The 288,358-nt window shown below is 37.8% G+C and overlaps 15 protein-coding genes, 1 long non-coding RNA gene, 1 other non-coding gene and 2 pseudogenes across 57 annotated transcripts; 9 read left to right on the top strand and 10 right to left on the bottom strand.

Annotated features, from left to right (window-relative positions):
- Nucleotides 1-11,834: 11,834 nt before the first annotated feature.
- TRNAD-GUC (transfer RNA aspartic acid (anticodon GUC)) lies at nucleotides 11,835-11,906 on the top strand. The gene has a single exon. It is a non-coding gene; the product is annotated as a tRNA-Asp (tRNA).
- A 1,838-nt stretch (nucleotides 11,907-13,744) lies between these two features.
- Nucleotides 13,745-20,352, bottom strand: ECT8 (evolutionarily conserved C-terminal region 8). 6 transcript variants are annotated; one of them, XM_010262518.3, is made up of 10 exons: nucleotides 20,131-20,348; nucleotides 19,779-20,050; nucleotides 19,032-19,093; nucleotides 18,753-18,912; nucleotides 18,600-18,676; nucleotides 15,973-16,428; nucleotides 15,348-15,857; nucleotides 15,034-15,246; nucleotides 14,789-14,944; nucleotides 13,745-14,525 (listed from the first exon to the last, which is right to left on the bottom strand). In XM_010262518.3, the coding sequence occupies exons 2-10, from the start codon at nucleotides 19,804-19,806 to the stop codon at nucleotides 14,418-14,420; spliced, it is 1,770 nt and encodes a 589-aa protein (XP_010260820.1). In that variant the 5' UTR covers nucleotides 19,807-20,050; nucleotides 20,131-20,348; the 3' UTR covers nucleotides 13,745-14,417. The 6 variants fall into 6 exon arrangements, with proteins under 6 accessions (XP_010260820.1, XP_088747033.1, XP_010260821.1 ...); XM_088890907.1 differs by having other exon boundaries at nucleotides 13,745-14,672; XM_010262519.3 differs by having other exon boundaries at nucleotides 20,171-20,346.
- A 7,524-nt stretch (nucleotides 20,353-27,876) lies between these two features.
- LOC104599802 (myosin-17-like) lies at nucleotides 27,877-35,291 on the top strand. Of its 27 annotated transcripts, none has more exons than XM_088891045.1 (8): nucleotides 27,877-29,254; nucleotides 29,513-29,591; nucleotides 31,258-33,128; nucleotides 33,224-33,360; nucleotides 33,616-33,762; nucleotides 33,887-33,988; nucleotides 34,160-34,261; nucleotides 34,521-35,291. In XM_088891045.1, the coding sequence occupies exons 3-7, from the start codon at nucleotides 33,096-33,098 to the stop codon at nucleotides 34,218-34,220; spliced, it is 480 nt and encodes a 159-aa protein (XP_088747171.1). In that variant the 5' UTR covers nucleotides 27,877-29,254; nucleotides 29,513-29,591; nucleotides 31,258-33,095; the 3' UTR covers nucleotides 34,221-34,261; nucleotides 34,521-35,291. The 27 variants fall into 27 exon arrangements, 24 of the variants coding, with proteins under 24 accessions (XP_088747171.1, XP_088747163.1, XP_088747167.1 ...); XM_088891047.1 differs by having other exon boundaries at nucleotides 27,909-28,843; XR_016078312.1 differs by having other exon boundaries at nucleotides 27,877-33,128; nucleotides 34,917-34,965; nucleotides 35,000-35,291.
- Nucleotides 35,292-43,763: 8,472 nt separating this feature from the next.
- MCM6 (minichromosome maintenance (MCM2/3/5) family protein) lies at nucleotides 43,764-49,631 on the top strand. Its single transcript, XM_010262534.3, has 18 exons — nucleotides 43,764-43,931; nucleotides 44,084-44,236; nucleotides 44,353-44,478; nucleotides 44,603-44,765; nucleotides 44,871-45,064; nucleotides 45,173-45,368; nucleotides 45,466-45,543; nucleotides 46,338-46,567; nucleotides 46,662-46,776; nucleotides 47,003-47,077; nucleotides 47,165-47,305; nucleotides 47,535-47,738; nucleotides 47,840-48,001; nucleotides 48,115-48,170; nucleotides 48,255-48,388; nucleotides 48,506-48,631; nucleotides 48,832-48,962; nucleotides 49,115-49,631. The coding sequence occupies exons 1-18, from the start codon at nucleotides 43,855-43,857 to the stop codon at nucleotides 49,244-49,246; spliced, it is 2,493 nt and encodes an 830-aa protein (XP_010260836.1). The 5' UTR covers nucleotides 43,764-43,854; the 3' UTR covers nucleotides 49,247-49,631.
- Nucleotides 49,632-68,432: 18,801 nt separating this feature from the next.
- MAP18 (microtubule-associated protein 18) lies at nucleotides 68,433-70,190 on the top strand. Of its 2 annotated transcripts, none has more exons than XM_010262535.3 (5): nucleotides 68,433-68,609; nucleotides 68,805-68,946; nucleotides 69,081-69,170; nucleotides 69,269-69,353; nucleotides 69,487-70,190. In XM_010262535.3, the coding sequence occupies exons 2-5, from the start codon at nucleotides 68,836-68,838 to the stop codon at nucleotides 69,783-69,785; spliced, it is 585 nt and encodes a 194-aa protein (XP_010260837.1). In that variant the 5' UTR covers nucleotides 68,433-68,609; nucleotides 68,805-68,835; the 3' UTR covers nucleotides 69,786-70,190. The 2 variants fall into 2 exon arrangements, with proteins under 2 accessions (XP_010260837.1, XP_010260838.1); XM_010262536.3 differs by having other exon boundaries at nucleotides 68,435-68,683.
- A 10,994-nt stretch (nucleotides 70,191-81,184) lies between these two features.
- On the top strand, nucleotides 81,185-86,292 carry LOC148790529 (uncharacterized). Its single transcript, XR_016078466.1, has 3 exons — nucleotides 81,185-82,786; nucleotides 82,872-83,012; nucleotides 85,232-86,292. It is a non-coding gene; the product is annotated as an uncharacterized LOC148790529 (long non-coding RNA).
- Nucleotides 86,293-93,886: 7,594 nt separating this feature from the next.
- Nucleotides 93,887-96,198, bottom strand: LOC104599806 (aspartic proteinase NANA, chloroplast-like). Its single transcript, XM_010262537.3, has 2 exons — nucleotides 95,443-96,198; nucleotides 93,887-94,890 (listed from the first exon to the last, which is right to left on the bottom strand). The coding sequence occupies exons 1-2, from the start codon at nucleotides 96,066-96,068 to the stop codon at nucleotides 94,071-94,073; spliced, it is 1,446 nt and encodes a 481-aa protein (XP_010260839.1). The 5' UTR covers nucleotides 96,069-96,198; the 3' UTR covers nucleotides 93,887-94,070.
- A 26,710-nt stretch (nucleotides 96,199-122,908) lies between these two features.
- On the bottom strand, nucleotides 122,909-125,075 carry LOC104599859 (aspartic proteinase NANA, chloroplast-like). Its single transcript, XM_019198151.2, has 2 exons — nucleotides 124,204-125,075; nucleotides 122,909-123,941 (listed from the first exon to the last, which is right to left on the bottom strand). Exons 1-2 carry the CDS (start codon nucleotides 124,884-124,886, stop codon nucleotides 123,113-123,115), a joined length of 1,512 nt encoding a protein of 503 aa, XP_019053696.2. The 5' UTR covers nucleotides 124,887-125,075; the 3' UTR covers nucleotides 122,909-123,112.
- A 7,240-nt stretch (nucleotides 125,076-132,315) lies between these two features.
- On the bottom strand, nucleotides 132,316-140,475 carry LOC104599860 (aspartic proteinase NANA, chloroplast-like). The gene is made up of 2 exons (XM_010262600.2): nucleotides 139,722-140,475; nucleotides 132,316-133,338 (listed from the first exon to the last, which is right to left on the bottom strand). The coding sequence occupies exons 1-2, from the start codon at nucleotides 140,351-140,353 to the stop codon at nucleotides 132,528-132,530; spliced, it is 1,443 nt and encodes a 480-aa protein (XP_010260902.2). The 5' UTR covers nucleotides 140,354-140,475; the 3' UTR covers nucleotides 132,316-132,527.
- Nucleotides 140,476-143,483: 3,008 nt separating this feature from the next.
- On the top strand, nucleotides 143,484-144,492 carry LOC148790530 (D-glycerate 3-kinase, chloroplastic-like; annotated as a pseudogene).
- A 7,436-nt stretch (nucleotides 144,493-151,928) lies between these two features.
- LOC104599862 (uncharacterized) lies at nucleotides 151,929-153,623 on the bottom strand. Its single transcript, XM_010262603.1, has 4 exons — nucleotides 153,320-153,623; nucleotides 152,683-153,143; nucleotides 152,243-152,589; nucleotides 151,929-152,142 (listed from the first exon to the last, which is right to left on the bottom strand). The coding sequence occupies exons 1-4, from the start codon at nucleotides 153,621-153,623 to the stop codon at nucleotides 151,929-151,931; spliced, it is 1,326 nt and encodes a 441-aa protein (XP_010260905.1).
- Nucleotides 153,624-155,325: 1,702 nt separating this feature from the next.
- Nucleotides 155,326-158,242, top strand: LOC104599807 (large ribosomal subunit protein eL43z). The gene is made up of 5 exons (XM_010262538.2): nucleotides 155,326-155,444; nucleotides 157,095-157,134; nucleotides 157,237-157,325; nucleotides 157,833-157,915; nucleotides 158,019-158,242. The coding sequence occupies exons 1-5, from the start codon at nucleotides 155,442-155,444 to the stop codon at nucleotides 158,080-158,082; spliced, it is 279 nt and encodes a 92-aa protein (XP_010260840.1). The 5' UTR covers nucleotides 155,326-155,441; the 3' UTR covers nucleotides 158,083-158,242.
- A 2,652-nt stretch (nucleotides 158,243-160,894) lies between these two features.
- LOC104599809 (nitrobindin heme-binding domain protein) lies at nucleotides 160,895-178,300 on the bottom strand. 2 transcript variants are annotated; one of them, XM_010262540.2, is made up of 5 exons: nucleotides 177,877-178,300; nucleotides 177,509-177,649; nucleotides 164,890-164,958; nucleotides 164,505-164,578; nucleotides 160,895-161,265 (listed from the first exon to the last, which is right to left on the bottom strand). In XM_010262540.2, the coding sequence occupies exons 1-4, from the start codon at nucleotides 178,057-178,059 to the stop codon at nucleotides 164,546-164,548; spliced, it is 426 nt and encodes a 141-aa protein (XP_010260842.1). In that variant the 5' UTR covers nucleotides 178,060-178,300; the 3' UTR covers nucleotides 160,895-161,265; nucleotides 164,505-164,545. The 2 variants fall into 2 exon arrangements, with proteins under 2 accessions (XP_010260842.1, XP_010260841.1); XM_010262539.3 differs by lacking the exon at nucleotides 164,505-164,578.
- A 3,335-nt stretch (nucleotides 178,301-181,635) lies between these two features.
- Nucleotides 181,636-186,276, bottom strand: BAM3 (Leucine-rich receptor-like protein kinase family protein). The gene is made up of 2 exons (XM_010262545.3): nucleotides 183,367-186,276; nucleotides 181,636-182,131 (listed from the first exon to the last, which is right to left on the bottom strand). Exons 1-2 carry the CDS (start codon nucleotides 186,047-186,049, stop codon nucleotides 181,794-181,796), a joined length of 3,021 nt encoding a protein of 1,006 aa, XP_010260847.1. The 5' UTR covers nucleotides 186,050-186,276; the 3' UTR covers nucleotides 181,636-181,793.
- Nucleotides 186,277-195,001: 8,725 nt separating this feature from the next.
- Nucleotides 195,002-238,447, bottom strand: TAF11 (TBP-associated factor 11). Of its 6 annotated transcripts, XM_010262546.2 has the most exons (7): nucleotides 238,312-238,447; nucleotides 237,862-237,940; nucleotides 236,174-236,521; nucleotides 220,121-220,208; nucleotides 200,073-200,172; nucleotides 195,276-195,442; nucleotides 195,002-195,175 (listed from the first exon to the last, which is right to left on the bottom strand). In XM_010262546.2, the coding sequence occupies exons 3-6, from the start codon at nucleotides 236,485-236,487 to the stop codon at nucleotides 195,315-195,317; spliced, it is 630 nt and encodes a 209-aa protein (XP_010260848.1). In that variant the 5' UTR covers nucleotides 236,488-236,521; nucleotides 237,862-237,940; nucleotides 238,312-238,447; the 3' UTR covers nucleotides 195,002-195,175; nucleotides 195,276-195,314. The 6 variants fall into 6 exon arrangements, with proteins under 6 accessions (XP_010260848.1, XP_019053731.1, XP_088747878.1 ...); XM_019198186.2 differs by having other exon boundaries at nucleotides 195,002-195,442; nucleotides 236,174-236,516; XM_088891752.1 differs by having other exon boundaries at nucleotides 195,002-195,442.
- A 7,533-nt stretch (nucleotides 238,448-245,980) lies between these two features.
- LOC104599816 (2-oxoglutarate (2OG) and Fe(II)-dependent oxygenase superfamily protein) lies at nucleotides 245,981-258,391 on the bottom strand. Its single transcript, XM_010262548.3, has 3 exons — nucleotides 257,247-258,391; nucleotides 256,710-257,031; nucleotides 245,981-246,397 (listed from the first exon to the last, which is right to left on the bottom strand). Exons 1-3 carry the CDS (start codon nucleotides 257,729-257,731, stop codon nucleotides 246,146-246,148), a joined length of 1,059 nt encoding a protein of 352 aa, XP_010260850.1. The 5' UTR covers nucleotides 257,732-258,391; the 3' UTR covers nucleotides 245,981-246,145.
- An 8,703-nt stretch (nucleotides 258,392-267,094) lies between these two features.
- LOC104599817 (F-box protein At4g19940-like) lies at nucleotides 267,095-271,708 on the top strand. Of its 3 annotated transcripts, XM_010262551.3 has the most exons (4): nucleotides 267,095-268,048; nucleotides 268,139-268,688; nucleotides 270,982-271,093; nucleotides 271,192-271,707. In XM_010262551.3, the coding sequence occupies exons 1-2, from the start codon at nucleotides 267,524-267,526 to the stop codon at nucleotides 268,598-268,600; spliced, it is 987 nt and encodes a 328-aa protein (XP_010260853.1). In that variant the 5' UTR covers nucleotides 267,095-267,523; the 3' UTR covers nucleotides 268,601-268,688; nucleotides 270,982-271,093; nucleotides 271,192-271,707. The 3 variants fall into 3 exon arrangements, with proteins under 3 accessions (XP_010260853.1, XP_010260852.1, XP_010260851.1); XM_010262550.2 differs by having other exon boundaries at nucleotides 267,095-268,613; nucleotides 271,192-271,708; XM_010262549.3 differs by having other exon boundaries at nucleotides 267,095-268,688.
- A 4,014-nt stretch (nucleotides 271,709-275,722) lies between these two features.
- On the top strand, nucleotides 275,723-279,778 carry LOC109114858 (granule-bound starch synthase 2, chloroplastic/amyloplastic pseudogene; annotated as a pseudogene).
- Nucleotides 279,664-284,481, bottom strand: CYCA1;1 (Cyclin A1;1). Its single transcript, XM_010262553.3, has 11 exons — nucleotides 283,917-284,481; nucleotides 282,270-282,648; nucleotides 281,979-282,115; nucleotides 281,521-281,613; nucleotides 281,266-281,399; nucleotides 281,062-281,137; nucleotides 280,883-280,959; nucleotides 280,757-280,790; nucleotides 280,518-280,667; nucleotides 280,248-280,382; nucleotides 279,664-280,136 (listed from the first exon to the last, which is right to left on the bottom strand). The coding sequence occupies exons 1-11, from the start codon at nucleotides 284,118-284,120 to the stop codon at nucleotides 280,062-280,064; spliced, it is 1,494 nt and encodes a 497-aa protein (XP_010260855.1). The 5' UTR covers nucleotides 284,121-284,481; the 3' UTR covers nucleotides 279,664-280,061.
- Nucleotides 284,482-288,358: the final 3,877 nt, after the last annotated feature.

Consider the following 288,358-nt stretch of genomic DNA (forward strand, 5'->3'; position numbering starts at 1 on the left):
TAAGGTAGATCGGACGCCTATAGGTGAGTAGGTCGCTCGAACTACAAGGAGAATGAGGTACCAAAGAACCCAGGTGGCTAACCCGGCGAGGTTGCTTCAATGCTTAAGTCAGTAATAGTATATGCAAGCTAAGAGTTTAAGTATAAGGAGAGCTAAACTGCACTAAATTGCGCATCCTTAGGCCCTAGAGTGGTTGATGCCCTTATATAGTTGAGCTATCGTGGGTCTCACGAAACGACTCCGAGATCCTCAGCCTGAGTAGATGAGAATTGTTTCCGCTTTAGACAGGGAGTAATGTACCAATCAATGAAGTCTATCGTTACCGTCCGATCTGGGCGGGGAGAGGATAAGTCCTGTCGTTATGTGGCATGATTCCGGGAGGTTTGGAGTCCGCTGAGAAGCTTTTGGAGTCGATTACGTGTCACTTCGGTTCCTAGGCATCGAACTGGCTTAGGTGTCGAAGTGGCTTTGTACCAAGGTGCCCAAACACCCGGGCTTCCAAACTGCTGACTAGGATCCCCTTGCTGAGTTGTCATCCTGCTGGCAGATCGTGTCCACGTGACCTTTACTTACTAGGTCGTGCCAAATTACCCCTTATCAAATAGGATTCGAATTCAAATCGAGTCCCATCTAATCTAATCGAATCTTTGAATCTGACCAAATCCGACATGAACAATGTCGAATCAGATTCGAATATACCATGATTCAAATTCAATCTAATCCATTTGCATCCCTAAACCAAATGACCTTACTGGTTGAACCACTAGCCTAGTTAACCAAGAAAATGGGCTATTGTTAAGACATTAATTCGTTTTTTTCTTGTATTTTTATCTATTTCTATCTTTACTACCAATAATTCTCATTTTTCAAACATATTTTTGTTTAATATGAAGAATATATAATATTAATGCATGTTCAAATTGTTCTATAAAATTTATAGAAAGTCTATTTTTTATTTTTTTATTTAATTTATGACATAATAAAAATTGCTTATTTACCAAGAGGGAATGCAATTCCAATATATTGTTTGAATATTGGTTTTTAATATTGTGTTCAAATCAATTGATTAGATTGATCAATCCACCACCCAATTCTAGACTGTAGGTTCATTTACCACCAAACCACTTGCCTACGATGACCTAGCTAATTAAATCATTGAACCATTTGACATGGTTAGTGTGGTTGTAGGGGGGTAAGGCTTGGGTGTAGGTGGTTTCTTTGAAAGACAGAGAGGGGCATGTGAGTAGGGGGGATGAGATCTCCGGATTAAGGATGTAAAAATGAGGGAATTGGAGAGAGAGAGAGAGAGAGAGAGAAAACTCGGGGGTGCTGGGTGACAAAATGCTAAGGATTGGCTACCTTTCAATACGAGGAGGACCTCTATTTATAGGGGGATCCCAAAAACCTAAAAGGTAGGAGATAAGAGCATTTGACGACATATCAAGAAAGGGAATATTTGATTCATTGTCAATTATTGGGTGCACTACTGGCGTTTCGCCATGTGTCTCATGAGGATCCTCTCAAGGATTGGCTTTCCTTATCCTTAAGATCCCTCATTACTTACGTGTGTTTCTCCTTTTTTGCACATGGTAACTAATCTCACGTGGCATCGTCGTTTGATGGGCAGCGCCTAGTTGGCTCCCCGTGGCGGCTCGCTGCGTCTTTAGCTATCGTGGTTTCTACGTGTCTCCGGACATACACAGGCCTCGCCATAGGCTCAGCCTGGATTCGTCTTGACCTGGGTCATAGGCAAGTTCGCGGGCTGTAAGTTCATCACACGCCTTAGCGGGCATAGCTTCATTGCATGTTCATCAGGTATGCTTGGGGCTCTCAAAAAGGTTCGGCTATGGTTACTTTGGGTTCTAACGCTGACTTGGCTTGGGGAACTGTGGGTTTATCGCGGTTATTGCGATACGTATTGCGAATTCATCGCAAGGACGCTAGCATGCTGCAGATTCATCACAGCGTGGGGGTTGGTTGTAAGTTGCACATGTGCACTTTTGTAGTGTTAATCTTGATGCTTGGTGTTTTCTGAGGGTCTGAGTGAGCGCTACATACCTACATGGGTCATGTGTTAGACATTAATGTTCTTTATTTTTTTCTCTTAATTTTTATCCAATTTCCATCATTAATGAAAATAATCATCATTTATTACACTTTTTTATAAGAGGAATATATAATATTATAGTATGCACCCAAATTATCTATAAATTTTTACATTTTCTAGAATTTTATGTATTTTATTATTTAATTATAACATCATGTGTTGATCCATTTGACATGGACAGTTGAACCTAACCTACCACTTGGATGGAAAAATCACTTTGCCTTTTTGGTTTATTTTATATCTTGTATTCCATTTTCATCATTAATAAAAGTAATTCTTAATTTTTTCACATGTATTTTTGTTTAATATGATGAATATATAACATTAAAACTGCTTTTGTACAAAGCTTATATTTTTCTTTGAGTTTTTATATATATTTTTAATATTTATTACTTGGTTGTGACATCATAGGTTGACCCATTTGACCTAAAACGTTAGGTAATTGACCTACCATCTAGATATGCAAATCATTTTATTTTCAGGCCAGTTTTAAACATTGCATTTCATTTATATCATTGATAAAATAACTATTGTTTATCATACTAATTTTTGTTTATATGATTAATATATAATATTATAAATGTGTTGAAAATTGTTTCATATATTTTTTGTATTATTCTATTTTAAAATTATATTTTTAATGGTACACCACGAGTTAACCCATTCAACCTGAAAGGTTGAACAACTAGCCCACCCTCTACAAAGGAAAATGGTTTTATTTTCGATTGGTTTTAAGTTGTATATTTCATGTCCATCATTAATAAAATTATGTCTATTTATCATACTTTTTTTAATATGACAAATGGTTTAACTATTTACAAAATCATTGAATTATCCATTTGACCCAAATGGTTTAACTGTTTGCCCACCACCTAGATGAAAAATATGATTTCATTTCTAGATTTATTTTGAAAATAAAAAATTCCATTCTATTAGTAATTCTTGTGTATGGATGTATTAGTGGAATTTAATGATGATAAACAAAAGCATAAATGTAGGATCAATGAGAAAAAGAATGTGATTTATTTTAGGGCAAAAGACTTAAACCTCCCCTGAGGTTTGTGAAAAATACTTATACCTTCCCTCTAATATTTTATAGCCTCCCCTATTAGAAGAATATGCCATTATATTTGACAAAATCATTAAAAGACATTTTTATCCTCCATTGCTCTCTAAAATTTCAAATAAAACCACATAAATTGTAAACTCAAGGACATGATGTCTTACAAAATTCTCCCTTCATTGAAGCAAGCTATCTACCGTTCTCTGCAAGTCCTACTTAATTTTCAAAAGACAGCTATTTTAAAGTCACCTCTCTGCAAGAGTAGTCTTGATTTTCAACTTCTAAGTTTGAACACCTACTCATTGGTTTAATGGAGGAAGCTCTCAAATCATCCATTGACAACTCAACAGATTTTTAAAATTGAGAGAAAGTAAATCAGCTATTCTTGATAACTCATCGGTTAGGAAGTGGATTGGCAACGTTTGTGGTTGTTGTAATCTGTTTCGCAGAGGCATCATGACAAATCTTTCTTCCAAAACCTTATCACTCATAATCTAATTTAAAGCATAAAGACGACACAAATACCTAATAAGGAGTAACGGAAAGGATTTTTTCTGGTCATCAGAGACAGTCAGATTACATTGGGGTTTCAGCTTTGGATAAGGGCAAAACCGGTTGTTTATAAAAAATTACTTGCACATGATATCACGTGCAAATGGATCAACACAGATTATTGGAGGAGGGGAGGTTTATGGTTTTTGTCCAATGATCTCACCCAGTATAGGGGTCTTAGTCCAATTTCAAAAGAGAGGGGAGGTTTCAGTGTTTATTAGAAATGTTGAATGTTGAGTGAGTTTTAAGCCTTAAACCCTTTATTTATTGATTTAAATGTGAGACAGACCGCGTTTGATAACTCTTTTCATACGTCTGAAGTCTAAAATACCTGTTTTTCAAACATTTGGTATTGCATCTAAAAGGGCAATTTGAAATGCTTTTTTAGATCTGAAATGGTAAGACGCAGGCCTGGCCCTTGACGTGTTCAAACGCATTTCGAATGTGGTCTAAAATCAAAAATATCTCAGACATTATTTGGAAAAAACATGTCATGCTCCTGTTTTAAACCCAACTCTAAAACGTTCAGGTTCCTCTCCCGCAAGATAGACGAACAGCACACCTTCAAAGCTCTGCTTCGGGTATGTCTCAATTTTTTTTTTTTTCTATTTCGTAGTTGCAAATGCAAGCTCTCACCTTGTTTTACCGTTTTCTCGATTTTTAGGGCTTCAAATCAGACGCCTATCCAGTCGTGAAGCAGTGGCAAAGGTGAGTTTCTTCTTCTCCAAATCAAACCAAACCTCTGTTTTCGATTTGGTTTTATTCTTCGTCCCATTGGCTAATACGTCTTGGGTTGCTAAAAGAAAACAACTTTGAATCATAGTTATAAGGGCATTGTATTGCAAGATTTTTGAACTTATCGTTTTCTACATTTTTTCTCCATTATTGTGATGCCACTGATTTGCATTTGGGTTCCTTATCTCATTTGACCGAGGGATTGTATTAGGATCCTAATGGGTTCCTAATCCCAATTCAAAAATAACCACATGATCTTGGGAAGCTCATCCCATGGGCATGGCTGACCCTTCAGCTCTTAATCCCATTTCAGAAATAACCACATGATTAGCGGTGGCAATTGAGCGGGTTGGGTTTGGTTTGAGTTGAGCTTCAACCTAATTCATCTAACCCACCAGTCTATTAATGACTCAGTTATATAAAATTAAATGGGTTGGGTTCAACTCAAACCCACTTTAACCCAATCCAACCCGCCTAAACCCATTAATCTTATATTTATGGACTTAAAAAACAAACTAACTCTCTCTTAACAAATAAGTTGGTCATAGCTTGGTGGTAATTGTAGTTATTATTTATACAAGTGGTGAAGGTTCAAATCATAGTTTTTAAAACCGACCTAGAGATTGAACCGGTTAGGGGTCCGGTTACCGGGTCAAACGGTCTGACCGTTCAAACTGAACACTCGGCCCATTCTGACAAAAAAATATAAAAAAAAATTAAAAAAAAAATAAAAAAACAATCAAAACCGTTCAAATGGTTAACTGCCCGGTTCAGCAGTTCGTTGACCAAGATCAACGGTTTTGGGGGAAAATCCAATTTTTTGGGAAAACGGAACCGGTTCCCGATCTTTCCGGTCCAGTTTTGAAAACTCTGATTCAAATTACATTACATGCATGTTATTTTTACACAAGTGGCGAAGCCATTTGACTATGTTCGGATTTCGGGTTTGACCAAACCACTTAGGTTCAAACCGGTTAGACCAACTTGAACTATCTAATTGGATTATCTTCAAGCTAATCACATCAAAGGTGGTTGAATCGTTTAGATCTAGATCAGTCCGGTAAAAACAAACTGGTTTAGTCAATGGTGGATTGACTTGGACCGAACCATATCATGTTTATGCTCGGGTTTGGAACCAAACTGACTGGCCCAAAGCGGGTCAACGTAAGTAAATCGGCTCGGTTGTGTGGATATTGGTCAGTCGAACGGTGCAAACTGGGCAAAGCATGCGGACACCGAACCATCCCGTCCAAAACCGTTTCGGATTCAGGTCGACCCGGATTGGTTTGTGTCGGATTGGGTCAGTTATGTGAATACTTGTTGGACCGAACGACCCAAACTGGGCAAAGCAAGTGGTACCAAACCATCCCGCCCGAGGTCTATTTCGGATTTGGGTCAACCCAAAATGGCTTGAATCGGACCAGGTCGAGCTGTGTGAATATTGGTTGGATTGGACGACTCAAACTAGGCAAAGCAAGTGGTACCGAACCATCCCGCCCGGGGTTTATTTCGGATTCGGGTCAACCCAGATCAGTATATGTTAGATTAGGTCAGACCACGTTGAACTGGTCCGAACTCGGGTCAAATTGATTTGAATTTATGTTTGGTGAAGTGTGTTGATTCAAGACAAAACTAAATTTAGTCAATAATTAATAGAAAATTAATGCATTAATTATAAATCATTTAATTCAAATTAAGAAAATTAAAAAAAGCTAAGGAATTAATAGTTATGTTTGTACTCTATAATGGTTAACCCAATGGTTATCCATAACCCAACCCATTTAAATGGACGGGTTGGGTGATGGGTTAGTCACACAACTCGCCAAGTAAATGGGCAGGTTAGGTGGGTTAAATACTGGGTGGGTTGGGTGGGTTCAGCAGGTTGGGTGAAAAATTGCCACCCCTACACATGATCTTGGGAAGCTCATCCCATGGACATGGCTGACACTTAAATTTTTTATCATTTTATTTGTATTAGTTATTAAATATTTTATTTTTATTAATCATTAAATATTTTACTACTTTTTAATAAATTATTTTGTTGATAATTAGTAATTATTAATTTTTTATTAATTATTAATTATTAGTTATTTATTTTAATACTTCTATTAGTTATTAAGTATGCTTTTTAATTTTTATTTGTTTTACATATTAATTTCATTATTTTTTTATTAATTGTTGTAATCCTTATTAGTGTTAATTATTTCAATATTTTTATTAGTTATTAATTATTTTTATTAATTTTTATTTGTGTTATTTATTAACTATTAATTATTTTTATTTATTATTAATTATTAATTATTAAGTTTTATTAATGATTAATTACTATATTAATTTTTATTCGTATTATTTCAATATTATTTTGAATTTGATAAATTATTTTTTATGGAATAGTGTAAATTGAGCTCAAATTTACCAAATAATCTATTCTATGGGTAAAATAGTAAAATTATGGAATTTCAGATGCTGGAGGTTTGATCCAACACAAACAACCTTATCTATTAAGAGCCTCTAAAAAGTAGAAAAGCATCTATGCTCTTTTTAGATTTCAGACACTTTTAATATTTTTTTAACTTTTCAGATTTCATATTTCATATTTATCAAATGCCAGCTTAATAAGGGCAAGTTAATGTACTTAATGGTATTATTTTAATTACATGTTCTTCCCTCTCAATGGAAATAAACCAAATTCAAGATGAAGGGTATTTTAGTAAAGAAAAATTCCAGAAACCAATAGTTCATTCACACTTTTATAAGTAGTATAGATATAGATTTATGCATTCGAATATGAGTTAGACATGTCATGCATCAGAATAACATGACCAAGTTGCAACCTTATAAAAACTGTTTTTAGGGGGAAATTGATGAGACACGGGTCCCTTGTATCAACATTGAAATTCATTACATAATAGTAAGCAATTGTTTGGTCTTGGATTCTGATGGATTAATTTGCTAAACTAAAGTAAAAAAAAAAAGAGAGAGAAAAGAGAAATGCAAACAAGAGAATTAGAGAGTAAAGTGGAAACTAGGGTGGCATGAATCGAATTTTTATAAGTTATTCGAACTCCATTCATGAAAATCTTGATTCAGTTTGGTCTATATAAGTTTTTACGAAGTCTGGCTCATAGTTGAGCTCAAATATATGAGATTTTGAGTCAAACCAAATTCGAGCTTAAATTTCTAGTTCGAATCAAGCTCAAGCCTCGTATATTTTTGGCAACCTAAGCCCGAATAATCAGGTTGACTCCAAAAACCTGAATTAACAACCAATCTTTAAAAGCTCAATAAACCGAAGCACTTACCAACCAATCTTTGTCTTTTAAGCACAAGACTCCAAAAACTCAATAAATCTGCTGGAAAATCTTTCTAAAAAGAATTACCAAACAAACAGCACCTTAATCCAAATGGTTAGGTGTTGATGGGGACAAAGATGGGCCAGAGTTTAATAACCCAAACAACCGCCAAGATTAACTAGTCAGCCTGCTCCGATTCGAATTCGCAGTACTGTATTGTAAAATAGAAATTCAAAACTAATTCAGCCCCACTCTGATCGGATCAATTAATAATTAAGATCCACGAAGTTCATGCAGTTCAATTCCAAAGTAGTTAACTTATTACCAAAATAACAACTCTGTATTCCTCCTAATTTCTCTCGTTAATTTGACGTTACTAAACACTTGGGCCGTGCCGTTCGATAACGGCTGAAATCTATAATGCGGGAAAGATATGGGTAAAGGAGGTTGTTGTTGTCTTTTAATTAATAAAAGATATGGGTAAAGGAGGTGGTTGTGTCCTTCAATTAATAAAATATTAAAATTTCAGTAGTATACAGGCCAATAAAAAAGGTTGTTAAAAAAATAAGGATAAATTACATATAGGCACCCTGTATTATATATGAACTTTCAATTGCAATAATTGAGTATCCTGAATTTTTAAAATTAGACACTTGGATTGATCTGTTAGTATTTTGTCAAATAAATATTACAAAATTTCAAAAATACTTTTTTTTGTATATTTTTTAGATCATTCTCAGGTATTTGAATGTCTCCCTACAATGCCGTTCTATATGAACAGAAAATAATATATTCAAATTTTTTGATGAAGGCATTCTTTAGTGATTATTTTACTCCCTAAAATACACGAGAATGGTACTTTTGACATTGTGTAATATTTAATTGACGGAATACTAGGGGATGGGCTCAAGTGTATATTTTTGAGAATTTAGGGTATTCAAGTATTGCAGTTGAGAGTACCAGTCTGTCACTACCCCCTAAGTATAGGGTACCTATCTGTTATTCACCCTATTTTAAACTTTTTACTAAAACGCAATTGAACTTATACCCTTCAACAAAGGGATTTAAGTTGTCCTTTGTTCACCGTAGAGTGCCTGTTTGGGAGGACTTTCATACAACGGCTTATAAAAATCTATTTGGTAAAAATCTGGAAAGTCAAAAATAAATTTACATAAACCCTAAAATCGACTTTTGAATAAAGCCATCTCAAAAAGGACTAAAACCCATTAAATGAAGAGGTTGGTTAGCCTACAAGGAAAGCAATGATTTAAAATTTCAATATGCAGAATTGAACATTTTACACTGAATAACCTTAGCCTAAAGGTGGATTCGAGCAAAGCCAAGCCGAATACTTGGCTATTCAAGCTCCTCTCGTTGAAATAGTCTTAGGCTCAAGCTTGAGCTCAATTCGAGTTAGAGATTTGAGTTCGACTTGAGCTCGAGCTCGACTCGGTTCAAAACTCGCAAGTTTGAGCTTGTATGTATGTATGTATGTATGTATGTATGTATGTATGTATGTATGTATGTATGTATGTATGTATGTATGTATGTATGTATGTATGTATGTATGTATGTGTGTATGTGTGTATGTGTGTGTATGTGTGTATGTGTGTATATGTATGTATGTATGTATGTATGTATGTATGTATGTATGTATGTATGTATGTATGTATGTATGTATGTATGTATGTATGTATGTATGTATGTATGTATGTATGTATGTATGTATGTATGTATGTATGTGTATGTGTATGTGTATGTGTGTATATGTATGTATGTATGTAATAAAAAATTATTTATTTATTATACTAGGCTCATGAATCTTACGAACCGAGTTTCACTAGGCTCAAACTTAACTCGATTAGCAAACAAACCAATGTATCATGCTCGAACTAAATTAATCTCAATTTAAACCGAACCAAACCAAACTCGAATAACTCGTAAAAAACTCGACTCTTGACCACCCTACCCGAGCCCATCCAACCCAAATTAGTGCCTATTAGTGCCTCTGCCTCAATTATGCTGCCACTTTCGATTTGATACTCCCAAAGCCCAATAATTCCTTTTTCCTATAAAGTAAAGCCTCCTACCCCATGTATGGGACTTCTTAAAACGTGCAGTGCATGCACCCAAATCAGTCTTCCTAATTTTGGATTGTCTTGCAAAGTTGTAACTCACACTCAGACATTTGTGTTATTCATATTAAAATTTCAAAACGTTTACCCTATACCTTAACTCCAATGTAATATCAAATGAATAAGGAAGGGTATATAGATTCAAAATTCCAGACATGGAGGATGGTGATGATGATGACAACGAACGATAATAGTAGAAACCTAATTTATACAATTTGAATGCAACAATCAACCAAAATGTGAAAAATGTCAAGATAAATGAAATAGGATCCATGGACCATGGTGTTGAATTCCATTTTCGACTAAAAGGTGGTGACAGAACATTTGGTGTGGTCTTCTTTATATAGTTTTAGGAACATGTAAAGCCTTAACAGTAGTAATAGTAGTAGTAGCAGTAGCAGTAGAACCTCGTCCAAATCTTTGTCAGAAGACCCTATATACCTCCACCACCATCAAAATGAGCATTTCAGCTCTGAAAATATCTTGGGATTTATCAATTTGGTTGGACAATTGGAGCTCAATTTGATAATGCATATATTGTGATACGTGGACACGATACCCCCCAGAGAATCAAGTTGTCTGTTTTCTAAAGGATGGATTCCAATTGGGTGGACAACCACACTCCATTTGCAGGAATTCAATTATATTCCCACCCACTTTCCAAATCATCTTATCCCTTGCGTCTTGCCACCTTCACAAAAATTGCAGCATCCCCACATTCTTTTGTGGCTAAATCAAATTCTCTCTCTATTTATCGTTCGGGTTTAGATTTGTCATTTGACCTGACCCGATGAAATTATATAAAGATGCATCATTTAAAAGTTATTTAGTATCTATTGACTAAAGTTTTATTATAAATGAACCTAAATCCTTTAAGCTGTATTTGATTTGAAGGGCGGATGTTTGCCATTTGCTAATGTATAAGATAGAAAAAATCCCCTTTTATCTTGAAAGAAAGCCGAATCAGTCTTATACTTTACAAGAAAATAACGGGAAAAAGGTGGTATTTCTAATATTGTGCTTAGACAGATTAAATTTTGTCTACAAAGATGTTATGTTCATTCAAGACTTATGTGGCTTTCTCAACCATATTCTCTCTCATGTCTTAATTATTCCTAATATCTTCTAAAATTGCCTTTCAAAAGTCGTTATTAGCTTCCGAAATTCCTCATTTCTGCCCTGTTATTTATGTATGGACTGCCCATCTCATGTCTGGAATTAGAAATATTGGGTGGTCCAAATTTTGAACAAAACTAATTTCTTAAAATTAAATATTCAATTTATAAAAAGTTATATAACAAATTTAAAATGGAGCAACCAAGGTGCAGGGGCATCATGTGGATACTCCTCAGTCCTCACATATAAATATGATTGCAGGTTTAGAGAAATTTGGGCAAAATAGAGGGGAGTATGGCTGTAAATGGATTGGATTTGAATCGGATCGAATCTCTAAATCTACATCTGCCATGTTGGATTTCGGATTGAATTCATATTTAATCAACAACCATCCTTTGTATTTTAAATGACCAAAAAAATTTAAAAAACCTAATTATATTTAATTTATGCATATATAATAAATACATGTAAATATTAAATATTGAATTTATTAATTATGAATTTTATATATTTACAAATATATATATATATTATAATAATTTTTTATCAGATTTGGATTTTGAATGATCGGATGAGATTAAATCCACACCCATCAATCTGATAATTAATTGGATACAAATTTTAACATTCAAATCCGTAATAATCAGATTCGGAGTCAAGTCAAATATAGGACTTTCAAAACACATTGACAGACGTGTGAGAGAAGAGGAAGTGGAAGTGAAAACTGAGAAGGGAGGGTCGGAAATATTATCTTTGGGAATAAACTGACAAGGGCTTGAAGTGAGGATCTGGTATTATTGGCATCGATTCGTTATTGACCATTACTCATGAGGGTCGTTGTAGTATAGTGGTGAGTATTCCCGCCTGTCACGCGGGCGACCCGGGTTCGATCCCCGGCAACGGCGTGAGTTTTTTCATTTTTTTTTTATAATAATAACAAAAAATAAAATAAAACTGACGACTTTTTTTCGGGCAATAAAGTAAAAACAACGGCTGACGATTACAGCATTAAATTTAGAGTCTTTCACCGGAGCATGAGACCCAAGGCCCCAAGCTTGAGCTTATCAGAGGTGTATTTCACAAGCACTCGGCTTTGGCAAATAACATAGCAGTCCATTTTTATATTCATTTTTTCTCAGCCAAGCATCGCAGCAGGCCACAAGTCAAATTAGTCTTAAGCCAAAGTCATTATTTGTAAAATAAGTATTTATTCTAATAAGCATTTATGTGTGTTTAATGAAAAATATTTATTTAAAATAAGATTAGTATACGTGTTTTCAAAATAATATGACAGGCAAAAACAGAATAATCACTTAAAATAAGTTTAAAATTTCATCAAGCTTATTTTTCAAACATAAATAAATGCTTATTGGTAAATAAATAATTATTTTTAAACACTCACAATTTTAGTTTTAATGTGCTTATTTTAAAGAGTAAATTTCTTAAACTATCCTTATGGTTTAGTTAATTGACTAAGTATATCTTTACTGCTGAAAATTGATTAATGCTACTCCTACTATTTTTGACATTATTTATAATTTAAGTTTTTTATTTATTTTAAGTAAATTTATTTTTAAAAAACTTTTATTATCAAAAAATATTTCAAGGACTTGAGACACCACGGGTGGGGACCATCCCCGTTGGGGGTCGCAGATGGAGGACACATTTTAGCCCCAACAGGAATCAAGGACAGGGATGGGATTAATTTCAGAAGCAGGGTCAAAAACGGATAATATGGTCCTTGCCCTGAACCCACCCCCTTTGCCAAACAGGTTCATGAGCTTCACTTCAAGGAGATGAAGCATGGAGCTCAAGCTGAACTCTGAAGTCTGAAGAGCACCCCCGGAGCAGAAGGTGCCATTGAGAAGTCATAATGGGTACCCACTAGATAACATAAAGAACCAGTCAGACCCCTAATATACCAACTATAGGGGCGTGAATAATACATATCAACTAATATGGGCTAATACATATTGATACTTTGAACCTTAGGCAAGATTAATGTCTAAAGATGACTTTTAAGAAATTTGAATCCGTGTTTTAGTAATATCAGATGGTTTAAACTTTAAAGTATGTCTTTGCTCATTTTCAGCACAGCTGAAACCGTGTTTATAGACTGTCCCCTAATTAATCTCCCATCACTTCACAGTCACGAGACACCAGAAACTTGGATGCATCGAGTCGTTAAACCATAAAAAGAGTAGCTGGTTCGAAATAAGAACCGGAATCAGAATCAAAATCTTTCATAATCAAAATGGGAGTGATCTATTCCCATAATTTGTTTAATTCAGACAGGAATGAAAATGAACATTAAGATCAACGCCTAAGAGAAAGGCAGGAAATGGCCATTTCTTTGAATTAAGGAATGCTTTTCAAACAGAAATCGGAATAACCCATTCCAGTTCCACTCAACCAAACAGTTGGAACATTCAAATTCGAGGCTCTTATAATCCTGCAAACCAAACGGAGACTAAATGGAATGGGATAGGATGTATGGAACCTGACTCATGACTTATAATATCTGTGCTGTGACATGTCAACAACCACATTTAGATTTAATGCCCACCAGAAATAAAAGTTATTTCAATTTTCAACCCTACCAAACATATCTCAGCTCGGCCACTCCAAACAACCAACAAATTGCCCCAACACCCATTCGGCACAAGTATTGAGGAATTTTTTTCTAGGTTTCGTGTAACAGCCAAGTTAATGGCAAGGAATAATAACAAGAGAGAGAGAGAGAGAGCAGGAAACCATATCCATTCATCATTTTTTTTTTTTACTTTTTCTTTAAATCTGTGTTGTATAATTTCCTCCTCTTCACACTTTCTTTCTTCCACCATCATTTTCCCCTACAAAAAAGAAATTGAAAAGAAAAAACATTACCACTAAAATGCTGAAGCTCGGGGCCACACATCCGTCCACCTAAAAGTCAATAATCCCACAACTGTGCCCCGGCTACATTCACATCCTCACCCACCGACGCACACAACACGACACACACCCCCACTACGCCAACAAACTACACAGTACGCTACACGCACATTCTGTGGATCAAACAGATCCTACAGCCAAAAGAAATATTAGAAAACAAAAACTACAGAGAAACCCGATATTAAAGGATTGCCAATCGCCGATGCATCCAAGCATACTGCAGCTTTCTTCTTTTTTTTTCCCTTCATTTACCCAAAAAAGCACCTTGGAGCCAGGCCACTATCTCGCTTCCCTCAACAAAAGATCAATTCATTGCAACATTCCACAACCCAAAAAGTATCTCGACTTTTTTTTCTTTTTTGGTTTTTCCCTTTCCTCCCTTGACGATAGAATTGGCACCTTCAATCCATCAGCCTGTTATTAGGTCCTTCAGGTGATGCTCGCTTGAAATATATGCTCTGTACGTTCAGGCCTTCTTCCCTTTAATCCTTTGCTTTATCTCGCACCGCCACTTCTTCATTGCTCTTCTTGGCAGCATTAAGGTCAATCGACTGAAGACCAGTGATTACTTGTGTGATATCACCCGCTTTCTGCCAGAAGACATATCGTATACAATCAGTACTACAAATCCAAAGGTACATACTACCAAAGACATGCAACAAGAAATATTGTTAGCATTCTTCTGAGTCCGGTCGACTGTTCAGCTAAAACTAGAACGGCTCCGGTTTCACCAAGTTCTGAATGCAGTTGATAAACAGCTGTATTAGTATCCATACATCGTTGGAAAACAAGTTTTTGACATGATCCAAACGTGGTGTAGATGAGAAAAACAATTTAGAAGGATGAGAAAAACCTGCACATGATCCAAACGGGGTGTAGATGGCCTTATCCTCTTGTCTTGCATTGCCTTCTGGCGGCTTTCATAAAAAGCAAAGTCATCTAATATCGATGTCTTCGATGAATAGTTCTTAAATATATTCAACATCTCAATGCCTTGGGCAAATTTAACCTGAGACAACATGACACCCAAAAATGGTTAGAAGCAACTAATTCGTAACCTAACGCATCTCATTGCAGCATCAACAGGTTAGTGCACACCTCCTGTGTATCCCTGCTGTTTGTTACAGGTTTGTTATCATTGTTCTCCAGTATTATATGCCGAAACTGTGGATTTGGAACATCTTTTATGATGTGCCACTTCACTGGGAAATAACCATTCCACTTGTCTTGTTGCCAAAAATCCATATTCTTGTTAAAATCTACTCGGCCAATCATCTCTGCTACCCCACAGAACTGACCACTTGCATTTACCTGAACCACAAACAAGTAGCAGGTTAATGAACATACCACCCAGAATAAAATAAACTTCATACAACTAGAAACCGTTTCCACATCCAAATGTGTAAGCATACCGAGAAGAAAAGGAAGACTGGACATTTGTTGCCTTTCTCCCCCATTCTCTCCTGTGCATCAAGATAGGCGCCATCTAGTCTCTTATTCCCATTGGGAGTACTTGCCCACACATTATACTTAATACTCTTATGAATATCATCCTCACTATAAGATTTAATGACAAAAAACAAAGCATGATCATATTTAGTAGGAAAATCAGGAAGGTTGTACTGTTCCCTCCTGACAACAGGGGCTGTGATGTCAAGGTGGTTGTTGCCATCAGGAGTCAAAGTTCCAGCTATATCAACTTCCAAAACAGGGACCTTGGTGCTATTTGTTCTAGGACCACGGTTCTGTTCATTTAGCCAGTCAAAATCACTAATGCCACTAGTTTTTGATTTAAGCTTTTCAGTGCCGCTCCAACCTCGTCCATTTGCTTTGAAATTAATAGGAGTGTTAGGATAGAGCAGACCACTCTTTCCTTGTAACTTCGCTAAAGGAAAGTATCCCTTTGGCAAAGCAGTTGCTACCTGGAAAATGGAACCAAGTTATGAGGCCCAGAAAATACTACACAAATTAAAATTAATTCAACAAGAAAAGTAAAATAGAAATCACAAGATCATGAAGCTAAAGGCATTAAACAACCTTATTTGTTGGCTTTAATTGGTTGAGCACGCCAGCACCTGATGTAACATCTAATGGTGGGGTTGAAGCTTTAATTTCTGCCTGATTATTGGTCTTTGTTGACAAAGTTTTTGGAGAAACAGAAGCTAGGTTATGAGCTGGAGAAGAGAGATTAGGTTTAGAACCCGTGATTGTCGGAACTCCATAGCCATTTCCATTGCCCGCATCTCCAACTAGAAGAGATGGATCCCAGAAGTATGATGATACTACCTCCGAACCAAAAGGGACAGGATTTGGAAAATATCCAGGGGAAGGAATGGATTGTGGAAACACAGGACTTGGAAAGTATGGCTGTTGACCCAAATACTGACCATCAATTCCAACTGTGGCTCCAGGCAAGTATGAACCATAAGGAACGAAACCAGGTTGAAGCACTGGTGTATAGTAGATAAGAGATCCATTATCAGCTTGTATTGCCTGGAAGGAAAATAAAGAGAATGTTAACACAAGTTCCCATTTTCATTGAACTCAATCACAACGTCAGTGCATTGCAACACCACTTCAACCAGAAACACCAAACCTGTTATTATGACCGCAAACCTAGCTCAACAAGACAAACTCCCCTAACCAATCTAACCATCACCAACTAAAGACATGAATCAAAGCATCCTAAAATATGCCAACATATAGAGAACCCTGACATCCATATCAAGAATACAGGAACCAATATTAATAAAGTGTTATGTAGTATGCACATTTACCACCATGACTCTGTTTGTGTCCATGAAGCCATCTCTAGAAACCCTTTACAAATATCCAATTAACCAAATGTTTTTTATGGTAAATTAAAACTCTCCACAATTTTACAAGATGGTCAATATGCTTATCCATATTCACTTTTTGCTTCCTACAATAATAACAATAACTATAATCTACACTGAGGGAAGAGCCTATTTACTAAAATCTAGACATTATTTATGAAACCACAAACTGAACTTGAAAATTAATAGGCAATGCCTATTACAATAGATAAAGGAGGAAAAAATACTAAGTATGTGTTTGCACCGTTTATGTTTATTGAATAAATGTTTGTACTTTATTTGCTGGTAAAACCGAGAAATGCAATAATTGCAACCGTTTATGACAACTGGGCACCACTAGGCACCATTAGGCACCACTTCAGCGTATCAGGGAATAAACGCCTGGCCATTTGTGGAAGCTTCAAAAAATAACTTCTACAAACGGCTGGCATGCACATAAACCAAACTTCACCTTTTACATTTTCGATGTATGCAGAAGAGCAAGAGAGAGAAAATGCTGAGATGGCGCCTAAGTGGCATCATCAATAAACGTTTACTGAATAAACATAAACAGTACCAAACATCACCTAAGCCTTCACTTGAATTCAGGTGGAATCCCATGTTAGAGGCGTGCCTTTTAAATCACTGGATTGGAGACGTTTTGTCAGTGAAGGAACTTCAAAGTAGTAACCAGGTTCAGACCAGAATCTGATGGTCCATGGCCCCTAAGGTTCAGGATAAAGGAGGTAAAAAATACTAAGCCTTCACTTGAACCGCTCATTCAGGTGGAATCCCAAGTCTTCTAATAGTGTGGTTGAAGCATTGGCAAAAGCAAGGTTCTACCGGAAACCAGGCAGACTAAGGGGAACCAGGCCGAGAATAACTTTGTAACAGCTGTATAATTTTTTCCTTTTTATCACCATTCGGTGTCAGTTTCAACTCTTCTTGTGGATATATCCTACATTCTTAAGAAATTGAGAATATAGGTACTTATGTAAGGCTTTCTGTCATCTAGCAAAATCTCTGTTTATGTTACTGGTAAAAAATATCACCCTTGCAATCATGGAATGACACTCCCATACCCGAAGCACTAAGGCTTCCATTTCTTTCATAATGAAATGCCCACCTTAGTAGTTCTCACTCCTCATGTTATAGTATCCTGGTTACCTCATGAAATAACCAAGCTACCTAACTCAAAGTACATACGCGTAAAACTTCCTCTTATCACATGCAACATGGTAATTAAAAGGGTCACAATACAATAAGATAAGGAGAATAAATAGTAACACTTGATTCAACTATGTTTTTAAATTTTTATAAGCAAAGTTTACCTCAACCATATTCCCATCATTAAGTACAAATATTAAATATCAGAACCATGTAAGGGAGCAAAAAGATTCAAAGACGCAGGATGCACAACTGCAATAAAGATACGTGAAAATATATGAATCCCTTTTGTAAGATGCATGGCTAGTAGCTAAACCAAATTTGAACAAGGCAAGCCCAAAGAAAGATAGCTTGGCCCAATTACAAAAGCTGCAAAACAAAATATCAATTCATTCATGTTAAATGTAAAGAATTGAAAGCATCAATTTCACTCTAATGTGAGGCAATTCCATACATAACCTTACTTCTTGAATTTTGATCAATGTTTGATAGACGTTAGAACTTGCAATACATATAAAAACACACACAGACATATAATAAAACTAAACCAAGTAATCCTTAGAAGACAAACAAGAAACAACGAATAAGCAAAGCAACACTTGAATGCAAAAGACCACTTAATGCATCAACCACTTCCCCCACACGGATCATCAAAAAGTGCAGGCTGCTTAATTAACTTACAGGATACTGAACCTCTAGACCGTCACTTCCTATGAAGTATCCTTGATCATCCCATTCTCCAAGAGAACCATCGTAACCTGTTTACATAGTACTGTCAGATCACATAAATAAACGCAAATAAAACCAGATTTTTTATTCTTAATTTTGACGAACCTGGATAGTAGTATCCATAATAGCTGCCAGCCGGATAGTACATGCCATGCTCAGCCACCAGAGACTCACGATCCAAGTCACCTTCCTTGATACTCCCTGCTACATCCCCAGAGGATATACACGATGTTGCATCAGATGGGCTTCCATCTTTTGAAGAAGCCTGATATAAACCAGAAACGATTCCAAAACGAGCAGCCAGAAGAAGCAATTGGTCAATAACTTACAAAATAAAAAACATATATATCATACGCAAAAAGAGACTCACAATTGAACTCATACCAGATTGGCATCACTGGGTTTAGAACGATCGACTTTACGATTCTTGGTGGTTTCATCTAGAGCTGATAACAAACAAGTCAAGGCTCAAACATGAAAAACAACAAAATAACCCATCTGGGCTGATTTCTTTTAGTACGCACAAGAGAAACATTTCCAACAAAAAAAAAAAAACAGACACCACATATTATTGTAAAAGACCAGGTAAGTAACTCAGCCATCAATAAAACGCACATAAAATGATCTTTCATCAACGTATAAAGCAACAGACGTTACGCAATCAAGGGCTCTGACGCAGTGGGATCTCTGAAATTTTACGACCCCTGAAAGATTGTTGTATAAGAAAAACCCATCCGAAAGCCATGGGCGGGTGAGCAAAAACCGTAAATCAAGGGGTCTTTTATTTTGTAAGAAACTGTAAATAAACTTGAACCCTCCAAAACCAATAAAAAACTGAAGAACAAAAGAAAGAGAAAGGTAAAAATACGAAAAAATAATACACGAGAAATTCGATACGGAAAAATAACAAAGAACATATCGGGAAAAAATAGAGGATTAGATCCAGAAAGTAAAACAGAGTGGCAAATCCAAGCAAAAGAAAGCATAAGGAACCATAGGTGGAATGCAAAAGATCAAAATTTTAGAACTCCAAAGACAAATCCACACAAAACTGTGAAGAAGAAGACCCTTAAACAAAACAATAAACTCAGATTACAAAAGGAAATACGCATAGACAGAGAACAAGGATACGCTTCTCGGGCTGTGTTTTTGCAGCCATAGGATCACACCAGAAATCCCCAATGAAGAATCCTTGATTTCTTCCCTCCAGTTCGAAAGACGGCTGAGACAGATCTACGAGACCTCACCCGAAATCCGCTCTTAGAGGTCAAACACCGCCTCCAAAACAACCTAATCCGGAACGGAACCAAGATCCTCCTACGCGAATAGATCGGCCGAGAACCCGCTTCAAATCCGGAACCAAAACCGGCCTCTAAGAAAAGGAAGTCCACCGGCAAAAAGCTCTGAAAGACCGGGGAAAAAAAACCCTTTTAGATTACGAAAAGCAATAGCTACGGTTAGACTAACAGATCAGCCTAGATACCGCTCGATCCAAACAAGGAGTCGGACCACCGGGAAACCACCTCTGAGAAAAACGGAAAACCAGTATAGATATAGGCCTACTGGCATAGAAGCCGCTTTAAGCCTGGACGGGAACCGGGAGAACCCTGGAGCTGAAGGATCAGAAGAAGAAAGGCCGCGAAAAGAGGAGGAGCGGAGGGAAATACAAGAAAGAGAAAAAAGCAAAAAAAAAAACGTTGCTCTTGCAAGAAAGCCAAAAGGTCAAGAGAAAAAGGAACGGCGCTGTGGCCTCCACGTCATTTAATAGTCATACATTGGACGGTTTCTGTGGATTCACGAATCACTAGATAGCTGGCTGGGTGCCGTCCGATCAACCCGAGAACAGCCACAGCGTCATAAAGTAGATGCGATTTAAATTTTAAATTAAGGAAAAAAATTAAAAAACAGAGATTCCAAATAAATCACAACGAAGGAAGGAGCCGTCAACATCACACAACATGCATGCATGAGACATGGAAAAAGCATCAATCCAGAAGCATCTACCATGCATGACACCCATTCGGGCGGTAAAATACGTAATTTAAAGAGTATTACAATTTTCTACTCCCACGCGCGTTAAAAAACACGTTCCGGAGACTCTCTAATGACGACAAGTCGACAAGTAAGTAGGCTGAAGGCCTACTGCCTACTGGGCCAATGGGCTAATAGACTATCGGGCCTCCCTGCCATGTCGCACAATTAATAAGTATGTAAGGTTTTAAGGTACTTGTAGAGGTCTATCAGTATCAATACATGCACTGTACGTCATGTTGTCACATCGTTCCAGTGAGACAAGTTTTGCCTTCTCGCCAATCGATTGGAATCTTTTTAGCTTGAAATGAAGAGTTGAAAATTTTTGTGGCAGCATGTGGCCCACCCTAAAGATCATTCATCAATGGCCTTGAAGCCCGTAAGTTGTAATTTGATTTGGTTGATGGAGTACTGAGTAGTATAGTGATTGTACGTCAACAATACAGCTCCGGACCCTCGGGTCCGTGGGCACGTGACTGCTAGTTCCACCCTGACTCCCTGACTATGCATATTGTATGGTCAAAATGACAAAATTTGGATACACCCGATTTCCCCGTGTGGGTCAATATGGGCGATACTCTTGGTGCACCTATAATCCATGTCCAATGAAGAACCGACACGTGTACAAGTTGAATATCTGTGATGTGTCGGCCCTAACTCCATGACTCGCAATTTGGTGGGAGGAAACACCACGTGTCATTTCCGTAGTGGGACACGTTGTAGACATTGGCAAGTTGTAGGCAAACTATTCGAGTATATATCTGCTCTCAGAAAGTGCTCCTCACACCAGCCTTACAACGAGTCTCCGCGCCACACATCAGTATAGAGGGTGGTAGGGTGTAAAGGGATTGAATTCAAATCGAATAGGCAATATTTGAATTCGATTAGAAAATCTGATATCTGAATTCGATTTGATATCGGATGGATATTGAAAATTAATATCCGAATTTGAATCCCATTAAATATTCGAATATCCGATTCGATTCAAATTCAATTAATTAATTACTTTAGAACATTAATAAATAAAAATATTTTATTGATATAAAATATATAAATATATAAATTATTTATATAACTTAATTATTATATATATATATATATATTATATAAAATAATTTATATATTATATATAAGAATTAAATAGTTTGTCGATTTCGGATATTTATCTAATCGAATCAGGTCATATCCGAATTCGAATCTGATTAACTATTCAGTATGAATAGAATATCCGAATTTGATCGACTAGATATTCAAATTATCCAAGTTCAATTTGATTATATCAAATATCGAATTTTCGAATATCGTTTGCACCCCTACAAGGTGGGATGGGGCTATGAGGTGCATTGTCTAAGGAGCAAATCTCGATTCCAACCATTCAAGTATTGCAATGGCTTGAACTCTCCTCATCTTGTTTATGGCGAAATGTGAAGGCCACATCAAGGAACGACTTAACCAAACACCCTTTGAAAGGATGACACATGTCTCATAGATAGGAGGTGCAATGGCTCCTTAGACATCTATTTAAGAGAATACCAACCAAGGTAAGACTCTTTGCACACTTGCCATCTAATTAACCTTCCTAGCATTCTTCAATTCATCTTTCATTCACAAGCACAACTCATACAACTAACTCGGTTTCACTAGTTTAACTCAACCTACTCGACCATCCTCATTAACTTTACTAACTTGAGCATCGGAGTCTCTCCCTAGGGATCCACCTCGAGGCATTTGGCCTTTCATACTTGCAAGTCACTGAATCACATCCCTTCATCTAGCTCGCCAATTTGGGTTGTATAACTTCTTTTTTGTTTTTATAGGCATCAAATGGATGTTGTTAACCCCCCTCCCCCCAAAAAAATATCTCTATGACTATATCCATGTATTTCAAGGTCCATTGATATGGTGCATTCTTTAAAGCAACATTAAGAGCATTGAGCAATATGAGAGCCACCTTTGAAGAAAACATCATTCTCATGTTTCTTACAATAGAAACATTTTTTCTCTTTATTGCCTATGTACACCTAATGGTTCCTCATTAACACTAAATATCAATTTGAAATTTGCAAATGAGTAACTATATTGAATTTCAAGGTGTGGCTATTGTGTGAGAAAATGGCATTGATACCAAAAATAGCCTTAGTTATATCATGTTCATATCTTATGTTTGGTTTTGGAAAGGTTTAGCTTTAACCATCTTCTAATTTGTTAGTAGGTCTGTAAGCGCTATTCGAATATCTAAATTTGAATCCAAGATTCGGCATATAATCGAATTCGGATAATTCAAATCGAATATTCGATCAAATTCAAATATGCATTGATATGATCTGATAAATATCCGAACCAATTATGTAAAGAAGGTTAAAAAAGTAAATAAAAAATTGAGATTATTGAATCTCCTTTCTCAATTCTCATTGAATCAAATGAACATGAACATTTGAACCTCTCCGGTCTCCATCTCCTTTCAAACCCTCCCTTCGTCATCATCACCTGAGCAACCACCATCACAACCATATCAACAACTCGGCAGTCGGCAATCGAGTACCGGTCACCTGCCACCACCCCTAATCCTCTGCCTCTCCTCATTCCTCTCCTGACTCTCATTTTCTCCTTTTACCTCTCCTCTTTTGAGTCTCGACTCAGCATCACCGTTGCCCGAGTAACCACCATCATCAATGGCAATGTCAATGGCGATGGTTAAACATCGGTCACTGGCCACTACCGCATATCATCTCTTCCTCTCTCTCTCTCTCTCTCTCTAAGACTCTAACTCATATCCTTTTATACTACTCAGCGCCTCAAGGCCCTCAACCCAAGCAAATACTGCGAGAGTGTTGTTCTACCAAAAGTTCAGCATCACCAACCACAACTACCATCGCATTCGCACTAGTTGAACGCATGACTGCCGCCATCACACTTGGCCCACTGCCTACAATGTCTATGATCTCCATCTCAATCCCCTACCTCTTTTCTCAAGGTAAATTGATTTTTGAATGCCGATGAAGAATGTTCATTTTCCTATAGAATAGATTATAGATTGACATTGATTTAGATAATGATTTTATGGTTTACGGTTATGCTAGTATGCTATAGATTTTTTTTGTGCCAATCCTAACATCGTTTGATTTAGATAATGGTTTATTGGTTTATGGTTATGCTATAGGTTTTTTATCCTAATCCTAATATCATTTGATCTAGATAATGGTTTATTGCTTTCTAGTTATAAGCTAGATAATATCATTCCTAAATGGTTTATTGGTTTATTGATTCTTAGTCACAAATGAGAAGCACTTCATTATATTTTTTTAGTTCTAGAGATGCTTGGATTATAGATTTTTTTCTTAAACCTAATTCCTAAATGATATTGTAGTTAGATTTTCTATCTTTAAAGATGCTAGATTACAGATTTACAATCATGTAGACAGCAGTTATGTTGCAATTTTTTTGTCCTAATTCATAAATGATATTGTGAATATTTATTGTTTCCTCATTTCTCAATATTTTTATTTTATGATTATTCATTTACATTGCTAGTTTTAAACTTCTAATATTTTTTAACTTTATTTTGGACAATCTTTATTTAGGTTCCATTTTTACTTTTGAAAAAAAAATATTAAATATGTCATTCTCAATCTAGCATTAAACCTAATGCCAATAGGAAAATGGTGAAAATGTGAATAGTCCTAGTGCTGCATTTCCCCCATTGGTCCTAAAAAAAATAAAAAGAACATCTTAAGTGTGGAACAATTTTGACATAGTCCTTAATGTAAAAAAATGAAAAAGAGGTGTTTGTAATTATTGTAAACAAGATTATTTTAATGCATTAAGCACTAGTGGGACCACACATCTAGTTAATCATGTTTCAGAATGCTTACGAAGATTACCAAAAGGACAAAGAGAAATTGAACAACAAATGCTGGCAATTTCTACAAATGTAAGTGAGTCAACCCACAAACTTGAGGGATGGAGATATGGTCCTTATAAAGAATATATATGACTTTGCAAAATACCTATCAAACATAACCAACCATTTAGAATGGCAGAGTATGAGTTTATTGAGATTTGGGCTACTGGTTTTAATTCTATGTTTAAAATGGTTTCATGCAACACAATTATGAATTATTGCATGAAAATCTATAAGGACGAGAAAGAGAAGTTTTATGGCAATTTTGATATGCTTCATTCCTGGGTTAGTATCACTACTGATATGTGAACATTAGGGCAAAATATTGGCATTGTTGTTTAATTGCACATTACATCGATGATAAGTGGCAATTGAAAGAAGATTATAGGTTCTCGAGCTGTTAGAGATAAGCATGATATGCTTTAGACCGTACTAAAATCATCAAGTATCTTATTTTGCATTAGAACCTTGATAGTAAAGCGATGGCTTTCACTGTTGATAATGCTTATAAGAATGATGTTATAATTAGAAACATAAAGGAGTGGCTTTTTGGGCAGGGTAAACTTCAATTGTCAAGAGAATTGTTTAATGTGCATTGTACAACACATGTTTTGAACCTCATTGTGCAAAATGGGTTGGATGTTGTTAGGCACTTGATGGGAAAAATCAGAGAATCAGTCAAATATCTACAAGTTCAAGCCAAAGAAACTTGAAATGACAAAAAATAAATTAAATATCATAGTAAAAAGGAGTTGGTTCTAGATTGCCCTATAAGATGGAATACATCCTATGATATGCTCAAAACTGCACTTGAGTATAAGGATGCATTTACTCAATTGTAACAAATTGATAAAGAATATAATCTTAATCCATCTTCTGGGGAGTGGGATATTAATCAAGATGTTTGTGAATGTTTGTAATATTTTTATAAGGCAACTAATGCATTTTCAAGGACTACATATCCAACATCCACCTTTTTTTCTCCTGATATTTATGAGATTCGCGTGTAGATTGACGAGTGACTATTGAGCAAGTATGATTATATTTAAGTAATGGCTGGAAAAATGTTGGGAAAGTTCAAGAAATATTAGGATGGGGTTAATTTACCTTTGGTAGTAGTAGTGGTTCTTGATTCAATATACAAGTTGGCATTTGTGAGGTATAATTTATATAGGGTTTATGATTATGCGGGAGAAGATGAAGTTGCAAAAGTGCGTGAATGCCTTTATAACATTTACTCTCACTATGCAAATTATGATACTTCATCAACTCCTAATGAAGAGAGTAGTCCCCTTAAATCATCCACAACAAGTTCAATTTTGGGTGTGATGCAAGAGAGCAAGAATAAGTATATCAAAGGCTTTCAAAAATGGTGCAAAATGCTGGACTTTAATGTGCTAAATTGGTGGTCAATTAATTCTTCTAAGTTCAAAATTCTTTCAAAAATGACTTGTGATGTCCTAGTAATTCAAGTAATCACTGTAGTACTAAAGTTAGCATTCAGTATAGGTGGTAGAGTGTTGGATCCTTATTGGTGTTCATTGCTTCCAGAAATGGTGGAGACTTTCATTTGTGCACAATATTGGATTGAAGCACATCCTAAACCAAAAACTCCATGTAAGTAACTACATTCACACACACACTCTCTCTCTCTCTCTCTCTCTCTCTCTATATATATATATATATATATATTGATACTAAGTTTATTATATTTTAAAAATGAGTGTATTAATCATATTCTTTGTTTCTCTTTTGCATGTTTGAGTTTATTTTGATGAAGTACCTGATTCTTCTATATCTCCTGTTCATAAATCTATTGAAAGTCTGGTGACTCCATCATCAAATCCAAGTGCAAGTGCAAATTTTGATGGAAATGGTGCTCATGCAGGTGGTGCATCCAATTAGCATATGTAAGATTGAAAATAAATTTCATTCATTTAAATATTTATGAATTATGATTGATGTTTTATAAGATTTGGACTAACATGTGGTTTATACTTTTCTTGTTCTTTTTTGTAGGCTTTAACTTTGGTCATTTGCATAAAGGATAGTTTAGAGGATTGAACAAGTTAATTGGTTATTTGCCTTGGTGGTTGTGTGGCTAAATTAGTTATTTTAAACTATTTGGGACTGATTTTCATATATGCTAGTTTTTTTTTTTTTTTTTTTTTTGGTTTTGTTGGGTTGACACTTAGTGTGGCTATGTGAGTCTCTAGTTTTGCTACTTTGATGAATATGGTTTGAAGTATAATCTAAAGTAATAAAGTAACTTATGTTTCTCATTCTCTTTAATTGATTATGCTTATTGTAAGTATTGAATATTTCATGTTTTGATTAATAAGGGAAGCAATGAACAGGTAATACTTTTGAGTTTTAACATCATTATGTTTATTTTTATTTTTTGAGTATAGTTTCAAAGGAGTTTTATTATTTGGGTTTTAATTTTTGCAAGCATTTGGTTTGAACTTGAGGGAAAAGCTTTTACAACAAGGACAATCCAAATTTGCTTTTTAGCATGTAAGTAATATGAATGTACAATGAAACAACTTCCCTCTTAAATTAATATTATTCTTGTCTTGATCAAAACTGTTGAATCCTTCCATGAATGAAGGCTTTAAGGATTTAAAGCTTGGATGGGCCCATCCCTATTTCAAGCAGGCAATAATTTACACTATTTTATATTTTCTTCTATCTTTGTCATACTAAAACTTGTAGAGATCTATAGGACAGACCCCAATCTTAAGAATACTTGATAATGGAGATTATACAGGGGCGGAACTAGGATTTTTTTATTGAGGGGGCCAAAGTGTAATAAACATGGATGGGGGGCCAAGAGATAAGAAACATGGGTAAGAGGAGCAAAATATATGTGGGATTTAAATAGTTACTATAAGAATGTTCAAGGCATACTCCCCTGGCTCCGCCCCTAAGATTATATTGTTTTTGATATCTATGTTTCAATTGACACTTCCACATTTGTCGTGGAAAAAGCATGCACTATATTGCATTACAAGGACTTTTGATAAAGATGTCCAAAGTGGGAACTGTGGTCCTAGATATGTATGCAAAATGTGAGCAACTAGATTTTCATGTGGTTGTATGGGAAAGGCATTGAAGATGTTGGATCAGGATGAAATGGATCCAACACTAGCTACACTATGGATTGTTGTTAGAGCTTGTGCAAAGCTGTCAGATATCAGTAGAGGTTATACAATTAAGTTAGGCTTTCTTTAGGTAGAGAATTCACTTCTTTCTTTCTATGTAGATGTTCAATGAAATGGAGACAAAAGATATTGTTTCTTATGGTGCAATCATCCTAAATTCAAGTATGCTCAGGCCATGCTTGGAGTGCTTCCCGCATGTGCGCATTTGGCTGCTTTGCAACAAGGATGCTCAGGCCATGGGTACTTGATTGTTCATGCATATATATACCATACCTTATTTGGAAATGCATTGATTGACATGTATTCAAAATGTGGCGGAATAGATGTTGCTAGGGAAGTTTTTGATAGGATTCCAAAGCAGGATATTGCATCATGGAATTTGAAATCTTCCATTGTCCCTTCTACTTAGATGTCCAATCAATAACATTTCTAGGATATGCTTTCATTCAAATTCCCTACAAGTTGTAAGATGGTAATAGGCTAGAGAAGACAAACTAGAACCTTGTATTAGAAATACTGATACTACTGGAATTTATATTTAGCGGTAGTCCATTAAAACTGTTGCTAGAGACCCAACGAATGCCACTACATATATTATCTTCACTTTTCCTCCCTCATGCCTCTTCTCGCCCTCCCTATCATAGTCGTCCTTCCTTCTCTCTCAATCGTCCCTCTCTCCCTCTCTCTGTAAAACCTAGAAATAGAATCGACACCTTCACCCTTCCTCTGGCACAGATTCATTCAATCGTCCAGGCGCAGATTTCAGGTCATGATTTTCATAATCCATTTTTTTTCTTGGTGGGAGAGGATTGGAGAATTGGAAGAAGTCTCACAATTCCCACATACACACTCTCTCTTCGGCCTCCAATTTCTCTGCCAACTTAGGGGATAAAAACTCGAGGTTCTCTGGTTTGCTCTTCGGTCGCCATAGGTTTTGATATAACGTTTCATTTGGTTCCATTTGTTGAGTACTTGGTGCTGAAAGGGAGGAAGAGTCTCATAAAGCTCTCTCATTGCCGGTGTTATATTATTATTGCATATCGTGGGCTTCTTTGGCTCGTTAGCATTTTCAATCTAGCTTGGTGCTAACTTCAGGCCAGGTGCATGGTTATGTACTACTTATGTGTGATTTTATAAGATTGGGTTTAGTCGTGTTGGATTTGGTATGAATTTGATGGTTTCTTATATTATTTTGTTTTCCAAGTCTGTTTTGTTAAAATTTATTAGGCATGAGTTTCAGAAGGCTGGCCTGGGTATGTGGAGAGAGGATCATACTACTCCCACTACAAGGAAAAGCTTGGATGATAATAGTTCTGGATTTATGGCAGCTCATCCGGGACTTTTCCCTCGTCCATGGTCTCTTTCATTGAGTGCATTGGACAAGACACTGGTTTCGAAAGTGATCAAAAAGTTTGTCCTTCTTGGGAAGATTGTAGCAAAGGCTCTACAAGATGGAAGAGTTCTGGACTTGCCCTTCTCCAAAGCCTTTTTATAAATTTATTCTTGAAAAGGTTATCTTTCTGTCTAATTACTCAGGGCATTTGATTTGCATCTTCCCACCAAAATAATGTTAAATTTGAATGATTTTGATTATTTTCTTCATCTTTTTTAGGAACTCTATATATATGATATTCAATCATGAATCATTTGATCCAGTGTTTGGAAGAACGTTGCTAGAGTTTCAGGCCCTTGTGGACAGAAAAAAAAATGGACTCTATTTTTGAGAAAGGCACAAATTTTATATCTGACTCATGTTTCCGTGATACCAGAATTGAAGATCTTTGCCTTGAGTTTACTCTTCCTGGATATCCAAATCATATTCTTGGTTCTGAACCTGACAATAAAATTGTATGTCATGCTTTATCATTTGGTTCTTGTTCTTTATAGAGACTATGCTATTCCAAAGTGTGGAATTATTCCTTCAAATAAATCTTTCCTAGGTAAATATGGATAATTTGGAAGAATATGTTTCTCTCACTGTGGATGCAACTGTGAATAGTGGAATCATCAAACAAGTAGAAGCTTTTAAATCAGGATTCAACCAAGTCAGTTCCATTATGTACTGTCTTCTTGATGGTTATGTCGGTTTTAGTAATTCTATTTTTATCATTTTTTCATTTCTTTGGGTTATGGAGAAAGCTAACATAAATATAAAGTAAGTAATGTTGTCTTGTTCACAAATTCTCTATGCTACACTAGAAAATGCTCTTATAGGCTCCAGGACAACTTACGCCCTTATGTTTTAATTTGTTAATTGATTGTTGTTGGTAGGGGTGTCAACGGTATTCGAAAATCCGATTTCAAATTCAATATTCGACATAATCGAATCGAATTCGGATATGACCTGATTTGATTCGATAAATATCTGAATTCGATCAATTATTTAATTCTTATATACAATATATAAAATATTTTATATAATTTATATATTATATACTTTATATCAATAAAATATTTATTTTTATATTTATTAATTATCTAAAATAATTAATTAATCAAATTCGAATTGAATCGAATATTCAAATATTTAATCGGATTCGAGTTCGGATATTAATTTTCAATATCCGTTGGATATCGAATCGACTTCAGATATCAGATTTTCTAACCGGATTTGAATTTGGATACTGCCTTATCCGATCCGAATTCGATCCGTTTACACCCCTAGTTGTTGGTTTATGATTGGAGGACATACAAAAATACCATCTAGTGCAGTAACATAATTGTGGTGTCCTCAGGACACGGGTGGCTGGGGATTCATCTGAACCAGCTCTTGCTAAATGACCCGACTAGCTCTAGTGGGTTTCCTAATCTGGTTGTTTAGTGAAACAAGTTAAAATTTTAACCATCTTAGTTAAACATACTTTATATATTAGTTTACTATGTGAATGTGTTCAGCCAATGGCTACTTTGCTCCATCCAGCTCTCCCATGGTCATTGGAGAGTAGTGGTACACTTTTCATATCTAATTCAATGAATTCTCTCACTGATAAAAAACTTAAATTTGTTTTCTATAGCAAAAATAATTTGAAGACAATAGTAATGATTTGTACCAAATCTCAAAAAAGATATCTCTAATGTGTATTTGTTTAAAATATCTATAAGATAAAAGAGAAGCTCACTTTCCTTGTTAAAATTTCCAAAATTATATGCCAAAATTTTGAAACTTTGCCCAAAATTATATGCCAAAATAATTTTGCTTGCGAAGCATTTAGGAGGATAGAACCTTGGAGTTTGGAACCAGACATTTGGAGAAGCAGGAAGAATAGGAGGGGTTCTAATCAAGTAGTGCCATGGTGTGGGGAATGGAAAAATTGTTTTGATGAATTCCTGTGCGTTGAAGGAGCCTAAAGTTAAGAGAGGTGTAGTAGGAAGCTTGGGAGAGGGGTGGTGATAAATATGAGAGGAAGAGGTTATAGGGGGAAGATCTCCCTCTGTAGGTATTGGATGGTGGAATTGTGGGTAATAAGAAGGGCATTCAGATTTTACTGTTGATTTCTATTTTTAACAAATGCAGGATGCTCTTGTTCCACCATGGATATCACAATTAGAAGGTGGCCTTGTTCAAGTGGCAATAGAAGTGGAGGACTGTGCACAACGTTTTACTGTTACAAGTAATTATACTTTTTACGTAATCATTTTCTCTATATTCTATTTATAAGCAATCTAACATCCTTTAGATTTTATAGCATTTATTTAAATGGATTTTACATTTTTTGCTGAAACACCAATTATTGATATCAGAAAGACCATTGATGATTCTCCTAACGAGATATTCTTTTGTCCTTTCATGCTACTTCCAAATAAACATTTTCATGTTATATGAATTGTTACCATGCTCTAGTTCTTATGAGTAGAGATGAATTTAGGTTGTAATCATACTAATAAAAATGACTTAGATTTTAATCATATTTTGGGGCAGCCCTTTCTGATAAAGGCAACACGATGATGTATATTTTGGGATGGACACCTTTCCCAAGAACTCATTTGATGCCAATTGAGCTTTGAGATGAATGGATTGGTTTTCTTTAAGAACACTCAGACCGGCTTAGAAATTCAACATTCATAAAATGAATTAACCAATTTCTCTGCTAGACTCAGTTTTAATATGTTAATAGGTTCTTAATCCTGGATCCATGGAACTATTTCTCTGTTTTTTTTTCAAGCAAACAAGATTTGTTGAAACAGGGAGCTACTGTATGCTGCTATTTATAACAATTTTAACATGGATGTTATTTGAAAGTCTTAAGGTTGGAGTTTTCCTTGTTTTTGACAAGTAACTAAGCGGTACTGCAAAATGTCACTTTTATAAAATGCCCTGAAAGTATCTTGAAAGAAGTAATTAGGAGCATTAATTGAATTGGCAAATGTGTTATGGTGGGCATAGGCACCACCCTGACATGTGATGCTTTTCTTCTTTTTCCAAGCTTGGCACTGGGTATATAAAGCTAAACTTATTGCAATTAGTGTTGTCTACTGCTTCCAACATGATTACAGGAGCTGTAGAAGCACAAGTACAAGTACATTATGGGGACTGGGAGAAACATGTAGGAAATCTGATTCAAGAAGCCATGCCTTCTCTAATGTCAAATCATAAACCAATCTTGTTAAGACAGTTTGTCAGTCAATTAAAAAAGGAGGATTTTGGAGTGGGTTAGGAGAGGTTCTAGGATATCAAATATGTAATGTAGAGCATGTTATCTAGTTTGCTAGATGACTCTTTTGTTTTGTTTGGTATTTTTTGTTCTCGGGTGTTGTCTTATCACCCTTTTATAACTTCTTTTCTTTTAAAAAAAATTCTTGTCGTTTACTTTTCAAAAAAAAAAAAAAATCAGGCTGTGTAAGTCCTAGAAATAGCCTATAAATAGGAAGGGATCTCTCTAAGGGAAGAATGATTGGCTATGATTCAAGGAGTACAAAAGGCAAGAAATATGAAGATTGAAAAGGTGGTGGTAGAAGGGGACTCTAAGGTGGTGGTGGGTTGGTTGAGGAACAAGGAAGAAGTTCTGTGGAGGTTTAGGAATGACATCAAGAAGTTTAAATAGTTAACTAGAGGAGTGTTGGTGCAAGTGTAAGTGCAATGGGTTCAAAGAACGGGCACCACCCAAGGTATATACATTTTAGCTTTTTTTTTTGAATTCATACTATTGTCCATTTTGCTTTAATATATTCCAATACAATTTTTATAGTTGGAAAGGTTATTTGTCAACATGCCAAGGATGCAATTTAAGTTTGCAGGATATAGAGAAATATAAGTTGGAAAGCCCTAAGTCGTTCCATTACTTGAATCAATCCAATTGCTATGTGTTGGATGGAGTAAATGATGCCCATGAATATCTAGCAACTAGAAGGGCTATGGACATTGTTGGAATCAACAAGCAAGAGCAGGTGAACCTTTCCAGTGATTCTAAATTCCAAGAGAAAATTGTTTGGACCTCTTTTGATGGTTTGATTAGATTCCTGATCTTAAATATTTCCTACAGGAGGTGATTTTTAGGGTTGTGGCAGCAATTCTTCACCTTGGTAATATTGATTTTGCTAAAGGAAAGGAGATTGATTCCTCTATTGTAAAGGATGAAAAGTCTAGATTCCATCTTAAAATGACAGCTAAACTTCTAAAGTACATCCAATCCATTCCATATCTGTATTTGAAATATTTGCCTGTTTTGTTTTCTTGGTTGTTTGATTATGTTACTCTGGGGTTCTACCCTTCCTGTGAGGAACCAAGGGTGGCTAGACCAGATGGCTCAGTTTCTTACTCCTAAAGAGGAGTATATTTTAGCTATTTTTACCTATACTTAGTATTCTAATAAAGCTTCTTGATTTGTTAATGATAAAGAAAATAATGTTTCTACTAATCTATGTTGCCTAGCAGGTGCAATGCCCAGAACTTGGAGGATGCACTTATAAAGCGTGTCTTGGTGATACCTAAAGAAGTTATTACAATAACTCTCGATCTTGTGGCTGCAGTGGGTAGTAGAGATGCTTTAGCTAAAATAATATATTCACGTCTATTTGATTGGTAAGAGCTTAAATAATACTCCCTCCTTTTCTCTCATCTTGGACACAAGCTTGTGGATTTAGTTCTGCAAAGTGGTTTCTTAGATTGTTTTTAGGGTATATGACAAGTTTATATATTTTTACAGGATTGTGGAGAAAATCAACATTTCGATTGGGCAGGATCCCAACTCAAAGTCATTAATTGGAGTTCTTGATATTTATGGTTTTGAAAGGTTTAAGTGCAATAGGTAAGTATGGAAATTCATTTTGAAAAAAAAAAATCTTTGTTGCTAAACAACTATCAAAATAAGAAAACTTGGTTGGAGATTGCTTGTTAGCTTGCTTAGTCAGTTCACTTATTTGGAGATTGCTTGTTGTTTGCTTTATTAAATTTATTGATTGTGGTTTTCTGTTTGTAGCATGTCTTTAAAATGGAACAAGAAGAATACACCAAGGAGGAAATCAATTGGAGCTACATAGAATTTGTTGATAACCAAGATGTTTTGGATCTGATTGAGAAGGTATTAACTTTGTGATATATAATACACAAGAACATATTGTGAGATATGCAATTATATTCTCCATATATGAAAATATAAAAGTTCGTCACATTTTGAGATTTATACTATTGCATTCTAACCATGAAAACTGACAAGATATTAGTATTGAGAAATGGAAAAAGATGCCTATAACCAATGTTAAAAAAGCAACACCTGATATGTATGAATTTGTGTATCATGTGTTTCAGATGACTAACACACTACTTTTTGATAATTATAGCATTCCCGGGTAAGGACTTGCTTCTCAGAAGAAGCAGCCTCATCAAGCCACTGAAAAATTCAATGTGCACTCCTATATGAGAGCACCAAAAAATACAAACTCGGGGCAGAAGACTTGAGGGCAATTCTAAAGATCGACCCAAGTAACAAGATTGCAAGAAGTACCGTACCATTCACCGTTTAACCAAACTAGCTGACTAGAGAATATCTCCCCCCTTGAACTTTGGATTGAACAATTCTTATTCTGTCTTTTTGCCATTTAGGTATAAGATGCACTAGCTTTGTTTTCTTTACATAGAATTCATCTCAAGCGTAAAAACAAAATACCTTTTTCACTTGGAAGCATGGGTTATCTGCTGATGATTTGATATGTAATGAATCAACTGAACATCCATAGGATTTGGTACCATCAATTGATGAAGTTACACCTGAATTGACTCTTTACATCCATTGGACAAGGAAAAGTCGGAGGTGATAAAGATGAAGCATCCACATCAAACCAAGCCAAGGGTTTTGGGAATCATGAAGCTATCTTCTCCATACAAAATGGTGGTATTTGGATGACAAGGGTTTTGGGAATCATCCACATCTAGAGGATGAAACTGTAGACTTTACTGAGCCACAATTTGAATCATTTTGCATGGCAAATGTTCAACCAACCGCAAGTGTTTTGAGAATGGATGATGAAAATTGTAGTAGAGAATGAATCAATTTGAAACTTAACATGTATTAATGTGATTCGAATGTATTAATTTTGTTTGGTAGAAAAATATTTTGAATGGAAATAGATCTTTTAAATTGCATTTGTATTGATTTTTGTATGTCATTCTAATTTAGATGAATGTAGATAAAACAGGTTATTTGAAGCAAAGCAGGAAAAATTTAAAAAGAAATTACGGATTGTATGAAAAAAAAAGAAAAAAGATTTAGCAGCAGTCGCAACTGCCAATAAAGAAGTCCACGGCTACCGCTAAAACAAAGCGCGCTAGTCGATTCAGTATTAGCAGACTGCCGCTAAAAGTATATTTAGCTGCAGTTTTATATTTGTACCACTAGCCAAGGAAACTGCCGCTGGAACATCTAGCGACAGTTCTTTTAATAGTAGTTCGCCGGCTGCCGGTAAAGTCTTTAGCGGCAGTTTTAGGGACCTTAAGTCATTTTTCTTGTAGTGAGGAATAGATCATTATGATTCTAACTATGAACCAAATGAACACTAAGACATTACTTCACTTTTTATTTTTAGTTAAAACATAACAAAGCTTTTTTAGGAAAAGGGGGATAACTATGCATCCACACATTTTGACTCTTATATTTTCTTCTTGTTCTTTTCTCATCTTCTCTCCTTTAGCTCTTCATGCATAATAGGAGCTAGTATAAAGTTTGGAAATCACTTTTGAAACCTTATTTCATGCTATGATGATGATATACCACCATACATGTTTGTCACAAATATACCACCTCTTGTGGATAACCGAAGTACCAAGAACATGATATACCACCTCTCCTGGCACATACAATGTCTCTCGTGGTGATTGAACTATTCTTTTTTGCAAGCTCAATCATTAGCAAGTGCATGAACATTCATATTTTGTAGGAGATTCTAGCATGACCTTCATTGCTGCTTAATTTGGACATGCTGAGAAATATGTCTGTTAATCTGAACAATTGCCCCGATGCTTTGACCACCTGAGGCAATTTTGTAGCAACTTGACATTCCAACATTCGAGCCCTACCCAAAATCCTTGTAGATGAACAACCCTCTAGGTCTATGGAGACTAGGAATTCAAAGGCATGGTCAAGCTTAGTTAATAATAGACATAGACAAACACCAAGCCAACACGGGCAAGTAGAACAAGGATATTAGGGGTGTTCAAATTCGACTATCAAATCGAAAATTGAACCAACCAACCAACCCGAATAAGCTAATTCAGGTTGGTTTGTTCTGATTTTATTATTTTAGAAATATTGGTTTTCAATTTGAGAAAAAAATCCATAAATAAATGCATATATTTATATTTTAATTAAAAAAAATTAATATTGACATAAATATTTATAAACTAGATTCAAATTCGAAACCAACTATGGTTCATGATATTGAAATTTTATTTGACATCCAATGGATATCTAAAACTCATGTTCGAATTCGATTTCAATTATTAAGTCAAATATTCTATCCAATTTGACTTTTCAAATATGAATATAATTCGACTATCTGTTTTTTACTATTATTCCTACCCTATCTTATAGCAAAAACAACAAGCAAACTCTATTGATTGTTGAATATGGAAGCATTATATCTATATGTCAAGTTAAGGGTTTTGTTATATGGCATTTAATTTAATTTTGTTTCTTCCCCTTGGTCGCACAAGAACATTTCATAGCTTGTGTGTTTGCATTTGCACTTGGAGTATTATATAACAGTTTGTGGTGATTTAAACGATAAGTTTCATCTCTCCAATTAGGCCCATTGAATTACATAAATCTTTTATAAGCATCCTTAAATTATTCTACCAACCTAATAAATGCAAGATAATTTATTGTTGTACTTATAACACATAAGACCTCCAGTGGAGGTCATAGAAGGTCTGCACCCCAATGCATGTGTGCCTTTTATATTAGCAGAAAGTTGAAGTTTTCTAATGAAATGGGACTGTGTGATAAATGAAGATTCCATGAACCTTTCTCTTAGTGGACAGGTGAAATTCTCAAACAAAACTCCTGAATCCCTCCCATCCCCTCTAGAAAAAAAATACAAAGGTGTGTAGTTTGCTGACATCTTCAAAGCCAAAAGAGCCTGTATAAATACAAGCAGTTGAAGTTGGATCTGATAACTACCAACAGATTGAACCAAGAAGGCTGCTGCAAGGGGTAATTGGGCATATTGGAGTCTTGCATGTCTACAGACTACAACTAAATGAGAAGGGTGAATTGTCATTGTATATCAACATGAGTTATCAAATTGGGGAAAAGATTGCCTTGATGTTTAACAAACAATATACTAATAGAAAATACTCTTGTCAAGGGCGTGACCTACTTACTATGTATCATTCATTTAGGGTTTTTCAAAGCAAAAAATTAAATAATGATAAAATCTTAACTACACCACACACTGTTTCTTTTATTTCTAACCCCTAACCCAGCCCATCTCATGTAACTTTTTGATAAATGCCCATATCATGTAATTGGAATTGGGTTGTGCTATTGTGTTTCTCTCTACAAGATAAAAGTTGTTTTTCTCAATGGAGAAACCTATATTTTTGGTCATTCAACATGTGCATCAAGTGTACTAGCCAAAGGAAGGATGTCTCCTCTAGTCATTGGGTGATCGATCCTCTTAACTTAATTGTAGGGTTACCCTGTGCAAGTCCCACCCCACTAGGTCACCTCTTAATTATCGCAATATACACACTAAATTAATCTTGACTAATCATTCAAGGAAAAATAACAGGAATAAACCCATAAATTGCTTATAACTCACTGCATAATTATGCCTTAAAAATAGTCTTTTTCTTGATAATTAAATTATAACTTTGATTAAAAAAAAGGGGGGAAGGATGACCTATAGTAAACGTGTAAGGTAGTTGGCGTTGAGATGCACACAGATACACTTGAGAAATGCATGTTCTGCGTTCAATGCTTTAAACCTAGTCCACACATTATGAGAGAATGGATAAGGGCGACAACAGAAAGCCCTTGTAGCTTTAGACTTTTAATAAGAGAGGCTAAATTTCTTTTTAGATGAGCATCTTGTTCAAATTGACTCCTACACAAGCGAATTATATTTCCCAAGGTTTAACTTAAAGCAAGTAAGCTTCTAACTAATTTAAAACAACAACCTAGGTTTATGGCGACACATATTTGAAATGAGGGAGATAACAATTGATGGAAGAGTTGGATGCTACTACAGATTGGGTGCATAGATTAGCAAAGTGTTTTGCTAATACATTCATAAAGCAAATGGTTCATAGGTAACATCTATTTTGACGTCAACTACAATGCGTATATGAGAAACAAATAGAAGCCTTTGGCTTGACCATGACTGGGGATGATGTGACATTGTAAATAACCAAATACATTCCTTTAGATATCTAAAAAAGCTTTCAATTACCAAACGAAATTTGTTTCATTGCATGTTTTATCTATTCTTTTTTTTTTTTTTTTATGGAAGAAAATTTTAATTTCAATAACTCACTTTTTATTTTCTCAACCAATTTCCTTACAAAACAAAATGACACTACAGACTTATAACTTCTGAGAAAAACGGTTGTAACTAACAAAAAATAGCAACATACCAGTACCATTCCATTGATGAAACATAAGCCACCTAGTCCAAAATCAACATAATTGGATGAAACGAATACTATTTGCAGATATTTGGGCCCATGAATAAAATAATCAACTTTGAAGTTTCAGTGAATAATGAATGATCATAAGAGTCTTGGATAATCAAATCAAGCACAACATGTTAATGTTTCCACCATGGTGTGCTTAATTTGCTGGTCATTTAATCTTCATGGCAACAAGTAAAAACTTTTCCCCCAAGACCAAACCAACAACCTGAAAAATTAAAACATAATTAATAAAACTCCTTTGCAACTGTACTCTGAAAAAACAAACATAAAGATGTTGAAGTTATTACCTATTCATTGTTTCTCTTATTAATCAAAACATGAACTATCTAATAATTCCCCAAGCACAATTAATGAAGGATAAAAAAACACATAATCACATTAAACTATCAACCCAACAAAACCAAAAAGGAAAAAAAAAAAAAACATGCTAGCATATATCAAATTCAATCTTAGTTTAAATAACCAAGTTAGCTATACAATCGCCATAAAAAAGTTTAAAAGATATAGTTCAAGGCTTCAAGCCTCCAAGGCAAGCTTGGCAGCCTACAACTCATTAACTTTTTCAAGGCACCAAGGTTTAAGCCTATGAAAAGAAAGTACAAGAAAACAATATATTAGTACAATTGATGGAAAAAATCAATTGTAATTAATAAATGTTTAAAAGAAAGAAAGTTATTTTCAATCTTACATAATCTAATTAGTTGCAATACTTGCATCATTTCCATCAAATTTTGTACTTGCACTTGCATTGCACTTTTATTTGCACTTGGGTTTGAGAATGTAGTCAATGAACTTTCAATAGATTACCAATAGAAAACATAAAAGAAGCATGTCCTTCAACAAAATAAATTAAAACATGCAATGAAAGATAAAGAATAAAATTAATACACTCATTTTAAAAAGATGATAAACTTAATTCAAATAACCAATTTATGATTTTTTGTAATAGAACACTGACGTTGTTGTTTCATCACTTGTGCATCATTTTTTAAAACTTTTGAGATACTTCCTCTTACTTTCTTGTGCCACTTAAAGTTGAACTTATTGATTCAAGGGTATTACTATCTTCATTAAGATTAGATGGGGTATCATAATTTGCATAATGAGAGTAAAGGTGACAAAGACATTGACACACTTTTGCGACTTCATATTCTCCCACATAACCATAAACCCTATGCACATTATACCTCATAAATGCCAATTTGTATCTTGGATTTGGAACATACCAATGGTAAATTAACCTCATCTCAATATTTCTTGAACTTTTTCAACATTTTCATAGGCATTGGTTGAATTATAATTGATGGTGCGCGATCTGGTCACTCCTAGCTGGCAGTGGCTGAACTCGTAGCTGGCGACGGACGCGACACCTGCGAGGAAGAAGAAGGATCCCGGGGGATTCACTTGGCGGGAACACTCCGACGATCAACTTAGTAACTCAGACTGGGAGCTGTGAGAGAGAGAGAGAGAGAGAGAGAGAGAGAGAGATGCAGAGAAATCAAGGAGCTAAGAGTGATGATCATGCGATCCCCTTGCCCCTGGGGGTCGGGATCTTTATATAGTGGTCTTCTGACATATCAGGTGTAATTGCCTCCAAATCTTTGCTACGGCGATCTTCTGTCAAATAACGGCTTGACGTGACTAGCCGTTATCTGTTAGAGCTGTGCTGGCGGGCAAAGGTAATTGTTGCAAAGTACAGTCCTGCTAGACGCCGCCAGGCGAGAGACGTGGGTGCAGTCTGGCAGGTACGGTTGTCAGGCAGTGAATCTCGCATGATACGCCGAGCTGCTCTGCCGTGAGCTACTTTACACAGAGCTACTGGTGATACACCGAGGTGCTTCTCCGAAGTGGGTCTCAGAGAGCCTAAGTTTAGGTGGGAGCGAACTAATCCTAGTTAAGGGGTTGATGAGTCTCATCCGAGGTGTCTTCAGCTCAAGGTGCTCCCTACTTGGGAGTGTTAGCTCGGGGTGCTCTCTACTTGGGAGTCTTAGCTCGGGGTGTCAGAGTATCATCTTGCAGCGAGCTGCCACTTCGGGCGAGCTGTCAGGCTGAGTTGTACCGAGCTCGTTATGCTGAGTTGTCACTTATGTCGGGTCATGTTCACGTGTCCCCTTATTATGAGGTCGGTCCAAATCACCCTCCACCAATAATCATTCCTACTCCATAGTCACCCGTCAATTTGCATACGAATCTCACAAATATCCTGAAAAAATGAGTTGGATGTTGGATATGTAGTCCCTAAAAATGCATTAGCCGCTTAATATGAATATTCCAAACATTCATAAACAACATAACTGATATCCCACTCATCAGAAGATGGATTAAGTATATATTCTTTATCAATGTTTTAATCGAGCAATTACAACCTATACTTAAATGTAGTTTTGAGCATATCATAGGATGTATTCTATCTTGTAGGGCAATCGAAAACCAACTCCTTTTTACTATGAATCTATAATTGGTTTTTTGTCATTTCAAATTTTAGATTTCTCTTTTTTGAAGCTTGTTAATATTTGACTGATTCTCTTATTTTGCCTATCAAGTGCCTAACAACTTTTAACCCATATTGTACAATGAGTTTCGAAACACATATTATGCAAAACACATGTAATAACTCGCCTAACAAAAGAAGTTTACCCTGTCTAAAAAGCCATTCCTTCATGTTTATAATTGCAATATCATTCAAATAAACATTATCAACAATGGAATCTATAACTTATGCAAAATAAGATATTTGATGACTCTAGTAAGTGTTATAGCTTCATACTTCTCTTTAACAACTCATAAACCTATTTCTTTTTCAGTTGCCATTCATCATCAATTTAATGTGTAATTAAAACAACAATATCCAATATTTTGCCCTTATATCCACATATCAGTAGTGGGACTAATCCTATAACTAAACTTATGAAGAATGTCATAATGTTTATATTTTTCATTCTTATAGATTTCCATGCAATCCTTCCTAAATGTGTTGAGTGAATCATTTTAAACATGAAATTAAGACCAATAACCTAAATATCAAGAAACTCATGTTCTACCATGCTAAATGGTTGGTTATATTTGATTATGTATCTTGCCATTACAAGAAAAATGACATTTGGTAACAATCCAAACTTTGTTTTCAATATAGGAAAAATTGTTATCAAATGTTTTACTTACAACTGAATGAGATGTTGCTAGTGAAGCCATTGTTAAACGTGTTTTGCAACAATCAAGTGTTGCGAAATATGTTTTTTACAACAGTTGGTTCAATTGTTGGTAAGAATAGTGTTTTGGAACAACCATATTCAATCATTAGCAAACAAGTTGTTTTAGCAACAATGCATAAAAACCGTTATCATATAATTTTTTAGCAACAATCAAACAATCGTTGCTCCAAAGTTTTTTAAACAATGATCCAATTAATTGTTGTCAATTGTAAATTAGCAACAACTGAACAATTGTTTGTTACAAATATTTATGACAACAATTTGTATGAATTATTATTGAATTAACAACAATCAAGCACTTGTTACTTTAAGGTTCCATACACAACAATCAAGTCAATAGTTGTTAATTGTAAAGTAGCCACAATTGAATAAATGTTTCTCATAAATATTTTAAGCAACAAACCTTGTAAGTTGTTGTTGAATTACGGTCCAATTGTATTTATACACAAATGTGTTAAAAATATATTACATTTTTCAAATTGCTATCATAAATAATACAATTAATACATAAAAAAATTTGGTCTAATGTATTCACCCACATATCTAAAGTTGTGTTTCGGGCTAAGTAACCATGGTAACTAATTGGTTGAAAATGATGAATAGCTCATGAGAGATTGATTCCACATCTCGAAGAGCTCCAACTTTACATGTAGTTGTCTTGTAATGGAATAATTATATCATCTCTCATTCGTTCAGAAAATAAAATATAATAAATCAAAAAACAAAACAAAATGAATCAAGCATCAATTGGCCCTTCTTCTTGCAACTTCTATACAAATTGAAGTTACATGTATACAAAAATTAAATAAAAGGTCATCCACATGGATACAAATTAAAGTAATATTACTCAACTGACTACAAGAAAGGCACCCCCAACAATTATTGCTTAACATGTGAAAACTAGGCTTGAATTGTCTAAGGTCTATCTGAAATGCAAAAAGCAAAGAAAATTAAATAAAATGAAAAGGGCATCCATATTAATATCATTGCTATGGAATTAGTTATTAATTATGACAGTTAATTATAATTTGTAAGGACTACAAGATAGTTCAAATTAATTATAACTCCTCCATCTTGTATAAACTATCAAGACTCTTTCATTTTCTTCTTTTTTCTTTTCATCTTTGCAAATTTGTAAATTGCATTTTATTCTTCTTTTGCAAGGAGAAGGAGTTTGGATATATTCCTCGCAAAGTGCACCTCACACAGATCTCACAATCCCATCTCATTGTGTATTGGAAACATCTCCCGTCCTTCGTGTTATTATTCATGGGGAGATGTTCCCAAATCCCAATACACGATGGAATGAGGCTGTGAGGTATATTTTTTGAGGAGCAGATCCCGATTCATGAAAGTAGGGTCTAGGTTTGGGGTAGGGATCTACTCCTAACAATATCCCAACAAGTTATTGCAGCCACACATTAGGATTTGGGAGCATCTCCCTTTCCATTGATGGGAAGATGTTCCCAATGTACGGCTGCAGTGAGTTAGTTGGAACAGGAGCGGTTGTTGGTAGCAGGTCTGAACTTCTAGCCCAAGGTTTGGGCCACGTCTACCCTGAACCAGACCGGATCCGACCCGTTGCTAGACCGACCCGGTCGCAGTCCCACACCACGCTACACCTACTTCTCTTGGCGGGAAACAGTTGGTTCCCGCGCTTTTATTCCCGCCAAAAAGAAGTCGACGGTGTCCACTGTCTACAGGCGTTGAGTTTAGACGGAGAAGGAGCACTCCAGAGGAGGACATTCCGTCGGGGACAACCAGGGGAGAAATGGATGCCTTCGGTGGTTTTTTCGTTGACGAGAAAGCAGTTCGTGTAGAGAACATATTCTTAGAGTTCCTCAAGAGGTGATCTTTAGATCTTACACACACAGACTCTCTGTTTCTTTCTGGTGTATTATTTGCATATTTTCCTCTGTTTTCTTTCTTTCTATTTTTCTCGCGTATTTGGGCAATTTTTTTTTTTTTTTGTTAATTGATCGACTCCTTTTCTTATTCAGCTTCAAGGTAGACCCCAACTCGGGGGAGCCGTTCTATGAATCAGAGATCGAAGTCATGAAAGCCAAGGAATCGACTACGATGTTCGTGGATTTCTCTCATGTAATGCGCTTTAACGATGTTCTTCAAAAGGCCATTTCTGAGGAGTATCTGAGGTGAGATCATAATTGCTCCATTTTACTGTATTCATTGGCCTCGGCTTTGTTTCTACAAGGAATGAAATGCAGAGAAAAATGAGTTTCTTTCTCCTTTTAATGCCTCTACTCTACAGATTTGAGCCCTATATGAAGAATGCTTGCAAGAGGTTTGTGATGGAGCAGAAGCCGACTTTCATTGCTGATGATAACCCTAATAAAGACATTAATGTTGCCTTCTACAACATTCCTATTCTAAAGAGGTAGGAAAAACCCTAACGTTGGGAAATTTTAGGGATTCCCGTCAAACTAACTAAAGGAACAGTTGTTTGTTCATTCAGAGTTTTCTGTAACATTTTCTGTATCGCCCTTCGTCTTCCACTGCAGATTGAGGGATTTGTCAACTGCCGATATTGGAAAGTTAGTCTCAGTGACAGGGGTAGTAACTCGTACGAGCGAGGTTCGGCCCGAGCTTCTGCAAGGGACATTCAAATGCCTGGACTGTGGACACGTTATTAAGAATGTCGAACAGCAATTTAAATACACCGAGGTGGGCGTTTCTTTCTTTCTTCGGGTTATGCCCTTTCCCTTTGCATTTCTGCTTTTACAATTTTCGAATGTTGAGATGCATTTCCTTTTGGATGATTGGTTGCAGCCAATAATCTGCGCGAATGCGCTCTGTGCAAAAAGGACAAAGTGGGCATTGCTTCGCCAAGAGAGCAAATTTGCAGATTGGCAGAGGGTTCGGATGCAAGAGACCTCGAAAGAGATACCAGCAGGCTCTCTTCCACGATCACTGGATGTTATCCTGCGTCATGAGATTGTCGAGCAGGCCAGGGCTGGTGACACGTAAGAGCTTGTTTATCAAGCTTTCCAATTTGCTTCAATGTTACTGTCATTTGTCTTTCTTTCAAGGATTTAAGGATTATAATTGCATCTCATTTTCTGCTTCTACAGGGTCATTTTCACGGGTACTGTTGTCGTAATACCTGACATAATGGCATTAGCGTCACCGGGTGAGAGAGCTGAGTGCCGCCGAGAAGCTTCCCAGCGTCAGAATTCTTCTGCTGGAAATGAAGGTGTTAAGGGTTTACGGGCATTGGGAGTGAGAGACCTTAACTATCGCCTTGCCTTCATTGCCAACTCAGTGCAGGTTGAACAGTTGATGTTCAAGTAGTTCTTTCGATGTCAGTCTGGCAAAATTTGTAAATTGCATTTCAATGATCTCATTCTTATTGGTTTTGCTACAGGTGGCTGATGGCAGAAGGGATAGTGACATTAGGAATAGAAAGAAAGATGCGGATGAAGATGATGATCCGCAATTCACAGTAAGTTTTTGGACCACTACCCGCTTCTTTTGCATGACCTTCGATTGTTAGTGTCCATGTCCATAAACTGTTTGTTGCCCCCTCTGACCAACTCATTGTAACTAGTTGGACAATTTAACCAGCACTTGTATGGAAGCAACCCAATATTTGATACTGAGTAGTCTGTCTAATCTATTGATGCATCAAATTTCTTCCATTCAATCAGCTCACTCTGCCCTCCTTACTTCGGCTGTACCTGGATGGGTGTTTCATATTGGAGTTCTAGATAGAGTTCATTAGTTCTTCACTTCTTGCATATGTGATGCAGACTAAATATAGAACTCCATAACCACCAATCCTTCTGCTTCAGCATGAATGCTTATGTGTGTAGGCCTTGACCCATTTATCTCATTGTTTGCATCATATATACGGCCATCTGATTTTTAACTGTCATTAGCAGATTGTTTTGGATCTTTAATTTGATAACTTTTTGCCGCATGTCATGCTTGTTTTTGGTAATCTATATCCATGTGGGACTCATTGAATGTTCTGTAGACCATTTTCCTACATGCCTGATGTTGTACCTGAGGACTACTGTCTGTCCAAAAAAATGGTTGACCCCAGATCCTCAATGATGCCACTGTGCCTCAGGCTCTAGATTCCCTATTAAGGGGTTTCGATGTATACATGCCATGAAAGCATCCAACAATGTTCAGCGTTCAACGAAACATGTTGCCAAATGAACATTTTTTCCTAGTGGATCTTATCATTTGCATTCTACAATCATGTTTGTCTTTCTTTTGATCCTCTTACAGGCAGAAGAACTAGATGAAATCCAGAGGATGAGGAATACTCCTGATTTCTTTAATAAGCTTGTTGATAGCATTGCTCCAACTGTTTTTGGTCACCAAGAAATCAAGCGAGCTATCCTGCTTATGCTCTTGGGTGGTGTCCACAAGTTCACTCATGAAGGCATCAACCTGAGAGGTGACATCAATGTTTGTATTGTTGGAGATCCTAGCTGTGCAAAATCTCAGTTCCTCAAGTATGCAAACTTGGTCTATTATCATTCTTTATTCTTTTTATAAGTTTTTAAAGCAATACACCTGCAATTGTACTGATGGTTATGTATTGTGCAGGTACACCTCGAGTCTAGTTCCAAGATCTGTCTATACATCTGGAAAATCCTCTTCTGCTGCAGGGTTGACAGCAACTGTGGCCAAAGAACCTGAAACTGGAGAATTTTGCATTGAGGTTGTGCATCCCTTGTATGGCATTTTTTTTCTCTTTTAGTGCATTTTGGGATCTATTTTGCCCTAATTGTCAGTATGGAGTGCATGTGTGTTGCTAATTCAAATCACAGTGCTTTGCCCTATATAAGAATAACTCTTCTTTCCATTTGTCATACCTTCATTTGCTCCCTAATTTTTTGGATCCCAGTCCTTTTTTGTCATAGTGATCTCTATTTGTATGACTGCAGGCTGGTGCACTGATGCTTGCTGATAATGGCATATGTTGCATCGATGAATTTGACAAGATGGACATCAGAGACCAGGTATTTTTTAATAGAAAGTCTTTTCACAGCTTTTACATTTATGCAAATTTCCACCTTGGAGTCTAATATTCTATGTTCTACTTGAAGGTTGCCATTCATGAAGCAATGGAACAGCAGACCATAAGCATCACAAAAGCAGGAATTCAAGCAACACTGAATGCTCGAACTTCAATTTTAGCTGCTGCCAATCCCACTGGTGGGCGCTATGATAAATCGAAACCACTCAAGGTAGGATGGTTCTTGTTCTAAATGTTTGCTCTTTTACTTTATCAGGTCCTGATTAATGTTTGCGGTGTATGGTATTGTGTTGAATCTGGAAGGTTTGTTGTGTAAATGTGTTGAATCTAGTTTTATGATGTTGGTTCATGTTTTCAATTTTAAAACATGAAAAGATGTATGCCATGCACTGTGGTTTAAAAACATGGAAAAATAATTTTAGTTTTCTTTCCCCTTTCAGTACAATGTAGCTCTCCCTCCTGCCATACTTTCAAGGTTTGATTTGGTATATGTCATGATAGACGAGCCAGATGATCAAACAGATTACCATATTGCCCACCATATTGTGAGAGTACATCAGAAGCATGAAGATGCACTTGCTCCAGCGTTCTCGACTGCACTATTGAAGCGTTATATTGCTTATGCAAAGACTTTGAAGCCGAAGGTTTATTGTTTCCTCTTCATTTTAAAACAAGCTTTTCTGTAGCTAGAAGCTCTGTTTCTTTGTATATGTGAGCCTTAACAAAAGTTGATTTTTTTTTACAGTTAAGCTTAGAAGCCAGGAGACTGCTGGTGGATTCTTATGTTGCTCTTCGTAGGGGTGATACAGCTCCTGGGAGTAGGGTTGCTTATCGAATGACAGTTAGGCAACTTGAGGCATTAATAAGGCTGTCAGAAGCAATTGCTCGAAGTCATCTTGAACTTCAGGTGTGTTAGTTTAATTCCAATAGCTTTATTCATATCTAGGCTTGCATTGTCTATCCCTAAACTTGAGTCTTATATAATTGATCAAAACACAACTTGTATGGCTTTATTTGTAGGTTGAACCACGCCATGTCCGTATAGCAGTGAGGCTTCTAAAGACATCTGTAATCAGGCAAGATCTTCAACACCTGTCTCACGCTCTTTCTCTCTCTCTGTCCCCTCTCAGAGTTGTAATGGAGATTTTTTCCCTCTATAGTGTTGAATCCAGCGAGATTGATCTGTCTGACTTTCAAGAAAATGGTGATGGTGGTGATGATGGGAATAGAGGTCCTGAACAGGGTGATGCTCAGCCAAGTACTAATGCAGCGGATCCAGCTTCTGGAAATGCAGGTAGAAGTTTAGAATTCTGCTGATAAGCCATATATAGGCATTATAATTTGTTTGTCTATTCTCAATGGACGATACATGCAATTATGCACTTAATTTAACCTAATAATGATGATACAGAAAATGAGGTAGGATCTGGAAGCCAACAAAGGAAGAAACTAGTGATAAGTGACGAATATTTTCAGCGAGTTACTCAGGCTCTTGTGATGCGACTTAGACAGCATGAAGAAACTGTGATGCAAGATGGTATAGCATATAACCCTATGCTGTCATTGTTATCTTTTTCAATGCAATAGACAAAACTACTGATAAATGTAGAACCCGGAATATTGTGTCAACCTTGCAAAAATCATACTATTAAAACCTAGGTAGGATATACTTTGTCACTTGCCTGTTTGCATTGAAGCATTATGAATTCCTTCTGATGGGTTTCTTGAAATTTGCAGGGACTGGTTTGGTTGGTATGAGGCAGAGGGATTTAATTCAGTGGTATGTTGCTCAGCAGAATGAGAAAAACAACTATAGTTCCATGGAGGAGGTGACAAGTGAGGTCACAAAAATTAAAGCTATAATAGAGGTAAGTCCAGCTATAATTTGCAGGGAAGCCAGTAAATCTGTAATAGTTGGATGGCGTCTCTCCTTTTTTGCCTCAATTTCTGCATTTGTACATGCCACAAAAAAAAATCAGTTGCTTCAATTATCCATCTAACTAATTGTGTGTAATGCCAGAGTCTGATACGAAGGGAGGGTCATCTGATAGTTGTAGATGATGGTAGGCAAGCAGCAGCAGAGGGTGAAGAAACAAGGCAATCTAGAAATGACAGAATTTTAGCTGTGGCTCCAAATTATGTGATTGATTGATTGGATGACATTTGGCAAAACAATTCATCCATGGCTAATTTCAGCTGTGCAGAGCTGCATGAAAGTAACATATGCCCATCTCTGGTCGGTTGCTTGAGACTAATGATCATGTCTTGGAAAACCGAAGAGTGCAACTACTCCAGTGGTTTAGTCAACCTCAGTCCCAAGACCGCCCAAGCAAACAAGTTTCACATGCTAATGTACACTTTGTTACTAGACCTCAGAATGCTTTGTTATTTCTTCATTGCTATTATTATTGAATTTGTTGTTAATTTTGGTTTCTGATGGTCAGTGAAAGTGAAGAAGAGGTCAATCTCTTTGGTTGTATTCTGCTAAAAGCATCTTCTAGTATAATTAAAGAGGATATTTACTTGCTTTGGTCTCACGTCAATGCAACCACCATCCACCATCCATTTTAGCAAGGGGGCGAGTAAAAACGACCTTCTCAAACTTAAGGGCATGTTTTCAAAGCACCAAAACAACCACTGAAAAAACGTTGCTTTTTCAGTGTTCGGGGGTTGCTCGGTTGCACCTTTGAGCTTGTTTCATTTTGTGGATCCACTGCCTCCAAACGTGGTTGTAGCCTGTAGGTAGGGGTGAGCATAATTTAGTTCCGTTTGGTTTTGGTTAATTTGGTTTGATTAACTTGATTTTGGTTTCTAGAATTAGAAATTTGGTTAACTGTCGAATTAATCAAACTTTGTTATATAATATGTAACATATAATGTATAATAATATAATATGGTATATACATTATTAAAATTCTACTTTAACTGAAATAACTGAAAACCAAATAAAAAATTCCGGTTTTATTTATTTTGATTTTGGTTTTGGTTTTTATTTTTTAATTTGATTTTGAAAATTTTAATTTATTCTGTTTGATTTTTAATTGAATAAACCAAATGCTCACCCCACCTAGTTGCAGGTAGCGGATGAAATATTTGGGACAACCATATCATATCCCTCCTAAAATCTTGATTTTGACTTTTGACTGAATGTCGACCGGTTTAAACCAAAAAGTCCTTTTTTCTTTCTTTGGAATGGAGTGAGTTAATTCTTGAACAACGTAAAGAGGGTTGAAGAAAATTGAGGCCATTGATTATTCATTTACCAAATTTATCACCACTGTAGTGCCTGTGTCACGCTAGCATTTCTCTAACTTAGGATACAATTAATATAATCATATAATAATTTCATTAGGGGGATAAAGCTTAGCGTGTTAACAAAATTAATGACAACTTGGAACGGGTCGATCTTTGGGCATTAATGGGCTGCCTGATCAATTCTCAATCTGGAATTCTCATATAGTCATATTATATTAGTGTCATTATCAAATAACGAGTTAGGTGGCCAAACAAGTCTTTCTCTTTTTTATTATTTTTTGGGTCTATCGTAGATATGGTTGAGTGTACAAAAAGAACAGCTATGATCCTTTGCTTGTGCAACATGATATATCTTAAATAGGCTTAGAAGAGAGAGATGGCTGGCTATGTATTGATGAGTAAATTCTAACCATGGCCTTTGATATAATGGAAGGGCCAAAACAGATTAAATTGTGAGGACTGAGGAAGCCCATAAGGCTATATGGGTAATGATTTTGAAACCATTTGCATTTCTGTTTACAGGGTAGTTTGATGCTATATGGGATGGGCCCATCTTCATAGCCACCTTTGGCTTTATTACCCAACCCAATCCACTAACCACTAACGTTAACCACCACACCACCTATTTTTTGGTTGGTTTAAGCCCGTAACATTTGATCGAATCAAGGTCGTTTTCATAAAAGCGTTTACGTCTTTGTCCATATCATATCAAGATCAAGGAATCTTTTATATTCTATTAATATATACACCAAGAATCTACCACCGGAAAGCTGAAACTAAAGCATGGTTGATTCCTGGGCAAGCTTTTTAAAACAAAAACAGCTTCTAAATGGTCTAAATTCCCCATTTTGGACATTAGTTAGTTTCCATAGTCATAACGAAAGAAAATCTTAATCTGTCAATAGCAAATATCAAATGTGAAGACCTCTAGTGTAGTAACTTAAGAATGGAGCTGGCCCATATCAGCTTCTATTTCTTGATCTTCTCCTTGATAAGTTTATTCTGACAAAGATGAAACTAATTTGTTGAATGGAATCAGAGAGAGAGAGAGAGAGGTTGATAAGTGAACACGTCTGTCCATACCATACGTATTGTAGCACATACAATAACAGATGGATACAGGACAGAAAGTCTAAAACAGCAAGTAATGCAAAACAATCAGTTTTCCAACCTTATTTGGTTTCATCCTATTAATTAATACATGTCTTGTTTGAAATTTCAAAGTTTTTTTTTTTTTTTTTAATTTTAATTTTTAATTTAATTGCTTTGTTGGTGGTTCCGTATCCAAATTTTAATAAGACTTGTTCCTACTCGTTGAGTTGGAACTTGGAAATATAATAATTAAGCTCATATGGGATAAGATAAAGAGGCTTAATCATCAGCTTGATATAAATACATTTATTGATTGATCAGATGACATTGACCCATCACTAGGAGTAGGAGAGTTTTCTTCTTCCAAGCTACACCACAAGTCACATCCTCAATTAATGGTGATCAACACTGAAAGATGACCTTCTTCATTTGTAAATTCAGAATATCCCTTTGGATGACCACATTTACATTATCCTCTTCTTAATTACTTTTTCCTCTTAATTAATTCAGATGATGTATGATTATTTTCCAAATCTATTTATTTATCTATAAAGTTGTTGTTCCAAAACTGTTGCTTCAAAAAAAGCTGTAGTTTCTTATACAAGGCCATTGATCATGTTTGAGATGTAATTTCTTTTGGTATTTTTCCATTTGGTATTGTGTAGATCGAAAGACTCAAACATGAGTGCATGGAAAGACCGGAAAAACCAAAAGTTGGGAAGCTTCCAATGAATTAAGTTTTTGGTATTTTGGCGCTGTAAATAGTTTTTATAGTTGTTTTTAACAGTTTGGTAGACTATGACGTGAACCAAACAGTCTTGATCTTTAAAGACAAAACCCCAAGAGTTCAGTGTATTTTCTCATCTACTGGGCTGTTAAAAAATTTACTTAGAAAGACTTACCAAATAGCCCCTAAGTTTCTTGTTTGCGTTCTTGTTCTTATTCTTCTTCTTTAATTATATATTTTGTTTAAAAATATCCTAATTAGTAAAGGAGTCATTGCAAAAAGTAGGCAATGATCGAATAGCTAAGAATTATGACTGGGACTAGGGATGCAAACGGATTGGATTGGATTCAAATCATGGTATATCCAAATCCGATCTGATACTATAGAGGGTAGATCTGATCCGATCGGATCTCACATACATGGATTTGAATTTGAATCTGATGAAGAAGTAGGATATTCAGATCTGATCCGATTAGATTTAATTTTTTTAAAAAATAATAAATTATTAAAAGAAAAATAAAATATAAGAATTTAAATAAAGAAAAACAAATATCTTTTCAACTATTTTCTTCATATATATACATGCTTTTTATAAAAATAATAATATAACAAATTTACAATATATATATATATATATATAGGATATTCTCGAGTAAAGGTGATCCGAATTAATGGTATCATGATCCAATCCATTTGCACCCCTAACTAAAACTCTTGGAAGTATTTTTTCTTGATTATTGGAATATAATCCCATCATCACACCCTTAACAGCAAGAGTGGCAAAGAAGAAGAGAACTCGTTCAAATAAAAAAGAACAAAGAGTGGCAGAGAAGTTATGTTATACCCAAATCATTAAGAGTTCCTTGAATCTAGAATCTAGAGAAGATGGTGCAAGTAAACAGCTAGTTAAGTAGTTGCCATAAACATTGATGAGGTTATGTTTGGTATAATATCTATTTTTACCTAAAACATTTTGGGTTGATCAATAGAGATTGACATTCAACTGTATGTCGGGCTGTTTATAGATAAAACATGAATACCGAAGCGATGCATGAGTAAGAGACTGTTTGTAGAAACGTCAAATTAACATTTCTTGCTGGCTGGGAGGTGACTCTCATATATGATGCATCATACATATTTTTCATCAATTTATATCAATTTAACCCAAGTGTTACAATTAGAAGCAACAACAGCACCCAACACAACCCAAGTATTCCTAGAAATTTTCGTTTAGACATATATCAAGAAAGGGTTCAACTATGATATAAAAAAGATATGATATCCGAAAAATAATAAACCAATAAATTGGAATCATAAACATAATAACGAATAAAGTGTTATTTTTCAAAATTCATGGGTGGGTTTTGATTGATTAAAAGTCCTTCCATATCATATCTTTTCCGCATAATAAATTTTCCCATCAAGAAAATAAGAAAACGGCTAAAAGTACGGGTACAATTCGGATACAAATTTGTATCCATCTACACTGTCTCATTCCAATTTGACAAATTCTCAACCCAAACTCGCCAAGTTGCATCTTATTAAAATTAAAAGGCTACACCATGTCAACCAAAGGCATGAAAAAGATTTAAAACTAACAAAATCTAGATTAATTTTCTTATTAGAAGAGGATCTCATCAATAGAAAAAAGTAAAAGCTATATTCCGTTTTAGCTTTATTGTTCAAAAGATGTTAGATTACATGTCATTAGATATACAATGGGCTAAACCGAGTGCAATTTCAAAACAACTGTCATAAGGGTGACAGGTGGGGAAGAGTGGAAGGATGGGATAGTGGTGGGTGTACATTGTGTGTAAAGAAAGACTTTTCTTCATTCTTTTATTTTATTTTATTTTATTTTTTTTGTTTTCATCTTCTAAATGGAGAAAGAGGAAAATAGGAACAATTGGCAAGCATATCCAAATTCTAGATTATCTCCTGCCCACAAGAATACTACCCACACTACCCACAGGTCATCACAATTGTACATCGGGAGGATCTTATGTTATCATTTATGGGGAGAAGCTCCTGATGTGCCGTTGTAGTGTCCTGTTAGTAGGGATGGGTAGGAGATTATTACCCAAATTTTATCTAATGGTACACAAAAATAAAACACCAAGGGGACTACGTAGCAGAAGATTATAAAATGTGGAATTAACTCGTTTCTTAAAACTTTGTAAGATTCTGGTAAGGTTTATTTGTGTATAATAATATTATGGTGGGCCTAATTTGCGTGTATCACAAATCACTGTTTTTTAAATCTGATTTGAATCCATTATTTATGCTTAAGCTTCAAGAACCAAGGAATTTTGTGACTTGGTCTGGATTGGACCAAATTTGGTTGATTTTAGATCCCGCCTCTTGGTTAATAATGGCTCTTGATCATGCTGGCAATTTTTTTTTTTGACTTGACCCGGAGAGTCATCTGAGTCAAGACCGGGCTTCCCAGCAATAACTATTTAATATTGATATTAACATAGCACAGGCAGTTACAGTGTTGTTGTTCAGATTAAAGAAAACCCCAACCAAATATAGAAAATATGGTTGCTTCTAATATTCTTTTCAAACATTCATTGGGTGCCAAGTTGCTGATGAAACTTAGAGACAAGTGGATTGAGTCACTGTTATCATTTTTAGGCAAATCTTATTTTTATTAACCCATTAGCCCATATATACATCACCACCACTACCACTACCACCATCATCATCATAAGCATAATAGGGTTAGGAAAAAATTCCTGGGTTACAAACAAAGAAGTGGCTTCAGAAACCCTCTAGCACTATCTTGTTCAAGTTGTAGCTGTCCTTAGTTATTGTTTAATGGCTCCTATACAAGAAATCCCTGGCTTTGCTTAATACATGTCCTCTCTCTCTCTCTAATGCTGTGTTTGGAAACGATGCAAATAAGTGTGAATGCAAATATGTAGAGTGTAAAACGGTTCATATAAATTGTAAAATTGGGTTAGTTTTGCATTGACAAATTTACCTTCTTACCAAACCGACTTTTAGGTGTAATAGATGCAAACATGAATTCCAATAACACATGTGCTTTTTTTTTTTTTTTATCAAAAGCCCACTTAAATGCAAAATTACTTCTTTTTCATTGATGTACTTTTACATCTTATTATCAATGTATATATGCATTGGTTTGTCATTTATCAATGCATAAATGTAATGTTGCCAAACACAGGCAGAAGTGAACCAGAGTGCAAATTTACCCTGAATTGGGATTTACACTCCATTTGCATTATTCCCAAACACAGCCTAAAGGAATTTGTATTTCTTTCTAGCTTTTATTGTTTTATTTAGAGAGGAAATTTCTCTTATGTAAGAGGTCTTTAGTAGCTTTCCATGAGCAAATTGCTTTCTTTAGCTTCAAGAAAAGACAAATAGCAAACATGCCATACTGTTAATCTTTGTACATGGTGCAAAAATGCCTCATATGAGTAGACTTTTCTCTCGATGTTTAACACTATTTGTTATGCAGTTGGAAATATTTTTGCAAAAATTGTTCAGTTTTGTACATTACATTTTTTTGGTCCATTAATCCTTGATGTATTAACAACTCCAATTATGGACTTCGGAACCACTTAATTTGGATCTGCTACTCACAAAATGTTCCCACTTTTCTACCCACGAAACACTATGCCATGTATTGTGAACATCTCCCTATGAATGAAAGGGGAGATATTCTCAGTGCGCAGTTGTAATGTCTCATGGATGAGGATGTGAGAACAGCTTGTGGATAGTAGATCCAAATAAGGTTCAAAATTTTAATACGATATGCCTCGTATTAGGCATATCGTATCATACCAGGGGCTTCACAATACACTTATTTACAGGTGTTTCGGGAACCAAACTCTATTTAATAAAAAATATAATTAAAAATAAGCCCAAAAACCAAATTAAAAAAACTAAAAAAATATATCAGGTTAAGTACTAATACACCCCTGTCGATACACCTAATTTTGAACCTTGGATCCAAGCCTATTCGGATCATTAACATCATGAGTCATTAATCTAATCAAGACTTTATCACAAGAGATAAAGACATATGGGAAAAGAGGCTCCCCATGACCAAGGGCTAGTGTATATGACTTGCTTTGGCTTCCATTAATTAGAATTGGAATAAGGTGGTAATGTTGTAATCCATGGTTGATGATTAGGTTTGTCCATGGCTTACAGAATACAAATGTGCACATGGTTCTTATGATGAATATATCCATTTTAGCTTATGTTAGGTTTTGTTCATGTCTAATAAAATCAAAATAGGCTTGATTGATAATTTTTCTTTTAAAAGTTGTTTAAAATTACATGGTTTAGAATGATGCAAACTTTTGCAAATCTAGCATTCTAGGAATGGAGTTTGGAGTTTTAGAATCATTTGGGGGTGAACGAAAACTTATTTTGGAGAAAAGAAGCTTGCTTTCCCCCTTAATTTTTTTTTTTTTTTTAGTTTTTGGCTGTATCTTTTTCGTCGATACGCCCCAATACGCCCATGATACAGGTCTGACATGCATAAAAAAAGATAAAACATCTGATTTACATGCGTATCCCATATCTATTTTTTAAAGATACGTCAAAATTTTAAACCTTGGTAGTAATATATTCTATATTAATTTCCATTTCTTAAAATCTCTTTAGAAAAGTTTTGATTTTTTTTTCAGTTGTTGTTCTATTTGTCTTTTTTGTTGTTTTTAGGTTTTTCCCTGTTCCCCCATTCTTGTTTGGCTCCATGAACATTCTTATACCAATTGGCACGCCTATCCCCCATTTCGTCTCTAGAGGTAATGACTTTAACAAATCAATAAATCAAAAATTCTTTTCCCTAATTCATCTTATTGTTAATAAATATAGTATATTTTTGTAACATGGTGCTCCAGAATTTTTCAGTTTCCTATAAATTTATAGAATCTAGCATTGAAAGTTCTGCAAGATTTTGGGAATAATAGAGTGAACACCCTGTGTTCTTCTCTTATCATTTCCGATTTCAGGCTAACCCAAACTTACATCTCTGCCCAAAAAAGTACCTTTGCAGAGTTTTCTAGTTGGTCCATCTCGGACAAATAAGGTAAACTTGAACTTTTTCTAAAAAAATAAAAAAATAATTTTTTTTTTTTAATTTCGATCCGATCTTCTTACCTTAATACACCCATGAGAAATATTGTCTAAGAAGACATGCATACATATATGTATTAGTGATGGTCAAGGTTCAAAATATCGATATGCCTGATACGTTGGTAGGGACATATCAGGCAAATTGATACTGCATCTTGTGTCTTTTTATTTATTTATTTATTTATTTTTTGCAACCAGTTCAGGGGGACCAGTTTAGAGCTCCTCCACCTCCTGAACCGGTCAGACCCCCGATACACCCACTGTAGAGACATATTGGAGGGGTCCCGGAATGATACGTATCGACCAATACGAATTGATACTTTGAACCTTGGTGATGGCATAAAGAATCTATGATGTCCTAATCCATTGTTTAAGTGCATGGGGGTGGATGTAGTGGTTCAAGAGCAAAAGAGTTTAATTAGTTTGTTTCTTCTAATTATAGAGAAAAGGGGTGCCAGGCCGTTGGACTGGTCTTATGGGATGAAGCTTTCTTACACTGTTTCTGATATAGGATGTTAACTCTGTCAACGATCAGGCGGCACTTGTGGGAAAAGAAGAAAATTTATATGTTCTTTCTCTCTCTCTTAATCAGGGTCTGATTTAAAAGGGTTGTAGCACTAAACTAAGTAATCAAGCCAAATGTTCCCCTTTGCCCTTTGTAATTGGCATAGTATTTTGGTGTGGATATGGGGAGATCTTGTACTTGATTTATTGATGGTGTATTGAACTACTAATTTAGATTCTAGACCAACCGTGAGAGTGGACCCATTGGATTGGGATACATGTGTAATCTCACATTTCATATCAGCGGTACCTCCACTTTCTATTTTTCACAATTAAGATTGGTTAGTTGTTGTAACTCTTAGTTTTTTTATTGTTATCCGTAGAAAATGAGCTTAGTTTGTACACGTGGCAAGTATTAGTTCGTTTGATCCTCCTGTCACACTCTTTCTTTTTGTTCAATGGATATGACACTTTCTGTACTTCGATTTTGAAGAAAAAATGGTTTATATACAGTGAAGCCATGCATCTCATTTTTAGGCCGTCATGTGCCATCTAATATACTTTTTCTTGTTAGATTTCATTTTTTGTATTTTTCACCTTGCAGTCAACCGGATAACAATCACTTTGATGGGTCTGAGATTCCAACTTCTTATGTCAACATGTCAAAGTTGGTAAAATTGTAAGTGCAATTTCTCAAAATCTTGGGTGAAGTCTAGCAACTAGCAACTCTTGGGTGTTTTACTTAGATATTTTATATATGGTGAACATGTAGAGTTATTAATCAGTTTTTTTTATTAATCGACAACAAAAAAAAAGCATTAGTTTTATTAATATAAACAGAGCATGGTTTTCAAAACCGGATATTTGAAAAAAACGTTGATTTAGTCAGTAAATCGCTGACATAGGTGGTTGAATCATTCGAACTGTTTCAATGCTTAGTTGCAACTTTACGGTATGGTTTTAAAAAAAGACCCAAAAACGGAATCATTCTGGCCACCAATTTTTGGGTTAATGATTCGACCGTTCGATTCAAACAAAATCCCGTTCTAATAAAAAACTAGTTAAAAATAAAAAACGGCAAAAAACCATTGAACAGTTTGACGGTTTTTGGACAGAGACCGGATTTGATATAAAACAGAACCGGTTACTTAAACAGTTTCCAGGTTGAACGGTTCGACCGTCCAAATCAACGACGATTCAAAAACCATGCTTTACGGTATTCCGATTGATCCTCCTATTCTTACATTCATCAATAAAGCCTCCTACTTCACCAATTATTATCACTAATTTTCTAGCAAGGTAATCTCATCACCCTTGGATGTTTAGACTTATATTGAGGGAAATTAGATTCTGAGTTGAGGATGTAAATATGAGCTTAAGATATTTAGCATTGTACATACTATCCTTTTATCTTAATGTTATTGACCTCAAAATGAATACCTGAAAATGACAATATCTTTTACTCACAATGTCATTAAGGTCCTTTAGTGTATTGTCTCTATGAAGCTTTGAATTATGTTTACATGGTCCATGTTTCTTCAAGGTATTTGTTGAAGATGATATAGATGCAGTCATAGAGGCCCTTAATATCGTAAGTCCATTGGTTGTAGAGTGGTACGGGCTTCAAGATAAGAAAGGGGAGAAGACAAGAGGCAAGTTGATGCAGTGATCCCTGTTGATAGCACTGCAGCTTCTTCCACATACATCTGCTCAAAGGTCTACCATGCACCAAGGTTATAATATTGTAGGTGTTAATGTCATTGAGGCACAAGATGAGAAGATGAGAAAAGGAAGAGAGTTCCAAAGACTGTAATGTACTATGCATATGGACTCATTCGAATAGATTTTCTTTATTTTTTGTAAGACTAAAGTTCCAATGGCTGTAAAGAAAAGAAAACAAGTTATTTTGTATTTAATTTTAATTTGAAGGAATGGATGAATAAAATTACTAATTTATTTAATAATTGAGATTTGTAATTAACCAATTACAAATAAATTGCAGGTTATCTATAAAAAATTCCAAACTATTTTGTTTGGTGTGAACTACCGCTAGAAAATATTCATGACTACTGTTATAAACTTATAGCGCTAGTCGTGATTGCCGCTAATTCGACCTCTAGCGGTAGTTTTCTGCATTTTACCAGCAATCACTAGAACTTTAAGTGGCAATTTGCCGATTGTCGATAAAAGCTTTAGCGGCAGTTTTCAGGGCTTTTAGTGGTAGTCAAAACTGCCGCTAAAAGTCATTTTTCTTATAGTGTGTTATCACTTCTTTTCTTGTTATGGACAAAGGCACTTTAGTAAGACCATTAATTTTTCCTAGCATCAGTCTATCCTATTTACCATTGCCTTTTGTGATAATTTTCTATATTAAATCACAAAAACTGTTTGGTTTGAATTGATTTATTCTATCCTATTTATCATTATTTTTTTCTGATTTTTACCTCAAACTTTACTCCAGGTGGAGGGTCAGCCTGCCCTAAATTTTTATTAAGAAAACCACTGAATTATGAAGAAATAAACAGGGGAATACATAGCCTGGCTTGCCCCAAACCTGAGAAAGAAAGAAAAAAAAAGGAAAATACACTTATACATACCTTAGAATAGGAAGACCATTAAAATTGTCATAGTTGACTCTAAGTTAGTCTGTATCAATCCCCAAATTAGCAAGGAAAGGGAATCAGCTAGTCTATTTGCTACGTCACTCTAAGTTGCATAATTAGTTGCCCAATTTTCATGAATCGGATAGAAGTTATTCCATTGAGGAGAGTGGAGACTTATTCAAATTGAGAATATTGACCAATGAGAGATTCGCATTACCATTATATAAGGCCAATTATGATTTAAGCAAATCGAAGTCTGTCACGAAGAGCATAAACCTTGGTTTGCATTCAAGTGCAATGTTTGTACTTTGTAGAACAGACACAACTTGCAATGAAGTTGTGCCTTTGCTATTCCTTGAATGAAATAAGTGTTGGTAAAGGATATTCTTTTATAGCTTTTCTAAAGGAGTAAGTGAAGGAATGAGAGATCCATCATATGGATGGCTGAACCCTGCAGGAAGGTTGGGTGAAATTTCAAAAATTTCCTCTCCACTCATCTGGGAATCACATTCCCTGTTTTAGAAAATCTGCATTTTCAAGGATCAATCTTGAACCCTAAATCGAACCAGATTTGAAACCAGAAGCAAGAGAGGGATATACATGATACGGAGAAACAGTATCTCCCAACGAAGGTGTTTACGCCCAAAGAAAGACTCCAAAGACTGCTCCCACTAAAGATGACACAGTGAATGTTGGAGCAGAATCAGCAGTGTTTGTCCAACGAACCAAACCCTTCGCAAGAATTCGCTGGAGGCTGTGAGCACAACTTCAAATCAGCCTTTCACCAAAGGCTGATATCAAGATCTGATCTTGACCACTCCTGCTTGAAGAGGAGATCGAACTAGCAGTTATGGCGGCGCCAGGAAGGAGGCGACAAGGAGAAAATAGCGCAATTTCACTGGATGCTATGTTCTCTTTTCTGTAACTCTGGTTCTGAAATTGAGGATGTGATCTTCTAAGATGCTGCCGCCCCCTCCTCCTTTTATAACCTTAAAGGAATCAGCTCCTAATCCCATTAGGAGTTGCTGATCCAAATCATATTTGGATCTGAATTCTCCTTAAGTGATAAGGATAGACCCTTATCTTATCTGCAGATTAGATCAGCCCTCTCCTAATCTTATTAGGAGGTTTCAGGATCTGAATCTGTATTCAGATCTGGACTCTCTGAGTGGATAGGGGAAAGACCCTATCCTATCTGCTAATCTAATCTCAGATCCGCCCCTTTATTTAACTGATCAAATCAGCCCAGTTCGAAATGGGCTTTAGGCCCATGAAGTCTTAGTGCTCAGTATACTTCCAAACTGCTGCCCAGTTGGGATTCTTTGTATGGCGTGGGACCCAAACATTGATCTACACATCACCCACATGGGTTCAGCCCAGCCTCTGTTACAAGGCCTGGCCGAGTACACTATTATGGATAGTGCACCCCCTGAGCCCATCACATGGGCTCCTAATGAGCCCAACACTTACACTAAGTGTTCCCTGGGCCAAGCCACCTTATAAAAACCCAGGGACTGTGGGCAGATGCAAGATTAGCCCATCAGGTATTACCCTCAATGGTCTTACACTTAACCTCTCAGCTCATAATGATCATACACTGCCCGACAAGAAAGGACATCTCCCTTGGCTGTAAGGAACAATGCTGCACTATCTACTCACATGGATCCTGGGAATTAAAACATTTTGCAAACATTTTGAAACCATAATATATATATATTTATATCCGTATATAAAATATATTTTGCAAAACAAATTTCAACGATTGAAATCGACTGCCGGCAGTCTTGGTTTCCATCAGAGAGAGTGCATCCCAAATCATTACCTTTGTCCGACAAAGGGGCTGATCCTGTTACTATGATCACCCACTCAGATGAATTCTCGGACTGTCCCAACATACCCAGGTTTTGACCCCTGCTAAGGATCTCACTGATTGGTACATCAAAGACAGCCCAATCCAACACCTAGTGCAGTATCATAATCGAGTCCTGGGGTCAGGTGTAACTTTCCAGTTTTGCCCATCTATCTCCAAGGTCCAGGGCAATACTGGAAATCTGGTCCGGTTCAGAGGTTCTATTAATCCTACACTGCATGGGCTTCGGGTTTCACCCTGGTAGCTGAGACAAGCCACCCCAACACTTGGCGGCACACCAATGTCAGCCTTAGCAGGATAAATCTCCTCAGACTTATCCAACGGCTGTGAACATTCTAAACTAACACGAGCCTCATTAAGTGTCCAGTTTAAGGGTATTACATAGAAATACACCACAATAACATGAATCAAATATGTACTTTTATTCATTTACAATAAATGCCATAATGTACATCAATTTGATTGGAGCTATTCCTTGAATGAAATAAGTGTTGGTAAAGGATCTTCTTTTATAGTTTTTCTAGAGGAGTAAGTATTTTAAGCCCCACTCTCCTAGGCTTTTAATTTGGATTCTATTAAAAATTTATAGTGGCAGTCTGAGGAGTAACGTTTGAGGTTAGAAAAAAAACAAAAGAGGGGCTGCGTCGTTTTTACAATACAATATTTTGGACCATTCTAGATTGGTTCAATATAATATTTGGACCGTCCAATGTGTTGAATCCAAACTTGGTCCATTGACACCTGTACTTTAATCATCAATGGACCAGATATTGGTTCAATCCGATCCAATCCAATATAAATCCATTACAAATGGACCAAGCCCAATCTAATCCAATAAATACTTTGGACAATTAAGTTTGAACTAGTCATTCAATGTCTTATTGCAAATTTCTTTTAATTTGGATAGGGTCCTAACCCAAACCCGGTCCATTGACACCCCTACTTATGCCTAAGCTCTTATTGTTCAAAAACATTTAAAATTTCCTTTATTTGATTGATTGGTTCTTTTTTGAGTAGGAATTTTCTTTAAAGCTATCAACTATAGATAGCTTTACATTTAAGTTTATTCATGGTCTTCTTGTCAAAGACCATCTTAATTTGTAAAGGATTCTAAAAAATAAAAATTTCTTTGTCATGTTATCATGGTCAAAGTGTGAAAGAATTTGATATTAAGGTTCCAATCCCTTAATCAAGTGATTCTTGCCTTTTGGGATTACATTGTCCTTGGTTCTTTTTCGCTTGAGATATTAAGGTCCCTACATCTTAATCAATTGATCCTTGCCTTTCAAGTGTAATGCATTGTTCTTCTTCTTTTTAGCATGAAACTGAGTTGCTTGTTAAAGGCTGTCTTTTTGTTTATGATGGTCTTATCTCTTGGGTTGTTGCACTTCGAACTAGTTGAGGTGTTCTTTAGTACTGGTGGATGCCTCAAATGTATTTTCTAATGAAATTGATGAGGGTGGATTTGGCCCTTCAGTAAAATTGTGACACCTGTCATCTCATGCCAAATAAGTACAGCCTCTTGACAACTAGACAGTTTGAGCTAGGTACAGGCAGTTCGGTATTGTTCACCACTTACAAGCAGCTCGGCATAGCTCGCCATAGGTAGTTGGCCACTTATAGGCAGCTCGGCATAGCTCGCCACAGGCTGCTCGCCACTTACAAGCAGCTCGACATAGCTCGCCACAGGCAGCTGGCCACAGGCAGCCCGACATCTTACGAAGAGCTTGCCTCCTAGTAGGCCACGAAGACCTGCCTTGGGTAGAAGCACCTTGGCACATTACCGGTAACTCGGTGAAAAGTAGCTCGGTAAAAAGTAGCTCGGTGTAAGGTAGCTCATTGCAGAGCAGCTCGGCGTATCGCAAGAAGATTTCCTATTTGACAATTGTACCTGCCAGATCTGGAGATTGCACCCACGTCCTGGCCAGGCGGCGTCGTGCCTGCCAACTCTGACAACGCCTCATGTCTGACAGGGCTGTACCCTGCAACGGTTACCTGCGCCCACCAGCTCAGCCCTGGCAAGTAACGGCTGCGACAAAGAGTCAGAGGCGGTTACGCCAGATCTGTCAGGACACCGCTATATAAGAGCTCCGATCCCCTAGAGGGGAAGAAGGAGGGAAAAATTGAGGTAACCCCTGGTTTCTAGCTCTCTCATTTCTCTAATATCATCTTCAAGCTCTCTACTATCAGAGTGTTAACTTATCCATCGGAGTGGCCCTGCCGGGTAAACACCCCTGGGTCATCTGATTCAGTTCTCGCAGGTTCCTCGGCTCCCGCCGTCTACAAAGAGGAGTAGATCATCTCATGTAGAGGGCAGTCGAGTTGCACTACACCAGGGAGCTCGCCACCAAGGCAGCGCACCTAGTAGCTCATCAAGGTGGCTCACTACTAGGGAGCTCGTCACTAGGTAGCTCACCACCAGAGAGATCGTCACCAAGTAGCTCACCACTAGGGAATTCGCCATTAAGTAGCTCACCACCAGGCAGTTCGCCACCAGGAGCTCCGTCATCCTCTGAGTCACAGGCCACTTGGGAGCAGGTCAAATGACGAAGTACTTAGCCAAAAGATTGGTACATCACAAAAAAATTGGTACGTGACTAGAAACAGTTACATCAGAAATAATAGGTGAGGACAGATGAGTTTTAGTTACAAGTATCTACTTTTAAGTAGAGGTGTAAATCGGGTCGTGTTGTTTGTGGTTCAGCACAAATTTGGACCAGCCCAATACGACAATTCGTGGGCCATGTCAGGCCCGACATGATCATGCAGGCCATGTTGGCCCTGGGGTTTTAAGTCCATGGGCCGGCACGACACGACCCAACCTGCAGCTCAGCCCATGGCACGGCCTGACATGGCCCATATATATATTATATATATTTATATAATAGTATATAAATTATAATTATATAATAATATATAGAATATGATATATAATATATTAATAAAATAAATAAATTTTTAATTTTATTATACTAATATATTTAATTATTGTATATATAAGCAATTGTATACACAAAATTCATATAAAATTAAAATTTTAAGTTTTTTGTCATTTTTTTAAATAAATAGCTTTGGCCCGATGCACGGCCCGACCAGGCCCAAGGCTCGGCCCATGGGCTTGCACGGGCCTAGGTTGTGGGCCGTGCTGGGCCGACCCCCAAAATTTTCACCAGGGAGGGTGACATAGCCCTTAACGGCCCACACTTTGCACGCCCACGGGCCGTGCCGTGCCGTGCTGCCCTGACACAACCCACTTTACACCTCTACGTTTAAGGGGTAAAAGTTTCTAAATATTTGCGTATTAAAGGAAAACATATATGTATGATAATCATAGAGCCATTCCACCATTCCCTTTAAAAGTGTCGGAGAATAAAATCCTCTTTAGGGACCTCACCTAATAGTTTAAGTTCTTACTGATGGTTCCTTGAGATGGTACTAATAGAATTCCATTCTCGCCACCCTTTTATAATTAATCAAAATTCTGCACATGGTAGGAGTGAGGCTATACTTGTTGACGTTCATGAGGGGGTGTATTAGGTAGGCAGTAGGGGGTGCTCTTCGAAACTGCCAAACTAGTCAGTTCGATTTTGGTTGGTATTTTTGAAAAATCAAATGTACCTGTTCAGTTTTGATTAATCAAAAAGTCAAAAAAAAAAAAATCAACCTATTAACCCACTGATTTTGAAAACCAAAAGGAGCAGTTCGGTAAAAAAAACCACGAACCGTGATCAATAGGTTGAACGGTTAGTTTAGGAAAAAGTATACTGACAAGTAAGGTCCATTGAGTTGATTGAATGTAATCTGATGCACCCGATTTGATTTCATTCGAGTCCGGATCTCCTGCCAATGAGAACCCTGCTCATTATCCCGGTCACTCATGAAGAACATCTCATCCTCTGCATAATATTATGCAAAGGGAGATGTTCTCAATTCACAGGGGGTGGTGTGTTGTGTGTAGACGTGGACAGGAGATCCGAATTCATTTCATGGCTCTGGATCTTCTATAATAGAGCTCTTAATTAATGATAGAACTATATAAATGTAAAATATTAAATCCCACTTTCAGGTGCGCTCTCAATCCAATTCGAGGCCTAGAAGCAGCAAAAAAGCAAGAAGTACAAGCAGCAAGCAGTTGCTATTAAGTAGGTTTTTTGAATCTTTTTGTCCATATCATGTACATAGAGACCATAGTTCTTTAGCTTATAATATTTAGCAGAAGAAAAGGCCATTATTCAATGTTGGTCCCAACAATCTGGGGCCTTGGGAGGGAGTTGAAGACCCATATCTTCTCATGAATGGCAGCTTTACATCCAGAACATCCGCATTAATAATACTTACAAGTACGAGAAATGTTCTCAATGTGCCACTGCAATGTCATGTGGGTTGTATATCATGTGGGTAGCATACCCACAACATCCCACAACACAATTCTGCCGTATATTAAAAATATCTCCCAATGATAATATCAGAAATGATAAAGCATTTTTGGGAGATGTTCCCAATACACCACGGGGATGTGCTGTGAGACGTTGTGGAAAACTATTTTGTGGGGGGCTGATTTTAACTCAATAATTGAACTGCAGGATTAATTATTTCCGTTCCATCTCCCCTCTTCCCTCTGAGTTCAAATCAGTCCCCCACAAAACTGCCCCCCACAATGTCCTACATCACATCCCCGCCCTGTATTGAGAACATCTCACGATGATGATAATAGAATTGATAATGTTCCCAATACACAGAGGGGATGTTCTGTGGAACGTTGTGGGGGGCAAATTCGATCTCCTTTCCAGCTTTCTAGCATTTGATTTCGGGTTTCCTTTATTATTTTTTTATTTCCTTATTTTGAGAGAAGAAGACAAAGTGGACCTCTAATGTTCTGACACTGCATATACAATCACCAAACAATGGATCAATAAATCTTTTTGCAAAGCCAGCTCTCTAGCCTACTGTCTACAGTAGAAAATCAATATCAATGGAAGCTCCCATACCTTATGTTCAGGGTGTCAATGGGTACCAGACAGAGCCAGCCCAGATTAATTGGACCGGGTCCACAACCATTGGACATAATTATATAATTAGTTTCAAAATTGGGCCCATGAGGGTTAGAGTCCAACTCCACACCCGGTTGGTGGCTACTGGCCAGCAATACATAGCGGGAAGAGAAGCAAAGAAATCTCAAATCAACATTGTTTTATGCAAATTTCAGTGTTTTCACTTCACGCAAGCAATAGACCAATGGTCAATTTCCAGCTTCCCAATTAGTATATCTGTCGGGTCTGGATATGGGTTTGTTTAAACAAGCATGATCCACCCGACCCAACATGGCTGGAATATGTGAAGCCCGGAGACATAAGCATGTGCGCTGTATGATTGATTGATTGCCCTCTTTTACTTTAAATCGAATCTGTAGTCTATACACAATCAGAGCAAAGTAGCAACTAACAACTAGGGGTGTCAATGGACGGGACTGATCCCGTCTAGTATGAATTCATTACAGATGGAGCAGGACCGATCCAAATGAATAATTTAAACCATTTTGAACCGTTCTAATTCAATATTTGAGTTGTCCAAACTGTTCAAATTGGTTTTAATTTTGATTGGGCCCAATTCATCTTTGGTCCATTGACACCCATACTCTTATCTTAAGTTAATTGATATATATTCATTACAAATGTACCAAGTCCAATCCAATTCAATAAATAGTTTGGACCATTAAAATTGATCCAATTTAATGCCTTATTATTATTATTATTAATCCGTTCAATCCGTTTATGTAACCAACCCAAGCCCGGTCCATTGACACCTGAGTAAAGAGGTAAGGGAGGGTAGATTCTGATCGCATCAGGGGACATTTTAATAGTGTAGCCCTTGACGGCGTGATTCCAATCACCAGCGAAGCCACGTGAGAAGTTGTACCCACCAGATACTGGAGCAGTCAAGGGACCCACATATGATATTGCCACCTCCGATTAGGCTATTGCCAGCTGTCACTTCCGCTCCCAAATATTCCCCGCCGGATTCAACCTTCCTCAATTTACGGAACTACCCTTCCTTGGATCAAAACGGTGGTCTTGGTGGAATGAATGTGGGGTTATTTTGTAATTTCGGAGCATCGGGACGGGTGATTTCGTAAGATGGGAGGTCTATATGTTGCTGCCACGCTCTGGGGTTGTAAACCTTGTTTGCCCTTTGGTGGAGAGACAGTTGGCAGGAACAGTTTGATCGAGCTGGGCTCTGTAGGCTGCTTCTGGTAAATAGTTGGGGAGACGACGACAGATCAGATTGCAGAAAACAGCGAGGACTGATTGAGATTTGAGAGATTTGTCTTTCTGCTCTTTAGTTTCTCGTATGGAATTTCTCTGAGATTTTGTTCTTTCACTTCATTCTCATTTCTCAGTGGTTGTATATTTTTGTTTCTTGGTAGCTACTCTAGACACCCATCTATTGGATTTAAATTCTATGTTCTTTTTGCAGTCTGAAGAGTTAGATCTTTTTTTTTGCTTGGATATAAACCCTTTTCAATCTTCCTCTTCTTGTTTAGATTTGTTCGTGGTTTTGAGTTGAGAATCGATATGGGTTACTGGAAATCCAAGGTTCTTCCCAAGCTCAAGAAGGTTTTTGAGAAGAACGGCACTAAGAAGGCTGCTGCTGCTGAAGCATGCAAGTCCTTTGATGAATCCAAGGTGGGCGTTTGTTTCATTTCTTACTTTATCTGGATGATTTGAATCCATTTTTTAGTTGTTGAAGTTGAAGATGTGTGTGGTGAACGATCTTTGATATGGTTGCTCATCATCATGTGTTCTGAACTGATGATCAGGAAACGATCGACAAGGAGTTCGAAGAGAAGAAGACTGAACTCCAGCCCAAGGTCATCGAAATCTATGAAGCTTCTTCCACTGAAATCAAGGTATAAGCTTCGTTTTTGATTTAAAGGAACCGAAAAAGATATCTGTTTATCGATACATGAAACTAGGAAGAGTAAGATTTATTTTCATTTTACTGCAGACTTTGGTGAAGGAACGTAAAGATGGAGGAATCAAAAAGCACTCAGCAGCAGTTAACAAGTTCCTGGAAGAACTAGTTAAAATTGGTATAAATTAAATCAATTAAATCAAACGGTGTTTGGCTTCTGAATTTGTTTTTTTATATATATATATCCTTGAGTGAGATTATATATATTGATGACCTAATTTTCCTTGTCGATTTCTTCTTCCGGCCGGCAGAGTTCCCGGGATCGAAACAGGTGAGTGAAGCATCTTCAAAGTTCGGGCCACCACTAGTTTCGGGGCCAGTATTTTTTGTGTTCGAGAAGGTGTCGACCTTTATCGTGATAGAAGAGAAAGCAGCGGAGACAACAACGACAGAAGCAGGCACGACAACCGAAAGCAAAGAGAAGGAAATAGTCATAGAAGCAGAAGAGAAGGAGGAAGAGGAGGTGAAAGCCCCCGTTGAGGAGGCTCCTGCTCTGGCCAAGGTGGAAGAAGCAGAGCCAAAGCCAGAGCCAGAGCCAGCAAAGGCATGAAAGAAGATGAAGATTTTTATTGTCGATCCATCAAGGTTAAGTCGTTTCACGTTTGGTATAAGTATATATATATATATATATATATAGATAGATTTGTTAAGAGTTAAAACCAGAAGACATGATTTGTTATTCTTTCTTCTCTTCTTTCCTTGTAAGTTGTTCTCTGTCTTATCTCCGTCTCTCTCTCTCTGATTGATATTTAAGCTTCCATGAAGATGTTTATGGGTTTTTGTGAATGTAGTAGTTCTATTTTTTTGGGGAAGGTTGGGGGTGGTAGGGCCTCCTCCTCCTCCTCCTCCCCTCTCTCTCTCTATCTCCTTCCCTGCTGCTGTCTGTGTTATCTTTTGTTCATATAAAAAAAAGGAGAAAACAGCTCTGATGAAGAGTTGTATTTGTTTGGATTTACAGTGGTTTTTATCTGCTTCTCACTCAGTCTCTCTCTCTCTCTCTCTCCATCCATCTCTATCTGTGTGCCATTTTAATCATAAATGTTGGGTAGAGATGTGAAAATGCTACAATACAATACACCATATTCAAAAAGGAGAGTGGTGTGAGGTGGCAACGGTCAGCTGGGGTCCAATCCAAATTTGGATTGAAACCCTATTTTCCTTGTCCTGTCTATCACTAGATTTGAATCTCCTTCCTTGGATCCAGCCCACTGCCAACCTCATAGTCATACACAGAATATAAGACCAACCTGAACGGATTAGCCAACCCTAACCCTAACCCTAACCCATCTCAGTTGTGATTGAAATTTTAATTGGAGGGAATATGCATAGCCGCTAGTGCTAGAAATAATTAAAAACAAATTTGGAATATTGATGTAAGAATGAATGACTGAATGAGTAATTAATTCATACCATAATTTACCTGTCGATCATATGTATAGGGACGGAATGCCTTGAAATAGCCCAGCCCAGAGTAGGTCCAGGTCACTATAAATTGCCACGTGTTATATATCTAGTGGATTGGGCCTACTACTTAATCGCTCAATTGTCTACCCTCTTGATGACGGTGTTAACCCTTCTGCAGTATGTAGTCTGTGCTTTGTGAGGTGGGCCTCAATACGATCGAACAGCCTAGAAAGCTGTTTGGTGAAAAAGTCGTGAAATTCAGCCTAAAAGATTGGTTTTCTAGTGAGTAGTGAGACTTCAAATTTTAATCAAAGCGCTCTATTGAAAACAGTTCAATCAAAGCTTCAGCCCTCCCGAAGGGGCCCTAATTCTTTGTTTGAGATGTTTCTTTGGGAAGGTTGGTGGGACTGGCTCTCGATAGTAGATTCTCCCTTTTCATCCTTATAGCATGCAAAACGTAGTGAGTAAATAAGGCCCAGATCATGCTCATTGAACTGAGGCCCATATCATTGTAGCTGTCCGGCTCACCGAAAACAATGCCTCTGTCATCTATATTCATATATTTGAAGAGGGCCCTAGTTTGTTTGGAGTCCTAGAATCAATTCATTGAACTTTAGACTTAGATTATTAAATTGGACCCATTGTGTTTCTTCCAGAGTAAACCTTGGACCCCACACTCAATCGACCGGGGGGTATCCGAGGAATAGCACCGGAAGTGGCTGCTGAACTGAATGACTTGTTACTTTGGCTTCTTTTATTGGATAAAAAGAAAGCTAATTCAGTAGTTCAGTCACTTCAGCAGTCGTCAAAGGCGAAAGGCCCCTTGGATGGATAAGCCAAGCGCAGTAATCACAATCCATTGATGAAAAGGAGCGGAGTGTGACGTGCATGTTAATATGTATTTATTTATTATATTCAATTATGTCAAGTCATTAACCAAACGTGTCGTGCCTGCAAAGATATTTTTATACCTTCCTAAGATCAAAATGTTAGTGTCATTATTTGCGTAAATTTTATATATCTATCACCCTCTTAATTTGAATTTAGCTAATCCCTTAACTTTTATTTGTGACAAAGACCTCATAAACTTTCACATTCTAACACTTTACCCCCTCTATTATTAATTGGATTGACAGAAAAAAAATTTAATTTACTCAAATGACCTTTTGAGATTCATATGGGTCAAGGAACGTCATTTCAAAATAATAAAATTGGTTTGGGCAAAACCTGTTGTCTCTTTCGTCCATTTCTCAAATATGCAAGAAAAAAAAAGACAAAATAGTCTCATAAATTATAGAAAAAGGTAGTTTGAGGATTTAAAAATGTTTAACAATCACATGAAATTTATTTTTGAAGCTAATATCAACAGAATACTAATGAAGGAGGCAAAATGCTGGAATGAGGGGTTTTATTGCAAATGAAAGTTGAAGGGGGCTATTTTGCTCTTAACTTCAAAGACACTCCTATCATCATCGAAGGCCACTTGAAGCTGGTCATTTCTTGTCTTCACTGGTCTACTTCCCCCGGTGGCATTTAAGGAACATAATTTCTAGCCGTAAGGAGCTTGTGGATGCTTTCAACCTGTGGATTTCGCCACAGATCTTTTAATTCACTTAGTGCTAGAAAACTTCGGGGGGACTCCCTCTCTCTTAACCCCTCTAATTTATCTCTCATTTGTTTTGTAGACTGTGGGGATGTGCTATCCCAAAGGGCTAAGTGTCACTGCCCTAAAATATGGGTGGTAATTTGTAATTTACCCCTCTTTTTTTTTTATATCAAATTCCTCTCTCAGAGAGAGAGAGATTAAAATCAGAAAGCTACATGGGGTTTCCCACACGTAACATGTTTATTGCTTAATTATTAATGGATGATGAGGGGAGCCAAGTATGGAATATTGAGAGGAGGGCCTTTCCCTGCTCAGTGCTGAATTCATCCTCTACTTATTTTGGTCATCAGGTAGACGGGTTCTACATATGACCAATTGATTCCTTAGAGAACTTATCCACAAAAAAAAAAAAAAATTGATTCCTTAGAGATTAAGCATATGTGGCCATTAGATTGCCCTTTGCTCCCATGTTTAATATAATCCCAAAGCCCATATTCAGTCTTAATATCGAAAAATGTTCAAAACAAGGCAAACATTATTATTATTTTTTCATTAAGATGGAAATATTATGTTTTAAGCACTACTACTACTACCTCCCACTGTCAATAATGGAAGAAGAAAACAGGCCCCAGGAAAAGTACATTTATATTTATGTAAATATAAATTTACATAAATACTGTTTCACCATTCCCTTCTGTTTAGTGCAATTTTCCTTTGTAAATTTTTGTTTTATTAAGGTAAATGGGTCACACAACGGTATAACCTTCCTTTGAAACCTAATCCGCTGCCCTCCCACAGGACCCTAATGATAAAGTTGAGATTCAATCTTAGGCAATCTGCTATACAGATATAATATGTATCCTAATCCCTGTGTATATGTATCCTCAACCTTGTATACAGATATAATATGATGTATCATATTGATATGTTTTGATCCTTGATCACAAGCCTGCACTACAATCTGCTAAAAGTTTTATTTAGCTGACACCTTTAGATCCATTGTTCAGTTATGGACCCTCAGATCATTTCTTACTGCCTCAAAGCGAAAAAAAAAAAAAACATTTCTTACCATCTTAACTTATATCTTTTTTTCTGGGTCTGCCCTTTTCTATTATTCTAGTCAGCCCCCCTTACCATTTATTATTTGTGCCAGACTTGGGCCATGTTTGAGAGTGTTTATGTTAAAAATAAGTGCTTAAAAACAAGTATTTATTCGAATAAGCATTTATTTGTATTTGACACTTAACTTTATTGGGCATTTGGCACCTAACTTATTTTATAAAATAAGCACTTATTTTATATTGGGCATTTGATAGTTTTTTCTCTAATTATCACTTAAATAAGCGTTTGTGACTATTTTGTCCTTCATTTTCTTTCAAAATTCTGAAATATACCCTTTGAAAGTACTTTTATAAAAACACTTTTATGAAAGCACTTTTACAAAAGTACTTTTATGAAAGTACTTTCATAAAAATGCTTTTGTAAAAGTAAAGTGTCTTCATAAAAGTACTTTTATAAAAGTGCTTTCATAAAAGTACTTCTATAAAATTCAACTAGGGATGATTTTATAAGTGGTATTTTAAAAATCAACTAGGGATAATTTTGGAAGAAATAAATTGAATAAGTGCTTATCATATATGCACTTAAAAAAAGTTGGAAATTTGCGCTTAAAAAATAAGTCCTTATTTTTAAAATAACCACTTATTTTGGACTTATTTCCCAAATACAAATAAGTGCTTAATGACCCAAATAAGCACTCCCAAACATGGCCTTAGCCATATTATGATAGATTTTTAATTCTTTATATGCCTAACTTACCTTACTTGTCCTATATGTATTATTTAATTCTGTTTTCTTACCTTCTGAAGTTCTTATTGGTCTTTAATTAGTAAGCTAGGTGTTGTATTTGTTGTTTACTTTTTTTTTTATTACAAATAATTAATACTTTCACATAAAATAGAGGTCTATGATGCGGGAAAGACATGGTATCGGAAGAGTTCTGATCCATCAAAACCCACCTGTGAATTTTGATAAGTTAACACTAGGGGTGGAATCAAGCCGAATACTTGGCTATTTGAGCCCAGCTCGTCAAAACAATGTCAAGCTTGAGCTCAAATTATGCTCGACTCAAAAGCTTGTAAGTTTGAGCTCGGCTCGACTTGAGCTTAACTTTGAGCCAAGCTTCCTATAAAAAATAAAAATTAAATATATAAAAATATCTTTTAATTTTGCATTCAAAAATTAAGAATTATAAAAATTATTTATTATCATACATATAAAAAATAAAAATATTATATATAATATTTATTATTGTACATATAAAAAATAAAAAAAATATACGTACAAAAATTGTTTTTATTTTATATACAAAAAATAAGAATTATAAAAATTATTTATTATTTTACATAAAAATAAAAATATTATATATATTATACATATAATAAAAATTATATATATAATCAATTAGGTTCGTGAGCCTCACGATCCGAGCTTCATTGAGCTCAAGCTCGAGCTCAGTTTAAATTGAGCTGAATCGAGCTTTTCACGAGCTAAGCTCGAATAGCTCATGAAAAGCTCGGTTCGTTTCCACCCCTAGTTAACACGTTTATGATACTGGTTGATTGGTCATAATTTTTTTGGATATCTTTTCATTCTGCTATCATAGTTGGTGATGGGCGTTTTGGCAGCTTCCGGCTGGTAGGTGACTCGGATGCCTACCTGAAAAATCCCTACCTGGAATGTGGCTCGGATGCCTAGTTGAATTGTCCCTACCTAGAATGTGGCTCGAATGCCTAGCTGAACTGTCCCTACCTAGAGTGTGGCTTGGACGCCTAGTTGAATGGTTCCAACTGGAGGTGAGGCCTTTTGAGTTTGGAGGTGAGGTCTTTATATATGCATTGTTTGGTGTGGGCTTCACGCATTGCGTCCGAGATCTCTGGGAGGTCGTGCCTAACTGGCCCAAAGTCCTCAGAGGTAGCCGTGTACGTAGACCAGTCTTCGCACCTTGCTCGGTCTCCTCCGAAACATTCGGTATGGGGGCCAACTTCTGAGAGACCCGGGAGTGACACGTCTTGCAGGTCATCACTTGGACCTCAATAAGGTCGGAAAGCCCTTGAGGGAGATCGCTCCTCACGTCGAGGTCATTTTGGCTGGTGACGAAGTGCTACAGGTCTGTCTTGGGCGAGGTGCTGCTAGCCACCCTAAGTTGTGGTTGAGGTTGCTAGGTCGGCGGAGGAGACAGGTCGCCAAGTCGGCGGTAGGAGCAGATCGCCAGGTTGGTGGCGAAGATGAATCGCGATCTGGAATTCCATCACTTTGGCTAGGGAAATTCATCGCCTATGTGGTGCCTAGGTGTCATCTAGGTGTTCTGAGATGCCACCTGTCATGATGTCATTGGAGGGATAAATCCGCCCTCATCAATTGCCCCCACTGCCGAGCTGAGGGTAGCACGGTGAAGGGAATAACTTGTTTCTCTAGCTCAGAATGACTGATTTGATTAGCTCGAAACCATAGACATTGATCCAATTTTGCTCCCTAGGTAGGAAGAGTCTAAGTGTTGAATGCAACCTTACGCAGGACCTCACCATCTTGATTATCGGGGCACGAGAGCGAATTCATCCGCTCGAGGAGATATGAAGCAGGTACCCCGAGGACATCTACCTTATTAAGGATGAAATCGTCAAGGAGTTCTGCAATCTAGCTAAGTACCTCAAGAGCGAATCTCATCATGCTGTCCTCAAGAGGGGTTCTAACTGCGTGACTACCTCGTTAGGTCACTCCACTCAGGTAGGCTACAACATAATGTCTCTCAGGCCAGTTCTTGAAAGAGTATCCGGCGTGGTCGATGTGGAGCCTAAAATCGAGGTAGAGGTTATGAAGACATCGGCAATTTTGTGTATTTGCAATGGTGCTGAAAGCGAACTAGTTTTCCCTTCCTTCGTTTCTTTTTCTCTCTCCTTTTTTTTGTCGGTGGTGCGATGCTGGCGTCCTTTGAGATTGATTTAAGCATGCTTCCGAGCTTGATAAATGGGGGGAGGCTGACCTTGTGAGGCCAGTCTTCTTGTTGTTGATGTGCTTCAAGGTTAGTTTGAGGGTGCCTTAGCTAAAAAGCGGCATAGCTTTCCCTTAGAACTCAATTTGACTAGATCACTAAAGCAGATGGTCGTTTTGTAGTACCCTTAAGGCTGTTTTTGGTTTGAAGAAAAAAGTAAGGAAAGGAAGGGAAAAGTAAGAAAACCTATATTCTTACCTTTCCCTTCCTTTCCCTACCTTATCCTTCAAACTAGATATAGCCTAAATGTGGCTGCTTCTATGTCGTCACTTGGGATTGGCTTCCCCAGGTAGGTGCTTGCGAGATCATGGCGTACATGTACCACCTACTCCTGAAACTACTGCCTGCCCACTTCTACTGGAGTCATGGGAGGCTCACCTTGAGGAGGTGGCTCTACTGTTCGCGGGTCACCTACTCTCACGGGAACCACGAAGGGTTCGACCTGTGAGGCCGGTTCCACATCCAGTTCGCTTCGTACTCTCACAGGAACCATGCAGAGCTCGATCAATAGTGAGACTTCGCAGTTCGGGCTGGGAGACGATCTAGGCCAAATCGCTAAAGTTCACCCAGGCTAGACGTTCATGTTCTAACCCCTTGTGATGGCTACTGATACATATGTTGTTGTCAGCATTGGCCGGTAGTTCGGTGCCATGACTACACTACATCAGTCCGCTGGTTGTCTACTCCTACGAGGAGCCATAGGGAGCTCGACCTGCGGGGGCAGCTCTACTAACTATAGGTTGCCAGCTCACACGGAAGCCTTGGAAGGCTCGACCTGCAATGGCATCCGTGCAGTCCGTTGGCCGCCAACTCCCGCGGGAGCCACAAAGGGCTCAACCTGTAGAGGCAACTTCGTGAAACAGAGCTAATGAGTTTTCGTCCGGGCTGACTGTTGTTGAGTATAAACATAGAATGAGTTGAGGTTGGCGAGGCTTCTTTACAATTTGTTGGCCATCAAACCCCACGGGAACCACGAAGGGCTCAACCTACAGGGGTGGCCTCACTCCGAGGTGCCTGTTGCCGAACTATTGGTTGTCGAGGTCGTTGTGTTGCTGTTTATTTTGTGGCGGTATGAATGTGCGGAACTTCTCCTCCCATGCCCACATTTGGAGATTTGTGCTTCAGTTCATAAAACTGTCGCGCTCCAATCTCAGTAGGAACCGCTGATGGCTCTACCGCGAGGAGAGGGGTGTTCACATGAGGTAGCAGTATGCTTATTTGGGGTATTGGGAGTGCTGAGTTCGGCACAGTTGTTACTCTAGGAAGTGCTATGGGCACTGAACTTGCCTGATTGTCATAGGGGGGTTCTCAAGGTTCATTACGAATGTTCTTGCCCCCTACTAATTGATACTTCGTTCTTGATGTTGGTGCTACTAAAAAATGTCATTGATTTAACAAAAATGGAAATTCAGGAGGTGAGAACTTAGCAATCTAGAAGGTGAAAACTTAGCTTTTTGTTGCATTTCCCGTAAACAACGTCAATTGGTGATGCACGTTTTGGCAGCTCCTATGCTAGATAGTGAGTTAGAAGCCGAACTGGAAGTTCCCTTGCTAGGAGGTGATTTTATTCTTGAGCTGATTAGGCGAAGCTAAGAGATCGTTTGGGTGTTGAGCTGAATAATTCAGCGAGTTGTATATTCTTCTAGAGAGACCTACAAGGGAGCAATGTCAGAGTGCCTGGGTTGCTTTACCCGTGGTGGGCACTCCGATGCTTAAGTCAGCAAGCGAGAGATTTTTTGAGAGAGCTAAAAGTGAGATAGAGAGCTGCGGGAGCTAAATTGTGCATCTACCTTGTGAGGTTGGAGGTGAGGCCTTATATAGGCACTGTTTGGCATGGGATTCACACATCGCGTCCGAGATCTCTGGGATGTCGTGCCTAATTGGCTCGAAGTCCTCGAAGGTAGCCATGCACGTAGACTAGTCTTCGTGCCTTGCTCGGTCTCCTCCAGAACATTCTATATGGGGGCCAACTTCCGAGAGACCCGGGAGCAACGTGTCATGCATGCAGAATTGGTCGGCAAACATGTCTTGCAGGTTGCCACCTGGACCGTCAATCAGGTCGGCAAGCCCTCGAGGGAGGTTGCTCTTCATGTCGAGGTTATTTCAGCTAGTGACGAGGTGCTACAGGTCGGCCCTGAGTGAGGTGCTGCTAGCCACCCTAAGTTGTGGTCGAGGTTGCCAGGTGGATGGTAGGAGTAGGTTGCCAGGTCAATGGCGAAGACGAATCGCGATCTGGAATTCCATCACTTCGGCTAGGGTAAGTCATCGCCTAGATGGTGCCTGGGTGACATCCAGCTGTTCCGAAATACCATGTGTCATAATGTCACTGGAGGTCCAAATCCGCGCTCATCAATAGTCGAATCCTAAAAATAAACATGATTATCTACTTGTTACTGGGTTAATTTTGATTGGCATTATATAAATATTCAATCATTTTTCTCATGGACTTGGGAACCTGTGTACAAAATGATTTCTGTAGCATGCAAAAGTAGATATTAGAGTATGAAAACTTACTTCACATTAAACATTTCACTTAATAGAATAAGCTTAGTGTTTCACACCAAGGCAAGTATAGGAGTCATCCTTGTTAATATTCCACCGGAAATTCAGCAGAAATAAGAAGAATAAAAGCGAAGGACAATTAAGGGGGTATTCGACAACGTGGTTGGTTTTGTTTTTGAAAACTAAAATAACTGCCATATCAGCAAAAACAATACAATTTTTTTCAAAAACAAAATCAACTATGTTGTCAAACACCCTCCGGTAGAAAAGAATTGTTAGGTTGGAATTTACCACACACAATCAAAATTGGCTTAAGAATGACCTTTTAGAATTCCTCCCTTAAGCTCCACTACTCCCTACCATCTACCATCTACCATGTGCCATGAAGATGAAGGTGTACAAAGTTTTTTTCAAGAAAATAATAGAAGTATTGGATTAGGTTTCTTAATTGACCTATCCATGGAGAAACAGGCTTAAAAGCTATTCTGTCTTTTCTAACAAATCATCAATCATTACATTTTCACTTTAACCACAAATGACCCAATTTCCAATTATTTAAAATTTGTTTTACAATAAATTACCCTTTTTTTATAGGTCTCTCAAATTTCTGTTTACAGTGATTTAAATGGGATTAGGTAAGGACAGTGCTTTTAGCTCCACCAACCAACCGGCATGGGAATGGTTAGATGCCATATATTTAAACCTGGTTGCTTTTAAAAAGTGCTGTTGTAAATACACATGGATTGAATTTTTTTTGATTTGTTGATAGGCTGATATAAAAGAAGGGTATTTCTACTAAAATGTAAGGCATACAAAGACCAAAGTTGGTTAAATGTGTCAAATATGTGTTTTTAGATTGACTGATCATTAAGTTTCTTCATATAAGAACCTTATTTGTTATGTTGAGAATTAATCTAAAATAATCATGGCAATACCTTTTTGTTAGGGCAATTTGAATCTTTTAATTGGTTAAGTTCTGTACATAAAATAATTACCAGTTGAAGAGAATGTAAACATAGGAAAAAGAAATTAGCTATGGTGGCTTTGAAAAGGGCCACACCACTGAGTCATATCAGAGTCTGTTTGACTAAGTAGTCTAGTCCTCATTCCTCCATTATAATTAATTAATTTTTTGCATAAGGCATGGGTCGGTCTGTGTTTATTTAAGGCACCACGCTTCACGCTTCAGGGTGTGTTATAGAATAAAATCCTAATCAAAGACCTAACGGTTTTTAGTTGAGGTCTTTGCATAGGTTTTTATTTTTTAAGAAATCATGATAGCCTCCTCGTAAGGGTGCAAGTTGGGCAGGTTGGGTTGGGTTTGTGGTGATTTCAGGCCCAATCATAAGATTTAGGGCTAAGGCTAGGGCCCAAATTGAGCCCGATGTCAAGTAAGATATTCTCAATCCAAGCCTATCCAGCACTGTAATGCAATACTATAATTTCATTAACTTAGGTTGGGCTTGGGCGCTGGTTGGGTTTGTGTTGGTCAATGAACCTACCCTAAAATTACAAAGTGAAAGCTTTTTTGGATTAAAATTATCTTCTATTTTTTTTTTATGCCAGAAAGGGTATAAAAGTTATTTTATTACACCTTTAATGGCTACTAAAATACCCATATTTGTGTATTTAGTCCATTTCTAAGTGTAATTGTTGAAAATGTAGCTTCAATTATTACTTTCCGGCTCATCTAATCCCCTCTTATTAAGTATTATACTTAAGGTATTAACTTCCATTTTCTCTTGTTAAAATCTTTATTTAAGTTATTTTTCAATAATAAATGCTAATAATTAGATTTATGTTAATATTTTTAACAATATAAACCCATTATATTAAAACTGACTCAAAAATATAATCATTCTTTATCCAAGTGGTGGCTAAGAAATTCAACCATCTGAATCAAATTGATCAACCTATGAAGTCATAGTTATGTAATAAATTTTTAAAATAGAAATAAATATAAAAAATTACAAAAAATGTAGAAAACATTAGACACATTTATGATATTTTTTTAATTAAATTAAAAAATAAGTGTAATAAACAAGAACTATTTTTTATTGATAATGAAAATGATATATGTATATATATATATTTAATATGTATAATAAAATTATAAAAAATAATATATATACTAAAAATATTATTTTTTAAATATCAAATAAAAAGTATTTTTATATATAATTTTTTATTTTTATAAAATATTTTTTCTCAAAAATCAAGCTCGAGCTTATGAAATTTTCGACTCGAATCGAGCTCGAAACTGGTACTATTCGGCTCGGCTTGGATCGAACCCACCCCTACTTGCAACAAACCCCCCTTCAGGGAAAGGATGTGAAACGAGATCCCTCTCCTCTCTCTCTCTCCTCCTCCATGCGTCTCTCTTTGTTCCATCTCCCTATCCTCTTCTCTCTCTCTCTCTTTCGTTGATATTGATTTCTTCTTTTCAAGGTTCTCTTAGGGTTTGAGTACTTATTTGGGTTGTGCTTCAGGGATTGTCTAAATTGGCAAAACGACACTCCGAGCTATTGGTTTTTTGAAAAGTATCTTTGGCCATCTGGTGGGTACATGAATGTTGTTGTTTTCTTATTTGCCTTTATTTTGTTTAATTTCGTTCTGCTTTCTCTTACAAGGAAAAGAGGGTTTAATGATGACAGAGATGCTAAGGGTTGCACGAAAATGGAGGATTATTCTGTTTTGGATGGTTTTGCATCTTTTTTTCTCTAATGAGGTTGTCTCTATTGTCATGGTTGTGGTTTTTCTTGGATTTGATGGGATTGGCTTGCATGTATATTATTTGGCTTATGCCTGTTAGGGTTAGTCATATTAATTACCTTTTTTGTTTTCCTCAAGGGTTTAATTAGCAGGTTTTCAATGACGAGGTTATTGTTCATGGTTCAGCTATTGATCAAGCAAACATGGGTGTTTTTTGATGATATCAATTTGATGTTTGTGTTGGGGTTTAGCAGTGGCTTTGTTGGTTTCAGTGGTGCTCTTTATTGCACGGTGACAATTATGTTTTATGGGTGGTGGTTATGTAGGTTATTCAAATGTTGATTGGATTAGCTATTTTGTGGTGTGAGAGTGGAGATTTTATGGTGGATTATGTGATTTGTTGTTGTTGTTTGGGAGTGGTTTGGTGGATTATTGACCAAAATGACTATTTTTTGTGTGGGAGTGAAAGTTCTTTCGTTGATTTGATGATTTTCTACAACTATTTCGGAGTGGAAGGCGATTACCAGAGTTTGGTCTGTTCACAGCTTGGTGTTTGGTTTGAATCCTGTGGTGGTTGTGGGGGCTACCGATGTTTGGTTTGGTTAGATTTTAAAACCCATGTTTGTTTCGTTGTGCTTATTAGATTTATGAATTTTTATTTTCTTTTTTATTGCCATTCTAATGCTTTATGGTTTGTATGTATTGCAATTAGCTTTCAGTAGAAAATAATCATAGACCTATCAGAGCTATGACGAGAAGATAATTAAAGGTGCAACCGTGGGTTAAGTTGTAGGCAAGGTTCAAAACATTGATACGCCTGATACGTCGGTATAGGCATATCGGACGAATTGATACTCCATTTGGTGGTTTTTTTTTCTGCCAATTGGTTCAGGGGAACCAGTTTAGGTCTTCGTCACACCCTGAACCGGTCAGACCACTGATACACCCACTGTAGGGGCATATCGGTGAGGTGCCGGAATGATATATATCGGCCGATACGTGTCGATATTTTGAACTTTGGTTGTAGGTACCATTTGGTAAACCATGCACTTGGTATTATTTTCCAGGTGTTGAGAGAACCATTGCACTTCCTACATTGAAGACCATGAAGATGACGGATAGCTATGGGTTGACCTTTGCTTCAATGGAGGAGTTTATATAGATTTGGAGCAATTGATACAGAATTACAGGATGAAGATAAGGAGGAGAGATGGTGGTTTTGATGTTGGAGTTTCTACTTTGGGTCAAATATAATCATTTATTCCCTCCACAATTGGTGTGTAGTCTCCAATGTGTAATGTACAATAAAATAGTATAATCCAAATTAAGTTGCCCTAATACTAACTTTGTCAATTTTATAGGAAATTGCACATCATCAAGGAAATTGGCCTCTCACCAGGAGCTTGGATTTCTTGAAAGCAAAAAAACGTAATAGCACTTTAAGAGCATGAACATTCAACCACATATTGGGAATATTTCCAGTATATGCAGGAGTTCCTGTTGTATGGTTTGATGCCCACACTCTCAGTTTAATGCTTGGATTATATTCAAATTGATTTGGTTCAATTGAAATATAATATTGTTGACTTAAATGGATTAATGGTTTTTTCATTATATTGGATATTGGGCTTAATCCCTTACGACATGATATTGGATATTGGGCTTTCTTGTGCATCGCACGGGCTCTACTAGTACATAATTTAGAATTGACCAAAAATAAAATTATTTTATTGTTTGGCAAAGATCAATTGTTCAACTTTTGGGTCAGATGTATTAACTTTTAATGTCATAAATAAATAATAAAAATTAATAAAATATAAAAATACAAAAATAAAAATACATAAATTTTGCAAAAAGAAGTTCAAGCACATGTATAATATTATATGTTTATCATATTAAACAAAAGCAAGTGTGTTATATCAAAATTATTTTTATACATAAAAATACAAAAATTATAAAAAAATTGAACACATCTATAATTCTATATTTATACTACTATTAAAAATATGAATAAGATTGTGGAACTTTTTTCACTAAAATACTCTTTTGAATTTAGTACCTATTTAATTGTGAGGTTTAAATTGTAAATTGAACTACTATTTTTTACCCCATTCAATTCTCTCTATTTAAATCTTATATTTTTTTTGATAAATGAACAAAAAAGATACACAAAAATGATAAAACATTACAAAAAGAAGAGTCTAGCCAAGCAAGTCAGACTGTCAATGATACTCAAAACTTCACAACTCGATTTGATTATCACATATTTGGATGAGGTGTTTATGCAATTAGATTTGGATTTTGCAGCATGCATTTGATTAATATTAAAAAAATAAAAAAGATATAAAAACAAAAAATAAAAATACATAGGTTTATAGAAAATTTTGGATATATAATTACTATCATTATCATCACTTAGAATTGCCACATGCAAAGCACATGAACACTTACTAGTATTTATATATGTATGTATAAATGTGTATAATCGGGATTAATATGGAGTTGCATAGCAGGGGTTAATATGGAGGGGATGGTCCTACATAGGATAGCAAATTACTTAAAATGTCATATCACCCTATGGCCTTTAACCTACCTAGGGCTTCCCCTAGGTGCAAACCTGAAGGAAAGTAGATTTTGGAACCCAATTATAGAAAGATGTAAAAAGAGACTAGCTGCTTGGAAAAGAAGTTATATCTCTTTGGGAGGTAGGATCACGTTGATAAAATCTACTACGACTAACTTACCCATCTACTTTCTCTCTATCTTTAGGATTCACCAAGAGGAGAAAAGAAATTAGAAAAAATTATGAGGGATTTCCTTTGGGAGTCGGGAGAGACTAGAAATGACCATTTAATAAAATGGGAGGTTGTGTGTAAAAGAAAGAAAGAAGGTGGTTTAAGTCCAGGGAATGTAAGGAAGAAGAATACAGCTCTATTAGGGAAATGGTTATAGAGATGGCCTCTTGAGAGAGAAAATTTGTGGGTTGAAATAATGGCAAGTATACATGGTAGATTGGAGAATGACTGGGACTCTGGTGTATCGCCCGTGTAGGGCTACCTTGGAAGCACCTTGGAAAGCAATTCATAGCCTCCTCCCTCAGTTTCTCAAGTACATCAGGTATGATGTTGGATCAGGGAATTTAATTCGTTTTTGGGAAGACACTTGGTTTGGTGACCGGCCTTTAAAGGAGGTTTTTCCTTCTTTTTATTATGTTTCGTTGTATCAAAATAAGGTCATTTCAATTTTTTTTGTTCTTCCTTCTTTGCCTTTGAGTCTTAATTGGGATCTCGGATTTTGTAGGGGTTTGAGGGATGAGGAAGTTACTTGTATGTTAGAACTTCTCCTTTTCCTTGATAGTGTTTGCTTAGAGCTTAATTGTCCAGATAGAAGAATTTGGTTTCAAATTTCTAAAGGTTCTTTTTCTTGTGCCTCCTTTTTTAAAGCTCTTTGTCAGTCATCTTCCTCTTTGTCCTTTCCTTGGAAAGAAGTGTGGTTTCCGTTGATTCCCCCTAAAATTTAGGCCTTCTGTTGGGAAGTGGCTCTTGGGAAAATTAACACTTTGGATTATTTGCAAAAAAGAAGAGGCCTTTTTTGTGTATTTCCCCGAATTGGTGCACTCTATGCAAATCTGATGGTGAATCTTGTTACCATTTACTAATTTCTTGTTCATTTACTACAGATATATGAAATGAGATTGGTTTTTCTCTTTGTTTGGGTGCAGGTGGAATATGTCAATGGAGATAAAACTGTTGTCTGACCCATCTACCATTGTGTTACTGAAGAAGAGGGGAAGAGTAATGTGGAGGCACACTAGAGCAGCAATTGTGTAGACCTTGTGGGAATAAAGAAATGATAGAATTTTCCAAGAGAAAGAAAGGAGCAAACGACAAATTGTGGAGTGTGTAATGATTAGGTTATACACTGGTTACAAATGGTGGAAATATTAAAAAATTTCACATTTGATGATATTTGGAGGAATTGGCCATTAGTGGCTTTTATCTCAATGCAGAAGGTTAAGGCAAGGTTGGTTTGGGCTCTTCCCATTTTAGGATTTCTAAAATTAAACTTCGATGGGAGTAGTCAAGGCAACACCGGCCCAACTGGAATAGGAGGGGTCATCAGAGACAAGGAAGGAAACTTAAGAGCACTCTTCTCAGGACTAGTGGGGAATGGGGACTCCTTAAAGGCAGAATTATACGCTGCCATACAAGGTGTATAGATTGCAAGAGAGCTAGGATTGGTAAATTTGGTGATAGAAGGGGACTCTAAGGTGGTGGTGGGTTGGCTAAAAAACCCAGAGATCTAGGCTTATAGAAATGAATTTAAGAAATTCAAATGGTTAACTCAGTAGATGGATGTAACTATACAGTGGGTGATGAGGGAGGCAAATGCTTTTGCTGATTCTCTAGCTAAACAAGGGGTAACTAGGGAACAATTGTACTGGGCCTAATTGTAAATTTATGATGTTTATGTATCAATGAGTGAGGCTGCACCTCACGCCTGATTTTGGGATGCTTGTAATGATCATTTTATCATTTGCTTCTAATGTAATCAATTGAATTTTATCTATAAAAAAATGTGTATAATCGGGTTGAGATCAAGTTAAGATCATGGTTTTTAAAAACAAATCGGAAACAGAACTGGTCAGGGGACCGGTTTTTGGTTAAGTGGTTCAATCGTTCGGGTCAAATGATTCGACCCGTGACATCATAAATAAATTAAAAATAAAAAAATATATTTATAAATAATAAAAATAACATAAAATTAAATAAAAAACAGAAAAAATACAAAAGATAAAACTATATAAATAAAAAATAATACAGTACAAAACACATAGAAAATATAAAAATAAAATATAGAAAAATTCTAAAAAATACAAAAAAAATTCAAAAAAGATAGAAAAAATAGCTTGAAATAAACCCTTAAATCACTATATAAAAATCAGTGCTCACTAACCAAGGGAATGTAAAAACCATGATTTTGGGTTATGAGAGATGTTTGGTTGAAGATTCTTCATTCATGAAATGAAAGACCCCTTTAAGGATGAGGAAATTGATTTATTGAGAACAAAGATTGTGCAGCAAGACAAATATCCTCAAGAGACAAACCAGAGCAAGCTAAAGAAGACAAACTCACTAACCAATTCTTCATCGTCTTTTTTCTTAGCAAGGCACTTAAACCGGAACTCACCCAGCTTGGTCTGGTGTTTTTCCAAAAGAAAAAAAAAGAGACAAACTCGCGAGTTTGGGCTGTGAGAGATGTTTGTTGGCTGCAAATTCGTCGGACAACCGCTGCAAACTCGCTTGGCATAACTCTTAGTATTGGAGCCTGGAACTCTAGAAGTGCTACAAAATACGCTGGTTGCCGTTGCAAACTCGCCGTTGCCGGTAGTCGTTAATCATCGTTGGTCGGTGTTTGTTGCCATCGGATGCCGGAGGTGCTGGCCGCCGCAGGTGGTCAGTTGGGTGTGAGGGTTGAGAGGAGGGAAGGGTTACCCTAAAGGGCCTTAAACATTTGATTTTGATTTGGGGATATTCAAGTAATTTTATTTTTTGTTTTTTTTTTTTTATTTAAAACAGTGAAAATAAAAAAGGAAAACCTGTGAACCACTGCCCGAGTTGAACGGTTTTGTGGTCCGACCGCCCGGGTCAACCGTTTTTCTGACTTTTTCAACGTTTTTTTAGAAATTTTCAGTTTCTAGTATAATCGGACCTGGGGCTGACCGGTTACCAGTTTTTCCAGTCTGACCGTCCGACCATGGTTAAGATAAGGTTGGGCTGGACTAAAACCGAGTTCTGATTACCTAAGGGCTAAGCCTAAGCCCAACCCAAAAAATAAAAAAAGCCTGAAGTCTTGGCCTTGAGCCCAGCCTACTGAGAACCGAAAATCCAAGCGCACCCATCTAAAATTTAGGGCTGGGTTGGACCCACCCAAGCCCCTATAATCTCCACTATTAGTATCAACAGAACAAGACAAAGACAGACTATCTTCATTAGGCTAAAATTAATTGTTACATCAAGACAACCACATATCATAGCTGGGATTAGAAAATATCACACTAATGCATATCATAGCTGGCTTGTTGTCTCATTGAAGCTGCGTTCTGGCCTTCTTTTTTTTTTTTTTTTTTCTGGTACTGGTAGAGTGGTAGGCAATCTTAACATTTCCTTTTAACTACACTGTCATATATACAAAAACTTCATCACCATTGATCAGTGAAGATGCACCACATAATAGGAGTAGAAACACTGATACAAAATGGGTCAACTACAGAGCTTCCCTACCTCACCTGCCATTTTGCCTTGTGGAGGAGGATGTGGCCAATCTGAGCCATCCACCCAAAATAGCCTTTCGATTGGACACATGTTGAACTCTCCCTTCTTCATCAGGAATTCAGATTTGATCCTCTCACCGTCTTTGTAATATTTTGCAGCCATGTATTGAGAATATTTCCATAATTGTATGCTTTTATTCATGAGGAAATATTCCTAATACACAGCTGCAAGGGGCTGTGAAACCAAATTCAATTTCCCACAGCTGCAGGGAGATATTCCTTCAATTAATAATGGTCATTGAAAGTTTCAATATATTTTAGTATGAATGTTAGTGAAGAAGTGAATTTGGTAGAGGTAATCATGGGCCGGGCTTACCACCTGTAATAAGGGTGATAGCCCGGGCCTGGGCCTCGTTCCAGGCCTATGACTTTTATGCATAAAAGATTAAATATGTAATATTTTATATAGTATGCATATAAAATTTATTTTACACAAAAAATATTATATATAATATGTATTATAAATGTCATATTATAATATTTACATATAAAAATATAACATAAAATAACATATACAAATGTATATATGTATGTATGAGCCAAAACTTAGACCGAAATTTAGAATTTTCGGGCCGAACTGAAAACGATCATCTCTAGATATATGGCTCAAAAATGAAAAAAAATCCCACTTTTGTAGGTAAGTTCTTGAATTGTGGAAACCCGTGATTTAAGTTGGGGTGTATAGCTGATATGGACGGTTTGGATTAAACAGCTAGCCAGTGCAGTGGGCCATTTATCTGATGGACGGTTTGGATTGGTCACAAGATTGATACGCTTGGCAGACATATGCAGATTTGTGTAGGGAATTTCTCAACTTGACCCCACTAGTGCATCACAAAGTTGAGTTCTTGTTGCAATTTTATTTATACCTTTTTATATGGAAAATAAGATGGTGATCTCCAACGAGTCTTTATTGACATTTTATTTATTTAGAGTGCATTCAAGCATAGTTTTAGCATTTTTAAACAACAATTATTTTGTGCATGATGCATGGAATACAATGGTCTGGCATCAGTGGCTCAGCCCAGTCCTAATTAGACCTGTTCATGGGCCGGGTTGGGCCAAGTTTGGGCCAGGCTTTGCCACTTTATCAATAAAAAATGTACAGATTCGAGTCCGAGCCTAGCTTGAACATTGGGCTTAGATTTTGGGCCCGAGTCTGGATCTTATATAAAGTTTGAAGCCCGATCTGCACATAAGTAGTAAATTAATAAATTAATAAACTAGTTTGTCATTCCTAATTTGACAATAATTTAATAAACAAATATATATATATATATATATATATATATATATATATATTACATATAGCATAAGTATTTTATTATTATATGTAATAGTGTCGGACTGAGCTTATTTGAGAAAGCTTAATAACGGACTGGGCTGGGCCAGCCCATCGGGCTACCTGGTCCATAAACAGATCTAATCCTCATATGACCGACTGGACTCTAATGGGCCGGGTGGCATCACTGCTTTTGCCTCTGCTGTTACTGTTCAGTATTGTTTTCCCTGAATTACACTAACCCAACTTAAAACTGAATAAATGGGAGAATTCTGTACTTGAAAAGAAAAGAATACCCAAGAAAATTGTGACCAATTAACTAATATCATAAATGGTATTTATCAAAATTTATGAATAGATTTTATTTGGTAAAGCTCTTGTCTTTCTGGCATCCTAGATTTCCCTTTAAACATAATTGTCCGGAAAATAAATTCGTATCATGAGAGAGCAAAGAAGTGATACACAAAGATAGCCTCTCCCCATCCTATCCCGTTGGGTTTCCATTTCTTCGATTCCCTTCCAAGCTCTTGCATTGAGCTGATAGTCGTTGTGTTCATTCAAACATCTTGTCGCCATTCAATAATTATTGATACAAAGCTTTTTTGTGTAAGCAAGTACATACCTTCTGTTAATTCTGGGGCCTATAACCCATCCCATTCAACATATGATGATAATTAAAGAAGAAGATATGGCATTAGTCCATGAAAAAAAAAGGAAAAGATATGAAAGCAAGTGAACAAGAAGAATATATACTTTTATTTAGAAATTTATCAATTATGATGTGTACAACTTGAATTTTGTTTTGTGCAATATTAAGAAATAATTTAACTATGAATAATTGATTGAATATGACACTGAATAGAATGGAATGAGGAAGCAATATTACAAAAGGGTTAGACGACGATAATGATGTTGTGCACGACCCGATCACATATATCTCACACCTGCTCTTCGATTATTGTATGATTGGTAGATGTTGCTTCTGCTTGCAATATAAAGCAATGAGCAATCAACATATATGGCACATTATTTTATGGAGACAATTTTGCTGATGTAGCATCTAGCTGTTTTTTTTTTTGATGGAAACCCCCTTAATTAAATTAATTTATTTATTGATCAATAGCTTCAATTTTCCCCTCTACAATTATTTGGGTTGTCTAAAAGTTATCTGATTCATCTTTTTTTTTTTTTTGGTATTCTAAATAGGGCCCTCTAACTAAATATTTTATGGGAGATATTCCTGATGTGTGGCTACAAGCGCTGTGAGGTGCATTTTATGTGGCTACAAGTGTTGTGAGGTTGATGTGTGGCTACAAGTACTATGAGGTTGGTTCGAACTAGACCTGTTCATAGGTCGAGTAGCCTGACGGTCCAGGCCGGTTCGACCCGATCTAAGTCGGGTTTGGACAAGATTTCAGGCCTGCGGGCCCGAGCCCAACTTGATAATGTATTATATTAATAAGAATATATTTTATATAATAAAAAGCATATATATAATATATATTTTTTTCTCTTTTTTCAAGTAATAATGAGACTTCATTATTTTTTTAGGTTTTGAGGTCTCTTAGTATAAATAAAACAGCTTTTAATTGAATTAAAAAGAAAAAAAATTCTTATTTTCCAAATTTCTAATCTGGCTCAGGTTCGGGCCCAAGCTTTGGGCTTTATATGAGGGCCAGGGTAGGACTCAAGACCTAGGCCCGAACATATTCTATTAATGTAGAGGTAAAGCCCGGCCTGTGAACAGGTCTAATTCGAACCACATAAAAGTTATTTTTAAGCCACTCTATTTATGTTATACAATATCGATCAAAGTAATTTCCAATTAATGGTATGTAATATTTTGATGATTTCTAAACCAATGGATAAGATTCACTTTGGTATCATAATACCTTATGCTTAATGGTATGAGCTATTTGTTTTGCGCCGCCCAACTAATTTGTGATGGGAATAAAACTTCATATTTGTAAAGGGGATGAAAATGTAGCTCAATTATTTCTACCTGAAATACATTTCACACTCATCATATACAAAAACAAGTGCAATTTTAGCATAAATAATTGGGTCAGGCATGGAACCCACCATGTCACAGAGAGTACATGCCCATCTTGATTGATGTACTACCTCAATTATACAGTGCACATAGGACTTACATATTCATGCATAATACACGTCAATTAAAAGAAGTAGTCCATCTGGTTATAATTCTTTATTTCAATGAATGGATTGGGTGCGGATTGAGTACCAATTAAGCCATCCTCATTGAATCACTAATCCATTTACCACCCATATTAATTGGGTGTTAGTGAATCACAACCCATCCTGACCCACTTTAATCCAACCCTTTTCCATGACTCTAATGGGCTACTTGACCCACATTGGCCCCCGAATCAAATGGCTGATGGGTCAAATGGATAATGGATTTGGGTGAAAATGCCAACCCTACAGTGCCATGTGGCTATAGTTGCAGGCTAGAAACTTGGGTCGTTCAGACATTTGTCTTTCTCCCTCAATACCATGTGAAACATGATCAGGTGGTGAGGCATATCAAAGGTGTCGGTGATATCTCCCACCTTTAATTAGCTCCATTTTCATAGGAAGAAAAAGAAAAGCTAACGCTAGCTGATGGGTTGAAAATGGAAGCAGCTGAGTTGGATGATACAACAATTGATCATGTGGCAAATCCGAAGAAACCCCATTCATGAAGAGTTCAAATGGTGATAGGGCCTTCCCGCGGCTTCCACGAGGCAGAAGCCAACCCATATAAAGGATGTTGTTTATTAATTTACATTTATATAATATATTGCTCACGAGAAGTTGCCAAGTCTACTCTCTCTCTCTCTCTCTCAGGTCAGGTCACACAAGCAAGAAGCAGGAACATTGATCTACTTCCAACCTGTCTCCATGACTTGTCTATTTGGTTGAGCTAGGATGGCAGTATTATTACCAAAACGCCCTATATTAATCTTATGTGAAAAACACAAAAAATATATACCTAGGCCTATCAATGATATCCTAAAAGCCGAGACTCGATCCGATTATCTCAGATTTAGATGTATAGATTTTACAATCTACATATGATTAATAATAGGATCTGATTCGAATTTGACTCTACCTGAATGAATTAAAATTCGAATCCAATTATATTATAATATTTATTGATTTTAATATATAAATTTTATATAATTATATTTAAAATTATAAAAATACATTATATATAAAGTATTTAATTTTTATTTTTTTCTATTTTAAAATTAAAGAAAAATTAGATAAAAACCAAAACTGTTAGGATTTGAATTAAAATCCAATATGTTCAAATGGGATCAGATTTAAATGCAAGTTTTAAAAAATCTGACCCAGTAGAGGGTAGTATTGTCACTTCACGTCAGCATTATTATGCGATGATATGTGTACAATGTTGAAGAAGAGTGTAGGTAGGCTTTTGTGTTGCAAAAGTCATACAAAAGGAAAAATGACCCACATGGGTTCTATGACTTTTCATTGGCTTTCTCTCTATCTTATTTGGTCGTCCCAAGTCCCAACCCACACCAACATACGTAGTGAGTAGTTACCGGGAAAGACGCCTTGATTTATGAAAACCACATGATCCCCCTTCTTCCCCCGCTCCCTCAAAAATGTCTTCAACGTTTACAATTTTTTTTTGCACTAAAACGAATAAATGAGTGTAAATGAAATCGAAAAGAAATGCAAATTATTGTTTACTCAAAAATGAAAGCAATACAAGCAAATAAATTAAGTCAAAACTCATGAAGATATGCACTCAAAGCATTTCCACTCCCATACTTTTGCAGCAAGGAAATGAAATTGCACTTTTAGGCTGAGTTTGAAAAGAGAACAAATGCAAATATGTAAAGTGCAAAACCTTATATTTTGTATGTATTTACGCCATGCATATTTGCATTTGTATTGTTTCCAAATGCAAATTTATAGAATACAAAACATTATATTTTGTATTATTTTATATATATTTATATTGTACATATTTGTATTTATACTCTTTCCAAACTGAACCTTAATACTATATATTACGAGCAGTACAGTATTCAGTCTCCGGTCTCATCAGAGGAAATTCGTTGACCCCACACCCATCAAATTAAAACCTGATCAAATGACTCTAAGCTTGTTGTTCTGAAGCCATCTTTCCCTTGCACCAATTGGGTTTTGATCCATTCAGACATGACAAATGAGAATAAGGTCTGTTGTGCTGCTCCTTCATATAATCATATTATCATGTCCAAATGTATCAGCTTAACAAACGAGTAGAGGTCTCAATTATAATTGGGTCAAGTCTGAGGACCGGGTCTACCATTACCCGGACCCCAACCCGACCCATTGACAGCACTATTTAGGACAAGCCTGAATTATTGGTTATAATTAATGTTATGCAATCAATTGGTGTTGGTACTTGGTATGTCCCAGTAAACTTCTAATTAATGGGTCCTTGTCTTTATCTCTCTCTAGTTTTTTTTCTTTGAAGTAAAGAAGAAAAAAAAAATAAAAAAAAACCACGATCTCCATCATTTTCAAATCACGGGAGGACCGTCTCAATCCATAGTTATCATTTGAGCGAGGAATGAGTTGTTTTCGTTACTTTATTTATTTCAGAAGAAATAGCAAAACACAAAAGTCTAAACACAACTGCAATCCAACAACAGCACACAGCATACTATATAGCTAGGGTCCAGGAGAAACATAAATTGAAGGGGGACCCAAATAATAATCATATTTAGAAAATATTAGATTGATCAAATCATAAATTGAAGATGATCAATAGATGATGATATTGTGTATAGTATCAGACATTAAATTACAGAATTAATGAAGAAGAAGTAGAGAAAGAGCTCAAGAATATTACAATTAAATGATGATGAAAAGCTCAGAATTAATCAATGGAGAAGGTAATTAAGCTTGATTAATTGAATATTAAGCGCAGCTGGAGGGTGCAAAACCCACCCTCTCTCTCCTGAGATCCAGCTCCCAGAAGAAATTCTGTTGCATTATGTTGCCAATTACAGAGATACCCGGCCAAAAAACAGACCTGAAGCCAAGACACTTGATCCCGTCGGCCACATCGATCAGGTAGCTCTTCACCGGCGGCAGCAGTCGAGCTCCACCAGCAAAATGGATTCCCAGTCTAGGCACTAGACCCTCATCAAATGCTTTGTCCACCTTGATACAAACCTCAAATTCAGGCACCTCCGCCTTCTTGTACATAATCAGTGCCACCTTCAGAGCATCGATCACAAGCCGATAAGCCGGTTCAACTAGTAACGTTAAGCTGGTACCTGAGTCCAGAATCGTTCCTCCGTTCTTATCCAAATTCCATACGCTCAATGGAATTCTTAACAGCACACCACCTATGGAGATGCCGATCACATTGACCGCGTAATATGGGAGGACCTTGCCCACCATCAGCTCTGTGTATTGCATCTCCGGCGGGTTCACATTCACAATATGGTTGCGGCCGAAGACGAGATAATTCGACACATTCCTGGGGCTCAGGTGATCGACCAGGCAGTAGGAGAACTTGCTGCCGAACACTTGTAAGACTTTAGTGGCGAAGGAGTTAGGACTGTATCCCAACCCAAGTATGCCATCAACAACATTACTGAACTTCTGGCCTTGTGTTGTCTGGGTGCATCCCACCAGGACATGGTGGATTTTCATCTTCCTACCATTCGTGAGTCTCACAGTCACAGATTCATTGGCGAAGAAGCCTTGTGCCGATTGCCCACTTGAGTAACTATTCAGATGACGATGAGAAAATTAATTAAACCAGATTAACAGTATTACTATATCACAGTACTTATTAACATCGACATCTATCAAGTTATATTCAGTAAAATTCGATCGACCGAGATCGATCAACCCAGTTGACCGGTAGTTGTATATATGTATTAACAGTGAGTACTACCGTCGCTGCTTAATGAATTGATGAAGATATATATACATATGGGAATTACTTGGTCGAGACGAGCGAGAGACATGTCAGCCTGCTCGCTTTTACTTGTCGGGCATTGGTTGGTTTTGTTTTCTAGCTATTTTCTACCCTCCCTTTAATTTTCAGGTGGCCAAACTCGATCAGCACAAGCAGCTGGCGGAATGATCCAATCTCCGATTTATTTTTCTTAGTTCCCAAAACGGGAAAATTTTTCGATCGAGCATATATATATATATTAATATACGCTAGCTACATCGTCATCTATAGTTCCAATTAATGATCAAGTTTGTTAAAACTTTGAAATAAGTTGATAACTGATCGAGATCCCAAGGGAAGAAGAAGAAGAAGTCATACCTGTAGTCATACTTACAGGGGTTCAATGGCTTGGGACAATCAGTCAAGGAAAACATAACAGCGAGATCATTCTTGCACATCCGAGACAAGCATGGTATGGTTGTGAAGGAAGATGACAAATCGGCGTTAAAGAACCTACGGCGATCAACTTTCCTCCCACAATTGCGACAACCATGAATGCAATTCATCCAAGTGAGGTCACTCCCAGTGTCAGCGACGAGCAGCACATTTTGCGCTGGTGTCCCCACTCTAAATGGAACAAAGTACAGACCCTCCCCGGCAAACGAGCCGGAGAACATCGGAACCGAAGCCCCACTTGAACCAATAACCTTACCAGTCCAAGCTGCCGCCCCAATCTGTCCATCAGCTCCACCCTCTGCATCCTTCCTCCGTTCAGTCCGTTGGCCTATCCTATGGTAGATCATCTGGGTACGTTGTTCATCCAATCGAACCAGTTCCCTCACTTGTTCAAGACGGGTTTTTTGCAACCCCGCACCCAACCTCCCCGAAAGCTCCGGCGAATGCCTGTGAATCATTTCAAACCGCATTGTGTCGCAAAATGCCGGAGTAATCGACATGAACCCATTAACGGAAACTAACAAGGCTAAAAGCAGGAGAGACGACATTAGTTTCAGTTTTAGCTCTCGTGAAAAAGAAGAATAAGAGAGGCAATAAAATCGATTTGTTAAGCTTAGAAGGGTATATTAATATATGAAGAATATGGCGACCGAGCTGAGAGATTATTACTCTGGATCTATAAATATAGGACGCGGCTTTGGTTATTAATAAACATTTGTATAGATTTGGATTTAGGATTAAACATCGTCGCTCTGTTTTATCTTAATCATTGTTGGTATTTTAGGGGCTGTTTGGTTTTATTGCCGTTTATTTAATAAACATTTTATATATTTTTTTTTGTCTTGAAAAAATGAGAAAAAACTGTTTATTGATGTTTTTTTGACAGCTAGCGGCCGTTATACCATTAGGAATCACATAATCTGAACGAAAAAACGTCCCCGCTGTCGGGGGAACATTAAAATGAAACTTTCTCAACAGATGGATTTCATACAAACTAAATGATTTAACCAAATAGTATTTTAAGAAAAATGCCTGTGTGGCACTCAATTGGGAGTGTCAATAAATTGGTTTTGGGTTAATCCTCGTCCAAATTAAAATCTATTTGGTTGGATTAACAAGACATATTGAATTAGATCAGTCTAAACTTAATGATCCAAAGTATTTATTGAATTAGATTAGACACATTGTTCATCCGAAATGAATTTATATTGGATTGAACCAATATCTGATTAATTAATAGAAGATAAGAATTTAAGTGTGAATGGATGAAGTTTGGGTTGGAATCAATCTAAACTAAAATGTTGAATGGGTCAGACTTTAAATTGGACCGATCTAAAATATTCTTTGAATGAATTGGACCAAATCCAGTCCATATATATATATATACACCCCTACACTCAACTGGTGTCATTTTTCAGATAAAACCACAATGGAAGTTGGAACCAAACTCCATCTTAGAGTTATCATTCCATTTTTCATTTAAATATACTTCAGATTTCAGAAGAATTGTAGAAATTAAAAAATAAAAATAAGAATAATGGTGGAGATCGACAGGAGAATCTCAAGTTCACAGAAAACTACAATCCATAAAAACAACATCAAATTTGAGAAAAAAAAAAAAAAAAAAATTAAGGTGGGGCCAAAGCTCAAAGATGGACCCACAGGAGATATCTCATATGATCTCCACCTGAGTAGAAGATTTCAATAGGTCCCATAGTAATAGTAAGGGGCTAAGGGCACTCAATTGGCTGTCGACGGGTGACGGGAATTCCTGTCACTTGCCAAATTCCTTGTGACACTTGTCCTCTCTCGTAGGTATTGTTTGGCATCGTGGTGTTGTGCATCCGTTTCCAGTCCACGTATGCACCACATAGGCGTTTAGGCTCCAACGGTCAAAAATCATATTTGGTTAGGCCGTTTTCAGTTAAAAATGAGAGGAAACAAAAACGCATAGGAATCCGCAAAACTCACAATTGCTTGAAACACCAAAATGTTTCGAGCAAGAGATCAACGTTTCTCGTGGAACCGAGCAAACAATGAGCCCTAACAAGAGAAGAAATAGAGTGCTGCCGCTCGTTGATTCAGGTTTGGAGCTCTCCCTTGTTCCATTCTAATTCTTGATTTTTTTTTTTTTTTGTTTGCATTAATCTTAAGATTATTATTTGTAGCAGTGACATTGGGGAAAGGGGGAGTATAGAAGAGAATAACTTCTGTAGAATATAAGAAACTCCAACGCAGCCACAGGTAGAGTTCATTCTCGTCCAGCTGATGAGCGTGTTTTTTTCTTAGGCTCAGTTTGAAAGGAGTATAAATACAAATTTGTAGAGTGCAAAACCTTATATTTTGTATGTATTTGCACAATACATATTTGTATTTGTATTCTTACCAAACTGTGCCTTAATTTCAAGTATTGTTTGCTGCCATGTGAATGGTTCTCTCATTTGCTTTGTGAAATTTTTTGTCTATTTTGGTTTAGATATATAAAACATAGCTTCGGTGCTTTGTATCTCTTTATCTTCTGTGATTATTTTCCATACTCAGTTTTTGTATTTTCGTTGAACATATCTTTGAGTTGTTTGCACTGAATGGTTGTTGTGTTTGATAGGCTCTTTACATTTATATTATGTACCGGTTATTGGGATATTATGTTTAGTTGTTTATTATGCTAAATTGCTTTGCAAAAAACACATGACTAAAGGGATATTTCTATCACTTAAAGGGAGAGATGACACTACACATGGCAAAAACTGAAGAAAACTATCACTTAAAGGGAATCATGGGGCTTCCTTCATATGGGCAGACCAATACCTTGATACACACCAAATAGGGGTGGATTCGAGCCGAGCCGAGCCGAGCTGAATGGTATTAGGCTCGAGCTAGGCTCAAGCTCGAGCTCAGTTCGAGCCAAAACCTTGAGCTTGAGCTTGGCTCGAGTAAAAAATTCATAAGCTCAGCTCGGCTTGAGCTCAATTTTGAGAAAAAATATTTTATAAAAACAAAAAAGTATATATAGAAATATTTTTTATTTGCTATTTAAAAAATTAAGAATTATAATATTTTTATGTATGTGTTAGACTAATCATATACTTATTAAACTAGCAAATGTTAGACTAATCAGGTTCTTTCCAAGGCTACAAATACTGAGTTGCATTCTCTAAAATTTATGTATCACTTTTGCTAAGTGGTATTAACACATATGGATGTATTTCTCTGTCCATTTTGCTAAGTGATTTATTTATTTTCATCTAGGTTAAAATTTACTTATCACATATGCTAAGTGATATTAGTATGTGGGATTTAGGTTAAAATTTATTTATGATTTTTTTTTTTAAATTTTTTAAGGTTAGATTTTGTTTAAATATTATCATCATAATTTCTATGATTTTTTGTAGGTGTTTTATAGGAATTTATTTTCATAATGTGTGTTAACGATTAATTTATATGGAATAAAATAGTCTAGGCAAGTGTTGGATATATGTCTTGTTCATAGATTGATCATCAACCTATACTGGTACATTATACATGGGATACATTGTATTAAAGAAACAACTTCAAGAAAACGGTTTCAACCAAACAGAATATAGGTGAAAGTGTTGCATGCTATCCTATGTGGCAGCAATAATGCCAAACAAACAAAAAACTATTTTGTGGCCGTTTCTAGTGAGGTGTTGCACTGTCGTTTCCTCCAGGAAACATCTCGCTAGAAACATCCACGATGCCAAACACCTACTTAAAAAGTCTAATAGTAAAAGTCTCTCGGTTATATTTAAGGGATTATAGTTGATAAGGACAATTTTTGAGTCTTATTATCAATAAAAATAATCTTTTTAACATAATTTCTAGAATATGATATCTTTTTTTAAAAAAAAACTATCAAAAAAGGGTAGAAACATTGTTCATCTCCTTCCTCCTTCAGACCACCAAACAAATCTCCCCACCTCCAGTGTCTATCTTTCTCTCTCCTCCTCCTCCTTCTTTCTCTTCTTTCTATTTCTTCTTCTTCTTCTTCTTCTTCTTCTCTACATCTGAGTTTGGAGAAGAGCTGCTATGGGTTCTTCTTCTAAAACAATTAGAAGAACACATTTGTCTGACTTTCAGAGCTCAACAAACTCTGGACGTCTAATGAGTTCCCTAGCTAGAAGAACGAGTCCATTCTCAAACCAGCGTTGCAAACTCTGGAAATCACATTCCATTTTATCTCAGTTGTAAAGTTAGCATCCCACTCCGACGGTCCCACTCCACCACACAAACTAATCCGCTCAATTTCAGTTCTATCATCTCTCTGACAAATCTAGAAGAAAAGAGATGCATCTTCTAACTATAGAAATTGGTGTCTTTGATCGCATCCCCAACCCCATCGTTCTTCTCATCTTCAACCACTTATCCGACATCAAATCCTTAATCCATTGTTGAGCTGTGTCGAAGCGCTTCAACTCCCTCATCCCATAGACCGACAACCTAGTGGTGAAGGTTGATTGCGTCATCTCCAACGAAGCTGATGAGTGGAGCTTCCTACTACACCTCCTCAGGTCTATACTCCAGTCCTTGCAAGATTGATATCCCTGAGACGACTTCGAATCTATTGAGGAGTCGACCAGCCTTAGGCTTCTTCCTCCTACCAAAGAGGGATCTAGATCTCTTACCAAAGAGAGCTCTAGATCCCCTACCAAAGAGAGCTCTAGTCTCCCTGCTAAAGATGGATCAACTACTATTCAAAGAATTCCTACCATAGAGAGACCAATCAAAGAAAAAAGGAAACTCTCCTCTTTGGAAGTTTCCTAATGAAGCTCTTGCCTTAATTTATTATTTCTATTCTTGTAATTGTTTCTAATTCTTTCATTATTCTTTTTGTATATATACAGCCTTATACAAGCTCCTAATGGTTCAATGAAATTTGACCCATTCTTTTAGACCACCTTCTTCATATTGTTTCTTTAACTTTGTATCAAAGCCATGGCTTACAACACCTCCATTGCATCTGAAGCAATGAGACCAAGCTCATCCCTTTCCCAAACCTCTTCTCTACCTATGAGCATCAACTCAATTCCCAACATCATTCATTACCTGACAATCAAGATTAATGGCGACAACTTTCTCCTTTAGAAGGCCCAATTGCTTCCTATGCTTCGAGCTCACAAGCTGATGGGGCTAATTGATGGATTGGCCAAGCCTCCTTCAGAAGAGATACCCGATCCTAATGACAAAAGTAAGAAAATTCTGAACCCTGAATTCTTTACCTGGGTACAATTAGATCAGCTGGTTCTAAGCTGGCTTGTTGCTTCTCTAACTAAGGGAATCCTAGCATAAGTTGTTGGACTTTCCACAGCTACCGAAGTCTGGAGTGCTCTTGAAAGGTCATTCTCTTCTCATTCTCGATCCAGGGTACTACAACTTAGGCGCCAACTTCAGAATCTCAAGAAGGGAAATCTCTCCATCGGTGATTTTGTTCAGAAAGCCAAGACCATTGCAGATAATCTTTCTGCAGTTTCATAACCAGTAGCAAAAGAAGATCTGGTTCTATATATTTTATCCGGTTTGGGAAGTGAGTATGAATCCCTCATTACAGCCATCACCTATCGAACTAATGCAGATCAACTCAACATTAGTGATGTTCTTGGGTTACTTTTGAGTCATGAAGCCTGACTTTTACAACATAATTTTTCTAGTGAGAATCCTAATGCGAATGTTGCTATGAATAATAAAAATGTGACTAACAGTTTTTCAGTCCTCTCAGAACTCCTATAATCAAAATAGGGGTGGCAACAACCGTGGTAGAGGCAAGGGGCATGGTGGTCAGCCCTCAGGCCGCGGACAAGTCATGGAAAAGGAAATAACATTGTCTGTCAACTTTGTAATAAACTAGGCCATGGAGCACTGAACTGTTACAAAAGGATTGATCTCTCATATCAAGGAGAGAGTAGCTCGCATCCAGCAGATCCTACAGCTTTTCACGGGAGTGTCTCTCATAACGGTTCTACGTCTAGATCAAGGTTTGATCCAATTTGGTATCCAAACAGTGGCGCCACTCATCATATGACACCGGATGCTGATAATTTACAAGTTTGGACTGAATACCAAGGTTCTAATCAAGTCCAGATTGGTAATGGAACATGTTTGACTATTAATAGTACAGGGTCAGCTTCTCTAGTTAGCAATCATAATTAGTTTGCTTTGAAGAATATTTTTCATGTTCCTTCTCTTACTAAGAATTTTCTCTCTGTAAGTAAATTTACCAAGGTTAATGATTTGATCTTTGAATTTCATCTAGATTTCTTTGTGTTGAAGGATCATACAAGGAGAGTTTTATTCCAAGGACCTAGTAGAAACGGACTCAATCAGTTTCCTGGCGTAGTTCAGCACAAGACAGAGAACTTGACAGCTTTTGTAGGCGAGAAAACCTCCTTGGCAGAATGGCATCAATGACTTGGTCATGCTTCTCTAAGAGTTGTGAAAGATATTATTTTTGAGTTTGGTCTACCTTATTCTGGATCTCTTAATTGTTCTTTTGTGTGTGAAGTTTGTTAGTTGGGCAAAGCCTATCGTTTCAATTTACCATCTTCAAATACGACTTTTTCTTCTCCTCTTGAGTTAGACTTTTCTAATGTGTGGGGACCTGCACTTATTTTGTCCAATAAAGGTTTTTGTTATTATGTTTTATTTATGGATGCATATTCAAAACTATCTTGGATTTTTCCACTTGAGATGAAGTCGGGTGTGTTTAACACCTTTCTTAAATTTAAGAATCTTGTTGAGACGGTATCTCGATGATGCTGGAGTGATTGGGGTGGTGTATTTCGCTCTCTTTCTCGCTATCTTGATGATGCTAGTATCACTCACTGTCTCAACTGCCCACATATGCATGAGCAGAATGGTAGTGCTGAACGCAAACATCGGCACATTATTGAGTCCACATCGTTCTACTGGAGTCCTCCTCTCTCCCCAGTCCGTCTGGGTCGATGCTGCTGAAATTGCAGTCTTCCTTATCAACCGACTGCCGACTCTGGGTCTTGGTAATCTCTCTCCTTATGAGAAGTTGTTTGGCAAACCTCCTAATTACTCTATGTTAAAGGTGTTTGGTTGTAAGTGTTATCCTTTGCTTCGTCCTTATAATTCTCATAAGATGGATTTTCAGTCTTCTCCTTGTATATTTATTGGTTACAACAACAGTCCCAAAGGGTGCCGTTGTTGCAACCCCGCTACTAGCAAAGAAATCATTGCTTGCCTTGTTGTGTTTGATGAACATTCCTTTCCTGGAATGGCACCTTCGTCGCCACCCTCCAGATCTGCTGCTCCTACTAGCGTTACTCTCTCTTCCCTAGGTCTCATTAATGCTGACATGTGTCCGGCTCGCCATGTAGTTTCTGCTGCTCCTCTTGATCCAGCTCACCATGTTGATCCTGCTCCTCCTGATCCAGCTCACCATGCTGACAAATATGTTACTTCTTCCTCTACACCAGAACAAATAGTTTCCACCAGTACTGATGTATTACCAGCTTGGTGCACCAGACCTATTCAAGAATTGCTCGACACCACTCCTGTCATAGGACCTCCTGTGCGCACCCATTCCATGGCAACAAGGTCTATGACCTCCACATCACTTAGGAGCTGCTTCCCTATGATACTTCTATGAATGTAGTTGGATCTAAGTGGGTGTTTAAAATCAAACGGCACCTTGATAGTTCAATTGACCACTACAAGGCTCGCCTTGTTGCATAAGGCTTTACTCAGGTTCCAGGGGTTGACTTCACTGAGACCTTCAGTCTTGTGGTTAAACCTACGACTGTGCATACTGTTATCTCACTTGTAGTTTCCCGTGGATGGGACATTCGCCAGTTAGATGTCCATAATGCCTTAATGGTTTTATCACTGAAACAATTTATATGCATCAACCGAAGGGTTTTGAGGATAGCAATTATCCTCATCATGTTTGCAAGCTTCACAAGGCCCTCTATGGACTCAAACAAGCTCCTCGGGCTTGGTTCTCTTGTCTAAGCAGTCGCTTATATGACCTTGGTTTTTGTGGTTCACAGTGTGACCCCTCTCTATTCGTCTATAGTCAAGAGTAGATTATCATTTACATTCTTATTTACGTTAATGATATTATTATTATTGGCTCTTCTTCTGCTCATGTTTCTCAACTTATTAGCAGTTTATCTCAAACGTTTGCACTAAAGGATTTGGGGTCGTTGCATTATTTTCTTGGTGTTGAATCTCACCGTGATGCCACAAGGTTATTTCTCTCTCAGCGTAAGTACATCTTGGATCTCTTGCTGAAGACTAACCTTACTGTGACCAAACCAGTGTTAGACAGTTTTGTATGCCCTTAGCTTCAATTAGAATGATGTACTTTATGAGTTTATTGTAAATGAATAAAAGTGCATATTTGCATATTTGATTCATGTTCCCTTGGTATGTTTCTGTGTAATACCCTTAAACTGGACACTTAATGAGACTCGTGTTAGTTTAGAATGTTCACAGCTAGTGGGTCGGTCTGGGGAGACCTATCCTGACAAGGCTGACACTGTGGTGCCACCAAGTTGGTTGGGGTGGCTTGTCTCAGCTGCCAGGGTGAGACCCTAGGCACATACAGTGTAGGATTAATTGAATCTATGAACTGGACCAGATTTCCAGTATTGCCCTGGACCTTGGAGATTGATGGGCAAAACTGGAAAGTTACACCCGACCCCTAGACTCGATTATGATACTGCACTAGGTGTTGGATTGGGCTGTCTTTGATGTACCAATCAGCGAGATCCTTAGCGGGGGTCAAAACCTGGGTATGTTGGGACAGTCTGAGAATTCATCTGAGTGGGTGATCATAGTGACATGATCAGCCCCTTTGTCGGACAAAGCTAATGATCGGGGATACACTCTCACTGATGGAAACCAAGACTGTCGGCAGCCGATTTCAACCGTTGAGATTTGTTTTGCAAAGCATATTTTATATGAGATATAAAAGTATATATATTATGGTTTCTAAAATGTTTGCAAGAAGGTTTTAATTCCCGGGATCCATATAAGTGGAGAATGCAACACTGTTCCTTGTAGCCGAGGGAGAGGTCCTCTCTTGTCGGGCAGTGTATGATCATTATGGGCTGAGAGGTTAAGTGTAAGACCATTGAGGATAATACCTGATGGGCTAATCTGGGTGTTACAAGGTGGCTTGGCCCAGGGACCACTTAGGGTAAGTGTTGGGCCCATAGAGCCCATTCGATGGGTTTCAGGGGGTGCACTGTCTTTAACAGTGTATTCAGCCATGCCTTGTAACAAAGGCTAGGCTGAACCCATGTGGCTGATGTGTAGATCAATGCTTGGGTCTCATGCCATACAAGGAAGCCCAACTGGGCAGCAGTTAGGACGGTTAAGTGAGCACATAAGCTTAATGGGCCTAAAGCCCATTTCGAACTAGGCTATTTATTTAGCTAATAATGGGGCGAATTTTGAGATGAATTAGCAGATAGGATAGGGTAGACCCTATCCACTCAGAGAGTCCAGATCTGAATGTGATTCAGATTTGGAAACCTCCTAATGAGATTAGGAGAAAGCTAATCTAATCTGCAGATAAGATAAGGGTTTATCCTTATCACCTGAAGAGAAGGTTGATCCAAATATGATTTGGATAAGCAGCTCCTAATGAGATTAGGAGCTGATCTTTCTAGGTTAACAAACAAGAAGAACGGGGCGGCAGCCTTTAGAAAAATCATCAGATTTTCTTTAGTGCTGAAATCAAGAAAAGAGAATTCTGCACCCTGCAAATACTCTCTTGCCGCCTCCCTGTTCTTGCCGTCCTGTTTGCCAGTTCGATCTCCAGTTGTGGGAGAAGTCAAGATTGGATCTTGACATCAGTTCTTTGAGAAAGGATTGAAAGGAAGTTGTGCTCACGTACCATTCTACTGATTCTTGCGAAGGATAGAGTTCTTGGAGAAGAACACTGCTGATTCTGCTCCATCCTGCACTGCGCCATATTCAGTGGGAGCAGTCTTTGGATCCTTCCTTGGGCGTGAACACCTTCGTTGGGAGATATTACTTCTTCGTATTAGGTATAATTCTCTCATACTCCTTTTGGTTCAGATCTGGTTCAGTTTAAGGTTCAAGAATGATCATTGAAAATATGATTTTCTAAATAGGGAATGTGATTCCCAGTTGAAGGGAGAGAATTTTTTTTTTGAAATTCGCCCCTTATTCCGCAATCTTTGGGCGTTCATGGGATGGATCTCTCATTCCTTCAACCAGTCTCCAGCCCAATGGCTACATCTTCGCGCCTCTCACGGTTTGATGGCAAACCCTTGATCCCACTCAGTCCAGAGCATTGTAGGTGCTCCTCAATACGTTACTCTCACCAGGTCGGATGTTGCTTTTGTAGTAAATAAAGTTTGCCAATTCTTACGTGCTCCTATTGAAGAGCATTGGGGCGCAATTAAGCATATTTTCTGGTACCTCAAAGGTACCATTGACACTGGATTATTTTTCTCAGTGCACACGTCCAACAATTTGATTGCGTATTCCAATGTTGATTGGGCCGGATGCCCAGATGACAGACAATCTACTGGCGGATATGGCATTTTTCTTGGCTCTTACTTGATCTCGTGGAGTGATAAGAAACAACCTACTATTGCTCACTCAAGCACAGAGGCTGAATTTCGAGCCCTAGCTAATGCCACCACGAAACTCTTGTGGCTGAACTCTCTACTTTCTGATTTGGGGGTCAAGCTTTGGTCTCCATCGGTGTTATACTATGATAATATGGGAGCCGCATACCTTGCAGCTCATCCCATTTTTCGTGCTCGCACTAAACACATTGAGGTCGATTTTCATTTTCTTCGGGATCTTATTGTTAAGAAGTCTCTAGTGGTGCAGTTTCTTCCCACTTAGGACCAGGTTGCTGACATTTTCACTAAGCCACTCTCCTCTCACCGGTTCGAGTGGCTTTGGTCCAAGCTTCCTGTGCTTCCAGTTCACTTTCGCTTGAGGGGGCGTATTAAGGAGTTGACCAGCCCTAGGCTTCCTCCTCCTACCAAAGAGTGATCTAGATCTCTTACCAAAGAAAGCTCTAGATCCCCTACCAAAGAGAGCTCTAGTTTCCCTGCTAAAGATGGATCAACTACTATTCAGAGAATTCCTACCATAGAGAGACCAATCAAAGCAAAAAGGAAACTCTCGTCTTTGGAAGTTTCCTAATGAAGCTCTTGCCTTAATTTATTATTTCTATTCTTGTAATATTTCTATTCATGTAATTGTTTCTAATTCTTTCATTATTCTTCTTGTATATATACAGCCGTGTACAAGCTCTTAATGGTTCAATTAAATTTGACCCATTCTTTTATACCACCTTCTTCATATTGTTTCTTTAACTCAATCCAGACCCAAAACAAAAACTCTCACACTGAAATCCTTCACATATTCGAGAATATCAGACGACTTGAGGTCAAACTTCCGACTGGAGATCTTCATTTAGAGAAGGATGTGGTTGTGAGATGGAGGTCGGAGTTCGGGAAAATATTGAAGAGCTGCATAATTTTTGCGGTTTGGACCATCAGAGAAGCAACTGGCGATGGGGGAGGCAACGGAGGAGACGGGGATGACATGGACTTCAACAATGAAGACAAAGGGGAGGACTGAAGTTGAGAGTGGGTGGACTATTAGCGCTTTGATTGCGGCTTTGGCAAGGCATTATTTGTTAAGAGATGTGATTAGAGAGCACAAAGAGATGAAAAGCTTGGTATTGAAGGATAGAGAAGAGGAGGGGACGATGGTGATGGATAAGGAGGGGTTGAGGGAGTTCAGGGAAATTACAGTGGAGGAGGAAAGAGAAAGATAGAGACTGGAGGTGGGGAGATTTGTTCAAAGGTCTGTAGGAGGAAGGAGATGAACAATGTTTCTACCATTTTTCTATATATTTTTTTAAAAAAAGTTACCCTATTCTAGAAATTATTTTAAAAAGGTTATTTTTATTGATAATAAGACCTAAAAGTTGCCCTTATCAACTATAATCCCTATATTTAACTTTAAACATGGTCTTTAGCAACGTCAAGGAACGTGAACTTTATGAAGGGATGAGAGATCCATCGTATAGACGCCCAAATCTTGCGGAATAAAGTGGGCAAATTTCAAAAAAAAATTCTCTCCTTTTCAATTGGGAATCGCATTCCTTATTTAGAAATCATATTTTCAAGGATCAATCTTGAACCATAAACTGAACCAGATCTGAACAAAAGCAGTAGGAGAGGATTATACCTGATACGAAGAAGTAATATCTCCCAATGGAGGTGTTCACGCCCAAGGAAGGATCCAAAGACTGCTCCCACTGAAGATGGCGCAGTGCAGGATGGAGCAGAATCAGTAGTGTTCTTCTCCAAGAACTTAGTCTTTCGCAAGAAATAGCAGGATGGCACGTGAGCACAGCTTCCTATCAGTCCCTTTACAAGGAACTGATATCAAGATCAAATCTTGATTTCTCCCACTGATCTAGAGATCGAACTGGCAAGGTAGGCGGTAAGAAGAAGGAGGCAGCAAGAAAGAATTTCGCAGGGTTGCTTAATTCTTCCTTTTGTGATTTCAGCTCTAAAGAGGATGTGAACTAGTGTCTTCTAAAGGCTGCCGCCCCTTCCTTCTTTTGTAACCCTAAAGGATCAGCTCCTAATCTCATTAGGAGTTGCTGATCCAAATCATAATTGGATCAGACATCCCTTTAGGTGATAAGGATAAACCCTTATCTTATCTGCAGATTGGATCAGCATTCTCCTAATCACATTAGGAGGTTTCCACATTCAGATATGGACTCTCTGAGTGGAAATGGGCTTTAGGCCCAATAAAGTTATGTGCTCACTTAACCTTTCTAACTGCTGCCCAGTTGGGCTTCCTTGTATGGCATGGGACCCAAGCATTGATCTACACATCAGCCACATGGGTTCAGCCCAGCCTCTGTTACAAGGCCTGGCCAAATACACTGCTATGAACAGTGCACCCCCTAAAACCTATCAAATGGGCTCTATGGGCCCAACACTTACCCTAAGTGGTCCCTGGGCCAAGCTACCTTGTAACACTCAGGGACTGTGGGCAGATGCAAGATTAGCCCATCATGTATTATCCTTAATGGTCTTACACTTAACCTCTCAGCCCATAATGATCAATCACTGCCCGACAAGAGAGGACCTCTCCCTCGGCTGCAAGAAACAGTGCTGCACCCTCTGCTTATATGGATCCCGGGAATTAAAACATTTTGCAAACATTTTAGAAACCATAATATATATATATATATATATATATATATATATATATATATATATTTATATCTCATATAAAATATATTTTGCAAGACAAATCTCAACGATTGAAATCAGCTGCCGGCAATCTTGGTTTCCACCAGAGAGAGTGCATCCTTGATCATTACCTTTGTCCGACAAAGGGGCTGATCCTGTCACTATGATCACCCACTCAGATGAATTCTTAAACTGTCCTAACATACCCAGGTTTTGACCCCCGCTAAGGATCTCACTGATTGGTATATCAAAGACAGTCCAATCTGACAGTATCATAATCGAGTCTAGGGGTCGGGTGTAACTTTCCAGTTTTGCTCATTAATCTCAAGGTCTAGGGCAATATTGTAAATCTGGTCCAGTTCAATGATTCAATTAATCCTATACTGTATGTACCTAGGGTCTCACCCTGGCGGCTGAGACAGGCCACCCCAACCGACTTGGTGGCACATCAGTGTCAGCCTTATCAGGATAGGTCTCTCCAGACCGACCCACTGGCTGTGAACATTCTAAACTAACACGAGTCTCATTAAGTGTCCAGTTTAAGGGCATTATACAGAAACATACCAAGGGAACATGAATCAAATATGCACTTTTATTCATTTACAATAAACTCATAATGTACATCATTTTGATTGAAGCTAAGGGCATACAAAACTGTCCAACACTTTAACGTTAGACCTGTTCATGGGCCGGGTAGCCCGACGGCCCAGCCCGGCCCGACCCGCACCCCGGCCAGGCTTGGTCATATAATTGGGCCCTCGGGCCTGACCTTGGGCTTAACACAGTAAGCCCGACTGTGTTTCGGGTCGGGCTCGGGATTTGTCAAAAAAGCCCGGCCCGACTCAGTATTATATATTTTATAAAATATATAATATGTATTTTATATATTATATAAAATATATAAATAATATAATATTTATTAAAATATATATTTATAATTTAATATATATATTTTATTCTTTTCTTTATAATTTCAATCTATCTCTCTCTTTATTCAGCTGCTTCAACATTAATAATAATAATAATATAGGCTAAATTTCGGGCCCGGGCCCAGGCTCGGGCTTCGGGCTTTTTATGAGGGCCGGGCTCGGGCCCAAATTGTAGGCCCGATGGTCGGGCCAGGCTCGGGCCCAAATTGTAGGCCCGATGGTCGGGCCAGGCTCGGGCTCGGGCCTTAAAAAAATTTGTTAATACACAGTAAAAGCCCGGCCCGAACCCGGCCCGGCCCAGCCCATGAGCAGGTCTATTTAACGTGTAGTATGTTAACCTTTAACGTCCAAATCTAAAATAGTTGTTTTTTTATTCCACTCCTTTTTTTTTTCAAAAGGAAAAAACCTTCAAAAGTTGAATCTTAAAAAATCTCTTTAAAAAAAATCCTAAAAAAATAAAAAAACCTAATATTTGTTTATATTTATTCCTAATATTAAAAAGAAAAAGGAAAAATCTTGAAAGTTATATCCTAAAGAAATCAGAAAACCTATCATCGTCCTTCCCCTGGTCTTCTTGTGCTCTAACTTTTTTTTCTTTATGTTCTTTCTCTCCTAACTCACATCATTGTTCTGGCCCAGACGAGAAAATACAAAAATAAATATTTGAAGAGATTTCATGTGTGATTGGTGATTTCTTTCTTATTCTTTCTTCGTTCATATTAAAGCTTTTTTGTTTTGTATTTGCATACTAGAGTTCATGTACTCAAAATATTAAAATATGATAAAAGATTCTGTTTATGACTTTCCGTACTCTCCCTCTTGATTTTCTCTACCATGGATTATCATCAGATAGCAGAACTGTTTTATCTGTCATGATTCTCACCACTCTGTCATGAACGTAACTTTATTTATTAGTTAATTAATTAATTATAAACAAGTGGTAATTTAGGATTAGCATATGACGTATGAAAAAATTGATTAATTAATTCTGTTGATTGGATTTAGTATTTTGATCATAATTTCATTGTGAAAATTTTCTTCTATCATTTTAACTTTTCAATAAATTCTTATTTTTAATCATGTTTTTGTTTAACTTTTTTGGTAAAATCAAAGGGAGTCAAACTCTAGGACTGAAATTGAATATCATCACAATTATTCCTAATTACTAACGAATAAATCACTCAACTGAAATCGAATATCATCACAATTGTAGATACCCCATTTTTTGCACCCTTAGTCTTTTTATAACATTTTGAGCTTTAAGCATTCTTCTGTTAATCTTTTAGTTGATTTGGGGGTATTTTTAGAATTTTATAAAAATTGAGGCTTCAAGGATCCTAAGACCATTGATACGTAGAGTCCAAAAATTTAAATTTGATGACATCAAAATCACTCAAATCTGACACCGTTTACCCCTTCATCATAAGACCCGAAGTCAGAATCGATTTTGATTGTCCGATTAGAGTCATTTTAACCATGAACATCATTTTACATCAAACCAGAAATTCAAAAATCATAAGTATATAGATCCCAAAAATCTAAATCCAACAACACCAAGATCACTCAAATCCGACACCGCTTACCCCTTCATCCTAAGACTTGAAGTCAGAATCGATTTTGATTGTCCGGTCGAAGTCATTTTGATCATGAACCTCATTTCACATCAAATAAAAAATATGAGACCATAGATACGTAGATCCAAAAAATCCAAGTCTAATAACACTAAGATGACTTGTATCAAACACTGTTTACTCCTTCATCTTAAGACCCAAAGCCAAAACCAACTCCAATCATCCAATCAGAATAATTTTGCCCATGAATTTCATTTTACATCAAATAAAAAATCCAAGATGTGAACAATCAGTGTCAATTAATTGGTTTTGGATAGAACCTGTCTAATCCAATATCAATTTGGACAAATATAAAGACATTGGATTTGACTAGTCCAAAATATTTTTTAGATTGGATTGGACCTAGTCCGTCTGTAATAAATTTATATTGAATTAGGTTGAATTAAGCTGATATCTGAATCGTTATATAAGATAAGAATATAAATATCAATAGGCCGAGTTTGGGTTAAAATCAATTTAAATTAAAATAAATTTGAATAGATTTGACGGTTCAAACATTAAATTGGACCGATCCATTTTGGATATTTTGAATAGATTGGACTGATTCAAACATTAAATTGGACTGGTTCAAACATTAAATTTGAATAGATTGGATTGAACGACCTTGAAGGTTTGGGCGCAAAGAAAAACCAGAGGGGAAAGGACAACGATAGGTTTTCTGATTTGGTTAAGTTTCGAGTTTGAAGGTTTTTCCTTTTTTCTTTTAATATTAGGTATAGAATAAAAAACAAATATTTTTAGATTTGGACGTTAAAGGTTAACTAACATACTACACGTTAACGTTAACGTTCGTTAACGTTACTAAAGACCACGTTTAAAGTTTTCCCCTCAATTCTGGTTTAAAAAACCTCACCATGATTCGTGCGCGGCGGAGTTAAGATGTGGGACCAGCATCATCGTGTCGTTAGGAACTTAGGATTAATGTCGTACCATAAATTTTCCTTTTATTTTTTCTTCTGCAAAAAAAAAAAGAGCTTTTTTATTAATTTCCATCACTCCGGAGTCTGGAGTTCACTACTCGCTTCCGACCAGGTGAGTCGACCAGGTGGGTCAAAAACATAAATATATACAATCTAAGGAATGTTGAGAAGCAATTTTATTGCCACGGTGCAGTGTGCCGGTTTAACAGGTTTTAGCATTTATTTCCATGGGCCCCACTTATATTTAGAAAATTTGGTTTCTGTAATATATTCATGTATTCCTTTTAGAAAATCTTTGGAATTGGGTTTTTTATTCAGTAAAAAAGATGAAAATTCAAAAATAATTAAGATTTTTAAAAATGTATTTACATTTTCACACATACACATACATATATATAACGAGAGAGGGAATTATCTACATTTTCACTCTAGCCTATACCAATTATATATATATATATATATATATATATTGTTTTAAGTTCGATTATATATCTTACTATTTCTGAATTATTTAAATGAAAGCTTGTTAAATATAAATATACATATTTACTATATTTATATACATATAAATATACCATCTCATCATCATCCAAGCAGCCTTATCTCAACCATATGGGATGGGTTACATGAATCCTATTTCGCTATTTGGTTCAACGTAACTCTCGTTTTTGTTTTTTCTTTCCTTTTATAAAATTTTAGAATGGGATATAAACCGGCGAAATGATAAAATGCCGCTATAAATAAAACACTTTTTTTTTTCAAAATAAGTAATTCTTTTTATGATGAGAATAAGAATAAATTTTGAACGTGTCTAGCTATAAAATTAAATTTTATTCTTTTTTTCATCAATTAAAATAATAATATATATAGGTATATATACAATACTCATCAGCAAATATACATAGCAGAGACATGAGAGACCTATACCAATGAAACACAAATCATCTATGTGGGCCCCACATCAATAACACAAAGTATAAAAAGAGAAAAAAGGGAAGAAGCTTTTCGCATTTGGTTGCACAGAGAAAATATAAAATAAAATTTAAAGGAAGAAATTAGCACATATTTAAAAGCAATTGCTTAATTGATTAGGCTGTTGTGCGAATGAAGAAAAGAACTTGGAACTTGTAAATACAAATAGAATTTATAAATTGTAATAGTATCATGAATAAGTACAAAATGTCTAACTATTTTATTGTACCCCATGTTGTTCATCTTCATTCTTCAAGGAAGCTCTATGCTAGTGGTCATAATCCTTCGTCGGCCTAGGTCTCCAAATTACCATTGGCAAAGATTTTTAGTGGAGGATGGCCAACGGTTAAAACAAAACATGGCCTTAGCCTCTCAAGTTTGAAATAGATCATTTCTTCTTAGGGGGCATTTTTTTTTTGGATTTTGAGAGGGGAGAAAGTTGCTCAATGGAATTTTGGTTTCCATTGACCAAGAATACCATATTCATTTTTCAGATTAATGTGGGGATCAGGGAAAGTTTATTTTCCTGGGTATCACTTACTTGGTACCCAAGGACCAAGTCTCCAAATTACCACCATCAAAGATTTTTAGTGGAGGATGGCCAATGGTTAAAACAAAACATGGCCTTAGCCTCTCAAGTTTGAATTAAATAGATCAGTTCTTCTTAGTGGGCTTTCTTTTTTTGGATTTTGAGAGGGGGAAAGTTGGTCAATGGGATTTTGGTCCACATTGACCAAGAATACCATATTCATTTTTCAGATTAATGTAGGGACAAGGAAAAGTTTATTTTTCTAGGTATCACTTACCTGGTACCCATCTCTTAGGTGGATAAATAACTTTCCCACCTAGGAGGAAAGTTGCTAACACTTGAATGGGACAAAAAATGCCCATTTTAATAATGGATTTTTATGACTAAAATGGTCATTACCTTATTTACCTGAGAAATAAAAGAACATGAGTAAATGCACTAAATTGGATAAGTGTTTCCCAAGAAAAACTTAACTAGGTAATTGCATTTACCTAGGCAAGTAACTTACCGAAAAATGAACGGGGCCTTAGGGGTATTGTCCATGGTCTTTTAAGTATGCATGTGCTGAGCTTGCTTTTGTTGGACCCTTTGGTCCACCACCCACACAATCTAAAAAATGGAACAACACTTAACAACAATTAAGTGCCACCAAGCATTGTCTTCTTCCCGTCCTCTTTCTTCCCTCCTTTCTCCTCTCTTCTTTCCTTCTTCTATTTATCTACCTCTCCTCTTTTGTTTCTTCATCACAGTCACTACAACCAACTCAAAAACAAAGTCATTATATTGCTTCCCATCCTTCCTCACTCCTCTCTCTCTCTCTCTCTCTCTCTCTCTCCATTTTCTTGAACAATGAATAGAGACCGTTGAACAAAGAAATAGTGGTAGTCAAGAAGAGATTTCATTGTTCTCTAAATGCCATTGTTCTCCCAAGATTAGGACCAAGCAAATGAATTAAAATCCAATTAAATTAGGGCTTGAGGACAAAAAAAATCTAGATTTAGGTTTTGTTCTATTGGTCTAAAGTTTGATGTTTGAAAAGAAAAGAAACTCTAACAAAAGAACTTTGAAAATTGGTGCTTTTTTTACTTTATGTAATATCTTCTAAGTGTAGAGAGAAATGTTAAGCTGAAACTTGAATGCTAAATGTTCAATATAGTTACCTTACAGTTTTTGCCCCCATAGTTGATTATGAGAATGGATATTTACGTCAATTATAAATAACTTTAATAATTAATTTATATTAATCATATTGCTAGAACAAATTAATATTAAAAATAAATTAATAAAAGTAATAAATAATAAAATATTGTTATTATTATTATAATATATTATTACTATTATTTATAAAGTTTTATGAAAGTATGTTATTGATAATAAATATAAATAATGAATGAAATGTACAAATGGTATTTTGGGGACAAATAATAAGAACGTTGTCAGGTTTGATGTTTGAAGTTTGATATATAAGAGGTATTAAAAGAATGGCCTATTGTCTAAAAAGTTTTGCTAGACATCAAAGGTTGAAAACATACCAATAGAACAAGGCTTTAATCCCCAAAACAAAAGCTGGCATTCGCCATGTAATGATCATAAAATTAAAAACCTTTTAAAATCAATTGAAATCACTGGGGAAAAATGGCGAATAGTGTGGGAATGCTCTGCTTTAGTGGCAATAAGAGACTCAACACTCAATGAAACGATGAAGCTAGGCGTGTTGGTTACCCTTAATGGTAGCTAAAAGACAATGCAAGAAAAGATATAATGGACGAGTTTATTGAATTGTTTAAGTTACATATATAGATACAAGTAGTTAAATCCTAACAAAACACTTTAGTATTGAATGGATGAGGATAAGCATGAGTCAGGTTATCATGAGCTGGATGGATGCTTTAACTGGGTGTTACTTGTCTCATATCCCCCCTTAAGTAATACGGGGATTGACCACGTTTAACTTGAAACAGAGTAAAACAAAACGAGGATGGCTCAATGCCTTGGTAAGTCCATCTGCTAGTTGATCAGTAGAGGCAACAAACTGAACTCCAAGATGTCGTTTGTTGATTGACGTAATCTCTCACAAAATGAATGTTGACTTCCATGTGCTTCGTTCGAGAATGGAGCACTGGATTAGTCGCAAGAAAGGTGGCACTGAGGTTGTCACAAAATAGGGTAGGAGGAGAATGCAATGGAAAGCCTAGTTCGAGCATGAGAGAGCAAATCCATAAGGTTTCAGAGGCAACAACTACAAGGGACCTGTATTTAGATTTTGTGCTTGAACGGGCAATTGTTTGTTGTTTCTTCGAGCACCAAGACACCAGATTGTTCCCAAGAAGAACATAGAAGTTGCTTTGGGATTTTCGATCATAGGGGTTCCCTACCCAATCGGCATTAGAGAAGGTGGAAAGTAGATCAGTAGAAGATGGAGTGATGCATAGGCCATAGTGCATAGTACCCTTAAGATAGTGCAATATGCGTTTGACAACAGTCCAATGGAGAGTGGTAGGAGCATGCATATATTGGCAAACCTTGCTGATTGTGAATGTCACATCAGGACGAGTGAAAGACAAATACTGAAGAACCCTAACTGTTTGTCTATATAAATGGGCATCGGCAAAGGGATCACCAATAGCGCAACGAGTAGAACCAGAAGAGAGAGGTATCTTAGCAGGTTTAGCATCGAGTATACCCACTTTACTAAGCAACTAATGAGCATATTTATGTTGTGATAGAAACATGCCGCTGTTTAAGCAAGTGACCTCAATTTCCAAAATATAATGGAGTGGATTGAGGTCTTTTAAAGCAAACTTGGAGCTCAAGAGAGCTATGGTGGAAGAAATCAACTGAGAGCACAATCCAGTGATGATGATGTTGTTAACATACACCAAGATAAATAAAGAGTCAGCAATATAATGCTTATAAAAGAGTGAGTGGTAAGCTTGTGAAAGTTTGAAGTCAAGACCAATTAAGAAATGAGCAAGCTTGTTGTACCATGCACGAGGCGCTTGGTGTAGGCTGTATAAGGAGTGTTTCAAGTAGCATACATGGTTTGGAAGTTGAGGATCCTTGAAGCCCAGTGGTTGATGCATGTATGTAGTTTCTGTGAGATCTCCATGCAGAAATGCATTTTGCACATCAACTTAATGAACATGCCAACCCTTAGAAACAACAAGAGAGAGTAGAAGTCAAACAATTGTTGGCTTAATCACTAGATTGAATGTATCATGAAAGTCCACCCCTGATTGTTGAGAGAAGCCATGGGCTATGAGGCGAGCCTTATAATGAGACACATGTCCATCAAGACCTCGTTTAATATGAAACACCCACTTGCAAGTGATAATGTTTTGGCCCTTGGGTTTGGGTACAAGATCCCAGGTTTGATTGCGTTGAAGGGCATCGAATTCCTCTTGCATGGTGGAGCGCCAATGAGGGGTAGCTAGGGCCTGGGTTATAGATGAAGGTTCAGATTCAGGTGAGAGAGGAGGATACTTTGTTGCAAGAAAGGTCTTTGGTTTGAAAACTCCACTCTTAGCTCTAGCGGTCATGGGGTGTGTGTTGGTGGGTGGTGGAGGTTGATGAATAATAGAAGTGTTGGGTAGTGCTGATATAGGTAACAAAGGTATGTTATTATGTGACATGGTCATTGTTATGAGATGGTAGAGGTGAAGAGGGAGGGGAAGGTTCAGTATTGGATGGAAGAGGAGAGCTATTGGAGATAGTTGATTGTGTATTTATGGTGGGATATGGTTTGGGTAAAATAATGGAGGTGATGGGTAGTGGGGCAGGTTGATATGGTTTCTGTATTGATGCAAGGGAAGAGGGCACCTCCTTGAAAGGGAAATGTGTCTCATTAAATAATACATGGAGAGATATGTACCAGCATCCAGTTGCAAGTTGAAGACACCTATAAGCATGATATTCTGGTTATAACCCATGAAAATGCAGGGGTGGATCTGAAGTCCATCTTATGCTGATTGTAGGGTCTCAAGTAGGGAAAACATTCATAGCCAAATACCTTGTGGAAGGAATAGTTTGGTTTGGTGTGAAAGGGTTTTTCCCATGGTGAGACATGTCCAATGACTTTGTTGGGCATTCTATTATATAAATAAGTAGCAGTATAAAAGGATTCCCACCAAAAACACATGGGTACAGATGCTTATGCTAGCAAAGTTAAACCAGAGGTGTGAAGGCAGCTTAGCCGATGTGAGATACCACACTGCTCAAGAATGGGATGACAAGAAGAGAATTCCTTCCCACCATCATTTTGTAATGCCTTATAGAACATCCAAATATATTTTCAACATTAGCCTTGAACTTGATGAAAGCATTTAAGGCTTCGGACTTTAGTTTAAGAGGAAAAATCCACAAGTACTTACTAAAAGCATCAACAAAGCTTATATAGTAATTAAAACCATCATGAGAGGTAACTGGGGAAGGTCCCCAAATGTTTGCAAATATCAATTGTAATGGTGCAGTGATAGTAGATGAACTAGCTGAAAAGGGTAACTTGTGACTCTTACCCATGGGACAAGAGGAACAAAAACTTAATGATTTATTGGAGCTAACTGCCAATTTATTCTTGAGTACTACTTGTCTAACGATGTTGGGTGTTGGATGTCCAAAACATTGATGCCAAAGATCTATTAAGGTTATTTCTCCTACGAGAGCAAGATTTTCTACACTTGTAACTGGATCATTCCACTGTTTATAGAGTCCATTGCTAATCGACCCTTCCAGTAGGATCTTTTTCATTTATCGATCCTTCACAACAAAGAAACGAGGATGAAATTTAGAAAGCACATCATTTTCTGTAGAAAATTGAGCATTGATAATAGATTTTTGGTAATTTCTACAACATGCAACACGTTTATAAGAATGAGAGGTCATGAAAAAGACTGTACACAAGAAGAATCGATATTCTTAATTTTCAAACCCACTCCAATTGTCATTCGAATCTGATCTGTCCCACTATAGGATGAGTGAAGTTTCAAGTTACCAAGATCTGCAGTTAGGTGGTTTGTGGCTCCAGAGTCTGGATACCAACTCCCATCATTATCTGTGGAGGCAAAATTGATTGAGTTTGTTGTTTGATCTAAAATAACAATTCTTCGTAGTGTGGTTTTTCTTTTTACATATTTGACATGGTCCAGGATTAGTATTCATCCTTTTATTTTCATTAGTGGTCTGTTGATTTTGTCTAGGTCAATTATCTTGACCTTTGTTTTTGTTGTTATTGAATCTAGACTCTCCTTGTTGATGTTCACGTTGAATAACATGGATACTTGATACAATATGATCTATGCTATCCCTCAAGGCTTCCATTCTGAGTGCATGATTATAAAGCATCCTTTGAATGACATCAAAAGTAAGTGAATCAGTTAGAGTACTTACAGATGTGACGAATGCTTCATAATCTGATCCAAGACCAATTAAGCTTTTAATCACCAAGTCTTGATTAGTGATGGGTTGTCCAACCATGGAGAGACTATCCGAAATATTTTTGACCTTTTGTAAATATTCATTCATTGGCATGGTGCCTTTCCTCAGGTTCATCAACTCTACAAGAAGTTGTATAACTCTGGCCCTGGACTGGGAGGCAAACTATCTTTTCTAGAGTGCTCTGAATGGCTCTGGTTGTGGTGCAGCCAATGACTTGGCCGAGAAAACTCTCAGTGAGTGTGGATAGCATCCAATTGAGTAACAGTTGGTCTTGTTTCTGCCACTAGGTGTACTCTGGGTTGGGAATCTTTTGACCATCCACTTTAATATTTTGAGGTTGACACGATAGTGATCCATTTGCATATCCGATAAAATCTAAACCATCTAATGCTGGCAAAACTTGTGATCTCCAAAGCATATAGTTATATCGATCTAGCTTCACAGTGACAAGCTGACCAAGATTTGTAGTGAACATGCTTCCAATTTGGAGCTGCCCGGCTTGGGTTTGAAGGATTGAAATAGGGGAGGCCGAAGTAGAGCAGGTGTTACTAGCCATGGTGACCTATAGTTCTGATACCATAAAAGACAACGCAAGAAAAGAAATAATGGACAGGTTTATTGAATTGTTTGAGTTACATATATAGATACAAGTAGTTGAGTCCTAACAAAACACTTCAGTATTGAATGGATAAGGATAGGCATGATCCGGGTTATCATGAACTGGATGGATACGTTAGCTAGATGTTACGTGTCTAATAGTAGCGATAAAGTTTGATTACCGATGAAATAATGCTTACTGACTAAGGGTGAGCATGGGTCAGTTCAGTTTGGTCCTATGGCAGAACCTAGAATAACCTACCCTATAGGAGTTGGTTATAGGTTTCTAGAATCAAAACCTATCTTGTGAAGGTCAGTTCTAGGGCCTACCTATGGAACTTGTTCTTTCTTTACTCTCCACATTCAGAAAAAAAATGAAACGTGTCCTTTAAAAACTTATTTTTCAATTATGATAATATATAATTTAAAACTTTTATTATTTTTATTGATTAAGTTGAGTAATTTAATGTGTAGGTCATCATAATTTATTAATATATGGTTAAAAAATTATCACTATAATTGAAATTTTGTAAATATTACCTTTTAAATTATTTATTATACATATTACACATTAAAATGAAAAAAAAATGATCAAATCACTTAAGAAACTCAATGGTGAAGTGAAACAATGGCTTTTGTAGCCACAAGTGCTTGGGTTCAAATAATCACATCCTTAAAAATATTTTGGGGTTTATTTCAAGGCAAGTTTGGTTTCTAGGTTTGTTCTATCAAGGTCAACCAAGGCCGGTTCAGGTAAGGTAAACCCGTAGACCCTGGAATCGACATGGGTGGGGGTCAGTTCCAAGAATTTGGAACAAGACCCTACTGTGTAACAGATTGGGTAGGGTTGGTTCCAGACCAATTCGAGGTCGGTTCTAGTTAGGACCTACCCATTTGCTCACCCTTATTAGTGACTAGCACTCAAACAACTTTAAGCCGTCTACCATTGGTTGTCATTATTTTTTTCTCACTTGAGAACATAAAGAAAAGAATGACAAGGGAAAGGAATGAAAGAAGAAGAAGAAAACGATGATGGTGATAGGAGGAGAGTTGTAAGCAAATGCCATTAAGCCTCATTGATGGCATTGCACTCTCTGATTGGAGGGTCCATGATGTGGTGGAACGAAGGGTCCAACAAGTGCAAGTTCGTACATGACTAAATTAACTATTTCAGTTTACTTTCTCTCATTTTATCACCTATTGAAGTTGTATCATAGTTTTCTTTGAAAGACTGATTCATTTATTTAATCAATGTTTAAGTATTTTTAATAAATTATTTTAATTAGTTCTAAATCTATACTACTTTAAAAAGTACGAATAGCCTCAATAATATTTCTAAAATTTTTTGAGAACAAAATTTACCCCTCCATATTTAAATTTATTTATAAAAAAAGAGGGAAAATAGGGTATTGGGTTATTGATATTAAATGACTTGAAAAGAGATAATTTTAAGATATTCAATGCATTCAATTTTCTCTCATTAAATCCAACATTTAAGGTATTAACTTGCATTTACGTTCGTTGAATCATATATTCAGGGCATTTTTGTTTCTTCTCATCATGAAATTCTATTAATTAAATCCATATATAATAAATTAATAACTTCAATAACACAAAAACTTTTACTTTTAAAATATACCTTAAAAAGTGTTTTCATCTAGGTGGTGATAATAAATTAAACCATTTTGGGTCAAATGGGACAATCCATGTTGTCACAATTAAATAATAAAATTCAAAAAAATATAGAAAGAAAAAAATGGGAACATTTTTAACATCATTTATTTGATATATTAAACAAGAATAAGTATGATAAATAAGAAATGATTTTATTAATGATGGAAATGGAATGTAAAATTAAAACCATTTTCCTATTTTCACTCATTAAATCTCATATCTAAGGTATATTCTCTCATTAAATTCTATATTTAAGATATATTTTCTCATCATTAAATTCTACTAGTTAAATCCATAACATTAATCTTAATAGCATAAAAATAAATATTTCAAAAAAAAGGAATTTAAAAATAAAACCATTTTGTTTCCTCTCGGTGGTGGGTAAGCAATTCTATTATATGCGGTCAAATAGGTTAATAAATAATATCATAATTAAAAAATAAAATAAATTAAATATATAATAAAAATAAAAATAAAAATAAAAATAAAAATAATTGGGCATATCTCTAATATTGTATATTCATTATACTAAACCAAAATAAGTATGAAATATGTTGAAAATGGAATTCTAAATTTAAAATCAACCTAGAAATGAAATGATGCCATAATCAAATAATAAAAATTTAAAAAATAAAAAATACAAAGAATCACAAAAAAAAAGAGAAACATTTGGGCACATATCTAATGTTATATATTTATAAAAAATAAAATATTGCATACATATCTAATATTATACATTCACTATATTGAACAAAAATAAGTATTATACATAAGAAATAATTTTATCAACAATGGAAATGTAATACAAAATCTAATGTCAACATAGAAATCAAACTATTTTTCTTTTTGGGTGGTGGGTTAGTGATTTGGGTCAAATGGATTAATCGATGATATGATATCTAAATAGTAAATCTTTAAAAAATAAAAAGTACAAGTAATCAAAAGAATATATAAAAAATATATATTATTTATGTCAAATAAAAATAGGTATGATAAGTAGAAATTATTTATATAATGTAGATGATATATATATATATATAATAATAAAACTCATGATGTCATAATTGAATAATAAATATTCAAAAAGATAGAATACAAAAAATGAAAAAGTGCAGAATTTTGTCAAAAACATTTGAGAACATTTCTAATGTGTTATATTCATCATATTAAATAAACATAATTGTTAAAATAAAAATTATTTTTATTTATGATAAAAATGGAATGCAAAAAGTTAATAATAATAATAATAATAACAATATGTTATTATAATTTAAAATTTCTATGTGCAATGCACGAGCACATTTACAACAAGCATTTAAGTCTAATTTTAATCATATTGTTAGTTTTATTAACTTTCAATTTCTATCTTAACTATGATATATCTAAAATTCAAGTAATTAATTAATAAACATTAATTATCACTAGTTTTTACAATAAATATTAATTATTAAGAAGAAAGAAGGGAGGATGCTAATTAATGATATAGAGATGATGACAATGCATTTACATGGAAACCGTAGAAATGAAAAATTAATGAAAGAAAAAGAAATTAAGAAAAAAAGAAAAATTAAAAACAAAAATTATAATCTTAAAAGAGCTCACCACCACCACCATCATCACCACCACTATCACAATTTTAATTTATTCATCAATGGCCATGTTGAGTGCAGGAGGAGGGTGCAAAACCCAATCTCCGCTTCATGAAATCAAACTCCCAAAAATAATGTTGTTGTATCAAATTCCCAATTACGGAGACACCCGGAAAAGGAACAGGCTGAAAGGCTAAACACATCAATTCGGGAGCCGCTTCGTGGAGATAATTCCTCACCGGCGGCACAAGACGAGCCCCATCGGCGAAATAGATAACTAATTTAGGCACTCGTTCCTCGTCCAACTCTCCCGGTTTAACACTGATGCAGAACTCAAAATCCTCGTCGTCCACCCTGGTGTAATCCTTCAATCCCGGCGACGAAATGAAAGCGTCCATGATAGGTCTGTAAGCGGGTTCTGCCAGTTGCATCAAGCTGGTACCGGAGTCAATAATGGTTCCTCCTTCCCTGTCTTCATTCCAAACACTCAACGGAATTCCTAATAGCTCACCACCAACCGAGATTCCGATCACTCTGACTGCATAAAACGGGGCTATCTTGTTGACGATGAGGGATGTGAACTGCATGTTTGGTGGATGTACATTGTGGCCGAACACTATGTAATTTGATACGTTCTTTGGGCTCAGAATATCAACCAGGCAATATGAGAACTTGCCTCCGAAGATTTCTACGGCTTGACCAGCGAAGGAGTAGGGACTGGCTCCCAACGCCAGCATTCCATGAATGCCGTCGGTGAAATTTCTACCTGGGGTTGCCAGTGTGCATCCCACCAGGAATTCACTCAGCCTTATCTTCTTACCAGTCGATAGGTACACCGTTACTGTTTCGTTAGCAAAGAAACCCTCTGCCATTTTCCCGTCGTAATAACTGCTCACAGTCAGTCATGATCAATCACATTCATCCATCCATCCATATCAAACAAATTAACCAATAACAAGTAGTGATATATATATATATATGTATCACTGATTAGTATATTATTCATACAATTAAAACAATAATCAAATGATGATTATGATACTCATGAAGATAAGATAGATAAAAGAGTTGGATGGATTTTCAATGCAAATTGATCTGACCCTGAAATAGGCCAATTGAAAGAGAGAGAGAGAGAGAAAAGGGTACGTACCTGTAATTATACTGGCATGGGGCTTCTGGAATGGGACAGATATCTAAAGAATAGAAGGGTGAGAGATCAGTAGAGCATAGAGAGGAGGAGCAGGGAATTGGAGAAAATGTAGACGACTCGTTGGGCCTGAAAACTTTATTATTGTGATCATCATCGTAACCCTCACAGTCGGGACAAGGCCGAAGGCACTTAACCCAAGTCAGGTCGTTGGCGGTGTTTGCAACAAGCAGCAGCCTCTGCGATGGAGTCCCCATCTTCAGTGGAATAAAATATGATCCCACCTTGATATACGACCCAGAGAATATCTCAGTTTCTATTGAACTGCTGTTGAAGTCGATTTCTTCGTCATTCTCATTTTCTTCGAGGTCGTGCACCTTCGAATAATGATGATGATGATGATGATGATGACGATGACGATGACGATGATGATGTATAGAAACCTCTCTAGCCATCCTCCGTTGGCTTAGTACTCTGGAGATTACTTTGTTATGTTCTCTATCCACGTTAACCAGTTCCCTAGTTTGTTCCATCCGGGTTTTCGGCTGTTTATGGCCTAATCTGTCAGCTATCTCTGGTGAATGCCTGTGAATCATTCTCATCTGCATTGAGTCTGCTCCGGAGGCCGCTACCTGTTGCAAGCCGCCATTGATGGAAATCAGCAAGAATACATGCAGGAGGGACATTTTTTGGTCTACTCCGGCCACCCTCCTTCCACTGCGCGATGGCTTGTTATGTGAAGAAAAGAAGAAGAAAACCAATTAGGTTTTGCTTTCTTATGGTGTAAACTGATTAAGACAATGCCTACGAATAAGGCGTTTGATGAGTTCCACAGATTGTGGACCTTCTTACAGTTGAGAAGATGGGGTTTGCTCGACAACCAACAGAAATACGCGCCTTAATATTAATATCATCACCGTCACCACAAAAACACGGGAGCCATTCATTATTCTCATTTTTACCTAATTACAGCCATCTTTTGGGGAAAAAAAAATGGCTCCTTCAATCAACTATAACAATACAAAAAATTGCTGATTTGGTCAACAATGATCCATACAATTGTTGAACTGTTGATATGTCTATATATATTCTTTTTTTTTTTAAATTATTGCTTTGGAATTAAGAATGGTAATATTTGGCCTGACACATAGTATCAAGTCAGCAGGTTTTCCTTTTCATTAATGGTGTCAACTTGTTTAACACGATTAATAAAATGTGTCAATTTTGAAATTGAATGCTTATTATATCATTGAAATCTATTTATGATTTAATTTAAGGGTTGAATTACATATGATACTGGAAAATTTTAGAGTTAGTCAATTGGTATCATAAAATAGATGACCAATCAGATGGTGTTCATCAAAATTTAGAGGGGTTGCTTTGATTGGTCAAAGCTCATTTGGTACCTTGTTGCCTTTCTAGTATCATAGTTTTTTCATTTATATTAAATATAGAAAAATAAAGAAGACTTGTATAGTTATAATTTTAGCAAAAAAAATTAGAAAAGTAAGCAAAAATGTCATTTCTTTTTATTTTTTTCAGGCTACTTTGATATATTTTTCTAGGCCGATTCTGTTAAAGAATATCGACCTATTCAAGGACCTCACTTTAAGTTTTTAGGTTGAATAATGACAATTAATGTTCTCTTGTTGTGTTCATGTCGAATTGAGGTAAGGGTAATTGGACACATTTGTTATACTGATAATATGATTCTGACCTGATTAGACCTGCATAATCTGTTTAGTTAAATAGATAACTTTGGGTTGATACGACACAACATGACAACATGTGCTTAATAACCCATCTAATTTTATACTAAATAACATTTATAACCTGAATTCACAAAAAACCAACACGATTAATGTGTTTAAATTAAAAAATCTTGATATAGGAAATGGATACCACCTTATTGGTAGGGGTGTCAATTGGACTGGATTTGGTCCAATTTGGTCCAGTCCAATGTGAGTTCATTACAAATGAATCAGGTCCAATTCAATCCAATAAATATTTTGGACCGATCAAGTTTAATGTTTGGACCGTCCAATCTATTTAAATTTGTTTTAATTTAGATCGGTTTCAACTCAAACCTGGTCCATTGATACTTATATTCTTATCTTATATCAATGGACCGGATATTGGCTTAATCCAACTGAATCCAATATAAATTTATTATGGACGGACCAGGTCCAGTTCAATCTAATAAATATTTCACACTGGATTGGTCCAATCCAATATATCTTGTTGGTTTGTCCAATCTGTCCAAATCGATTTTGGACTGGATGTCCAATCCAAAACCGGTCCATTGACACCCTTACTTATTGGTCATCCATTTTATGATACTGGTTCATTGATTCTTAGTTTCTACATATCATAGTCGAACACATAAATATGTTCAGTATTATTGATGTCTTTATAAATATGGTCTTTCATATCAGTTGAACACTTAGGCTGCATTTGGCACGTCTTTCTGCATGGTCTTTCGGTTGTTTACAAGTTGAGAAAACCGATTTTTGGTCTATTTCCGTTTGGTGCATAGAAGATCTAGCTGCCAAAAGACGGAACAATGAAAAGACACGAAAAACCTATTTTGGGGTGATTTCAGGAAGCTCCAAATGAAGCTTTCCGCGTCTTTTGTATTTTATTCTTGCATGGAAAGACGTAAAAAGACACACGGAAAGATGCACATTTGCCAAGCATGCTTCGGGCTGTTCAGATCTTCATGCAAAAGCTCAATGCGTCTTTTAACTATCATAGCTACAAAAAGATCTTCCAAAAAAGACACACCAAACGGGCCCTTAGTAAATACATCCAATATAATTGACTGTCTTTATGAATATGGTGGATATATGATCTATTACCTGGTGAATCACTCGCGAGTAAACTTGACTCGATAGTCTTCCGAGTCGAGTCTAGAAAAGCTCTCTCCTTACCCACTTCCGAGTTCCGAGTCGAGCCTAAATACGTGATACTGGGGGCATAGGGTTAAATTCAATTTAAATCCTCTTAATAATTTATCAGTTAATTAATTAACATAGAAAATTTTATCATTTTATGTAATTTATAAATCATGGGTTCCTTCACTAACATGCGCATGAGGAGCATTCTCATCTACAAGGTGCTAGATGTTTGACTTAGCTCTATCAGGCCAGCTAGTGGGAATTGGTTGCATAGTCTATATATATTTGTATATTTAAGGGGCAATGACCTTTGTGTCTCTTCCCATCTCTCTCTCTCTCTGTATATATATATGCTCAGCTTTTTCAAATTTTTACATATTTAAGGCCCCGTTTGGTTTACAGGAATAAGGGTCTGGAAACAGAATCGGAGTGGATTATTCCGATTCTAACTGTTTGGTTAAATAAAATTAGAATCTCATTTACATTCGTATTAGAATGGCATTCCCCCATTTGAGGGAATAGTCATTCCCTACCCCTCCCTTGAAAATTGAAATTTCCTTCCTGCTGATTCCAATTTCCATTTTCATTCTTATCTGAACCAAACAGACTATGAGATTTCGATTTCCGAAAGTTTTCAATTTTGATTCCGATTCCAATCTGGATGCAAACCAAGCAGACCCTAAGATTGTTTATTTAACAGATAATCTTTATTCCCTGCTACATTGCATTTTTTTTTTCTGTTCACCTCTTGTGGCTGTGGATGGTCAGATATTGGAAATCTAATTAATTGGTTAAAAGGGCTTTAGGGTAATCTGCCAAACTCTCTTAATTATGGTTTTTGGGGTTAATTAGACTACTGAGAATGACAAAGATGGAAGGTCCAGTATGTCACAAGTCAAAGCAATTAATCTCATCCGGTAATGGGACTGGAATCAGGATACATAGAGGATATTTGTACATGACTTAATATAAAAAGGGCTTATCCCCACTAGCTACTTATTATTTAATTAAAAGAAAGATCAAAACGCCTTATAAATCTTGCTGAAACCACATTATTCTTTCATTCTTTCATGTTAATTTATTTAAAAGAAAAAAAAAAGAACAAACTGCAGATAGTGCGTTTGGATTAATCAACAACCCAAAAAAAATATTATTTTCTAATCTTCAATGGGCTTATTTTACTCTAGGTTTATTTAATTTAACAAGTCAGCATGTTTAAAATATTGGGTTTTTAATAGAACATGCACAGGCTCTTTTTTTTTATATATTCCTAGGACCCAATCTAGAAGGAAATCGAGACCCCTTTATTTTGATTAATGTGACCAAGGGAAGATGGGCAAATATGTACACAAAATTTATTTAACTTTTGCTTTAATTATTGATTTGGTGAATATTGAATAATGTAGGTGAGTCATGTATAGTCTGTAGGGCCAATGGATGAACGCATTCTATGATTTTCGGGAAAGAGATGGGAACATAGTGGGCACAAAATCCAATCCAACGATGGATTTACTAGCATCATCTTGGGGATACGATCTTTATTAATTTTGCTAATGTTTCTTGATATAAACTAATTATGTTATGTTTGGTTTTATTAGCTAGAGAGAGAGCAAAGACTCAAAAAGTGTAACAAAACAAACCTGCAGCTGGTGCAGGCAGGAGAAATGGGAATATGATCTGTCTTATATTTCTTTTATTAACTTTAGAGAATAGTTGAGTTGAATTGTAGAGGTTTGAAGCTGTGATGAAGCAGCTGTCAAGAAACAATTGTTTTCAATGCAGGAAATGGAGTGATGGGCAAGATTTAATATAACTAATATTTGAATAATCACCGTTTCGGTCATGATTTTGAGATATTCTTCCCTACTTTGATTTTTGAGAACAGCTAGCCATTGTTTGAAGTTTGAACAAATGGGGTTAATTGATTTGTTGAAAACCTCACTACAACAAAAATAGGGAGATTGACCAGTTCTTTTCTGATGAAGGAGAATGGATTAATTAATTATTGAAGCTTCAGCTAATAAACAAAAATGTTCTCAAACGTCATGTTTGGTTTGTGCTAAGGCAGTAGCATCGATCTTTGAAAAATTATGGTGGTTAAGGGTCCATTTGGAAGGGCTGAGATGAAGATTTAAGTAAGCTGATTCAGTTGTTTTAAAGCACTCACAATAAATTGTTCAAAGAGGATGAAGAGGACAGCCCTTTTGCTGGTAAGCCGTAATAAGATAGTTTTGTTTTATCAGTGTTTTCAATTCATAGTTGAATTGGGTAAAAAAGAACAAAATTCACAGTTGAATTAGGCTAATCCAATTACCCAGTTATATTTTCAGGTCTATTAACTGTTCACCTATATAAAAAAACTATTGGTTTGGTCAACATCTTCTTGAACCAATTGATCCAGTCAATGGATCATGGCTAGGTTACTCATTTATTCTTTTTTTTTTTTGGGGGGGGGGTGTTTAGCCATTACAAACATTAATAAAAATAATTTTTAACTGTTGTAATTATTTTCATTTAATATGATGAATATAATGCTTATTTGTTTTATATTTTTTATTATTCAATTTATAATATCATATATATTCATCTATTTGATTCATATGGTTGAACCGCTAACGTACCACCAAGACCGAAAAGCTGTTTCATTTCTAAGCCAGTTTGCATTTTATTGAGAGACTAGAAATGACCCATATGATATTGGCTGCTATTAGGAGATGCTAGTGTGTTATATAAGGGAGTATTTATTTACATATTTAGAGAGAGGTAAGGAGAGAAAGCAATTCCTCCTAAGGATGTGTTTTTTCACAAAAAACAAGAGAAAAAGAGAGCCAAGGAAAAGGAAGCCTCATCAATTTAGGTTTCATTTGGGTGAGCTTTTTGGAAGTACTTTTGTGTTTCAACAGGGGGAGAGAGAGGGGGTGGAGCCAGGGGGACCCAGGAGAGCCATATGTCCCCCCTATGGTTCAGAAATATCCACTTTTAATAGTCTTTCATGTAATTTTTTCCCTTCCCCCATTCATCACCTCAATAGTTATGGCCAAGGTTCAAAGTATCGAGGGCATATCGGCCTGTATTGGTATTTTTTTAAGTTTTATTTATTTTCTTTCAAAACTAATTCAGAGGGGTCACTTTAAGACCCGGCTACCCTCTAAATTATAGTCTAATCCGATACAATCCCTGAAGGGGTGTATCGAGAAGCCATTGGCACGATACATATCAGCCAATACAGGCCAAATGTGTCGATACTTTAAACCTTGACTAGGGCCCATCCATATTTATTCCCCACTCCCACTCCCCCCACCCCCCTATCCATTTTAGTTTTTGGCCCCCTTAACTCCACCCCTGGAGAGAGAATAAATTTGAAATCTGGTCAAATGTGCTTTCTTGAAAGTAAAAAACAAATTTGCAACAAAAAGCACAAAATTATTGACAACTTTGTGCTTTGATTATGTACTTCGCGCCAAATATACTTTTCAGAAAACACAATCTATGTGACCTTACCATGTGTGATGTAAAAACAATAAGGCACATACATGACAAAATATATGCCACAATTGTTACCAAACATACATTGTAAAATATATGCTACATGACAAAATTATGAATATAATAAAATATATGCAATGTGACAAATTATATGTCACATGGCAAAATTTGTGACATATGGCCAATTATATGTCATGTGAAAACATTTGTGACATGAGGCAAATACACGTGGTAATATATATGGGTATAAGGCAAAAGTTGACACATGACAAAATATACACCATGTGTCAGTTTATGACACATGGCAAAATATATGCTATGTGTTATTAATTTGTACTACATGGCACAATTATGGATACATTTTTATATTATAAATTTCAATGAACAACAAATTTATACAGGGAATTTATTATATTACAGGTGGTAAATCAACACTTATTTATGCTTTTAATTTTAAAAATAATGTTTACCAAAATACAAAAGCACATAGTAAAAATATAGAAACATGCTGACATGTTTTCGTACTCTGGAAAACATGAAAACAAAAACTTGTCCAAACACAATCCTAATGTTTCTACAATCACCTCTCCTATGAATATCTGAAATCTACCTAAACTTGTGTTGATATTTTTATACAAACAAAGGCATTAACAGACGATTTTCACATGTCTATGCTAAAATCCTGTTGTGGTTAATTATTTAAAACTCAATGCAAACAAGCGCCAATTTCCCAAATCCTCTGATTCACAGTTGTTTGGTTTTATTGAAGGACAGACATGCCCCTTGGTCTGATTGGGCTTTGCCCATACCAAGTAGATCGATGGGCCTTGGATTCGTAATTGGATGGTTGGGACTTGCGTGATGCCCAGATAAACTGACAGGGCTGCTGTTTTTAATAAAACCAGTTTGGACTTTGGACTTTGGATTTGGCCTCCTACAGGACCTGGGCCATGCATGGATATATACAGCTAGAGGTCGGTCCAACTAGGTTGTTCTTGGCTTGTGAGAAACGATTCAATTAATAGGAGTCCTGTGCAAATGTTTGGGCCACAACTGTGAAATTATGTGTGTTTCTCTGATCTCCACTGGTCAGTCTACTAAATACCACTGCTGCCTGCGTCCTCTTCCAGTTATCAAAACTCAAAAGCTGATGAACCCGCCATCTCCCAGGCTCAGGCCCAAGTCCACTAAATGTAAGGAACCACATGGTCGGGTTTAGGGGTGTCAATTGGACTGGATTTGGTCCAATCCGATCCAGTCCAATGTGAGTCCATTACAAATGAACCAGGTTCAATTCAATCCAATGAATGTTTGGACCAGTTCAATTCAATGCCTGGACCGTTCGATCTATTCAAATTCGTTTTAATTTAGATTGGTTTCAATTCAAACCCAATCCATTGACACCTATATTCTTATCTCATACCAATGAATTAGATATTGACTTAATCCAACCCAATCCAATATAAATTTATTACAGACGGATCAGATTCAGTCTAATCTAATAAATATTTTGAACTGGGTTAGTCCAATCCGTCCAAAGTGGTTTTGGACTGATCGCCATCGATACCCTTAGTCGGGACACCTTGGCCCGAGAGATTCTTATGGCCATTAAGATATTCATCATTACTTACCATTCCATAGTCCATACCTCTGATCGAATTCTTTTAACTCTATATTATTTTTACACATTATTACGCTCCATTTGTTTGCAGTGCAATAATACAAATGTATATAAATACGAATCAAAGTGTAACTTCTGGTTCATAAGATTATTGCTTTGGGCTTTTATTTTACTTCATTTTTAAATTCTTTTAATTAATTGATTATATATATATATATATATATATGTATAATTAATTATATATATATATATATATATATAAAAAGGAAGGAAGGAAGGAATAATTATATTGGGTACGTACGTATACATGGTAGCTGCTGGTGCTAGGTGCAATCAGCTAGTGCATAGCCGAGCTTGCCATTTATGAGATCAAATTCCCAGAGGTAACCCTGTTGCATGAAGCTGCCGATGAGGGAGTCGGCAGGCCAGGGTGTGGGCATGAAGCCAAGACACCTACCGCCCTCACCGGGGTTAATGACATAGTTCTTGACGGGGGGTTCAAAGGTGGCCCCATCGGCGAAATGGATGACTAACTTGGGCACCCTAGACTCATCAAATGTAGTAGTGTTATCCACAATGACACAGTACTCCAGACCTGTGACGGTCACCGGCGGGTAGCCCTCGAGGGCTGCCTTGAGAGCATCGACAATGGGGCGGTAAGCCATTTCCGGCAGTGCGAAGGCGCTGGTGCCGGAGTCAAGAATGGCTCCATATCCCATCTCTACATCCCATACATACGGTGGAATATCTAGCATAACACCACCGACGGAGATGCCACGCACGTTCAGGGCGTAATGGGTACCCACTTTGCCCAGCACCAGCTCCGTGTATTGCATTTGCATCTTCTTGTTGTCTTCTCCAAACACGATATAATTGGACACATTCCTGCTGCTCAATACATCCATCAAGGAGTATGAGAATTTGCCACCCAATTGCATGGCTGCCCTGTAGGCGAAGGAGTAAGGGCTGTATCCTAACCCTATTATGCCATCTGCCTCTGAGAAATCGGTGTTTCCAGTGGGATCCGTGCATCCGATCAACACTTGGTGGATTCTCGTGTGCCCTTTGTTTCTGCGCTTTACTGTTACTGTTTCATTCGCGAAGAACCCTATCACTGTTGTACCACCTGAGTAACTACACATTAATTATAGATTTCATCAAACAACATTTTATTTTTATGTACGTAATCTAGCTTGCTTTCAATTCCCTAGCTACAGATTACATATATTTACTATTTATTAGAGTTATTAATTACTTATATATATATATATTCTCTGATAATTAATGGGAAGATGCATGGTTGCCTTTGTGATTTAGTGCTTGCCCAATGGTGCAACGATGAATATATAGACTCCGGCCAACTATATCTAAAGACTTCGATTTACTCGATTTGCTGGATTGCGATTTATGTCTTAGGTGAGTTTGAACGATTAATTACAAGAACAATACAATTGGTGGGTTTACTCGATTTGAATCTGCAACTAGGATTTCTGGCAATCAACGAGGGTAATGGTGATGGATATGGGACAAGGTATTCAAGAGTACTAGACTCTGGTTTGATCAAGGAGGGAAGGACAAAATGAAAACTGAAGAGTGGGGAAAAAAGGAAAGCGGAGGGGGGAGAGAATGGCCGTAGTCGGGCTGATAACTGGTTCAATTCAAATGGTAGTGGAGGGTGTGACCTTTTATTCAGTGATGAAAATTGGAAAGTAGGGCTGGGTTTGATCCGAGACGAATATTTGGTTATTCAAGTTCAGCTGACCACTAAATTATGAGGTTCAAGTTCGATTTGAACTGGAGACTTGAAGTCGAATTCGACTCGAATCAAGAGTTCATAAGTTCGAGTTCAACTCCACTCAAACTCAATTGTGAATCAAACATTTTATAAAAATAAAAAATTATTTTTATTATATTTGTAAAAATAAAAAATAAAAAAAATATAATTTTTATAAATATATTATATCTATATTACTTTAAAAAGTATGAATATTTCTAGATTTTCTGAAGATAAAATTTACCCCTCTATATTTAAATTTATTAATAAAAATGAGGGCAAATAGGGTAGTTGGTTATTGATATTAAATTAGTTGTAAATAGGTAATTTCAAGATATTCAATGCATTCAATTCTCTCTCTCATTAAATACAACATTTAAGGTATTGATTTGCATTCACCATCATTTAACCATATATTTAAGTTTTTTTTTTGTTTTTTCTCATCATTAAATTCTATAATTAAATCCATACATAATATATTAATAATTTTAATAACATAAAAACTTATACTTTAATATCTACTTAGAAAAAAAATATTTTTTTCATCTAGGTGGTGGTAAGAAATTAAACAATTTGGGTCAAATGGGTTAATCCGTGTTGCCACAAAGAAATAATAAAGTTCAAAAATATATAAAATGCAAAAATATGGAAATTAAAAAATGGGAACAATTTTAACATCATTTATTTGACATATTAAACAATAATAAGTAGATAAACAATGTTTTAAAAACTGATCCAGGGGCTGACCCGCTTTTGCCTTCGGGTCACAAATCACCGATCCGACTATCAAGGTCAATCGTGTCAAACCACTATGTGCCAACACTATATATGTGTGTTTGTGTGCATATGTGTAAAAATACATATTTTATCAATAAATAGTTTAACTATGCTTTATATATATTATAGTTTTGTTTTACATATATTTTATAATTATGTTTTACATATATTACATATAGTACATGTATTATGTTACATTTGTTTATGTTTTTAAATCATATTTTAATTTTTTTATTTATAAAAAATATTAAAAATTGCAATTTGGGGCTAAAAGGGTTTTTTTCACGAAAATAGCAAGGCAAGACACCTAAGGCCCTTGGGACATGTAGATCTTAAAAAGGTTACTCAAAAAAAAAAGATAACCCCAATCAGACATCGGAGTGCAAAGTTATGGCTTCCAAAAGTTTGCATATAATTAAGTGCACAACCTGCAATCTAGTTACTAGGTCGAACAGGGCAATGGTTCAATTGCTCGGGTTAAACGGTTTTTAACTAAAAGGGGGAGAGTCAACAAAACCAAACCTAGGATTAAGGCGAGTGACGGTTCGAACAATTCAATCGCCTAGTTCAACTATAGGTTGAAAACATTGATGATAAATAAGATATTTTTTTTTTATTAATGATGAAAATGAAATGTAAACTTTAAAACCAATTAGAAGTAAAACTATTTTCCAATTATCTCTCATTAAATCTCATATCTAAGGTATATTCTCTTATTAAATCATATATTTAAGATATATTTTTCTCATCATTAAATTATACTAATTAAATCCACAACATTAATTTTAATAATATAAAAATAAATATTTTGAAAACAAAATCATTTTGTTCCCTCTCGATGATGGGTAAGTAATTCAACCATTTGGGGTTAAATGCGTTAATAAATAATGCCATAATTATATAATAAAAATAAAATAAATAAAATATATAATACAAAAAAATAATTGGGCATGTCACTAATATTGTATATTCATTATACTAAACAAAAATAAGTATGAAATATAAGAATTATTTTTATAAATGATGAAAATGGAATGCCAAAATTAAAATTAACATAGAAACGAAATGATGTCATAGTCAAATAATAAAATTTTTAAAAATAGAAAATACAACGAATCACAAAAATAAATGTTACACATAAGATATAATGTTATATATTTATAAAAATTAAAATATTGGGTACATCTGTAATATTATACATTCATTATATTGAACAAAAATAAATATAACACATAAGATATAATTTTATCAACAATAGAAATGTAATACAAAATTTAATGCCAACCTAGAAATCAAACTTTTTTTGGGTCGTGGTTTAGTGGTTTAGGTCAAATGGATTAATCGATGATATGATAGTTAAATAATAAATATTTAAAAATAATAAAAAAGTACAAGTAATCAAAAGAATATATAAAAATTATGTATTAATTATGTCAAACAAAATTTAAGTGTGATAAGTAAAAAATATTTATATAATGTAGATGAAATATAGAATTTAAAACTAATCCTAAAGCAAAGTTATTTTTTTATCTAAATGGTGGGCCAATGATCTAACTTTTCAAAATAATGCATGATGTTATAATTGAATAATAAATATTTAAAAAAAGATAAACACAAATAATATAAAAAGTACAAAGTTTTGTCAAAGACATTTCGGAGCATTAAAACGCGATAGTAGTAGTAGTAAGGGAAAATTCCCGATAGGTACCTTGTACTTTAGGCCGAGTGCCAATTAAGTACCCGAACTTTAAAACGCGGCAATCTAGTACCCAAACTTTCATTTTGGGACAATCTAGTACCTACCACTAATAAACCGTCAGTTATGTATATCATGTGACCTTATGTGTGATTCAAGACTTTTAAAAATGTCAAAACTACTCTTGGACACTGTTCATCATCTTCTTTCTCAAGAAAATGAAATGGAGCCCAAACACACTGTTCATCAACTTTTTTTCTCAAGAAAATGAAGATTAGGTTCCGGGAACCCAAATCTCTTGATGGAGGTGAAGCCTCCATCCACCACCAACCAGATGTTCTTCGCTGCATCGAAGAATGCTTGTAACAATGGCTTCGACCATGTTTGGTGCCACCCCAACATCGTCACCGAAGAAGCTTTTCATCAACAGTCTAGTAATAGGCCCTTAACCTTACAATATTGGGGAGCTTAACACGTACGATCACCTATATCTCCGCTGCAAATTCTTTATACCTCTGTCCTCCACCTTCACCCAATCTCCTCACCGCCACCGAAACATGCAACTGCAACTGTCAGAATCTTTTCTCTTCCAGTATTCCTCTTCCCCTTTGTTCGAACATAGTTGCAACGGCGATGGCACCCCTCTCAGTCCCTTCTCTCCTCTTCTCTTCTTCTTCTTCTTCTTAAGCCATGTCTCCAAAGCTCACTAATTCAGGACCATTAATGTTCATTCTCAAAAGTTGTCCACGTCAGCACAAATGCAGCTCAAATACTATTCATCTTCTTCACAAAGAAGTAGAGCGGCGACAGATTTGAACATTGTCGTAACATTTGTCTTTTTGCATGCCACTTAATGGTTGGTTAACGCCGGGTAGTAGATTGTTGCAAAATGAAAGTTCGAGTATTATATTGTCGCGTTTTAAAGTTCATGTACTAAATTGGCACTCGGCCTAAAGTACAGGGTACCTATTGGGAATTTTCCCTAATAATAATAGTAATAACTGTAATTTAAAATTTCTACACGTGCACATTTAGTACAAGTATTTAAGTTTATTTTTAGTCATATTATTACTTTTATTAGTTTTCAATTTATATCTTAACCATGATATATCTAAAATTCAAGTAATTAATATGAAAAAATTTCATACATGCAATGCATGTGCCTATGTGTATGTGTTTATATATATATATATATATATATATATATATATATATATATATATATATATATATATATATATATATACACATATATGTATGTATGTATGTATGTATGTATGTATGTATGTATGTATGTATGTATGTATGTATGTATGTATGTATGTATGTATGTATAAAAGCTCGATTAAGCCCGAAAGCCTGATGAACCAAACTTTATTGGGCTCGAGCTCGGCTCAATTAGCAAACTAGCCTATATATTGGGCTTGAGTTTGGCTCGAAGCTCGGTTTAAATCGAACTGAGTCAAACTTTTCACAAGTTGACCTCGAATAGCTCATAAAAAGCTTGGCTTGTAGCCACTCCTATTGGAGAGGATGGGATGATAGAGAGAAAGGAGAAGTGAGAGAGAGAGAGAGAGAGATGGTGATCACCACTTTGGTAAGGTGTTTAGAAGATCTATTCACTGATGTGCTCAAGTGGAGAGAATGGAGTTTCTAGCTTGCAGTGAAATTTGAATAGGGGTGATTGGAATAGATTCAATGGCGTGCTCCATCTGCTTCGGTAATGGCTTTCATCAATGGTAAGGTTGGACATGTTGTTGGATCGTTGTTTCTTTTGTTTAGTGTTCGGTGGAGAAGACAATGATCAGTTGAAAGAGAGAGAGAGAGAGAGATGAAAGTTTGGAATCGGAAGAAATCATAGCCTAGCCATTGTAACTAGAGCCATCACTTTGGTTACAACATTTTGTATTACCATTGATAGGTTATCATGGATTGTAATGATGCGGCAAATTTGGAATTATGATAAAATGTATGATGCACTTGATATCACATGTAAATGGTCTTAAAAGTTTCACTAATGAAAACCATAGGGTATATTTAAATAGTGTAGGGGGTGTTCTTTTTCTGGATTTTGAGAGGGGGAAAAGTTGGTCAATGGGGTTTTGATTTCCATTGATAAAAAATCCCATGTTCTATTTTCATATTTATGTGGGGATCAGGGAAAGTTTATTTTCCTGGGTATCGGGTAAGTGATACCCGTCTCCTAGGTGGGTAAATAACTTTCCCACCTTGGAAGAAATTTGTCAACACTTGAAAGGGACAAAAATGCCCCTTGTAATAATGGATTTTTATGAATAAAATGGTCATTGCCTTATTTACATGGGAAATAAAAGAACATGGGTAAATACAGTTACCCGAGTAAATCTTTCCTAGGAAACAATTACCTGGGTAAGTGCATTTACCCCCGGGTAAGTAACTTATCGAAATGCGAACGGGGCCTTAGTGAAAACACGGGGTATATCAAGGGCTCATTTGGTTTTGGGTTAAGATTGGAATTGGAATTCCCTAGAATTAAAATTGGAATTGCCTATTCCCAATGCTGTTTGGTTTAGACTAGAATATGAATTGGATTCTTAGACATTATTGTTTGGTTCATTTGGAGTCGAAATCAGAATCAACCAAAAATTTTCAATTTTGTATTAGTTTATTAATATTTTATTACTATTTAATAATCAATATCTTAGTACTTTATTATTAATTTATTAACATTTTATGAATATATAGTTATTATTTTATGAATATTTTATTATAAGTTTATTAATAATTTATTATTTTATTAATTGTTTATTAGTATTATTTTATTTTACTTGAATAATATTTTATTAAAATTGGGGTTTTTTTGGTAAGGAATTCTTTACTTTTAGGTTATGTTTGGTTTGAAGGAAAAGGTAGGAAAAGGAAGGGAAAGACAGGAAAACCTATACAAGGTTTATAAAGGTTTCCCTACCTTTTCCTTTCAATCCCTGCAGTTTCCTTCAAACCAAATATAGCCTTAGAGAGACTGTAGAATAGGAATCCCATTTCCAAGGAGGGCCTAGAATGGTCGCTTCCCCATGTGGGAAAATTCCATTCCAAAAAAAAAAATGAGAATCAAAATGTCATTCCAACCAAATACATGGTTGGAGTTGGAAAATGGATGGTTCTGATTTCGATCCCAAACAGGAAACAGCTATTCTTAATTCCTGTTGCTCCAGAGAACCAAACAGACCCTTTAAATGGTAATTTGGTGGCCTTAACCTTAATATTATTGTAGGTGTACCGTGTACGTACCTCATGTCATACCAACATGGGCTTTTGCGCTTTGGACAGTAATCGTAGTAGGCATTGAATTCTTGCAGACCCACCTGGCACATTTCTGAGGAGCACGGGATTGATCTTATGGAAGTCGACTTATCGGCGTCGAAGATCCGACGACGACGGTGTTTTCTGCTACAATCAGAACAGTTATGGATGCAGTTAGCCCAAGTGAGGGCGCTCCCTGTGTCTGTAATCAGCAACAGCCTCTGAGGTGGAGTCCCTACTCGAAATGTAGTCACGTAGGAATTTGTATAAGAATAGCTTCCAGAGTACAACTGCAGTTGTACCGATGAGGGGAGGGAGAGGACCTGCCGCTTCTGCTGCTTCTCAGTCGTCGTCATGTTCACCACCGCCTCTGCAACCTTCCTCCGATGCTCTCTCATACGAAAAACCATCTCTATGCGTTTCTCATCCAGTCGAATAAGTTGTTGTAATCGTTCCATCGGAGATTCCGGCGCCTTCACGCCCGTCTTCTTTTCGAACTTGGGATGATGCCTGTGAATCATGTTCAACCGTATTGACTCCTGGCAAACTGACGGTACCCAGAGGAAGCCATTGACATTGAGGAATACTAACAACAACAAATACGGATACAGGGGACTCATTTGGTCTCCACCTCCTTCGATCCCCAACGGAGGACGGAGGAGATGAATTCAACATACAACAACGAATAGAATGAAAATTAGAGATTGATAGATAGATAGAGAAAATGAAAAAAAAAAAATAGATATTTCACTACTACTAATCAACGGTTAATTTGGACGAATCGAAGAAACAACTCAAACAAGGAAGAAGCTGTTAAAATATTTCAAATTTAGAATAGTTAGCTGTCAACGGTTCGTCCTACCAACTCAACATGTCTAATAATTAATTAAATAAGGACGTTGACCATATCTGTGATTTTCTCTTCTAAAACTCTATTGTTCCAAATAACGTGCCTTATCTCTCTCTCCATCTCTCCCTACCACCTACACCATCGTAGGTTGGAATTTAACAGCACAAATGCCACAATATGCCACAGCTAGGTTGAGGTTCAAATTAATATCATGCTTGGCCTAGTGATCAGCAACCTCCATTCTTGAGGATTCAACTGCGTATTTCCATGTTTAGGGGGCGTTTGGTAAATCTTTTAGTGTTCTTCAAAGTTTGAAATATCAAAGTTGGTCTTTCTTTATTTAACAATAAAAGACAAGAAACTAAAATAGACTTATGCCCTAAAAGGCTTATGGAAATTTAAAATGACAAAAAATGTAGGGGTTTTTATAATTCAGTCCACCCCTAGGGTGGAGCTAGGATTTCTAGGGGTGGACTGAATCGTGCCTGTGGATTGATGCCACATTCATGGGCAGGATGCGGTCTATATATGGGGGCTACTAGTAGACTAGGAGGGGGCTGTAATTCAGATTTTTGAGGTGGATTGCAGTCCACTTAAGCTTCATCTATCTATTTGCACCTAAATCATTCATTTGACGTATCCATGGACCATAATAGACTAGGATAGTTACCAAAAGGGCCTCTTAATTTACTCTGCTTTGCTTGTTTACACAAGTTATAGATTGGTTGCTCTATTTGAAGACATAAAGAAAGGGTCATTTTGATAAAGCTCAACTCAGCTAAGACCTAAGAAAGAAGGTGCACAAACAAATTGTGTTGGGACCTTGAATGCACGAGAACTGTGCGAGGCAGTGACGGGTTCTGCGAGGGAACGATTGGCTTTGAGAGGGAACGTTAGCTCGGGGCTGGTGTGAGCGGAGGAGATTCGAGAACAATATCCGGTGGGAGTGACTTGCAGCGGCAAGCATGGAAGCGGTTGAAGAGATAAGGGAGACAAGGATTCAGGAGGAAACGTGAAAGGTCTTAGTCAAGAAGACACTAAAAAAGGATGGACTGTACGCAAAGGTGCTAGCTGATAAACCCATGAATGTTGCAGGAGTTATTGACCAAATCAGGAGTATGTGGCGGTGGAACAAGGCTGAAATGAAAATGGAGAGGGCGAGTGACGATATTATGTGGATTCGTTTTCTAGGGAAAAAGATTTGAAAAAAAAATTGAGAGGAACCGTGGACAACCAAAGAGTATCCTTTACTTCTTCAAAATCAATCCGATGAGATGTTGGTTTCGAAAGTATGCTTCAACTCCATCGGCCTGTGGATGAGGATTCTAATGTTCCAATGGCATATTAAACAAAGGAAACAACAAAGCTCCTGGCCAAAGAAGCAGGTGAGGTTCTGGATGTGAATCCAGAAGAAGGAAAGCTGAGGAGAAGCAAAGATGAATGGAATAAGGGGTTAAGAGTTAGGGTGAAAGTAGATACAAGGAAACCCTTAGCAACAGGCTCCAAAGGACTGCTTGCAGATGACAGGGAATAATGGTTCCCCTTCCAGTATAAGCACCTCCCTGTGTTCTGTTTCAGATGTGGCCTCCTAGGTCATGTTGAAAAAAATTGCAGGGTAGAAAAGCCAAACCAGAAGGTACTGGAGGAGCTGACGGATAGATTAGGCGCGTATAAATTAGACCAAACAAAAATTCTTGAAGGATATGGGCCTTGGCTTAAAGCTGATGTTGGAGATCAAAAAGACCGTTTCCTGAATGCAGGTGGTCGAGTGAAGGAAGGGATCGAGAAGACCCAAAGAAGAAGTCAACAGATGGACCACAAGATCTGGTCAATGAAGGCAAGGTTAGAGATGATCCCCAGGTTTAGGAAATTTCCTTTCGAAGCAAGCAAGATAACCAGGAGTCGCATAAGGGGATAGAACTGGTTGTTTCCAAAACTCCAATTAGATGCGGATTTTTTGGGGAAGAAGAATGTGAAGGTGCTTTCAAGTCAAACCCAAAAGCCTTCAACCAAAATTTCAAGGTAATCTTATCATTGGAAAGTTTCTTCCGGTGAAGTTTCACGGTGCCTACAGGAAGCAAATGGACTAGAAGGAAGGTGGGAGGCAATAGTAGACATGCTTTTTCCTTTCCGGGTAATGGTGTAAGTAGTTCAATTGCTGAGATACTACCGATGGAACAAGAAAAAGGAAAAGAAAAGCCCACAAGGCAAGTCTTACTAGATTCGGAAAGCAGTCTTGAGAAGTCAAAATCTCTGATAATAGGACAGACATGCAAAGTGAAGTATTTTTCTGAAGCAGAATCTGAAGCTTCAGCAGAAATTGAGCAAGAAAAGGATTGTTGGGAAGAGGGGATAACAAAAATGGGTTCGGATCCGGGTCAAGAGATCCTGATCCTAGAAAATATTTCTAACCCGAATCCAAACCCAAACAACCCTTCAATGCGAAATTCAGAGATTGTTGCTGCTACCCTAGCGAAAAGAACCACAGAATACACTGAAGATGTGCACGAAATGATAGAAGTTCAGAAGGAAAAAAGATGAAGCTTGTAGCTGAAGAGGAAAGCGATGGGATAGAGAAGGAAGTTATTAAGTTCTTCAATTGTGATCTCAATCAATTGTCTGCGCAGAACTTCCAGCTGTCTTCGCCAACTTCAGATCAAGTAAGCCTAAACTTTTTCTGTGACATGTTTGAACTATATTACTTTGAAAGAAAAAACAAAGCAATATTAACTCTTGACTGCCCTATTTTAATTAATTTTTATAATAGAGGAGCTGATGACCTACGAGAAGAAGAAGAACCAAAATTTCCTACAAATATTTGTCATTGTAAAGGCATAAACCTGACTAGAACAAAACCTTTGGAATATCTGCTCTGTAAGCTAAAATATTTTAACAATACAATGTCTCATGCAACACCAACGGTTGTTTCCTCTGTGCAGGAATTTTATGAGTTTGCATGCTCAGGTCCTCTTGTAGAGAAACTGGGTCTGACCCCAAAAATAATTGCAAAGACTTTTCATAAGTGGTTAAAATGTGGGCTTTACCTCTACAAATTATTTCAATTCAATGAACTTAACCTATCAATCCCTCAGAAAGCCAGATTTTATCACTTTTATATACTGGTGTTCTTCTGGTGTGAAGATCAAATTTTCCATCACAGATCAATAATGTTCAAGGATGCAGAAGATATCCCTCCTTTAGTGGTATAGATATCCTTTTGGACAAATTGTTTTCCATATTTCCTGATCACTGTCCATAAGTATGCCAATGCATAAACAGCTCATATAGATAATTTATGTTTGTGGTACAGATTGGTTTCACTGCTCCACAAAGAAGTGGGAAGACTACACTTATTTCTACTCTAGATTATCTTTTATGATGCACTAGAAGGTTGGTTGCAAACTAGTGCAATATTTTATATAAACTTTCCTTTTTAGAGTGAAGACTATATGAAAAATATGGAGTTTCTGAGAGCTATAATTAAATCTTAGGAAATATGCAACAATATCAATAGATGATTTCTATTTGATAGTTGAGGATCAGGTAATGATCATTTATAGTTCATTTAATTATTTTTCCCCCTCTTCAACTCAAACTTTTGTTTCTGGTTTGATTTTATTGTAGGCTGAATTGTGAGAAGAAAATCTTGGAAATGCACTTTTAGAGGTAGCAACTGAAATTAATGCCTTCCTTTGACATTTTAATTATTCTTCTCTTTAACTTGTTAAAAGTAGATATAAGGGATTTGTTCTTTCAATTTTTGTCGATTTTTGCCTTCATCAGCTTTAGGGGAATGTTGGAAGTCATGATCTTCATCTCTCTATTGAAACACTGGTGGACCTATGCAAATTGACAAAAGAAGGTATGTATGTCTCAACAGTCTGCATTACTGCCTTCGATGATTTTTAAGGCTCGGTTTGGAAAGAGTGCAAATACAAATATATATTGTACAGTGCAAAATTGACACTGTACATATTTGTATTTGCACACTTCCTGAACTAAGAAAGTGTTGAATAGTGATTCAAACTTAGTGGGAACATGGAATAGTGCTTCAAACTTAGTGGGAATGTTGAGTAGTGCTTCAAACTTAGTGGGAATGTTGAATACTTAGTGGGTGAATTACTTCCTAGTTGTTAGGCATTATTTTTGAGTTAGTGGACCATGTTTATCCACTTTCTAGTTTAATTGCTTATTTTTAGCTAAGGTTAGTTTTGCTGTAAGCCTATTTATTTGGACCCCAAACGTTGCTTTTTGAATATGAATAGAATTGGTTATGTGGCTTTGTTTTTTTTTTTCAGCATAAAATTTCAATCTCCCAACAATTTCTTTGGTATCAGAGCCAGGTTCGGTCTTTATCTGGGCAAAGGGTAAAGAAGAGAGAAATTCCTTCATGGCAAGCAACGGAACCAATTCCTCAACTCTGCCCCTAAGTCTAGTCTTTAAAGAGGAAAATTATCATTTTTGGAGCCTCAAAATGAAGACCGTGTTCAAGTCTCAAGAGCTGTGGGACTTGGTGGAGAAGGGATTTGAAGACACAAATCCGTCCGAGCCCGATCAACGGTTGCAAGAAACCCATAAGAAGGATGCAAAGGCTTTGTTCCTCATTCAACAGGCCCTTGATGAAGAAATTTTTCCAAGAATTGCAGCAGCTAGCACCTCCACTCAAGCATGGGAGATTCTAAAGCAAGATTTTTTGGACGACAAGAAGGTAATTACTGTAAAACTACAGATTCTTCGTCGTGATTTTGAAACATTGGCCCTGAAAGAAAAAGAATTTGTACAAGTATTTTTATCTAAGGTGTCTGGGATTGTTAATCATATGAAGTCATATTGTGAAAGTGTTAGTAATGAAACTGTTGTGAGTAAGGTTTTGAGGAGTTTAACCTCAAAATTCGATCATGTAGTTGCTGCAATTGAAGAGTCTAAGGACTTGTCTACTTATACTTTTGATGAATTAATGAGTTCTCTGTTAGCCCATGAAGTTAGATTGAGCATATCCTATGAAAAGGTTGAGGATAAGGCTTTTCATTTTCATGTTAAGGGGGAGTCTTCTTACAAGGGAAAGTTAGAAAATTCAGGAGGCTGGGGACAGAGCAGAGGTGGTCGAAGTCGCGGTGGCGGCAGAGGAAGAGGCCAATTTGGTAATCAACACCAACACAAAAGCACCATCCAATGCCGATATTGTAAAAAATTGGGTCGCAAAGAAGTAGATTGTTGGACCAAGCAGAAAGATGAGCAAAAACAAGCCAATTTTACAGAGAAAGTTGGAGGAGAGCAAGATATTCATGGCTCATTCTCCTATTGATAATGCTTCCAATGGAGTTTGGTTTCTAGACAGTGGATGCTCCAACCATATGTCTTGAACAAAGTCTCTTTTTAAAGAACTTGACGAGTCGCAGAAAAGTGAAGTTCGACTCGGAGACAACAAGCAAATGCAAGTTGAAGGGAAAGGTATAATTGTCATCAAAACCTCACAAGGTAATGTAAAACTCCTCCATGATGTGCAATATGTTCCTAATTTAGCTCATAATTTGTTGAGTGTTGGGCAATTGATAGATGGTGGATACTCTATTTTGTTTGATGATGGTTGTTGTTCTGTTCAAGATAAGAAAACAGGACATATAATAGTTAGCATTCCTATGGCACAAAATAAAATGTTTCCGTTAGAAGTCTCTAAAGTAAGAAATTGTGCCTTGATTGCTAGAGCTAGTGATGCAAAAATATGGCATTTGCGTTATGGGCATTTAAATGTGAAAGGGCTGAAATTGTTAACTCAAAAAAATATGGTTGTTGGGTTGCCGAAAATTGATGGTCTTGATTTCTGTGAAGGCTGTGTCTATGGGAAACAAAGTAGAAATTCATTTCCTGTAGACAAGTCATGGAGGGCTTTTGATTGTCTTGAATTGGTACATGCTGATGTGTGTGGTCCAATGAGTATTGAATCATTTGGTGGAAGCAAATATTTTTTGTTATTTACTGATGATTACAGCTACATGAGTTGGGTGTATTTCTTGAAATTCAAATCAGAAACTTTTGAAACTTTCAAGAAATTCAAAGCATTAGTGGAGAAGCAAAGTGGGCGTTGTATAAAGGCACTCCATTACGATAGGGGTGGTGAATTTACCTCTAATGAATTTAATGTTTTATGTGAGGAAAATGGCATTCATAGGGAGTTTACAGCACCGTACACACCGGAGCAAATTGGTGTGGCTGAGCGGAAAAATCGAACGGTGGTTGAAATGGCAAGAAGCATGATGAAAACAAGTGGTGTTCCTAATCAGTTCTGGGCAGAAACAGTGGCAACAACAGTATACCTTCTCAATATCTCACCTACAAAGGTTGTCATGAACCGGACCCCATATGAAACTTGGAAGGGCAGGAAGCCGTAGGTAAGCCACTTAAAAATTTTTGGTTGTATAGTCTATGTCTTCGTTACTTCTCCAACTCGTAACAAACTTGATGAAAAATCAAAAAATGCATTTTTGTTGGCTATAGCCCTTAATCCAAAGCATATAAGTTGTATAACCCTGTGAGTGGCAAAGTAATCATAAGCAGGGATGTTAAGTTCAACGAAGAAGAAACTTGAGCCTGGAACAATGACAATGCAACACCTACAACACCTCAAGTTACAGAAGATGCTAGTATAACCCCTATGACAGAACCTCCAGAACTAGGTAGTCCATATGCTGATAGTAGCAGTTCAACCATTCACTCATCTCCCTCCAGTTCCGGCAAACTTGCAATCCTCATCTTCAAGTTCTTGTAGTGAAACATCTCCAAGAAAATTCCGATCATTGAGGGATATTTATGCTTCATGTAGCTTTGCTTTGTATGTTTCTGACCCCATTTGTTATGATGAAGCTACAGAAAGTCAAGTTTGGTAGGATGCAATGAAAGAAGAGATGACGGCTATTGAAAGAAATGAAACTTGGGAATTGATTAATCTACCGGAAGGCAAGAATGTTATTGGGCTCAAGTGGGTGCACAGAACAAAGTATCATGCTGACGGTACTATACAAAAACACAAAGCTCAGTTGCTGGCAAAAGGGTATTCTCAGCAGCAAGGTGTTGACTTTGAAGAAACATTTTCTCTGGTTGCTCGCTTTGAAACGATGAGAACCTTTCTAGCCTTGGTTGCATAATTAAATTGGGTTGTGTACCAGTTTGATGTTAAATCTGCCTTTTTGAATGGAGAACTAGATGAAGAGGTGTATGTTTCTCAACCTAAAGGTTTTATTAGTGGCAATGACAACAAAGTTTACAAGTTAAAGAAGGCTTTATATGGCCTAAAGCAAGCCCCGTGAGCTTGGTATAACAAGATTGACTCTTACTTTCAGCAGAATGGATTTGAAAGGAGCAAAAATGAGCCAACACTTTATGTAAAGAAGCGAGGTAACTCTAAATTTTTGGTGGTGTGTCTTTATGTTGATGACATAATTTATATGGGATCTTGTGAGTCTCTTGTTGAGGAATTTAAGTCCTACATGATGAAAGAATTCGAATTGTCAGATTTGAGTTTGTTGCATTATTTTCTTGGTTTGGAGGTGAACCGAAGTGCAGATGGGATTTTTATTTCTCAAAGAAAATATGCTAATGATTTGTTGAAAATGTTCAATATGTTAAACTGTAAAATATCTCCAACTCCCATGAATGTGAATGAGACACTCGTAGCTAATGATGGCATCAGAATGGCGAGTGCAAGGTATTTTAGAAATATGGTTGGTGGTTTGAACTACTTGTCTCACACAAGGCCTGATATAGCATTACCAATCAACATTGTTTCTAGATTTATGCATAACCCAACAATGCATCACCTCAGGGCAGCAAAGAGGATCCTTCGTTATGTTGCTGGAACTGTTGATTTTGGAATTTGGTACTCAAAAGTATCAGATTTCAAACTTTTGGGCTTTACTGACAATGACTGGGCAGGTTGTTTGGATGATAGAAAAAGCACTTCTGGCTATGTTTTCTCCCTTGGTTCGGGTGCTATTTCATGGAGTTCAAAGAAGCAAGAGATCGTGGCCTTGTCATCATCAAAAGCGGAATATGTTGTTGCAACGACATCAGTTTGTCAAGTAGTTTGGCTAAGGAGATTGTTAGCTTATTTTTGCCAAGTTCAAGAAGGTGCAACTCAAGTGTTCTGTGACAACAAGGCAACAATCATTATGGCAAAAAATCCAGCTTTCCACAACAAAACAAAGCACATTGACATTCGCTATCATTTCATTTGAAATCTGGTTGCTGAAGAAACAATAGCAATGAAGCATTGTGGGATCAATGAACAAGTAGATGATGTTCTTACCAAGTCTCTGCCACGTGCCAGGCACGAGTACTTCAGATTGTAGATGGGAGTAACAAGTTTTGAAGAAAGGGGGAGTGTTGAATAGTGCTTCAAACTTGGCGGGAATGTTGAATAGTTAGTAGGAATGTTGAGTAGTGCTTCAAATTTAGTGGGAATGTTGAATACTTAGTGGGTGAATTACTTCCTAATTGTTAGGCATTATTTTTGAGTTAGTGGACCATGTTTATCCACTTTCTAGTTTAATTGCTTATTTTTAGCTAAGGTTAGTTTTGCTATAAACCTATTTATTTGGACCCCAGACGTTGCTTTTTGAATATGAATAGAATTGGTTGTGTGGTTTTGTTTTTTTTTTTCAGCATAAATTTCAATATCCCAACAGAAAGCATTGATTTATTCATGTTTCAAATAATGGAGTTTTCCTTTCTTCATAAAAACATGGTATCTTGTCTGTAACAATGGGTTGTAAACCATCCAGGCATGAGGATGAAGCTTCCACCTAGAAATTTATCTTGTTTCTTGTGGACCTAAGAAAACATTGAATTTTACAAACTACCAATTATATGCTAGAGAAGAGATTACTACTACTACTACTACTACTACTACTACTTAGAGGAGCATGAATGAAGCCTTTTAATGGGTCCTAATGAGCTCATGGGAAGAATTTTTTTTTTCTTTTGATTTTTGTGAATGACTGATTATAACCATCTTATACTGCAAAATGAGTAGACTATTATAACGTAGAAGTTGAATCAAACATAAATCAGAATTTGCACTTAAATCAATTAATGCACTCCCATGCTTTTGTACCAATGCAAATGGAATTTGCACCGCAGGTCTTGAGACAAATCAAGCGAACATGATTTATCCAAATGGGGTGAGGAGAATGCGAATGCAAATGGGAAATCCCTTCATTTTGGATGTTATTTTATCTTCTTTTTTGTATATATATATATATATATATATATATATATATATATATATATATATTTTGCTTAAACATAAATGTTTAATTGTAAGTATTAATGTTTTATATAATATTTTAATATATGTTTATATTATCAAATAAAATGTTATATTGATAAATGTGATTAATCAGGTGTAAAGCAGGTGATTTAAATTAATTCGAATAGCTTTAAAAATGAGGAAAATAGGAAAAAAGAAACACTCAACTTTTGGTAGTCAAGGGAAAAATTTTGATGGCTTTTGGCGATATTTACAATTGTCGCCAAAAGTTATCAATATGTGGCAACATTTATAAATGTCGCTAAATGTGTGGCCTTTGATGACGTTTACAAATGTCGCCAAAAATGTGATCTTTCATGACATTTGCAAAAGTCACCGAAAATTGCTATTTAATGTCACTAAAGATCGATTTCAATGACATTTGCAAACGTCACCGAAAATCGCTACAAACATCGTGGAAACTTTTCCAAACTTTTATAGGCGCAACGATTGTGCAAACGTCACGAGAAAATTTCTACGATGTTTGTAGCGGTTTTGGCGACATTAGTATTTTTTGTAGTGTCACTGTGAGCATTCTTGCTTTATCCCACTTCCAAATTCTCTTATCCCTATTCATGAAGCCAGGAGTTATGCTAGACAATTGCTGCATCATCTTCATCTACTGTCCAACCTCTCAATCATTTAGATTCCTTCTAAACATCAGACACCAAACTGTTGTATCCCCTACCTCAGCAACTAAGCAGTCTTTGCTTTGAGCAATCTCATAAGACATTCTTGTTTCAGCTAGCTCCCATATTGAATCACCTGCACCATATTTAGCTAGAACAGTCCTTCCCCATAAAGCATTACTGTGAAAAAATTGGTTCATAGACCTCAAGAAGGTGAACAATGAAGTAGCAAATGATCTACCCAACTGAGTTACCCAATAAACCTAAAATTTCTATTACAAAGATGACTAAAAATCTGTGATCTATGCCTTTTCGGTTACCCAACTCAGAAACTGGATATCTCAGATTCATCACCTACCAAAAAAATAGATGGCCCCAAAAAGGAAGCTTCATCACCTGCTAAGAAAATAGATGTCCCTGAAGAAGAAACCTCATCACTATATAAGCAAGAAAATAGTTATCTCTGCAAATTGAGTTTCATCACCCACCCAAAAATTGGGTCACACATCTATGATTATGACTAAGAAATGGAGAAAAAAACAAATTTTTGGTTCAATATTTCTAGATAGAACATCAAATAAAGGGCTTCACCACATGCCATCATCTGTTACACCAATTTTTTGGTTCAATATTTCATTCCAATGAGATAGTTGAACAAAAAAAAAAAGAACAAGAATGAAGTTAGTTGAACAAAAATATATCAGTTCCATCATATATATCACTATCTAGAAACCTTTCTGGAAGTTAGTTCCATCATATATATCCTGAGACAAAAATGCACAACGGTCTATTCAATTCTTGGCTGCTTCGACCTTCAACCTACAAAAATTTAATGATATTGCTAAGTCCATATGTTATAGTATCGAAATGAAATTGGATAGAGGTAGAAGATACTATAACAATCTACAACATTAGCAATGTTACCTATTGCTATAGATGAAGAAGCCATCCCCATGGTGCCATGCATTGGGTGGGTACTTAACCCCCCCCCCCCCCCCCCTCATGATATACAAGAGTTTCCTTCTAACCATCCGGTTGGTTTGAGCTTGTTCTGGAGCAGGCACATCAACCTACCAGGGATAGTTAAATATTATTATTCAAGTGAAAATTATAACTATTAGTGTGTTCAAATTTTTAAACAATGATACATGTACATTAGTATTGTTGCCACTGGGAGGAGGAGCACGAGAATTCCTTCTATTGTGCCCAGTTCCACCACAAATAGAGCATCTTACTGTCTCACATTCCAATAGGCCATGGTGGGATGGGCTTGCCTCATCTTCTTCCCTTCTCCTAATAACTGGAGGTTGACCTGGTCTTCTCCTCACTACTGGAGGTTTGATTGGGTGGTGGTCAACTGGTGCCCAATACTTTTGCCCAGGTAGTGCATGTATAAGGTGGCTATACACTCTTCAATATGTGGACTTGTGAAAGGCCATGTCACACAACTCCTCTATTGTACCTCGAGTGTATGTTAAAACTGCAAGTGCATGACAGCATGGGATGCCACTGATGTCCCATACTCTACAAGTGCAGGTCTTAGCATCCATCTTAGTCACATTATCAACCAAATCATTCCCTCTTATTTGGTACTCATAATGTCTAGACCTGAAAACCCTAGCTGACCTATAAGTGTAGTTAACATGAGTGAGCAATGTACAATTGATTCAACTAATGAAAAAGATAAAATCTATATAAATGAATATGCTTTTTAACCAATAATCACCTGGCCTCTCTCCTCCTTCTGCTGACGATTGATTCCACCCTTGGCATTAGCACAGATGCTTGTGCGTTGGTAGCCTCATGTCTCTCAAATAGTTTTTGCATCAGTCTCTTTCTTACATCTTCTAGCATTTCTACGATCGGCAAAGACCTAGACTCCCCAATCAAAGAATTGAATGACTTAGTCCAATTGTTTGTGATGTCATCCGATTTAACAATTGGGTCAAGCCCATGTCTAGACCATGTTATAGGGGGGATCTTACATAACCAATCATATGCTTCTTTAGAATAGTTCTTTACAACTTCCATATAGTGAGCAAAGTCAGTTTGGGTGTATGAGTTGCCTTCTGCCTATCTCACATAAAGAAAAAATGAACTCAAAGATAATAGTTGTATACATAATAAATCAAAGAAAAAAATAAACTCAAAATATAACACACATACCTTCTGCCTATCTGACATAAAAGTCCACTTGTGTGGGTCATCAATACACAATGCATCACGAAGCTCATTCAAGAACCACAACCAACTTTCTTTGTTCTCGGCTTCCACAACAAAATATACAATGGGGTATATGCCATTATTTCCATCTTGGCCTATAGCCAATAGAATTATCCCTCCAATTGCACTAGTCTTAGTGTGACAACCATCCAACCCAACAATTTTTCTACATCCCTCTAAGAAGCCATTCTTGTAGGCTATAAGGCAGATGAACACTCTATTGAATGTGCCATATGTGTCATCTACTATGGCTAGCGGAGCATGCAGTTTGACAATAGACCCAGGGTTACTTGCCAATAAAGTTGTGCAGTACTTAGGTAACAAAGAGTATGATTCGGCCAGAGACCCTCTAATCCTATCAATTGCCTTTAGGCAGGCTCTATGTGTCTTCCTCCATGAAACTTCTATTCCATACAACCGCCTGATTTCAACAGTGGGTACATGTACTAACAAGCTGGGGTCAACCCTTAACAGCCCCTCAATCTTTGTGAATAGTCATGTGTTGGTAGCTTCCGTATTTGTTGTCACCCTCAGACAAGTATGTTTGTCACGGAGTGTCTTGATAATTCAACAAATCAACTGTATCCCCTTCTCTTTGGATTGTCATTATCACTCAATGACTCATAATCCGACAAATCAAATGTATCCCTAACTGATGATACACCAACACCATCATGGCCGGTTGATGGTACACCAAAACCACTCAGTTGTTCTGTATCAGAGTCACCAACACCACCTTCCAACCAATCATCATCACCACCTAGACCATCTCCACAATTCTGATCTTCATCAAATTCACCATCAGCACCCTCCATTCCATAACCACACTCATGCTCAAATGCATCATCATTGGCAACACAACCCTTTCTAGGGGGTTTAGGCATTTAGTCGAACACCTGGGATTGTATTGGCAACACAACCCTTTCTAGGGGGTTCAGGCATTTAGTCGAACACATGGGGTTGTATTGGCAACACAACCCTTTCTAGGTGGTTCAAGCATTTAGTCAAACACATGGGGTTGTATTGGCAACACAACCCTTTGCTTTTGAAGTAGTCACATGTGGATCCAATGTTTGCAATGTAGCAAACACATGGGTCCCAAAACCGCCATTTGACTCGGTCTAAGAACTGACATGAACGCGGCCATAGGCCACGAATCTCAAAGTATGGTTCCCTACACACACAAATCACAAAGAGATGGTCCCCTACCACATACAAGGCATTTGTACATACCTCAGAAACTACAGGTTTCAATAAAGAGCACACTCAGTTCGTCTGTAGAACTCACTACAAAGCGAAAAAAAATAACCCTGCAAAAGTGAAAAAATAACACTATATTCTAATCAGACACTACAGATTCCTTTAGTAAGAAACAAAAAAACTCACCTCCATTTTGTTTAGGGTTTATTAATGCTAAACAAACAAAAAGGGGTGTTAAGAAAAAAAAACCCACTGCCGACCTCCGTCGGACTTCCGTGCATTGGACCTCTGCCGTTCGGTATTTGCAGCGATCGCCATCGGTGGAGATGGCGATGGCGATGGTAGCGTCGAGCTGTCGATGGATGGCGCTCCTCTCTTCTCTTCCCTTCGACAGATTGGGCGAGTGTTTGAGAGGGATTGAGTTAATTTAAAAACAGGGATAAAAATGTAATTTTGAATAGGGGTATAATGGGCATTTTACCTTTTTTGTCCATATTTAACGGTTAGGGGTATACTTAGTCAATTGTCAGAAACAGTAAGGGTACACTTAGTCAATTTTCAAACAGTAAGGGTAGAGTTAGTCAATTAGCTAAACCATAAAATATTAATTAAGCTAATAAGAAAATAATAATAATAAAACAATAAATTATTAATAAAACATGATGATAAAAATATTATTGAAGTAATAATAATATAACAATATATTAATAAATTAATGATAAATACTAAGATATTAATTTTAGATACTAATAAAATAATAAAAATATTATTTAATAAACAATAATAATAGCTAAGTAGAAATAAAATATTAATATAATTAAAGTAATAATAGAATTTAATTATTCAATATTAATAAAATATTCATAATTAATAATAAATACTAAGATATTAGTTATTAAATACTAATAAAATAATAATAACAAAGTACTGATAAAATAATGATTATATATTCATAAAATAATACTAAAATAATAAATGGATTAATACAAAACAAAAATTTTAATTGATTCTGATTCCAACTCACAATAAATCAAACAACAACAATTGGAATCCAATTCTAATTCCTTATTAAACCAAACAAGCATCAAGAATAAATGATTTCAGTTTCGATTCTTAGGGATTCCAGTTCTGATTCTATTTACAATCTTGTCCATGAACTAGATAGACCCTTAATCTTTTTGTGGACAATGTTTTTGTGTAATTAAAAGTTTAATGTAGGGTTACTTTAGGTTAGATTGAAAGGAGTAAAAATCTTTTATTTTATATATATTTATAATTTTTCCAAATTGAGCATTAAATATTTAACAAAAAAAGAAATAAAGAAAGAAAGAAAGAAAGAAACAAAAGAAACTAGTAAAATATATCCTAAGGCCATTTTCGTAAATAAACGCCGGAGACCCTTGAGGTGATATATAAGATCTCTTCGTTAGGGTTTTGAGCTTCTCACATAGTCGCATTTGCTCATACGGCATTCTGCTCTTCGTCAGCTGAGTTCCGCCAACATGGTACGATCTCGTCTCCTTCTCTTCTTTCTTTGGTTGATTCATTCTCAGTCGTTGTTTCCCTGAAGAGCTGATCGACCTGAGCCTCTTTTAGTTCTATTTTTCATTCATGTTTTGCGGATAAATTTCTTACTTTTGCTTAGGGTTGATTATTCTTAAATTGTCGTTCTAGGATTCGTAATGATGAATAATTCTTGCGTTTTTAAGGATTTATATTTTCTTGGATGGAAAATATAATGCTAATCTTTCATACATTTGTCAATTTGATGTTGGGGTTTTGTTTTTAGGGTTCATAGTAATGCATTTGCCAAATTTTAAGTATTTATATGGTCATGCGTAGATGGTGAGCTAAATGCTGCTCTACATGCTCGTTTGTGATTTGGAGGGTATTGTTTGGGTTCTGGTTGGGATGCTAGAGCGGTTTCACATATGGTCGATTTGATATGTCTTTCTGTTGATTTTTCCTGTCATTTTATGCTTCTGTTTGGTAGATTCAATATTTTCTTGGTCGGAAAGCACTTAATACTGCCTACCAATTTGAATACAGCGTATGGTGCAGGACCCTTTTTTATCTTGATAGACTAGTAAAGAGTGAAAGATAGAAGTAGATACTTGCAGAACTTGTAAGATACTTGGAATTTAAATATATCAGTTGTACTCATAAATCAATGAATGTTTGGGGACACCTTATACTTTGTGAGTCATCCCATGTTCCATTTGTTATGGTACATGGTTGGTTGGTTGTATATAAATAGAAATAAGGCATATAATCAAGAAGATGGTGATGTATCAAACTTCAATAAAATAAAATAAAAGAAGATGGTGGAGGATAACCTTTTTCCTTCCAATCAATGTGGTGCTGGTTCTAAGATGCCATAGATAAATAGGAACATCAAATTGGCAAGACTGCATTTTTTTCCTAACAAAAAGATGTGTTTTATATATATATATCATTCTTTTATTACATGTTGCAGTTCATTTTGACTTATATATGCGATTGTGTTGATATTTTATATTTAGGAACTATTCATCTAACATTGACTAGGGAGGCCAAAACATCTAACGATGCACTAATAATTAGGGGTAATAGGAAAATTTGTAATGCTAGTTTACATGACAAACAAGGATTATGTGGAATCGTTGATGTTGCTTCTGTCTAGTGTGCTTGAAGTATGCTCAATGCATAAGGAGATACCCAGATGGCTTTGACATGACATAGTGCTTGAATATCTGATCATATCTTGCTTTCTAGTCCTAACATGTTAGAGACCATCTTTAAACTAGCTAGTACATGAACTCGTACATTATCTTTTCTCGTATACCAATCTGATTGTTAAGAGCAAGGTTTGGCTGAATGTGATAGCTGTTCAGCAGGCTGTGGAACCAATGATAAAGTTCCACGCCAGTAATAAAGTACATGGGGCCCGCACCTATCACAGTGGGGTCCGTAAATTTATTACTGGCATGGAACCTCATCATTGGTTCCACAGCCAGCCAAACAGCCATTGCGTTCAGCTAATCCGAATTCGATTGTTATGGCCAACTTCTGAAGGTAGGATAAAAATGGAGACCAATGTAAAGCCCTAGAATAGCTATATATTTTAGCAGTTATAAACTTCAAGTATTTATTGCTTGCTTCTCTCCATTTTGCAGACTAAGAGAACTAAGAAGGCCGGAATTGTTGGCAAATATGGTACGTATAGTTGTTTAATTTTCATTTGTTCAGTTTCGTAGTATTGTTTTCTGCTTTTTATATTTTTGTGCCGGGCTGATGCATTTGATTCCCATGGAACAGGCACAAGATATGGTGCCAGTTTAAGAAAGCAAATTAAGAAAATGGAAGTAAGCCAACATAGCAAGTACTTTTGTGAGTTTTGTGGCAAGGTATTTCTTAGTGTTTCGTTTAGATGTGTCTATTGACCGTTAAATATGCATTTTGTAGTACATTGATGTACCATATCTCATCAGATCACTACCCTGTGTATAGTTTTAGGGGCAATTCTAGGCTCGAGTGTTCAGTCACACAGTTTTATATGGCATAACTGCAAATGTAGTTCGCGTCGTACATACAGGGTTGTAAGCCACAATTTGGGCAAGCACAAGCTTTTAAAATGTCACATAAATGACTTTGGTCATTGTAGTCATGAAAAAAATATGGTGAGGGAATGATCAAAAAATGGATTTAAATTATTTCTTGTATGGTTGAGGAGCTGAACTCTTAATTAATGCGATAGATGAGAAAACCTAAATTGTGTTATTGTATTTACCTTCGCTTGACCTGTTTATAAATTGAGCTACAGATCCTTTTTCATAATAGTGCAATGTTGGTTCTGTATATTTCTTCTGAAATTGTGAAATTTATATGGTGAATGTGTTTGGTGGTTGGTCTAGTATGCTGTGAAGAGAAAAGCAGTAGGAATCTGGGGGTGCAAGGACTGTGGTAAAGTGAAGGCCGGGGGTGCTTATACCCTGAAGTAAGCTAGCTTATTGGATGCCTATACCCTAATTTCCTGCAATTTAACTTTTCTTTGGCATAGATGTTAACCTCATTTTTGTTTATTTTTTCCTTGTTACCAGCACGGCCAGTGCAGTAACAGTGAGGAGCACCATCCGTCGTTTGAGGGAACAGACAGAGGGATGAGGAGTAGCTGTTGCAGGCTTGCAGCAACTCTATTTTGTTTGTAGTAGCAAGTTTTCTTGACTTTTGTCGATGAACTTGGTTAATTAATGACTGGAAGAGGTTGATTTTTGTCTCGCTTTGGAGTTATACTAAATGCAGTGTTCAGGCGTTTTCTTATTTACATTACTTTATCCTGTCACTTGATTATTTTTCTGACATAAAAACAATAGCTCTGTCGAGTGCTTAATTCTCCACAAAGAATGTACTGGCTCTACCAGCTGCCTGGTCAAGTATTAAGCACTCGAGAGATGCTTGAATGACGTTCGGACCAAGGTTCAATAGTATATTTGAAGGAGAGGTGTATCAGGAATCAAGGACATGCGATTGATATGGTATGGTTTGGGTGGAGAAATTGTTAGGATGCAAATGAATAAATCTGAATATAATTTACTTTTGATGACGACGATCTTTTTCACTCTCGCTGCAGTTTGCGAGGCCCATTCTAGGTGTTAGGTTAATTGCCGTTTTAGAGGGTAACTGAACTCAAAGTACCCTAAATTAAGTGCCTGTGAAAGTGAAACATTGTTTACTGATCCGTCATCATTTAGTAGTACGATTTGCATGGTGTTTTCAATTGTCAATTTATTTGTTACATCATTTTAGTTCCTTTGATTATCTGGGTCGTTGTGACCTTGTTTGTTGGCTGTTCCGCTCGATGATCTTTTTTCTGAGAGTACCTTTTCCTTTTGGGGTATAATAAGAAATTACCTTTAAAAAAATTTCCATCGCTACACCACCTATCTTCCTAAATTCTGACGAGGGTTAGTTCGAGAGAGAGAAGATGATTATCTGGAGGAAAAAGCCTCGATTAATATATGGGACTTTAATTATACGCCCACAAAGTGCTCTACGGAAAAGGCGGTATATTTATTTGCTAATGGGGAATTGAATAGAATTGGCAGGATTGAAAAACAAGGCAATAATAGAAAATCAAACTATCAGAGATGGGATAAAAGTTGCAAATCGCTAACAAAATGCCCAGATTTTCGATTTGGGCACCAAAGGAAATAACTCAAATAGGCAATTTTTATTTATAAAATACTCAGATTGCAATCACAGGAAGAACAAACAGTGAGGAGAATAAGTAAAAAATTCTATGATTTGCTGTGCAAAAGTGAAATTCTTTGTAAACAAGGACCAGATATCCCCAAAAGATGACATTCACCAACATGACTCCTGAAAACTGAATCCGGGCTTACATAGGCCGACACCTACCCCTGCAAAAATTGACCAGACAATAATCCAAAAGTAACTGGTAATTTGTTGCAACCCAAAGAGGAAAATATTGACATGCCAAGCCCATTGATAGTCGTTAAAATATCCAAGCCAATTAACTGAAAACTGAAAATCATGAAACACCACGTCCACTTTGTTCCTTATACTTACTTCTCTATAGTCCTATCAGCCATGTACTTCATTATAAACACCAATCTACATCCCATAGTTTCTTTATCAATAATAAAGTATCGAATGTGTGATCTCCTATAGAAGGTTAACTTGGTCCAAATTTAGCTAATATAATTACTCTTTACCAATGTTTAGGAAACTGGACCAGATTGGCCGGTTGGACCTATTGAACCGTCACCAAGCATATGTTCCATTCAGTCATACCCTAGAAAGCAGAACAGGTTGAAAATTGTCCAAAATCGATCAATCAACTTAACAGTAAAACCGATCCCGATTTCTTAAAATCACTTGGGTCTCAAATGACTGAAATTTTCAAAATGCAAATGACAAGGTTAGGGCTGTCAATGGGTTGGGTTCAACCTGACGGGCCGGAACCGATTGGGCCATTTCTAGTTATAAGGTGCCGATTACTATCGTATCGGAACTGGTTCCACCTAGTGTCAAACCAATTCAGACCCGACTCGATATATATATATATATATATATATATATATATAAAGTATAATGTATTAAATAAATTATATATATGTAAAATATTTAATATGCATTAAACATAAATATTTATTTTTCATTTATTATAATCAGGTCTGTCAGGTTAGACCTGATTGTCTCAAGAACCAGTCAGTTCGGTTCTGGGTCCAAAAATTACAGACCCTGACGGATCTGGATCCTCAACATTTCATGTCCAATTGGTTCCGATTCTAGCTGGTTCTGACCAAGATCCGGCCCGTTGACAGCCCTAGATAAGATTTGAACCCATAGCCTTTTTTCTATGCATATTGTCTTGTTACCATTAATGGCAAGATTTGTGTTCATTTATATATGTATGCACCACATTATCACAATTTGGCATTTGATTTAACCACGGTTGAACCTTTGACTTGTGAACCTTTAACCACATCATCTGGTCTGGTTCTTTGAACATTGCTGTTTACAAATATACATTCTTATAGAGTATCCTCTAAATTATTTTTTGATTTTCCACTCACTAAACATTTAAATATTTCAACATTTATTGCTACATAATTAATTTAAATATAAAATTTAATGAGAGAGAATAGGAATTAATACCTTAAATATAAGATTTAATGAGAGGTTCAAAGTATTGATACTCTAGATATGCAAATTTTGCATATTGACAAGAGACCTATAACATCATTACATCACATACTAAAGTTTGAAAACATTGAAATCATATACATCTTTTTGTTAAGCCTATTGGTAACCTTGAAAATCATGAGATTTTAAACCTTGAATGAGAGGAAATTGAATGAGGCGACAATTAATAGTTCAAATTACATTTTTTTTTTACCTCACAATTAGGGAAGGACAGATAGGCTATTATGATAATCTGCTACCAATCAGGTTTACCAGTCCATAATACTAACTTTATTATATTTTTGGATATTAAGTTTAAGTAGTTTTGATGGAATATACATCTAACTCAATAACGATAGCCAACATCTATTTTTATTATTGTTTCTCATGCATTAAATATGTTATCTTCTGGTAACATAAAAGGAGATACAAATAGTCCTTCGGAGCCTCATAAGTGGGATGTGACTAACATCTAGTTATATTTCCTCGGTTCATCATGGGGACCTGAGTATGGCCATATCAGAGCTTCCTGAGCAAGGCTTTCAGATGTGGTTGAAGACTATTCAAATTGGTAGCCATCTGAACCACATAAGACAATTCACCATTGACAACCTCGAAAATTCGAGTTATCTCCTTCACCTGACCAAGAAAATAGTAAAAAAAAGTTAAAATGATACAAATTTTGCATTTGCCTCAATGCAGAATTGAAAGATCAATCAGCGGCTTGCAATTACTTTCCAACGAATAAAAGACCCATGCTTCTTTCAATTACGTACTCCCTGTTGTTTTCTTGTGTATAATCAGACCTACCATTCAAGTTCAAGGTATCTCACCCCTATACTTTCTCAGACCTAAGTTTGCTATTGTGTTATGGGATCTCTGCTACTACAATGGCTGCCATGGTTAGTAATAGTTTTAAACTCGTCAAGCTTACTATCAACACAAATGGGGCTAACAAAGATCTAATGATGAAATCGACAATGCATGCTATGTTCTGACAATTTGAAGGAAATGGTCCATAATAAAAATGGTTATTGTTGTTGGTCTGAGGAGAAAAGAGAAAGAGAAACATCTTGCAGAGTGGGCAATAATTAGGACATAGTTCAAAGCAGGACATAATCTGAAGGTGAACAACATTGCATTGTTAATAAAATTGAGAAAATGTCAATTCAGAATCTTTAAAGCAGGAATGAAGGTAATAAGGAAAAGCAGTACTTTCTAGCCACTTTTATCTGGAGAAGTTAAATAGTAACAGAAAGAATCAAATTCCAGGTTCTATTAAAAGCATTACTACATAACCCACTTGCAAGAACCAATGACTTGATGAGTAGAACTTCTATTGGGACATCTCAGGGTCCACTACAATGAATTTTAAGGAAGAATTGTTCCATGATAAACTTGCAACAAACTTAACCTCAATTCTGCAACCAATATTTCAAATGATTTGGGGAAAGGAGTTCAAACTGGTAACAAGGTAAACAACTTCAAGGTTCCATGTATCGTGGCCCCATTCTGTTATGGTATTTTTAGTTCCCAGCCCCCCACACCCTCCACCATCCATGGGGTGCTTGCAGGTGAAAGTTTTGAGCAGGTCATCATCAAGAGCAACATAACATTTAATTATTGCTCTCAAAAGGAAGTAAATTGGAATTCAATGCAGTGTTATCAATTGGTGAAGTGATGATTAGCCATTTTGTCCTCTTTAGTCAGTGCAATGACTAGTTGGTGCCTTGGGCACTGATTACATGAAAAACGCTCTCATATGTCAATATAGATTAAATAAACCATACAAGAAAAGAATGATATTGTACATTTAGGTGGTTCTTGATACTGTAGATTTTTTTTTTAGGAATACACCACACCTACTGGATGGTCATTTGGGGTGTTCTGCTTTTTGAGATCATAAACAGATGGTTCTGATCCACAAAATATTGTGGAATTTTGTTTGCATGACTGTGGATTGGTTTCATCCATACCACGCATCTGGATACTGCAGAACCAGACACCCCCATAGTTTACAGTCTTTGTTTTGAAAACATAATAAAAATTAGGCTGGATCAGCTGGGATAGGAAATTTGCAGCCTTTGTTTTCCAAAGAGAGAGTTCAACCCTGACTATTTGATAGACCCTTTGTGGCAATTCTGTATCAGCAAACAACTTATTGTTCCCTATTTTATATACCATCATCCAATCATGTTTAATTACAAAATGTTTTCATAATAAAAAAACTACAAAATGTTTAAAGCAAAAGTACAACTGTGGTTAACTAGGATGACTAATCATTAATCAACTAGTTGACCTAGCTAGGCTACCACATTGAGTATCAATTGACTAGTTAATGATGCACTCAGTCTGACCCTGCACTGACTAGCTGATCAACTAGTTGACACTTTGATAACACTGATGGAGGATTATGTTTCTTACCCTCTTTTTGTCTCCAGAACTCTATAATTCATTCTATCGTTGCTAAGGCTATCCTTACAGGGGTCCTGGGTGCGTTGGTCCACCCCCTTTCTGGTTGGATTGGATTCTTTGCAGCAACATGCTGGTTGTTTAATCTAATTTGTTGTCTTTATGGAATTCTTGTACATGAACTCTTCCTAGGTTCAGAAAGACCTTGTGTATTCATGGTTTCCTGCAGGTAAAACTAGCTTTTGTTGGCTGACATTCTTTATCTGAGTTTGCCTAGGTTGAGGATAGTTTGGCCTTAAAGGCTATGCACAAAGCCAGTCTTATGCCCAGTTTAAGTTCTATGTAAGACTAGGTACTAGGACCAGCCTGCATAAATTTATGTATGACTACATTAGCAGCACAAACTTAAGACCTAGCCTATAAACAGGCTACAAGATTGGCAATTAGTCAGGCTTTATATGGGTTGGTCTACCTCATGCATAGGAGAAAGTTCATCTTTTTATTTTTTCTGTTTTCTTTACTTCTTTCTTTTAGTCTTTACATCATCTTCATTACTGGTTCTGCATCTTCATCTACTTCATACTGCATGTACTTTTATCTCCCTGCATGGTGCCGCATGGGGGTAGCCCACTGCCATATGACCATCCTTTTCCAACAAATTTTTTTTTTTTGATAATTTCCTTTTCCAACAAATAATCTGCGTTGTCTTTGCTGTATTGTGGTATAAATTTAATTAAAAATTTTGTTTGTAGCATTCAGGTTTCTGTTTCCTTCTTCCTATCCACATTCCCCCTTTTTTGTTTGTAGCATTCCAATCCTTTAATGACCATGTAACCCTGTTTTCAGGGATACGAGAGGGGTTATCTAACACCTTCCCTCTCGTACAGAATGAATCCCATGTGTAGATTTTTAGCTGGTAGTTTTTGGAGTCATTTTTCCCTGATTTCTTTTCTTCAATTTCTTTACCCCAACTTTAAACTGATAGGTGGATACTCCTAAACACTGGTTGCATGGCCCAAGCCGTGGTATCCCAGTAGTGAAACACGTTTGCATGGTTGATATCATTCAGAAGTGATGGAGCAGAATAAAAATATGGTAAACCACAAATGTCATAGGATAGGAGTACACCATTGCACTGATAGTGTTCACCTTCACATACAAGTTCAAAAACATTGAAGGTTGAAGTAGCAATAAATTACTCATTCCAGGAATTCCACCATGTACATCACATGTGACACCAAACTAGTGTATTAAAAAGCCAAAGTGCCTCATAACTAAAGGCTAAAAGCAAGCTAGAGAAGCTAAAAATTAACCATTGAGACTCAAATACAAACACAGTTAAGACCTAGAGACACTTCACCATGGTCTGATCCCCCCACCCCCAACACAAAGCGGAAATGATCAAAACACCCTTGTTCCCAAAATTAAAGAATGAAGGAAAGATATAAATAATAATCCATATTTACCTTTCCAAATGAACTTGTATAGCTGCTACTTAGGATCCCCATCAGATGCCCTCTTGAAGTACATTTTTTAAAGCCTATTGACACATCAATTAACTCAAGATTTTCTCATGGGAAGAAAGAAAAGTAAAAAGATGCACATGCATACACATGCTAGTAAGATTTAAAAAGATAAATAGCAAAATAAACAATCAGAGAAAACAGGGGCTTACTGTATCCTATAGTTCAATCCAACTTACGGCAGCCAAAAAGTTGTTCTAGAATATAATTTACCCACACTGAGGAAAATGATTAGCATTATATGTTCAGTGAAGTTCCTAGTAGATTGTTAAAAGAACCATTATAAAATCTTCCAATTATTGTATTCCACAATGGTTAATTTAAATACCTTCGAAGCATTGCCCACAAGTTCACTATGAAGGGTAACAACTTTCTTTCCAGCATCAAAAGTCCCTTTCTGCAAAATAACAATAACAATAAAAACAAAAAGATTCCTTTTAATCAGAGCTTTAGGCAAACAACATCTATTCCTAACAGATATGCTCATTGTTATCAATCCATAATGAGAGACAAGAATCTAGGTTAGTTTTGCAGAAATACCTTTGCATTATTGATTAATTAGAATTTAACAAAATAAATAAATTAAATTAAATGTATCATGTTTGAGGCAGAAGAAAGGACTGATAGAATAGCAATCAAGCTATTGGCTTGCTAAATATATCAATAAATTACTGGCAAAGGAATAAGGTTTGCATTGGCCTCTGTATTCTTGAAAAATTATTTCCTAAAATGAAGTTTTTTTCCACGTGCATCAAAAGGGTGAAACATATAACTTTGTGAACACTCTACTGGAAAACAATTATAAATAGCAGACATAGCATGCTACTTGGTACTTACTTTAGGAACATGAGAAACCGCAAGTTTATAATTAGAGTTATTTTAATACCAAGGGTTGTGAGTGTTATAGATGTTCGCAACTCCGCATTGCAAAATGATAGAACTGTAGTAGTTATTTTTTATTGAAACAACATAGGATTAAGGGATGTTTGGTTTTACTCTTTTCTGGTTTAAATGACATGACAGCCATAGGTCATGCTTTAGCATTGTTCTTATAGTTAACTCTAGTGAATGCCTAAAAGGAGTCTTATACTCCACTTGGTGTCTCTTATTTGAAGACTCAAGATTGTAATGAAATTTAGAAGAACTAACTGTTATACTGTTAACCAGCATGGGGTAATAAGCAGAACTGTCTTGAAGAAAATAGGACACAGCTAACTTCTTCATCCCATTTTGTGTATGTATAAAGGCATGACTCACGAGTGGCATCTTTAGGTAGGGCACATCTAATACTAATTTTCTGGGGAATATCAATGATCTCCTTTAAAATATTAATTAAAAAATGAGTTTTATACAAGGATGCCCTTACTTTAAGTGTTGCATATGGTAAGGTGAAATTTGTATATTCAATGTTCCAACGATCAGTAGTTTTAAAATTTGCCATCATTTTCTCAATTATTTGGTCATCTTGATTGTAAGAGCAAGCGAGCAGAAGTGTTAGGTCCCCATGCCATTCCAAATTGGGGGAGAGGGTGGGGGTTCCCTTTCCTTGGTGATGGATTTGGTCTCGACATATATTACCAAGGTTTTCTTCACATGGAATGCATGACCTTACAACCGACAATTTGATCTCAAATGGAAGAGATAATGGACCAACCATGCCCCCTACGTCAATCTAAGAATGAATCAGCGAATTACCTACTCATTCATTATGGTTACTCCCTTCGGGTAAAGTAATGGATTGCCTCAAGAGATCTGGCTATTCTTATTGGTGCCTAACCCATTAAGGGTTTCAGCAAAGAGGGCATTGCCTTTGCAAATTAGCACCCTTGACAATTTGTTGGAGTTGATAAACAGTGCAATAAGAGTATATGTGCTAACAAATCAAGTACTGAGCCGCCCAGAAGAAACTGGTGGAGGGCACGATGCATTTTTGGTATTGGCAGATTTCTCTGATTTTAACTTCACTTCTTTCTGTAAAAACTAAGATGATATTATATTTCCAACCTTCTGATAATGTTGATATTGTTGCAAAGAGAAGGCAATTGATGCAGCGTGGAAGCAATAAACCGGGCTGGTTATGCAAGCACCGGGCGAACCAAGTTTCTAGTGAAACAAGAAAGAGAGAAAAATCTCTAGAGGAGAGAGAAAAGGTGGCGAAAATTGAATAGAAAATCTGAAGTGTCTATTAACTAAAAACAATAGCAGTATTTATAATACATCTGGAAATCATAGAATAACTAGGAAAGAAAAACTGTAGTTGATCTAAACATCTCAATCTCATAGCTGGCTCGAACTCTTCTTGATCTTGGTCTTGATAGGATCGAACTCTTCTGGCTGGATCTTCACCGTTGGATCTTCTTGGATCTAATCCATGAATCTTGGGAGTCTTGGATTATCTAGAATTCTTGAATTCTTGATGGATCTTGAATTCTTGATTATCTTGATTTCTTGAATTCTTGATGGATCTTGAATTCTTGAATTATCTCTAGCCCTTATCCTTATCCTATGAGCTGCCGCCCGATGTGGGCCTTGGGATGGGCCTCCATCATTCTCCCCCACTTGGAAAGAACTCGACCCCGAGTCGTGACTAGGATATGCAAGTGTCATCTCTGGCAGGTAGCGATGGATGTCAGCAACATTGAAGGTCTTAGAGATACCCATATGATCTGGTAGGTCCACGACATATGCATTGTCGTTGATTTTCTTCATGATCTTGTATGGACCGTACTTCCGAGGCTGCACTTGTTGTATTTTCCCACGGGAATCCTTTCCTTCCTCAAGAATACCATAACTTCGTCGCCGATGTCAAATACTTGGGGCCGACGATGCCTGTCTGCTGCCAACTTGTACTTGGCGTTGGTTTGCTCTAGTTTCTGCTTCACGGCTTCTTGGACGGATTGGATCTGGTCCGCCATCTGTTCTGCGGAGGCACTGACACCGGGTACTCTGGGTAATTTTACTAGGTCCAGTACATGATTTGGAACCTTCATGTAGACAATGGAGAATGGAGATCTGCCTGTAGAACTGTGTATTGCATTATTATAGGCGAACTCAGCCTGTGCGATGGCGAAATCCCATTGTTTTGGTCTCTCCCGACATATACTGCGAATCAAGTTACCAAGGGTTCGGTTCACCACCTCAGTCTGTCCGTCTGTCTGCGGATGGGCTGTGCTGCTGAAATTTAGTGAAGAATCAAATAACCTCCATAGGGTCATCCAAAAGTGGCTTAGGAACCTTGTGTCTCGATCTGATGTAATAGTCTTGGGTACCCCATGTAGACGGACAATCTCCCTGAAAAATAATTTTGCTGTTGCTGATGCATCTGCTGTTTTCTTGCATGGGAGGAAGTGAGCCATTTTAGAGAACTTGTCAACTACCACGAAGACGGAGTCCATGTTCCTTTGGGTCTTTGGCAGGCCTAGCACAAAATTCATGGACAGGTCTTCCCAAATAGCAGTAGGAACGGGTAGGGGCATGTAGAGACCAGTATTTTGGGTTTGCCCCTTGGCTGTCTGGTAAATATAGCATCTACTCACAATGGTGGACACATCCCTCCTTAATTTCGGCTAGTAATAACGCCCTTTAACTGCTTCAATTGTCTTATCCCTTCCCAGGTGGCCTGCTAGTCCACCCCCATGCAGATCCCTGATGATCTTTTCACGGAGGGAGGTGCAAGGGATGCACAGCTGTTCCCCTTTCATAAGGAACCTATCATGAATCTAGAAATCATCTGCTAGTTGTCGATTCACACATTTCTCCCACACCTGTTGGAAGTCCTCATCTTGGGCGTATAGGTCTTTTAGGCACTCAAAACCCACAATCTCAATACTGAGGGTCTTGATGAGGGCTACTCTTCTGCTAAGGGCATCGGCCACTTTATTCTGTTGTCCAGCCTTGTACACAATTTTGTATGGGAATTTGTCAAGGAAAGCAGACCATATAGCATGCAAATCACTCCTTAATTGTTTTTGCCCACTGAGATATTTTAGGGCCTGGTGGTCAGTGTAAAGAACAATTTCCTTTGCAATTAAATAGTGTTCCCATGTTTTCAAGGCTCTTACCACAGCATAGAACTCTTTGTCATAAGTGGACCACTTTCTCCTGGCTTCACATAATTTTTCACTGAAGAAAGCAATGGGTCTCTTTTCTTGGGACAATATAGCCCCTATGCCAACTCCACTGGCATCACATTCAACTTCAAACAATTTATCAAAATTTGGTAAAGCAAGAACAGGAGCAGTACATAACTTTTCTTTTATGAGAGCAAAACTTTGCTCTTGTTCTTCCCCCCATTGAAATTTTCCCTTTTTCAAACATTCAGTGATAGGAGCTACAGTACTGCTAAAGTGTTTAATAAATCGCCTGTAGAAAGTTGCTAACCCATGGAAGCGTCTCACATCTGTGACATTTGATGGGGTCGGCCACTTCCTAATGGCTTTCACTTTTTCTTCATCTACTTTAATTCCTTCCTTGCTCACAATGAATCCTAGGAATAATAAATTATCACTCATAAAAGTGCATTTCTTCAAATTAGCATATAATTTATTTTCCCTCAATGCTTTTAGGACCTCCCTAATATGTCCCATATGCTCAGTGATAGATTTGCTGTAAATTAAAATATCATCAAAATATACCACAACAAATTTACCAGTAAAGGGACGCAGTACCTGGTTCATCAGCCTCATGAATGTGTTGGGTGCGTTGGTTAGTCCAAAGGGCATGACTAACCACTCGAACAGGCCATCTCTAGTCTTGAAGGCTGTCTTCCATTCATCTCCGGGGCGGATTCTGATCTGATGGTATCCACTCCTGAGATCTATTTTTGAGAAAACCACAGCCCCATTAAGCTGATCTAGCATGTCGTCCAGCCTAGGAATGGGGAATTTGTACCCAATAGTAATTTTGTTGATAGCCCTGCTGTCGACACACATTCTCCAACTGCCATCCTTCTTGGGTGTTAGCAAAGCTGGTACGGCACAAGGACTCATACTGACTTGAATGTGTCCCTTTTTCAACAATTCTTCTACCTTCTCCCGTAAAATTTCATTCTCCTTGGGACTCATCCTGTAATGTGGGAGGTTAGGTAGACTAGCACCTGGAACAAAGTCAATATGATGCTGTACATCTCTCATGGGAGGGAGTTCATTTGGTAATTCATTTGGAACTACATCATGGAATTCATCCAGTAGTCCCTGCACTTCCACTGGAATTTTATTTTCCTCCAGGGTCTCATTCATATGTTCTCCCTTTACTACTAACAAATGTACTCATGGGTATCCTTACATTCTTTCATAAATTCAGCATGATGATGGGTAATAGTAAGAAAAATTTTCTCATTTGCTTTTGGGGCCTTAGGAATATTTTTTTCAGCCATGGGTAACAAGGTGTAGCGTATACCTTCCTTTTTCAAGTTGGTAGATATTCTTCCTACCCATGTGCCTTGCATCTGTATCAAATTGCCAAGGCCTACCCAACAAAATATGGCAAGCATCCATGTCTACAATATCACAATATACTTCATCATTGTACTTACCAATAGAAAAGGGTACCTTGCAGCGTTCCTCCACTCGTATGCCACCTCCTTCCTTAATCCACCCAATTGTGTAAGGGTTTGGATGTTTTTCAGGAAGTAATTATAATTTTTGTATGACATCCCTGCAAATAATATTTTCTTGACTGCCACTATCAATAATTAAATCAAATAATTTACCCTTGACAATACATCTAGTACGGAACAATCTGTGCCTTTGTGAGGTATCTTGATTTTTCTGAGACGGCATTAATTTTCTCACAACACAAGTATACTCTTCATGTTCGTATGGACCCTCTTCATCTTCCCCATCAGGTCCACAGTATACTTCCTCCTCCACATCTTCTTCCTCCTCCCTTTCTACTATATTAACTGCCTTCCTCCTGGGACAGTCACTGGACCTATGTCCAACCTCATTACATTTAAAGCATTTAATAGGAGCAGGCTTTGCATAGGGATTACTGGGTTTAGGTTACCTCGAGTATGTCCTCCTGCGGTAACCTTACCGGCGTTAGCTGTACTTGCCGGGTGAGAAGACTGAACTGCCGGGACTGATTTGTTCCTATCGACAGTTGCCGGCCTGTTGTCGCTTCCGCTGTACCGGCGATAATTATCACTACGTGCCTTGTCTTGGAACATCAACTCTGCTTTCAAGGCTAGGTTCCTTGCTTCCTGCACACTAAGAACCATCTGTACACCAATTTTATCTCTGATGGACGGTCTCAACCCGCTCAGATAACGGGCTGCCTGCTGGTTATCACTTTCAGATAATTGATTTCTTTCAGCTAATCTCAAAAATTCAGATGTATATTCATTAACACTACGGGAACCCTGCACACACCGTTGGTAAGATTCAAACATGTACTGTTCATAATCTGGGGGTAAAAATCTACCTCTAATTAATTGTTTCATGCGCCTCCAGGTTCGAACAGGGCCCCTTCCTTCTCTGATCCGGGTCTCTCTCAGGCGTTTCCACCAAACAGATGCGCCTCCCTTTAATCGGAAAGCTACCAATTTGACCCTTCGTTCCTCTGGTATCTCCATCTACTCAAAGAAACGATTGACTTCTGTGATCTAGTCTAGAAGTCCCTCTATGCCAAGATCTCCACTAAAAGTAGGAATGTCTACGTTGAGTTTAAATTCATCATTATTCCTACGGGGATTGAAATTACCTTGATTGTGCCAATTTCTGTCATTTCTGTCGTTGCCGGGAAGAACTGGAGCACCACCGAATTCTAACTCATCATCACTGTCATCGTCAAGAACGAGACGTCGGAACGCAGTATTGACGGGTGGTCTGTCGTGGTCGTCTCCTTCGATTGGATGTGGATTCTCCCAGTTCCGTGGAACAACCTCCCGTAACAAGGTTCGCAGTTGTTCAGCCATCTCTACCAACTGCTGTTCGATGTTACATGTGGCCGTGCGCTGCTCTTCGATTGCTCTCCAAACAGCTGGGAACCCCTGATCTCCGTCACGGGGTGGGTTGCGACTGCTACCGTCTTGGTTGGCCATCTGACTGGGCGAACTCCCTACTCTGATACCACCTGATGCAGCGTGGAAGCAATAAACCAGGCTGGCTATGCAAGCACCAAGCGAACCAAGTTTCTAGTGAAACAAGAAAGAGAGAAAATATCTAGAGGAGAGAGAAAAGGTGGCGAAAATTGAATAGAAAATCTGAAGTGTCTATTAACTGAAAACAATAGTAGTATTTATAATACATCTGGAAATCATAGAATAACTAGGAAAGAAAAACTGTAGTTGATCTAAACATCTCAATCTCATAGCTGGATCAAACTCTTCTTGATCTTGGTCTTGATAGGATCGAACTCTTCTGACTGGATCTTCACCGTTGGATCTTCTTGGATCTAATCCATGAATCTTGGAAGTCTTGGATTATCTGGAAGTCTTGATTATCTAGAATTCTTGAATTCTTGCTTATCTTGAATTCTTGATTATCTTGATTTCTTGAATTCTTGATGGATCTTGAATTCTTGAATTCTTGATTATCTTGAATTGTTGAATTTTCTCTAGCCCTTATCCTTATCCTATGAGCTGCCGCCCCTAAGGTGATGTGGGCCTTGGGATGGGCCTCCATCAGCAATACAATAGGAAATCTTTGGTGAATGAAAACAACACACTACTTAATTTCATTAAGCGAATGGCCTTTAAATAGGCACATACATCAACAGATAGAAGCATAAAAATAGGAACCAATAACCACTAAGCTAAAGATTTGGTAAAATCACAACCACTTAACAAACTTGCTGAAAACTAGTTCAGCAATGCTCCAACTAATAACAATCTTCCTAAAAACTAGGACAGCTGACCAACAAATAACAAAATAAAGATTTTTTTCAACAAACCCTCCCTTAAACTGATGTCTACAGACATCCAGTTTAAAACATTCAGAATCCCCTCAAACTGAGTCTTCTAGACTGCAAACTCCGAGTAATTTCCTCAACTTCAGAAAAATAACTAATTTGAGGGGCTTAGTAAAAACATCAGCAACTTGGTCCTCACTTCTACAATAAACGAGATCAATGACTTCATCCTTTGTGAGATCACGCAAGAAGTGATACCGCACGTCTATGTGCTTGCATCTTCCATGAAGAACAGGATTTTTGGAGAGCTTAATTGTTGAATTATTGTCGTAGCAAATCTGGGTAGAACCTGGTTGCTCAAACTGCATCTCGAGAATTTTTCTCAACCAAAGTGCTTGACAAGCACAAGAAGCTGCTGCTACAAACTCGACTTCTGTTGTTGACAAAGTAACTAATGACTACTTCTTTGATGACCACGAAACAGCTGCAGAACTCAACATAAAAACATATCCAGATGCGCTTTTTCTGTCATCCAAATCTCCAGCATAATCACTGTCTGTAAATCCAATCAAGTATGATTGTTCACCCTTCTTGTAGAAAAGCCTGAGCTTAGTAGTACCACGCAAATACCGAAGAATCCTCTTTGCAGCTAGAAGATGAATTTCCTTTGGTTGCTCCATATACCTGCTAATAAGACTTACAACATACATTAAATCGGGTCGTGTTGTTGTCAAGTACATTAAACTTCCAATCATTTGCTTGTAAAGAGTGCTGTCAACCCCTTTTCCTGCTGGATTTTTCACAAGCTTCAATCCTGTCTCAACTGGAGTAGTGGCTGAGTTGCAGTTCTTTGTAGTCCACACCAAACTCTTTCATTGCAGTAGCAATTTCTATGGCTTCTGAAAATTTTGTTCAACCTGCAATCCCACGCTTTGATGGTCATTATGATCATTGGAGCTTGCTGATGGAGAATTTCTTGAGGTCCAAAGAATATTGGCAGGTCGTTGAAAAGTGGCATAAAAGAGGCAGCAGCTGGAGTTGTTTTGACAGATGCACAAAAGATAGAACAGGAGGCACAAAAGCTGAAAGATTTGAAGGCAAAAAATTATCTCTTTCAAGCTATTGATCGTTCAATCTTGGAAACAATTCTTTGCAAGGACACCTCCAAGCAAATATGGGACTCCATGAAGAAGAAGTATCAAGGAAACGCAAGGGCGAAGCGTGTGCAACTCCAAGCTCTTCGTAGAGAGTTTGAGGTTCTTCAAATGAAGTCAGGGGAGTCAGTTTCAGAGTACTTTTCGAGGACAATGGCAATTGCAAACAAGATGCGGATTCATGGAGAGAAGCTAGAGGATGTGACCATTGTTGAAAAGATCCTTCGTTCAATGACACCCAAGTTTAATTTTGTGATTTGTTCTATTGAAGAGTCTAAAGACATTGATACTCTTTCAATAGATGAATTGCAAAACTCTTTGCTGGTTCATGAGCAGAAAATAACCCAGCAAGACAATGAAGAACAAGCACTGCAGGCAGCAACAAGCTCAAGAGGACATGGAAAGGGTGGATGAATTGCAAAACTCTTTGCTGGTTCATGAGCAGAAAATAACCCAGCAAGACAATGAAGAACAAGCACTGCAAGCAGCAACAAGCTCAAGAGGACATGGAAAGGGTGGATGGAAAGGCAATGAGACAATAAAGGTGCCGAATCTCAAGGAAACTGGAAGGCTCGTGATGCTCAGAGTTCAACAGGATCTAAACCAAAGTCAACTGAAAAATCCAAGGTGGAATGTTATCGTTGTCACAGGTATGGTCACTATCGCTCAGAATGCCGTACAAATTTAAATAAACATCGAGGGGAAAGGTCTAACTTTGCAGAAAAGGAAAAAGAAGAAGAAGTTTCTCTCCTAATGGTGTGTCATACTATGGAGGAAACTCACCCGAATTTATGGTACCTGGATACGAGCTGCAACAACCATATGTGTGGAGACAAATCAATTTTCTCTGATTTGGATGAATCATTCCGAGATACTATTAAATTTGGTGATAACTCTAGAGTATCTGTTTTGGGAAAAGGAAGTGTTATAATTCAAACCAAAGGAAAGTCTCATTCTATTTCCAAAGTGTTATTTGTTCCAAATCTAAAAACTAATCTGCTTAGTGTTGGACAGCTTCAAGAAAAGGGATATGAGATTTCAATTAAGGATGGAGTTTGTCGAATCCAAGATGAAAAGTTGGGTTTAATTGCCCAAGTAAGGATGACAGCAAATCGGATGTTTCCTTTGTATCTCCATCACATTACCCACAAATGTCTCGTTGCAAAACTAAAAGACACAGCATGGCTATGGCATTTTCGCTATGGTCATCTCAGTTTTGGTGGTTTGAAGACTTTGCAGCAGAAAAACATGGTGGCAGGCCTTCCCGAATTTGAGTCTCCTTCAGAAATCTGCGAGGAATGTGTTGTTAGCAAACAACACAGAGATGTTTTTCCAAAAGGAAAATCTTGGAGGGCTAAGAAGGCGCTGGAACTAGTACATTCTGATTTGTGTGGGCCAATTATACCAACATCAAATGGAGGTAAATGATACTTTATATCGTTTATTGATGACTTTAGCCGAGAAACCTAGGTGTATTTTTTGTAGGAAAAGTCGGAGGCTTTTGCAGACTTTCAAAGGTTTAAAGCACTAGCTGAAAATGAAGTTGGCAGTCCAATTAAGATTTTACGTACCAACCGAGGTGAAGAGTACAACTCACAAGAGTTTGCTGATTTTTGTGGCAAACATGGAATTAAAAGACAGCTGACCGCAGCTTATACACCTCAGTAAAACGGTGTAAGCGAGAGGAAAAATAGAACGATTCTTAATATGGTGTGAAGCCTTCAACAAAGAAGTAGTCTTCCTAAGAGTTTCTGGCTTGAAGCAGTCAGTTGGAGTGTTCATATTTTGAACAGAAGCCCCACACTAGTTGTTCAAAATATAACTCCTAAAGAAGCATGGAGTGGGAATAGACCAGCTGTAGATCATTTTCGTGTGTTCGGGTGTATAGCATACGCCCATGTTCCAGATCAAAGAAGAAGAAAGTTAGATGACAAAGGTGAAAAATGCATTTTTCTTGGTTTTAGTGATCATTCAAAGGCCTACAAATTGTATAATCTTATCACCAAGAAAATTGTTATTAGTCGTGACGTCATTTTTGATGAAAAAAAGACACGGTTATGGAGCAACAATACAGGTGGACAGCAACTTCCAGCAGATTTTGATGAGGGAGATGCAAATGAAACGCAGCAGCAGCAACAACAAAATGCTCCAGCAATTCCAGCCCCTCATAATACTCAAAATGACATCCCTACAGCCTCTGAAACTTCACCACCAACAACAGAATCTGATGAACAACTTGATGTTGCAACAGGTTCTCGTTCTCAGCGTGTCAGAAGAAAACCAGCATGGATGTCAGACTATGAGGTACCCAACATAAATGATATTGATGATCCACTTACACATTTTGCCCTATTTTCAGATTGTGATCCTATAGCTTTTGAAGTTGCTGTCAAAGAAGAAAAATGGCAGAAAGCCATGGATGAAGAGATTGCAGCTATTGAAAGAAATAAAACCTGGGAATTGACAGACCTTCCAAAGGGACAAAAGACGATCGGTGTTAAGTGGGTTTACAAGACGAAGTTGAAGGAGAATGGCAAAGTTGACAAGTACAAGGCGCGTTTGGTGGTCGAAGGTTATAAGCAAGAGTTTGGTGTGGACTACAAAGAAGTATTTGCTCCTGTAGAAAGACATGACACAATCAGATTGATAATTGCATTGGCAACACAAAAGTCATGGCCCATTTTCCAATTGGATGTGAAATCTGCATTTTTACATGGAGATTTAAAAGAAGAGGTATTTATTGATCAACCTCCTGGTTATGTGAAACTCGACAGTGAGCATAAAGTTTACAAATTAAAAAAGGCTCTATACGGACTAAAACAAGCACCTAGAGCTTGGTATAGTCATATAGATTCTTATTTTTTAAAGGAAGGTTTCAAATAATGCCCATACGAGCATACGCTTTACACAAAAAGTGAAAATGGAGGAAAACTGCTTATTGTGTGCTTATATGCAGACGATTTGATATACTCTGGAAATGATAGAGCAATGTTTGAAAACTTTAAACAATCCATGATGCTTGAGTTTGAAATGTCTGATCTTGGGATAATGCATTACTTTCTTGGCATAGAAGTAGTGCAATCTGATGCTGGAATTTTTGTGTCTCAAAAGAAATATGCCCAAGAAATTTTGGACAGGTTCGATATGAAGAACTGCAACTCAACCACTACTCCAGTTGAGTCAGGATTGAAGCTTGTGAAAAATCCAATATCAGATTGCACTACTTCTATGCCAAGAAAGTAATGCATTATCCCAAGATCTGACATTTCAAACTCAAGCATCATGGATTGTTTAAAGTTTTCAAACATTGCTCTATCATTTCCAGAGTATATCAAATCGTCTACATATAAGCACACAATAAGCAGTTTTCCTCCATTTTAACTTTTTTGTGTAAAGCGTATGCTCATATGGGCATTTTTTGAAACCTTCCTTTTTCACTTTTGTGGCTCTGATACCACTGTTGCAAAGAGAAGGCAATAGAGTAGGAAATCTCTGGTGAATGAAAACAACACACTACTTAATTTCATTAAGCGAATGGCCTTTAAATAGGCACGTACATCAACAGATAGAAGCATAAAAATAGGAACCAATAACCACTAAGCTAAAGATTTGGTAAAATCACAACCACTTAACAAACTTGCTGAAAACTAGTTCAGCAATGCTCCAACTAATAACAACCTTCCTAAAAACTAGGACAGTTGACCAACAAATAACAAAATAAAGATTTTTTTTCAACAGATATGTACCAATAAACATAATTTTACTTCTGTATATAGGGCTCAACCTTACATTCTAGCGCACAGTGGACAATACATGCGTCAGATCGATTTCAGAAATCAGTATCAATCATACATGATTTTTTTAAAAGAAAACCCATTACATTACAGAGAAGTTAGCATCGAAAGGTACATAACAGTATGTCAAAACATTAAAAAACAATACCTGAACTTCCACAAGACCAGTGCTTTGAGCAATTACGACTTCAATGGATCCGTCCGGTTTGGGCCGCCAGTAACCACTCTCTGCGTGCATTGGCTCTCCAGAGGCCAATTTCCATGTCTTTTGAGAATAAGATATAACAGGCTTCTCGAGTATCAAAAGAATTAAAACAGAAAAAAGAAAAGCAAATTACTAAGATGAATGAAGCTTTTAACATCCCTAGTCTCCAATTTCGAATTTCAAAACAACAAATACAGACAAGAAAAAGAAATAGAAATTTCGGCATACCAGTTACTTAAGAGGAAAGAAACATAGATCATGGTCTGGAATGAAGTAAAAAATGCGAGGCGAGGAGAGTAGTGTTTTGGTACCTTTCCAGAGTGAGAGAAACTGAGTTCTTCTCCATACTTGAAGGAGTTGATGGTGGGAAAACCACCCTCACCTTCGCCTCGCCATGTCCCCAACAAGTATGACAGTGGTGCAATTGCTGGATGCAGAGGAGGTGTTGTTATCTGCCCAGGAACAGCACCTGCCTCACCACCAGTACCATTCATCGCTTCCGCCTCTCTCTCTCTCTCTCTCTCTCTCTCCCCCCTCCACCTGTGCCTGCTTGTTGCGGATGGTATGCCTAAGCCGCCTTGTCTGAGACTTCGTTTGTTGACTTCGGGATCATTGTTGATTTGATTTGTTGTTTTCGATTTCCCTTTTGGTCCGCCCCACCGTCACCATTTGGAATTTGACGAACCATGCATTCAGATTCTAACCCTTTGCCCCATCTCAAATAGTCAAGTTCTCACCATATCCATATCTTTCTTTTTTCTTCTTTTTTTTTTGCATTTTTAGTATTTTTTTAGTATGTTCTCTTTTTCTGCATTTTCTGTATTATCTACAATTTCCTATTTTTTCTTTATTTTCTAATTTTTGTTACATTTTATCAATTTTCTACAAAATGATCTTATGAAATAGGCCAGTGGGGGAAAAGTGTTGGAATCTGAAAGTCGAATGTGGGTATTTGAGGTTTTATTAATTTATTTTTGTCGAATATAGGTTAAAGGATAGGTCTTAGGCCTCCCTACCCCATGAAATAAATAAGAATTAACTGAACAGATGCTGTTTGGGGAATTAATGATAAGGTTACATATCAGTAATAAAATAGATGAAACCCATACCAACCAATGATAAGGTTATATGTCAGTAATAAAATACATGGGACCCATATTTTTCAGAACCTTTTCATTGGTTTTGTAGCCCGTTAAACAACCATTGCATTCAGTTAATCCCAATTCCTTGAAATAGGTCAAAAGGCCATTTGTCTTGTGTTTAGAGTATCAAACAACCACCTATACATTCATCTTAACAACTATATAATTAGGGTAAGGTGTAAATACCAAGAAAGAATATGAGACACGGGCGTTAAATGCTAACTAGTTCGGTTGGTAGTAAATAGATAGGTTTTACCCAAAACTGAATGGAACCGATCTCAAATTGGCCTTGAACTAACCCTACCCAATTTGTTATAGGGTAGGGTCTAGTTCCAAATTCTTGGAACCGACCCCCGCCTAGGCCAGTTCCAAAGTCTAAGGGTTTACCTTACCCGAACCAACCCAATGATTTGGCCTTGGTGGAACTAGCCTTGGAATCAAATTTGCCTTGAAATAAACCCTAAAATACTTTTGAAGATGTAAAGATTTAAACTTAAGCACTCATGGTTACAAAGGCCATGGTCTCACTTAACCATTGAGTTAAGCGATTTGATCATTTGTTTTCATTTTAATATTTGAATGTGTATAAAAAGTAATGTAAAAGTTAATATTTAAGTTTTGAACAATTATTATTATATCACAATAATCTACATATGAAATTACTCAATTTCATCAATAAAAATAATGTAAGTTTTAAACTATATATTATATTTATTGAAAGTCAAGATTTGGAAAGAACATGCTTCTTTTCTTAAGGGAGATTGTAAAGAAAGAACAAGTTCCATGAATAGACCTTGGAACTGATCCCGAAACTTCCAATCCTAGAATCGGCCCCAGAACCGACCTTCATAGGGTAGGTTTCAGTTCCAAAAACTTGGAACTGACCCCTATAGTGTAGGTTCCAGGTTTTGCCATGGAACTGAACTAAACAAACCCATGCTCACCCCTAGTTGATAAGGCCTCTAGCTGGTTGGTTGTAATGGAGACTTGGGATTGAATGCCACCTTCACTAGGGTTTGAGCTAAGGCCCCAATTTGTCCAACCAAGGCCCAACCCAAACTAAAATTTGGCATACTCAGGTTGGACCCGGGTTTGGGATGGGTTCAAGTTGGTTAATTGGGTTTGATGGGTGTGCGTGTGTGTCTGATCAGGCTGGGATCAGCTTACCTAAAGGATAGACCCGAGTCTGACCTAAAAAAATAGAAAAGGCTGGTGTTTTGGGCCCAAGACTAAGGGTGGACAAGCCAAATTCAGCATGTCTAAGCCAATTCAACTAAAATACTCCTATATTCAAATTGGAGTTCGAGTTCAATTTGAACTCTATTTTCCGATTCAAGTTTCATTCAAATATATATCCAATAAGTTCAAGTTCAGCTTGAACTAAGAAAAAACTAATATATTTTTACATTTTATAAAATTAATTGCACTTACCCTAAGATTTGAATCCGATTGGCATTGAATTCGAATCAAGCCTAATCAAATTTTATTAAAGCTTGATTCGATTGTACCCCTACCTAAGACCAACTCTTGTAAAATTGTGAGCTAGGCTTGTCTAGGCTCAAGTCAGGCTCACCCAAGTTGCACTCTTAGCTACTCCTCCATTGTGTAGCCCCATGGTACCACCAAAAAAACGAAGAAAAAGAAGAAGAAGAAGAAACTATACAATTAAGATATGTTTGGTTTGAAGGAAAAAGTAGGAAAATGAAGGGAAACTTAGGGAAACCTATGCAAGGTTTTGTAAATGTTTCCCTACATTTCCCTTCCTTTTCCTACTTTTTCCTTCAAACCAAACACTGGCTTAATGATGATACAGGACCAAGGCCAAGATGGGTTGGTCTGGCCCCACCTTTAGGCCTACTATGCGTCTTTGCTCTTTTTACATGTAGGGTACAAGTCGAACTAGTTGGCCTAGGTTTAAGGTTAACTTAGGCCCAACCCTTAGACTTAGGCTTAAGGCCCAAATCCAATCTGTAAGCCAGCCTATACTGAAATTTGACATACTTGGATTGGGCTCAAGCTTGGGTTGATTAATCAGCTCACATTGAAAATTTACAAACGTATGTATATGTGCAAAAATATTTCATTTTTATTAATTTTATCAGGACCTATGGAATTGAATTAAATTGAAGCAAAAGGAGCTATATGGCATTCCCATTAATGTCAAATTTTACTTAAATTAATATAATCATTTAAATGGAATTGAATGAATATTAAATTATAATAAAATGAAAGCTTGAAATATATTTTCTCAATAATTTATTAACTATTTTATAATTTTAAAGTTTTATTTTATCAATTACATTAATAAAATTATTATAACAATTTTAAATCATAAGGTTATATTGTTACATAACTTTTTTATTAAAATTAGATGTCAGAACCGGATAAACCAGGATCAAGCCCCGTTCTGAAATGGTGCTAAGTTCATTTGAACCGGACGGCTCATCCATGAACTGATTGGTCTAACCATAACCTCTTTCTGAACACCGGACGGTACAAAAGATTACAGAATACATGTAAGAAGAAAAAGAAAATAATAATAATAAAACAAAGTGATCAAATTCAGGCTATTCAGCCATTGGAGCCAGTTTGGGAAGCAGGCCACGTTTGGCTTCCAGAGTTCCAGGGTTGGTATATGGTGGTAGCTTGTGATTTATCATTATCACTCATCAGCTCAGCGTACAAAATAACTCCGAAGTCTGAACGCTCATTAGTCGCATTACTCGGACTCTTCCTCTCCACTCACTCTCACACTCTCACACGCCAAAAACCAACAACAAAAATCAAGTACGTACTGTGAAAAGTAACATCTCACATCTCTCTTCTTGTGTTGTGGAGCAAATTTCAAAGCTCGGACTTAAAAGAATGGTTTCACTTTCACAGTTTCTCACAATGAAGACAAATAAATGCACTGTGTAATTGAAATGAAAGAACAAACCGGGTGAATTGGGTGGTGATATTATGATCCAATCAATTCCAACCGACTGCAGCTTTGGTTATATTTATATATATATTAGATCGTTGAGCTCAAGATAGAGGAAAACACTGACAAAACTTGTATACACAGAAACAAATATGAGGAAAGTTCATCGTGAAGGGAATGTGCTTGGTTGCTTAGCTTGTACCAGCATCTGAACAACTTCCCTCATGGTGGGTCTCTCCACACTGTGCTCTTGGACACAGAGCATACCCACGAAGAACACCTGCATCGCCTCATCCAATGGAACATTGGTTAAACGTTCATCCAGGATTTTCATCACCCCTTCTTTGTTCCAGTTGGTGTTCATCTTAGTCCATTGAACAATGTCTAATCCCTCCTCTCCAAAATCACCAACAGGCCTTCGACCTGTTATCAGTTCCAACAGTACCACTCCAAAGCTGTAAACGTCACTCTTCTCGTCCACTCTCAATGTGTACGCATACTCTGTCACACAGCAGAAGCAAACAAAATTAGGCAATGCAGGGGTGCGTCTTTTAATCTTAAAACACAATAGCATAATCTTTAACTTGTATGTCTCCTACTGGCTCTCAAGTGTAGATCTCTCTGAACTTAACCCTTCAAGTGAAGTTCAGAAGGGTCAAGTAGGTCTTTTCATCCATACCCACCATTAAATTTCAATTTCAATCACAGAGAAGAGTAAAATTGATCTGCCTAGGAAAGTAACAAACCTGAGAATAAAAAGAAAAGGAACTTGTGCTTTGTGTACGTACTGTGTACTCTAATAGTAAATATGTATTTTCTTTCTAGGGTTCAGGAAAAATAAAGCTTGGATCCCGATCAGGATCATGTTTTAGTGTATCTTGGACTCTTTTTTTTTTTCCTCCTTTTTCTTTTCCACTGGGATAACTGATAAAATTGTGGGTTTTAGTCAAAAAGGTGTTTGCGATTGGTCTGAATGTGCATGGTTCATGGATTCCAAGGCAAACAAAAGCACAACCCTTTATTGTGGTGGAGTCTGGGGGAGGGAGAAAAGTAAAAGGATTCTCCTTTGTGTTGGTGCTCTTGCTCTCTCTTATTGGACTCCACATGACCATTATTTACCACTCTGGTAATTGTTCAGCAAAAGGAATCTCTTGTTTCTGGATTTCTTAGCTTTTTTGTTATCCAAAAGCAGATGAACAAAGTCCAGGATCATCCAACCCCTGACTCAGTGAACCATAAATTGACAGTGCCTAGTTTCAACTGACCAAAAACTGCAAGAGCATCAACAAACAGTGGCTTACAGCCATTGCCTCAATTGAACGGAACGGAGTATATATATGGTCTGCATCAAATTATAGGCCAATGATGACAACACCACCACATAATCCTTCTAGTACATAAGAGCCCGGAAACCAAGACATTGCATGGCTTGCTGTGACTTAGATGAATGATATCAGGGTCCCTCCTGGCCAAAGAAGGCTCAGATCCCACTGTCCTATGGAAGACAGACCTGGGGCTATTGCATCAATTTCATGCCCTCTACATTTACTTTACTTTATAGCAAACTTAATTATTTTTCTGCTCAGATAATGTTCCAAGTGCATGAATGTCATCAGGGTCGGGTCACTGAGTTAACTGGCACAAGCTTAGCTACATCTTAGGTTTAACATTTCCCTAACATTCTTCAATTAGATCTGAAATGCATTTGCTTCATGAGTAGAGAATTAGAAACATACCTGGAGCAATGTAACCATAGGAACCAGCAATGGCAGACATGCACTCTGAAGTCCCAGTATCTTGTAAGAACTTGGCCAAGCCAAAATCTGCTACATGGGCTTCAAAGTCAGAGTCCAGCAAGATGTTATTTGACTTCACATCCCTATGGACAATTAGTGGAGAACAATCGTGATGCAAGTAACACAGGCCTTTGGCAGCTTCAATGGCTATTTTGAGCCTAGTATCCCATTCCAGATATCCCCCTCTCTTCCCATGGAGAACTTCACCCAGGCTCCCATTGGGCATGTATTCATAAACAAGCAAATTGGTTTCCTTATTCGAACAAAACGCTAACAACCGCACGATATTCCGATGCCGGATCCTGCCCAGTGTCTGTATCTCAGCAGAGAATCCATTATCATGGGAAGAACCTTTGCTTATTCCCAGAAGTCTCTTAACTGCAACTTCTTCTCCATTTGGCATTGTTCCCTTATAAACAATCCCAGCTCCACCTCTTCCTATGATGTTGTTTTCCTTCAAGCACTCCAGAATATCTTCACTGCCAAATTCTAGCTTCTGGAATGCTGTCAGCCTCCATGTCTTTGAACTCCTCCTCCTTACAGAACGTGTCTTGATGACTGCCAGAATTACAAAAACCACTGAACAAACCAAGAGGCACAATGCAAAGAGGAGCTTAAATCTGCTGGTGACTGGAGGCCTAGCACTTTGTCCATCATCAAACTGCAAGGGTGCCGTAGCTGAATAGTTGCATGGGTTCAAATAGGAACCACAGAGTCGAGGATTACCCACAAATGAAGTGGAGTTAAAATATGCAAATTGGCCGCTCTCAGGTATCCGACCAGAGAAATCATTGTGTGAGAAATCTGCTGAGGTTAGGCTCTTAATGGCTCCAATTTCCTTTGGAAGGCTTTGGTTTAAGTGGTTCCAGGAAATGTTAAGGTAATTCAGTATGTGAATTTGAGAGATTTGAACTGGGATAGGACCAGAGAGTTGGTTCTGGCTCAAGTCTAAATAAGTCAGTAGCAGGCAATTACCTATATCTGGAGGGATTCTACCAGTCAGGTTGTTTCTGCTCATGTCTAACTTGAGCAAATTTTTTAATCGGCCCAGTTCAGATGGAATCTCCCCTGTGAATTGGTTTCCACCGAGTAAAAGCGCCTGCAAGCTTGAGAAATTTCCGATAGAAGATGGAATAGACCCAGATAGGCGATTGTTTGAGAGATTCAACTGGCCTAGTTTCGAAGGTACCTTGTTTGGATCTTCCGCAAACCACCCAGTAAGGTAATTGTTCTGGAGTTCCATTAGTGACAGCTCCGGCAAGTAAAGAAACCCATAAGGAATCGAACCACTCAAGTAGTTCTGCCCAAGCCGAACTCTCAACAGTGTCACACAGTCTCCAAGATCATCGGGAAGTGGCCCAAACAGAAAATTGTTGAGCAAAATCAAGATTCTGAGCTTCCTTCCCAGGCAGAGAGATCTAGGGACCAAACCAGTAAGCTTATTAGTAGAGAGATCGAGTTCTGTCAGTTTACCATTCTGTCCAAGCTTTGGGGGAATGGTCCCTGTGAAGTTATTCTGCCAAAGCTTCAACACTTCTAATTTTGGTAGCTCTGCAATGAAACGTGGAATCTCCCCGTGCAGCTTGTTGATAAATAAATGCAAGAGGGAAAGCTCCCGGAGCTCTGAGAACTCAACCGGAATCTCTCCCGTGAGACCATTGTTTGAAAGATCAAGAGATTTCAGGCTACTCAAGTTGCCAAACTGGTGTGGAATAGAACCGCTTAGCTGATTGGTCTGTAAGAACAGAGTGTCCAACTTGTTTAGATTACCCAATTCTGGCGGAATTGGGCCTTCCAATCCGCAACTTGAAAGGTCGAGATGAACCAGATTGACCAGCTTGCCGAACTCCGGCGGGATACCACCATCGAATTCGTTGAAGTAACCCAAATACAGCTGCTTCAGGTTAGTAAGATTGCCAAGCTCACCCGGTATAAGACCTCCCAAATCGTTTCCAGCAAGGGAGAGATAGTTCAGCTCCTCCATGGCTCCATAACTGGGTGGTATCTTCCCTGAGATATAATTCCCACCAAGATCCAAATGCTTCAGTTTCGGAAGCTCCGTCACCCCAAGAGGAAGAGACCCGAAGAAGTTATTGTTGTAAACGTCCAACACTTCCAGCTCCCTTAAACTTGAGAAATTCCAGCTCAAGCTCCCATTGAACTGGTTGTTGGATATGTTGAGAAATCGAAGACTGGTTAGCTTATGGAGTTCAGGCGGAAATAGGCCGGAGAAACTATTTCCAGCGATGGAAAGGTTCAGAAGACTTTGGAGTTCGCCGATTGCAGGGGATATAACCCCGGAGATGTTAAAATTGGATATATCAAGCGATACTACTGAACTTCCCATGTCATCACATTGGATGCCAGTCCATGAACAGAGGGACATAAAGTTGGATTCATTCCAAGTATCAAGACAAGTGGTGGGAACGTAGAAAGCCTGTTTAAGGGAAAGAAAGATTGAAGCTTGCATCTGAAGAGATGATGAATTGTGTAAAGAAATTGAATAAGAAGGAGAAGAAGAAACGAGAAACAGAAGTAAAAAAGAAAGGAAGACACGTCTCATAGCAGAAACAGCCATTGAAAGCTTTGTGGAATGGAGGTGGATTCCTTCTACAGAACCCATTCCTTTTTTTTTTTCTATCAGGATTGAAGAAAAGCAGTGGGCATTTCAAACTTGGAAGGTTTCTTTCCTTAGTGAGTTACAGAGAGAGAGGGGGGGGGGGGAGAGAGAAAGAGAGAAGAGAGAAGAGAGAAGAGAGATAGAAGAAGCCTTGGATGCTGTTAAGACAGAGTTGTGGGTTTGAATTGCTTTGCTTTTCTTTTGGTATATTTAGCGTTCATCTTTACTTTGTTTAGAAAAGTTAAAGGGCTCGGTTTATATAAAGTTGTGCTCGATCCCAGCAACAGCAGGGGGACTGTCTGATCGAAGAAAATTTAGAATACCGTTATTTTTATTGTTTTATTGTTTTATAGAGAGAGAGAGAGACTTCGGCTTTCTATCAATTCAATGCAATGTTGTAGTTGAAAGCTCACTCGACGATAGCCTTACCACAGCCACCCTAAAGGGGTATTGAGTAGAAATAGCAAATTTGAGCATTGGCATTAATAGCTGAAATGTGAAATTTGGTGTTTCAGTAGAAATAGTAAAAACAGCAATGGTACCAAATATAGAAGGTGATGATGTTGCTGATGTGTGGGTTGAAAGTATCGGTTTTTGAGAAAATGGTGTCTTTTTTTTTCTGTTTGGAAACGTTGCTGTCAAGTAAGATGTTTCCTGGAGCAACAACAATACTTTCTGTTTAGTACCACTGCTCCATGTCTGTTTTCAGCACCGTTACCCATTATAGGAAGTCCATGTCATTGGCACATCACGTCTTCATTGGCAGCAATGAACTGCAATTTGAGAAAACACCAAATTCGATGTTGTTTCAAACCACACCTTCTCGATTTCCAAGGCATGATTTAGAGCACCATTTTTTTTATAGAAAAATGGTTCCAAACAAATAGATGTTTCCTAGAATACCGTTTTTCTGACATGGTACTGATATACCACCATTTTCTGGAGCAACAACATCGATGCCAATGAGACGCTACATTTCATGAGGCGTTCTATTGCTTTTTTTATGTAGTATGTTCCCGTGGAGGGTTCAATTTGAAACTACTCCAAGATAAACAAAATTGTAAGCGGTTTATCAATTCATGGTTGCGTAGTTGGATACATGAGTTTTTACTGTCAATGAAAATATTCATGTCACACCCTCAAATGAAGGTGGAAAGGATATATCTGTCTTGATATTGAAACCAACCCATAAAAACCTTGAAATATTCAGGACCCAGAAAGCTCACCAAGTCACCAGTTCAAGAATTTGGATTTGCTCCTCCCACTGCCTTAATAACCTCATAACACATTAAGCCATGCATTGGAGACATCCATATTTATGAATGACAACATACATACAAGTATGGGAGATGTTCCCAATGTGCGACTGGATTCCCAATTCACCGGTTCAACCAGCATTTCTGACCATTAATGTAGTGTGGTGCCCCAGGTCCCCAGATAATCTGTATGTAAATTCCATAAAATTGTTTTTTTTTTTCTTTGTTTTTGCTAGTATCATATTTTCCTGATTGATTTTCATGTCTTCTCTGAGGGAAGACTTTGACACACCTAAACCCTACATATATACACCTTTTCCTCCTTGCATTTCTAACCATTAATGGTGGTGGTAGTGGCTAGTGGTGCCCCAGCTATCGGCCGGCTAGTTAGGTATGTCTCGCTTCTATTTTCTAGTGGCACATCAAAGTGATGCAACATTGAATCTAAAGCCTAAGGCTATTGTCTGGTATGGTAGAAAATAAGGGGAAAATAGAAATCAAGTTTTGAGTGAAAGATCTTTACAAAATTTGTAAAATTCCTATACAACTTTTCCTCAACTTAGTCTCTATTCTCTATTCTCTATTATTTTTTGTCAAATCAAACACAGCCTGAAGGTCTAGGTTTGAAGAATAGAAGGATGAGAAAAATAAAAGAAAATTGGAGGGACTGCAACCCAATAAAGAGAGAAAAAAAAGGGAATACCAGAAGAGGAAAGTGGTCCATATATGAATGGTAATGGTGGGCTTAAGAAAATCAAGCCCAAGACAACACGCAAAGAAAAGAAGATTTTATTTAATAAGGAATAATGAATCAACTTGTTTGAAGTAGAATTTATTTAAACATCGTTGTTGGTATCTATGCATGGAATTTCTCTGCTTTCTAAGATGAAGATATACGTTCCCTCTCTTCTTGGGGACCAGCTCTCTCTTTGTTATTTGCTTAGAAATAAGTAGTAGTATTCGAGGCACCTCTCACTTTAGACTACTACACCAAGAGGAAAAAAAAAGAAGAGAGAAAAGCAACACGGTTGATTTGAAAGCATGTTGGCATCCTTCACTTTATATAAGCTTTACTTTCTTTCTCTCTCTAACTGTCTTCTCTCTCATGCATGCATAGAAAAGAGAGGTGTATAAAGCTTAGGTTTATTTGGCCAAAATGAGTAAGACTTCTTTTGATTTTTTTTTTTTATATTAAAAAGAAAAAGAAAAAGAGCCTAGGAGATGGGTCCTTACTGAGAGTGAGTGTCTTTGGGAAAGATGAAGAAATGGAAAATGGGGAAGAAGTGAAGAAGCTCCAAACCAGTTATGGGCCCAAACAGGAATATCTTTAATTGAAAATAAAAAGCGAGATCACTCATTGATCTTCATGAAACAGTTGTTTTTCTGAGCCCATGTAGGCCTCTATGTCTCCATCCTCCAAACATGTTGATGATGAGGGCTTATATGATGATTCATCATCCCTTTCAGCCTCCATTGACTCTGCATTTGTAGTTAGTTGCTCTTCAACACATGGCCTAGTTCCAGTGTTTAAAGAGACCGATCGGAGTGAAAACCGAAATGATCTTTGGGTCCCGGTTTTACCGATTAATTGGGCGGTTTGCCCATCCAACCTGTCAAAATCGTCATTTAACCGGAACGTGGCTATAAAGACCACCGGTTCCCGGTTGTCACGGTCCGACCATCTGATCCAGCCGTCCAGGCTGACTATTAAAACACTGTGCCAACCACACCACAAACTTGGATTCTTTATTTCATGGGCCATATCATGAATGGGCCCATTTGACTTTTAGGTTTATGGAGGCTTTGATGATTATGTCCTCCGCGTTTGGCTCTAGGGTTAAGGGAGGGATATTCCCCCACCCCCTCCTTACAAAAGTTGAACATTATAAGTCCAATTGGACATTTAAAAATGAAAGAAAGGAATGATTTATACGTAGCCATGGGGCCAGATTCAATCTAACATCAACCTCAGAGATAAAATGGATCGTTAGCTCTGATCAAGCGGTTTTAAAAGATGGATAAATCTATGATGCCGGAAAAGTCAGACACTATTTCTAGTTTTTTTAATCTTTTTGAACAGACACAGAGAGGGAGAGAGAGGAAAAGAGTGGATTATATTGCTCGTAGCCTACTGATAAACCAATGAGGTGTCTGAGAAATGCAATGCAGATCTCGAGGAGAATGAAGGTGAGCCATGGTATCTGTGTAATGGATTCTGAGGTTCTAATGCAGATATGAGCTGCTCTCTTCCTCACTTTATATAAAGTTGGCTGACGTGACTTTCCTCTATCTGTTGACCACTTTAATAAAGTAGTTATTAATAAATAGAGAATATGAACACCCGTTATTAACTCAGAACTATCTATAATATTAATGTATTCTCTTCTCTGCTAGTATGAAGTATATGGGGGATATATACACATCCAGAGAAATGGGTAGCCACCCAATCCTTTACAATCATCTGTATTTCTTTCTTCTTAAACTAACAAACCGGGGAAACTGTGAATTCTTTTCACTTATAATATATCTTCTCTCGTGTTTAAATGCCATGGCAGCATTTGCTTATTCTATTGTGATGCATTCCATCACTAGCTTGAATTCTCTTTTGTTAAGTCCTATGTTACGTTCCTGAGACTTTCATCTTTGGCTGAGAGAAAGTATGCAGTCGTGAATGGGGATTTAAGGGTCTGTTTGATTCACAACAAGAATAAGGATCTAGAATCAGAATTGGAATGATCTATTCCAATTCCAACTGTTTGGTTAGATGGAGTCGAAATCCTATTAGAAAATGGCATTCCCCCATTTGAGGGAATGGTCATCCCCCCCCAGGTGAGAGGAATGGACCATTCTGGTTCCAATTTAAATGAAATTCATTTCTGATTTCAACTAAGGACCAAACGGACCCCAAGTTATTCTGATTGATCCCCATTAACCAATCACCATTAAATTTCTTTTTACATAAGGCTGCGAGTATCAAGGATTCCCTTCTAGCAGGAGCACCCCTGCTCTTTATGCTTAATATCATAGAAACTAGCATCATTAATATACTTAGCCCCAAATTACATGGGTCCAAATATTACTTTGGTCTATAAGAATCTTCCAACCCAACTTAGCCATGCTAGCACTATTGATATTTTCAGCATTTCTAAACCCTAAGGCTATGTTTGGTTTGAAGGAATGTGTAGGGAAAGGAGGAGAAAGGCAAGGAAACCTTTACAAATCTTGTATTGGTTTTCCTGTCTTTCCCTTCCTTTCCCTATCTTTTCCTTCAAACCAAACATAGCTTAAAAGAAATTTCAATTTTATCTATCTCTTTAAGAATTAAGATTAATAAAGGAGAGCAGATTAGCACGTCATGTGGTAAATAGGGATGAAACATAAAACAACTTTGAGGGGCTCTGCCTCTGCCTGCCATATCGAAGATGTTATATTTCTCTTTAAATCCCTCCATTTCACAACTTTAATGAGAGCGGCTCTGCATGCCCTAGTCAACTAGTCAAGGTATTATACTTCACAACTCTTTTTGCTACAACACAGAGAACACCTAACGTGCCAAACAACCATGTGGACTTGAAGGAAAATTCCCTCAGATCAGAATCCTTGGGATCCGATACATTTGGATTGAAGGAATTTTCCTTCAAGTCCACATGGTTGTTTGGCACGTTAGGTGTTCTTTGTGTTGTAGCAAAAAGAGTTGTGAAATATAATACCTTCAAGTCCACATGATTGAAGGAATTTTCCTTCAAGTCCACATAATATGTGTTTGGTAATAGTTTTCGTTTATTAAATAAATGCTTGTATTTGACTTGTCTTTAAAACCGATAAAAGTATTTGATAAACTGTTTATTGACAACTAGACTTCTATCAGCGGAACAATGAATAAATGCTCAACCGTTGGGAAAAGCGTTAAAATGAAGCTTCCCCCAACGGTTGGTGCACACATAAATCAAAACCTACTTTTATGAATATCGATGCGTAAGGATGAACATAACGGGAAAAATGCTGATTTGGCAACGACATAGTGGCATTTTGATAAACACCTATCACGAAAACGCCTATGGAACAAAACACGCACTATAATTGTTAGCCAAGTTAGACCTTCAAATCCACAGTGATCAGCTACGTTAATTGTGGGTTTCTCAGTTGTCTGTAGACCTATTCACGGGCCAGGCTTCGGGCCCTACTTTACAATCTCAGGTTCAGACTTTGGGCTAGACCCATTAGAATTTTGACAAAAGCCAAGCCTGAGCCCAACATATAAACAGGTCTAGTTCGGGCCCTACTTTTCTCTGCTTCTCTCTGTTGAACTCCCTCTTTACAAGGGTTCTTCTCCCTTGTGAAGCTTCTTTCTTTCCTTTCCAACTTCCTCTAGACTGAGGGCTCTGTCAGGAATCAACATGACTTGCATAGTCAGATAATGCAGAATAATGAGGATCAAGCGGTGGATATATTTGACTTTGCTGATGCCGTAGATGAGGAAACAAGGAGTATTTGATGTCTATTTCTAATAGGTCGTCTTTTTCCAAGGGTCTCTATCCCCCTACAGGATGTTACAAATAGGATGTATGCGAGTTGGGGTCTGAATAAAACTTGATGGTCCAATCTTTGAGTAGGGGCTATTTTAGTTTTAGATTTAGGTAGCAATAAGACCTAGATAATGTTAGAAACAATGAACCTTGGGTTATTCACGACCAATGGCTTATCCTTGCGGAATGGCAAAAGGGTAGAACCCAAAGGCATGGATCCTGTAATTTCTATTTCAAATTAGTGATAGTATTGACTATATTTGGTTTGTTGGGCGTTTATTTGAAATAAGCCGCCACATCAATGCCACTTAGGCATTGGGGCTTATTATGCATGAAACCAATATTTAGTTTCAATATTTACATTAAAAAGCAGAAATGATAGGACCTGTGTCCATGAGGCATTGGGCAAAACATCAAATTCTGGTTTCTCCCAAGGCCCCATTTATTGAAAACTTCAAATTCTGGTTTCTCCCAACGCCCCATATGTTATGTTTATTAAAAATTTCAAATTCTGGTTTCTCCCAACGTCCCATATGTTTATTGAAATGAAATGCTTACCTGGAGCACGAGCGGAGCAAAGTATATTGGTGCCCCCCCCCAAAGAAACTTCTTGGCTCCACCAGACCTAGAGAATTGTAAGCTGAGATGAAAATAGCTTTAAGCACTGTTTTCAAAACCAGACCGGAACGGACGGTCAGACCAAAAAAACCGGGAACAAGTCACCTGATCGGTTCCGTTTTCCTCCAAAATCGCTTTTTTCCCCAAAATCGTTGATTTTGGTCAGCAAACCACTGAACCGACTGGTTAACCGTTTGAACAGTTTTGACCGTTTTCCAATTTTTTATTTTTTTTTATTTTTTTAATTTTTTTGTTAGAGCGGGCCGACCGTTCAGGTCAAATGGTCGGACCGTTCGAACCGGTAACCGAACCCCTGACCAGTTCAGCCACCAGTTCGTTTTTAAAAACCATGACTTTATGGAGTGTTACTTGAAACACCCAACCAAACAAAAACAATAAACATTTAAAATAACGTTTTTCAATTAAACATTTATCCAAAAACACCCTATCTATAAAGTCCCACATAACCAAACACATATACATTGTTAAGCACCTTTTTATCCTTTAAATTTTGGAAACCTTGGACGATAGGTAGCCCCAAATACTTTTCTATTTCTGATAACTTAGGAATTTCCATGAGATTAACAATTAACCTCTGAGACCTCTGTACTTTGGGGGCAGTGACACTGAACTTTCATATGTGATAGAGGGGGCACCTAAGCGTCTAGCCAATCATTTAGTTTTACCTACAAATCAGCATGCAAATTAATTAGAAAATTAGCAATTTTTTTATTAACATTAAATTTCCTCTCAAAACATGACAAATCAATATATTTAGGATGATTAAAAAATGATACTTATACTAACATAATAAATATTTAATTGAACAATTTTATATCAAATTAGCAACTAAGGCTCAGTTTGGAAGGAGTACAAATACATACAAAATACATAGTTTTGCACTCTACATATTTGTACTCCTTCCAAAGTCCAAACTGAGCCTAAAGAACATAATAATTTATATGATAAAATTTAAGAAAGAATAAATGACATAGAAAAAGAAGGGTAGAGCTATTGTTTTATTTAATGAGAGAGAGAGAGACAAAAAAAGCTCTTTACATTTCTACTCATTTTTTTCTTATTCTCTTCACCTTGAGTCCGGATCTGCTGACCACAGGCACCTAGTCACCTAGATGGGTGCTTAGTTACAAGGTGTTTAGGCAAGGCACCTAGTCGGCATCTTGTAGGGAGTTACCCTGTACTTTGAGATTCCAAACTCCCACCATTAGCATTCCATCAATTTGCACTATGTTGGAACCATTTTGCCCACTCCTTTATTATTGAGACAATCAATTTTTATATCTAATTTTATTTTTCTTTCCATTTGTTAATGTGGTGTTTGGTTTGAAGGAAAAAGTAGGGAAAGGAAGGGAAAGATAGAAAAACCTTTACAAACCTTGTATAGGTTTCCCTACTTTTTCCTTCAAACCAAATATAGCCTAAAGGAAAAAAAAAAGCAAGTTAAAAAGGGTAGAGCATTATAAAAGTTCCACACTTCGGTTTTGGAGATGCAAGGAAAACGCAAAATGTTCTCATAAAATTCAAAACTGATGGAATGCAGCCAAGGTGTTGCAATCTAGAGGCATAAGGTAGCTCTTTGTCACAAATGAAATTTTCTAAAATTTTCAGCAATTAATTACAACCAGAAGGGTAGCTCTTTGCCCACCTTTTGAGCTAGGCATACCAATTATAGAATTTTATGCCATGTTTGGTTCAATTCTCATTCTTCCTCGTACTTACCCAAGATGAAATTCTAAAATGGACAAGAATGGGTAAAAATAGGTAGAATGAGAAAATATTGCTATGAACCAAAACAATTTTTTCCTAAAAATGAATTCTTTTTAGATTGGCAAGTGTCCTATATAAAAGTGTTTTTGTAAAAATACTTTCATAAAGTGCTTTTGTAAAAGTACTTTTTAAAAAGTGCTTTTGTAAAATTACTTTTATAAAAGTATTTCCATAAAAGCTCTTTTATAAAAGTATTTTCATAAAAGCGCTTTTATAAAAGTACTTTCATAAAGTGTGTTTACAAAAATGCTTTCATAAAAGTAATTTTGTAAAATTTCTTTCATAAACCACGGTAGTCCACTAGTAAACATCTATGAACAATGCAAAGAGTTTGTAGGCAGAGTTTCCTCAAAAAATGAAAATGACAAGATAGGGCATGATTATTTTTCATGTTGAAGACTACCTCAATTTTTGTGCTATGGGCTGATTTTTCATTCTAAAAAGAATGTGGCCCATGACAAGAATTTTGTAACCAAACACTCTAATGTAATTCATTCTTGCTCAGAATAAGCAAGAATTAAAAGAATAAGGCCTAGAGCAATAAACCAACATGGCCTTATTTTCTGCTTTATGACAAATTTCTCTTATTAATGGATCACCATGTTTGGTACCCCTATAATGCCATTTAATGAGATTCTAAAAGATGAAGATGAGATGCATTTCATAATCCAATTAAGCTTCTTTTGCATTTTTGGAAATAATAAAGGGGGCCCGGTATCACCCATAGGTTGTAATTTGGAAAGTAAAGCATGAATCAGACCAGAAAATGGAAAGAATGATAAACAGAAAACACATCAGAACAGACCTATGAGTATAAAGGTAATTACACAATTTCGTCCCAGCTTTCTGAGATCTTGCAACTGGATACAGTCCAAACCTATGGCGTTTTTTCGCACAAGGCCATTCTCAGACTCAAACTCTGCATTCCCACGCTTGCCAGCCTGAGATTTTACAATTGCGCCAATAGCCAAATAATATGTATGTATGTATAATGCATGAAAAATCAAAACATGTGAAATATAATAAATCAACAGTTGAAACCTGAGTGAGAGAAGAAAGGGAGTGGGGTGGGTCCATCATCTATCGGAAAAGCCTTGGTACTGATCTCTTTGGTACCTTGCCCTCCAGCTTCAGTCTTCTATATGCTTCCCGGATATGGCAGGGCCTGATTGGCCCAGTTTCCCTTCTCTCTGTCATAATCATCCTACCTGTAGCACCAGGTTTTCATTACCGTCAGACACAATTTCATTACCTTCCAAAACATAACTGAACCATCAAATAAGGCAAACGACATGATCTACTAAGGCCATGTTTGTGAGTGCTTATTTAAAATAAGTGATTACTTGGACCATTAAGCAATTATTGATATTTGGGAAATAAGCCCAAAATAAGTGTTTATTTTAAAAATAAGAACTTATTTTTTAAGCCCAAATTTTCAGTTTTTTTTAAGTGTTTATACAATAAGCACTTATTCAATTTTTTTCTTCCAAAATTATCCCTAGTTGAATTTTAAGATACCACTTAAAAAATTCTCCCTAGTTGAATTTTATAAAAGTACTTTTACAAAAGTACTTTTATGAAAGCACTTCTGTAAAAATGATTTCATAAAAGTACTTTCTTAAAAGTGCTTTCGTAAAAATATTTTCAAAAAAATGCTTTTATAAAAGTGCTTTTGTAAAAATGCTTTCATAAAAATACTTTCTTAAATGTGCTTTCAAAGGGTATATTTTGAAAGTTTGAAAGAAAATGAAGGACAAAATAGTTACAGATGCTTATTTAAGTGTTTATTAGAGAAAAAGACTACCAAACCCCCAATATAAAATAAGTGCTTATTTGAATAAGCACTGGTTTTTAAGCACTTATTTTTAACTTAAGCACTCCCAAACATGGCCTATGATAACAGGAAACTAGGTGATACTCATGATCAAGGAATCAGCAGACAAAAGCATTTATAGCTACAGTTACCTAACTACTAGTGCTAGAGAATCAGGCTATTTTCAAAGTGCTTCATAATGAAGATATTTGGTAGCTTGATTAACCTTTGGCAATATTAGTGTTCTAAAAGTAGGAAGCACAACTAAAGCCACGAATTCCTAGAGCCAATGTCCAAATGTTACCTTCTCTCATTGCTACAGAGAAGCAAATAGACGTGCTGACAGTTTAGCTAATATGGCTTTAAGCCTAAGTGTTCGTAGAAGATACCTAAATAACCCCCCTGTAAATATTATAAATCTTCTGGTAGAAGACATGACTGGTACATCGTTTTGGATAAAAAAAAAATTCCTCGAGCCTGATGCACAAGGCAAGGCATGTGTCTGAATAATGTAAGGTGCCACCAATGTTTTAAAACGCGGAGGCATGATGCAAGGCGTTCCACTACCTAGAGGTGTGAGGCGTAGTTCAGAATGCAAGTGTAAGCCTCCCGAACACAAGGAGGCGTAAGAGGAGGGGGGTTAGGAGGAGGATGAAGAGGAAGGGGGGATCTCATTTTTTCTTTATTTTTAATAAAAATCTTTTATATTAAGAATAAGATGCATAACATTAGTTGAAAAGGGGGGTCTTGTCGAAGCGGAGGGGCAGGGGGCAAACCACTTTCTTTCCCCTTATCTTTTCTTCCCTTCCCTTTTCTTTTCTTTCCTTATCTCTTTTTTTCTTCTCTTTCTTTTTCTTTCCCTTCCCTTTCTTTTCCTTTCCTTTCCTTTCCTTTCCTTTTTTTTTGTTTTTTGTTTTTTTGTCTTTTTATATAAGATGTGCATGAGGCGCATGAGGCGTACACCTCAGAGGTGTCAGCGCCTCTAGCATACGCCTCAGGGCATTTTGGGAGAGCCTCGCCTAGAGGCGTGCCTCCAGGCATACGCCTCCCACGCCTTTTAAAACACTGGGTGCCACTTTTGGGGAAAAAAGAACTTAAAAACCTTAATATAGGAACTCACCTATTAAAATCAAATTAACAATTTCACACTTGATTCGACATCAAAGCATAAGATCAAGACAATTAGCCTGTAGTTAAATCAAAAACCAATAACCAACAAATATGCAAGTACATAAAAGTTGACCAACAATCAATAAATAACTAATAGAAGCTTGGCTCGTTAAAAGCTCAATCAGCTCGGTCTAAACCAAGTTTCAAATCGAGTCCAAGCTAAATCTATAGGCTCGTTTTCTAATTGAGCCAAGCTTGAGCCTAATGAAGATCAGCTCGTGAAGCTCATGAGCCTAATCGAGCTTATATTATATATAGCATTTTTAATTTTTTATATGTATAATAATAAATAAATTTTTAATAATTCCTAATTTTAAGTGTATAATTGTTAATTTTTATATACATATGAAACAAATTCTTAATTTTTAGGGAAAATTCCCGATAGGTACCCTGTACTTTAGACCGAGTGCCAATTTAGTATCCGAACTTTAAAACGTGACAATCTAGTACCCGAACTTTCGAAATGCGACAATCTAGTACCTGCTGTTAACCAGCCGTTAAGTGTCATGGGAAAAGACACAAATACCCTTCAAATGTCATTTAATTTTCTTTATCAACCATCTGCAATCTGCAAATTTGCAACAACTATAGAGAGAGAGGCCGAGCACCTACAAACAGTTGAACTGTCAACCGAGAAACCGGTGGCCAGAACGGCTCCGTTCTGGGTCATTTTTTAAAACAAATTTTGTATTACAGTTCCTCTGTTATCCTTTTCACATGGCATGGTTTGACGAAAGAAGCAAAGGCAAAGCCAAACTATCTCTTCCGTTGAGTCAAGTTCAGACCATCAGACGCTTACATAGAAGGGACGTGAAGACTGACAACTACACCCATGACTAGAAATTGTCGTTTAACCTGACCAGAAACTCTGTTTCTATTCCTGTTTTTTGACCTTTTTAATAGTTTTGACATTTTTTTTTACGCTTAACAGTTATTTCTTATTCATTTTCTTCTCAGAAAGGAAGGTTTTTTCAAGTGGGAGTCTTTGACACGGGTCTTTTGGTGATATATGAAGAAGAATTCGAGATAGATAATTTTCTTGGAACTCAGTTGAGGTCTTTAGCCTCCTCTTGATTGGGAATGTATTCTTTGAGCTGGGTTCTAGAAAAGTGGTTGTTTTGATTATTTGAGAAAATGATATTTCGAAAAGACAGAAAAGAGGACTTTTCTTTAGCTTCAGTTGGAATTTTCTTAGTTTCTAGACATGGGTTTTGTTTATTTAAACCTGGAGATTGGAAATTTGAGTTTTTAGTCTTGCAGAGCTGCAGAGCTGCTGAGTTGGGATTTGAGTAATAATAGAAACTGAATATGATCAAGCATTTAGGGTCTGAGTTTGATCAATTTTCACCGTAACAAGAAGTAGGTCTTGGGATATTAGACATGGGTTCTGTGAATTCTATAAGTTTCAAGTCATTATAAAGCTATGAAGATTGGGAAGAGTTGAGCTTTAAATCAAAGCTTGAGGATTTGTGTTCTGGAAGTGGAGCTTCAGTATCAGAGACTTGAAGATTTTGATCGAGTTTTAGAAAATTTGTTGAACTCTGGCAAGTTTACATGAATTGTAACCGTCTTCCTTTGGCTCTTGCCTTGATGGGTTTTCATCATGAAATGATGGTCTGGACTGTTGAGAGCTTGGGCTCTATTTCATTTTCCTGAGAAATAAGATGATGAACAGTGTGTTCTATTTCCAAGGGTAATTTTGACATTTACAAAAGTCTTAAATTGCACATGAGGTCACATGATATACATAACTGACGGTCCATTAACGGTAGGTACTAGATTGTCGCATTTCAAAAGTTCGGGTACTAGATTGTCATGTTTTAAAGTTTAGGTACTAAATTGGCACTCAACCTAAAGTACAGGGTACCTATTGGGAATTTTCCCTAATTTTTATACGTATAATAAGAAATAATTTTTTATAAGTATGACTTTTATTTTTCACAAGTATAATTTTTTATCTTTTAAATAGGAAGCTTACCTTGAGCCGAGCCAAGCTCAAATATGAGCTTTTGAGTCTAGCCAAATTCAAGCTCAAGCTCCAACTTGAGCCTCATGTTTTTCTGGCAAGCCAAGCTCGAATAGAGCACGGTTTAGCTGAACGCTTTAGCTGTTCAGCAGGCTGTGGAACCAATGATAAGGTTCCACACCAGTATTTAAATACATGGGGCCCACATATTTACAATGGGGCCCATGATAAAAAATCTTCACATTCTATCCCCTAATAATTAAGAAATATTTGCAATAATATTACAACAGATCAGGCTTGGATTTGAGCCAATCTGAGACGAATATTGGGCTATTCGAGTGAATTCGGATTAGCTGAACGCTTTAGCTGTTCAGTGGGCTGTGGAACCAATGATGAGGTTCCACACCAGTAATAAATTTTATGAAGGGCCTGTGTCAGACATGCACAAGACTCTGTCACTCCATGGATTCTTGAATGACACTTCCATGTGACATTTTTCTTTTTCTCCTTATTTATTCAACATAAATTAATAGTTAATGTATACAACGAATGTCGTTTTCCTATAAATGTTATTTAAGTAACAAAAATAATCTTTTAGACCATTTTCAATAAGTTTATAATGTTAAACTTCAACAACATATGGATAATCTTATAGCATATACTTTTTATGGACATCTCCACGAGTCCCTTGGTATCTTCATCTAACTGAGTCAGACACCTAGGCACAGTCAAGTTCTGATTCCTGTGTCCATGTCCATGTAAAAATACAATCTAACAGTACCACAGCATATCTCCTCTCAATATTCAAAGTGGAAAAGCAGAAAAGCATATTTTAGTCTGCAAATGGAATTCTAAGTTCAATATCTGCAAACCAATATGGTAAACTTGCCTGTTTCAACAAGCTCACCGACAAACATTTTTGCTATTCCTGACACAACGATCGTCATGGGCACAGAAATTTTTGGATTTCCAGTAATGCTCGCTAATAACTGCATTCATAATCACAAAACAGAAATCATTATTCTTTTGATCAATTTTTATGGTTCTTTTAATCAATAACATTAAAATCAATTATAAATATACTGTATACATACTAAATGTTCATAGTATGATAGAAAAAGAAATAAAAGCAATGTTTTTTCCTTCTTTAAGAAGGCAAAGTATAACTTGCATTCATATAGCTAAAAGACCCCCCCATACACCAAGGATCTCTACAAAGGGAATATATAACCTTACAGCCTTAAATAACCAGCTTTACAAAAAGCAGACTTTTGTCAAGAAAAGTATCATGACGTTTCCTATAAAAAGCCCTATGCACGCTCACCCAAGAAAAAATTTTAGCCTTTGGTTTAACTTACAGGCTCTCCCCAGTGTCACATTTGTTATCATTTCATCAAAAATCCTAGAATTACTCTCTCCATAAAGTCCGAAAAACAGCAAAGGAAGTGATCCTCCACACAATCTTTCCTTCCTTCCTTAGTCCTCTAAGATTCCAACCCAAAGCAGAATCTTCCACTGACTCCTGGTTGCAACTGAACACCCCAAAAATGTGATTAGAGCTTGCAGTAGATGAAAATGTGATTAGAGATCTCCATTGCATTTTGCATCATTACACAAGACACAAGTCATAGTTGTCAAGGCAACGCCTAGGCGATAACACACTCATGGAGGGTCGCCTTGCTTAATTGCCAAGATATTTTTTACACAGTGCTCTTGGATACTTTTATGCTCTACACTTCATGAGATTATCATAACAAACAGACATCATTAAAACTAAATTATTCAGTTTGTGAGTTAAAATACTAGTCTCTTTTATTATTTTTCTTATTTGTTAGGGTTCAATCAACGTGTATATACTGTCTTGAACCCCCAAAGACTGCAAAACCTAAACTGATAAGCAATGAAGAACCCAAAAATAGAGGCCCAGCCCCTCTATTTGTTCTTCTTATTGATAAGCAAGGTGTTAATCAACACCTTCTTAAAAACCTAAACTGAAAGCAAGGAGTTCAATCAACACCTCATTTGTTCTTCTTTCATCCTTTCTTTTCTTCTTTTCCTAGGAAAAAAATAGAGGCTCAGCCCCTCTATTTTCTGAAATGTATTTTCTTTCTTCCTTTTTTTATGAATATGTTGATTTTCTATTTTTTAAATTAAGTTTATACATTTTTTGTAAAGATTATAGACAATTAATAGTGAAAGATGGTTGCTGCTTACTATGGAACCTAGGGATTTACTACCCTAGGATTCATTGCTTTATTAAAAAATCCATTGCCTCACCTGGCCTCACCCTGGTGCCTTGAAAATCATGGTTTCACCATTAACCACCATTCCTCTTCTACTCAAGTTTTTCTTTGTTAAACAAGAATTAAGAACTGCTGTCCACACCAGAAAAGAGACTTCTGAAGGAACTGGGACTGCCAAATCAAATCAGCTGGGAAAGAACCCTCATCCATCCTTACAATCTTGGAATAAAAGGATTTTAACTGAAAACAGACCAGATTTCTCCCATCTCCAAATTTGTTTGTCTTCTTGAGAAAGATAAGTTTCAGTGATACTCAAGCTTTGGAGAAGCTCCAGCATCCCTGAGGGTTCCCAGTCTTTTAAATGTCTTCTAAACAAAAGATACTTGGGAGGAGTGTACTGCATACAGTCCTAACCTTTGGCATTTTTTCCACAAAGTGGCCACTCTCAGACTCGAGGTCACATTCTCACACTTGCCAGTCAGATAAAGAAAGAGAAGTGATAGTTGGAGAAAGCTCCCACAACCAGATTTCACTATAATGTTTACAAGGCTACAACTCAACTGAACTCAACAAAGCCTTGTTCCAATCATATGGATCACCACTCCACTCTATCCAATGCCATACCATTGTCAAATTATGATCCCTCAAATCATTCCTTACTATTCCAACCATTTTCTTTTTGCCCTGCCCCTAGCTCTTCTAGACCGTTCAACTTTGCAACAGGTCACTTCTTATTGGTGCTTAGAGGATCTTTTCTACACACGAACAAACTACCATAATAAGTTTTCCCTTGTTGTGTCACCTTTTGGGGCTGCTCCTAGATTAATACAAATATGCTCTTTTCTTATCCTACCTTTTCCAGTTTTCTCATTCATCTCAAACATTCATATCTCTGCTACATTTTTTGGACATTTTGTTTCTTGATTGCCCAACACTTTGTTCCACACAACATTTTTAGGTTTGTAACTGTCTTATAAAATTTTCCTTTTAGCCCAAGTGGTATTAACCTAACACATTGGACTCTAAATGCACCTTTCCATTTTGTCCATCCAGCTCCAATTCTATAGGCAGCACCCTCAACTCTCCCTTGTTATGAACTATCAACCCAAGGTAAGAAAAGATGTCAATATAGAAGTATCCATTGGTCTTTTGTCCTAATTAGTAAGTGCGCACATGCATTGCATGTGGTAATTTTTGAAGATGATAATGATAATGATAATAAAATTTCAATTATCAGAACTCATGTAACAAAGATAAGTAATCGAAGCAATAGTGTAATCGGTATCACAAAAGTGACATCCAATCAGGTGGTCACTATCATCATCTAAGCCTTATCCCAATTATATGGGATCAGCTACATGAATCCTCTTTCACTGCTCAATTCTATTCAGTGCCATGTCCATCATTAAATTATGGGTACTACTCAAATCAATTTTTATTACTTCCACCTAGGTCCTTCTCGATTTGTCGTTAGTTCTTCTAGCCCATTTAAGTTAAATTCCTTCTCTCCTCATATGTGCTTCCTTTGTAGGGATGGTGAAGAACCCATATCCCATTTATTTATATCTTGTTCCTTTGGTTCTTGTGTTTGGGAGTTCTTTCTGCTCTCTTTTTGGCTATAGGTGGGTCCCTTCTCAAGAGGTGGTCGACATTTTCAACCCAAATTCCCTGAGGCAACTAAAGAAAAGGGGGAGGTTAATGTGGAAAGAAACAAAGGCAGCAATTGTTTTGGTGATTTGAGAAGAGAGGAACAACAGGATATTTAATGGTAAGAGTAGAACTGTGGAGGAAGTAATAGAGGCCATAAAAATAAAGGTTGCGTTTTGGAGTAAAACCTTGGAGTGCTTTCAGAACTTCACAACTAATGATATTCTAAGGGCATGGAAGGTGGTAGCACAGTCCTCTAGAGAAAAAGAGAGAATACTGTAAAATAAGAGTAAACAGAGGAAGAAGAAGAATTTGTTGTATTATTCATCAATCTCGTATGTATATATACAAGTTACAAATTCTATGTTAGGAAAGAATATATTAGGAAAGAAGACTAATCTAATTCCTACAAATCAGTCCTACGATCAAGGTAAATCATATCTCCCTAGTATTTACTTCCTATTTTAATTATACAGTCTATAACATCATATCTCCCTAGTATTTACTTCCTATTTTAATTATACAGTCTGTAACATCTTCCTATTTTAATTATACAGTCTGTAACACTCCCCCTCAAGCTGGAGCATAGATATTAACCATGCCTAGCTTGTTACAAATATAATCAACCCTAACCCCATTAAGAGCCTTCGTGAAGATATCTCCCAATTGTTCTCCTGTTTTCACATAACCTGTGGAAATCAAACCTTGCTGAATCTTTTCACGAACGAAATGGCAATCAATCTCGATATGCTTAGTTCGTTCATGAAAAACAGGATTAGATGCAATGTGAAGAGCAGCTTGGTTTTCACACCACAACTTGGCTGATACTGAAGTTTTAAGACCTACTCAGAAGCTGATATATCCACATTATTTCACACACAGACTTGGCCATAGCTCTATATTCCGATTCTGCACTCGAACGTGAGACAACATTCTGCTTCTTGCTTTTCCATGAAACTAGATTCCCTCCAACAAATACACAAAAGCCTGAAGTAGACCTTCGATCTTCCTTGGATCCTGCCCAGTCAGCATCTGAAAAACATTCAATTCTAGTATGACCATGATTGCCATACAAAATTCCTCGCCCAGGTGCTCCTTTTAAGTAGCACAAAATTTGTTCTACATCTGTCCAGTGATTAACTGTTGGAGAGGACATGTACTGACTCACCACACTAACTGAATACGCAATATCTGGACGAGTTACAGTAAGATAATTCAACTTTCTAACCAATCTTCTATATCTCTCAGGATCTTCAAATAATTCACCATCTTTTGTGAGCTGCAAGTTAGGAACCATTGGAGTGCTACATGGCTTAGCTCCCAACTTTCCCGTCTCAGACAACAAGTCAAGTACATATTTCCTTTGAGATAAGAATATTCCCTTCTTGCTTCTTGTTACCTCAACACCCAAGAAGTATTTCAACATTCCCAAATCTTTGGTATGAAACTGAGTGTGGAGAAAGGATTTAAGGGATGAAATCCCTGTAGTATCACTCCCTGTAATGACAATATCATCCACATACACAACTAACAAAATGATGCCGGCAGCAGAGAGCTTGAAGAAAACAGAATGATCAAACTTACTTTTCTTCATACCAAAATTCTCGACTGCCTGACTAAACTTTCCAAACCAGGCGCAAGGACTCTGCTTCAACCCGTACAGAGACTTATGAAGATAGCAAACTTTCCCATACTCCGCCTGAGCAACAAAGCCAAGCGGTTGCTCCATATAAACTTCCTCTTGAAGATCCCCATGAAGAAAAGCATTCTTGATGTCTAACTGATGAAGGGGCCAATTATAAGTAGCTACCATAGAAATAAACAACCTGACAGAAGTAAGTTTAGCAACAGGAGAAAAGGTATCAGAATAATCCATTCCATAAGTCTGAGCATATCCTTTAGCAACAAGACGGACTTTCGATCGGGCAATGGACCCATCAGGATTGACTTTAACTATAAACACCCATTTACACCCAATAGCCTTCTTATTTGCAGGTAAAATTACCGAGGTCCAAGTACCATTGTCCTCTAAAGCATTCATCTCCTCAATCATAGCATTACGCCATCCAGGGTGAGAAAGGGCTTCTTTAACAGTCTTAGGAACAGAGATAGAATCAAGAGATGCAATAAAAGAACAAGAAGAGGACGACAAATGATTATAAGACACAAATGAAGATACTGGATAAGTACACTTACGCTTACCTTTACGAAGAGCAATAGGAAGATCATCATTAGAGACTGGTTCTGATGACGAAGGAACAGGATCAGTTGAGACTGGATCTGTCGACGAAGGAGCTGGTGCAGGACATGGATCCGGAGGGGTTGGTCGCCGAGAATAAACCTGTACTGTAGGTGGCTTAGGCTTGGAAGGAGCAGATTCAATAAGATGTGAACCAGATGATGTGACAGTATAGATTAACAAATCATCATCCTCCCCCTGACTTGAATGAGGAGTAGATGGAAAGAAAGGTGTATCTTCTAGGAAATTAACATCACCTGACACAAGATATCTATGAAGAGTAGGACAATAACATCTATACCCTTTTTGAACACGAGAATACCCAAGAAAAACACACTTCAAAGATTTTGGATCTAGTTTGGTAACCTGAGGACGAACATCCCGAACAAAGCATGTACACCCAAATACCCTAGGCTTAATAGGAAACAATGTTTTATTTGGAAACAGAACATGATAAGGAGTCTTACCCTGAAGGACAGATGAAGACATACGGTTAATCAAAAAACATGCTGTGGAAACTGCATCAGCCCAGAAAAGTTTAGGAACCTTCATTTGAAATAACAAAGCTCTTGCAGTTTCAAGAAGGTGTCTATTTTTCCGTTCAGCAACCCCATTTTGAGATGGTGTATCTACACAAGAAGTTTGATGAAGAATGCCATGCTGAAGCATGTAAGTTTGAAAGGATTCTGACAAGTGCTCCTTAGCATTGTCACTTCTCAATATTTGTACAGAAACATTAAATTGAGTTTTAACTTCAGCACAGAAAGCAGAAAAATGAGAAAACACCTCAGAACGATTTTTCATTAAGTATAACCATGTCATACGAGAGTAATCATCAACAAAAGTAACAAAATACTTAAACCCAGTTTTGGACTCAACTGGACACGGACCCCAAACATCTGAATGGACTAATTCAAAAGGAGAACTAGCTCGTTTATTGACTCTAGGACTCGAACTAAGACGATGGTGTTTAGCAAACTGACAAGACTCACAATTTAATGACGACAAACTCTGAAATTGAGGACAAATTTGCTTTAACACATGGAGAGAGGGGTGGCCCAACCGACAATGTGCTTCAAAAGCGGTTACAGCTCCAGAACAGGCTATGGATCTTGGAACTTGTGTATCAAGGATGTAGAGACCTCCAGACTCATGTCCCTTACCTATAATCTTCTTCGTCGTAAGATCCTGAAACAAACAATAATCAGGAAAAAATGAGACAACAATTAAGAGTACGAGTGAGTTTGCTAACAGAAATTAAATTAAATGATAACTGAGGTAAACTAAGAACAGATGACAAAGGAAGTGATGGTGTTGGACTAATTGTGCCAGACCCAATAACACAAGATGTTGACCCATCTGCTAAAGTAACAGGAGAGGTAGATTTATGTGACTGAAAGGTAGAAAACATACTTGAATTACCTGTCATATGATCTGTAGCTCCAGAATCAATGACCCATTTTGAAGAGGAGGAAACAAGACATGTATTGGGTTTCAATGATTCTTGGTACTGAGCAAATTTGGCATATTCATCTGTAGATATCATAACATACTTCTCAGAAGTATCCATGGTGGATGCAATATGGGCTGACTGAGTTTTCTTATTCTGCAACTTCCTGCAATCCTGCTTCATATGTCTTGGCTTATGACATAATGACATACTATCTCTCCTAACTCCTGTCCACGAGTATTAGTATTCCTGTCATAGTTACTTGACCTACCACTACCACTCTTGTATTGTTGTCTCCTTGATTCAGATGTATTATTGCGGCTGACAAGGGCACTACTAGGCTGAACAGGTGGAGAACATTCTGTACAAAGGACCCTATTGAAAGCATCTTGTAGAGAAGAGATCTCTGAACTAGAAAGAATCTGAGATTAGCAGTCTCAAATTCAGAAGGTAGGCCAGCTAAAAAACTCATAACAGCCATCTTTTCTCGCTGAGCTTGTTGAACAGTCACATCAGTACTAAATAGAAGCAACATATTAAGTTCTTCATATGTTTTCTTGAAATCCATGAAATAGCTTGTAAGAGATCTATCGCCTTTGTCCGCCCTGTAAAAGGCTTTGCACACATCATAAATGCGGGAAATATTCCCCTTTCTGGAGTACAAGAACTCTAGATAGTTCATTAATTCCTTAACAAATCCACAGTGAGTGACTAAACCAACCACCTCACTTTCAATGGAGTTGCGTATCTGCAAGAACAAACGGGCATCCTCCCTCAACCAAGACTTTCTCGAGTCATCATTAGGAGGGTCATCAGTCAAATGGTTATCCATAGCAATACTCAGCAAATATAGTTGAACAGTTGTACTCCAATCCAAATAATTAGAGCCATTAAGCTTATGCTCAGTTATTTTTGACATCACTGAAACAACATCCGACATAACTACTGATTTCTTGTCTGCCATAATCTCAAAATTCAAATAAACAGAATATTTTGAACTCCAAAAATCAACAGAGCACACCTGTTGAAAACACCGGAATGGATATGCACGTAACAAAGCACAAATATGTGCTATACAGGACGAGGCGAGCCAAAAGACAACGACTGAAAAAACTTTCCAGCGACAGATGCGCCTCCACGTGCCGGCGTGTGACTGGCAGAATCTTCAGGCGGTGCGTGAGACACACGCGCAGGGCTGCTAACTGCCGGACTTTGCAGAGACTAGATGCTCTGACTGCTCCAAGGAGGTGACCCAAAACACCCAGAAATTTTCCTCTACCTACTGTTTACTTGAAAAAAAAAAAAAAAAAAGGGCAGACAGAGACTAGATGCTCTGATACCATGTAAAATAAGAGTAAACAGAGGAAGAAGAAGAATTTGTTGTATTATTCATCAATCTCGTATGTATATATACAAGTTACAAATTCTATGTTAGGAAAGAATATATTAGGAAAGAAGACTAATCTAATTCCTACAAATCAGTCCTACAATCAAGGTAAATCATATCTCCCTAGTATTTACTTCCTATTTTAATTATACAGTCTGTAACATCTTCCTATTTTAATTATACAGTCTGTAACAAATACGATTGGAGTGGAAACCCCCACAAGGCAGCAAAGTAAAATTGAACTTTGATGGAAGCACCTTAGGCAACCGAGGTTTGGCAGGAATGGGTGGGGCAATCAGAAATTCCAAGGGCAATATATTAGCTATTTATTCAGGTCCACTTGGAGTAGTTTGTAGAGAGATTGGGCCAAATGGACCTTAGTTTGGTGGCTAAATGGGCCTTGCTTTAGTTCAGCTGTTTATTGTTTTATTTCTGATGTAATGGGCTGCCTTTATGGGCCCTTAACACATCTAATTCTTATGTTTATTGGGTCAGCCGCCTAACCAGGGGCACCCATGTAATTTCTCCTTTAAATTAGTCCAATACATATATATAGAGATTAAGGGAGTGAGAGAGGAACGATTTCTCTTCTCTTCTCTTCCTCTTTTCTTCCAAATTCTTGGACTGGTTTCTTCTTGGTATCCGAGCAGGTTCCTACTTCCTGCTTTACCACTTAGATTGAGGCCCTAGGCAAGTTCTTGGATATTTTTCCCAAAAACCCTAGCTGACTGGAGAAATCAAACTAAGGGGTTTAGAGACAACTTAAAGCTAGTGCTTGGGGCTTAAAAGGGAGTTTACTGGCCGATTTGGAGATCAACTCTAGCCGGAGAAGTTTCTAGAGTCCCTAGTAGGAGCGGCCACAAGTTCTCTCTCTTACCCATTTTCCCACATTCTGCCAAGTGCTGAGACCCTAGTTTTCTACTATAGAAAAGCTCAGGTTAGTGTTTTTAGATTAATAGTATCTTATTTTTATTCGTTTGCCTCCGTTTGATCAATGGAGCATACTAGAAGTGAGACAAAATACCCTACAGACAAGGGTCCATAGAGAATCTTTGTGGGGTAGTGACTACTGTGAAGCTAGATTGGACAAACTATTTGGCATGGTCTCAACCAATAAAAATTCATGTTTGTAGTAGAGGAAAATGGGGGTATATCACTAGGAGTAAAAGACAAAACCCAAGGAGGATGATCCTACCTATGAGAAGTGGATGCAGGAATAATTACACTATTATAGGCTGGTTGGGGAACTCTATGCAACCTCATATCAGTCAACACTATTTGTGGTTGGAGACTGCTAAGGAGGTAAGGGATATTATTAAGGAGACCTACTCACAGAAGTTAAATGTTGCTAGGGCCTACAAATTAAAGAATGATGTGAAAATTTGAGACAGGGGGAGAAGCCATTAGCTGTGTATTTCTCAATATTGAAGTCTATGTGGCAAGAAATTGATTTGATGGAGATAGTTCAATAGGGATGCACAAAAGATGCTGAAACCCATAGGAAATTGGTGGAGAGGAATCAGGTTTTTGAGTTCCTAACTGGGCTTAATCCTGAGTATGATATAGTCAGACAAAATGTGTTAGCCAAGGATGAGGTGACCCTTTCTCAGGCTTATGCTATGGTCAATAGTGAGGAGAGCAAGAGATAGGTTCAGATTGTGGAGGTCCCAATGGAACACTTTGCTAATGTTGGGATGAAGCAGAAGGGTGGTACTAAGAGAAAGGAGGGTGCCTATGAATGAATATTGCAAGAAGTCGAAGCACACAAAAGATACTGTTATGTCCCAGAAACTTCACGCACAATTCTCAGTCTTCACAACAGAATTCACACAACTCGAACATCAACAAAAGGAACTGGTATTCATTCAGAAGAAAACAAAACATTAACAGTTGGCCGGTTCTTCGAGAGACCGCTTGCTCTCCCAATCACTCATAGTATTCTTCACTCCACAAAAACATACCTCTCCCCCATCCCAAAGTCCCTTCTTATACTCTTCTCACAGCATAACTGACTCCCTCTATAAATGCCCAGCTGTCCCAGTTATAAATGCCCAACCTCTTCTTATTCCTAACTGACATAGCTATAAATGCCTCAAGACTCTCCTTATTCCCTACAGCTATAATTTCCCCCATGTGTTCAATTATTCCCCCCCCCCTTAGCCGACTGTTGACCTTTCCTCTTCCTGGCATACGTAAGATTAATTGGGGGCCTATCATTACCTGCCGCCCAAAGTCTAACCTTGTCCTCAAGGTTAAAATGAGGAAATCAGTCTCGAAGTAAGTCAAAAGGCTCCCAAGAATCTTCAAAATCAGGCAGGTCCTGCCAATGAATAAGCACTTCCAAACCAGTAACTCCAGGCATAGTGGATGGTCGCACCCCTCGTACGGCCGCGGGTTCCACAAGCATCTCCATATCAGCCGACAGAGTGGAAGGAATCACAAGAGAAGAGATATGATTGCCAATTGCCTTCTTGAGTTGCGAGACATGAAAAACTGAGTGAATCCGTGCATCTGGAGGAAGTTCAAGCTTATAAGCGACAACACCAATTCTTTCCACAATAGCAAATGGTCCATAAAAACGAGGGGCAAGCTTTTCATTGACTTGGCGAGCTAGAGACTGCTGGCGATAAGGTCGCACTCTCACATACGCCCAATCCCCGACATCAAAATTCACATCTCGTCGGTTCGCATCAGTCGAGTCTTTCATCTTTTGTTGTGCACAGTGTAGATGAGCTCGCAGCTCCCCAAGTATAGCGTCACGCTGAAGGAGAACAGCTTCGACATCAACATTAGCCGTAGAGCCAATCTCATAGCGGATTAATGGAGGAGGATCGCGTCCATAAACCACCTTGAAAGGTGTCATGCCAGCAGCAGTGTGAAAAGATGTATTATAGTTGTATTCTGCCCAAGATAACCAAGAAGACTAGCGGGAGGGAGAATCAGCCGCAAAGCATCGCAAATAAGTCTCTAAATAGCGATTAACCACCTCCGACTGACCATCCGTCTGAGGATGGTAAGCTGAACTACGACGCAATTCTGAACCTTGCAAGGTGAAAAGCTCGCGCCAAAAGAAACTCATAAAGACTTTATCACGATCAGACACAATTGATCGGGGGATGCCATGTAAACGAACTATGTTGTGTAAAAAAGCCTGAGCAACCGTGAGAGTTGAGAAAGGATGACTGAGAGGGATGAAATGGGCATATTTGGAGAGACGATCAACCACCACCATAATTGTGTCAAATCCCTTCAACTTAGGAAGAGCCTCAATAAAGTCCATAGCAATATCCTCCCAGATCTATTCAAGAACGGGTAAAGGTTGCAAAAGGCCAGCAGGAGACATGGTTTCATATTTACTGCGTTGACACACATCACAGGCCTGCACAAACTCTTGGACAGAACGCTTTATCCCCCGCCAGTAAAATTCAGCGGCTATTCGCCGATATGTCCGGCGGATTCCAGCGTGTCCTCCCACAACACCAGAATGAAACTCTTTAAGTAGGAGGGGAATAAATAAGGGAAGAAGCCGGCAGAACCAACTTACCATGATAACGAAGGTGATCTCCAACTAAAGAGTAGGCAGGATAGGTAGCCGGATCATGCTGTATGGCATTCTTAATGTGAGCCAGAAAAGGATCAGCATCAACTTGCTCCTTAAGGTCATCAAAATCAAGAAAAATAGGGACCGTAAGAGAATTTAAGTGCATTTCAGCAGGAACTCTGGAGAGAGCGTCAACCACGGCATTCTCGGTACCCGGCTTGTACTGAATCTCAAAATCATAATTCATAAGCTTAAAGAGCCACTTATGATGTTCACCTTCGACAACCTGCTGTTCCAACAGATACTTAAGACTATGCTGGTCGGTACGAACAATAAAGCATCGTCCAAGAAGATAGGGGCGCCACTTTTTAATGGCAAAGACAATAGCCATCAATTCACGCTCGTAAACAGGTTTCGACTGTGCAGCCGGACTAAGCTTGTGGTTGTAAAAGGCTATAGGTCGATTATTTTGCATTAATACCGCACCGAGACCCACACCGGATGCATCTGTCTCGATCAAGAAGGGCTGGGAAAAATCCAGAAGGGCCAACACAGGCACGGTCGTCATAGCCCGTTTCAACTCCTGAAAGGCATTCTCAGCTTCCGCATTCCATGAGAAGGTGTCCTTTTTAAGCTGTTGCGTCAATGACCATGCTATTTTACTGTAGTTACGCACAAAACGGCGATAATAGCCTGTAAGTCCTAGAAAACCGCGAAGAGCTTTAAGTGAAGATGGTTGAGGCCAATCAACCATGGCCTGGATTTTAGAAGGATCGGCAGAAACACCAGCTGCACTAATAATATGACCCAGGTATTCAATGCTAGGCTGAGCAAAGATACATTTCTTTGAGTTGCCAAAGAGACGGTGGGCGCGCAACACAGAGAAGACCTGTCGAAGATGATCCAAATGGGCAGCTTCGGAAGCACTGTAAACCAGAATATCATCAAAAAACACCAACATAAAGCGACAGAGGAAATCATGGAAGACAGTGTTCATTAACGACTGAAAGGTCAATGGCGCATTGGTGAGACCGAAGGGCATGACAAGGAATTCGTAATGCCCCTCGTGGGTGCGAAATGCAGTCTTGGGAATATCCTCACTGCGGACATGAATCTGATGGTAGCCCGATTTAAGATCAATTTTGCTGAAAATAGAAGCACCATGAAGCTCATCGAGAAGTTCTTCGATAACTGGAATGGGGAACTTATCTGAAACCGTAGCACGGTTAAGGGCTCTGTAGTCAACACAAAAACGCCAACTTCCGTCTTTTTTCTTGACTAAAAGGACCGGACTCGAGTAGGGGCTTGTACTTGGCTGAATAATACTTGTAGTCAGCATCTCAGAGACAAGGCATTCAATTTCATCTTTCTGGAACTAAGGGTATCTGTAAGGACGAACAGAGACAGGGGAAGTGCCCTCCTACAAGACAATAGCATGCTCCGTAGCCCAAGTAGGGGGTAAACCCGTAGGCATATCAAAAACATCTTTGAACTCATCCAGTAAAGCGGAAATCGGCAGGGGTGTAGGCAAGACAGAGTTCAACAAAGAATCCACCACCTGCAATTGTTTTAGTTCCAACAAAACCCCTTGTCCCTCATGTTGTAAGTTATGCATCATGGCATGCAGAGATACCTGAGAAGAACAGAGAGAAGGGTCGCCCTGCAATTTCACACGGACACCCCCCAAGTTGAGCTTCATAGACATGTTACCCCAATTCATCACCAAGTCCCCGAGGGATGCTAACCAAGGAAAACCAAGAATGACATCCGTAGAGCCCAACTTTAAAGGAAAGAAATCAGCAATGACATCCAATTCGGGTAAGTTGAGGCAAACCTGATGGCACACTCCAAAAGTTCTCACCTCATCCCCATTCCCCATCTGAACTCCAAACTTGTGCGTAGGAGCGCGGGGTAATTTCAATTCTTCCACTAAAGCTTCGGAGATAAAATTGTGGGCTGCACCCGAATCTACCAATATGACCACCTCACGTGACAAAATGCATCCACACACCTTAAGGGAATTAGCCGCACACAAGCCGACAAGAGACGAAACACAGAGCACGGCTGAATCTGGAGCCGGAGCAATTTCAGTATCCTTGGAAGTGCTGTCCAAATTAGACGCATCAAAAGTGATTTCCTCCACATCATCTTGAACCCATAAAACCTGAAGTGATTTCTGAGCACATCGATGTCTCGGGCTGTATTTCTCATCGCAACGAAAGCATAGACCCTTCGCACGTTTCAGCTGCATCTCTTTATCGGTCATTTTTTTGAAAGCAGGTGGTGGGGCCTTAATAATAGGGACCGATGAAGGAGGAATCGCGACACGTGCAGGTCGGGTGACAGCAGTAGTCACTTGCGAAACCCGTGAATTAAAGCGAGTTCCAGAGGGGGGTGTTGGGGGCCCACGGGAAGATAAACCTGATTGATAAGCCCATAAGGTCTGATTCTTCTCAATTTTCTGGGCTGCCACCATTTTCCTGATCAACCCAACGGGTTCCATCTGTCAGAGTTCAGCCTGGATATCTGGGCGCAACCGTTAACAAATGCTGCTTCAAGGACTGATTCCGACAGGTCACATAAGTGAGCGGAGAGCACCTCGAATTGGCGACGATATCCCTTAACAGTAGTAGTTTGATGTAACAATAAAAGCTGCTCTTGTAAATTTCCCTCCTGAGTCGATCAAAAACGTTCGAGGAGCTCTTTGAATTCGGCCCAACTACGAAAAGGTCGCCGACCATCTTCCCAGTAATACCATGCCAATGCGTCACCCTCTAAACAGACAACGGCTGCCCGCAGACGCTCCGCCGGAAGCAAGCCATTAATCTCAAAATAGCGCTCCGCGTGAAAAAGCCAGCCGTCTGGATTTTCCCCATCAAAAATAGTTAACTCCAACTTCCGAGGAAGTGAATCAGAAGTATGTTCCGGTACCGACATCGAAGAAGACGTCGGAAAAGCTGCACTCTTCCCTTTGTCAGCCGCACGACTCGATGCGACTAAAGGAGGAGCAATGTCAGTCGTAGACAAAGAAGCTGAATAGGCCCGTTGCTGAAGCAGCAGATAAAAACGTCTCACCAGATCTTGAACGCCTCCTTCCAGAGATTGTACCAAGCTTTCCAGAGACAAGATCTTCGAAAGTCCAACTGCTACCTTATCTGGATCGAGTCACTGAAACTCATTGCGTAAGCCATCCATCTCCAAACGAAATCCATAATGTAGAGAAGACAGGCGTTCTTCGAAACCCTCCACCTGCGTCGCCACTTCCTTAGTTGTCACCATGGTCGAGGGAAGACGAGCTCTGATACCACTGTTTGTCCCAGAAACTTCACGCACAATTCTCAGTCTTCACAACAGAATTCACACAACTCGAACATCAACAAAAGAAACTGGTATTCATTCAGAAGAAAACAAAACATTAACAGTTGGCCGGTTTGTCGAGAGACCACCTGCTCTCCCAATCACTCACAGTATTCATCACTCCACAAAAACATACCTCTCCCCCATCCCAAAGCCCCTTCTTATACTCTTCTCACAGCATAACTGACTCCTATAAATGCCTAGTTGTCCCAGTTATAAATGCCCAACCTCTTCTTATTCCTAACTGACATAGCTATAAATGCCTCAAGACTCTCCTTATTCCCTGCAGCTATAATTGCCCCCATGTGTTCAATTATTTCCCCCCCTTAGCCGACTGTTGGCCTTTCCTCTTCCTGGCATACGTAAAGTTAATTGGGGGCCTATCAGATACCTATTGGAAGATACATTCAGAGCTCCAACCCCCCCCCAATTCAATAATAATAATAATAATAATAATAATAATGACAGAAAGAGCGGGAATGGGAATGGGGGCAAGGCTAATGTAGCCACGACCTGTGATGTTGAGAAGGGCAATGTGATGAGAAGTCTATAGGGGTCTAGGGGAATAACTTGCAACCGCCAGGGCTGAATATGAGAAATATGGCTGAATCATCAGTCATCTAGAGCCTACTTCAACTTCTGCTCCACCCAGTAACAACTCTACATCTGCCTATGCTCACTCAGGTATTCGTGCTACTGCGAATCAGGTCTCTACTTTGGGTAATCGTAAGATCCCCTAGATAATATATTTTGATGCTTCTGACCATATGATTAGTGATTCCACTTTCTTCACTACTTACCAACTCTTATCTAGTCGTGACAAAATATCCCTTGTTGATGGTTCTCTTGCCCCCATCTCAGGCAAGGGGGACATCAGAACCTCAAACCTCTTTACTTTGAATGTATTTCATGTACCTAAACTTAACACCAGCCTACTTTCAATTAGTAATTTGACTAAATCTTTGGACTACAGTGTAACCTTCTTTCCTGCTTATTGTGTTTCAGGACATGAAATCTAAGAAGGTGATTAGGAGTGGCAATGAGGCAAATGGCATATATCTATTAGACATGCCTGAGTAGAGTCAAGTACTATCTCAGAAATCAGCTTTTGGATCTACAATTTCAAAGTCAGTTAGTCGTGTCATGTTATGTCATCATTGTTTGGGTCATTTGTCTTTTTCTCCTTTAAAGCCTTTGTTTCTTGCATTGTTTGAAGGAGTCGGTCTATCAAGTCTACATTGTGGGTTCTATGAAGCTTTTGTTTCTCGCATCATCAGTCATCTAGAGCCTACTTCAACTTCTGCTCCACCAAATAACAGCTCTATATCTGCCCATGCTCACTCAGGTATTTGTGATACTACGAATCATGTCTCTACCTAGGGAAATAGTAAGATCCCCTGGATAATAGATTCTAGTGCTTTTGACCATATGACTAGCGCTTCCACTTTATTCACTACTTACCAACTCTTATCTAGTCATGACACAATATCCCTTGCTGATGGTTCTCTTGCCCCCATCTTAGGCAAGGGGAGCATCAGAACCTCAGATTCCCTTACTTTAACTTTTGTGCTTCATGTACCTAAACTTAATACCAACCTACTTTTAGTTAGTAAGTTGACTAAATCTCTAAACTGCATTGTAACCTTCTTTCCTTCTTATTGTGTTTTTCAGGACATGAAATCTCATAAAGTGATTGGGAGTGGCCATAAGGCAAATGGCATATATCTATTAGATATGCCTGAGCAGAGTCGAGTACTACCTCAAAAATCAGCTTTTGGATCAACAATTTCAGAGTCAGTCAGTCGTGTCATGTTATTGCATCATTGTTTGGGTCATTTGTCTTTTTTCTCCTTCAAAGCTTTTGTTTCTTGCATTGTTTGAAGGAGTCAATCTTTCGAGTCTACATTGTGAGTCCTATGAGTTTTCAAAACATTGTAGAAACTCTTACCCAACAAGTAATAAAAGATCAATTTTTCCTTTTTAACATTGTTCACTCTGATGTCTGAGGGCCTTACTGTTTACCTTGCATGGGAGGCTATAAATATTTTATTCTATTCATTGATGACTTCTCTAACTACACTTGGCTATATCTTATGCTTTCACATAGTAAAGTGCCCAAACTTGTTCAAAAGCTTCATGAATTTGTGCTTACCCAATTTGGCACCTGGATCAAAATATTCCGATAAGACAATGCTAAGGAATGTTTTGAGAAGGATCTTACCTCATATTTTGAGAAGTTTGGAGTTGTTCACCAAAGCTCTTGTGGTCACACTTAGGAACAAAATGGGGTAGCAGAGATAAAGAATCGACACATTGTGGAAGTTGCTAAAATCATACTTTTTGCTTCCCATGTTCCTGTAAGGTTTTGGGGTGATGCAATGATGACAACTACGTATCTTAATAACTGTATGCCTTCAATTTTAGGGTTCAAATCTCCCTTCAGTGTTCTATTTCCACACCTTGAAGTTTTCTCCATTCCTTTGCGAGTCTTTGGGTGCACTTGCTAGGTTCATGTTCCTAATTCCCAAAGACATAAGTTTGAACCCAAATCCAAGAAGTGCATTTTTCTAGGGTATGCCTCCACACAAATGGGTTATTATTGCTTTGATAGTGGCACCCATTTTGTTTCTATGGATGTCACTTTTGCAGAGTCAACCCCTTTTTATAGCCATTCTTCTAAGGGAGAGACCTCTAGTAAGTTGTTTGCTTCTCCCCCACCTTTACCAGTTCTTGTTGACTCTTGTGTTGGTCCTCCTTCAGCTCCTTTGGTTCCTATAGTTGAATCTTCTGGTTCCTCCATTCCTGTACCTCCTCCGCTTCCTCCTAGTCCTCCTATGTTCACTACACCTGTTCTTCAGAGATGGTACCAATGGCAAAGACTAAGGCATGGACAACTTGTTCCCCCATCTTCAGGTGAGCCTCTAGAACTTCCAGTCACCAAAGAGAAGACAGGTCTTGTAGAACCACAACCAGTAGTACCCTCATTCCTAGACCTTGACCTACCCATTGCTATAAGAAAAGGTAAAAGCAAATGTACTATTCACTGCATTTCCAAACACCTCTCTTACGGTTTGTTGTCTCCTTCCTACTATTCCTTCTTAGCCTCCATTTCAGCCCAACATGTACCTAAAAATGTATCAGAAGCCTTATCTAAACCATAATGGAGGGATGCCATGAGAATTGAGATAGAAGCACTTCGTAAGAACAATACTTGGGATATTGTAAACTTGCCTGCTACCATAGTTGTCAAGGCGACGCCAAGGTGGGCGCCTACATACATCTAAGAATTTTTTTAATTTATTATTTTGATATTTTATTAGATGTTTTATTCTTTTAAAATAAAACCGGTTACATGCTATCATTTTATTATTAAGACAACAATACAAAGCCTTCATTTTTTGCTTTTTTTTCAAAAAAACAGGGGCTCCACCCCTATACTCCTCCCTTCCTCCACAGCTCCACTCATTCTTCCGCCCCTAATTGTTCTCAATCGCTAGTCCTAGTCTCAGTCCCTTTTGGCGGAGCCCCTATACTCCTCTCCGCCCCTGACTGTTCTCAATCGATAGTCTCAATCCCTTTTTTTTTTTTAAACATGGGCCTATACTCCTCCCTGCCCCTAATTCCCTATACTTCTTCTTCCTCTTCTTCTTCCGCCCCTATACTCTCCTCCCTTCCTAGTTCCTACACTTATTTTTTTTTCAGTTAATAGTTAGTGTACATGCTTGCTAGTTAGTGTATAGTTAGTGTACATGCTTGCTAGTTATATGAAATTTATACTCATTTGAATGATTTGTAGAGTTAATAGTTAGTGTACATGCTTGCTAGTTAGCACACAAAACCAATAAAATAGCTTAGAAAAGCATAGATAAAGTAAAAACTCAAGAAAATTAACATTTTAAAATTCCAATGCCTAGGCACCCTGTGGTCGCCTAGGCGGGTGCCTATGGGATTGATTATGGAGACCTTTTCTCTGGTGGCAAAGATCGCATCTGTGAGAGTTCTCTTGTCTTTAGAAACAAACTATGATTGGCCTCTGTACTAGTTTGGTGTCAAAAATGCCTTCCTGAATGGTGACTTGACAGAAGAAGTGTATATGTCCCTTCCCCCTAGAATGTATGGTAAGGAGATGCAAGGTAAGGTGTTTAAACTTTTCTCAAAAAAAATGTAAGGTGTGTAAACTGAAGAAATCTCTTTATGGATTTAAGCAATCTCCCCGTGCCTAGTTTGATAGATTCAGGACTGCACTTATTCAGTTTGGTTATACACAAACACAGTTAGATCACACTCTATTTGTGAAGAGGAGAGCTTCTCATGTTACCTTCTAAGGCCTCTTCAAGAAATCTAAGGCCCCAGAATAAAGAGTGCAAATTCAAAACGAGGGGCACTTTAGTCAAGAAAAATTCAAGAAATCTAAGGCCTCTTCATACTTTTATAATAGTATACATATAGTTTGTACCCTGATTCCTACTCTTATTATTATAAATTTTAAATTGCATATATTCTGTTTTAGTCCTACTTATCTTAAAACCTATCCAGTAACAAAGATCATGCAAAATGGACTTGATCACTGTGGCAATACAAAAGGATTAGTACACAGTATAATAATGAAAAGTTTCTATCCAATATATTTTTTTATCAATAGTTTCTATCCAATATTCTCTTATGTACCCCGGTTCGTGTTTGTTTGATACGTAAAAAAGTAATGATTATCAGAGCAAAAAGAGTATTTTTTGACACTTTTGTACTCTGAGAAGAGAGCATTACTGTACCTATTTTTTGGATACAATTTTGTATTCTTTTGATAATTAACTTTTTGACCAAAGGTAAGGCATTGGAGCATAAGATAGTTGGAGCATTTAATGATGGGCCCACACTTTTGCACCGATTTCAAACAAACAAGATGAATGCAAAAATGGTTTAAAATGTGAACCGTGTTTGTATTCATGAACTGAAAAATGGGTAAATATGTAGTGTACATATTTGCATTTGCATTGCAACCAAACGCAGCCTTAGTATCTATCCAAAAAACAAGTACATTAAGCAACATTGAAGAAAAAAAAAAGTATGACATACCCTTTTCATGTTAGCTTTTTGAAAACCAGATCTCCGAAATGACTCGTACCTACTCATCTGCTGCTCGGTAAATTGAGATAGGATTGCTCTAAAAGATGAGCACAAATGTTAATGCAATAACATCACAGCAGAAAAAAAAAAAAATATATATATATATATATATATATATATATATATATATATTTATGAGCATTCTTAACATATCAAACATAGGGGAAAAAAACGAAGCAACACACTCAACAGTGTTAGTTCAATTTATCTATTTAGATGACAATTGCTCTATGATACAAAAATAACTCACCTCTACCAATGTCTTTAAAACTTTGAGTCTGGAAAAATTGGTCAAGGTGAATAGAGAACATATCGGAAGAATAAAGGAGAAGATAAGTACAACCTCCCAAATTGAACAATTGAATGATAAGGAGAGCCAGGGTTCTTTAAGCAAGGAAGATAGGAAGCTAAGACGGAATCTAAAAAAGGAGTTGGAAGAATTATTGTTAAGCGAGAAGATTTGCTGAAGACAAAAATCTAGGCACTAGGGGTGCAACTTGAGCGGGCTCAAACCAAGCCCAAACCGACCCAGCCCAAAATTTTACACGGGCTGGGCTTGGATTTTCGGTCCTCTGGCTGGTCTTAGCCCCAAGAATTTGAGCTTTTTTAGTTTTCCAACTAGGCTCAGGCCTAGCCCTTAGGTAGCCCAAACCCGACCCAATTATAAACATTCATGCATACGTATATGTATACATATACATATATACAAACATATATGTATACATATTTGCATAAGTGCATACATGTATAATTTTAGAGTGGGTTCATTGACCAACCCGAGCCCAGCTCAGGCCCGAGCCTAACCCAAATACATCAAATTACAATGCAGGTTGGGCTCGGGTTGGGAAGAGCAGGCTTGACCTCGGGCTCAAGCCTTAAGCCCAAATTTTAGGATTGGGCCTAGGCTGACCATAAACCTGGCCCAACCCGCCCGACTTGAACCCCTACTAGGCACAAATGGATCAATGAGGAGGATGGTAACACTAAATTCTTCCACACAATTGCAAATGGCAAGAGAAGAAACAATTTTGTGCCAAAGCTGGAAGTGACCAATGAGTTGGTTTATAACCAAGAGGAGGTAGCTAAGATGTTTGTGGATCACTTAAAATCAGTTTTCAGGAGGCAAGAAGGTGATAGCATTAGTGTGAAAGGGTTGGAGTGACCAAATCTAGATGGTTAAGGGGCAAGCCTTGGAGAAGGATTTTGACTTGTAAAAAATTACTAGAGCAGTTTTCTCAATGGATAGATGCAAAGCTCAATTCCAGATGGATTCACCAAGGCCTTTTATCAAGATTGTTGGGAGATTATAAATTATGATTTTCATTTTTATCAGCAAAGGAGAACTTATTTATTTATTAAACTGAATGGCAGGTTACAATTTCTTTATCTGCTCTGCACTCCAGAGTATAGCAATATACAAAGAGACCCAGATTACATAGATCAGCATCCCTCTGTTGTAATACAGCCAGCTACAATTTAGCCCAAAATAGAGTAGGTCTATCAACTCCCTGTTTTGCTAGAGTATTTTCCAATCCATTCGCTATCCTTTTAACCCACCCAAAAGTGGAGTTAAATCTCTTAGCAAGAATGTCAATCCCTTTGAATGCAAATCTATGCTTCCATGGTGCTGAGCTTACTTGCTTAGCCCAAGAAATGACCAAAAGTAAGTCCCCTTCCACTTCTAATTGTTCTGCTAATTTCAGGCCTTGTAAGAGTGTCATTGTCTCTGCCTGAACCGAGTCTCCATACCCAATTGGTCCTGAGAACAAAGCCACAATTTCCCCATGATGATTTCAAAATACTCCCCTTATTTCTGCTCTCCTAAGGTTTCCAAGGGAGATACCATCAAAATTCAGCTTCAATTTATTTGGCTCTGGAGGTTTCCAATCCATTTTATTGATTTCTTTGTGTGTTCCCATCTATGCCACTTCCTTCCATTTCCTCAATATATCATTTGTTGAGATATCTTTGAATATATCAACAGTTTTTGCCCAGTGTGCAGATCTGATTTTAATTGTTTCAATTACTTCCACTTTAGATATGCTCTTCTCATTGAAAATCCTTTGATTTCTTTCTTCCCAAATGATCCAAACTACAGCTGCTCTTGTGACCTTCCATAAGCATTTTGCCCTTTTTTCTATAGCCGCATACAATTAGAACTGAATAAGCTAACCACATCTTGTGGGGGATCTCATTTGCAGCCAAAGAGTGAAGAAAAGTAATCCCAAATGCAAGACACAAAAGAGCATGAGATTAGTAATAAAGGGTCTCACCACTATCCAAACAGAGGATAAAAACATGAGGAGAGAGGCACTTAATTGGCCTTCTTTTCTTTAGCAAGTCACGAGTATTAACCTTTCCAAAGAACACTTTGGCTTACACCAAATTTGTTTTACTGGGAAACTCTCCCCCAATGGTTCTGAATAGGTAAGGATGTTGAAGAAGGAGGCACAAGAGAAAAGATCATCCGGGGAGACCAAACTCTACTATCCACGGAATTTTGATATAAGAAGACATGCTCCAATTTTGAAAGCAGAACTAGGGTTTCACATTCATTGTCCCTCAAACCCCTTCTAAAGCCAAAGTTCCAGTTCAAACCAAGCTCTAAGAGTAAGCCAAACATGGCAACAGGCTTGGCCTTATAGTTTGACAAATAATATAGGGAGTTGTTGTTTAAGGGGTGATTCCTCCAACCAAAGGTCTTCCCAAAAAAGGACTTTGTTTCCACACCCCACATCACAACAGATAAAATTAAGGAAAGAAGGAAGTACCTCAAAGATTGCTTACCAAGGGAAATTTGAAGTTGCCTGAGGTGTTAGTATTGCATCCCAGCCATTGTTCGCTACACCATGGATGCTTCCAATAACCTTGTGCCACAACCTTTCACCTTCTAGGGAAAATCTCCAAAGCCATTTTCCTAAGAAAGTTGTATTCCTCTTGACCAGATTCCCTATGCCAAGTCCTCCTTGGTCCTTGCCTTTACATATTTGTTCCCACTTTATCAGATGATCTTTCTTTTCATCTCCCAGCTCTCATAAGAAATCTCTCATTATTTGTTCCAATTGCCTTGCAATTTTTACCGAGATTCTAAAGGTGGACAGGTAATAGGTGGGTAGGTTGGCCAGAGTGGATCCAAAAATTGTCCGCTCTTGGGTTTCCCCCCAAAGGCATTCCAAGATAATCTAGGGGCCAATTTTTTACCTCATAACCTAGTACTCCCGCAAGCAAGCTTCTTCCTCTCCCAAGTTTACTTCTGCCACACAACTCTTTTCCCAATTGACTTTTAAACTTGAGACTCCCTGAAAATGATCAACTAAGACCTTCAAATTTCTTAAGCTGGATTTCGAGTAGTCCTCACAAAATATGATTATGTCATCCACAAATTGCAAATGGGTCACCACAACCTGATTTCTTCCCACCCTTCAACCCCTAATCTAGTTTTTTAGATCAGCCTTTATAACTAGCCTACTTAACACCTCTACAACAAGGGAAAAAAGGAAGGGGGAGATGGGATCTCCTTGCCTTAGTCTTCTTTTTGCTAGGAAAAAATCTTTTGCCACACCATTGATCAGTATTGAGACATGAGCATAACTGACACAACCTTTGATCCACTTTCTCCATCTTCCACCCAACTTTTTCCAATAACCCTAGAAGAAAGGACCAATCCACTATATCATAGGCTTTTCTACATCTAATTTACAAATTAAGCCTTTGCCTCATTTTTTCTTTTATGCCACACATTTATTTGCCATAAGAATCTGGTCAATTATTTCTCTCCCTTCCACAACAGCTCCCTGATTTTGGGGAATTACTTGGAGCAAGATACTCTTAAATCGTCTTGCTAGGACTTTAGCAATGATTTTGTACAAGCTACCCACCAGGCTTATTGGCCTATAATCCTTTGGAGATTTGGTATCTTTTTTCTTGGGCACTAGGCAATGAAGGTTGCATTTGCTCCTGGTGAAATCTTCCCTTTGGAGATTTGGGAGGTCTTTAAGGAGTTTGTTGAAAAACACTTTATTAGTTCAGGTATTAACGCTACATTTCTAGTTTTGATACCCAAAAACGTAGAAGCTCCTCAACCAAAAGATTTCAAACCCATCAGTTTGGTGACTAGCATTCATAAGATAGTGGCCAAAGCGTTAGGCTAAAAACTACCCTCCCAGCTATCATTAGTCAATCCCAAGGGGCATTCGTTCAAGATAAGCAGCTTATTGATCAAATCTTGATAGCCAATGAATGTGTGAAGGATTTAAAGATGAGGAAGGAAGGTTAAATATGCAAATTGGACCTTGAAAAGGCCTATAATTTGGCATACCGGTCTTTCTTATTGGAGATAATTAGAAGATATGGATTTGGAGAAAGTTGGTGTAGTAAGGATTGAGGGGTGTTTAAAAACTTGTCATTACTTGACGATGATCAATGGTGTGGTTAGGGATTTCTTTCCAATAAGTAGCGGGTTGAGACAAGGAGGCCCACTTTAACCCTTACTATTTACTTTGGTACTGGATGTGTTTGGTATATTAATTTTGAGAGCCGAATAGCTGATAGGACAGATCTGTTTAGAGGCTGGTGGATTGGAAGAATGATACAACAGTAACCATCCACAATTTTCTGATGACATAATTATCTTTTGTGAAGGTGGTGATCCCCAAAAGGCAAGAAACTTAAAATGGGTGGTGAGGTCATTTGAGCATATCTCAAAACTGAAAATCCATTTTGAGAAAAGTTGTGTAGCTGGGATTAACCTTAGTGAGGAGAAGATAGAACTAATAGCTGAATCCTTAGGTTGTCCTACAACTTCCTAGCCTCTAAGATATCTTGGATAATCCTCAAGAAAGTAGGTTTTGGAGTCCAATTGTAGAAAGATGTGCACAAAAATTGGCTGCTTGAAAAAGAAATTATACCTCTTTGGGACATAAAATAACCCTAATAAAACCCAACTTAGCAAACCTGCCAATTTATTATATGTTAGCCTTTAGGATTCCACAAAGGGAGGTGCTGAAATTAGAAAGGAACATGAGGGATTTCTTATGGGAGACGGGTAAAGGAAGAAAGATCATTAGATTAAGTAGGAAATAATGTCTAAAAGAAAGGAGCAAGGGACTGGGTGTAGGTAATTTAAAGAAAAAGAATGTAGCCTTGTTCGGTAAATGGTTGTGAAGATAGCCCTTGGAGAGGGGAGATTATGGCATAAGGTGGTGGAAAGCATTCATGGGCAGGAAGCAATGGTTAGGATGTTGGTGTGTCAAAGGGATTAATTTGGCTTCTCCATGGAATTCTTCCTCAATTTCTTAGCCTTGCCAGATATGAGGTGTGTACTAGAGATAAAAATACTCTTTTGGGAAGACTTTTGAGTTGGTAACGTTGATCTTAAGGATCTCTTTCCCTCTTTGTATGCCCTCTCCTTGTTTAAAAATGAATCCATTCAAAGATTTGTTTCCTCCTCCTCTTCAGCTTGTATAAGTTGGGATTTGGGTTTTAGAAGAGGCTTGAGGGACCATGAGCTTGGCTTCGTTGCTTTGTTATTAAAATCCCTTGACTTTGTCCTTTGAATCCATCTAAACTAAATAGTCAAGTTTGGACTCCTCACACAAAGGATCTATCTCTTGTTTTTTTTTTCGTCTCTGTGTTTTGATCTTACCACTCAACCCTTTCCTTCTAAAGATATTTGGTCTAAACCCATTCCTCCCAAAGTCAAAGCTCTCTGTTGGGAAGTTTATTATGGCAAGTTAAATTCCTTTAACGTCTTGTTAAAAAGAAGACCCTTCCTTTGCATTTCCCCTAACTGGTGTTTTCTTTGCAAAGCTAACGGTGATGGTTGTAACCACCTTCTAATCTCCTGTCCTTTTATTGCAAGGGAACTCAATTAGAGTCGAACTACTAGTTGAAAAGAAGAATTTTTTTAATGGGGTCCAAGGCCTTTTGAGTGGACTTATTTTCCAGATAATGGCATGGCAGGGGGGAGTAGCAATGGTAATAGGACCCTAGGGAGTATAAGGCAATAAGCAAGGAGGTGGAACAGTTTTCCTTGTTTGTGCACATGTAATGTGAGAATGGGTTTCAATGGTTGATGTCAACAGTGTATAGGCCTTCAGTTGATTATAGATGATGTTGTCTGTAAAAGCTGCATACAGTCATAGGTGAGTTCCATTCAATGTTCTAGATTTTAGATGTCTCTTGTTTCAATTTGGGTCCAGCACTTTTTGGGCTTTCAGGTCTAGGTTTAAAAAAGTAAGTTTAAGCTGAAGGGTATTTTCATGGAAATGGTTTTAAGGTGATTCTTATATGAGTTTAAGCAGTGAGGTAGTAAGATGCTAGACTTATATTTGGAAGGCCATAAAACAAAAGGTGCTGACAGTTGTAGGGGTATTAGACAGGGGGATCCCCTCTTCCCCCTGCTTTTCATCTGTCTCATGAAAGTGTTCTCTCAATCAGTGTTTGGGCTTGCCTCGAGGGGCGTGGTACAGGGGTCCGGCCCCGGCCCAGCCACTAGGTTCAAAAAAAAGCAAAAAAGCGTGGAATTTTCGAAAGGCACACACCTGGGCTGAGGCGCAAGGCGCATCAGGCATGCGCCTTTTGAAAGGGCTGCGCCTAGGACCTAGGCAAGGCGCATACCCTAAAATGCACCTCACCTATGCGCCTAGGCACGCCTTTTAAATCACTGCTCTCAATTCAGCAAGTTGTCCACTTCTAAAGGGCTATCGGAAGGGTTTGAGATTTCTCTCGGAGTCTTCAGTTTACAGATGATACTCTATGCTTTATAGATGCCTCTCCAGATCAGCTAGAGGTATTGCTCGGTATCATTTGCTGGTTTGAAGTGGTTTCGGGTCTCAAAGTGAATCTGGGCAAAAGCTTAATCATCCTTGTGGGTCAAGTAATAATTTGGAGGAATTGATTGGGGTGTTGGCTTGTCAAGTCAATGACCTCGCAATGAAATACTTGAGGCTTCCCCTTGGGGCTAAATGTACCTCATCTTCTATTTGGGACCCAATAATTGAGTGGTTGGAAAAAAAAAAAACTATCTTCTTGGGAGGCAAAAATATCTCTATTGGGGACAGAGTGACTCTTATCAAGAGTACTCTCTCCAACCTCCCTACTTATTTTCTCTCTATTCCTTATTCCATCTAAAGTAGCTAAGAAGCTAGAGGCCTTGCAGAGAAATTTTCTTTGGAGAGACTGGGAAGAAGAAAGAAAAATCCATCTTGTTAATTGGGAGCAAGTTTGCTTACCTATGGAGGAAGGTGGTCGGGGAATAAGGAAAACTAATAGCTGATCTTCCGAGCAAATGGATCTGGAGATTTGGATCTGAAAGAAATTCGTGGTGGAGAAATCTAATAGCTGCTAAATATGGTGTGGATAGGGGAAACTGGATATCTTTGGACCCTCTACCCAAGTGGGGCTGCTCTATCTGGAAAGGAATCATTAAGACACTTCCCGTTTCCTCTGAAGGTTTGGGTTTCAGGTGGGCAGAGGTGATAGACTGAAATTTTGGAAAGACCCATGGTGTTTGGATAGCCCCTTAGCTGACGTTTTCTCCCCTCCTCTTTCAATGTGCTGTTAACCAAGATGTCTCTGTGGTTGAATCTTATGACATTGCTGAGAATTCTGTGAGCTGGAGCCTGGAGCCCTCTATTTAGACGAAATTTGTTCGACTGGGAAGTGGACAAGGTGCTGGAGTTGCTGCAGCTATTACAAGGGCAAGCTATTTCTACCAACCTGGAAGATGAATGGAGATGGCTGTTATTCAGTCAAGTCCTTGGCAACTAAGCTCAGCAAGTCAAACACTACTGGTTTCCCTAGCAAACAGGTCTGGAACCCAATCAGTCCTTCTAAATCAAACTTCTTGATCTGGGTTTTGATGTTGAATAGATGCCCTTCCAAAGTCAACCTGGATAGGTGAGGGGTGCAGCTCCCAGATCTGAATTGTGGTCTTTGTGGTCTCTTGACTGAGTCTGTTGATCACTTAAGCGTTAATTGTTCTGTCACTTCTAAGGTTTGGGAGCATTTCCTCAAAGCTGTTGGTGCTTGCTGGGTCATGCCAAGCTCTGTCAAAGATTTGATGTGTTGCTGGAAGTTGCCTGGTTTGAAGAAGAAAAGGAAGTTGATTTGGAAGACCATTCCCGCGGCTGTTCTAGTGTCAATCTGGTCTGAAAGAAATAATTGAGTTTTCTATAACAAAGTCAAAAGCTCATATGAGCTAGTGCAGTTTGCCATAAGTAAATTGATCTCTTGGGTGTCTGTAAACACTGAGTTTAAGCATCATAATGTTCCAGATGCTTTTAACTCTCAGTCTTTGTGGAATCTGTAAGTTGGTATTTTTTCCTAGTTAATCCTATTCCTGCCAAGAAATTGTTGTACCCTATTCTATCTCTTTTTCAATAAAATTTTTACCTTACCTTTTCAAAAAAAAACAGTTGTTTCCTCCCCCCTTGAACTTTCATTAAGATTGGAAAAAATGGTATGATACAATGAGTAAATATACAAAGTAAAGACAGTGAGAGATAAACAACTTATTTCTCACCTTGACAGCACACCTTCCTTACAATTGTTCCCAGAAGAGAACTTGTCATTCCACCCCTTGTTTAGCTAATGTATCAGCAAAGGAATTAGCACTACGACAGTGTTTTAAAAGCACAAGGCACAGGGGCCAATTTGTGCCCGAGGCACAAGGCACAAGGCGAGGCGCATGCCTTTTTGAAGCAAGGAGCAAAAATAAAAAAATAAATAAATGCTAAAAAATCAAAAAATAAAGACAGAAAATTCAAAAAAAAATGTAAAAAAACAAAAACAAAATATTAATAAAAAATATAAACTTAAATTTTAAAATAAATGTTTTAAAAAACCTATTATCTAAAATTAAAATATATAAACATAACATGTAAAGCATATTCAAATGAGGATTTAAAAACATAATCAAACATATAGAACATTTTCAAGCATGTAAAACCCACAATTCTTTTTTTCCTCAATTGCACTATTTCAAGTAGCTAATGGGATGTAAAACATATTATATTCCTGATTCTATGAGCCGCCTTTGGGCTTGTCTTTTTGAAGCAAGGTGCAAGGCACAAACCAGAGCGGAGTAGAACCCCCTATTTGGTAAAGTTGTTCATTCAGTATGTTGGACACTTTGGGAAGAAAGAAACTCCAAGATATTCTCAGAAGCTCAGAGAGGAGCAGCAGATCTGAGGGCTATCATTCATATTAGGGCGGTACAGTGGCTGAAATCTTTGGAGCTTTTCACAGATTACACTGTGGATGACATGTTGAGGAAGTGGGGTGAAATTGCAAGTTGCACACAGACTAAGTCAATAATGAGTGTGGCTTGGACCCCTCCACCTAGTGGATTCGTGAAACTAAACTTTGATGGGTGTAGCAGGGGAAATCCGGGACAATCGGGGATGGGGGTGTTTTTAGGGATGAAAATGGGGTCATTTCTGCCATGTTCTCAGGCCCAGTTGGAGTGGGTGACTCCCTTAGAGCTGAGATCTTTGCAGTTATGGAAGGAGTACAGAAAGCTAAGGAGTTGAACATCAGGAAACTCTTAATTGAAGGGGATTCAGAGGTGGTGATAGGGTGGCTGATTAAAGATCACAATGGCTTATGGAAGTACAATAATGAGAGGAGGAAATTCAAGTGGCTGGTGCGGGAGATGGAAGTTAAGATACTTTGGGTTAAAAGATCGGCTAATTTCCTAGCTGATGGTTTAGCTAAACAAGGGGCAGAAAGGGATTCACTTTTTTGGGCTAAGCTGTAACTATAGTGTGTTTTCTTTCTTTCTTTCTTTTTTCTTTTCTTGAGGTTCTTTGTTGCTCTTGGAAGATAAGCGTGTTTGTCTTAGTATTGTAAATCTTCTTTTGATGAGTTAATGAAAGTGTTATTGATCAATAAAAAAAAATTCAGCCTAATAAAATATCTTCTTAAAAAGCAATTAAAATTATAAAATCATTATTTTTTGTGTGAGAACTTAGAATTTAAGACCCTAACATGGACTTGTTTGGGCTTGCCTCGAGGGGCATGGCACGGGGTCCGGGGATGGAGCCCCCAGCCCAACCGCTAGGTTCAAAAAAAGCAAAAAAAGCGTCCAACTTTCAAAAGGCGCACGCCTGGGCTGAGGCGCAAGGCGCATGTCAGCCCAGGCACATCAGGCATCAGGCGTGCCTAGGCGCACAGGCAAGGCACATTTTAAGGTATGTGCCTCGCCTAGGTCCTAGGCGCAGCCCTTTCAAAAGGCGCACGCCTAATGCGCCTTGTGCCTCAGCCCAGGCATGCGCCTTTTGAAAATTGGATGCTTTTTTTTGCTTTTTTTAAATCAGTGCACTACGCTAACACCAGCTGAAGGATACTTCCATGTCCCACCCCCCTTTTTTTTATCAGCAACCACAAAGAATAGATTTATTAAATTAAAGGAAGACGATACAACGCCCAATACTAGGCAAGCCCCCCAACCCAAATTACAATTGAGCCCAATACATAAACTGACTTTGAACACCTTGCTTGCCTAAGTTGTCTGTTAAGCTGTTTGCAGACCTTCAAACCCAACGAACTTGGATCATCATGTCTTTTGACAACCAAAAAAATCTACAGAAATCATTCCTTAGCTCCCAAGTAGCCCCCCTCTCCTTTTTTCAGCCATCCCACAACAACCTTCATATCCCCTTCAATAATCAATCTATCAATTCCTAGTTCTTTAGCCTTCTCTAATCTCTACCCCATATAAACTGCTGCCAAGAGTTCTGCTTTCCTTGAATTACCTCACTCAATTGGTCCTGAAAATAAGGCATTTATGTTGCCTCCCTCATCCCTAACAACCCCTCCAATACCTGAGGAACCCAGGTTACCCATACTGCTACCATCAAAGTTCAGCTTCTTCCAACCAACCATTGGGGGAGACCAGACCTCTAGAGGTTTCTTTTTCCTAGAGGAAGAGACCGCAACTACCCCCCAATTCTAAACAATATCCTCCACTCCAAAGTCTGAAAAAAGTTTCAAGGTTCTTACCCAATGAGCAACTTTAAGAGTAATACAATCAATTAGAACCTCCAAGCTGCCCACATTGTCCAACAAACCACTGCCCTTGTACATCTCAACAAAATCCTACCTCTTTTTTTTTGTGTTACTCAAAACTGAGGGGCTAAACAGTCCGTCTGGCAGGACGGTTCCACCTACAACCAAAAGGAGAAAAAAAAACCATTCCCAAACACAGCAAACAAAGGGACAGGTGATTAAGAGGTGAAAAGCAGCTTCACCACTCAATTTTACACAGAAAGCACTAATTAGGAGATAAGGCCCAATTTGGTCTTTTCCTTTGCAACAAATCACAAGTATTTATGCACCCATGGAACACTTGCCAGAAAAATGCACTGACCTTTGGAGGAATAGGAACACAGTAGATTTCTTTCACAGGGAAAGTGGGGGGAGAGGAAGCAGAAACAAGAGAGCTAAATAGAGATTTACAAGAAAAGTAACCAGTAGGGGAAAGGGACCACCACAAGCATCCCTCCCATCATTAACAAGGATCACTGACTTCAGAACACTCAACAAGTTAGACACCAAAGGGATTCCAGACTCTCTCAGATTTCTGGTAAGCCCCAAATTCCAATTCAACCCAGAAGAGGAAGGGTGAGGTTCAGTAAAGTCAACCACAGGTTAACCTTTGAAATTGGAAAGGACAAAGAGGGAGAGAAAGACATCTTTCAAAGGGGAATCACCCACCCACACATCTTCCCAGAATCTTATTTTACTACCAGAAGCCAAGTCTACCTTACATGGTTGAGGAAAGAAGGAAGAATGCCATGAATTGCTTCCCAAGGTGTAGCCAGAGTATTTCTTTGCAGACATTCTGCATCCCAGCCATTTCTTGACATCCCATGAATACTAGCCACCACTCTATGCCATAATCTCTCACTTTCCACAGGGAAACACCAAAGCCATTTGCTTAGCAATGCCTTATTTTTCATTCTCACATTGCCAATCCCCAACCTTCCTTCTTCCTTTTTCTTAATCACCTTTTCCCACCTCACCAAATAATCTTTCTTCCCCTCCCCCGGTTCCCAAAGGAAGTCTCTCATAAGCTTCTCTATTCTTTTCACTATTACTTGAAGTAAACTGAGAGGTTAGCTAGAGTGAATTTGATCAATGTAAGTCTCCCTCCCAAAGAAATATAGTTCCTCTTCCATCTGGCCAGTCTTTTCTCAATTCTCTCTACCACTGGACTCCAAAAGCTAGCCAGTCTGGGGTTATCTCCTAGAGGTAAACCCAAATACCTTAAAGGCCATCCTCCACACTCACATCCCAAGGTTTTAGCCAAAGATCTAAGCTCTTCACTTTTTAGATTAACCCCTACCAGTAGGCTTTTGTTCCAATTTACACTCAAGTTACAAATTCTCTCAAAAAGATCGACCACCAGTTTCAAATTTGTCACACCTTCTCTATTCTCCCCATCACAAAAGATCGAAGTATCATCTACAAATTGAAGGTGATTAACAAGAACATTGTCCCTTCCCACCAACCACCCCTTGAATAACTACAAACAAATAGCTCTAGATAACAGCTTACTAAGGACCTCAGCCACCAGTGTAAAAAGGAATGGGGAAAGAGGAACCCCTTGTCTTAGGCCTCTAATCCCCTCAAAAAAATCAACCACCGATTCATTAACAATTATTGAAAAATGACTTGTTTGCAAGCATCCTTTAATCCACTTGACACCATAGTTCTCCAAATCCACCACTCCTCAAAATGTTGATAAGGAACTTACAATCCACTAAATCATATGCTTTCTCCAAATCCAACCTGATTGCAACTCCCCTTTTCCTTGATCTCTTTTTAGCCTCAGCACATTCATTCGCAATTAATATTTGATCCACAATCTGTCTCTCCTGAATAAAGGCCCCTTGAGATTAGGAGATAAGTGAGGGGAGCACCTTCTTGATTCTTAATGAGAGCACCTTAGCTATCAACTTGTAAGTGCTAGTAACCAAATTGATTGGCCTGAAATCTCTCGGGTGACAAGCATTGTTCTTTTTTGGCACCAAAGCAATAAAGGTAGAATTCATTCCTCTATTCATTATTCCCCTTCTGTGAAACTCCCAAAACACTTTAATCAAGTCCGCTTTTATTATGTCCCAACAATCTTTATAGAAGGCCATTGTAAACCCATCAGGCCCAGGAGCCTTTGATCTGTCCATAGAAAACACTGCTTCCTTAATTTATTCTTCCTCAAACCCCCTCTCTAAAAATTCCACCTGATGAGCTCCCAAAGTATTCCAATCAAGACCTTCCACCGACTATCTTTCATTGAGAGGCCTTCTATATATAGACCTGAAATGTTCTGCAAAAGCATTAGCTATCTCTCTTTAATCTGTTATCTCTCTACCACCCATTACTAAAGAAGAAATTAGGTTCTTTCTTCTTCTCCCATTAGCAATAACATGAAAGAACCTAGTGTTACCATCCCCCTCTTTGATCCACTTCTCTCTAGATTTCTGTCCAACAGATTTCCTCCCTCAAGAGGGTTTCATCAAGCTCTTTTTTCAAATTCCACCTCAACTCTCTGTCCCCTTCTCCTAATGACCTCTCCTCTTCTTTTCTATCAATATTCACAATTTGCAGAATCAGACTTGCTTTCTTTTCCTCCAACCGCCCAAATTTACTCTATTCCATTATTTAATTTCCTCTTTCAACCTCTGTAATTTCTTCAAGAATTTTTGCCCTTCCCACTTCAGGTATTGAAGCTGTATTTCCCACCACTCTCTTACCTCATCCTTGAACCCTAGATGAGAAAGCCACATATTTTCAAATCTAAATGGGGAGGGGCCTCCTAAAACACTCCATTAGAAAAGGCTAATAGGCCAGTGATCTGAGGTAATTCTAGGCAGAATCCTACCCAAAAGTCCACTCCAATGTTCTTCCCAATCCAAGGATACAAGAAATCTATCTAGTTTGGAGCAAATAGGGTTTGCCTAGATGTTTGACCATGTGAATCTGAATTGCCCAAAAGGTATTTCTTTTAGCTCAAAGGCTTCTATAAAATCATTAAATCTTCTCGTGTTGGTTGTCACCCTCTGTCTTGCACTGCTTGATTCACTGGCAAATCTAATAACATTGAAATCCCCCCCTAAACGCCAAGGTCCCTAATATCTGCAAGCTCCTCCCACATCAAATTCCTTTCCCTGTAGGAGTTTGCCCATAAAAATTCATCCTCAACATTTTTCAACTTAACAGATACTGTTAAATTTCCTATCAGCTCTTCCATGCACTGCACAGTTTCCTCCTTCCACACAGTTAAAACTCCTCTTAGGCACCCCATGACGGGGCACTACTACAGTTAAGATCCCTCTCATGGTATCACCCCAAAGACTTCTAATCCATCTCCTATCAACCTCCTGAACGTTGGGAGTCCTGGACCAACAGTATATCTGGCTTTTCCTTTTTGAGAATCTCCTTAATTGCCCTTCTTCTTGTTGCACTTCCTAGACCTCCACCAAACTACAATCCCCCTACCTTTCCACTCCCCTGGCACTGAACTCCCTATCCCCTTCAACATCATTAGTAAGTCTCTCTACTTCATTCATTTTCCTCTTTCTCTTCCCTACCGCTCTTTTACCTTTCCTAGCATAGAATTTACCGTCCTATGAATTTTCCATCTTAAGACCCATTCTGACAGCTAGTTCATCCACCAGGTCAGCATCATGGTTTAACTCTCTTTCCCGAGGTAATCTCTTCATTATTGTAAATCTCTTCCTTGTCCCTTGTAAACCACCTGAATTTTTTCTTTCCATTATTGCAATCCACATCTTCGTTTCCTCACTATAAAGCCAGTTTACAACCAATTGTTAGCCCCCTTCAACTATTAGCTTCCTAATGTTCAAAGCCCTTGCCTCACAATACATACATGAGCCTATAGCCTCAACTAAAGGCTCCATTTATTCTTGAGGTATATGCCTCATACCTGAGGCTACAACCCTTTTAAGCCATGGCCTCATTCCTACTTTCCAATATATCTAAGTTATATTTTCAGTCAAATCTAAGTCTTGAAGTCTTTTACACTATCTCAACCGACATTCTGCTTGGTCACTGTGTTGTCTATATGGGGAAACCTTGTATGACATACACAAACACACATATATATATATATATAGAGAGAGAGAGAGAGAGAGAGATGGATATAGATATAGATATATAGATATATAGATATACATATATATAGATATAGATATATATCTCTTTTCCTTTATCTTGTTAGAATAGAATAATCCTAGAATGGTCTCCTCATTTACTGCTAAAAAGTTCATCTGGCAGAAACCACATAATTTGAATCCTCCTTCCTTACATGAAACTCTGTAATCAAATAAACAGAGGTCCTATGATGATTGTTTTGTCATTTGAGATTTCTACTTACTAAGGGGAAAATGTTCCTTTGAAAAATGAAGCTCTAGAACAACACTTTTTCAGTTTGCTTTGATTTTTTTCTTTTTTTTTTTTGTGTGTGAGGGGGTCAAGATGGCTACAAAGAGTACTCAAGATTCCAGAAAACAAAAGCAATTTGAATAAAACTAGATACAAAGTCAACATCTATCAATCTTGGCACACTGTTTTCTTTTGTGCTTTTATGTTTTGGTTGTGAAATTTTAGTTAGAAATGTTTTGATTTATTGAGTACCTTAAAAGGGGAAGGAGGTGCATGATGGAAATAATTATTTGATCAGTTCCAACATCAAATTTCTAGGAAGAGGCACTCCATTTGGTTTTGTGAATGTATTTTCTAAAGTTAAATATGGAGTTATGACTTGAAGTTGATTTCCTTTTCTTGTTCTTTTTTGTCTTGATATCCATCATGTATGTTCCTCAAAAAAATCTCTATGATAATTATCATAACTCCCTCGGCAAAGAACGCAGAAGATAAAAATAAGTACAAGTTTATAACAATGAGGGTGAAAAATGAAGATAACATATGGCTACATTTTTAGAGCAAGAATTAGGAATGAGATAAATATGTAACTGCATCTTGGCCATTTTGTCAGGGTCAGCACTGGAAGGAAACTTCCCTAGCTCGACATCCATATTCTCTTCTTCCTCCTCATCCTCTTCTTCTTTGGTCTTTCCAGCAGTCGTTGCAGTGGATTGAGCTGCTGCAGACGTTGATGGCTGACCTGAGCGGATATTGATACCAGGGTCATCATCTGGAGCGTCAAAAGCAACAACTGTGGCAGCAGGAGTTTGAGTTTCAAGTTCATCGGGGGCAACAGGGGAATCAGGAAGGGACTCCTGCTCCTCCTCAAATGCAGCCTCAAATGGATCCTTTGATTGCTTCATTTATTTTCCCTAATTGCTCTTCAGCCTTTCTGCACTGATACAAGGGTATAGTACCAGGAAAATAATTTAGGAAATCGAGAGTTGAAACTATATAACAAAAAAATGCATGCAAAAAATCATCAACCTGCCCGTTCCATCACAAAACCGCACTACAGAAACCCTTTTGAAGCATTGCAAATATTATTTTCAGTCCCTTCATTCAAAGGCTTGTTTCAGTACACTAAAAGAAAAAAGAAGATAACTAACCAGTCCGGAATGATACCAGGGTGTTAATTCGGCACTTGGCAGAGGTTATCATTCAGATTTGCTCAAAACTTAGAAAGTGGGAAAAATAGAAAGATGTTACTGAAGATTTCAGAATTCAAATAAAGAATTGAAAAGTCACTACATCCCTTAAGAACCCTAAACAGTATACAATATTGCTTCCCTAGTCGAAGCGAGCCAGATAAGAAGGAAGAAATATACCTGGTCGAACCGTCAAGTTGAGAACACTGCTAATTACTAATCTTTTAGTTTGAGAGCAGAGACCGGTATCTATTGTTGGTTTGCAGCAGTGGATTTCAAATTTGCACCAAAACCTATTTTGAGAATTGAGAATTTTGTGATCTTACAGAGTTTGACAGTTCTGGTCGTTCAGCAATTGAGAGATTTTAAGTTTTTTAACAGGCAATTAAGCATCAGAAATTGTCAGGTTTGGTAGGTGTTGGTTACAGACTTACGGTCCAATCGGAAAATCAGTCTGGCTTTGACAAAAAAGTGTTCCGACTGGTAATTACCACATACCAACCAAGCTCTGAGAAGGCTGAGAAAGTGAGTAAAAGATTTATTGGGAATTGGTTTCTCTAATAAGAGAGAAAGAGGAAGAAAGACGGTAGATGGAGGAGAGTGAGGGGTGATAATGAAAAACCAAAAATCTAAGCAAAAAATTCGGTTAATAGTTTAGTATTTTTCTAAAAATCGGTTTTTGATTCAGTTTTGATCAATGTTCAGAGAACCGGACCTGGCATTGACCCGGTAAAGGCAGAGGTTCACGGGTCAGAGGTCCTACTGGGGTCGAACCGTGCTGATGTAATAAATATATATAATAATAATAAAAATTCAAAAAAAATACTGAATATGAAGGAAAATTAATCCAAAATAGAAATAAGTCAATAACACTTCAAACTTTCAGAGTTTGACTAAAATTACCATCACAATTCACAAAGGCATTTCAAGAATATCAATTCAAAAATTACAATGCATACATGATAAAGTAAAACTTATTTCAATTTTCAGCTATTTTAGTATTGCATTATCAGTATCACAAATCACAATTCTAAATTTAATTTCAATTTTCAGCTATTTCAAAGGGCTTAGACAATTAGGTAAGCTAACCTGCAAGACTGAACAACTAGTTGGAGACTCCACTTGGTGGATTGAAGTGAAAGCCCGAAGGAATGATCAAAGTCCAAACCTGAAGCAAAAATCAAGTTGGAATTTCATGAGTAATTAAATAATCAAGTTCAATAATTAAAAATAAATAAATATCAAAATTTTAAAATTTAAGTGTAACTAAACTGTAAACTAGCTAATCAGTAATGAATATAGAAAAATAAATGTTGCAGGTTCGGAATTTAGAAATCAGTGGAGAAGGAGGAGGAGGAGGAGGAACCAGCCGGCAGAGTTGGAGGGAGAGGGGCGCGGTGAACAGAGTCCACCGGCGGGAAGAAAAAGAAGAAGAAAGAGGAGGAGGAGAGGAAACCGGCCGGCGGATTTAGAAGGAGAGGAACGCGCGCGGTGAACAGAGTCCACCGGCGGGAAGAAGAAGAAGAAGAGAGAGAGAACCTGTGGGCAGTGCTGGAGGCGCTGGTGGTGGTCAGGTCAGGTCAGGTGGTATTAGGTTAGGTTTTACCGTTTTGAACAATCAGATCGATGGTTTTGATTTTGAGGTTTTCGAATTTGGGATTCGATTGGATTTGGACCTAAGGGCCTGTTTGGCCCAATTTAACAGTTTTTTGTCTTTTTGTACTAAATTTGAAAATGAAAAAAAAAAACGGCCGGTTATACAAAACGGGACCAGTTTTACGGTTTGCCGGTTGAACCGGCTGGGTGGCCGGTTATTCCTGTTTTTTTTTTACATACCGGTTTTGGGGGTATATTCAGACCAGCCAGGGGTCGGGTCACAGTCCAACCAAATCAACCGGTCGGTCCGATCTGGTTTTTAGAACATTGGTTTTGGTTAACCCAAACAAACCGGTGTGCGTGTATATATATAGGTTATATTTTATCTATGTGCAAACTTTCAGAGTCTATAACTTTGTTCTTGGTTGGTGATTTTTCAAGATCTATGCATTCCAAGGTATTGCAATTATTGTCAAAAACCTTTTTTATCTCAAATCCCAATTTTTAACATTTTTTACAAATAAAAAATATAAATACAAATTACACTAAAAATAATACATATATTACATGTAGAATATAATTATACATATTTAACTGTCAAGCTCGATGGTTCTGTAAATGGATTGTTAAAATACATCTTTGTTCTAGGGTTATTTTTAGTCTTTTCTCTTCTTTAAATCAATGTTTTTTGTCTCTATTTTCAAGCCTCTGTATATAGGGGTAGTATTGTAATTTTACTTTTCATTATGAATTAAACATACAGGGCGGTAGTTCTCCCTCTCGATTTGAGACTGTGAAGCCCTATTTTGTTTAACTTCTTCTTATCCTCTTCTTCTTCTCCATCTCTTCCCCTTCTAGGCCCATATCAAAAGTTTCTTTTTATTTATTTAATTAAATATAGGCCTGATAACATGGTATCAAAGCCAGGTTGATTGGTTTTCTTGACTACATCAATGAAGGACACCTAAAACTGGTTCAGCTAAAGTTTTCTACTAATACGAGAAGGAAAGGGAAGAACCCAAAAGGATTGATCGCCCAGAAGGTTAGGAGGCTTCTATGCCTCAAGTTGCTTTGTTGGTTGATTGTTTGATGGTGTTTTAGATCCCCTCTACTCGGCAGTTCGAAGAGGGACTATGAATGTGAAGTTCGGTTGATTGATGTATGTGGGTGATGTGTTTGGTGGGTAGTTCTCTGTGAACTGTGAGGTTAGTTGACTCGTAGAAGGAGATACTTTGCTGATGTTCCAGGTTTAGGAGTTGTGGCTATGCTGTTGAAGTTTCAAAACCATTAGATAAGTCGGTTGAGTGCAGATGTCGAGTCGAGAAGGTCTTCATCTTAGGAGAGTGGTGCAAAAATAACTGATGGCAGCTTCTGGTAGTGAATACAAAACAAGTGTGATGGTACAACCTAATTTCATGGTTGTACAAATGACGTCGGTTAAACTTAATGGTACCAACTACATATCAATGGGCGAAGTTAGTGGAGGTAAATTTGACGACAAGAGGAAAGTTAAAATATATTAAAGAAAACAAACTAGACCCAGGAACTATAGGGTATAATGATTGGAACTAGGATAATGCATAGATTATGACACGTCTTTGGAACAGTATGGACCTCATATCAGTGTGAACTTGATGTTCTTTGATATTACGAAATAAATTGGGGAACATGCTAAGCAGTTGTATTCTAGACAAGACAATGTAACTAGAATCTATCAATTGTATCAAGAGTATTTTCAACTATAGCAAGGTGATAGGAGTGTGGAAGAGTACTATGCTTGATTGAAGAGTTTGCAGAATGAGTTGGATTCATATCAACCTCTTTCAATTAATCTTAAAGTGCAAAAACAACAGAGAGATCAGTTGGATGTGGCACGTTTTCTTTCCAAATTGAGGTCTGAATTTGAACCAGTGTATGCCCAGATTTTAAGTAGCAGTGACATGCCTACACTATCAAAAGTTTTCTCTAGAGTAAGAAGGGTTACGAGTCCACATACAGATAGCTCTCTAGTATTAGAGAGGTCGGCCCTAGCCACAACCAGAGGTAGTAGAGGTGGCTCACATGGTAGAAGTAGCTCTCCCAAAGGGAGTAATCATGATGCGAGAGGAGGTTGCAGTGGTGGTAGCGATGGGAATTTTAGAGGTCATGGTGTTTGTGTTGCTGGTCGAGGAATGATCAAAGAATGTAGCTATTGTGGACGGGAATGACATACTGTGAACTATTGTTATAATCTGCATGACCCACCATCTACTTAGGCCAATCATGCTACTGTAGAAGGAGACAGTGGTACTACAGGGGATGACTCCACTGCTTTAGGTATTGGGAAGGAGAAGGAAATGGTTTCCATCACCCGAGAAGAGTACGAAAAACTTTATCTGTCTTCTTCTTCTTCTTCTGATAATACTACAACTCTTGCAAAACCAGGTACAGCATGTCTTGTTTCTTATTTTAAACCATGGATTATTGATTTTGGGGCCTTATAACACATGACTGGGTCCTTAGACCTATTTGCATCTTTATCCCCTCCTCTACCGCTCAATCGGTTACTCTAGTTGATGGTACTACCTCCCATGTTTCTAGTACCGGTGATGTTTCTTTACATTCTGGTTTCACTTTTTCGTCGGTCCTATATATTCCTAAATTTCCTTCATCTGTTAGTAAGTTGACAAAATCTTTGAATTGCTTCATCTCATTCTTTCCATCATATTGCATTTTTCAGGATCTCGAGACGGGGAAGATGATAGGTGGTAGGCATGAAGCTGGAGGATTGTATTATCTTGATGGTGGTGGATCACAAACAACTCTTCATTCCTCTATTACACCATTGCAGTGGCACTTTCGGATGGGTCACCCTTCTCTTCCAGCTCTCAAGAGTCATGTTCCAGAGGTTGTGTCTATTCGTGAGTTACAATGTGAAGTTTGTCAACTTAGTAAACACCATCGTGTCTCTTTTGTTCCAAGGAAATCTACTAGAGTCTCGAGTCTTTTTGAACTTATCCATTCAGATGTTTGGGGTCCTTGTCTAGTTGAATCTGACAATGGTTTTAAATATTTTATTTCCTTTGTTGATGATTTTTCAAGAATGACTTGGATTTATTTAATGAAATTTCGTACAGAGGTGTCTGATATATTTCTCTCTTTTTATGCTAAAATTAAGAATCAATTTGGTATCTGTGTTAAATACTTTCGATCTGACAATGCAAAAGGATATTTCCAACGCCCATTTCGTATGTTCTTTGAATCTCATGGCATAATACATCAACCATCCTACTCCTCCACTCTACAACAAAATGGAGTAGTTGAGCAGAAGAATAGACATTTACTTGACATTGCCCGGGCACTTTTCATTCAAAATGTTAGTTCCAAAAAAATACTAGAGTGGTGTTGTTCTTACTTCTTGCTTTCTCATTAATCATATGGCATCTCCCATGTTAAGTGGCTCGTCTCCTTTTTCTATTGTCTTTCCTTCTCAATCTCCATTCCCTTTGCTTCCGCGTGTCTTTGGTTGTGTTTGTTTTGTTCATCACTTGGGGCTGGCATTGGATGAGTTGGACGCTCGTGCTCTTAAATGTGTCTTTTTAGGGTACTCTTGGACCCATAAAGGATATAAGTGCTATAGTCCTTCCCTTCAGCGCTCCTTTGTTATTCCTAATGTAACATTCTTTGAAAATGTTCATTTCTTTTCCTCAACTGAGCCTACTTCTCTTGATGCTCTATCCCCACCTCCTCTTCCCTTACCAATGGAGGAGGTGTCTATGCCTGCTCCTGTTGTTCAAGAGTCAATGCGACCACCGATCCATCAAGTGTATGCTGATGACCCTCGTGGTATTGTGTTTCAGCCTTCTCCAGCTTCATCTCAACCATTAGTGGCTCCTCTGTCAATGGATTCATCTCATTTCGATCTTCCCATTGCGCTTCACAAAAGTAAGCATGCTTGTACTAAACATCCTATATCTCGTTATGTTTCATTTGCCCATTTATCTCCATCCTATTGAAATTTTGTATCCCTTCTATCATCTATGTTTGTTCCTAGATCCCTTTAAGATGCTCTTCTCTCTCCGGAATGGAAAATGGCGATGGATGAGGAATTTCATGCTCTTCAATCTAATCATACTTGGGACCTCACTTCTCTACCTCCAGGGAAGAAAGTAGTTGGTTGTCGGTGGGTTTGCATTGTTAAGCATCTTACCGATGGTAGTGTGGAGAGATATAAAGCACACTTAGTAGCCAAAGGGTATACATAGACCTATGGTGTTGATTATACTGATACCTTTTCACCTATAGTTAAAATGGGTTCGGTCAGGGAGGTTATTTCCTTGGCTGCACACTTTGATTAGCCGTTGTTCCAATTGGATATTAAAAATGCATTTGTTCACGGTGACCCAAAGGAGGAAGTGTATATGGAGCAACCTCTAGGGTATGTCACTCAGGGGGAGGAAGGTAAGGTGTGTTGGTTGAAAAAAAATAATTTATGGGTTGAAGCAATCTCCAAGGGCCTGGTTTAGGAGATTCAATAGTGTAGTACAACAGTTTGGGATGACATAATATAGGGTTGATCATTTAGTGTTCAGTAGAGATACTACCTCTATGTTGATGACATCATTACCATAGGACGTGAGCATGGAATTGAAAAGCTCAAACGGTTCTTATAGAGCTAGTTCCAAACTAAGGAATTGGGCACTTGAAATATTTTATGGGCATAGAAGTAGCAAGGTCAAAGTGGGGAATTTCTCTCTCACAAAGGAAGTATGTGCTTGACTTGTTGGAAGAAACTAGTCTTTTAGAGGCAAAGTCAATGGATACCCCTATAGATTCGAATGTGAAGACGTCTGATAGTGAGGGGGAGCCCCTACCTGATCTTGGACGGTACATGAGAGTAGTTGGAAAATTGATTTATTTAACCATTACAAGATTAGACATTTCCTTCAATGTTGGATTATTGATCCAATTCATGTAGAACCCAAGCACAATCCATTGAGAAGATATTGTTAGAGTTCTACGTTATTTGAAGGGTGCTCCAAGTAAAGGGTTGTTGTATAAGAAAGAGAGAGAGCTTTCCTTAGAAGGATACATAGATGCTGATTGGGCACGGTCGGTTATTGACAAGAAATCAACAATTGGTTATTGCACATTTTTGGCAGGGAATTTGATTACTTGGAAAAGCAAGAAGTATAATGTGGTGGCCAGGAGTAGTGTTGAGGCCGAGTATAGAGCCATGGCCCACACTACATGTGAGTTGGTGTGGTTGAGACAATTGTTACAAGAGATGGGAATATCAGTCACAAACCTTATGAAGCTATCTTGTGACAACCAGACAGCCATTCATATCTCTCCCAATCCAGTGTACCATGAGAGGACCAAATACATAGAGGTGTATTGTCACTTTGTTAGAGAAAAGGTGATCAGTGGAGAAATCATTACCCCATACGTGAAGTCCAAAGATCAACTAGTTGATTTGTTTACCAAAGGCTTGAATGGTGCTCGGATGAAATACATTTGTAACAAGTTGGAGTTGTATGATATATATGCTCCAACTTGAGGGGGAGTGTTAAAATACAACTTTGTTCTAGGGTTATTTTAGTCTTTTATCTTCTTTAAATCAGCGTTTTTTTGTCTCTATTCTCAAGTCTCTATATACAGGGGTAGTATTGTAATTTTAATTTTCATTATGAATTAAACATACAGGGCGGAAGTTCTCTCTCTCAATTTGAGACTATAAAGCCCTATTTTGTTCGACTTCTTCTTCTCCATCTCTTCCCCTTTTAGGCTCATATTGAAAGTTTCTTTTTTATTTATTTAATTAAATACAAGCCTGGATAACATGGATATTTAACATTTTTCATTGTCCTTTATAAGTAGAATTGGGTTAATTAAACTGAGTTGAACCTTATTTAATAGTGTTTGGATAACTGAATTGATCAATAAAATGACTCAGGCCAATAACTTCATTTAAGGACATTATTGCAATTTAATAAAAAAGTAAAGGGATCTTTTATGTTAACTTATTCACTATTTATCCATTCTATTTAGTAATCTAATGATATAACCATTGCACTAATTACTTAACATTTTTTTTATTTTTCAAAAAAAACTTTAACATTTTGTTAAATTAATTGATTAATTATACTTAACTGAAATAATTAACTTAATAAATACAATAATTATTTAATATACTTAACTAGATTATTTTACATGACTAGATCTTAGGTATATTTTTAACTAATTAATTAATTAGTTATTTTGGGTTTGTTTTATGTAAACCATACTCAAATTAGGAATGACAATTTTCCCCACCCTCGCTAGGTACTTGACCTTCCCAACCTAACAGGGATGAGGATAGAGACTACCTCGACATGGACAAGGATGGGGATGGAGATTAATAAGGATACCCTAGAATGAAGTCCTTGCCCCGCCCTCGACTCTCTCTCTCTCTCTCTCTTTATAGTTAATTAATTAATTTAGACTAAGCTATTTTAAAACTTTAATTATTATTGTGAAATTAACATTAAATTAATAAGTTACTTTTGTTAAGAAACATAATTAAGTTAGTCGTACTTGCCACTTCAAATGGTGGTTTCTAACACAAAATTGCATACTCCAGTTCCAACCATTGCAAGTCTTGAATCCTTGACTTGAAAAAGGACAGTAAACCCTAAAGTGAATTATCAAATAGGCTTTCAAGACAAAGTTGTCTTTTTTATTTCTTTTATTTTTTATCTAAATTAATTTAAAATAATTTTAATTGAAAACCATGATTCAATCGCCCCATGTCAACGATTCTTTGACTATTTCAACGTTTATTTTTCAAGATAGCAAGTCAGGGAAAAAAATGAAACTAGTGACCTGACCAGTTTTCTAGGTCAAACGGTTCAATCATGCAAATCAACGACAGTTTTAAAACCACGAGATCAACCATCTAAATTAACATAATTTTAAAAGATAGATAAAAGCAAGTACAAAAAAAAAACTATTTCTCATTATGCATATGATTACACAAGTAAAACTGCATGCACCCCGAAAGCACTGACACCCATTGGCACATTGAAAACATCTCCCCATAAATTCAACACACATGTACATGACATACTCCCAATAAAATTTGGATTTGGTCCTCACGAGACCATCCTCACAGCTCTTTATAGCCATGCATGCATGGGAACATCTGCCCATGAATAAAAACATACAAGTACAGAGTGAAGATGATTTTTTTATGGGGAGATATTCCCAATGCATGGCTGCAAGAGATTGAAAACAGCTTTGCAAGGACCAAATTTGAATTACTTGCAATGTGCAGGTGGTTGCTTAGTGCTTTCAAGGTGCGTGCAGGGTTTTGTCAGGAGGGAATCCGGGCTCTTGAGGCCAAACAATTTGAATTGGGATCTCCTGCCAATAGAACACATTCCACCGCCGCCAATGTATGAGATGTGCGGTGTGAGATTGTATTGATTGGGTGTTGGAACGTATTTTGTTGACAGGTGATCCGAACGTATTTTGCCATGGAGAGGAAGATTCTTTGGTTGAATCGACTGCTTTGCTAAATATGAGTGGGAGGAGATCTGAGATCCGCTCTCTTGTATCTTTGGTGGTACATCAATAACTTTTGCATGTGTAGTTTATCAAACAAAAACGTACTGATTCCTTGTATTTTTCTTTTGAACTAAACATAAAAATATATGATAATACATTAATTGGCAAGTTTGAAAGCAGCAACTACGATCTCAGTTCATAATTGTTGTCAATCTTGAAACTGATAACACAAGAATTAAGTATCTAGTTTCTAGTGGACAAGTAGAAGGGCATCGACATTCCGTTTTCCTTCTGGGCCCTTGGTGTACCACGAAGAAACGTACTCCCCATACACAACCTCACGATATCTGGGAAGAGAGGAGTTGTTGTTGAGAAGCTCGGCAGCTGGGGATATCTTCCTTGTCTTGGCAGGCTCATGAAATGTTGCCACTGAGAGGCGCGCCCTGTTCGCATTTGTGATTGCTCTATGCTCCGCACTTCTATACTTCCCGTTGGTTATAATCTACAAAGGAGCGAGGAAAGTAGGACAAAGTTTTGCAAAGGCAATCAATAGCACAATTTCTTCAACAAAATGCTAAAAATATTAAGGGTCCGTTCAGTCTGCAGTCGGAATCTGAATCCTTCAGAATCTGAATCAGAATGATTTATTTCCATAGTCATAGTCTGTTTGGTCTAGACAGGAATTGAAATGGTAAGTGGAATCAGCTGAAATGGGATTTCATTCCCAAAGGAGGCAGAGAGAGTGGCCATTTCCTCAAACGGGGAATACCATTCCACCAGGAATAGGAATGAGATTCCAACTCCACCCAACCAAACGTTTGGAATCAAAACCATTCCAATTCCAATTCCAAACCCCTATTCTCACAAGTCAAACGGACATAAGTACATGTTGCATCATTAGATCTACCCTATTATAATGATGAAGCCAAATGCTACATTGTCCTTATGAGCACGCTATTTGTTTCTGTTAAAGGTGTCAAGATCATGCTTTCTAATCGGAATCAAAATCCTTCGGAATCGGAATCGAAATGGTCTATTCCCATAGTCTGTTTGGGAATTGGACTCAGCAGGAATGGGATTTCATTCCCAAGGGAGGAGCAGGGAATGGCCATTCCCTCAAATGGGAGAATGCCATTCCATCAGGAATGGGAATGGGATTCCGATTCCGCCCAACCAAACAGTTGGAATTGGAATACCCATTCCAATTCCGGACCCCTATTCCTGTGAACCAAACGGGGCCTCATATTTCTGGATAAACCATTAGTTAAGAGACTAAAGAAAGGTGCTACTTCACAGAGATTTGGAACTTTCACAAGTGGTTGAGTCTTCAAATGAGTAGTTTTAGCAGTTTAGAAGTCCGCATTTAAGTGTCTTAGAAATAAGCACAGTTCCCTTAAGTGTCTATTGGTTGATTTTAAGTTGCTGTCTTTGTCTGATGTTGAATTCTAGCTCAATACTTCAACTACTATTGTTTCTAAAGTAACCTTATAGCATGTTGATTGTTTGTAGGAGTATTTATTTGCAATATTTTTCAAGTTTCACCGTCACTAGGAGTCCTGTGGATTGGAGTATGCAGAACAAGTTTTGACTTTGAATGGGATTAGAGACCTCCTTGTGCCTATCATCCAGTCTGAGAGTTTTGGCATTGTTGGAAGTAGTCAAGGGTTCAGTGCAATTTTCGAGTAGGAATGGGATTAGTGGTGGCTCCATTAGGAGTCCTGCAGTACAACTTTTGAGTATGAATGGGATTAGCGGTGGTTCCAGTAGTTTTCAGTCTGTGTAAGAGTTCTAGTCAATAGATAGAGGGGAGACCTGCCTATTGTCCACAGTGTTTTGGCATTGTTTGAGGCGATGTAATAAAGCTACTTCCCATAAACCGGCCCTCGAAGTAGTCAAGGGTTCAGATTTCAAACCTGTTTTTCTTTCCTCCTAAATCTTCTTAATTAGCTAGTAGCTATGCTTCAGCCTGCTACTTTGAATAGTATTTACCCTGAAGGATCTCTTACCCTGAAGGATCTCAGCTTTGATGTTTTGCTTCTGCTTAATTTTCTAGCCATCCTTAGGCTGTATTGTGATTGTTAAGGAAAAAAACTTTAGGCAAGATATGTGGGAGATTGCAAAAAATCATTCACCAATAGAAAGGGTACCTCCACAAGAGCAGAACTACTAGACACACTACATGGATTAAAACTGGCCACCACCACCAATGTTTTCATGAAGTGAGAGGGAACCTTGAAGAACACTATACCATGGCTATCAAGTTATCAAGTAACATATAGAGACCATGGAGAATTGAGACACTTGATTATAGCAGCAAGGCATCTGGAAAGGTGCCTTGAATGCATCTCTCTTGATGTAGTCTGCCAAAGAGAGGACTGATTCACTAGCCAAGGATAAGCAGATAGGGTGAATAGTGAATACCTCGGCAACAAATTACTTATTTTTCTGTATTTTTGGGGGCTCTAGGAGCAGTGAGGGTGATAAAAGGGATCTGCTCCACATGGAGATGGAGTATCTTGTACAGAACACATCTGTGTAAATACATATTGTACATTTCAGCATTTTTAGAAAAATTTTCAGTTACTGATAACAAAATCACCCACCCCCCCCCCCCCCCAAAAAAAAAAGCAAAGAAAAAAAAAGCAAGGGGAAAATTTATTTCTAACTACACACAAGGAAATGTTTTGTTGTGCACTCACTAGCCTTTAATTATGTTTTATTCTGTATCCAAATATATTTAAACAGTATTATTACATTCTTCTTTAGTTTATGCAGAACTTGTATTTGAATGACAGAAAATCTGAGTTTCAATATTAATAATTTGAAGAAGATAACTCTTAAGTCATGAGTTCTACAAAGTTCAAACAAGACAGGGATCTACATGACATTTATAAAAGTTGAAGCATACAACTTAAACTGAAGATTTGTTTTTTTTTTTTGATAAATAACATCAATTCCATGATAAATTTCTAATAATAATTGGTTCATGATAAATTTCTAATATGACTTATCACAGCACTTAAATTTCTAATTAAAAAAAGTAGAATTTCTTAAAATTATCACAGCACTTAAATGGAGAAAAACAAAACCACTTAAGAAAGCATAGTGAACACTGATTGCTAATTTTTTATCTGGCAAATACTTCAGTATTAGATTTGGTTCATGATAAATTTCTAATAATAATTGATTCCTCATCTATAAAGCACTTCAAATTAGATTAAATTTAGTAGACCTTGTAAACCATGTTCAGATGAACATCCTTTTACTAAAAGATGACTATTGTTCAAGATTTTATTCATAGTTACATACGAATTTTTTTGTTGGTTTTATCCATATAAAGTTTTGTACAAGCAAAAGTTCAAAATAACCAAATACTAGCTTATGACTTAAATCCTATGAAGTATGAACTATGATCAACATACCAAGAAATAAGTGCATATTATGAAGTGAAATAATAGACCGACCTCCACAAGCTAAAATACAATCCATTTCACATAAAAAATTACTTAATTTTATAGTCAGAAACCAGAAACTAGGGTTTATATCCAAGAAAACCAACTCTAATCTTGATTTTTTACTTAGAATGTATGGAAGCATTTTCTGCCTTCATTAGGAATCAGTTGAAACTCTAACCTCGGATTTGCTTCTATTCTCAACCCACTTCTACTCCCACCAAGAGGGGAAAAATCCTCTGGAGGAACACAAAGCAGCAATGTTTTGTAAACTGGGCCAGCAATTTAACTGGAAGGGGGGGTCTAGTTCCAGTTTCATGGTTTAATCAGATGGTTCAGTCAGAAAATTTGCCAGACATGGGTGGTTTTAATTTATATGTACTGGGTCATGTATGGTCCAACCAGCGGTTCTGGTGTACTTTTCAGAATAGTGCATGGCAGTAGCATTATGAAGCACTTGGGAAAGAAAAACACGCAAACAACTTCAATGATAAAGTATTGGAACCACAACCAACCATTTAAATGGCCACTATTAAGCTGGTTTCCGAGTGCCTGCCAGAGAAGAATGCCAAGGAGTGTCTATGGATTCATTGTCAAATCTAACAAGTAGTATCTGGTTTTTCCCATCATGCACCCCCTTTAAAGTAGGTTTCAGAACTTCCAACACTAGGCATGATAAAATAGACCTTCGATGGGTACTCACTTGGAAATCCTGTGATAGGGATCGATCAGAACCCTTAAAGACTTATTCTAGGAAGAAGAAAGCCTTACAAGAGGTACTTGAGATTTGGACTGTATTGGGCACAAGGGGTATTTTATTCATTGAATAGTAAAATAGGATAGTACAGTCAATGATAGAGTCTGATTTTTCAAGTTATAGTTTGTTTGTGTTTAAAGTTTTTGAGTCATTGAATAGTAAAATAAAAGTTATTGAGTCTTCTTTGAATTGAAATAGGATAGTAGACTTTTGTTTTTGAGTCCTACTAGGATTCTTATGAGTCTAACAGTTTTGAATCCTAGGATTCTTATGAGTCCAGAGTCTTTAATATGTATGGACGTTTTACACAAAGATCAATGAAGTTTATTTAGTTTTCTTGAGCTTATGCTAATTATGGTGATTGATTCCCATACCCTATAGTGATTTTAGGTACCCCATCAGTGATTCCAGATATTCTCTCTCTTCTTTCTCTCTTTATTTTCTTTCTTATTCCTTCAAGAAGCCAATACAGTCGTAAATTTCTGATCAAGAAAGATCATTCAACCTTCTCAAAGGGCAGAAATTGAGTTGGTCCTACATCATCCTGATTCCTTGGGTATAGGAGTCTTGATAAACAGCAAGAGAGAGACCCAAGTGCAGTACTGGAACCCTACAGGGAAGTGTGTTTTGCGATCAGTTCAGTTGTGAGAAAATCATGGTAGATATGGATCTCCAAAGGTTTTTCCAGATGGGACTAGAGAAAATGCTGTGTAGTTCCCTAGTGTTCTTTAAAATGCAAATTAACTACTCTGACGTTGTCTGTCCCACTCATGGGTAAACATTTTTATCATGAATAAAAGGAAAGAAACTACTATGTTGCTAAAACATCGTCTATTGGCCTTGTTGACGTTTGGTGTGGCTAAGTAATTCAACAGCCTCAATTACACCACCAAAACTGCTACATTTATCTTTTGGTATGAATGTTGTAACAGTCACAATTACACCACAAAAAACTGCTACATTTATCTTTTGAGATGAATGTTGTAACAGTCACAATTACACCACCAAAAACTGCTACACTTATTGTGACTTCTCCACTTCCCTATTTTCTTCTATAAAAGGGGTGCCTCCTAGGGGTAGTATGTGTATGGAGAGAGAGCATTAGAAGGCTGAAAAGATTGGGAGAACTTCACCATCTTCTGACAAGATCTGCTCCTACTCTGTTTGGATCGTTCTTCTTCTTCTCTGCTGCCATTAAGGGTTTCTCTCACACCAGCTCAAAGCAGTCATCTATGCCCTTTTTTGAGTGCTCCAAGGCTTTGTTAAAGGCATTTCGGCACTAGTAAGGTGGTCAGTTTGTAGTTCTCTCATCAAGGACATGAATAAACATGTTTTCTTTCTTCTCCCGTGGATGTAGGTCTCTTTGACCGAACCACGTAAATCTGGTGCCATCTTTACCTTTCTTTTGCTCTTATTATTTGCTTTATAATTCACATATTCCTCAATTATTTTTTCTTGTTTGCCATACTAATTAATCGGTAATTCAGAGTTTAATCCTAACAAACTAGTATCAGAGCATTGTTTTGGGATTATTTACTGATTAATTTTGTTACTAGTGGCATCAATGAAGTTTGACATTGAGAAATTTGATAGATCTGTGAATTTTGGTCTATGGAAGCTCAAGATGAGAGCAATTCTGATTCAGAACGGCTTGGAGAAAGCCTTGGCAGGGCAAAAGAAAAAGCCTGAATCCATGTCCGATGAAAAGTGGGAGGAGATTGATATGAAAGCCATGTCGGCTATTCATTTGTGCTTATCGAACGAGGTTCTTCGTGAAGTTGCTAAAGAAACCTCTACAACAGAATTGTGGCTCAAGTTGGAGTCACTCTATATGACAAAAAGCGTGACCAATCGGCTTCTGCTAAAAAGCAGAATTATGGACCTTCGTCTTCGGGAAGGTAACTCGATTAAAACCCACCTTGATGAGTTCTTCTCGATTGTCATGGATCTACAAAATATTGATGTTGTAATTGATGATGAAAATCTGGCTATCACTCTTTTATGTTCTTTACCTGCATCATATAAGCATTTTAGAGAGACCTTATTGTATGGGCGTGAGGAGATTACAGTTGAAGATGTAAAGAATGCATTGTTACAACGTGAACTGATTGATAATCAACTGACCAATAACCCAAGTAACTCTACAGCCGAGGGTCTCATTGTTCGTGGCAGGCCACCTGAAAGAAGTGGCAGCAGTAAGTCAAAGGGTCGGTCTAAGTCAAAGCATCGTAATTTGACTTGCAACTATTGCAAAAAGAAAGGTCATGTTAAGGCTGAATGTTTCAAGTTGCAAAATAAGCAGAAACATCAGGCAAGTGGTGACACAAAGAAAGATCCTCATGCCGAAGCAAGTGTTACGGCGGATGAGTCAGAGAATGATCTTCTGCTAATTGCAGATGCAGTTGCAAGGAAGGGTTCAGAATGGATTATGGACTCAGGATGTTCTTACCACATGTGTCCCGACAAAAGTGCATTCTCCACATATGAAAATTTTGATGGTGGAGTTGTTTTGATGGGCAACAACGCAGCTTGCAAGGTTGTTGGTAAAGGGACCGTCCGGGTGCGTATGCATGATGGTATTGTGAGGACATTAAATGAAGTCCGCCATGTTCCTGATCTAAAGAAGAACTTGATTTCTTTGGGTACACTCGACTCCAGGGGTTGCAAATATTCAGCTGAAGGTGGAGTTCTTAAGGTAACCAAAGGTGCTTTGGTAGTTATGAAAACTAACAAGGTTAGTAGATTATATGTATTGCAGGGAAGTACTGTGATAGAATCTTCTGCTTTGGTCTCGTCATCCATGTCCGAGGAAGATCTTACAAAGATGTGGCATATGAGGCTCGGACATATGAGCGAGAAAGGGATGACTTCTTTGAGCAAGCTGGGCTTACTTTGTGGGCATGTCATAGGTACTCTTGAATTTTGTGAACATTGTGTGTTTGGTAAACACAAAAAGGTTAGCTTTGCCAAAGGGATACATAGGACCAAAGGTACACTTGATTACATCCATTCAGATTTATGGGGCCCTTCTCGTGTTTCTTCGAAAGGTGGAGAAAATTATCTTCTGTCATTCATCGATGATTTCTCCAGAAAGGTATCGTGCAGTGGAAAACTATAATCGAGAAGCAGACAGGAAGGCAGATTAAAAGGTTGAGGACTAATAATGGGCTCGAGTTTTGTGAGTTTGACTTTACAAATTATTGTTTGAAGGAAGGTATCATTAGACACCGCACCTGTGTTGGTCGACAACAACAGAACGGTGTGGCAGAGCGGATGAACCGCACACTCTTGGAAAGGGCTCGTTGCATGTTGTCCAATGCAAGTTTGGATAAGTCCTTTTGGGCCGAGGCAGTTTCCATGGCAGCCTATTTGGGGAACCGATCTCCGCATTCAGCTCTCGAGGCTAAGACTCCATTTGAGATTTGGTCAGGTACTCCTGCTGACTATTCATCTTTAAGAATATTTGGTTGTCCTGCTTATACTCATGTTAACGATGGAAAGTTAGAACCTAGAGCCAAGAAATGTATTTTTGTGGGCTATGGCTTCGGTGTAAAGGGTTACAAGTTGTATTGCCCTTCGAGCAAGAAAATTATTATTAGTCGTGATGTTATATTTGATGAATCACACATGTTATCTCCAAGGGAGGAGGATTTTGTTGCTGGTGATTCAAGTACATCACAGGATGACCAGATGCAGGTGGAGGTGGAGCCCAGTCCATCTTCACAGCCTTCTCAGTCTATTTCAGATGAGCCAATCACATCGGATGATGTTCAGCCCAGTCAGGAGTCGCATACTATTGCCAAAGATTGACCGAGGCGACAGATAAGACCACCAAGCAGATTTGATGATTGTGTGTCTTATGCATTGACTGTCGCTTGTGAGGTAGATAGCACTACCAATCCAACCACTTACGATGAAACCATATCCAGTCCAGACAGTGGTAAGTGGTTAATTGCCATGGAAGAGGAGATTGCATCCCTCGAAAAGAATGGCACATGGGAGCTTGTATTACCACCACCAAAGAAGAAAATTGTTGGGTGCAAGTGGGTCTACAAGACTAAGGAAGGTATTCCTGGTGTTGAGGATGCTCGACACAAAGCAAGGTTAGTGGCACAGGGTTTCAGTCAAGTTGCAGGTATTGACTATACCGAAGTCTTTTCCCCTGTTGTTAAGCATTCTTCTATTCGTACCTTGCTTGCTTTAGTAGCTATGCATGACATGGAATTAGAGCAGTTAGATGTTAAAACTGCATTCTTGCATGGTGATTTGAAAGAGAAGATTTATATGAAACAACAAGATGGTTTCGTTGTAGAAGGAAAGGAAGACCATGTTTGCTTGTTGAAAAAGTCTCTGCATGGCCTTAAGCAGTCTCCAAGGCAGTGGTATAAGCGCTTTGACGCTTTTATGACTTCTGGAGGTTATCCCAGGAGTGCCTTTGACAGTTGTGTTTATTTCAGGAAGCTCTCTGATGATTCTTTCATTTATCTGTTATTATATGTTGACGACATGCTCATTGCTTCTAAGAATAAGTCTGAAATTGTGAAGTTGAAGTCTCTCTTGAACGGTGAGTTCGAGATGAAGAATCTGGGTCCAGCGAAGAAAATTCTAGGTATGGAGATTATTCGTGATCGTGAGAACGGGAAACTGTTTCTCAGTCAGCAGAACTATATTGAGAAAGTTCTTGATCGTTTTGGCATGTCAGATGCCAAACCTGTCTCCACTCCTCTAGCAGCTCACTTCAAATTATCGGCGAAGCAGTCACCGAAGTCTAATGAGGAGAAGGTCTATATGGCTCGTGTGCCTTACTCTAGTGCTGTTGGTAGCATCATGTATGCTATGGTATGCTCGCGTCCAGATATTGCTCAGGCAGTCAGTGTTGTGAGTCGTTATATGTCCTGTCCGGGGAAGGCTCATTGGGAAGCCGTGAAGTGGATCCTTAGGTATTTGAGAGGTACATCTAATTTCTGCCTTGAGTTTGGAAGATCCACAGAGAAGCTTGTCGGTTATTGTGATTCTGATTATGCTAGAGATCTTGATCGGAGGAGATCTCTCACTGGCTATTGTTTCACTTTGGGGAGTACCTCTATTAGTTGGAAAGCTTCACTTCAGTCGACTGTTGCTTTGTCTACGACTGAAGCTGAGTATATGGCTGTGGCTGATGCCGCTAAGGAAGCTTTATGGTTACGAAATCTGGTTGGTGAACTCGCAGGTAGACAGGAGGCTACAGTGATCTATTGTGACAATCAGAGTGCCATACATTTGACTCATGACCAGATGTTTCATGAGAGGACCAAGCACATTGATGTGCGTTATCACTTTGTTCGTGATATTGTTGAGGATGGTCGTGTTTTGCTCAACAAAATAGCTTTCGCTGAGAATCCTACTGATATGTTGACAAAGCCATTACCATCATCCAAGTTCGATGCTTGCATCGACTTGATGGGTCTTGTCTCATTTGATGCTTGATGCCCTTGAGGCATTTGGAGAGAGAGATTTGCTGTTTGAATTATCGCCAAGGTGAAGATTGTTGACGTTTGGTGTGGCTAAGTAATTCAACAGCCTCAATTACACCACCAAAAACTGCTACATTTATCTTTTGAGATGAATGTTGTAATAGTCACAGTTACACCACCAAAAACTGCTACATTTATCTTTTGAGATGAATGTTGTAACAGTCACAATTACACCACCAAAAACTGCTACACTTATTGTGACTTCTCCACTTCCCTATTTTCTTCTATAAAAGGGGTGCCTCCTAGGGGTAGTATGTGTATGGAGAGAGAGCATTAGAAAGGCTGAAAAGATTGGGAGAACTTCATCACCATCTTCTGACAAGATCTGCTCTTACTCTGTTTGGATCGTTCTTCTTCTTCTCTGCTGCCATTAAGGGTTTCTCTCACACCAGCTCAAAGCAGTCATCTATGCCCTTTTTTGAGTGCTTCAAGGCTTTGTTAAAGGCATTTCGGCACTAGTAAGGTGGTCAGTTTGTAGTTCTCTCATCAAGGACATGAATAAACATGTTTTCTTTCTTCTCCCGTGGATGTAGGTCTCTTTGACCGAACCACGTAAATCTGGTGCCATCTTTACCTTTCTTTTGCTCTTATTATTTGCTTTATAATTCACATTTTCCTCAATTATTTTTTCTTGTTTGCCATACTAATTAATCGGTAATTCAGAGTTTAATCCTAACAGGCCTGATTCAGCTAAAACACTAAGCAAGAATTGCTTCGTTTAATTTTGAAGAGATCCACTTCCTACTTTCTAGTAAGGAAATCTTTGATTTTTTCTTTCTGCTCTCCTGGTCTGTCGAATATAAGGCTTTCTAGAACTCTAAATTTGACCAATGTTGTCTCTTGTCAGTGGATCAATCAAATGTTATGGTGCCAGAGACAACACAAGTACACAACAACTATATGCTAAGATTGAAGAACGAAGGTGAATCAAGGTCCAGAGTCATGGAATTACTCAGTCCACACTATCGATAAGAATACAATCACACGAAGTAAACTTGACAAAGATAGCAGCAGTGACTGACGAACCCCCTAAGGCCGCAATTATGAGTCGTGGAAATCAAAGCATCCAATGAAGTAAATAGTCGGCATTACCTCAGTTTGGTCGGCCAAAATGACGACAATCGCATCAGATAAAGGTTGTACGTTTATCCATTTGCCATCCTTTAATACCTGAAGACCCCCAACGTCGTCTTGTATCAGAAGAGTAATAGCACCTATGTCAGAATGCGCCTGCAAACCAAGAGTAAGCTCTGGCTGTGGGCAAGGCGGGTAATAGCTGATGGTGATATTCTGGTATACTTCCTCAATTGCCTTCTCGATGCACGATGATGATAGGCCAAGGCTTTTCGACATCAATCCCAACAACTTCTGAGCAAGTGAGTTCATTTGATCACTGTACTCAGTTACAACTTCTCTGTTTAAAGTAAACAAAATCGAAATTAAGACATCAAAACGGAGACTGTCGAATGAAGCCCCTACCCTAATACTGAGGATTCAATTATTCAAACTTAACAAGTTTCCCTTTACTATTCTGAATTGATTGCAGGCGCTAAAATTTGCAGGATCTTGTTATATAACTTGTCTTTTTACGCAAAACAAGAGAAGCCCAAATAGTGCTAAACTGCTAACCTATAATTGGGAGGAAAGTCCGGCCAGCGAGTGGGATTCCTACGAGAAAGCGGCAAAGAGTGGTGATCGAAGTAATCCCTCCAGTCCAAAACGCTGTCATCTTTCACGAGCATTCGGCTTCCATAACCTTCTGAAGCTGCAGAGTTTGGATCGCAAAAGTACTTGGACCTCTCAGACATGGGGCAATCGTTGAAGAAGGAAAGACCCGTTCTCCTCATGTCGTCGAGCAATCGCTGTGGGACCCCATGATTTCTTACCTGAAAAGCTCCCCATTCACTGCAATATTGCCGGAGATTCCGACGCACGTCGTCGGAGTGTTGGGGGTCGAATAGGAAGAGATCGATCACGGGGATTCTCGAATCTGGCGTTTCACCCCATGACCCAGGTCGAGTTTCGGGTGGTTGTATGAATTGAGATGGCACGTTTGCTAGGCCAGCTTGTGCAAGACTTTGTACTCGCAACGGCTTTCCTGCGACAACTTCCATTATTGCACGGACAGAGACGATATCCTTCGGGCTTCGGCTCGGCCGGTTTTATTGTTCCCTGCAGGCTGCAGCTAACGGGGAAAAGCTTCGCCCGACGAAATGGAATCCGCTCCTCACACAGCGCGCCTCATACCGACATCACAGAACGTTAAAACTTGAGAGCGCTCCAACAAACGGGAGATCGTGCGCCCCAGCAGTTATATAAAGAAATAGAAAAAAGAGGAGGAAGGGAAGATAAGTTAAATGATACAAACTCGGAAGTAGCAATTTGGGCTTCACGAGCAATCCAATATGCGGCCTGTTTCACTTTTTTTAGACATGCGGAAACTTCTAGTAAATGTTTTTTCATCCTAATGCAGCTCTAGTGTTCCTCATCTTCTAAAGGAGGTTTCGTGTTTTAATTGATGCACGAAATCATCATTCGATAGAATTTTAAGGCTATCTTAATGGTCTCTTCAGTAGCCCACGCTTTAGAAGCATCAAAATTGATTTTAATGCTATCTTGAGAAGGAGCAGACCATACAATGGGCTTCCAAATCTTGTGAATCCTATGTCTGCACCTTTTTCTAATTCCAGAAACAAATGAAAGGCTCGACCTAGAATTACTTGAGGGGGGCTCCCAATGTTAATAAAATTTTTTTATTTCGATTTTTTCAAATAGCCCACAAAATGAAAGCTATTTTTTCTTTAACAAGGAGCATTTTTTTTTGACAATATGATCCACCAGTCAAGAAGGATTTGGTCACTATCCAACGGACCCACTAACGGGTCACAAAGGATGGACCAAATTTGGTAGGAGAAAGGACAATACTTGAAAATATGATCTAAGTCCTCTTCCTCTTCGCAGAAGCTACAAGATCCGTCAATATCAAAACCCCTTTTCCTCAAAAGCATCTTAGAAGGAAGTTTATTTTTAAAGAGAAGGAAAAGAAAAGTTTTGATCTTTGGAGGGCACTTAATGTTCCAAATGATTTCAAGCCAACTTGTAAAGTTATTTGCCCCAATGATTGATGAACATTTCAGCAAATGGGCTGATTTAATAGAAAAATCTCCTAAAGAGTTCCCCTCCCAAATAATTCTATCTTCAAATTGTCTAGGAGAGATAAAAATGGATTTGATTTTTTCCCATAAATCATTGGGAACAATTGCTCGAATTCTAGGTTCATGCCAACACTCACATCAAAGTTAATCAAATCTGATACCATAATATTTTCATTCTCCTCATTTTCAATAGAAATTATTTCTAATAAAGGTTTTCAGCGTGCATCTGGAACATCTCCCATGAATAAAAAATTTATAGAGAATTCTAGATTAGTACCATATATTTTGGATCTAGCATCATTTTGTTAGATAGTGTATGCCCTTAGCTCCAATCAAAACGATGTATCTTATGACATTTAATGTAAATGAATAAAGTACATATTTGGTTCATGCTATTATGGTGTGTTTCTGTGTAATACCCATAAAGTACATTTCTGTGTAATACCCTAAAACGTGTTAGTTTAGAATCTTCACAGTCGTTGGATAGATCTGGGGAGATTTATCTGACCAAGGCTGACACTGATGTACCGCCAAGTTGGTTGGGGTGGCTTGTCTCAGCTGCCAGGGTAAGACCTGAGGTACATGCAGTGTGGGTTTTCTTGAAAACCTGAACCGGACCAGAATTCCAATATTGCCCTACACCTTGGAGATTGATGGGCAAAACTGGAATGTTACACCTGACTCCTAAACTTGATTATGATATTGCACTAGGTGTCGGATTGGGCTGTATTTGATATGCCAATCAGTGAGATCCTCAGAGGGGGTCAAAACCTGAGTATGTTGGGACAGTCCGAGAATTCATCTGAGTGGGTGATCATAGTGACAGGAACAATCCCTTTGTCAGACAAAGGTAATGATTGGGGGTGCACTCTCTCTGATGGAAACCAAAGTTGTCGGCAACCGATTTCAATCGTTGAATTTTTGAAAAATATATTTATATAAATATATACATATATATATATATATTATGGTTTCAAAATGTTTGCAAAATGTTTTAATTCCCGGGATCCATGTGAGTAGAGAGTGCAACACTATTCCTTGAAGCCAAGGGAGAGGTCCTCTCTTGTCGGGCAGTGTTTGATCATTATGGGCAGAGAGGTTAAGTGTAAGACCATTGAGGGTAATACCTGATAGGCTAATCTTGCATCTGCCCACAGTCCCTGGGTTTTTATAAGGTGGCTTGGCCCAGGGACCACTTAGTGTAAGTGTTGGGCCCATTAAGAGCCCATGGTGATGGGCTCAGGGGTTCATTGCCCATAACAGTGAATACGGCCAGGCCTTGTAACAGAGGCTAGGCTGAACCCATGTGGCTGATGTGTATATCAATTTTTGGGTCCCACGCTATACAAGGAAACCCAACTAGGCAGTAGATTGGAAGCTAAGTGAGCACATGGACTTAATGGGCCTAAAGCCCAATTTGAACTGGTCTAATTTGATTAGTTAAAGAGAGGGGCGGATCTGGGATTGGGATCAGCAGATAGGATAGAGAGTTATCCCTATCCACTTAGAGAGTCTAGATCCAAATACAGATTTGGATTTGGAAACTCCTAATAAGATTAGGAGGGCTAATCTAATCTACAGATAAGATAAGGGCTTATCCTTATCTCTTAAAGAGAACTCCTGATCCAAATACAGATTTGGATTAGGAAACTCCTAAAGAGATTAGGAGTTCTCTTTAAGGCTATAAAAGGAGGAGGAGGGCGAACCTCCATTCATCTCATTACAACTGGTCTTAGATCACAGAAAGAGAGAAGACAGCTACAGTAAGACTGTTCCATCTTTTGCTCTTGCGCCCTCCTCCTACTGCCGCCATTGCCAGTTCGATCTCCACCGTAGGAGCGATTAAGAAGTGTTCTTAATATCAGTTTTAGAGAAAGGCTGATCTGGAGCCGTGCTCACACTCCATCCATCGAATTCTTGTTGAAGGATTCGGTTCTTGTGAAGAACCTACTGATTCTGCTCCACCCTACGCTGTATCATCTTCAGTGGGAGCAGTCTTTGGAGTTTTCCTTGGGTTTGAATACCTTCGTTGGGAGTTACTACTACTCCGTATCAGGTATATCCCTCTCCTACCTTTTGGTTTCAGATCTTGTTCGATTCTTGGTTCAAGATTGATCATTGAAAATGTAAATTTTCTAAAATAGGGAATGTGATTCCCAGATGGGAGAGAGAGAAATTTTTTGAAATTTCACCCTACCTACTTGCAAGGTTCGGCTATCCATATGATGGATCTCTCATCCCTTCACATTTTGGTCCCCAAACTTTAAAACATGACAATTTAGTACCCAAACCTTCAAAACATGTCAATCTAGTACCTGCTATTAACCAACCGTTAAGTGCCATTTGAAAAGACACAAATACCCTTTGAGTGCCATCTAATTCTCTTTATCAACCATCCTTGAATAGAAGAGGCAAGGATTTAAGATTGTTCATTTTTATCAAGTGGATGGTTGATAAAGAAAATTAGATTACACTCAAAGGGCATTTGTGTCTTTTCAAATGTCACTTAACGACTGATTAACAGATTGGTTAATGATAGGTATTGGATTGACACATTTTGAAAGTTCGGGTACTGAATTGTCACGTTTTAAAGTTTGGGGACCAAAGTGGCACTAGGCCCAAAGTATAGGGCACTAAGCGGGAATTTTCCCAAAGTACGTGATCTTCTAGCTGTGAGGTTGGTGTGGGCAGGAATTCCTGCCCACTGTTAAAGCTCTATATGACAAGTGGCCGGATCCGTTAAAAATTAACGTCCCACTAACAAAAAGGCAAGGGAGAGAGGGAAGGGGGATGATTTGATTATTTTTAAAGGCAGGGGTATGGTTTGATTGGTTTCATCAATTTTTATCCATATCTATATCTATAAATCTAGCAAAAAAATATCTATATCTATACATTTATACATCTTAGTTGGACAAAATTGGGTCCTTTTAGATTTGAATTTGAGGACAAATTTGATATTTTGTTGATTGTTTTAAATAAATTCAAAATATTTGATAAGTAAAAAATCTTGACTACTTTAAAAAGCATGAATAATCACTACAAATTTATATTTCTTTTGGTAAAAAACTTATAGAATTTTAGTTAGATAAAATTTGCCTCTTTTGAATTTAAACATAAATTTAATATTTAGTTGATTGTTTTAAACATTGTCTTAAAAGGCTATTAAGGCGAGGCCAAAGGCCTAAGCCTTGAAGTGAGGTTAAGAAAAAAGGCTTGGCCTCGATAGCTTCAGAACCCAGCCTTAAGTTGTTTGAGGCTTACGCCTTTGGGCCTTTGGCCTCAAAACGTTCAAGGCTTAGGCCTCAACTGTTTGGCATGCTAATGTTAAACATGAAGGTTTAAATAGGGGTAAAATATAAATTTAAGAAAAATGATTTGTTTTGTATAAATTGGCATTTTGAACAAATACATAAACATACAAATAATTAATAAATGCATATAAATGTATACAAAAATAGCTTTCTTTAGTTCATATTCCATATTTTCCATGCTTTATTCTTACCCACTTGCCCACTTGCCCCATATTTGATGATCTATTTTGCATCACATAGGTGGTCATTCTTCACTAATGCATACAAGTGCAAGAAACGAAACGATAATGCTTTATTCTTAAAACACTATTAGTTCATATCCCTAAGCTTAAAGTTTTGACTATATTGTTTTGTTCTAGCTTTTAGATTTTAGGGAAAAAAACTACTATGTAAAGATTCTAACCATGCAAGGTTTAGTGTTGATACAATATGCCATTGTATCTAGGGGGTACTGATACCCATTTTTAAGGTATTTAAAAAAACTTTTTAATAATTAAATAACATAAATCTAACCACGATTTTAATGCAAAATTTTGAAAAAAGAAATAGAAAAGATGTGAATGGTTCAAAGTGTCAATATTCAATACACCCTTTTTGGCGCATTGGGGTGTATTTTGCTCGAGGCTTTCGCCTCAAAACGCCTAAAAACTTGGTTTTAAATGATTTCAGAATATTGATAAGTCACAACGTGTTTGAATGGGCATTTACGAATACATATAACTTAAATAACTGAATTTTCATGGAGTGAATATATTTTTCTCTTTTAATAGTATGGAATATTGAATAAAATTATTGGTAATTGGTCATCTTTAAAAGTAGATCTAATTGTCACAATTTAATGATTTTAAAATTTGAATTTTGAGTGTGGCTCCACATATCTGATTATGTTTTTTTGGGTTGTATTTTTCATATTTTTTGATAAACAACAGAAACTTTTATTAAAAGATATTAAGAGAAAAATATACAAGAGGAGGGGTAAAATCTCTTAACCCTCCCAAAAGGTACATTTTAGTTTACAATATTGCCCATCAAAAGTTGACTCTTCCCACCCCTTGTTTGGCCAATGAATCTGCCAAGGAATTGGCACTCCTCTTAGTCCAATGAAACTTGACTTCCATGTTTTGAGTGAACTGTCTAACTTTCTTTTTCTCATTCAGAAATTTCCACAAACTGAAACCGTCCTTCTACAGCCAATTGATAGCCAGATTAGAATCACCTTCCACCATTAGTTTTTTGATATTCAATTATTGGGCTCTTTTTACCGCTTCTAGAACAACCAATATTTCAGCTCTTAGAGAATCCTCCCATCCAATAGAATCAAAATACATGGCAAAAATTAGACCTTCTTCATCCCTGAAAACTCCCCCTATACCTGACAGGCCTGGATTTCCTTCGCTGCTACTATCGAATTTCAGTTTAGTGAACCCGAAAGCTGGAGGATACCAAATTGTGTTAGATGAAGACTTCATTGGAGCTGACCAAACCACTTCTTTCCACTTCCTGATTATGTCTCCTTCTAAATAATTTTCGAAGAGCTTCATAGTCTTAGCCCAATGAGCCACCCTTATAGTTCAATGATGGCACCCTTATTTCTTTCTTTCCCACAAAAGGTCCTTCGGTTCATTTTCTCCCAAACTGTCCAACAGATAGCTGCTCTTACACATCTCTATAGAATTTTCCCTCTCTTCTTCAACCCCCTAACTGAAGTAGAATGGAACAAGCTTTGTACATTTGAGGGAGGGGTCCACCTAGAACCAAAAAGAGAGAAAAACCAACACTAGATCTCTGAAATAAATGGGCAAGTTATCAGTGAGTGATGGTAGGTCTCACCATTTTCCTTACAAAGGATGCACTAGTGCGGGGATAAACACCAATTAAGCCTTTTTCTTTGAAATAGATCGCAAGTATTACACTTTTCTAAGAAGGCTTCCCAGCAAAAAACACTAATTTTGGGAGGGATTGGCCTACCCCAAACTTCCAAAACTGGAAAGGGGGGTCCAAAAACAGGTGGGGAATGAACCAATTCTTTGAAAAAGGAAGAGCACAAGAAGACACCTGAAGGAGAAGGGACCCAAATCCTACTATCCCTCCTAGAGGGGTCAATACCCACCTCAACTCGGATTTTGAGCAGATCAGAAATAAGGTTCAATTCAGAAATAGGATTGTATTTTTCATTGGTTGGTTTATAATTAGTTTCTGCCTCAATATGTTTAGAGGGACTCTTCCAAAGTATCCATTTCAAAATGTCATTTTTTTCTCAAAAAAAATTGTCAAATAAGCTTTGAAAATTGATTTCTAAGATTATGAGCATCCCAATATCAACAAACAATGAAAAATACTTGGGTGTTCCAATTATTCTCTCTCTCTCTCTCTCTCTCAATAAGAGGTGCTCCAATTATCCAAGACATAATTGATAAGAAAGTTCCAAAGAGCATCACAACTAAAATTAAGAAGAAAAATTAGGGTTGGAAATTGAAAACCCTCTTAAAGATGAAAGAGATATCCTTATCAAATAAGTTTTGGATGTGATAACTCCATTTACAAAGTGCCAACTAGCTGGTTGTTAAGATCTCCTGCTAGTTATAGTAAAGAGACTTGGGATAAAATACCACTTGCACATAGGTTGGGGGATGAGCCACCCCCATGTGGCCCCATGGAGCAAACAAAAATGTAATTTCTTTATTTCAAATGATGTTTGAATGAATATACCCCCAAAAAAGATAGATAAAATTCAAATACAATACTTTTGAAGCCCAAGAAGAGGCAAGAGAAAGGCTTTACAAATTAGTTAGTTAGTTAGTTTTTTTTTTTTTTTTGGGGGGGGGGGGGGGGGGGGGGGGGGGGGGGGGGGGGGGGGGGGTGGGGGAGGGAATTACTAATAACCCCGAGGTTTCAACAAAATCTAAAAGAAGTATTTTTCCCCTTTGTTAATTCTTTCATATTTGAATTTCAGGGAAGGTGTTTTGTCAATTCTTTAAAATGAGATCAGAATAGAACAAATTGAAACCTCCATTGTCTTTTCTTTTTTTTTGAATCGTATAAAAGGACAGGAACGGAATTCTTTTGTGCATCTTAAAAAACTGGACAACATGTTTTTTTTATAACTCACAACGTGTCTAAATAGACATTTATGAATAACAAATATTAATGAATTATAATTGAAATTGCATGGATTATTTAGCTAGGCAAATTTAACTACTCTAGAGTCTAGACAATGTTTTCAACCCGCCGTTGACCCGACTGGTTGAAACGTTTGAACTGTCATCCGGTTAAGATTCTAGGTCTAGAGAAATGCCAAAAAACCCTTGACTTTGTCAAAAACCATTCGACCCAGATGGATGGACCATTGACCCGTGACTGGGACCTAGTTTGTATACAAACTGTGCATGCAAACTTCGGGAGGCAATAACCTTGTACTCTGATGTCTGATTGAGGTTTTTGTTTTTTGTTTTACTTTGGGTAACTTTTCGGGATCTATGTGTCGGAAGGGCCATAGGCACCTTGGCCCACTATTTTTGCAAAAAAGACCCTTTTTTTACATCAAATTGCAATTTTTAATATTTATAAATTAAAAAATTAAAAAACACAAATTAAATATAAAATAATATGTATATCATATCTAGAACATAATTATACATTATTTATTGATAAAATATGTATTTGTACATATATATACATATATAAACCTATTACGCTGACGTGGCATGGTCTGAACTGTTCAACCTGATCGATCGAACCGATGACCCACATCCTGGAGGCAAAAATGGTTTGACTCCAAGTCGGTTTTTAAAACATTGACTCTAGATACTTAGAGTTACATATTGATTTGTAGATGAATTACAATTTACTTGAATCTATAAGAAGTGGCAATAAATCTCTAAGGCTCATGGACTTTTTTTTCTTAACTTATAATACCCCTCCCTTTGAATTTGGTCTCTCTCTATTATGAAGACATAAAATTGTAAATTGAATACTATTTTTTATTTCATTATATTAATTTCATATCATTAAGTCTCATATTTAAGGTTAACTTCCAACCTATCCTCATTGAATCATATATTTAATATATTTTTGTTTCTTAGCATTAAATTTCACTAATTAAATTTTTTAATAATAATTTTTATAATATAAAAACTTATATATTCAAAATCGACCTGCAAATTAACAAGACTGATTTTTTAGGTGGCAAGTAGTTTAGTCATTTGGGTAAGACGGTGAACCATGCCATAATTAAATATAAAAAGTTTAGAAATAGAAGTACAACATACAAAGAAATTTTGTAGAATTTTTTGGACACTTCTCTAATATTATTTCTAACCAGTGTAGTACATGGTTGCTAAATATGCTAGCAACCCATGTACTAGGTTGATTTTTATTCATTTTAATAATAATAATAATAATAATAATAATAATAATAATAAAACACCCACTATAGATTCATAGATTTACTTAAGCGTACCCTATAGTTTGCAATTTACTAAAACGCAACCTTATAGTTTGCTATCTATTTAGTTAATCTAGCTTTCATTAATAACTATTTGATTTGCCATCTGAAAATTGTATCACGATCACCTAAGGTAAATAGAAAAATGTTGAAGGGCATGGACCTATGATTGTTTATTCCAAAAGTGCCCCTAAACTAAGTGGAAAATGTTCAAGGGTTATGAATTCACGATTGCTTATTTCAAAAATACCCCTAACACTTTTTTGTATAAAAAACAAAATTGACCAAATCGAAAAAAAAGAGTGGACATCAATATTTTATTAGAGGCAAAATTGATATTTTTATTTTTAGTCTATTTTGATTACATTAATAAAACATACTGTTTTATTACATTATTTAGACTAATACATTAATGAATTCTATTATTTTACAATATTATTTTATTTCACTTTTTCTTAATAAATTCATGCATCCCACGGGTCCCGCTAGTAAAATACAATAGAATCTACTATCAACCATTAATAGACCTTATCTATTCCATTGCCTACAATAGGTGTATGGAGATGGACAGTGGCAGAGTGGGCAGCGAAGTAAACTCTTTCTATCGACACTGGACTCGAAAATTACACCTTTTTCATGGACCCTCTTAAGTTTTTTCTCTGTTCTCTCTGTCTTCTTCTTTCTCCTGCTTCAGTGTTTCTTCCTTATTCTTTGACGACACCTTTTTCATGGACCCTCTTAAGTTTTTTCTCTGTTCTCTCTGTTTTCTTCTTTCTCCTGCTTCAGTGTTTCTTCCTTATTCTTTGACGCCTTACTGGTAAGTGAAGTAACCCGGGAGAGAACAAACAACATAGAGACTCATCTCTCCGAGGTCTACTTCGCAACGATCCTAAACCATCCCTGACTTAACAAATCTGAAGCTTTCAAATTTTGTATCTCTATAGCGCCGGCGAGTGGAGGAAAAGCGTGTATAGAGAGAGAGAGAGAGAGAGCATGCAGAGAAGAAACTCTGATAACATTGTGGTGACGGTTGATCAAGAAAGAAAGAAGAGCAAGAGCAAGAAGAATGGCAAGGTGGATTTGGAAAACATACCAGAGGAAATCATCTTCGGCATCCTGGCAAACATCCCAGCTCATAACCTCTACGAGTTCAGGCCGGTATGCAAGCTCTGGTTTAAGCTTATTACAGATCCCAATTTCATCCGTCAACATCTCTCTCGCTCTGAACCTGGTTTACTTGTTCAATGCCATGTTCCGAGGTTCAGAACCATCTTTTTGGAGATGAAAGGAGAGAGGTTAAGAGTTCGTTATTTGAATCTTGAACCCCCGTTTAAGACTCGAATCCATGCCAGTTGCAATGGTTTAATCTTGTTGGAGTTGGAGGGTGCCAATGAAACTGGAGGATTGTTCGTCGCTAACCCTGTGACCAAACAATGCATCAAACTCCCTCCTAGAAGTAGTACATCATATTCTTATTCCTATGAATTTGCATTTCATCCTGCCACAAAGGAGTACAAGGTCTTAACCCTTACTGAACAAGGAGATAACTGCATTTGTGAAATACTTAGCCTAGGTTCTGATACATGGAGACCTGTTTTTGTTCCTCAGGAATTTCGGGTATACAATTCAATCTATGTTGCTACTAAACGGTTCCTAAATAACGTAGCGGGCTTTCATGAAGATGAGGAGGCCTTTGATGAAGATGAGGAATACATGTATTCTATGGACATGGTTCATGAGACGTTTCACATGACACGGCTCCCTGTATCTGCATATGGAAGAGAAGATGGGCTGTTTGAATTGGGGGATGTCCTAGCATTAACGACTCGAATTGAAAGGACGTCGCGTTATGATATATGGGTTTTGAAGGATTTTCACAAGGGAGATTGGGTTAAACAATACAGTGTTGTCCTTGAAGGTGTTCAATTTGCTTACAAGCATGATTATAATGCGCTGAAACCAGTTGGTAGCTTGAGAAAAGGCAAGGTGATAATCTTTCAGGAGCATATATACTTCTATGCAGCTGATGTTGAAGTGGGTAAAGAGGATCTGGAAACTCCGGGCTCATGAAGTTCTACCACATGTAAACAGTCTCATTTCCTGCAATGCATTTTAGAACCATGTTTTGAGATCTCTCTCTCGGTCTCCCAACGTTATGGTATTGTGGTTCCATCTTGTTTTGGATGTGTTTCTTTCATTTTTTTTTTTTAATTTTGTTTAACCTTTCCATACAATGATCCTGGCTTTGCTGATAAGTAAAAAAAAAAAAAGATCCTGACCTATTATAGGATAAGATTGTTGCTTATTCAATGACTTGAAATATTTTTGGGGTCTTGTCATAGTTAGTTATGTGATTAATGCTAAGATTAAGACTGACGTTATATGAGGGTTTTCCCCCATATAGTAACGAATGTTCAGTTTATGTTATTATAATTCTATAATTGAAGACCAATTATTTTTATGGTTTAACTTAACAGCAAAACAATGTCAAATTTGTGTAGATTAAGTAGTTGTGTTCTTTAGCATATGCTTTGGGCTTTGGGTTGGATGACTGAGAAACAGCCTTGTTTGGATGAATATGTTTATCCAATTGCTTTTATCTCTGGACTGCAGTCAATTTAGAGCTAGAATGCTGAGGCCATCATTGCTATATTTAGGTGTTCTCATCTTGTAATTCAAGACAGACCTTTATCTTCCCTTATCCATCCATTTTATTGTTGTTGTTGTTGCAGTTGTGCACCTTGTTATTTCTGCCAAGTAATCTAATGAGTATATATCAAAGATGTGAAGAATGAAAAGACAAACATATGAAAGATGAGAACAATCTCACATAATTTCTGAATTTTCAAACTCCAAACTGGACAGGGATCTATTCTCACATAGTCTCATGATTTTTTCTCTTTTTTTGAGAAAAGGTAACTATTATAATCAAAAGGGGCAAAGGGGGGGGGGGGGGGGGGAGGGGGGGACGTACATGAGAGGATGTACAAACAAAACATCAAGTCCTCACAACTAAAATATCTCCCCACTTAAGGGGGCAATATGTTAGCACTGTACAAAAGATTCCTATCCACCCCAGATTTAGCTAAAAAATCTGCAATCGAGTTCAACTCCTTTTGGAATCCATCTAAAGCCGCAATGCAGAGAAGAAGTTACTTCAAAAATGTCATTGAGGAAATGACCCAACCTCCAAGGGCCCTTTTCTGGGTGGGAGGACCAATTAATAACATTCCTAGAATCCCCCTCAATGAGAACAGAATTCTGCTGCAGAGATCTAACAGTTCTCAGACCCATCACCAATGCTTTGATTTCAGCTTCTGAAGCATCTACAGAACCAACTAGGCCACTGTAAGCCCAAATCACAGAGCCCTCTCTGTTTAGAGTAACTCCCCCAATGCAACATGGGAACCCTGTAACACATCGGCAAATCAGTTCCCAAATTTGGACCTCGAGAACGAGTCCAGTGCTGAAGGGGATGGAATTGTTAGGAAATGGCGGAGCCAACAAAAGGGAGCAAACGTATATTCTAGAAGAAAGAAGGGAAGGGACCACATCAGCAACAATCCAACTAATTGAGCAACTGAACCAAGTGCGAAGCTGTCAAGATTTCCAAGATTCGGTTAAGCAGTTACAGAAATTAGACACATGTAATGTAACTCATTATAGAAAGGAAGATATGTTCTGAATTGGAAAGAGAAGAATAAAACTGAAACAGTCCTTACTCTCTTTCACTCCCTCTCTTTTCTCTCTTTCTCTCGATTGTTGAAGGAGGTAGCTCCACCTCGAAGAGGAGCCTGTGTTGGGCAGCTACCCCAACATTGATGTTTTAGATTATACAAAGATTGTTGTTTAGTTTCTGGTTTTATGTTCCTGATTTTGAATGTCACTCATACGGTTTTATGTTCTTAAAAACATGACTGGTTAAGAATTTTAGGCCTTTTTTTATTTAAAGAAAAAAAATAAATCACTAGTGTCATTTATATTTTGGCCATTCAACACTAGGTCTTGTGCAGTCCACGATTGTATCAGGAAGTGCTTGTCCTTTATTTAATTAAAAAGAGATTTGATTATTGCTTACAATTGTCCTTTCTATTTCTTAAAACAAAAAATGTCTATAAGAAATTAATTAAAAATATATCTGTTTGTATCTTCTATAAACATAACCTGAATATATGCTACCCTATTCAAGGATGACATGTACAAATTGAGAAGCTGTTCAAATCATTTGGTTCTATCCAAGCCTTAATCATTTTTAAGCAAATTATTTCTTTTTAATCAACATAGCCGTCTAACTTATCTCTATTATCTTGCTCTATTTCTGCATACTGTATTGTTGTTTATGCCTTTTACAATAAAAAATCTATCGGAAAGAAGCTAAATCCTTCTCTGTGGTGAAGTCTTCTGGGTTTTTTATTTGGATATTGTTTTGACTCTTGACCATCATCTTATAGGCTGGGGCTTAAATGTTGCTACCGGGTATGTCATGTGCAAAAAAACAAGAGGACATCATTCACCAAGTGCCAGATAGTATCTGATCTTTTCCATCTATTTTTTCTGCTAAAGGTGGTTCTATTAAATCTTCAAATAGGGATTCATTTAGATTTGTTGCTTATTCTAAAGATGGAAACTTTGCTTATTTATTTGGGTTTGTTATTTTGAAGCTGTGGGAGCAAAACTGAAGGCTATACATTATACTTCTTGTTTGGCCAGTGGAATCCGGATTTCCTCCTCACACCCACCTCAGAGCGCTTGCAGCCGTGCATTGAGACCATCTCACCATGAATGAAAACATACAAGTAAGGGAGATGTTTCTGACGTGTGGCTGGCTGCAACATGCTGTGAGGAGGAAATGAAACTCTAGCCAGAGATCATGGGTTTCAGTCTGTTATAATCAAATCTGATTCTCTTATGGCTGTCCAAGCCATTAAAGGAATTAAAGGATTTATTTCGTGGCAATATGAAAATACTTTGGATTCAGTTAATACTTTATCTATAGAATTTTTTTGGAAGTTAAGTTTGTATATGTTAACATGGATTTGAACAGGGATAACATTTAGTTGCTTATCAGGTCAAAATTTCTGAAGTTATGATGTTCTGGTGGAATGACCCACCTGTTTGGATTGTAAATGTTTTGACATGTTTGTAGTTTATTGATATCTAAATGAAACTCTTTTTTTTTTTTATAAATTATCTAAATGAAACTCTTATTTAATCATCAAAAAAATATCTCCTTGTAGAAATTCTGATCTTGATGAATCTCGCAAGAAGTGGCAATGTTTAATTAGGGAAACCCGGTAGGATTTCAGTTAGAGAATGAGCATTATACTCGTGCCTCTTCATGTATTCCTGACGGAAGATGAGGTGTTCAATCATCTCTTTTCTTTTGCTCATGAAACACTATTTAAGTGATGCTACTTTATTTCTATTTTCTAGTAATGCAATATCTACAAGCAAGAACTGCTTGGAATAGTGGAAAAATCTTGGCCCATCAAACATTAGAAACGGTTAGTCTAAGAGCAGCTTGTACCCGTCAAACAGTTTGCTTTTTTACTAATTTTAGTGTTTTTTTTTTGTATTTCCTTTTTTCTTTGTTATATTTTATGACAATTTTCTGTTTTTCATATTTTATTTTATTTTCCTCTTTTTATTCATTTTTTGATGTATTTCTTGCATCTTCTGCAATTTCCTACTTTTCCTTTATTTTCTGTTTTCTGTCTATTTTATCAATTTCATACAAAATGGTCTCATGAAATGATATAAGGGCAGTTTGGGGTTTTACAAATATTTAATGTTTTCTTATTTGTTTTCTTTATGTTCTTTGCTATAATGGACCTCAACTTGGGCCCTTCTTATGTTATGTCTTTTTAATTATTCGCCCAATTAAGGGCCTCTTTGTAAATTACTGAAATTAAGTTAATGAAAAGGGATTACGGGTGTAAGAGGAGATTAGATTTGAAAGTCTCTCTCTGAATCCTTATTGTCGCCACCTTCTTCTTCCTCTTTATCTCTTCTTGATTCTTAATTTCTGCTATTCTCATTCATTTTTTTGCATCTTTTTAAACAGTCCGTTCATTTCAGAAGGCTGTTTTTCTTCTTTTAAACATGCACATGACAGTTGAACTTTTTCCAATGAAATGCTAACAACGGAGGCAAAGTGCTGAAATCTGAATGTTTAGGGTGGTTTTTTTCACAAATAAAATTTCTAGGGGTTAAATGTCACTGCACCCAAAGTACAGACTACCACCCTGGCTCTGAGCTTGTATATACTGTTGGGACACAAATAAAGGGAATACAAGTGTACAAGAAAAGGCCACGCCAGCCTTTAAAGAATGTAACTAACAACTAGAACAAACTAGACAAGCGGACAGGACAGTGGAGAGGTTGGTGTAACAGAATTGTAACAGTAGTATATAAATAAGGAAAGGAGGTTAGGAGGGGATTATCGATTTGGGAATACAATCTCTCTCTCTCTCTCTCTCTCTCTCAGGAGATGGTCTCCCTCGAAAGAGTCCCTGAGTTAGGCAGTACCTAACAAGTTGGTATCAGAGCCAAGATGCCAAGCCGACAACATGGAAGGAGAAATGCAAAGAATATCGGCTGATGTCAAAGAAATCAAAGAAATATTTGCATCCTTGCTTGAATGACTGGTACATGCACCACCTGCGCCGAATCAGGAAGAGCGCAATGACACCAGTCATCAAAGCGGATCAAGAACAACAAGAATTGAGTTTTCCATCTTCGCAGGGGGAGATCCCACATCCTGGCTTCTACGAACAGAAAGATACTTCGATTACCATGACACACAAGGATCTGATCGTGTTCCATTAGCTTCTGCACACCTGTAAGGAGAGGCAATCGTCTGGTACCAATGGTACCGGCAACGACACCCAAGGGCCACATGGGTAGACTTCACCGACGCCTTTACCATGCGATTTGGAGTCTCAATTTTTGAGAACTATGATGAAATCCTTACTAAGCTATGACAGACCAGCTCCGTCCAAGATTATCAGATGGCGTTCGAAAGATTGGTTGTGCGCGTGCGAAGCTGGCCAGAAAATGTGCTTGTTGGCAGTTTTGTTGGTGGACTCAGGGAAAAATTGCGGCTGGAGGTAAAAGCCATGCAGTCCACCACCGTTCTTGAAGCAGTAGCCTTAGCTCGACTACATGAAGACAAACTTAATCGGGCAAGAAGGATTAATTGACCTCTAGGAGCTACGATCAGACCAGGTATACCAAACCTAGAACCAGGTATCTTGGGTAAACCGGAGCCCAGATCAGGAGTAGGAATCACAGGCAAGAATGCCAACTCTGGTTCAGGCCTCGGCTCAGCCAAGAGGTTAACCTGGGCTGAGATGCAAGCCCGACGGGAAAAGGGCCTTTGTTATGCATGTGGAGACAAATTCGGGTCGGGCCATCGCTGTAAGATCCCTCAAGTTTTCTTCCTTCAACCTGAAACGAATATGTCGAGCAATCAACAAACATTGAAGAGCCAATGGACAACCAAGAATGGGGGCAATGGACAAAGGAATACCCGGAAGTATCCCTGCAAGCCTTGACCGGTCTTGCTTCTTTTCAAACTATGAGAGTAACCGGACTGGTACAAGGGCGCCATGTGTCAGTTCTAATAGACAGTGGCAGCACCCTCAATTTCATTACCCAAACATTTGTTAGACAACTAGGGATTCCGGTCCAACCATGTACAGCCTTTTGGGTGCATGTAACTAATGGGAGCAACCTGGTGTGTGACATTACGTGCACAGAATTAAAGATGAAGATACAAGGACATGAGTTCAAAGTAGATTTGCACCCCCTAGAAACCAGTGGAGCAGATGTAGTTCACGGAATCCAATGGTTAAGGCAACTAGGGCCGGTGATATGTGATTGGGCCCGTCTCACCATGGATTTTCAAGTGGGCAACTCACAGGTGCATATTCAAGGGCAGCTATCCAAGGGTCCAGGACCTATTAGTCTCGCCTCCCTAAGGAAACAGGCAGCAGACCCAGCCCACATCGTTTTAATGCAGATAGACTCCCACGGGAACAACCCCATTCTAGCCCAAGGAAGCAGATCCGAAGAAGGTCGCACACAACTACAACAACTACTTCAGAAATTCTCAATGATCTTCCAAGAACCTAAGGAACTACCACCAAAGCGTGCCCAAGATCATTGCATTCCATTGCTGCCCGAAACTGCACCCACAAATGTAAGGCCCTATCGTTACCCCTATTTTCAGAAACTAGAGATTGAGAGGCAAGTGCAAGATATGCTTGACAGAAAAATCATACAACCCAGCCAAAGCCCATTCTCCTCGCCAGTATTACTTGTGAAAAAGAAGGATGGGACATGGCGGTTTTGTATAGACTATAGGCTCTGAACAACATTACTGTGAAGGATCGATTTTCCATACCGGTAATCGATGAACTACTAGATGAACTCGGCAGGGCCACCATATTCTCTAAACTAGACCTGAGATCGGGATATCATCAAATTCGGGTCATAGGCAGCAGCCATAGGCAGCAGCCCGCACAGAAGCATGCACCACCCGACAGCGCGCAGCACGCACAGCCCGACAACACGCAGCACGCACCGCTCGGCAACAGCACTAGGCAGCTGCATGCACCGCACGACAACAGCACTAGACAGCAGCATGCACCACACGGCAGCAGCACTATGAGACGCGTGCACCGCCCGGCAGGGCAGTAGAGCGGGGCCCACACGACAGCTCATCAGGGTGGGTCCACACTTATTTTACCACAACAGCTCTGCCCGCCAACTCGCCGCCAGCTACATCATTCCTCATCCCTTACCCTTATCTTATCTTCTTAAGTAAGAGTTGTGTTGCCATTAGGAGTAGGTAATTACGAGTTTGAGTTTGAGTTGGATTACCCTAGCCTAGCAGAATCCAACAAGGAATTTCCTTCTGTAATCTCCTATTTAAGGAGCTACGAATTAAAGTAAAGGCATTGAATTTTCGATCAAGGAAAGAGCTTAGGAGAATTAGGGTGACATCACCCCCTAGTTCGCCACAATAGGGTCAGCATGCAAAGGGAAGGGCAAGGGAAGGCTAGCCCCGTGACGAGATCCTATGCATGGGCCCATAACATTTTGGTATCAGAGCCAAACGTCATGGGCGATATGGAGCAATTATCATCCAAGGTCCACGAACTGGAACATAGGCTAGAAGAAACCAACATGGAGGTTCGTGAAGTCAAGGAAGATGTCTGGGAGCTGCGGTGCCTGCTGGAAGAGGCATCCAACGAACAGCAGATCGCTTCCCCGACAGCCGCAGTTATTCCCAAGTGTAGCCGTTTGGAGTTTTCCTCATACAGCGGTAGCGGCGACCCACTGGGATGGCTGTACCACTACGAGCAATTCTTTCGTAATCAGCGCACGGAGGATGAAACTGTAAAGTCTCCTTCTTTGGCCAGAGACAATGTCATGAACATTATATTGGTACCTGCAGAATGCGCTCCTGGGTCGAAGACATGTGGACTTGGCGATGTTGCTGGGGCTTTACCGAAGGCTTTGGCTCGGCGTGGACATAGAGTTATGGTTGTGGCACCACAATATGGTAACTATGCAGAAATCCAAAAACAGGACTGCGCAAGAGATATAAGGTGGATGGGCAGGATATGGAGGTAACTTTCTTTCAAGCTTATATTGATGGCATGGATTTTGTGTTCATGGACAACCCTATGCTTCGCAATATTGAGAAAAATATATATGGGGGAGGCCGAGAGGATATTTTAAAACGCATGGTTCTCTTCTGTAAGGCTACTCTTGAGGTTCTCTTCTGTAAGTATACCTGGTGCGTTCTTGTGATCCACAACATAGCACACCAGGGTCGTGGTCCAGTAAGCGATTTTCGTTATGTGGATCTTCCACAAAACTACATAGATCATTTCAAACTACATGACCCAGGAGGAGGGGAACACTTCAATATCCTTGCAGCTGGCCTGAAAGCAGAAGATCGTGTAGTCACTGTAAGCCATGGTTACGCCTGGGAGCTGAAAACTAAAGAAGGTGGTTGGGGTCTACATCAAATAATAAATGAGTGTGATTGGAAGCTGAAGGGCATCGTGAATGGGATTGATGCAAAAGAATGGAAAGTAGCTCTACAAAGGGAGACTCTTCAGACTGAAAACTAAAGAAGTTGGACGTTTACCTGGCATCAGATGGCTACACCAATTACTCTGTGGAGACTCTTCAAACTGGCAAGCCTCAATGCAAAGCAGCTCTACAAAGGGAGCTTGGTCTTCCTCTTCGGGAGAATGTTCCTCTGATTGGGTTCATTGGCAAGCTTGACCATCAGAAAGGTGTTGATCTCATTGCTGAGTCCATTCCTTGGATGGTGGACCAGGATGTGCAACTAGTCATGTTGGGCACTGGGAGACCTGACCTGGAACAGCTTCTCAGACATTTTGAGAGTCAACACCATGAGCAAGTCAGGGGTTGGGTTGGTTTCTCTGTGAAAATGGCTCATCGAATAACTGTTGGTGCAGACATCCTACTCATGCCTTCTAGATTTGAGCCATGTGGACTGAACCAGCTTTATGCACTGAGCTACGGGGCAGTCCTTGTTGCTCATGCTGTTGATGGACTGAGAGATAGTGTGCAACCGTTTGATCCATTGGCAGAGTTCCAAGCCACGTATCTGGAATTCGAACTTGAGGACAAGCTCGTAGTCCAAGAGGGGTGTAATGTTGCAAACACAGAAGCAGTAGACACACTCATAGGCGAGCCTAACCACCGCGATCGGCAGCAGCATGTTATGGACACACCGCCCGGCAGCGCGCCGCGGCGCAGTCATAGGCAGCAGCACGCACAACAGCCCGCACAGCAGCAAAGACCGCCCGGCAGCGCGCAGCACGCACAGCCCGGCAGCGCGCAGCACGCACCGTCCGACAGCACGCAGCATGCACCGCACGACTGCATGCACCACACGGCAGCAGCACTGTGAGACGCGTGCACCACCCGACAGGGCAGTAGAGCGGGGCCCACACGACAGCTCATCAGGGTGGGTCCACACTTATCTTACCACAACAGCTTTGCCTGCCAACTCGCCGCTAGTTACATCATTCCTCATCCCTTATCCTTATCTTATCTTCTTAAGTAAGAGTTGTGTTACCATTAGGAGTAGGTAATTAGGAGTTTGAGTTTGAGTTGGATTACCCTAGCCTAACCGAATCCAACAAGGAATTTCCTTCTGTAATCTCCTATTTAAGGAGCTACGAATTGAATTAAGGGCATTGAATTTTCGAACAAGGAAAGAGCTTAGGAGTGTTAGGATGATCTCTTGGACAAATCACCCCCTAGTTCGCCACAATAGGGTCAGCACGCAAAGGGAAGGGCAAGGGAAGGCTAGGAGTTTTCCCCGTGGACCGCCCCGTGACGAGATCCTACGCACGGGCCCATAACATGGGACACAAATAAAGGAAATACAGGTGTACAAGAAAATGCCACGCCAACCTTTGAAAAATGTAACTAACAGCCAACCACTAGAACAAACTAACTAACAAATTAGACAAGTGGAGAGGCTGGTATAACAGAATTGTAACGGCAATATATAAATAAGGAAAGGAGGTTAGGAGGGGATTATCGATTTGGGAATACAATCTCTCTCTCTCTCTCTCTCTCTCTCTCTCTCAGGAGGCAGGCTCACTCGAAAGTCCTTGAGTTAGGCAATACCTAACATATACCTTTACTCCCTTTGCTCCAAACCTCACCCAATGTTCTTGCTTTTTTTTTTTATTTTTCTTGTCTTTTAAGGCACCAAGGCAAGGCTAGTCAGGGGGGCGCCTTGTCACCTTGTCACCTAGTCACCTAGTTACCTATGAGGTGGATTTTTTTATATAAAAAACATAGATCCTAGGGTAGTTCCTTAGGTACCATAGCCATATTTCCTTAATAATTATTCATAATTTTCATAAGAAAAATATAAAATTCATGTTAAAGTATAGAAAATCAACATATTCATGAGAAAACAAAGAAGGAAAAGAAAATTCAAAAATATAGGGGTTGAACTCTTATTTTTGTTATAGCAAATGAAAAAAAGAAAAAGTAGTAGTAGTAGAAAATGTGTTGATTAGACAAAATTTTAAGTTCTTCCTTATTGGGTCGGGTTTTAAAGTCTTTGAGGGCTCAATACAGCATTTAGCAATGTTTGTATTGATTAAATCCCCTAACAAATAAGAAAATAATAATACCAAATTAGTATATATACACCCAAAATGAATACTTTAGTTTAATAGTGCCTATATTATAATTATAATGTCAAAAAATAAAGAATAAAAAGTATTTTACAATACATACTACAAAACTGCTTGGTGATTAGGCCTTCGTGCCTTGTCGCCTACTTGTCGCCTTGACAACTATGATGATGTCATCTAATTGAATCACTCTTCAAACATCTCACTTTCCTAAACTATCTCCTCCACCAAAAATATCTATTAAATATTATTTCACATCCCCAATAATCTATATCTCTCACTTACACCAATAGAAATTAAGTATGTTCACTTTGAAAATTTGAAAAGAATTCATTTTTTGGGGAAAAAGTATTTGGTTTGTAACAATTTCTTTTCCTTTTTTCTCATTTTTACCCATTCTTGTCCATTTTAAAATTTCATCTCGAGTAAGAATGAAAAAGAATGATAATATAACCAAAAGTGGTAATGTCCAACTGTCCACGAAAACAGTTTCTCTTTTTCTTTCTTGCACAATAATATAGAAATTGTCTTATAAATTTCCCCTCTTGTCAATCATACAAGAAGCTCCCAAGTCCCATTGCAATGAAGATATTACTTTCCAATTGCTTGTATATTTCGCCCGTATTTTGGCTCTAAAAGTTAGTAGAACTTGTCTGTGATTATTGTCATTTTACACCTTAGTTCTTACCATTGTTTATAGGATATGATTGGGTTAGCACCAAAAACCATACACCTCCCATTTAAGAAACACCTGCACAACAACACAAGGTGACCCCCATGATGTGGACATGTAGCATCTTCCCAGCAAATTGGAACACTTAACGCAAAATCCCTCAACTATTAGCCAAATCCATCCTATGGAGTATAGTAAATCTGGATGCCCATATCCAACTCTGCTCTTGAAAGATAAAATAAGAAAAAAAAAACAACAAATGAAAAGGGGTTATTATTGAATTGCTAACTAGTAACTAGTACACATGGACAAACTACAAGAAATTTTTTGATTCCTTTAAGGATTGGTTCTGTACAGAAATCCTAAATCTGAATAAACTACAAATCCTAGAAAAACCAAACAAGACAAGACCCTATAAGATTATAGATCTAGATGGGTTTCGTGCTCCACTGTGATAGAGCCAATTATGATACCAAGTCAAAACTCCGAAAGGTGCATGCATTACAAAAGCATTGGATCTGGCCCCTCAACCAAGGACGACATCTGTGATAGAGCTCAAATTAGCTTTCTGAAACAGCTGATCAGCAGCCCCTCAACCAAGGACGACCCCCTCCAACAAAGCATTGGATCTGGCCTCACCACGATGCAGCTAATTGCTGCTGATGTCATGGAAGTACTCCACAGGTATTGAAGGAGGGCAGTACTTTTTCGCCACAAATTTATACTGGTAACAAAGGAAATGTTTTGACATATAACAAAAACATTACTCCAACGTAAGCACACACAACTTAAGTGAATTATATGAAATTTCAGAAGGAAAGGGTGTTTTGATTACCTTGTGCTGACTGTACTTCTCCCTAATAGCAGGTAGACTGGTGTTAAAGCTGTTACAAAATAGCCTATGGAGCATCTTGACACACTCGCAGAGCTCAGAAGGTTTATACTGTGTGTAATGCCCCAAGGTAGCATTCTATACCACAAAAAGTTATGAACAAATTATGAATGGATAAGTAAATCATTGGATATGGGTATCCAAGAAATAGGAGAAGAGTGCATCGGCAACTGATCAGAACAAGGATTTTCTAGCATTCATGGAAATACATACCCAAGGTCTCTTCAGAGGAGACAAAATAAATTTTGCCAAGAAAATTGCAGAAGCAGCTATCATTGATGGAGCATAACAAAGCACACTGTACTCCAGGAGTGACAACTCTGCAAGGTAATTGGCCATGCACTCGAGATGCAACAGTGGAAGCTGAAACAAGAACAACAGATGAGACCACTCAACAAGAGCAAGATGATGAACCGGGCACACTACAGTAACAATAGTTAAAAAGCACATACCTCGCTGCTTCCTTGAGCAACACGGACAAATCGCCTTTTTTTTGTGAATTAAGCAAGAAGTCAGCACCATGCACAACATTTAAAAACTGACACTAGCTATCTATAACATGAACCAGAGAATCATACCTCAGAAAGCATTTGGCCGTGGGAGCTGTCATTTCAAACTTCAAGTAGTTCAAAACAGCAGCTTCCATTTGCAATACCTGGTTTTATTAAAATTGCAGACTTGTTTAGAAAAGAAAAAGAAATACTGAGAAGAAAGCATCCACTGATGAAAATTTGACCAAAAAGGAAAGACCCCACACCTCGTCCTTGAAGTATGTGTTATCAGTAATGTAGCAAAACTCTTCCACCTGAGGTGCACAAATCTCCTCGTACTTGCTGAGAAAGTTTTTACTATCATAAATATCCATTCTAATTCTCTCATCTCGCACACATCATGCGAGAAACAGTGCACCAAAAACAAGAAACGAAAACAAAGACAAGAGAGACCAGAAATTGGATCTTACGCTGCTATCATCATGCAAGCAACACCAAGCAACTGCAATCGTTGCCTATTCATCACATTGCCTGAAAGATACCGGTCAATGTAATTAACAGTCAAATATAATGTATCCGGTACAAGCCTGTATTCTTCAGCAACCTGTGGAGGAAGATTCGTTATCATTTGAATGACAGAAAAAAGAATGTCCAGAATCGATCACTGTTGTACCAGAAAAACAAATTTCCGGTACAAGATTGCTATATAATTTAACATGGTCTACCTCAACAAGCCAATCGATCAATATTGCGCGCATGCTGGCATTTATGTCCTTCTGAATTTCCTCCATGAAGTTTGTGGAAGGTCTTTTCTTTGTCTGTCAAAAATTCGGGGAATAAGGCATAATTAGCATGGTCCACACACAAAAAACTTTCCCTCTATGTATCAATATAATGAAATTTGATTAACTCTCAGTTTGAGACATTACTAATAAAGAGAAAGACTATCAGCCAACTAAATAACTAGGAAGAAGACAAAATTAATGATATGCATGCCACTCCCAACTGAACAAAAACAACTAATACCTGAGATGTGTGAGGATATGAACAATGTTCAGAAACATGTAGTACATATTATATTTTTTATTTTTTAGATCCAAGTAGAGAGCCAGTGTATGAAGGTCTGAATAATGCAGGGACACACACACTACATAATCTCCAAAAGAACAGAAACAGTTAGTACCTCAGATGCACGCAAGTGCTTGTAAATGTCACAGGCAATTGTTGCACACAGCTGGGGATCCTTATAATTGTCGTCAATATCGATTATTTTATCATTTGTGTCCATCTCCATAAGTATATCTCTCTTGCACAGATTTTCTGAGAACAAAATTTAAAATGAAATAAAATGAGGTCCGTGGATAACACAAATTCTATTTACCAAAAAAATCTAAAAACTACAGTCAAACAAAAGGAACAAGTAAAAAAAGAAGATGAATAGAGATTAGAGTAGATAGAACTTAGAAGATAAAACCTGGAGCAGATTCCACATTCTCCGAGATGTAGAGATTGTTACATGTTCTCCTCTCTATAGATGCAACTGCAGAAGCATCAGCATTGTCTATATATTCGATGTCAGGACTTTTCAGAGAATCACAAGTAGACATGGTCTCATCCAAGGATGCTGAATCTCCATCTGACCGACTGGGAGATATGTGTGCATTGCAAGGGGCAATGGTAGCCAAAACACTAGAAGTAGGTATATCAATTTTTGTGACAGAAGCATCCTTGCTAGAAACAGCAGTAGCTGACTTAACAGCGGTGGATGCAGACACAGAGCTCCGAGGCAAGCTTGTAGGACGTACATAAGTAGATCCTTTTTTCAACTTCACAGTTTTAGATTCTGATGGCACCTTCAATATAGGAAAAGATTTCATTAATTTCTTTAACAAAAAAGATGAAAATCAAATTATATGGAATAGACCATTTATCATATCAAATCAATCTCGTTAAACTGCAAAACTCAGCCGGTTCCAACACAACCTCCTGGAGGGCTTTCAGTCCCCAAGTCAACCGGATCTCGTAGGAGGCATATTCCTAGCTTTACTAGTTCAAACTAGCTTGACAGGCTTGGTTTTATGAATATAATTTAAATAGCATGCATTTGACAATTCCAGACTATACGAATTGGATGGAAATTAAAGAGTGTTCCTAAATCTACCTTACTAAATTCTGAGCCCTAATGGATAATTCATTGTTGAAGACCAAACTAACTGTCGTTTTATGTAATGAAGTCAATGGAAAATTTTTCAAGTAGCCAAAGAAGTAGATGATCGGATACCTACAACATATTATATCTGTTATCCCTCTTGGTAGGAAAGTTCAAGATTAAAGGTTTAAATATAAAATTGCTAAGACCGCAGAATTTTGATTCCAATAGGTGAGATAGCTCTTTTTCCTTGCAGAACAGTACAAAAATGAGGTAAATATACCCAAAATTGACCGAAAATATAGAATCTTTTAAGGTAGAACTGAAATTGCTGTGATTAGTCAAATCAAATAATATATGAGGTCCCCTTTAAATATCTCTACTTGGGTTTTTTGTTATGACTTGTTAATTGTTAACTGAAGACGATTAGAAGGAGCAACTATTAGTACATCACATAGTATTTAGAAGCAGCAGTTATAGAATTTTTATTGGGTGATCCAGTCATTCTTCATCCCCTCTTGATGCAAAATTTTGCTGGACCAGTTTCCGAGCAACGGTGAGAATGATCTTGAAGTCGAGCGAATCACCAAGAAGTAAAATCGAAATACAGGGCCCATTACCAAATGTGTAAAAGAAGAGCAACAATCAAGCATGCAAATAAACATTAACATTCAGATATTAAAAGTTTCAAGTACAATTTAATCGTCTTTAACCCAAGACGAAATGAAACGAAAGGAAAAGAGAAGAAACCCATAAATGCTAAAAAAAACGCAGAGTAGAGTAAATGTAAAAGTGAATCATTCCCAAGTCCTGATGATCATAATCAATGTAGTCACCATGATCATCTGAATTATGCAGCAGGTTGAGGGAAAACAGAAGATAAAGAAAAAAGAGAGAAACCCCAAAAATGCGATAGAATTATTACGTACAAGAAACAGCTCTCCAAGAATCCTATTAAGCTAACACACGCACCTGATTCCCAACTGTTCCAGAGTTTCGAACAGGGTTCCGAGATAAATGGGTCTGGTTCGTTAGGTTGCTGAGAGCTGGCCGTTTCTTCGCCTGCTGCGCCAGAATAGCTGGAACCTTGCTGGGGTTCTCGGACGAAGATGCAGGCCTCTTCGTTGAGGAGGAAGAAGGCAAAGAAATCGACGGGCGACGACTTTGGGTAGACATATCAATCAGTTAGTAGAAAGAAGCACGCAAAGAAGAGAAGCGAAACCCTAAGTCCCAGTCGCCAAGCAGAAACCCCCTCTACTCGAGCTTCTTTCTTGCTCAAAGAACGCAGAGAAGAAAGCTGAGAAGACAGAATGCTACAAACATACAGAGAGGGATAACGAATCCAAAACCCTCAAAGAGAGGTGCGGTGTTAGGAGGCGTTGCTGGCTGCTGGGTTCATGGAGTTGGAGGATTTTCTTATGCAAATGCTCCGCAGTCCGCAGAGGCGCAGAGCAAACGCAAGAAAAAAAGGAAAGAAACGGCAGAGAGAAGAGAGGAGAGAGAATGCTACGTGAACAAGAAGAGCGTGAGAGAGCGTGAGAGTGTATAATATTATAATCCTTTTTTTAATATTACTTTTGAGAGGGAAAACCAGATGATTTGAATTAGCCTAGACAATACGTGATCGTGACCGTCCGATCTTTGCAGCGATCGTTATGCGGAAGAGCGGAGCTCTCAAGTCTGTCTGTCTGTCTCTCTCTCTCTTTCTCTCTCTCTTTTGAATTTTGAATTCAAAACTTATGTACGTTGTCGTTTCCGCATCAGGGTAAAGTGTAGAACGCATGTAATTCTGATGTCTTAAGGGTTGGAGATCTGATCGTTGACCATGTGGGCCACCTTATGATCTTACGGTTGAAATCCGTTGATACAATACTATTCTCGAGATAAGGAGTAGCAGCAGGTGGAGAATTGGATGTCTTTACTTCAGGCCAGCTGCTGCTGCTCAATAACAATAATGCAGACAACCGAGGAGATGAAGCTTGTATTGTTGTATTGTTGTATGACAAAAGAAGGAACAAAGGCCATTCATTCAATTCCAATTCAAGATTGATCCAATAAGCTCGGGGTGTTGTTTTTGTAATAGCAAGTTAGAGACGTGTCTGGGCCTGGGGCCTGGGGCCTGGGGCCTGGGGCTTGGGGCCACAGATGCCTGATTTTAGGCCAATCCGTATCATTGCATTAGTGGCCAATGTTTTAAAAAACGACCCAAAATCAAAACCATTCTGACGTTCATTGTTCGATTTGAACGGGTAGTCTGTTTTGATAAAAATTAAAATAAAAACGGTCTAAACTGTTGAATGAATTGAATGGATCAGTGATTCAACCGTTTAGATTAATGGGTTATTAATTAATTCAACAATTTTTGGTGAAGAATTAAGTTTGAAGTAAAACAAAACTGGTTGTTTGGATAATTCCCGGACCAAATGATTTGACCGTTCAGATCAACGGAGGTTCAAAAACATTGCTAATGGCTACTGACTACCCCCTAAATGATGGGCCCCAATTCAAAGGTGGCAAATTATAAGGGCCTGAACTCTCAACTCAAATAGACCCATCACGTTTAATTCCAAGTTCCATCTTCTCTGGGATTTTGGTACCCACAAAACTGTTCTCACGCCCCTTACATCCGTGATCTTTCTATAAATAAAAACATACAGATATGGAGGTATTCTCTATGCATGGCTGCAAAGGGCTGTGTGAACGATTTTGTGAGGACCAAATCCGAATCCCATTGACCAAAGATCAAAATATCGGGATACCTGATATCCAAAGTTGTGGTATCAATATGTATTTATATGACTGATACTCTCTTTTTTATATTTTTTTATTATTTAATTTATAATCATTAGAGGTTAAAAAAGAGACCTCCATACTCTTAAATATAAGAAAAAAAACCCTTTGTATCAATGTTTCCATGCATATATAGATTTACCAATACATATACAATGCGTCCAACATTTGAATATTTGGGGTTGTTCCTTTTTTGGATTTTGAGAAGTGGAAAAGTTGGTCAAACCCACGTGTTGTATAGCCAAGGGGTCAGGCCAAATCTACCTCTATCAATTGCCTTCCACTCCTCGTGCCCGGGGTCTTGACCCGACGTGGGGAGTTCACGGACGGACAGGTGGATTTGCTTCGTGGCGTGCTTAGTCCAGCTTGGAGATTTCCCGGTCTGACCCGTCGATGCTCTTGGCTCGACCAGGATCAACACGGCTTGACCAGAGTCATCCCGTGTCGAGTACAGCTCATGCGCGGACGTCAAACGATTTATCAACTATCGAACGTCAAAATTTCGCGCTAAACTATTTTCACCTCGAGGGTCGTGCAGCCGGTTTTCCTGAGAGCCGTTGGATGGCTTTGATCTCGACCGTTGATGCGCGAGTACAGCGGCTATAAATAGTGGGGTCTCTGGTCACTTTTCCTTCACCAATTTTCAACGATCGTTCCTTGAGATCGCGTCCAAAGTCCTCAGCTCGCGTCACTTTCCTTAGTTCGGTAGCGTTTCCCTTGGTGAGTCCCCTTAACCTTTTCAATTTACTTTCCATTCCTTTTGCGATGTCTAGTTCGAGTAGATCGAGTAGCTTAGATAACCTTCTAGAAGGGCCTGAGGCGGAGACCTCGGGCCGGGCTGACTCTTTTGACAGCCTTCTGGATGAGCCCGAGGTAGGGCCCTCAACCCGGGTCACCCCGGGTAGATTAGAGTCCACTTCGCGTCGGGTTCGGATGCTGGACACGTTCGGACCTTCCACTATGACGTCTGAGAGACTTCGGTCCCTTGTTCGTCAATTCAACCTGCCCGGGGAGTATGCATATAGCTTATCTTCGGGCAACATCCCTTGGGAGCATGGTCCAGATGAGATCGTGGTCTTCCGGGAGCAGCTCATTGCCGGGCTGCGCCTTCCTCTTCACCCCTTAATCGTTGAAGTCTTGAACCACTCGGTGTCTCAGTTGGTCAGCTTCACCCGAACTCTATTCGCAACATTGTCGGGACCATATCCCTCTGCTACGAATATGTTATCCCCTTGGACTTGGAAATTTTTTCTACTTTTCTCATGCTAAAAAAACAAGCGAGCTACCTTCCCGAGCACAGGCGGGCTTACTACCTGTCTCCCCGCTTGGGATTCAAACTTCTTCACAAACTCCCCAACAAGGTCCCGACGTGGAAGCGGGACTACTTCGTGGTCCAAAGTGCTACGGGGTGGCCGTTTCCTACTCAATGGAGGGCGGCTGTCCCTGACACCGACGTCATGTTGGATAAAGACATGGCGGAGACCTTTTACTCCTGGGCCCAGGTCGGGCTCGAGTGCAAAGAATACCTCTCGGAAGCTAAACTTATTCCGGCCAGTTTGAGTCCGGGTAGGCTTCTTTTCTTAGTTTCCTCTCTCTTTTTTTTTTGTACTGATGTCGAGCTCTTTTCGCAGGTATCATGGAGGCAGAGAAGACCCGCGGTGCCAACCAACTTGCTAGAATGAAAAGGAGGAAGCGGGTCACGAAGCGTGCTCGCGTGGAGTCTCCTCGGGCCGTGGAGTCCGAAGTCCCGAACTAGCCTCTGGTCATCAACTTGGACTCTCCCAGGGAACCCTAGGCGGCGGGGCCTATCCCCGAGATGGCAGCGGAGCCCGGCGTTGCAGAGGCTCGGGAAGCCGATACTATAGAGGCTTCTCGAACTCCAACAGTATTTTCCAGCTCGGGGAGCCAGGAGGGAGTTGGCAGTGTGCTGACTCCGAGCTGTGCTCTTCGGAAGAGTAAGAAGGCCGTTTACCCAGGTGAGGTCGCAGCATGGTCCGAGCTTCCTCCAGGCCACATCGGCGCACGTGTCGCGTCTCAATTCATGGTGGTAAGTTGAAGCGGTTTTTCCCTTTGTGCTTTTCCCTTCATTCTTTACTTTCTTGCCGAACTGACTCCTTGCTTGGCAGGTGAACTCCTCCATCCATGCCCTAATTATCCAAGCAGAAAGGGGCCTAAAGCGGGCACAAGCTGCCGAGGAGGCCATGGAATCAGCTCGGGAGCGAGCACAAACTGCCGAAGAGGCTTTGGGATCAGCTCGTGAGCGGGTCCAACATCTTGAGGGCGAGACTTTGGCTCAGAGGAGTGAGCTGAGGAGACACCGGAGGGAGAATGGCGCCCTGAGGCTCGTCATGAAGCACCTCGCGACCTCAAAAGGTGGCCTGGAGCACGAGGTGGAATACCTCAAGGTCGACATCAAGGAGAGGTCTGAGATATTCTTCCAAGCCCTTGAGGATACCAAGGTGAAGGCCGTTGACGACTACATAGCGTCGGAGCGCTTTGACGACCTGATGGTGGGCTCATACCGGAGGGGCTTCAAAATGAGCCGGTGGATGATAAGGCATGCCTACCCCGAACTTGATACCCGTGCCATCACCACCTCGCATATTACTTCGCAGATGGTTGCT

This window comes from Nelumbo nucifera, chromosome 7 (genome assembly GCF_055504915.1).
Source record: "Nelumbo nucifera cultivar China Antique chromosome 7, China Antique-T2T, whole genome shotgun sequence".
Lineage (NCBI taxonomy): Eukaryota > Viridiplantae > Streptophyta > Magnoliopsida > Proteales > Nelumbonaceae > Nelumbo > Nelumbo nucifera.

What these genes read in the sequence shown, in the direction of transcription:
- ECT8 (XM_010262517.3), bottom strand. Translation starts at nt 19,806, where the DNA reads ATGGCTGCAAAAACACAGCCCGAGAAGC. An exon ending in AAAAACACAGCCCGAGAAGC is followed by an intron (nt 19,094 to 19,778) that starts GTATCCTTGTTC and finishes GTTTGTTATCAG; the next exon opens with CTCTAGATGAAACCACCAAG. An exon ending in CCCGTTTGGATCATGTGCAG is followed by an intron (nt 14,526 to 14,788) that starts GTTTTTCTCATC and finishes GTCTTCTGGCAG; the next exon opens with AAAGCGGGTGATATCACACA.
- LOC104599802 (XM_088891038.1), top strand. Translation starts at nt 33,096, where the DNA reads ATGGACATTGTTGGAATCAACAAGCAAGAGCAG. An exon ending in GAATCAACAAGCAAGAGCAG is followed by an intron (nt 33,129 to 33,223) that starts GTGAACCTTTCC and finishes TATTTCCTACAG; the next exon opens with GAGGTGATTTTTAGGGTTGT. An exon ending in GAAAGGTTTAAGTGCAATAG is followed by an intron (nt 33,989 to 34,159) that starts GTAAGTATGGAA and finishes TTCTGTTTGTAG; the next exon opens with CATGTCTTTAAAATGGAACA.
- MCM6 (XM_010262534.3), top strand. Translation starts at nt 43,855, where the DNA reads ATGGATGCCTTCGGTGGTTTTTTCGTTGACGAGAAAGCAGTTCGTGTA. An exon ending in GCAAAATCTCAGTTCCTCAA is followed by an intron (nt 46,568 to 46,661) that starts GTATGCAAACTT and finishes TGTATTGTGCAG; the next exon opens with GTACACCTCGAGTCTAGTTC. An exon ending in CTAAAGACATCTGTAATCAG is followed by an intron (nt 48,171 to 48,254) that starts GCAAGATCTTCA and finishes TTCCCTCTATAG; the next exon opens with TGTTGAATCCAGCGAGATTG.
- MAP18 (XM_010262535.3), top strand. Translation starts at nt 68,836, where the DNA reads ATGGGTTACTGGAAATCCAAGGTTCTTCCCAAGCTCAAGAAGGTTTTT. An exon ending in AGTCCTTTGATGAATCCAAG is followed by an intron (nt 68,947 to 69,080) that starts GTGGGCGTTTGT and finishes ACTGATGATCAG; the next exon opens with GAAACGATCGACAAGGAGTT. An exon ending in CTTCTTCCACTGAAATCAAG is followed by an intron (nt 69,171 to 69,268) that starts GTATAAGCTTCG and finishes ATTTTACTGCAG; the next exon opens with ACTTTGGTGAAGGAACGTAA.
- LOC104599806 (XM_010262537.3), bottom strand. Translation starts at nt 96,068, where the DNA reads ATGTCGTCTCTCCTGCTTTTAGCCTTGTTAGTTTCCGTTAATGGGTTC. An exon ending in CCCTGTAAGTATGACTACAG is followed by an intron (nt 94,891 to 95,442) that starts GTATGACTTCTT and finishes TCATCTGAATAG; the next exon opens with TTACTCAAGTGGGCAATCGG.
- LOC104599859 (XM_019198151.2), bottom strand. Translation starts at nt 124,886, where the DNA reads ATGTCCCTCCTGCATGTATTCTTGCTGATTTCCATCAATGGCGGCTTG. An exon ending in CCATGCCAGTATAATTACAG is followed by an intron (nt 123,942 to 124,203) that starts GTACGTACCCTT and finishes GACTGTGAGCAG; the next exon opens with TTATTACGACGGGAAAATGG.
- LOC104599860 (XM_010262600.2), bottom strand. Translation starts at nt 140,353, where the DNA reads ATGAGTCCCCTGTATCCGTATTTGTTGTTGTTAGTATTCCTCAATGTC. An exon ending in CCATGTTGGTATGACATGAG is followed by an intron (nt 133,339 to 139,721) that starts GTACGTACACGG and finishes ATTAATGTGTAG; the next exon opens with TTACTCAGGTGGTACAACAG.
- LOC104599862 (XM_010262603.1), bottom strand. Translation starts at nt 153,623, where the DNA reads ATGCCTAAACCCCCTAGAAAGGGTTGTGTTGCCAATGATGATGCATTT. An exon ending in TTATGTCAGATAGGCAGAAG is followed by an intron (nt 152,590 to 152,682) that starts GTATGTGTGTTA and finishes TATGTGAGATAG; the next exon opens with GCAGAAGGCAACTCATACAC. An exon ending in AGAAGGAGGAGAGAGGCCAG is followed by an intron (nt 152,143 to 152,242) that starts GTGATTATTGGT and finishes CTACACTTATAG; the next exon opens with GTCAGCTAGGGTTTTCAGGT.
- LOC104599807 (XM_010262538.2), top strand. An exon ending in CGGAATTGTTGGCAAATATG is followed by an intron (nt 157,135 to 157,236) that starts GTACGTATAGTT and finishes CCCATGGAACAG; the next exon opens with GCACAAGATATGGTGCCAGT. An exon ending in TTTGTGAGTTTTGTGGCAAG is followed by an intron (nt 157,326 to 157,832) that starts GTATTTCTTAGT and finishes TGGTTGGTCTAG; the next exon opens with TATGCTGTGAAGAGAAAAGC.
- LOC104599809 (XM_010262539.3), bottom strand. Translation starts at nt 178,059, where the DNA reads ATGAATGGTACTGGTGGTGAGGCAGGTGCTGTTCCTGGGCAGATAACA. An exon ending in GTTTCTCTCACTCTGGAAAG is followed by an intron (nt 177,650 to 177,876) that starts GTACCAAAACAC and finishes ATACTCGAGAAG; the next exon opens with CCTGTTATATCTTATTCTCA. An exon ending in TTGTGGGCAATGCTTCGAAG is followed by an intron (nt 161,266 to 164,889) that starts GTATTTAAATTA and finishes TTTCTTGGTCAG; the next exon opens with GTGAAGGAGATAACTCGAAT.
- BAM3 (XM_010262545.3), bottom strand. Translation starts at nt 186,049, where the DNA reads ATGGGTTCTGTAGAAGGAATCCACCTCCATTCCACAAAGCTTTCAATG. An exon ending in CTATGGTTACATTGCTCCAG is followed by an intron (nt 182,132 to 183,366) that starts GTATGTTTCTAA and finishes GCTGTGTGACAG; the next exon opens with AGTATGCGTACACATTGAGA.
- TAF11 (XM_019198186.2), bottom strand. Translation starts at nt 236,487, where the DNA reads ATGAAGCAATCAAAGGATCCATTTGAGGCTGCATTTGAGGAGGAGCAG. An exon ending in GACAAAATGGCCAAGATGCA is followed by an intron (nt 220,209 to 236,173) that starts GTTACATATTTA and finishes CTCATCTTTTAG; the next exon opens with AGCAATCCTATCTCAATTTA. An exon ending in CGGTGAGCTTGTTGAAACAG is followed by an intron (nt 195,443 to 200,072) that starts GCAAGTTTACCA and finishes CTGGTGCTACAG; the next exon opens with GTAGGATGATTATGACAGAG.
- LOC104599816 (XM_010262548.3), bottom strand. Translation starts at nt 257,731, where the DNA reads ATGGAAGTTGTCGCAGGAAAGCCGTTGCGAGTACAAAGTCTTGCACAA. An exon ending in GACTTTCCTCCCAATTATAG is followed by an intron (nt 257,032 to 257,246) that starts GTTAGCAGTTTA and finishes TACTTTAAACAG; the next exon opens with AGAAGTTGTAACTGAGTACA. An exon ending in TTTTGGCCGACCAAACTGAG is followed by an intron (nt 246,398 to 256,709) that starts GTAATGCCGACT and finishes GCTCCTTTGTAG; the next exon opens with ATTATAACCAACGGGAAGTA.
- LOC104599817 (XM_010262550.2), top strand. Translation starts at nt 267,524, where the DNA reads ATGCAGAGAAGAAACTCTGATAACATTGTGGTGACGGTTGATCAAGAA.